Source organism: Ambystoma mexicanum, chromosome 9 (genome assembly GCF_040938575.1).
Source record: "Ambystoma mexicanum isolate Mex_15411 chromosome 9, UKY_AmexF1_1, whole genome shotgun sequence".
Lineage (NCBI taxonomy): Eukaryota > Metazoa > Chordata > Amphibia > Caudata > Ambystomatidae > Ambystoma > Ambystoma mexicanum.
Genome location: NC_090931.1, coordinates 1,541,720,400 through 1,541,936,788, shown reverse-complemented (window position 1 = coordinate 1,541,936,788; position 216,389 = coordinate 1,541,720,400). Strand labels below are relative to the sequence as shown.

At 48.2% G+C, this 216,389-nt stretch overlaps 1 protein-coding gene across 4 annotated transcripts; it reads right to left on the bottom strand.

The window, feature by feature from the left end:
- Window positions 1-462: 462 nt before the first annotated feature.
- On the bottom strand, window positions 463-154,058 carry LOC138489485 (zinc finger protein 154-like). Of its 4 annotated transcripts, XM_069617225.1 has the most exons (8): window positions 153,983-154,058; window positions 144,500-144,626; window positions 120,411-120,494; window positions 101,821-101,895; window positions 82,091-82,213; window positions 70,785-70,844; window positions 58,003-58,101; window positions 463-5,368 (listed from the first exon to the last, which is right to left on the bottom strand). In XM_069617225.1, exons 1-8 carry the CDS (start codon window positions 153,983-153,985, stop codon window positions 4,635-4,637), a joined length of 1,305 nt encoding a protein of 434 aa, XP_069473326.1. In that variant the 5' UTR covers window positions 153,986-154,058; the 3' UTR covers window positions 463-4,634. The 4 variants fall into 4 exon arrangements, with proteins under 4 accessions (XP_069473326.1, XP_069473328.1, XP_069473327.1 ...); XM_069617227.1 differs by lacking the exon at window positions 82,091-82,213; XM_069617226.1 differs by lacking the exon at window positions 101,821-101,895.
- Between the last annotated feature and the right edge of the window lie 62,331 nt (window positions 154,059-216,389).

The window sequence follows — 216,389 nt, the reverse complement described above, 5'->3', positions numbered from 1 at the left end:
GTACAACTATTTCCCATGATTATGTTTACTATTATCAGGGTCTATTACACCGGCCATGACAACAAGAACATATTTCCATGCCAACCCTGATTTAGAAGCAAGTCTTACATAAGTTCCATGGGGCAGTGACAGACTGAGTCTTGTGGGGAGTAACTGGCTGTCTCCTACTTCAATGGTGACCTCAGCACGGCTATTAGGTTCAAAACCAATGGACTCTTTAGTAGCCACGGTACAGTCTGATACTCTGGGAGTAGGTTTACAAAATTTCAGGGTCCCCCAACTTTTGTCAGTTCGGCACAATCCCACTTCTGACACCATATGTGGTATCAACTGTCCCAATTGTTTCTCCTAGTCCGGAATAAATAATGCACAGAAAAACAGCAGGACCACCTGCTGATGAATGAGACACTGTTTTGCTCCTAGGTACAACACCTATTGGTTGCCAAAAAAATAGTCATCCACTTTGCCAGTTTCAAGTAAATGCACTTTTATATAGTGTTCAGTGTAGAATTTTCAATTTTAAACTTCATTCCATTCCAAAATCTTTTTTTCATACACATTAGAACATAAAAAACATGCTTGTTTTTCCAATGGTTCCCCACATCACAGTCATTGCATGCTCATGTTTCGATCTGTTAAGATCCTCCTCAGGTGGAAAAAATAAATAAAAAACAAACCAATCAGCAAGAATCTCGCTACACAATCTCTGATGTCAATCATATTGTAATACACAGAGTTCAAAACATATATTGCCTGCTATTTCACTTCCTGCAATAAATACACTTTCCTGCATGCTAAGTACATCACTAACCCACCAACGTGCCCAACACATATCTGGTAATCCAAATGCTCACTTCAAAAATTAACTCAATAATGTGTGTCCACATGCATCACAATAAGCAAATTCAATGATAACAGCTCATGGTTCCATTTAATGATCTACAATCGGATGGACTCTGTACAAATTAATCTATACACAAATCAAATGATAATATGCTTGCTAAACATAAATTGCTTTGAATACCATATCAGTTAAAATTGGGTGGTGAATCCAGTCCTCTCCAAAATTATCTTTTTTATCAAAGAATGCATCAATTGATCCCGTAAATGTAATAAGCCTAATTGTTGCCCAGTTTTTAATCAAAATAGATAGATTTTTATGGTGTTATCAATCTAGTCATCCCTAATAGAGCGTCCAGTCTCCTGAATGGATTTTCGTACTACTTTGGCCAGGCTAAGTGGATGCATCAAAACACAGAATAAGGAAGAGAGGAATCTTTGCTGGGGCATACAAAATGTGTTTCTGTCATTTTTGTATCCACAGCTCTAAATTGCTTTTTGGTTGCTCTTATTTAACTGCCCATAGAAGCCATGGACTTTTGACAGAGTATTTAACCCATTCCATCGTATGCGTTATTAAGGGGTTGGTCTGTATAACCTCACCTGTCCACTGACTCGCCAACTCCTCTGCCCCACGATTGTGAGTGAGATTTTAGTTTCCCTGTGCGACAATGGCTATGTGCCATTGCTGATTGGTTGCAGTTATCTTTAACATTGTATAAGTGAATAGAAGAGTGGGATGTAGGGTATCTACTGAACTACTTCATTTCTAATATTGAGAACTGTATATTGTTTGACTATCCTATTTTTAATACTCGTATCATCTCTACAAGTGAATAAATACACACAAATGCTAAACAGGAGTGAGAACATTCTTAATGGGTTTCTATTTATTGGTATAAAATACACTATATTGAAAGTGCAAATATGTGTTGGTTTAGTGATAAAACGGTTTAGGGAAGATATTCTATAGTTGCTCATAGACACAAGAATAATAAGCATTGGCTCCTACATACCCTCGAGATAGACCCACAGCAATATTGCTGTCCAAAGGTAAGCCTGTCAGGTGCTGAAGGGTGTTGGTTTCTCTTGCACTAAGTGCAGACATCCAACTTTGTTCAAAGCCTTTCTTCAGGTATAGCACTATTCTCTGCTGCAAAGCCTGCAACAGCCCCAGGCGGGCATTTAGTTTGCCTATGTGGTGGTTAGGCTTTGGTATGCAGAGTCTGATGAAAACCATGACAGTATTTATGCTAAGTTTTGTAAAGCGCAACACACACCTGGAGGCCTCAGAGCACTACACTAATACCACAGAAGTAGAGGAGCAGAAGGTGAAAAGGTTCTACTTTTAGGGGAATGATGTAGGTGTTTGGCCCAACCCATGTCTCACAACCTGCCCATCAGTGAGCATCATCTCATACTAAGCCCTGAGAAGATCTGTGCATGTTAGCAGCTAATAAATCTCACTGGGTCAGACATCCTGACTGGTGAAGGCATCAAGGTTCTGCTATATTTGGAACCTCGTGGCTCGGCCCCAGAGAGAAAGACTAGGTGGAATGGATTCCCAAGTAGGGAGCAGAGCCACAGTGGGATAGCATTCTCTTCATGCAGACAGCGAATCATTGGGAATTTCTTTTTTTTTCTTCAACTGTGCTGCTGTGAACAGTAGATGATGACATAACAGTATTATATACAGTGACGTTTCTAGTTTCTAAACAAAAAACCTTGCAGATCTAGAAAATGTGACAGTTTATTTGCTGGACCAATATCAATATTATTCCTTCAATCATTTTTAACATTTCATAGCAAACGTTTTCATCACTGTTCCTTTGTGAGTTACACTTTAAAGCTTCCCCATTGTATCTTCTAGTGTTTCATGATCTCCCCTTTCTTTGTGGGCCCCACTGAACAATCCCCGAGAACCATATTTTCTACATACTGTGCCCATTTACCAACACATTTGGACCAAAATTTGGTGAGAAGCTCTGGTCAAGAAGAAGCAGAAGATGTGCAGCTGAGCTGTGTGTGGAGACGCAGTCCTGATAGGCAGCGCCGGTCTTCGCAGAGAAGGCTGGAAGAGTCAAGGTGGAGACCCAGCGGAACTTTGCCACAGAAGGGGAGTCAGCCCTCGCAAACACCTCTCAACCGCAGCACGAAGAGCCGGTGAGTCAGGCTTATAGTGAAGGCGACCAGAGGACATGCGGATGTGCTTATAAGCATATAAAAAGTACTTCTGAATATCGACATAAGAGAACTAAATGGATAAGGCGAATGTGGTGCAATTTCTCTGACATGCGATGTCAGTTGGGGGAAACCTGGGACCAGTATTGCCTAAGTCAAGAGACATTGCCACAAGAACATGAGGGGAAAATATGGTGTAAGAATTCTGACTTAAAGAGGTCAGGTGGGATATACTTGGAACAAGCATTGCCAAGAGTCAAGAGAGATTGTTATAAGGAAGAATTTGAACAAACCCCCAAATATTGGATGGCGGTTGGGGGAAATTGGTACAAGTAACGGTTAAGGAGAAAGTGAATGTGAAAAGAAGCTTGATAAGGATATCAGCTGAGGAAGTCAATGTGCAGAGAAGCCTGACAAGGATATCAGGTTGTGAAAACCAAACCTTTTGAGAAAGGATACCTGGCAGGACAGTACACCAGCAGATCTCAGTGGGCCAAAAAGGGGGATATTCCTGGCAGAGGACTAAACCAGGATATCAAGAGTTTACCGTTGATGGGTTTCCTGGGAGGAGACTGTCCTGGGAAACTCACTGTGAATTGCTATGTTGAGAAGAGATGTGTTCATCTTAACTTCTTGTTTCCTTTGAACATTTTGTCAACCAGAAACTTTGAAAAGACGAGCCTTTCGCCAGGTTTGAACCTCTATTCTGAAAAGACATTTGTTTTTGCCATCCTGAAAAAAATAGTAAAGACTTTCCTTTGCCTAATTTAAACCAAATCTCGGGAAAGAATACTTTGTTTTACCATTCTGAAAGATCAGGAGAGACTTCCTCTCTTTTCATATCAGTGCCATGGAAAGAACATTTGTTTAAGCACCTTGAGGGGAGCACTGGAAGAAAGAGACAATCGTAATGTATTTAAAGAGACTGGTTTTGGCACAGAATATTGTGAATATTTTGCCTGAAATAATCTAGGGGAGGAGAGTCAACTATGGGGGGAAAATAAGTATTTTGTTGAATTTACATGTTTGTGTTGTTGCACTTTTCGGGTGAGTTGAACTTGCACAATTTGTTTGTATGTATTAGTGGGAGGGTCAGACTGAGTTTGGACACAAGGCCATCTTGCTTTAGTTTTAGTTTCATAGGGACATTCTTGTTAGGATAGGGAAAGTTAGGCCTTTATCCAAACCTCTTTTCATTAATAAAATGACTGGTGTTGAGAATGATACCTCTTTGTGTCCGCCTCTCATTTCTGACCTCTCACAGAGGTCAATTAAGCTGCCACTCTGTTCATTCATAGGGATTCTCCAGAGAAATCATTCTCCGATACTTCCTCGGGGGTGAGGAGTCACTGAAGCTTTTATATCCCTCTGTGCATTCATGGGGAGGCTCCACAGCATGGATTCTCCGAGTGATGCCTCTTTGGAGGTGAGTGGTCACTTGAGCTGTCACTCTGTTCATTCATAGGGATTCTCCAGAGAAATCATTCTCCGATACTTCCTCGGGGGTGAGGGGTCACTGAAGCTTTTATATCCCTCTGTGCATTCATGGGGAGGCTCCACAGCATGGATTCTCCGAGTGATGCCTCTTTGGAGGTGAGTGGTCACTTCAGCTGTCACTCTGTGCATTCATATGATTTTTCCCTAGTATGAAGCATCCAATGCCTCTTCAGGGATGAGGAGTGACTGAAACTTTTCTTACACACTGTGCATTCATAAGGCTTCTCCTTTGTATGTACTTTCATATGGCTGTACAGATGCGCCCTCTGGGTAAAGCATTTGTCACACTCTGTGCACTGGAATGGTCGCTCTCCATTATGAATCTTCTGATGGTTGTGCAAATTTGAACTAAAAGTGAAGCTTTTATCACACTCTGTACACTGGTACGGTCGCTCTCCAGTGTGGATCAACTGATGCTGGTACAGATTTGAACACTGAGTGAAGCTTTTCCCACACTCTAGACACAGGTATGGTCGATCCCCAGTGTGGGATCTTTGATGTTGCCTCAAATTTGACTTTGAGTTAAAGTGCCTCTGACATTCAGTGCATTCATAGAGCATTTCTTTGGTATGGATCTTGTGATGCTGGATCAGAGGCGACTTCAAAGTGTAGCTTTGATCGCCCTCTGTACTTCTGTAGGGCCTCTCGCCTGTGTGGGATCTCTTGTGTATGATTAGAGCAGATCTGTCACTGAAGCTCTCCCCACAGACGCTGCAGCTAAGTGCTTTCTCCTTTGTGTGGGTCCTCATATGCATCACAAATTGGGATTCTTCGATGAAGCTCTGATCACAGTAGGTGCATCTTCTACGGTCCATTTGGAGGCTCTCCGTTATGGAAATGGCTCGATTTTCTGTAGAAAGAAGCAGATGTTTCAGACATTATTGCTTGGCCACGTACAGCCTACAGATCAACAGACCTAGCTCAGAGCTGCGCCGCTTTAACCACTAACAAACTCGGCTCATACATTTGCCTACAGTCCAGCAGATAACATTTTGCAGAAAAATATCATTTTGAAACATGAACAGGGTTTGAAGGACAATAACATAAAAATAAATACTAATATGGGATACATTACTCACCGTAATCGTATTTTTGATGCTTGTATCTGCTTAGATTCACATGCTGTGCATAGGCCGACATCTAGTGGAAGCTGCGGAGTATTACAGTTTGTTTTTCGAAACTCGAAAATGGGCATCGACACAGGGCGTGCCAGTAATACTATCCCTAGTGTGACGTCCACTGTACCCAAGATCCCTCACGCGTCTATGATCCTTAGATTGTATTTTTTCTGACATGAGGTAGCACGAGGAGTAGCGTGAGTACATATAATCCAAGCAGATATATAGAAAGGTAAGACTACAAGCAACCATGCGCCTTCTCTCAGAGTGGAGGAAGTTTGGGTCGCATGTCAATCTAAGCGGATACAAGCATCAGAAATACGATTACGGTGAGTAATGTATCCCTTCTGAGGCTTGTGGAATCTGCTTAGATCACATGCTGTGCATAGATTAGCGAGCAGTACCTGAAGAAGGAGGTGGGATGTGAGAAGGGTCATGAGCAAATAAATGTCTTAGAACCGCTTGTCCCACTTGTGTATCTGCCTTGGAATGGTTGTCAATGCAGTAATGCTGAGTAAAAGTGTGAATAGAGCTCCAAGTAGCTGCTTTGCAAATGGTGTCAAGGGGTACATTTGCAATGAAAGCCAGAGTGGCCCCAATGCCTCTTGTAGAGTGGGCTCTTGGCGTGAAAGGCAGAGTCTTTTCAGAGAGTGAGTAACACAGCTGGATGCAGTTAATAATCCACTTCGAGATGGCACCTTTAGAGACGCGATCCCCCTCTCTGCCTGTAGCTACGGAGACAAACAGCTGATCTGTTTTCCTTAGCGGTCTGGTTTTATTTACATAGTAGAGGACCGCCGTACGCACATCTAGGGTGTGTAGTTTCACCTCAGCCGAGCTTTGATGGTCCTGGAAGAAAGCAGGAAGCTCGATGGACTGGTTTATGTGGAATTTAGATATAAACTTAAGTGAGAACCTAGGGTGTGTGCGTAAAACCAGTTTGTTATGGACAGTAAATAAGGGATCCTGCACTGACAGAGCCTGAATTTCACTGACCCTTCTTATAGAAGTAATAGCTACTAAGAAGGCCGTTTTATAAGTCAGGTGTTTGAGACTGCTTTTATGCATGGGCTCGAAAGGGGGGCCCATGAGCTTAGATAGCACCACATTAAGGTCCCACCCTGGTGGTGGGTTTGAAATAGGAGGGTGAAGTCTCTTTACTCCTTCCATGAAGGCTTTAACTACTGGTACTTTCCACCACGAGACCTTGTTATGGGAAGTGGTGTATGCCGACAAGGCTGCCAGGTGTACTTTCAGTGAGTTAAAAACCAGTCCTGCATCCAGCAGGTGGAGCATGTATGTAACAATAGTGGAAGGAGTGCAATCAACTGGGTTGATTTGTTTACTTTGGCACCAGATAACGAATCTCTTCCACTTGTCAAAGTAGCAGTGCCTTGTGTTTGGTTTCCTAGATTCCTTTAGGATGTCCATACACCTCTGTGGTAAATTGAGATGTCCAAACTCTATGACCTCAGGAGCCATGCTGCCAGGTTCATTGAGTTGGGTTGCTGATGCACTGTTTGACCTTGGTGCAGGGACAGTAGGTTGTACCAGGCCGGAAGTTTGATGGGCTCGCACACCGCCATCCTGCGTAAGTGTGGGAACCACGGTTGTCTTGCCCACATGGGAGCAACTATGATGAGCGTCATCGACTCTCTGTTCATCTTGTTGACCACCTTCCTGATGAGAGGAGTTGGTGGAAAAGCGTACGCAAACATCCCTGACCAGTTCATCCACAGGGCGTTCCCCTGGGAGTCTGGTTGGGGGAACCTGGATGCAAATCCTGGGCATTGTCCGTTTTCGCTTGTGGCGAATAAGTCTATAGTGGGGAAACCCCAATGAGAGAAGATATCTTCTACAACCTCTCTGTGTAGAACCCATTCGTGTTCCTCTGGGAAGGAGTCTCTACTCAGAGCATCCGCTAGGGAATTGAGCTCCCCTGGAACATGTTGTGATGACAGGAAGATGTTCCGTCTGAGTGCCCATATCCAGATTTTCTGGGCAAGCTTGGACAGTTTTGGCGAACGAGTCCCTCCTTGCTTGTTCAGGTAGAACATGGCTGTCGTGCTGTCCGTCCGGATTTGCACTGACAGGTTTAGTAGGTAGGGCTCGAACGCTTGAAGCGCTCTGAATACTGCCAGAAGCTCTAGCAGGTTGATGTGGTTCTTGGCCACTGAGGGAGACCAGAGACCCTGAGCTGTGTGGTGGAGATGGTGAGCTCCCCACCCCGTCAGGCATTCATCGGTGGTGACTACTGCCTGTACTTCAGGATCGTAAAAGGGTTTCCCCTGTGCAAGATTCTCTCTTGTCCACCAGTGAAGGCTTTGTACCAGTGTTGGCGAAACGACCACTAGATCGTCCCACTGACCACTTGCCTGAGACCACTGTTTCGCCAACCATTCCTGCATGGGACGCATGTGCAGGGGGGACCAGGTAAATACATGACGCCATCATGCCCAGCAAACGCATTGCTTTGCGTACTGTTATTTGGCGACCGGACTGATATTGCAGAATTTGCAGTAGTATATTCCGAATTCTTTCCTCTGAAGGAAATGTCAACCCCTCTTGAGTATCTAGGATTGCTCCTAGGAACTGTTTGGAGGTGCCTGGCACCAGGCTTGACTTTTTCTCGTTGATTGAGAAGCCTAATTCGTGGAGGAGGTCGATAGTCCTTTGAATGTTTATCCTGCAAATTACTGGGGTTTCCCCCGTTATGAGCCAGTCGTCCAGTTAAGGGTATACCAGGATTGCCTCCCTGCGTAGGTGTGCAGCCGCCACCGCCAGTACCTTGGTGAATACCCTTGGTGCCGAAGCTATCCCGAAGGGCAGTACCTTGAACTGGTAGTGCCGACTGTCCACCTTGAAGCGCAAGTACCTTCTGTGCGCTGGAAACATGGAAATATGAAAATAGGCATCTTTCATATCCAAAGTTGCCATGTAATCCGCCTTTTTTAGGAGGGGATTACCTCTTGTAGAGTAGTCATTCGAAACTTTTGGGGCTTGACATACTTGTTGGCAGGCTGTAAGTCCAATACTGGGCGCATTGTCAAATCTTTTTTTGGCACAAGGAAGTAAGTTGAATAAATACCCTTGTTTACCTGGTGTCCCGGGACGAGTTCTATCGCGTCCTTTGCTAGCAGATTGGCAATCTCCTCGAGGAGAATGTTCTGATGTTCTAAAGAGTGTACTCTTTGTCGTGGAGGATGGTTCCGGGGACGCTGCAGTAGTTCTATACAGTACCCTGCGGATACTGTTGACAGCACCCATCTGTCTGATGTGATCCCTTCCCAAGCCTGGGTGAAGTTGGAAATGCGTCCCCCTACTGGGGTTGCGTGAGAAGGGACCCTGAACTGAGCGTCACTGCTTTGGTGGAGGCGTGCCGCCTCCTCTACTGGGGCTGCCTCTGCCTTTACCACGTCCTCTCCTATTACCCCTGCCGTAACCCTGGGTAGACTGTTGGCTGTTGTTGTTCCACTGTGTACCTTGCCCCTATGAATAGTTTGGTCCTCTCTGGGAATTTTGGCCGCGTGGGCGACGAAAATGTCCATTCCCCCTCTGGTTAGGGGGTTTATTGGTTAGTTGGCCAAGGGACTTGAGTGTCTCATATTCGTCCTTGGCATTCTTCAGCGCGTCCTCGACCGCCTTACCAAACAACAGATCGGCTTCCACCGGTTTGTCCAACAATGATGCATGGGTTTCTGCCTTAAAACCAGACTGTCGTAACCATGCATGTCTCTTGATAACAGTACCTTCTGCTATCAATCTGCCTGCGTTGTCCGCGGCGTCAAAAGTTGCTTTTAAAATGCAACCAGACACGGCCCTTCCCTCTGCCGAAATTCGTGCTAACTGGCCCTTTAAGGGTTCTGGTGCAGAGGCTATGAGTGCCGCGACTTCTTCCCACTGATGGCAGTTGTAGCTGGCCAACAGGGTGAGGGAGTTTGCAATCCTTGCCTGATAGGCGGACGTTGAGGCTACTTTCCTGCCGAAACCATATAGTTTCTTGCTCTCCTTGTCTGGAGGAGCTTCGGACGATGACAAGGGTGTTCCAGCCCTCTTACGAGTGTTAGTGACAACCAGGGAGTCTGGCTTCAGATGTCCTCTTACATAGAGAGGGTCAGACTGGGCTGCCCTGAAAAGTTTTTCAACTCTGGGATTGACTGCTCTGGTGAGGTTCGGGTTCACCAGGGACGGGTCTATTCTTCGCTGAATAGATTTAAGGATAGGGATGGTCTGAGCAACAGGCCTCCTTTCTCCCACTAACTCCTCGGCGAAGTCCCTCTCCTCCTGGACACCGTGGGTGTCAATATGGAAATGGTCTGCTGCTCGCTCGAGAACCTCGTTCAGGAGGGGTTGGTTATTGACAGGGGAGTCGGTAACCGGGGCTTCCTTCTCTACCGGGGAATCTACGCTGTAGGTTTCAGGGTCTTCCTCTTCCTCTTCTTGGTCCTCATCATCCCCATAGTAGCCCGTCCCAGTTTGCTCTTCTACCATGCCAAATTCTGGGTCCTCACCAAAGGAAGTCTCTCCTTGATACTGTGAGTATGGTTGTACATTGAAGGGGTCCGAAGACCTCATAGGTGTCTCAAACCAGGGCTTCTTACTCGGGGGGATAGGATCATTAGAGCCTGAGGGTGCAGACCCTTGTGGATTATATGAAAGAAAATGGTCTGGATTTTTAGCATAAAAGTCTACCAAAGAAGACATCCTTGACATGACCCTATCTATGTCATCACTCGACCATTCTCTGGAACTGGGAATGACTCTCTCAGAAAGTCTAGGAGACTTATCCTGAGTAGACTTGCTGGTCTTAGAAATAGCAGCAGACTTGGGCTTGTCTGTCTGTTTAAGAGGAGTGGAGTGTTTTACAGGTGTGGAAGAGTGCAGTGGCTGCTTCTTCTGCTGTTTTCCCCCCTCCCCGTGAGTGGAAGAGTGTTTTCCCTGTCCCTTTGGGCCTCCGGAGGCTTTCGACGCCTGGCGTCGAGGATCGGGGGTAGAGTCCCTGTCCTTCGAACATGGGGGTAGGGAATCGGGGGCTGCGGTGATCTTGTCTGCGGGCTCCGACTCCTGGAGAGCGGCCTGGGGGTGGAAGTCGTCTTCGTCCTCCGACGATCGAACTTCCGTTAGCTTAGGGAGCGAGGCACTCTAGGCAAGAGTGGATGATTGCCTGGAGTCATGCGGCGATCTCGATCGAGAACGCCCAGAGGACACCGATTCGGACCGTTCTCTATGTGCCTCTTTCCGAGAACTCGACGTCGTCGAGTCTCGGTTGGACTTTGTGTGTTTTGTGTGAGTGGTGTGTGAAGCGCTTGTGTCGCCGGGGGTCTTCCCCATAGCCGCCCGGTCGGACGACCTTCTGAGGTTGGGGACTTGCGCTCGGCTGTCTTTAGACGCCGTAATGCCCTCGCCGTCTGAAAGCACGGTGTCGCTGCCATTGCTGAAGGCGCCCTCCGCCTCCATGGCCGCCTGCCTGGCGTGGTTCTCCCAACGCTTCGTCGAACGGTCCTTAAGTGTCTTAGGTTTACACCTATTACACGCTCTGCAGTTCGCCTCGGGGTGGTCCCTCGGCAAGCAGAGATTGCACGTGGCGTGCCTGTCGACCCAAGGGTATTTACAATTGCACTAGGGGCAGAATTGAAAAGGGGTACCCTCCATACGCATCTTGAGGCAGCGGGCTGGTAAGTGTAGGAAATGTATAAGATGTACCTATATACAAAGAGTGTAGAGTATGTCCAACCCCCCACTCTCCCTACTTGCAGGGCCGAGGCCAGAGGCCTTCCGAGGCCCAAATCCGTTGTGCAGCAGCCGACGGTCGAATTCTTCTCCAAGCCGGCGTCGAGTGTCGAAGTTCGACGTTGGGGTGGGAAAGGATGTCAATTTATCGATATTTAGCAAAAGTATGGCTAAGGCCAGGGGACTCCGCAAAATGCTTCCGACCAGTATGGTGGAAAAAATACAATCTGAGGATCCTAGACGCGTGAGGGATCTTGGGTACAGTGGACGTCACACTAGGGATAGTATTACTGGCACGCCCTGTGTCGACGCCCATTTTCGAGTTTCGAAAAACAAACTGTAATACTCCGCAGCTTCCACTAGATGTCGGCCTATGCACAGCATGTGATCTAAGCAGATTCCACAAGCCTCAGAAATATTGTTATAAAGTGGTTACAGTTTATTTAAACATTTACACTAAAAACAATACAACGAACTATACAAGACAAACAAGGAAATACAAACACTTGATATACACAGAGCAAATATAGCACGAACAAGCATTACTCTCAACAGTCCAATTGTTTTAAAAGATTGTAAAGATTTCTACTAAAGTGCAATTCTATGTAAACATTTTATCTTAGAAGAGCATGGACCCTGATTAAGTAGTGAACCAGTGCAATGGTAAGCTAATTAAGGCTCCCACTCATTAGATGCTGCCAGAAACACTGGGTCCTCATATCACAAACTTCTCAAACAGTTGAAATCGAAGCAATGCAATGGCAGGGCACTCAATGGACGGATGCTCTAGCGTTTCACAAGAACCCACATTCGAACAAAGGCGATAAGTCATAGAATGCAGAGGGATACTAATTAAGCAATATGCCCCGAGACGGGGGGCATTACCGAGTTCGGTAATGCCCCGGGGCCTATAGTTATAGGCTGCGGTGAGGAACATATTGCTATTAGTACCCCGGCCCGCAAGACCGGGGTACTAAAAGCATCTTTTTCTGTCTGAAACTCTGCTGCGTTTCGGAACATAAAAAAAAATGATAATAAAATGACAAAGAAAATGGCCCCCAGGGAAGGGAAAACTAAGTCTGTTTTCCCCTTCCATAGCGGCCATCGGGAGCAGATGCGCTGGGAACAGAAGGATTCTCGTCTGGTTAACGACCTGGAGAGAGCCAATCAGAATGTGTTTTACATTCTGGTTGACTCTCACGGGGTACTAATATAACATAATCCTTTTGAGCCTTCGCACATTCTATCTGGGCAATTGCAAAATATAACAATGAGCACAATCGTAGTGATCTTTGTCCATACACTGCGCTGTGGGACGACCAGGGAAGATCTGGGTACGGATATTGCTTTCACCACATGATGCAGAGTTTAGTATAAACATTTAATTATGGGAAGTCCTTCTAAAAAAGTGAAAGATCCCTCCTCTGTGCCATCACTCATTTTTAGTTGAACAATATTGTGTTAAAACTAAAATAAACAGTGACATTCAATTTTTCAGTTAACCTCGTAACAGTTTTTGCTGCAGTACATTCCGAGCAAATGCAAACGCATGGTCACAGAAACAAAGGGTAACATGAACAGGCAGTAACACCAATAGACTTAAAAACAGAACAATTAGTACAATAGTTGGGGTTTTAATAAAGTATCCTGGCTTGAATCCAGGAAATTGAGCAACAACTAAGTTTATAATATTTATTTAAAAATGCATTCTAGAATGTATATTTTATGTTAATGTTTAGCAATGTAGCATTCATCATTTCTTGGTGGACGGGCTGGTTAGACTGCTAACGACCCTCCAGGCCGAGACTTGCAGGCTTGAGTGTAGTGATTAATGCTATTGCCATCCAACACTAGTCTTTGGTGCTAACAACGGTTATGTGGTTTTACAAAAGAAATAATCATAAAAGAAATTGAAGCCGGATCTCTGTGCAGAGCCTCTATTTCTTTTCTACAACCACTGTGGTCGTAGTCAGTGAGAACTGAGCAGAGGCCGCATCAGGAGAGGAACGAGGGGTGGCTGGTGAGTTGTTTTCTTGGCTGGTATAAACGGTTGCCACAAGAATGAGTTTGTGACCGAGTGTAGCGAGGGAGCACGAACTAACGAAAATGGGTTTGGGGTTCAGGAGGGATTCTTCCCCCTCCCCAAAGAACATTTTTTAAATAATAGGTTAAAATGTTGCATTGCACAGCACACTTTCTGTGAAAATTTGGGTAAAAGGTCAACAATTGGTTTTGTAGAGTGTAGGGTAAATCATGAAAAAAAGTACAATAGATGCAAGTCACCAAAGGTGCACAGGGCATTTCCCAATGCATTATCATGCCGGTGTCTTCAATATATGCCAATATAAAAAAACATTTCCATGCTGGCTCCACCAACGTATGCTAGTATTTCCATATAAGACCATACTCATGTTCGCTTGAAGATTTATTTTATTGTATCACTACCGGGGCTCTGCCATCCTAGCACCTTCGGTGCCCAACCCCAGGGGCCCTAGACTCTGCGGCTTGGGTGCTTGTAGGGATACCACACCAAGGGCTTGCTTTGTTGGCACCCCCCTCTTTGGGGAATCCAAAAGTTGGACAGTATACCAGCAAAATTGGGTGCATTTGGGACAGAATGACATCAGACTTGCATGAAACATCACACGTAATCGTCACTTATATACCCATTCATACACAACTTCATCAGTGAATGAACGTCAGTGAATGGACTTCAAATGCCTCAGGAATTGCAGTTTGGACAGTACACCATCAAAGTGGGCGAAATGTGCAACGGGAGGACACCATACCCATGTGTGTAGGCTGTACAATGCCCCATGTGAAAGTGTTACAAAAAACATTACACAAAAATGTCACTCATACACAACTTCAGAAGTGCACTCCAATGCCTTCAGAATTGCAGATTTGGACAGCATACCATTAGAGTGGGCTAAATGTGGAACAGAATGACACCAGTCCCATGTCTGTAGGACATATGTTGACCCCAATTTCAAGCGTTACAAAAACATGACAAAAATTATTACACAAAACCATCACTTATGATTTTAAATTATAGGGTAGATTACTGGCACTGGGCACAAAACTGGCTCTGCCAATATAAGCCAGTACTGCTATGTAAGTAAATACTCCCGTCGGTTTGGCCATTAAAAGTGACATGTCACAATAGGAAAACCTGTCCAAACTGGTTCCAATGTGAGCCAGTCTAGACCCATAAGAACACTTATGATGCTTGATTCATCATAGATTGCTCAGTTAATAAAAAGTCATGCTGCAGTAAAAAATATACAGGCTGCTACACCAAAACAGTGTAGCGAGGTAACACTAGTTATCCTGCTTGCTTTTTTAAAGATGCCGAGTAATAAATGTCATGCCACAGTATGCAATGGCTAGACTGGCTGTACCAAAATGTCAGTCAAACATGCAACATCAATAAAGGATGCGTCAAAAAGGCTCACGTGATCTCCATTCTTCCAGAGCCTTACACACAAACACATGCATCCTCTTTCACCCACCGGTCACTCACCCATACATCCCCTCCCACATTCATTCACATCTACACAAGCACACACCCACCCACGCAGAATATTCAAAAATATACCATCACATGCATACTCATTTACCCACCAGTCACTCTCTCATACACTTTTTCTTACCTCCACCCGTTGCATTCTCTACACTGACCCACACCCACTCATACTCATTCACCCGCCAGTCCCTCACTCACACCTTCTCTTACATCCACTCACTGAAATCTCTACACAGGCCCACACCCACCCAACACATTCTAAAATACACCATCACATTAATACTCATTCACCCGAAAGTCCCTCACTCACACCTTCTCTTACATCCACTCACTGAAATCTCTACACAGGCCCATACCCACCCAACACATTCTAAAACACACCATCACATTAATACTCATTCACCCGCCAGACCCTCACTCATACCTTCTCTTACATCCACTCACTGAAATCTCTACACAGTCACACACCCACCCAACACATTCAAAAACACACCACCACACTAATACTCATTCACTCGCCAGTCCCTCACTCACACCTTCTCTTACATCCACTCACTGAAATCTCTACACAGGCACACACCCACCCAACACATTCTAAAACACACCATCACATTAATACTCATTCACCCGCCAGTCCCTCACTCACACCTTCTCTTACATCCAATCACTGGATTCTCTACACAGGCACACACCCACCCAACACATTTAAAAATACACCATCACATTAATACTCATTCACCCGCCAGTTCCTCACTCACACCTTCTCTTACATCCACTCACTGGATTCTCTACATAGGCCCACACCCACCCAGCACATTAAAAAACACACAATCACATTAATACTCATTCACCCGCCAGTCCCTCACTCACACCTCCTCTTACATCCACTCACTGGATTCTCTACACTGGCACACACCCACTCAGAATATTCAAAAACACACCATCACATTAATACTCATTCACCCGCCAGTCCCTCACTCACACCTTCTCTTACATCCACTCACTGAAATCTCTACACAGGCACACACCCACCCAACACATTCTAAAACACAGCATCACATTTATACTAATTCACCTGCCAGTCCCTCACTCACACCTTCTCTTACATCAACTCACTGGATTCTCTACACTGGCCCACACCCACCCAACACATTCAAAAACACACCATCACATTAATACTCATTCACCCGCCAGTCCCTCACTCACACCTTCTCTTACATCCACTCACTGGATTCTCTACACTGGCACACGCCACCCAGAATATTCAAAAACACAGCATCACATTAATACTCATTCACCCGCCAGTCCCTCACTCACACCTTCTCTTACATCCACTCACTGAAATCTCTACACAGGCCCACACCCACCTAACACATTCTAAAACACACCATCACATTAATACTCATTCACCCGCCAGTCCCTCACTCACACCTTCTCTTACATCCACTCACTGGATTCTCTACACTGGCACACACCCACCCAACACATTCAAAAACACACCATCACATTAATACTCATTCACCCGCCAGTCCCTCACTCACACCTTCTCTTGCATCCACTCACTGAAATCTCTACACAGGCCCAAACCCACCCAACACATTCTAAAACACACCATCACATTAATGCTCATTCACCCGCCAGTCCCTCACTCACACCTTCTCTTACATCCACACACTGAAATCTCTACACAGGCACACACCCACCCAAAACATTCTAAAACACACCAACACATTAATACTCATTCACCCACCAGTCCCTCACTCACATCTTCTCTTACATCCACTCACTGAAATCTCTACACAGGCCCACACCCACCCAACACATTCTAAAACACACCATCACATTAATACTCATTGACCGGCCAGTCCCTCACTCACACTTTCTCTTACATCCACTCACTGGATTCTCTACACTGGCACACATCCACCCAGAATATTCAAAAACACACCATCACATTAATACTCATTCACCCGCCAGTCCCTCACTCACACCTTCTCTTACATCCACTCACTGGATACTCTACACTGGCTCACACCCACCCAACACATTCAAAAACACACCATCACATTAATACTCATTCACCCGCCAGTCCCTCACTCACACCTTCTCTTACATCCACTCACTGGATTCTCTACACTGGCCCACACCCACCCAACACATTCAAAAACACACCATCACATTAATACTCATTCATCCGCCAGTCCCTCACTCACACCTTCTCTTACATCCACTCACTGAAATCTCTACACAGGCCCATACCCACCCAACACATTCAAAAACACAACATCACATTAATACTCATTGACCGGCCAGTCCCTCACTCACACTTTCTCTTACATCCACTCACTGGATTCTCTACACTGGCACACATCCACCCAGAATATTCAAAAACACACCATCACATTAATACGCATTCACCCGCCAGTCCCTCACTCACACCTTCTCTTACATCCACTCACTGGATTCTCTACACAGGCACACACCCACCCACCCAACACATTCTAAAACACACCATCACATTAATACTCATTCACCCGCCAGTCCCTCACTCACACCTTCTCTTACATCCACTCACTGAAATCTCTACACAGGCACACACCCACCCAGAATATTCAAAAACACACCATCACATTAATACTCATTCACCCGCCAGTCCCTCACTCACAACTTCTCTTACATCCACTCACTGGATTCTCTACACTGGCACACACCCACCCAACACATTCAAAAACACACCATCACATTAATACTCATTCACCCGCCAGTCCCTCACTCACACCTTCTCTTACATCCACTCACTGAAATCTCTACACAGGCCCACACCCACCCAACACATTCTAAAACACACCATCACATTAATGCTCATTCACCCGCCAGTCCCTCACTCACACCTTCTCTTACATCCACTCACTGAAATCTCTACACAGGCACACATCCACCCAACACATTCTAAAACACACCATCACATTAATACTCATTCACCCGCCTGTCCCTCACTCACACCTTCTCTTACATCCACTCACTGGATTCTCTACACTGGCACACACCCACCCAACACATTCAAAAACACACCATCACATTAATACTCATTCACCCGCCAGTCCCTCACTCACACCTTCTCTTGCATCCACTCACTGAAATCTCTACACAGGCCCAAACCCACCCAACACATTCTAAAACACACCATCACATTAATGCTCATTCACCCGCCAGTCCCTCACTCACACCTTCTCTTACATCCACACACTGAAATCTCTACACAGGCACACACCCACCCAAAACATTCTAAAACACACCAACACATTAATACTCATTCACCCACCAGTCCCTCACTCACACCTTCTCTTACATCCACTCACTGAAATCTCTACACAGGCCCACACCCACCCAACACATTCTAAAACACACCATCACATTAATACTCATTGACCGGCCAGTCCCTCACTCACACTTTCTCTTACATCCACTCACTGGATTCTCTACACTGGCACACATCCACCCAGAATATTCAAAAACACACCATCACATTAATACTCATTCACCCGCCAGTCCCTCACTCACACCTTCTCTTGCATCCACTCACTGAAATCTCTACACAGGCCCAAACCCACCCAACACATTCTAAAACACACCATCACATTAATGCTCATTCACCCGCCAGTCCCTCACTCACACCTCCTCTTACATCCACACACTGAAATCTCTACACAGGCCCACACCCACCCAACACATTCTAAAACACACCATCACATTAATACTCATTGACCGGCCAGTCCCTCACTCACACTTTCTCTTACATCCACTCACTGGATTCTCTACACTGGCACACATCCACCCAGAATATTCAAAAACACACCATCACATTAATACTCATTCACCCGCCAGTCCCTCACTCACACCTTCTCTTACATCCACTCACTGGATTCTCTACACTGGCACACACCCACCCAGATTATTCAAAAACACACCATCACATTAAGACTCATTCCACTGCCAGTCCCTCACTCACACCTTCTCTTACATCCACTCACTGAAATCTCTACACAGGCCCACACCCACCCAACACATTCAAAAACACACCATCACATTAATACTCATTCACCCGCCAGTCCCTCACTCACACCTTCTCTTACATCCACTCACTGGATTCTCTACACTGGCACACACCCACCCAACACATTCAAAAACACACCATCACATTAATACTCATTCACCCGCCAGTCCCTCACTCACACCTTCTCTTGCATCCACTCACTGAAATCTCTACACAGGCCCAAACCCACCCAACACATTCTAAAACACACCATCACATTAATGCTCATTCACCCGCCAGTCCCTCACTCACACCTTCTCTTACATCCACACACTGAAATCTCTACACAGGCACACACCCACCCAAAACATTCTAAAACACACCAACACATTAATACTCATTCACCCACCAGTCCCTCACTCACATCTTCTCTTACATCCACTCACTGAAATCTCTACACAGGCCCACACCCACCCAACACATTCTAAAACACACCATCACATTAATACTCATTGACCGGCCAGTCCCTCACTCACACTTTCTCTTACATCCACTCACTGGATTCTCTACACTGGCACACATCCACCCAGAATATTCAAAAACACACCATCACATTAATACTCATTCACCCGCCAGTCCCTCACTCACACCTTCTCTTACATCCACTCACTGGATTCTCTACACTGGTACACACCCACCCAACACATTCAAAAACACACCATCACATTAATACTCATTCACCCGCCAGTCCCTCACTCACACCTTCTCTTGCATCCACTCACTGAAATCTCTACACAGGCCCAAACCCACCCAACACATTCTAAAACACACCATCACATTAATGCTCATTCGCCCGCCAGTCCCTCACTCACACCTTCTCTTACATCCACACACTGAAATCTCTACACAGGCCCACACCCACCCAACACATTCTAAAACACACCATCACATTAATACTCATTGACCGGCCAGTCCCTCACTCACACTTTCTCTTACATCCACTCACTGGATTCTCTACACTGGCACACATCCACCCAGAATATTCAAAAACACACCATCACATTAATACTCATTCACCCGCCAGTCCCTCACTCACACCTTCTCTTACATCCACTCACTGGATTCTCTACACTGGCACACACCCACCCAGATTATTCAAAAACACACCATCACATTAAGACTCATTCCACTGCCAGTCCCTCACTCACACCTTCTCTTACATCCACTCACTGAAATCTCTACACAGGCCCACACCCACCCAACACATTCAAAAACACACCATCACATTAATACTCATTCATCCGCCAGTCCCTCACTCACACCTTCTCTTACATCCACTCACTGAAATCTCTACACAGGCCCATACCCACCCAACACATTCAAAAACACAACATCACATTAATACTCATTGACCGGCCAGTCCCTCACTCACACTTTCTCTTACATCCACTCACTGGATTCTCTACACTGGCACACATCCACCCAGAATATTCAAAAACACACCATCACATTAATACTCATTCACCCGCCAGTCCCTCACTCACACCTTCTCTTACATCCACTCACTGGATTCTCTACACTGGCACACACCCACCCAGATTATTCAAAAACACAAAATCACATTGATACTCATTCACCCGCCAGTTCCTCTCTCACACCTTCTCTTACATCCACTCACTGGATTCTCTACACAGGCACACACCCACCCACCCAACACATTCTAAAACACACCATCACATTAATACTCATTCACCCGCCAGTCCCTCACTCACACCTTCTCTTACATCCACTAACTGAAATCTCTACACAGGCACACACCCACCCAACACATTCTAAAACACACCATCACATTAATACTCATTCACCCGCCAGTCCTTCACTCACACCTTCTCTTACATCCACTCACTGGATTCTCTACACTGGCACACACCCACCCAACACATTCAAAAACACACCATCACATTAATACTCATTCACCCGCCAGTCCCTCACTCACACCTTCTCTTACATCCACTCACTGAAATCTCTACACAGGCCCACACCCACCCAACACATTCTAAAACACACCATCACATTAATGCTCATTCACCCGCCAGTCCCTCACTCACACCTTCTCTTACATCCACTCACTGAAATCTCTACACAGGCACACATCCACCCAACACATTCTAAAACACACCATCACATTAATACTCATTCACCCGCCAGTCCCTCACTCACACCTTCTCTTACATCCACTCACTGGATTCTCGACACTGGCACACACCCACCCAACACATTCAAAAACACACCATCACATTAATACTCATTCACCCGCCAGTCCCTCACTCGCACCTTCTCTTACATCCACTCACTGGATTCTCTACACTGGCCCACAACCACCCAACACATTCAAAAACACACCATCACAGTAATACTCATTCACCCGCCAGTCCCTCACTCACACCTTCTCTTACATCCACTGTCACAGGTTTCGTGTTTTCTCACCTGTTTATGCTGCCTTGCGGGATCCTTCGCCAGGGTTTTCTTCCGTGCTGTTCGGGACTTGTATAAGCCCGCTCGGTCGTCGTCGGATTCCAGGATTCGTTCAGCTTCTTCGTCCGGGATCAAAGAAACTCCAGGAAGAAAGAACGCACACGGGGAAGGTGTGCGCGGAAGGCGGAAGGAACAGGTACAAGGGAAGGGAAGGAGAGGGTCCGGGAATTCGAGCAGCAACTCAGTTCCAGGAGCACAACCCGACGCACGTCTAACCTCAGCTAACGATAGCGTTGAGACGCGCGGAGCCGCAGGGGCGTGGTTAATTTATGGAACGTGCCGCATGGACGTAAAGGCCGATAGACCGCGTTCTGTGAATACGGCCATGTTGGGTGTACTACAGCGAGTAACCCCCGACGTGCCAGGGACCAGGAGGCCCGAAAGGGGCGTGATCGATGGATCATGACAGCATGCCCCCTTCTAAAACTTGTTCCATCGGGTTTGCCTGGATGTATTAGATGGAACTTTCTGAGCAATCTGGGGGAGTTTAGGTTTGAGACTGGTTCCCAGGTACGTTCACTGGGTGGATAGCCCTTCCATTCCACCAGGTATTGAAGTTGTCCTCGTCTATATCTGGAGTCACATATTCGAGACACTTCATATTCTAGCTGGTCATTGACAACCACAGGACTGGGTCTAAGATTAGTCTGGGTGGTGTGGATGTAAGGCTTCAATAGGGATTTGTGAAAAACTGGATGGATTTTCTTCCAGGAGTCTGGTAGTTTAAGTCGAAAGGCCACAGGGTTAATGACTTCTTTTATAGGAAAAGGCCCATAATATCAAGGAGCCAACTTATTCGGTCTGAGATGTCGGGGCAGTAGCTTCGAGGATAGCCATACTTTATCCCCAATGGTGTAAGAAGGCCCTGGCCTTCTCCTCGAATCTGCATAGTGCTTAGTTTGGATCTGTGCTCTTTCTAGATGTTCCTTGGTTTCTCTCTGCACATTGATGAGTGTTTCAATCCAGGAATCGACTGTTGGAACTGGTGTAGGGTGCGGAAGGACTGAAGGTAATCCATGGCTGCAAAAAAAAGGCCTGGTTTTAACAGCCGAATGGTCCGAATTGTTATAGGCGAATTCTGCCACTGGTATCAGAAGCGACCAATCGTCCTGGACCTTAGTAGAAAAACAACGAAGGTATTGTTCAAGGGTTTGATTCACTCGTTCTGTGACTCCATTGGTTTGGGGATGATATCCTTAGGAGAGGGCTCGTTGGATTCCTAGTATCCTGCAGAGGTGTTTCCAAAATTGAGAGATAACCTGTGGTCCTCTGTACGATATAATCTTGGAAGGAAGTCCATGCAGTCGGAAGATGTGTTCCAGGAAGATTCCAGCAAGTTCTGACAACGATGGTAACTTATACAGAGGTGTAAAATGGGCCATATGAGTGAACAAGTCAATGGTGACCATGATAGTGGTGTACCCTCTCGATGGCGGTAATTCTACAATAAAGTCTGTAGCGATGACTTCCCATGGTCTTGTTGGTGGTGTAGGGTGTAATAAGAGTCATGCTGGTTTCTGGTTGTCATGTTTGTTTTGATTACAGACAGAACAAGATTGCACGTACAGTTGAAAGTCAGCCTTCATTCTGGGCCACCAGAATTGTCTTTGTATTAGACGGAGGGTGTTGGAAATTCCGCGATGACCGGAGTGAAGGGTATCATGGCAGAGGTTTATTATCTTTTGCTGTAGTTTCTGTGTGGGAATGACCAGCTTGTTATTTTTAAACAGGTATCCATCCTGGGTTCTCAGATCCCATTGAGCCCTTTTCGAAAGATCCTTCCAGAGTTCCGAAGTCTGAGTTTGCATACTTATGTCTTCCAGGAGATTGTTTGCTTGAGCTACAAATATTGTATGGGGAAACATCTTGGATATGCCCGATCTCCCGAAGGTTCGTAGCCTGGACGTCGAGAGAGGGCGTCAGCTATTAGGTTTTGTGTCCCGGGAACATGGTGAATCTGGAACTGGTATTGGGCAAAGAAGAAGGCCCACCGAGCTTGACGGCTGTTCCTACATTCCAAGGCCTGCAGTACTTGTAGGTTTCGATGGTCCGTGCGGACCTGGACAGGATGTTTCGCTCCGAGGAGTAGATGACACCACTCGTTGAAGGCTTGACGGATGGCCAGTAGTTCCTTTTCCAAGACTGAGTAATGGGTTTCACTGGGAGTTAACATCCGAGAAAGGTAAGCGATGGGGTGTTCCATCCTGTCCCCGAAAAGCTGTTTGAGGACGGCTCCAATAGCATAACTGGAGGCATCTGTCTCCACAATGAATGGTTGGTTGACATCAGGTTGAGCCTGGATGGGAGCTTGTGTAAACTCCGTCTTCAACCATTGCAAGGCTTCCTCTTGAGCTGTGGTCCAAAGGAAGGGAACGTCCTTCTTTAACAGGGCAATGATTGGTTGGACTATCTCGGAAAAGGAAGGTATGAATTTCCTGTAGAAATTAGCTAAGCCCAGGAAAGACTGGATTTGTTTCATAGAGGTGGGACTTGGCCAGGATAATATAGCCTTAACCTTGGATTGATCCATTCCAATGCCTTCTGGACTAAGGACAAATCCTAGGTAGTGTATAGTAGAAGCATGGAAGATGCATTTCTCGGGCTTTGCCAGGAGCTTGTTTTCGCGTAGTCGTTGTAACACTGCCTTTACATGTTCTTCGTGCTTGGAAATGTCCTTCGAGAATATTAGGATATCGTCCAGATAGACAATCATGAAAAGAAATAGCATGTCTGAGAACACCCTATCCATGAAGCGTTGGAAGAACGCCGGGGCATTAGCAAGTCCAAAGGGCATGACCAAGTATTCATAATGACCAAAGGGTGTTCTAAAGGCCGTTTTCCACTCGTCTCCTGCCCTAATACGAATCAGATGGTAGGTACCCCTGAGATCCAACTTGGTGAAAACAACTGCGCCCCTTACTGCCTTCATAATGTCCAAGATCAGGGGTAACGGATAGCGATCCTTAAGGGTGCATTGATTTTAAACCTCGATAGTCCAGACACGGTCTGAGTTCCTTGGTGTTTTTCTTGGGAACAAAAAACAGTGAGGCCCCTGCTGGGGATTTAGAGGGTCGTATGGTGCCATTTTCAAGATTAGTATCCAGGTATTCTCGAAGGGCTTTCTTTTCAGGTTTGGATAAGATGAACATCCTCCCAAAGGGAATTACAGCTGAATGGTCCGTTTCTATAGCACAGTCTTCTGGTCCATGGGGAGGTAACGCCTGGATAATGGCAGAGGAGAAGACATCAGAATATTCCTGGTATATCTCCGGAACCCGGATAATGTTTGAGACAGAGATTGTACCTTGGTGATCCATAGGAGGTCCTTCTGATGGTGTTGGAGCCAGGTCTGACAATAAACAGTGGGACATACAAAATTCAGAGCCCAGGAACAAGGTACCCGCTGCCCAATTGATGTATGGATTGTGTTTTTGAAGCTAGGGCATTCCCAAAACTATTGGGTAGTGGGCCGACTTGATGATGTCAAATTTTATCCTTTCTCGATGGTGGTTTATGGCAAGTTCGACGTCCTTGGTCTGAAGGGTTATGGGTCCTGAAGAAAGGGGTCTTCCATCAATAGCTTCTACAGGTTGCATGCTAGTCCGGGATTCGTAAGGAATATGGTGTTTAAGAACCCATTCTTGGTCTATGAAAATCCCCATAGCTCCACAGTCCACCAGTGCCAATATGGGATGCATTTCCTTCTTGGATGGCGATAAGAAGGCCTGTAAGATCACCAAAGAATTTTGTCCAGGAGAGTTCAAGGATGGCATTGATGTGGAGCAGGCATCTCTCTCCCGAACCTGTGCTCCATTTAGGATCGGGAGCTGGCGTTTCCCGAGTGCCATGGGGGAGCTATTGGGCGCTCTCTCACTAAATGTTTGTCTGATGCACAATACATACACAATCCGGTATGGATCCTACGCATTCTTTCTTGGGAGGATATGGGTCCATGGAATGCCCCTAGCTGCATAGGTTCAGGCTCGTTACTTGAAGTGGAATTACCTTCGGGGTTTGAGGGTATCCCAATGGTGTTCTTCTGGAGTGGTGACTTGCTTTTCTTTTTCTCTGCCTTTCTCTCCTGAATGTGAAAGTCAATCTGCAGGGCAAGATCCATTAGGGCCTGCTAAGAACTTGGGCGCACCACTCTGGCTAGTTCATCCTTGATGTCTTCGTTTAGCCCTCTTCGAAATAGGGTAAAACAAGCTTCAGAGGACCAATCTGCTTCTTTAGCCAGCTGTTTGAAGCGTGTGACATACGTAAGCATATCCTGGGTTCCTTGTTGAAAGTCGAGTAGACGTTCCTGGGCACTGTAGACCTGCTCTGGGCGGTCAAACATGGTTTTAAGGGCCTGTATGAAGCCATCGTAATCATCCAGGAGAGAATCCCCAGAGTTAAGCAGTGGGGTGGCCCAGGTCAAGGCAATGCCGGAAAGATGCGAAATAATAAAGCCCACCTTAGCCCTGGTCGTAGAAAAATAATAAGGCTTGAAAGTAAAGTGGACCAAACATGAGTCAAGGAATCCACGAAGGCTATTTGCGGAACCATCATATTTATCAACAACGCCGCCCAGTATTACACTCTCTTTGGTAGCGGATTCACGGGACAACACCAATTGCTTTAAGGCGGCGTTCTCTGCCTTTAAGTTTTGCACTTCGTTCGTCAGCTCTTGCATGCCACGCATAAAGTCCTGGATGGCCGCTTCCATGTCTGTGTCGAATTCAGTCAGGTGGCGTCTCAATCTGTCAGAGGTTTCGTGTTTTCTCACCTGTTTATTCTGCCTTGCGGGATCCTTTGCCAGGGTTTTCTTCCGTGCTGTTCGGGTCTTGTATAAGCCCGCTCGGCTGTCGTCGGATTCCAGGATTCGTTCAGCTTCTTCGTCCGGGATCAAGGAAAATCCAGGAAGACCACGAAGGAAGAGCGCACACGGGGAAGGTGTGCGCGGAAGGAACAGGTACAAGGGAAGGGAAGGAGAGGGTCTGGGAATTCGAGCAGCAACTCAGTTCCAGGAGCACAACGCGACGCACGTCTAGCCTCAGCTAACGATAGCGTTGAGACGCGCGGAGCCGCAGGGGCGTGGTTAATTTATGGAACATGCCGCATGGACGTAAAGGTCGATAGACCGCGTTCTGTGAATACGGCCATGTTGGGTGTACTACAGCGAGTAACCCCCGACGTGCCAGGGACCAGGAGGACCAAAAGGGGCGTGATCGATGGATCATGACATCCACTCCCTGAAATCTCTACACAGGACCACACCCACCCAACACATTCTAAAAAACACCATCACATTAATACTCATTCACCCGCCAGTCCCTCACTCACACCTTCTCTTACATCCACTCACTGGATTCTCTACACTAGCCCACACCCACCCAACACATTCTAAAACACACCATCACATTAATCATTCACCCGCCAGTCTCTCACTCACACCTTCGTTTACATCCACTCACTGGATTCTCTACACTGGCACACACCCACCCAGAATATTCAAAAACACAAATCACATAAGTTCTCATTCACCTACCATTCACATACATCTGACACGCACTTCACACATGCAAAATACACACCATCATTGTTTTAAAAAGCCTTCTTACCACAAGCGTTGCTATGGGGGGACTTAGGGGGCAATAGCCCCAGGTCTTTTGGTTATAGCCCCGGATAGAATCTCAGGGTCTACAACCAAAATGCTAACTAGCCCAGAGTCTGGACAATCCATACATTAGTGTAGCCCCAGATCTTTTCCAGACCTAGCAACACCCCTGCTTCTTACCTTTTTCTTGCAGCTTCGGTCCGTCCTTCCAAGCCGCCCTCGGCTCCTCCATGCTGCTCACCAACAGGAACCAGGAAGCTGCAAGAGCTTCCTGGTTCCTATATGTGAGCTGCAAGAGCTTCCTGGTTCCTGTATGTGAGCTGCAAGTGCTTCCTGGTTCCTGTATGTGAGCTGCAAGAGCTTCCTGGTTCCTGTATGTGAGCTGCTAGGAAGTTGAGAGAGAAGGGGTTGGAGATGAACATGGCTTGTGCCACACGTCACAGTCCGCTCCAACGCCAACCCCTACTGAGCGCCTCCCATGCCCAGCTTTCACCCTGATTGTTGAGGACTGGGCCAGAGAGCCCCCAGACCTAGAGTGGTGGGAGCCCCCGCACAGTGGAGACTGCGAGGGCCCCTGCTATACCAGCAGCTACACCAGGAGTTTTTTTTTTTATCGTTTTTAAAATTGTTATAAATAATTGGGGTTGCAAGGGAGTCACCAGGGGTTACAAACAGCGACCCAGGGGTCCCAGCTGCGACCCCTGGTGATCCCCAAATAACGTCCGTGCCGACCTGCCGTTTGAAGGCTTAGTCTGCCCTTCTAGCCCAGGCACAAGCCCTTACAGTGAGCCCAGCCAAAGGGGAGGACTCAGAGGCCTATATAAGCCCAGTGCTTTGGGTGGTTGGTAAGTGATTTTGAAAAAGGAGGGCTGCTTGCATAGGTTTGGGGTGGTTCACAAATAAGGAGTTTGTAGAGAAGGAGGAGGGTTGAGGGGAGCAGGATCTTGGAGGAAAGGAGAATGGCATAGAAAAGAAGCCCGGAGGAAGGCGGTTCAAGACGAGAGGGGTAGAAAGAGGTGGTGGCAGAACATCAAGAAGAGGTAGGTGGAAAATGTGTGGAGGTGGAAGATCATGAAGAGGAAGTGGGTGGATTAACTGAACAGAAGATGACATAACATAAAAATTTGTGGAGTAGAGAAATTGAAGAGGAGGTGACAGAACATCAAAGAGGTGGTGGACGAGATTGAGGAGGAGGTGGCAACATAAATACGGAGCTAAGGAGGAGGTGGCAACATAAACGGAGCCGAGGAGAAAGTGGCAGCATAAACAGGAAGCTGAGGAGGAGGTGGCAACATAAACAGGGAGCTGAGGAGGCGGTGGCAACATAAACAGGGAGCTGAGGAGGAGGTGGTAACATAAACAAGGAGCTAAGGAGGAGGTGGTAACATAAACAGGGAGCTGAGGAGGCGGTGGCAACATAAACAAGGAGCTAAGGAGGAGGTGGTAACATAAACACAGAGTTGAGGAGGAAGTGGCAACATAAACAGGGAGCTGAGGAGGAGGTGGCAACATAAACACGGAGTTGAGGAGGAAGTGGCAACATAAACAGGGAGCTGAGGAGGAGGTGGCAACATAAACAAGGAGCTGAGGAGGAGGTGGCAACATAAACAGGGAGCTGAGGAGGAGGTGGTAACATAAACAAGGAGCTAAGGAGGAGGTGGTAACATAAACAGGGAGCTGAGGAGGCGGTGGCAACATAAACAAGGAGCTAAGGAGGAGGTGGTAACAAACACAGAGTTGAGGAGGAAGTGGCAACATAAACAGGGAGCTGAGGAGGAGGTGGCAACATAAACAAGGAGCTGAGGAGGAGGTGGCAACATAAACAGGGAGTTGAGGAGGAGGTGGCAACATAAACAGGGAGCTGAGGAGGCGGTGGCAACATACACAGGGAGCTGAGGATGTGGTAACAAACACGGAGTTGAGGAGGAAGTGGCAACATAAACAGGGAGCTGAGGAGGAGGTGGCAACATAAACAGGGAGTTCAGGAGGAAGTGGCAACATAAACAGGGAGCTGAGGAGGAGGTGGCAACATAAACAGGGAGCTGAGGAGGAGGTGGCAACATAAACAGGGAGCTGAGGAGGAGGTAGGCAACATAAACAGGGAGCTGAGGAGGAGGTAGCAACATAAACAGGGAGCTAAGGAGAAGGTTGGATCATTAAGTGTATTTAGATGAAAGCGATATTGGATCATCAGGAGGAGTTGGTTAAAGACCAGGCGGAAGCAGGTAGTGTGCGTGCCATGGTAAAAAAAGTGAGAATAGTCCAGGCTCATTCAATAGGATGTTCCTGCACTTTAGCATATGGCTTAGATGCAACGGGTATTCCGATCTCCTGGAAGTATAGCTGAGAAATGCTTGCCGGGTGAAGACGTTGAAGGACAGGAGCAACAAAGACACGGGTGTGGGAAACACCTTTATGTTTGCGACTGGGAGAACAGGGAAGAGAGGTATAGAAATCCTCTTTATGCTTCAGACTGGGAGAATATAGAAGAGGGGTGCAGGTATCCCCTGTATGTTCAAGACTGGGAAAATAGAGAAGAGGGGTGTGGGTATCCCGTTTATGCTAAAGACAGAGAATAGAAAAAAGGGGTGTCGGGATCCCCTTTATGCCAGAGACTGGGAGAACAGAGAAGAAGGGTGTGAGGTTCTCTTTTAGCTGAAGACTGGGAGAATAGAGAAAAGGGGTGTGGGGATCACCTTTATGTTCAAGACTGAGAGAATAGAGAAGAGGTGTGTGGGGATCCCCTTTAAGGTCAAGACTGGGAGAATCGAGAAGAGGGGTATGGGGATCCCCTTTATGCTCAAGAGTGGGAGAATAGAGAAGAGGGCTGTGGGGATTCCTTTATGCTCGAGACTGGGAGAATAGATCAGAGGGCTGTGGGGATCCCCTTTAGCTGAAGACTGGGAGCATAGAGAGGGGGGGAATGGGGATCCCCTTTAAGGTGAATACTGGGAGGATAGAGACAAGAGGTGTGGGGATCCTCTTTATGCTCAAGACTGAGAATAGAGAAGCGGGTGTGGGGATCCCCTTTATGCTGGAGACTGGGAGAATAGAGAAGAGGGGTGTGGGGATCCCCTTTATGCTGAAGACAGAGACTAGAGAAGAGGGCTGTGGGGATCCCCTTTATGCTCAGGACTGGGAGAATAGGGAAGAGGGGTGTGTGGATCCCCTTTATGCTCAAGACTGGGAGAATAGAGAAGAGGGGTATGGGGATCCCCTTTATGCTGGAGACTGGGAGAATAGAGAAGAGGGGTTTGGGGATCCCATTTATGCTCAAGACTGGGGGAAGTGAGAAGAGGGGCCCGGGGATCCCCGTTATGCTCAAGACTGGGAGAATAGAGAAGAGGGGTGTGTGGATCCCCTTTATGCTCAAGGCGGGGAGAATAAGGAATAGGGGTTTGGGGATCCCCTCTAAGGTCAAGACTGGGAGAATAGAAAGGAGGGGTGTGGGGATCCCCTTTAAGGTCAAGACTGGGAGAATAAAGAAGAGGGGTGTGGGGATCCCCTTTATGCTCAAGACTGGGAGAATAGAAAACGGGGTATGGGATCCCCTTTATGCTCAAGGCGGGGAGAATAAGGAATAGGGGTTTGGGGATCCCCTCTAAGGTCAAGACTGGGAGAATAGAGAAGAGGTGTGTGGGGATCCCCTTTAAGGTCAAGACTGGGAGAATAAAGAAGAGGGGTGTGGGGATCCCCTTTATGCTCAAGACTGGGAGAATAGAAAACGGGGTATGGGATCCCCTTTATGCTCAAGGCGGGGAGAATAAGGAATAGGGGTTTGGTGATCCCCTCTAAGGTCAAGACTGGGAGAATAGAAAGGAGGGGTGTGGGGATCCCCTTTAAGGTCAAGACTGGGAGAATAAAGAAGAGGGGTGTGGGGATCCCATTTATGCGCAACACTGGGACATAGGGAAGAGGGGTATGGGAGGATGGCTCAGCGGCAATGTGCTCGCCTTGGAAACAAGACGACATGAAGCAACACATATTCAATTCCCGGTCCGCGCTTAAAAACCTCTGGGTATTAAGGGCGTTATAAATACAAAACTAAGAGACATATTCCTGTAACAGTGCCTCGATGCCCCGGGCTGTGTGAGCGCTTTAAAAATGCAAATTAAATAAAAAATAAATAAATACAAAATCTCCTTTATGCTCAAGACTGGAGAATAGAGAAGAGGGGTGTGGGAATCCCCTTGATGCTCAAGGCTGGGGGAATAGAGAAGTGGGGTGTGGAGATCCCCTTTATGCTGAAGACTGGGGGAATAGAGAAGAGGGGTGTGGAGATCCCCTTTATGCTGAAGACTGGGGGAATAGAGAAGACGGGTGTGGGGAGCCCCATTATGCTGAAGGCTGGGGGAATAGAGAAGTGGGGTGTGGAGATCCCCTTTATGCTGAAGACTGGGGGAATAGAGAAGAGGGGTGTGGAGATCCCCTTTATGCTGAAGACTGGGGGAATAGAGAAGACGGGTGTGGGGAGCCCCATTATGCTGAAGGCTGGGGGAATAGAGAAGTGGGGTGTGGAGATCCCCTTTATGCTGAAGACTGGGGGAATAGAGAAGAGGGGTGTGGAGATCCCCTTTATGCTGAAGACTGGGGGAATAGAGAAGAGGGGTGTGGGGAGCCCCTTTAAGGTCAAGACTGGGAGAATAGAGAAGAGGGGTGTGGGGATCCCCTTTATGCTCGAGACTGGAAGAATAGAGAAGTGGGGTGTGGAGATCCCCTTTATGCTGAAGACTGGGGGAATAGAGAAGAGGGGTGTGGAGATCCCCTTTATGCTGAAGACTGGGGGAATAGAGAAGACGGGTGTGGGGAGCCCCATTATGCTGAAGGCTGGGGGAATAGAGAAGTGGGGTGTGGAGATCCCCTTTATGCTGAAGACTGGGGGAATAGAGAAGAGGGGTGTGGAGATCCCCTTTATGCTGAAGACTGGGGGAATAGAGAAGACGGGTGTGGGGAGCCCCATTATGCTGAAGGCTGGGGGAATAGAGAAGTGGGGTGTGGAGATCCCCTTTATGCTGAAGACTGGGGGAATAGAGAAGAGGGGTGTGGAGATCCCCTTTATGCTGAAGACTGGGGGAATAGAGAAGAGGGGTGTGGGGAGCCCCTTTAAGGTCAAGACTGGGAGAATAGAGAAGAGGGGTGTGGGGATCCCCTTTATGCTCGAGACTGGAAGAATAGAGAAGAGGGGTGTGGGGATCCCCTTTATGCTGAAGACTGGGAGACTATAGAGGAGGGGCCTGGGGATCCCCTTTATGCTCAAGGCTGGGAGAATAGAGAAGAGGGGCGTGGGGATCCACTTTAAGGTCAAGACTGGGAAATAGAGAATAGGGGTGTGGGGATCCCCTTTAAGGTCAAGACTGGGGAAATAGAGAACAGGGTGTGGGGATCCCCTTTAAGGTCAAGACTGGGCGAATAGAGAAGAGGGCTGTGGGGATCCCCTTTAAGGTCAAGACTGGGAGAATAAAGAAGAGGGGTGTGGGGATCCCCTTTATGCTCAAGACTGGGAGAATAGAGAATATGGGAGTGGGGATCCCCTTTATGCTCGAGACTGGGAGAAGAGAGAAGAGGGGTGTGGGGGTTCTCTTTACGCTCGAGACTGGGAGAATAGAGAAGAGGGGTGTGGGAGTTCTCTTTACGCTCAAGACTGGGAGAATAGAGAAGAGGGGTGTGGGGGTTCCCTTTACGCTCAAGACTGGGAGAATAGAGAAGAGGGGTGTGGGGGTTCCCTTTACGCTCAAGACTGGGAGAATAGAGAAGAGGGGTGTGGGGGTTCTCTTTACGCTCAAGACTGGGAGAATAGAGAAGAGGGGTGTGGGGGTTCTCTTTACGCTCAAGACTGGGAGAATAGAGAAGAGGGGTGTGGGGGTTCCCTTTAGGCTCAAGACTGGGAGAATAGAGAAGAGGGGTGTGGGGGTTCCCTTTACGCTCAAGACTGGGAGAATAGAGAAGAGGGGTGTGGGGGTTCCCTTTACGCTCAAGACTGGGAGAATAGAGAAGAGGGGTGTGGGGGTTCCCTTTACGCTCAAGACTGGGAGAATAGAGAAGAGGGGTGTGGGGGTTCCCTTTACGCTCAAGACTGGGAGAATAGAGAAGAGGGGTGTGGGGGTTCCCTTTACGCTCAAGACTGGGGGAAGTGAGAAGAGGGGTTTGGGGATCTCCTTTATGTTCAAGACTGGGAGAATAGAGAAGAGGGGTGTGGGGATCTCCTTTATGCTCAAGACTGGGAGAATATAGAAGAGGGGTTTGGGTATCTCCTTTATGCTCAAGACTGGGAGAATATAGAAGAGGGGTTTGGGGATCTCCTTTAAGCCAAAGACTGGGAGAGCAGAGAATAACATTTTGGGAATCCCCTTCAGTTTGAGACTGGGAGAAGAGAGAATAACAGCGTGGGAATCCCCTTCAGCTTGAGACTGGGAGAAGAGAATAATGGTGTGGGAATCCCCTTTAGCTTGAGACTCGGATGCTAGGCAGAAACCTGTGCAGTTCCCTCTGGGACCACTGCAAAAGATTTAAGACTATAGGTGTTTGGCAGTAAACCCACTTGGTAGCAGTCTGTATCACACAGATTCACATGGTAGCTGTGGCTGAGCAGTCAGACTTCCCTCAAGAAGAGTTAGGCAGTATACAGAGTATTCACAATAGGTCAAGAGAACACAATAGAACAAGTAAACACTGACCAGGGCTTGGTGTAAAAGAGATATAATTATTTATTTAAAACCACATCTAGAAAAACACACAGGCACTAATAGTAAGCAATTCAAAAACACGGTCACTAAAAGATATACACTCCTTTAAAAGAATCTTAGACAAGTCTTAAGTAAAGCCCCATGTATTTTCAGACAGCGGTGAGCGCTTAACATAGATGGCACTCTAATAGTTGGTTTTAAAAAGGGAGAGAAAAGCAGAGAACAAATTGAAACAGATCCCAACGCTTTTACGAGAACATAACAAGAGAGGAAGGCAAAGTAAAACCGTGAATTCAGAGTCAGTAGGCTGGATCCGCTTTAAGAGGATCGAAACGAAATGTGTCCAAGGTCACACGGTTGCAGTGCACAAAAGTCTTGAAAAGGTTCAAAAAGGAGTTGGACCAAAGAAAGGGACCAGTTAGAGGGTCAAGGCGGCCAGCCCAGTCCAGAATGTTAGGAGTTATTATTACCTTGTAGCAATCTTTAGAAAAGGAGGCCTGGTGGACACGGTACCTTAAAGTGGTGAGAAGACTCCAGCGGGGGCAGTTGTTCCTGGCAGCGGGTGCAAGTCGGTGCTTCGTCCGGGGAAGAGAAGATATCGTCGTGGAGGAAGACAGGAGTCCGTTGCACTGCCAGGGAAGAAACCAGCCGCGGTGTTTCTCAGGTACAAGGAGCGGTCCGTTGATTTGCGGTTCAGTGGAAAGGGGCTATCCGGCCGCCGGGGTGCTTGGCACGGGCAGTTCGACCACAAACCGGTCTGGGGTGCGAAGAAGGAAGGTAAAACTGGTTGTGCCCACCAGTCAGGGGAAGAAGCCTCTCCAGCCAGGAGATCTTCTCTGTCGCCGGGAAGTGGTGAGTCGGTTCCGCAGGGCTCCACCGGTGGTGTCGTCGTGGTAGGTCGGCTCAGCTTCTCCCTCGTCGGATTCTCAGGTCCTGTGGCGACTTCTGAAGTTCCAGTCCCCAAAGCCCTGCTTTTATGCAGCATACCCCCATTCACTCAGCCTAGCTGTCAATCAAACATGCTAAGTGGTGAGCCGGCCGGCTCACCACTTGGGCCAATCACACAAGAGTGCGACTTGAGTTACCAAGGTAACTCAGTCCAGGGTGCCTAAACCCCCTCCCACACCCCCTGTAGTACCCACACAGAGTGGCACCACTTTTGGAGGCTTCTGTGGAGAAGTCTGCCAAAAAGTGGAACAAAGGGCTCGACTTGGGTCGGAGTCACAGAAGAGAACACAAACGCCATTTTAGAATCGAGTCCTGGCAAAAAATACCAACCGGTGAATTAATATTAATTAAATAAACCGGCGGTATGTTCGAGGCTATGAGAATTAAATAATTAAAGTTGGTAGCCTCGAACAATGGGAAAATCCCATAGGAAAATATTTGCGGTCGAATATAAAAAGTAGTTTCAACTGCCACCAGCCAAAACTCGATCAGGGGGGACGGAGACGTGCCCCTTCGACTAACAGACCCCGGGGCAATCAAATTGCCCCGACCAGTACGTCCACAATATGATGGTTTGTACTGGTTTCTGTTAATAATTTGGGACTAGTAAAGCCAATGGTGACTTTACATGCCCTGGGAGACAGTAGTCAGTCCCAGGGTATGGAGTCTATGGTGGGGTGTCACTATGACACCCCTGTGTTACTGCACGGAGGGTGCGGTGTAACACACATAGTAAAAACACATGAGACCCTATGGAGTAAAGGACCCCATAGCCCATAAAACCCATTAACAGTCAAAGGAACACCATAAATCATGTCCAAGAGTGGGAAAAAAAGAGTCTCACTCTTGGCAGGAGAAAAAAAACAAACTCCAGAAATCCAGCAAAGCTGCTGGGGGACTCACTAGGTTAGGAAATTCAGACTAAAGAGAGAATTCTCCCTAACATCGGAGAGGAGACTAATGGTGTGGGAATCCCCTACAGCTTGAGACTGGGAGAAGAGAATAATGGTGTGGGAATCTTCTCTAGGGTCGAGACTGGAAGAATAGAGAAGGAATGCATGAGAATCTCCTTTAAGCCAAAGACTGGAGAATAAAGAAGATGGCTGTGGGAAACCATTAAGCCTGAGAAGGAGAAGGGGTGCTGGAACCCCTGTAAACTAGACATAAGCCGGCCAAGATGGCCTTGTCAGAGGGAACAAAACAGAAGAAGGAGATTCCCCAAACACTGTGGCACTTCAAAAGTTATAAGCATGTTCTGTAGTTTGCATCCATACGCCCTTTCCTATGCCCCACACTTTAATTGTTTTAGCCCATCCTTCACTAACTCTCCTTAAACAGATGTCAATTCAATTAAAATATCTATGCCACCTTCACAACTTTGCATTTCACACACGTGCAGGTATCCTGGACTGACTGAGGCTTCACCTTTATAATCGGATTACAAGAGGCAGCGTTTGAAATAAGGTGAGTCCCTTGGTCATAGGTGAGTGATGGAGTCTCTGGTTCTCGTGGAAACAGCATGTACAAGATGGTCTTATATTTAAGCTTCATCACTTAGGTGCAAGAGTTGTTTGGAGATGCCCTCTGTGACCCTGTGTCAGTAGGGCACCTCAGACATGCTATAAAAGCCATCTCTGTGCATAGTGGGCGCTTCTGCTACCATAATGGAATAGTTCAGAGCTTTTGGAGCCAAGGAGGTGATGTGGGGTGCTGCACCAAAGCCAGGCCTGTTGGGTTCTCACAGAGCATGCAAGCGCATTGACCCATTGAGCCCAGCATGTTGCCATGGCATCAGAGAACATGAGTTACCTGAGCAATGCTACAACCAGCCAAGTGTATCATAGGGGTGCGCTCCCTGATGCCGACTTAGCATTCTAACCCCAGCCCCTGCAACCTGCTGTGCAATAAAGGCATATGGAGTTGAGCGAACCTCCCCCACACCATTGTGAAGTTCCCTCCCAACAGAATCATATCCACCAGCACAACTAGAGCCTCACCCCCCCACCCTTGACTTACCCTATTTCTTAAGCACAGACTAATCCAGAAGTACAGTCCCCAGAATGTAACTAACTAACCATGACCGGAGAAGCACGTCCAAAAGGAAATGGTGCTTCGTCATTGGCAAAGGACACTGGGGGAGCAATGAGAGCACTCACATGTGCAGAGAAAAGATGTATATGTCTATGTAAGGGAATTACTGCTCACCTGCTATTCCTCGTAGGTCATCACCTCCTGGAAAGGACCCATGCACTAGCTGGACATTAACAAATCTAGAGCATCGCATTGTACCCAAAAATGTCACATTGCAATCGATGAGACCATTCACCACTGACTCCAATCCCTGAGAGCGTTGCAGAGAGCAGGGATGTGTTACATCCACAACTATGATGTGAACATGTATGCAACCTCTACACTCACATTGCACTCTCACATACAGGGGCCCGCAGGGCAAGATGGAGAAGGAAGCAGAAGACAACCACCACACCGGGAGCACGACAGTCTTGCACCACCACCACCCAGGAGGCACATCTAACTCACACATTCTAGTCCAACCTGACCCACTGGTGCCCATGATGACTGCACAAGGAGCATGCCACCCACCACTGTCACGCTAGGCACCCTCGGGCAGAATGACACTGCAGGTGGTCGTATCCCAACCTGACCCACTGGTGCCCATGATGACTGCACAAGGAGCATGCCACCCACCACTGTCACGCTAGGCACCCTCGGGCAGAATGACACTGCAGGTGGTAGTATCCCAACCTGACCCACTGGTGCCCATGATGACTGCACAAGGAGCATGCCACCCACCACTGTCACGCTAGGCACCCTCGGGCAGAATGACACTGCAGGTGGTCGTATCCCAACCTGACCCACTGGTGCCCATGATGACTGCACCACGAGCACTGCCACGCTAGGCACTCTGAGGCAGAATGACATTGCAGGTGGTAGTATCCCAACCTGACCCACTGGTGCCCATGATGACTACACAACGAGCATGCCACCCACCACTGTCACGCTAGGCACTCTCGGGCAGAATGACACTACAGGTGGTCGTATCCCAACCTGACCCACTGGTGCCCATGATGACTGCACCACGAGCACTGCCACGCTAGGCACTCTCAGGCAGAATGACATTGCAGGTGGTCGTATCCCAACCTGACCCACTGGTGCCCATGATGACTGCACCACGAGCACTGCCACGCTAGGCACTCTGAGGCAGAATGACATTGCAGGTGGTCGTATCCCAACCTGACCCACTGGTGCCCATGATGACTACACCACGAGCACTGCCACGCTAGGCACTCTGAGGCAGAATGACATTGCAGGTGGTAGTATCCCAACCTGACCCACTGGTGCCCATGATGACTGCACAAGGAGCATGCCACCCACCACTGTCACGCTAGGCACTCTCAGGCAGAATGACACTGCAGGTGGTCGTATCCCAACCTGACCCACTGGTGCCCATGATGACTGCACCACGAGCACTGCCACGCTAGGCACTCTGAGGCAGAATGACATTGCAGGTGGTAGTATCCCAACCTGACCCACTGGTGCCCATGATGACTGCACAAGGAGCATGCCACCCACCACTGTCACGCTAGGCACCCTCGGGCAGAATGACACTGCAGGTGGTCGTATCCCAACCTGACCCACTGGTGCCCATGATGACTGCACCACGAGCACTGCCACGCTAGGCACTCTGAGGCAGAATGACATTGCAGGTGGTCGTATCCCAACCTGACCCACTGGTGCCCATGATGACTACACCACGAGCACTGCCACGCTAGGCACTCTGAGGCAGAATGACATTGCAGGTGGTAGTATCCCAACCTGACCCACTGGTGCCCATGATGACTGCACAAGGAGCATGCCACCCACCACTGTCACGCTAGGCACTCTCAGGCAGAATGACACTGCAGGTGGTCGTATCCCAACCTGACCCACTGGTGCCCATGATGACTGCACCACGAGCACTGCCACGCTAGGCACTCTGAGGCAGAATGACATTGCAGGTGGTAGTATCCCAACCTGACCCACTGGTGCCCATGATGACTGCACAAGGAGCATGCCACCCACCACTGTCACGCTAGGCACCCTCGGGCAGAATGACACTGCAGGTGGTCGTATCCCAACCTGACCCACTGGTGCCCATGATGACTGCACCACGAGCACTGCCACGCTAGGCACTCTGAGGCAGAATGACATTGCAGGTGGTCGTATCCCAACCTGACCCACTGGTGCCCATGATGACTACACCACGAGCACTGCCACGCTAGGCACTCTGAGGCAGAATGACATTGCAGGTGGTAGTATCCCAACCTGACCCACTGGTGCCCATGATGACTGCACAAGGAGCATGCCACCCACCACTGTCACGCTAGGCACTCTCAGGCAGAATGACACTGCAGGTGGTCGTATCCCAACCTGACCCACTGGTGCCCATGATGACTGCACCACGAGCACTGCCACGCTAGGCACTCTGAGGCAGAATGACATTGCAGGTGGTAGTATCCCAACCTGACCCACTGGTGCCCATGATGACTACACCACGAGCACTGCCACGCTAGGCACTCTGAGGCAGAATGACATTGCAGGTGGTAGTATCCCAACCTGACCCACTGGTGCCCATGATGACTGCACAACGAGCATGCCACCCACCGCTGTCATGCTAGGCATTCTCAGGCAGAATGACACTGCAGGTGGTCATATCCCAACCTGACCCACTGGTGCCCATGATGACTGCACAACAAGCATGCCACCCACCACTGTCACGCTAGGCACTCTCGGGCAGAATGACACTGCAGGTGGTCGTATCCCAACCTGACCCACTGGTGCCCATGATGACTGCACCACGAGCACTGCCACGCTAGGCACTCTGAGGCAGAATGACATTGCAGGTGGTAGTATCCCAACCTGACCCACTGGTGCCCATGATGACTACACAACGAGCATGCCACCCACCGCTGTCATGCTAGGCATTCTCAGGCAGAATGACACTGCAGGTGGTCATATCCCAACCTGACCCACTGGTGCCCATGATGACTGCACAACTAGCATGCCACCCACCACTGCCACGCTAGGCACTCTCGGGCAGAATGACACTGCTGGTGGTCGTATCCCAACCTGACCCACTGGTGCCCATGATGACTGCACAACTAGCATGCCACCCACCACTGCCACGCTAGGCACTCTCGGGCAGAATGACACTGCAGGTGGTCGTATCCCAACCTGACCCACTGGTGCCCATGATGACTGCACCACGAGCACTGCCACGCTAGGCACTCTGAGGCAGAATGACATTGCAGGTGGTAGTATCCCAACCTGACCCACTGGTGCCCATGATGACTACACAACAAGCATGCCAACCACCACTGCCACGCTAGGCACTCTCGGGCAGAATGACACTGCAGGTGGTCGTATCCCAACCTGACCCACTGGTGCCCATGATGACTGCACCACGAGCACTGCCACGCTAGGCACTCTGAGGCAGAATGACATTGCAGGTGGTAGTATCCCAACCTGACCCACTGGTGCCCATGATGACTACACAACGAGCATGCCACCCACCGCTGTCATGCTAGGCATTCTCAGGCAGAATGACACTGCAGGTGGTCATATCCCAACATGACCCACTGGTGCCCATGATGACTGCACAACTAGCATGCCACCCACCACTGCCACGCTAGGCACTCTCAAGTAGAATGACATTGCAGGTGGTCGTATCCCAACCTGACCCACTGGTGCCCATGATGACCACACAACAAGCATGCCAACCACCACTGCCACACTAGGCACTCTCAAGTAGAATGACATTGCAGGTGGTCGTATCCCAACCTGACCCACTGGTGCCCATGATGACCACACAACAAGCATGCCAACCACCACTGCCACGCTAGGCACTCTCGGGCAGAATGACACTGCAGGTGGTCGTATCCCAACCTGACCCACTGGTGCCCATGATGACTGCACCACGAGCACTGCCACGCTAGGCACTCTGAGGCAGAATGACATTGCAGGTGGTAGTATCCCAACCTGACCCACTGGTGCCCATGATGACTACACAACGAGCATGCCACCCACCGGTGTCATGCTAGGCATTCTCAGGCAGAATGACACTGCAGGTGGTCATATCCCAACCTGACCCACTGGTGCCCATGATGACTGCACAACTAGCATGCCACCCACCACTGCCACGCTAGGCACTCTCGGGCAGAATGACACTGCAGGTGGTCGTATCCCAACCTGACCCACTGGTGCCCATGATGACTGCACAATTAGCATGCCACCCACCACTGCCACGCTAGGCACTCTCGGGCAGAATGACACTGCAGGTGGTCGTATCCCAACCTGACCCACTGGTGCCCATGATGACTGCACCACGAGCACTGCCACGCTAGGCACTCTGAGGCAGAATGACATTGCAGGTGGTAGTATCCCAACCTGACCCACTGGTGCCCATGATGACTACACAACGAGCATGCCACCCACTGCTGTCATGCTAGGCATTCTCAGGCAGAATGACACTGCAGGTGGTCATATCCCAACCTGACCCACTGGTGCCCATGATGACTGCACAACTAGCATGCCACCCACCACTGCCACGCTAGGCACTCTCAAGTAGAATGACATTGCAGGTGGTCGTATCCCAACCTGACCCACTGGTGCCCATGATGACCACACAACAAGCATGCCAACCACCACTGCCACACTAGGCACTCTCAGGCAGAATGACATTGCAGGTGGTCGTATCCCAACCTGACCCACTGGTGCCCATGATGACTGCACAAGGAGCATGCCACCCACCACTGTCACGCTAGGCACTCTCAGGCAGAATTACACTGCAGGTGGTCCTATCCCAACCTGACCCACTGGTGCCCATGATGACTGCACAACTAGCATGCCACCCACCACTGCCACGCTAGGCACTCTCAAGTAGAATGACATTGCAGGTGGTCGTATCCCAACCTGACCCACTGGTGCCCATGATGACCACACAACAAGCATGCCACCCACCACTGCCACACTAGGCACTCTCAGGCAGAATGACATTGCAGTTGGTCGTATCCCAACCTGACCCACTGGTGCCCATGATGACCGCACCACGAGCACTGCCATGCTAGGCACTCTGAGGCAGAATGACATTGCAGGTGGTCGACCTCCAGGTCGAGTTGAAGATGCCACCTGTTGATGGGACACATGTGGCACTGCCAACCTTAGACCTTTGCACATTCACAACACTTCCTGTCTGCTCGCTGTTAGGACGTTTTTACTAAAGTCCACCTGTGGGAGGACTATAGAAGATTCACTCTTAGGAGTACAGGGCTCCAACTCTTGGGTTTGGCCTGAACTAACCAAAAGGTTTGGTAGCAATGGACCAGCAGCCAGGCTTAGTCTAGGAGAGAGAAGGGCTGTAGGTAAGTACAAAGACGTCGGGGCACACCTATAGCTAAGAATACACTTATACACAGTAGTTTTATACAAATATTGTTATTTATTATAAACTCTAAGGCAGCTAACACACAGTATTAGAATTACAGGTACGTAAACCTATTCACTTTTATATACAGTAAGACTATTTTTAAGCATTACTTAGTTCAGTAGTAAACTCTTAGGTGATATACAGGTAAATAGTAGCATTAACGTTTAGCAAATCATTTCCTACAACCAACATTTAATAGATACTGGTAAGTACTTTTAGGCAACCTGCACTTTAGACAGTCAAGCCCTATCTGGACATGAGAGTCTCAGAGTCAGTGGGGATGCCGGGTGAACAGGGCCCCTGGGTGGAAGAACAAAGAAAGGCAGACACTGTCAAAGTTGACAAAATAGCAGGTTTCCTCTGTTTCAGGAAGGTAAAATATTTAGTTAAAAGGTTGTTCATGGAGAATTGTAGACCAAAGGGCCAGTGTCCTTAGGCCTGTGAGAACACAGTTGGGTTGTCCACTCCAATGTGTCTCAGAAAGCACAGGAGGAGTCCGATTCAACACAGCAAGTACCAAGGTGAGTACCTAGGAACGGGACAGTACCTTTTCATGACGAAATAACAAGGTCACTGGAGTTTCCCCAAGTGAGGCGACAGCAACTCCTGTTCAGATTCTTGGCCTGGAGGCTGAAGAAGAAACCTTTGGCGGGAGCAGACTGTCAGCTTCTTGCAGTAGGACGCCCAGCAGATGATCTACACGGTTTCAGTTCATCCACGGTCATCACACGACAAGCTTCTCTCTGTTTCTTGGTCACCGACTTGGCAGGAGAAGACGTCTCAGAGCGGGAAAGAGTCACAGGTTCAGCAGGATGCCCACGAAGTTCCAGCTGAAAGCCGCACTTCAGGAGACGATGCACAGCAGATGGGTCCTGGTCCCAGGGTATTGGGGAATTGCGGCCCAGGACGGTTGCAGCTCTTCGAGGCACGGCTCAAAGTGCAGGTTGTCTCGAGACTGGTTAGGCCCACCAGTCCAGGGGAGGAAGTAGTCCAGTCTGGATAATTTCTGTCGTTCAGGTTGGAGCAGCTGCAGTCACTCAGCAGACTCTGGAGGTGGCTGCCGACATACTTCTTCTCCCTCGGATTCTTCGTTCCATCGGTCGACTCTCTCGATCTGCTCTGGGAACCTCGCCTTTATACAGGAACCCAACCAATCGCCCATCATGCCACATTCCACATTCAAACTTTGGGGGGTGGCTGTCCCAAAAGGACAGCTAGTCTCCCAGTCAGAACTGGATTCAACCAGACATACTGGAGGACAAAGACGTGCAGAGTGTCGGTGTACTCCCAGCTTCCTGTCCCCCCAGACACGCGGGCTCCCTAGGGCGGGCTTCCCAATGGGAGCCCGCAAAGACAAAAGACGGAGCGGGACCTCCCCCACCCAGGACGGCAGAAGAAAGCTCAAGAAAGGACAAGTCACCAAGAGTTGGTGAAAAAAGAAGTCCGGCACCATTTTGGTAAAATGCTGAAGCATGTGTCCCTTAACGCAGCTGCGGCAGCAGCCTGCGTGTACACTTCACTATAAATCGGTAGAAATCATCCACTGCCACCAGCCACTGAGACAAACTTGTCACTAACTAGAAAGTTACAGGAGAAGTGGAAAAAGGGATACATTGGGTCCCCTCAGCACTCCACATAAGGTGGGTTGTGCCGATTCCGCAAAATAAAAGTTAGGTGGGATAGAATGTATCCCACTCCCCTTGAAAACAGTAGTTATCACAAGGAAAAAAAAAAGGGCGGCTGGGAGAGCTCCCAGCAAAACTGCACAGAAAGTGCTTTGTGCTGCAACAATAAATTGCAGATGCTTGAAACGTTGGAGTAAAGCATTACTCCAAAGAATGACAACCAAAGGGGGTGGAAATGGTCCCCAGAGGTAAAGTAAAATACTGAGCGAGTGTGGGTGGAAGAAGGTTCCCACTCACTCAGGAGAATTGTTCAAAAATCCAAGAGTTCAGTGAAGAAAACTGCCGGGGGGCTCACATGTGGGCAGAATAATGCACGAACATGACATTCTACCTAACACTTGCCAGTCCAATCTTGGCATGATGGACAGACAGTAACCATGGAGGATTCACAGATGCAAGTTGAGAAAGACCAGAGGGAGTAGGTGGCTACTGTGTCTCCATCGGGCAGGTCCAGATGCGCCAGGCATCGGAGCTCTCGCAGAAGGAACTGTGGTGTTACCAAGTTCCAGCTTTGAGGCTAGTGGAGGGGACAGGGTTGATCCTGTCACCGCTCTGTAATGCATGCTACAGAGGGGGTATACATAGGATCTCCTCGGTTCCCCAATCCATCTATAACCTCATATGTATCCCCGACTGGGCTGTACCTAACGCACTTGGCAGCATATAGATAGGATTGAACGTGGGCAACACCATAGAAAAGAAGACCAAAGTTATGCCGTTTGTGGAGCCCCCAACAAGGGCCTCTGCAGGTTATCAAAGAGTGAGGCCTGGTTTGCCTGGTTTATTAGGGGACACCGATCGTTTGCACAACTCATCCAGTATACACACCTCGAGCAGTCAGAATCATCACTGTAGAGAAGAAGGAGTACTGAGATGTTTCAATATGTCAGCTAGTGGAGCAGTGGGTAGACTGCTAACTGATGTACAGAACTGGCAGGTGACAAAACTCAAACACATACAGTTGAATCATATACAGTCACATCAGAACACACACATCTAATTGATAAACTCATACCTGGTCACCTGCATGGATAAAAGATGTCCCGGGCTGGCGCTTGGCGAGGGAGTTCAGGAGTGCAAGGAAGTCTTAGGAGCATGGGGGGGTGCAGCGAGGTGGAATGAGAGAGGAGGTGGAACCAGTGGAGGGTTGAGGAAGAGGAGCAGATCCACATAGAGGAATGCAGGTGGTATCAAGAGGGGAAGAGAGAAGAAAAGAGAAGGAACAAAGAAGGACAGCTGGGAGAAAGGGGAGCAGAGGTGAAAAGAAGAGTGCAGGAAGGAGACATACTAAGTTTGCCAGAAGGAGGAGCGAATGGCAGTGGAAGAGAGAAGAGTGATACTGAGAAAAAATAAAGGTGAGCTGGAGGAGAGAGACGTGGAGGTAGAGGATGGAGAAATAAGAGCCGAGGAGGTTAGGAGGAGAGTGGTCAGGCGGCGGAGAAAGGGAGACGATGAAAAGGAGACAGTGACAAGAGCAAAGAGGGCATAAGATAGAGGCAAGGTGGTGTAAAATAAAAAGCAGAATGGATGGGAGTAGAAAAAGTATAACCACAAAAGTGATGTGTGGAAGGTTTTGAATGAATCTGAACCACTGGCATTGCTCTGGGCAACCTTCCACGTCACTATTTTTTTAGTTTAGCCCATTTGCGTTTGAGCAAGGCGGTGCACAAGAAAGAGCAGTTCCTCCCGGGAGATGGCAAACCAAGCGACAGCGAGCAAAAAACCGAGGGGTTGAACCACAGGGGCAGGAAGCCACAGAGCACCCTGGCGAGAGATCATTATTTCCGAAAGGCCGTGAGGATTGCGCATAACAGCCCAGCTGGAAGGGAGAAAGTCTTTTGAGTGCAACAATTACCAGCCATTATGCCGGGTGAACGGCAGAGTTTGGGAGGCGCAGAAGCGGCAGTGGTAGCAACCTTGACTCCTACATCAAAGGCAGGAAAGACTGGAAGCATCTTAATACGACCGGTGAGTGCAAGGAAGCAAAGAAAGCCCGGTCTGTGTTTCATTGAAATGCTTGCAACAGTATCCGAGGGATGGTATCCGAGGCCAGCTGTCCCCTGCTCTCCTCCATTGGCTACCTTCGCATTTTCTCCTTCCTCCATGCCCCATCTCATGTTCCCTCCACACCTCTGCAGGGCATCTTTGACTCCACACGTTCCTTGACGTCTCTAAAAAGTCGAACTTCTTACTACACCTCCTTAGAGGTACTCTTCCTTTCCTCTCCTTCCCTCAGAAGCTCACTGTCTCCCAAGCTCTGATTCTCTCTAGGTTGGACTACTGTAACAGCCTCTTTCTAAATCTACCTGCCTCCACTCTCCGCCCTTTGCAGCTCATCCAGAACAGGACTGCAAGACTTGTCATTGGCCTCAATCCCTAGGATCGTATCCCTCCAGCCCTGAAATCCCTTCACTGGCTCCCAGTGGCTGCAAGGATAAAATTCAAGACCCTTTGTATTGTTCACAAGGCTTTCTCAAAAAAACGAGCTGGGGCTATATCTCTGTCTTCAGCTGGGGCCTCCCTCTGGAACAGCCTCCCTGCCACTTTGAAACTTTAGGAGAACCATCTCAGGTTCCGTTAGCACCTCAAGACCTTCCTCTTTGCTCCTCCTCTCCCCGGCTGATTCTGTTCTGTTTCGGCATTGTGCACCTGGCCACCCTCTAATTTCGAGCCCAGGTACTTGTCCACCCTGCCATGCACCCGCACTGCCTCCAGGCAACCCTTGCACTTGTGTCTGTATCTGTAACCCTACAGCACCCCCTCTCTCTGCACTTATCAGGCACCCCTCGTCTGTGCCTTAAAATCTAGCACTTGCCTCTTCTTGGCTGCACTACCACTTCTTGTTTTTTATTCCTTTGCTCAGCACTTTCCACTTCGCTCCTCCCCCCTTGATTTTGCCCCTTTCCTTTCCCCTGCACTTACACGTTCTCAATGTCACTGGGCCTAGTAAGATCGTTGTTTTTGTTCTCCCTTGTTCCCCTCCCTTGCCTTGTCACGCTCTGAAACACATGTGTATGAGCGCGATACAAATACAATATCAATAGCAATAGAAGAATTGAAGCAGGGACAAATGGAATCATTACTTATGTGCAAGTTCCAGACAGTGCAAGAAGGATTAATCCCAAAACATATATGTTTATCTGTAAAATGTATGTGTTTCAGGCTTATTAAACTGTTCATATTATAGAGAATAGGAATTACTATTACAAATGGGGCCGGCCCTAGTAAAAATATGAGTGGTCAGATATATTTGACAGAATGACATCTTGGCCTGGATATGTAGTTCCTAATTTGGTGTAAACTCAAGCATGAAGCGTACTAAACAATATACACAAATGCATATTATATTATTATTCATATTGACTGGTACAGAGTGACGTGAACATTGTCACTATTTAAAATAGAGTTTCAAAAATCCCTTTTCGAGGCATCAATAAGAGTAGTGACTGATTTATTTTCCTTAAAAAAGTGCTTGTTAACAATTAAAATCATGCATTTGGCAATTGAACAACTTAATATGTTACTGTTAATATTGTTCATCCAATACTTGGCAACTCTTGCCTACTGCATTTCCATCTTTTGCTCTAACTTCCAATGTTACGCTGATGACACCCAACTCATCTTCAGGCTTCCCTCTGCCACCTCCTCTCCCTCCCTCATCTCTGACTGTCTAATCGCCATTCAAAATTGGTGTGCCGCTAACGATCTCTGTTTAAATGCTAATAAAACTGAGATCCTCCTCATCGGCACACCCCCTCCATCTTTTCCCCTCACTCTCTGGCCTGCCTCCCTTGGCCCTCCTCCTGCCCCTACCTGCGAAACAAAGAACCTAGGGGTCACCTTGGACTCCACACTATCCTTCTCCTCACACATCTCCGAAGTCTCTAAAAAATCCAACTTCTTACTAAACCTCCTCAGAGGTACATTTCCCTTCCTCTCCTTCCCTCAGAAGCTCACTGTATCCCAAGCTCTGATTCTCTCTAAGCTGGACTACTGTAACAACCTCTTTCTAAATGTACCTGCCTCCACCCTCCGCCCTCTACAACTAATCCAGAACAGGACTGCAAGACTTGTCCTCAGCCTCAAGCCCTGGGTTCGTATCTCTCCAGCTCTGAAATCCCTCCATTGGCTCCCAGTGGATGCAAGGATTAAATGTAAAACCCTTTGCATTGTCCTTAAACTATCCCTCCGTAAATACCTCCCCTCTTGAGCCCTTCGCTCCTCTTCCTCTAACTCCCTCAGGGTCAGCCGTTTTTCAATGAAACGAGCTGGGTGCAGATCTCTGTCTTCGGCCGGGGCTTACCTTTGGAACTGCCTCCCTGCCACCCTGAAACTTGAGGAGAACCATCTACGGTTCCGGAAGCTCCTCAAGACCTTCCTCTTCGCCTCTGCCTTTGCCACTCTCCTCCCCTGTTGATCTGCCTTTCTCTCTCGGCACTGCCTCATCTTCCAACTGGGCCCTTTCGGGCTCAGTTATCTGCCCACCCAGACACCTCTTGCACTGGCTCCCGGCCATCCCTGAACTGGGGCCTGTTTCTGTACCCATACAGCTCCCCCCCACTCCTCCTCTGCACTTATCAGATTAACGCTATTTGACTTGCTCTGCACTTTACCCTTCACTGGCTGCACTACCAGTACTCTTGAGCACCCTTATTTATTCATTTATTTTATCCGCTATCTTATTATTTTTCTTGTTTCTCCTTTGCTCTGCACTTACCCCCCGCCCCTTTTTTCCTTGCACTTTCCCCCTTTCCCTTCCCCATGCACTTGCGCCTTCTCAATGTCACTGGGCCTAGTAAGATCATTTGTTTTTGTTTTCTATCCTGCTCCCACCTCCCTTTGCCTGATCGCGCTCTGAAACACCTGTGTCTGAGTGCGATATAAATAAAATATCATATCATATATCATATGTGGGCAAAAATTGAGAATTCAGCGGCTAGTAAAAGGAATTGTATAGCATAGTATCAGAAAAGGGGCATTTACATAATGTATAAGGAGGCATTCGCTCATAATCTGTTATGCTTTTCTAATTTGTCAACAACAATAACATATCATGATACTAAAGCACAAACGCATTGTTAACAATAATGCATTGCCAATGACGTGATACGTTTTAATAATGCATTGGCAATGACGGTACATGCAAAACGCGTGACGTGTGATGAATCCTGTGGAGTCATCACCAAACCCCAGCTTAAAGTCTCCTGCCATGTGGCCAGGGGAAGGAAGCAGATACCTGAGGGGTGGTATCAGGAGGGAAGGATCCCATGGGGGGAGACAGCTATTCTGGGGAAGTGGTGACTCCACTAGAAGAGACGCACCATTCATCTTCTGAAGATGAGGAGGAAATCATGCCCAGATATTTAATGGCATACTCAATACTCCTATCCTTCTAACATCAAGGTTCCAGAAACATATTATAAAGAGCCAGTTAAACAGAGTCAAGTTGGTACCTTAGAGGCTCAGGAAATAAAGAGAAAATAATTTGAATTTCGCGATTCTATCCTAAAGAGAACCTCTGCCTCTTATGTGAAATTGCAGTCTCTTTATCCCAAACCCTCTTTGTGTGGTAACTCTCAGTCTATAGAACAATCTGATGTAATTGAAAGTAAAAGAGAACAATTTAATATCATTCATTCTCTTAAAAACTCCAATTCCCAGATTGCCAAAGTACTGGGATGAAGAAGAGGAACTCTGAGGCCATGGGGACTCAGAAGTGTGAGTATCCAAAGGTGAAGTCTAGTCATTACCAATTAGAACACCTGAGTGGGATATTTTAAAGCCCAGGATGAGTGCCCGCTGGAGAGGAGTTTGTGTTGTGATGAAGTTGAAGCAGAGGAAGAAGCAGTTCGGATCCATGAGGGAGGCGTAGCAGAAGAAGCTCAAGCCATCCACAGTGCAGATGCAGCAAAGGAGAGAAGCCCGCCAGAAGAAGTCACCGCAACTGGTGAAAATCCAAAGAGCTGCAGAGTACGAACAGTGGAAGCCAGCGTACTAAAGAGAAGTCCAGCTGCAAGGACAACGTGTTACTGCAGAAACATGAAGCAGCCTGGGAAAGCTGTGGAAGATCAACGGAGCATCTATTTCTCCCAGACACCGCTGCACCGCTTATCTTAGGCTTGCTGAAGAAGGAGAAGGGACAGAGTACAGTCCGAAGCACCGCCACGAGTACTGGCAACTGCAGGGAGCTGCCATGAAGAACTGGTGAGTGCTCAGAGAGGGAGTACTGACACCGGTGCGCTCCATGAAACAGAGTTGTCATCATTCAATGTTTCTGAACACCGAACACTTAATGAATCCAAGTAGAACCAGCGCACGACCCTAGGGTTGGTATCCTTTCGGAGACTAAGCCAAGCGAGGGGTGAATGGTCAGTGACAAGTCTACATTTTCTCCATGTTAGACAGTATTTTAGGTATCCAATGGCCCATTTTATTGCCAGTGCCTCTAATTCGATGGTGCCATATTTTCTTTCTCGAGGAAATAACTTGTGGCTGATGTATAGGACGGGATCGTCCAAACCATCGTATTCCTGAGTGTTCTACTTGATTTCGCCGAAGTATTTTTCAACGTGGGACTTTTCATCGCCACGTTTTCATCGACCAAAACTCTTTTTTTTTGTTTTTTTTATTTCTGGGGGGGTTTCCGCCCCAGACCCCCCCTTAATTAAATAATCATACCCCAACCCCAACAAAACACCCACCAAAAAATATTTTTTTTAAAACGAGTTTTGGTCGATGAAAATGTTGGCGATGAAATGTCCCAGGTTGAAAAATACTTCGACGAAATGCGTTTATACCATTCCTGAGATACTGCACTTATCCCCACCTTAGAGGGGTCAGTCTGAAGGATGAACTCCTTATTAAAATTGGGGACTTTTAAGACTGGCTCACTACATTGATTTCAAGGTGTTGAAACTGGCTTGATCCTCTCTCTGTCAACGCAGTGGTTGGGGCTCTGCAATCAGGAACTTATCGGTTAGAAAGGAGGTGATGGCGGAGTAACTGGGGATGAACCTCCTGTAATATCCGGTAAGACCTAAGACGGCCCTTTGCTCTCCCTCGGTTTTTGAAGCTGGAGTTTCTTGAACAGCACGGACCTTTTCTAACGGTGGTTGGACTAACCCATTTCCCACAAAATATCCCGAGTATTTCACTGCCGACTGGGCTAAGTGGCATTTATCAGGGTAAGCAGTGAGGCCAGCGTGTCTCATGGCTCTAGAGATTCCATAACGATGGAACACGTGCTCGCTGTTCCCAGGAATGACTATAAATGACTGTCATCCAGATATGCGCTGCAAAAGCTGGAATATGGTCACAAGATCGGGCCCATTAGTCGTTGGAAAGTAGCTGGAGCACCATGGAGCCCAAATGGTAGGAAATACTCTGCTAGGGCTGGAGAATGCTGTCTTTGCTTTGTCCATGGGATTTAGGGGTACCTGCCAATAGCCCTTGAAAGATCAATCATGTAGCGGTAGACTGCTGACCCCAGCCAATCAATAAGGTTGTCAATCTGTGGCATCAGATAATTATTGAACTGGGATATGGCACTGAGTTTCACAAAATCTATACAAAGCCTCCATAATTGATCAAGTTTTGCCACAAGCACTATTGGGGTCAAATAATGTTGGCGGCAAACATTTTCTCTACCTCTTGGAGGACTATTTCCTTCCTTACCTCTGGTCTTTCTGATTTTCCTGTACTTTCGCTAGGTGGGAATGTATTATATCTCTCACCACAGTCATATGTTCTTTAATCCACTGTGTGGTTTGAGACAGAGGTACGATGGCTTCTTCCTGTTCTTCTGTTCTTCCCACGTCTCCCTCAACATGTCTAGGACGTCTCTCTCTTGGATCGCGTCCATGGAGGGGCTTGAATGGGTAGAACCCCAGGGAAGTTTGGGCAGCCTACCTGATGGCGAATAACAGCCAAGGAAGCATCATATCCAAATTAAGATCATCAGCTTCTACTAATTTATTCAAAACATTTATTACGGTCGTATTGAAGCATTCAACCAACCCCTTCATCTGGGGGTGATAGACAGAGGTCCTTAAGGTTTTAATCTGCTGAATCTGTTTTAGTTCTGCAATGATCTTACTCATAAATGTAGTTCCCTGGTCTCTCAGAATTTCTTTTGGCAAGCCCACTCGTGATAGAAAAGGGATAAAGTGTTTGAAGATCTGCTGAGATGTAGCGTTCCTCAACCAGAAGGCCTAAGGGTAACGTGTGGCATAGTTAAGAATGACTAAAATGTATCTATTCCCAAGTTATCATTGGCTACAATGGGCCTACGATATCCATCCCTATTCGGGAAAGGGGACCTCAATTATAGGCAATGGTTGTAATGGTGCTGGAGGAGGATTCTTTATTTAGCAGTCTTTTGACAGAGAGAACATGTAGCGACAAAATTCTTAGTGACTGCATACACGCCTGGCCAGTAAAACCTGCTCACAACCTTTCCCTCTGTTTTTGCCATCTCCAAATGTCCCGAAGTTATGTGAGCATATGTGATTTCGGGGACTACCCTTTGATGACTTCTCGGGACCACTATTTGGGTTCGAGGGGTTCCCTCTTTGGTGGTATCTCCCCCATATAACCCTTGTTTTAAAAAAAGAATGGACCGTCTTTACTTCTGCTTTCATCCTCTGGCGCTACTTTGAAGAAAGCTTCGGCCAGAAAAGGTTTGTTGCATTGGTGAACACTATATAGGGAATGACCTCAGGCTCACTTTATTCCGTGTAGGGCTTTGGCGATTCTAATATATGGAGCAGATCTTGTTCAGCCTCCCCAAAGCCTTAGGTTCCTTTCCGTCAAGTCTTGCTCTTTGATTTCTACAGGTTTGGGGAACAGGGCATTTTCTAAAATCCCCTGGTTGATTTTCACCCCTGTCTTTACATGGTATGAATATTTACTGTTGTTCTGAAGTATGACCATGACATCACCCTGGTAATCTGGGTCCACTATTACATCCATTGTGAATTGTGAACATTAGCCTGAGTCGCATCTAGTTAGGATCGTGAATATCAGCAAGTGCCATACCTAGATGGAATCTTAGACATTAGCGTGCGACGCATCTAGATAGAATCGTGAATATCAGCATGGGCTACACTTAGATGATATTGTGAATGTTAGCATGTCCCACACCTAGATTGAAATGTGAATGTCAGCATGGGCCACACCTATGCTAGAAATGTGACTGTTAGCATGTGCCACACCTAGATGGAATCTTAGACATCAGCGTGCGTCGCATCTAGATAGGATCGTGAATATCAGAATGGGCCACAGTTAGATGATATTGTGAATGATAGCATGGGCCACACTTGGTTGGAATTGAGAACATTGGTCAGAGTCGCATCTAGATGGGATTGTGGATGGTGGCAGGTGCCACCCCTGGATTGAGCTGTGGATGTCGGCATGTGCCACACCTATGATAGAAATGTGAATGTTAGCTGCATGGGAGCAAAGTAACTCGGAAACACTTCTTGAAATAGGGAGCTCTTGGGAAGAATTGGAGTGTAACCCAAACAAAACATCCAAAAAATTCAAGGGGCCTCATTAGGACCCAGGCGGTAAGGGGTTTACGGCGGCGTAAACAGCGCCGACCCTTACCGCCTGATTCCGAGGTCCCTTAGCGCCATGGAAGTTTTAACACCTGCTTTTAGCAGGTGTTAAAATCCATGGCGCTAAGGGACCTTGTTGTTAATTACGCCACCGTAATTTACGGTGGCGTAATTAAAGCCTTCCCCACTCCCATTATGCCCTATGGGGCAAAAATGGGAATGGGGAAGGGTAAATGGGTTAATGGGGACTTACCGCCCCACTCACCTCGGAATGGGGCGGTAAGTCCGCCAACCACCATGGCGTAAACATAGTTTACGCCATGGTGGTAAAGGTACGACCCAGGCGGTAACTTACCGCCTGGGTCGTAATGAGGCCCAAGGAAATGGACTGGATTAAAACATTGGAAGATGCCACGAAAAACAAATTAGCCCTGGATCTACCAGTAAATCATCACAAACAAAATGAACCCATGAGCTATTTGTTAAAAGGTCCCAGTAAACAAATTAGAAATACATACTTAAGGGCCAGGCTGAACCTTCTAAACACTAAAGAAATCCTATTCATCATGAATAATCTCTGCCGATTCTGCAACAAACCAAAAGCAGTTGAAACTGTGAGGCACCTTCTACTGTCCTGCCCAGAACTGTCTTCAAAAAGAAAGATCCATATGGGCCATCTCTTTAAAAACAGATGGTGCATGGAAGAAGATTATTGGTGGAACATCCTGATGTCAGGAGATAACACCAAAACAGTAATTGCGGTCGGAAAGTTTTTTCAGAATATAAACTTCACGAGAGAAAGACCAATCTGAAGTCTACTTGGAAAACAATCGAAGAACATTGACAACAACGATAAGGAAATGGTCAAATAAAAACAACAAAGGAACAGTTCGCAAAACTTTAGTAAAAACTGCGAAAAACAGTTTAATCAAATAAAAATAAAAAATGTTAGCATGTGCCACACTTAGATAGAAATGTGAATGTTAGCTATGCCAATTAACCAAGAGTTGGTTCCCGGAGGATGATCTTGAGGCCTTTTTTGAAAAGGAAGGCAGTAACCTTGGGCTACTTATTTTTATTTTTTTACATTTTTTTTAGCGCTCACACAGCCCGGGGGCATCGAGGTGCTGTTACAGGAATATGTCTTAGTTGTGTATTTATAACGCGCTTAATACCCAGAGGTTTCTAAGCACGGACCCGGGGATCGAACCTGTGCTGCTTCGTGTCGTCTTGTTTTCGAGGTGAGCACGTATCCTCCCGCTACTGTTTCCAGTGCCCAAGCATCTGAAGTAATGCCCTGCCATTCGTTCAGATGCTGAGAGATTCTGCCTCCCCCCGGGGTCTTGTGGGTCAAGGCCTCAAAGAGGCTTAGAGGCGGCTGCAGCAGTGGCTGAAGGTAAAGATGCCGAGCTTGGGCTGATTTAGCACCCCTTCCTCTTCCACCACAAGGGAATCTTCTTTGCCCCTTTTGTACGGCCTGTCCTCTTCCTCTACCAATTGAGGAATGGAAGCTAAAAGAACGACCCCTCCAGGAAGATGAGCCTGAATAGGGTTGTTGAGGTTGTCGAATGGAGGCGCTAAGGGACTAAGCCGCCGCTTTGGATTTTTGCAGCTTCTCTAGACTCTCATCCGCCTTGCTGCCGAACAACTTTGATCCGTCGAAGGGCATGTTGAGCAGTCAGGCCTGCACGTCCGGTGCAAACCCCGACTTTCTCAATGACGCAAGCCTGAGCAGTACGGTGCTTGCGGCCATGGATCTGCTGATGCTGTCAGCAGTATTCAATCCTGACTGGAGACACTCTCTCATTGCCTCCTTTCCATCCTTTACTATGGCCAGGAAGCCGTCTCTTTCCTCGCCTTCCGGAATGTGATCAGCCGCCATGGCAACACAGTCCCACAGGGTATAACAAAATCTAGCCAAGGTACCGGTGACATTAGTTGACTTCAAAGCCATGCTGCCTGATGTGAAGACCTTGAGAGCCCATGCATCAACCTTCTTGTCGTCTCTATCCGGGGGGATAGAGAGATAGGCAGATTGTTTGGTTAAAGTAGCAGCCTGAACTACTAAACTCTCAAGCGTAGGGTTGTTTGGTGAGTTAGTCTGGATCGCTGCTAGAGGGTCTATGCTTCCGAGAGAAGTTTCTGTTCACAGCAGGCCTAGATTCTGGAGCTTCCCAATTGGCCACAACCTTCCTCTGAAGGGCCTTATGGAAGGGCAAGAATGGGTCCTTCTGAGGTCCCTGGTCTAGGATGTCTGTCATGTCACCCTCCTCATATGCCAGGGAATCCCTACTCCAACCCATATATTCCGTGACCCTGTTCATGAGATTTCTGTAATTAGAATCGGCATGTTCTGAGGGGTCAGGCCTGCCAAACTCCAGCTCTGGCGAAGTGTCAAGTCCATTAGCAGACTAGAGGGAGTCACAGAGGTCTTTCATCCTTGACTCTGAGTCAAAAAGCTCTTCAGGTACATTTTGAGTGTCAAACTGCAACTCAAATGAAGAAGTTTCCTCATCAGAAGCAATTTCCTCCTCATGAATTGAGGACATGGACTTAAACACATTTTCTTTTGGTACAGGCATAAATGTTTTTTGCTGAATCTGTATGGGCTTCGATGAGATCGAAGATTCCGTCGGCGGTGTCAATGACGGCTTCGAAAAAGGGGTCGATTTACTACGAATCTCCCTCGATTTCGGCATCGAAACGCTCGGCGCCAATGCCGTCGACAAATTAGTTCATCGGGTCGAGTATCTCGACATACAGCCTGTTTTCTACACGGCCTTGATGAAGTATCCTTCGTCTTCCCTGAGTCGTCCGAAGGAGCAACCGGGGCATGGCTCTTGACTGATTCCTTTGAGGGGGTCTAGGCCGCATTCTCAAAAATCTGCATCATTTCCACTCTACAGGCATCCCATTTACGTGGGGAATCTGACTTTGTCTGGCACCTAATTACCTCAGTAGAGGAATCAGATGAAGAACAGAGAGACCGATGGCGTCTCTTCTTTGCCTTCTTCGAAGACGAAGACTGCCTCGATCGATTCCTCGACCGGGACCTCTTTGAGCTTTTACGCCCAGTGGAGTCTCTAGACTCTCCGGACTTCTTTTCCTTCTTCGATGTAGACTTCGAAGCCTCCCTCCCCATTGCCAGTTTTTTCTTAAATCCTGACTTTGGGGTCGAAGATCGACAGAAAAATGAAGCGCGCCGTTAGTACTCTAAGCAAAAGCTCTCGGAAAAACAGAACTGAAGCCAACGGGCGCAGCACGAGCTATTTATACTGCTGGTGACGTTGACGCTGGATGGCAGCCCTCAAGGGACATCAGCGCCACGATATGGTGCACAGAGCCCTCTGCCGGGAATTATTTTTTCGAAGCAGCAAATCTGTCGAGATACGAATGTCAAAGATGAGGAATACGTGGGAGAACACAATCCATTCGAAGTCTCTGTATTGTACATTCTTTTGTTTGTCTGATATTCCCAAGAAGGCCAATTTGGGGTATCCTTTAGGGAGTTCCTCACAGGAACAGGAGTTCTTGCCCACAGAGGGAGTGTCCCTCCCAGTGAGGTCCCACTTGCCTCGACTCCTAGGGAAGGTGTTGTGGAGGAGGCGCATCTCCCTAACCTCACGGGGGGGCAGAGGGGTTTCCCCTTGGGCAGAAGGGACGAATTCCCTTGATTCGTCACAGGGAGCATGTATCAACATGGAGAGGGAAATGACATATCAGGACGTGGTCAAGCCACTGAACGAGCAGACACAAGAAAAAGGTGCCTGGGAGACAGAGAAAGGGATGGTACCCCAAATATGTCACAGACTTGGTGGAGAAGTGTAGAGTTTGGGAGGTTGTACGAGCATGTGTCAAAGCGATGAAGAGGCAAAAGCAAGCATGTGACAGTAGAAGTGCAGAAGGGCATAGGGAAAGAGAGGAGGATTCCTGAGGAATGTGATCATTGCAGAGCCATGAAGGGTGTAGCCAAAGGGGGGACTAAGGTGTCAGTAAACCATTTCCCAGATCAGGACTAGAGGAATCCATTGCCAACCGTGCCAACCAGCAGGAAATCAGTGGGAGACCTTAGCGATTCAAATTGGTGACCATTGTAGCACAGGCCTTGATGTTGATAGCAAGCAGGCAAAGTCTGGAACCAGACCCTCCCACGAAGGAGAATACATGGGCTATCTCATATATGGACAAGAACTCGCTCACAGTGGCTTCGCCCAATCAGACATGTGGTATAGTTAGTGCTGCAGGAGTAGGGCTCCTTCTGGCTTCTCCACCTGATCGTAGATGTGGCAGTGGCAGCATTGCAGGTTTAGAACCCCCTGAGTCTCATGTGCTAGGAGCCCATTCTATTTCCCTTCCTCCTGAAATCTTCCTGGTTTATAATTGGGGTGACTCCCTATACCTTGGAGTTAAATGTCTCATCGGTGTGCAGGAACACTCATGAAGTGACCAGACTAACACTGTGACATTGTCAAGCAACATTACAGGTCCCAGCAGGCTTCATCAATGCAGAGTTCAAACATTACCTAAGAATACCATGCATGCAAGAGGCACACTTCGATGTTACGCAGGTAAGTCCTTTCTACCTACCTGGAAGACTCCTGGTCTTAGATTCATGGAGCTCTGTGGGTTGGGCATCAATCTCTTCTTTAATGCACATCATGTCCATGGCTGTGACATCGGCATGTCCTGCAAATAGATGGAGATATCAGTCTAATGAAGAAAGGTACACAATTACAATATACAGACACTGTGATCACCCTGAGGGACACTGCGCCCGCCACTGTTCTGTGTCATGCTCTATAAAATAGGGTGCTAACACACATGCTCCGTAGTTACTAAACTGTGAAATATAATGGGTCAGATTCTCTGCCAAACTAGTTTGACAAATGAACAGGTCACCTTATTCTCAAAGGGACCTGCCAATTTCAGTGGGGCTGCAAAGCATCACAAAGGATGCACTGTCCAGCCTCCTTGCATGCATAAATGTAGGGAGCACAATCCTACATTATTCATATTCCAAGCTGCCAGCAACCACATAGGTGCTTGAAGTGCATTTCGGTGACATGTTTTTAAAGATAAAACAATGAAGTCCCTTTTTGCATGATAGCAATACAAGTGGGACAGAAGTCGTCCATATTGCTACCTGTGAGAAACCTAAGGGTACCCTCACCCCTAAACCCCCTGGATTCTCTGCTCAGTTGGCCAGGGAAAGGACATTGCTCTTGGATCCCGACCCTGGGGGTGGAGAAGCGAGGGACGATCACCTGGGTGGCGAGCCCGTCCTTGTGGATTGGGAGCAGGTTACTGTGAGAAACCAGAAAGTGCCTCACCCACTAGTCCCTGGGGATCTGTCATCCAGGTGGCCAGACACAGCCGTCGCTTTTGGATCCAGTTCCTGTGGGTGGACCAGCGTGGGAGGATCACCTGGATGAGGGGTCTTCAGGGAATGGGAGTGGGACACAGGATGGTGAGACGCAGTATCCTCGTCCCTGTAACACCGTTACCCCATCCTACCAAGTAGGATAACTAAAAACTCTACCCACTCCCCTTTACAACACAAACACTTTCACACGGACAGCCCGCTATGGGAGAAAACAGACTAACACCTGAGCAGTATACCTGATGTGTCCCAATACAATGGTCAGGCGAGGTCAGGCAATTACTGGCCCTCACACACACACCTGACTCCCATTAAGCTTCCCCACATGGATAAAATGCGGAGCATGGGAGCACACTCGGAGCGTGGCAAAACACACATGGAAACAGCAGTTTCGAGACAGCAGCTTAACGAGAGACAAAAGATGGCAAAACAGGAGGTGATCACAGGGAGGGAAATTCCCTTGACCTTTCCAAAAAGGAACCGTTACTTTCAAGAAATCTCAAAATTGGAAAGCATAAGACCAGGAAACCAGGCTAAAGAATTCTGCATTGTGTGTAGGAGATATCCGGGGCCCTCCCACAACAGTAATCAAGGCGGGGAGACTCAGCAGCCGCCTGGTACCGTCCTTGGCACCAAGAACAAAGCAGAGTCAGTGAAATCAACAGAGCCAGTGAGTTTGGGATACCGATACAAGACTAGTCTGTGTTGAAGTCAAGGTTGCAAGCAGCAACATTGTATGGCGAGGGCTGGAACGGTCATTGTTTGAAATGCGTGTAATAAAAGACGCGAGGAAAGTTGAACTGCTGATGAGCGATTGAACATTGAAACCAAGAAGCAATACCTATGACAGAGTGGTCCAGCACTGTGTGTGCGTTCAATCGAAGGTCTCTGTAAAGTATCCAGCTGAGGCGCATCAAACGGTGAAAGTTAAAAGAGTTGTAAACAATTGTGAATCGAAGTGGTCAAGCAAAATCCTGCACAGAGTGGAAAGTCTTCAATGTTCATACAGTAAAGAATGTTTGTGTTAAAGTAGATAACTTGGTCCGAACCCGACGGAGGGAGACTAATTGAAGGTAGGTATGGACCCGGCAGATGGGGACCCAGGGTGAACAGTGAACCACCCGAGAAAATTGGATATGTGAAAATCCTGAGAACATTGTGTTGAAGTGGGTCTGAGCCCGGCGGCGGGGGACCCGAGGTGAATAGTGAATCACCTGAGAAATGGTGTACATGTGAAATCCTAAGAAGGAAGGAACTTTAATGTTTGTTTGTCGCCTTAGGCCCTCTAAAATAAGAGACTTTGGGCCTCATTACGAGTCCGGCGGTAACCGTGCCAGAAAAAACGGCAGGTTACCGCTGGACTCGTATTACCATTCCGCCTCTGTGATTTCCGGAATCACCGGGGCATTACGACCCCGGTGACCCGGGAATTCCGGAGGCGGAATTGTGTAAGTCCTCATTCCCATGGAGCCCCATAGGACCCCATGGGGATGGGGACAATGGAAACACCGGTTCCGTCTATGACGGAGCCGGTGTTTCCATGTCCGCCTGCAGGCGGGTGATGCTAAACCCGCCAGGTCAGACCTGGCGTGAGTGACACCTCCCGCCTGCAGGACTCTGAATCAGCCGGTCCAGAAAGAATGGTGGCAGCGGTTTTAGCACCACCGTTCTTTCCGGACCAGCAGGGTCGTAATGAGACCCTTTGAATGGCAAAGAGGTTTGGCACAGAAGGCCCCGATGCTGAGGTTTTGAACTACATCATCGTGCTAAAGACGCCAGAGATTGTGCTAAAGAGTGTGCTGCCTTGTCCCGTGCTGAAAAGGTGCGGAAGGGGAGCTAATGCCTCAGAGATCCTGACATATAATTTCTTGCACGCTTTTCTTTTGCATAACATGGTTTCCCACACTATTTGTATTTAGAGGTATGGTTTGGCAATAGGTTTATTAGTATAGGCCCTTTTATTTTGACAAGACTCTTCTATTTAGTATTAGATAGGCATTTTTCAAACCCAATTGAAGTTCAGTAAACACCCTTGAATTGTGGTCACTTGTGTCTGTCTTACTGTTTGATACCATTCCTTCCTTACAGTACACCCAGGCAAGACATGGTATCCCCCTTTTCCTACTGACAAACAACCCAATCTTTCCTCGACCTTTATGGGTTATTGTAAGTCTGTTCCCCCTACTTTCTCTTATGGGACACTTGACAGTACTGAGACGAGGAAGAGGCAGCTGAGAGTGATGAACACTATACCTTTTCCCCACTCTGGTACTGAGACGAAGAAGATGCCTGCAATGTTTTATGAAGGTCAGGCATGTCGCCTTAATCATGGTCCGGCAAGCCTAATTAATGAAGCACACCTGCAACCTGTTAGAGGGTTGCAGGTGTATAAAAGGTAGAGAAGAAAGCAACACAGTGAGAAAGAGCAGCTGAAGGAGCAGAAAGAGGAGCAGCAGGAAACTGTTCACAGAGAGATGAACCGTGGAAGGAGACTGTTGTGGAACTGCCCACCATATACAGGACGCTGAGATGCTGGGAACTGCAGGCACAGATGGTCCCAGGCAGCGTGGCATCGGAGCTGGGGCTCCGTGGAGCGGACTATGGGCTGAGAAGGGAGCCGGGTCAAGAGTCCACCCTATTTCCGTGCAGCAGCGGTGCTTGTTACCCTGTGTGAAGCAAGCGACACCGGAGTGTCTACAGGTCAGGATTTGGACCCCTGGAAGCAGGAGCCAAAGGCTGCGTATCCTGCGCTGCTGGAAGAGCTCTCAATGTGAACGGTGAGCTTCTAGCAGATGAGAAACCCAGTGCACGAAGGTTGGAACATTACCATTGTCAATCAAAAATTTGTATTGGACTGGTCGCGTGTCGCAGGGAGCACGGATTTGGAAGGTCTCCGAGTGGTGGGCATTTCAATTGGAGTCAAATTAATGAATGTTGAACTGTGTTAAAATTGGGCAGAACAGAAAATGCCTCTCAAACACGATTGACATTTATTGAATACCGAAGAAGTGAATAAATACTTTTGAACTTAAGTAAACTACTGAAAATTGAATTCCGAAGAGAATGAAACTTTGAAACTATGCAAATCTACTATGTTGCAAGGTTTGAAATTGAGATTCGATGAGCAGGAGCTAAAACCAGCTCCTGGGTGTCGGCATCATGCTGTGGGCAGGAGCTACCAAAGATGCTCTTTTCATTTTGTGTCCATTTTGTATGAATCATTGTGTTTAACTGTGCATTAGATGTGCCCTAATTTTTCTTTATTAACATTCTCAAATACTCAAAGGTAATGTCACATTGACATGTTTGGAAGGCACCAGTTGGCCTTAGGAGCCAAAGGTAACTCCTGGTAGCTGTTGGTTTGAAGCTAACCAGGCTCTACTAAACTAGAAGCAGGAGCTACATAGCTCCCAGCTCCCCTCAATTTCGAACCCTGATGTTGAAATCAAAAGTGAACAGAACTTTGAAACTAAGTGAATCTACACTACATGCTGAATTTCAAAGTGAACAAATCCAATTCATGGTGAATCTCGAAGTGAGCAGAATTTCTCAATTAAGCAGAACGTTTGTTGCATCCCGAAATGTAATGCAACAAGGGCGCATTGAACTGTGGAAAAACTTTAAATGGCATGAATATTCATTGAAAGACATCTTTGTGAGGAAAGCAAAGTCTTGGGGAGGGGATCCCTGAGACTTGAAGAACTACCTGCGTTACCATGAGGACGAAGCCTCAAGATTCATTACTATTTGAATTGTGGTACTTGGAAGAATTGTGGTACTTGGAAGAATTGTGGTACTTGGACGAATTGTGGTACTTGGAACTTGGGGAAGAGGAAACCCGAGGATTGTTTAGAACTGTATCACCTTGAACCCAAGAAAGGTAAAACTTAATCTTTTTGCCGAACTGCCTTACACTTGGGGAAGGGAGTTGAACGGAAGCTGTTATCTGGAAGAAGCACAGATCCTTATTTGTGGTCAATGTTTCTTTGGTTGCCGACATCCCTGCACATTGTATAGATTTAGTTGTGAGGGCAAGGATAGGTTTTGGACACAGACAGACCTTTGAGTTGAACTCTTTGACTCAGACGTTCCTTAGTTCATTTAGGGAGGGAAATCCCACCTTAGCACAGGGCAAGTTAGGCCTTTGTCTATCCTGACATTTAAGTTAATAAAGTGTTTTATTTTGAACATTGAATCTGTTGTCTGTGTCTTATATCCTGATGCCTTCACAGACCACACTTTAAAAAATGCATGACAGTCAGGATGACCGTGTCAAGCAAATCGCATGCCCCAGGTGCACTTGCGCATCACATTGTATGGGCTAATAAACATATTTTGTGAAGGGCCCAATGTTTTGGATAACTTTAATTCCATTTGCAGCATAATCTTTAAGAACGTGATACTAATCCAGCCATCCCAATGGATATGATGATATGATATGATAGGTTATTTATAACACGCTTAATACCCAGAGGTTTCTAAGCACGGACCCGAGGATCGAACCTGTGTTGCTTCGTGTCATCTTGCTTCCAAGGCAAGCATGTTGCCCCTGAGTGATCCTCCCGAGACATTAATGATATGAATCTACATATCCAGAAGCAGGGGCTTAGTGAGTAAACATGATCTAGACCAGCATCCTGCAGTTAGCTGCCGACTCCTGCGCTTTGTTAGGTGCTGGATACATAGATATCTGCCTCCTAAGACTTCAAGTGAGGCCCAGCACAGGTTAGGAACCCTGAATGAAAACACTGGAAAGGAAATAAAAATACATCAGAGTTGAGGGAAATGCTGAAGGCAGATTTATTAAAGATCTATAACGGATCTCTTTAGGTGCAGCGTCTCTCTACCCATTGGGGTCAGGATGTACTTTAGAAATACCAAAAAAACGAAAGTGTTTCCTGTGGAGAACCAGAAAGAGGAGTTGGACTAGAGATTAATATGTCAAGGGTGTTTATTTGAAATAAAGAGAGAATGCCTAACTGTCCCTGATGCTGTGAGGGATTTCCCCTGCCCAAAACTAAACTACGGGCTCTTGTCCAAATCAAAATAAGTCCTCAGTCTGAAACCTAACCTCAATCTGGCCCTGCCACTACTAGAAAAACTTAACATAAAAATTAGCCAGAGCAGTAACCTTTCCAGTCTGGCTTCTTCTGGCCAAAGCTACTTTGGTTGCTCTCAAGTACTGTTCATCAGTCTAACGTGGGTTTACCATAGTTTAGATCAAAGTAAGGTTTTCAGTCCTCTCTTCAGGTTCCTTAAAACAAGTTTTAAGTCTTTACACAAATTCATGGTTCCAGTTCCTTGAAAGGAGAAATGATTCTCTTAGTGCAATTCCACCAACGTGGACATTTCCTTTTTGAAATTGTTCTTGATTTAGGATTCAGAAACTGAACTCTCTAGGTTCCCTGGTTTCCAAGTGTTGAAAAATGTTACTTATTTTCCTGGGCTCTGCAACCTTTTAGCCCTCTGATTTGCTTGACTCGGCAGGGCCTCTCTTGGGTGTTTTCCCATGTCCAGCAATGAGGTTTTTCAGGCTTCCGTAATCCTTTTGGCTTCTCCAGCTTCTTGTCTTGCTCTCTTTAGTTAAGCTCCTTTTGCTTTCGGATTTGCTTAGCTTGCGGACGTAACCATCTGTCCCTCTCACTGGCTTTACCTTCTCGGGAGCGCTGCCTTCCCTTTGCCAGCCCGGCTCAACGCTCGCTACACTTCGCGCACGGAGACCAGGGATTTAGTTTCCTCGTTGCAACCTGGTCTTGGCGATGCTTAGCTGACACCAGGACCACCACGGCTGCTCTGTGGTTGTGCCACCAGGTGAGGCGGTCTCTCTCTCATCCCCGTCTTAGTTTCGGCATTGTCTCCCTTCACAACGCTGGCCATAGAGCATCTCTCTCTCACTCTGCTCTCCTTCCACGCTACTGCTGGCTCCACAGTGTAGCGCGGCTGTGCCCCTTCAGGACGTTCACATGTCAGAGGCTCACCACTGCATCTGTTTCTTCCCGCTCCATTTCAGCTTTCTCATCCCTTTAATCTCGCTGCCGTATTACCACGTATTACTGCCGTATTAGATCTCCATCAGCTTTTGACTTCCCGAGGACCACAGCATTGCCTTCAACCAAATATCTGAGAGTAATGTTAGTATGTTGGATATGCCAATGCACACAGAAATAATATCGGTCTTTTCTATTCCTATATAGGCAGGCATGGTGTTCTTTGAAGGGAGTTCCTGGTAGTAATGGGAGTCCTTGTACCCTAGTGGGGCGTCACTCCCAGTGAGATTACACTTTCCCAGACCCCTAGGGAGGGTCTTGCCTAGCGGGCTTACCTCCCTAGCCTCACAGGGGGTGCTCCCCCTGGGAAGGAAGGACGAATTGCCCAGATTTGTCACACTCCCTTCACCACCCCAGGAACAGAAGGATTTAAAGATAAAAAGATCCTGTTTGCAGAGCTGTTTGTGCAGGACAGAGCACCTCAAGAGGACCAATAAGCATAGGCCCTCACAAGTTACTTCATATACCATGTGTGGTAAAACAACTCTCCATTAAAAAAATACTGTTACATTTATTAAAAACCACATGTCAAATACATGTCTGAGACGCTGGTCACTGCATTGCCACACCTGAGCTCAAGGCCCTGTCAGGGCTCCATTCTGAGAAGCAGGTCAGAGCATTGCCACACCTGAGCCCAATGCCCTGTCAGGGCTCCATTCTGAGAAGCAGGTCAGAGCATTGCCACACCTGAGCCCAATGCCCTGTCAGGGCTCCATTCTGAGAAGCAGGTCAGCGCACTGCCACACCTGAGGCCAATTCCCCATCAGAGCTCCATTCTGAAAAGCAGTTCAGAGCAGTGACACACCTGAGCCCAATTCCCCATCAGAGCTCCATTCTGAAAAGCAGTTCAGAGCAGTGACACACCTGAGCCCAAGGCCCTGTCAGGGCTCCATTCTGAGAAGCAGGTCAGAGCATTGCCACACCTGAGCTCAAGGCCCTGTCAGGGCTCCATTCTGAGAAGCAGGTCAGAGCATTGCCACACCTGAGCCCAATGCCCTGTCAGGGCTCCATTCTGAGAAGCAGGTCAGCGCACTGCCACACCTGAGGCCAATTCCCCATCAGAGCTCCATTCTGAAAAGCAGTTCAGAGCAGTGACACACCTGAGCCCAATTCCCCATCAGAGCTCCATTCTGAAAAGCAGTTCAGAGCAGTGACACACCTGAGCCCAAGGCCGTCAGAGCTCCATTGTAATAAGCAGTTCAGAGCATTGCCACACCTGAGCCCAATGCCCCATCAGAGCTCCATTCTGAGAAGCAGGTTAAAAGTATTGCCCCATCCGAGCCCAGGGCCCTGTCAGAGGTCCATTCTGAGAATCAGTTCAGAGCATTGCAACACCTGAGCCCAATGCCTTTCAGAGCTCCGTTCTGAGAAGCAGGTGAGAGTATTTCCCTATCTCAGCCCAGGACCCTGTTAGAGCTTCCTTCTGAAAAGCAGTTCAGAGCATTGCCACACCTGAGCCCAATGCCCCATCAGAGCTCCATTCTGAGAAGCTGGTTAAGAGTATTGCCCCATCTGAGCCCAATGCCCCATCAGAGCTCCATTCTGAAAAGCAGTTCAGACCAGTGCCACACCTGAGCCCAAGGCCGTCAGAGCTCCATTCTGAGAAGCAGTTCAGAGCATTGCCACACCTAAGCCCAATGCCCCATTAGAGCTCCATTCTGAGAAGCAGGTTAGAGTATTGCCCCATCTGAGCCCAGGGCCCTGTCAGAGGTCCATTCTGAGAATCAGTTCAGAGCATTGCCACACCTGAGCCCAATGCCTTTCAGAGCTCCGTTCTGAGAAGCAGGTGAGAGTATTTCCCTATCTCAGCCCAGGACCCTGTTAGAGCTTCATTCTGAAAAGCAGTTCAGAGCATTAACACATCTGAGCCCAATGCCCTGTCAGACCTCCATTCTGAGAAGGAGCTCAGAGCATTGCCACACCTGAGCCCAAAGCCCTGTCAGACCTCCATTCTGAGAAGGAGCTCAGAGCATTGCCACACCTGAGCCCAATGCCCTGTCAGACCTCCATTCTGATAAGGAGCTCAGAGCAATGCCACACCTGAGCCCAATGCCCTGTCGGACCTCCATTCTGAGAAGGAGCTCAGAGCATTGCCACACCTGAGCCCAATGCCCTGTCAAAGCTCCATTCTGAGAAGCAGGTCAGAGCATTGCCCCAGCTGAGCCCAGGGCCATGTAAGAGCTCCATTCTGAGACACAGTTCAAAGCATTGCCACACCTGAGACCAGGGAAATATCAGAGCTCCATTCTGAGAAGCAGGTCAGAGCATTTCCAAACCTAAGCCCAGGACCCCGTCAGAGCTCCAATCTGAGAAGCAGTTCAGAGCATTGCCACGCCTGAGCCCAGAGCCCTGTCAGAGCTCCATTCTGAGAATCAGTTCAGAGCATTGCCACACCTGAGCCCAATGCCCTGTCAAAGCTCCATTCTGACAAGCAGTTCAGAGCATTGCCACAGCTGAGCACGGGGCCCTGTAAGAGCACCATTCTGAGACACAGTTCAAAGCATTGCCACATCTGAGACCAGGGAAATATCAGAGCTCCATTCTGAGAAGCAGGTCAGAGCATTTCCAAACCTGAGCCCAGGACCCCGTCAGAGCTCCAATGTGAGAAGGAGTTCAGAGCATTGCCACGCCTGAGCCCAATGCCCTGTCAGAGCTTCATTCTGAGAAGCAGATCAGAGTATTGCCTTATCTGAGCCCAATGGCCATTAATACCTTAATGGCACTATCATGGTCCATGGTCCTCAGGCCAATCTCCTTATCTTTGATAGGTGCTTCCTTTGCCTCATCAACTTCCTCTCATCTCCTGCTGTCCCCTTCACCCACCCCCCCCCCGACTACCCTGCCCTCTCTCTCCTCCTCTGCCCCTCCTAGGGCTCTTTCCCCTCCGCATGGCGTACCTCTGATCTGTACCCCTCCCCGGAAGGTCTTTAAAGCTGGCAACCTTCTTCATCTTGCCACTCTCAACTCTCACTCTGCTGTCAAACACTCTGACATCTGCCACCTCCTTGAAGAACTAGACCTTGATGTCCTTGGTCTTACTGAGATATGGTTCACTGCCAGCTCTGTCACAAGCTTTGACACTCTCCTCCCCGAAGGCTACAAGATCCTCTCCGCACCCAGATCCTCCTGGTAAGGGGTAGGGAGTAGCCCTGATCTTTCCCGAGTGGTTTCCTGTCTCTATCATTCCCACTCAGACCTTCTCCTCTTTTGAATGCCTTGTCTGTAGGCTCTCTCTCTCTCTCTCCTAGCCATTCTCTTACCGTGGCTACAATCTCCCAGGCTTCAGGTCAAATCACCTCAATTCTCTCTGCCCGTGTCTCTGTAGTATCAAACAACTCGGCCAAACCTTTTCAACTCTGCAAGGAGCTGGTCAAAAACTCAGGACATCCTGTCCACCATCTCCTCACCTACCCCCCCGTCTCCCCTTTTCGTCTGTGAATGCTGACCCTTCTTCAGCCACCCCCTCAACCTCTTTCTCATCCTTTCCTCTTTTCTCCCCCGATGAGGTCGCTTGACAAGTCTGATCGATGAAAGCCTTTTCAAAACAGGTTCATCTCTGTTCCTCTAAAACTATCAAGGACCACGCTGATACCCTCGCTCCGGCCCTTGCCGCTTTCTGTAACCACTCCTTTTCCTCGGGAACCCTCCCCTCCCTTCTGAAGCACTCCCTTGTGCATCCTCTTCTCAAGAAGCCCACAGCTGATCCTTCTTGTCTGGCTAACTATCGCCCAATTAGCATTACTCCTTTTCTGGGCAGGCCCCTGGAAAAGCTGGCCATCTCTCAGCCTAATCTTCATTTTAAGTCTGTTGGCTGTCTCCACAAGGCGTCAGAGCTGCCAGAAGGATGGAAACTGCTCTGCTAAACATCCATGAAGATCTGCTCTCCAACCTTGACTCTAACATTCCCTCTGTCCTTATCCTTCTCAATCTCTCTTCTGCCTTCGAAACAGTCAACCATACCATCCTGCTCAACAGTCTCCATGATAACCTGGGCATCACCGAGGAGGCTCTAGCATGGCTGACCTCTTTCCTCTCTGATCGACCCTCCCAGGTCCAACTCGGGTCCTTCCTATCATCTATCGCCCTCTTTACCTGTAGGGTTCCCCAAGGGTCTAACCTCTCAACCGCTTTTCAACCAATACCTGGCAACTCTTGCCCGCTGCATTGCCATTTTCTGCTCCAATTTCCAGTGCTATGCTGACTACACTCAACTCATTTTCAGGCTGCTCTCGGCCACCTCCTCTCCCTCTGTCATCTCTGATTGCCTAACTGCCATTCAAGATAGGTGTGCCGCCAACAATCTTTGTCTGAATGCCAGCAAGATGGAGATCCTCCTCGTTGGCACAACGTCACCCACCTTTCTCTGGCTGGCCTCCCTTGGCCCTCCTCCTACCACCACCTGTGAGGCTAAGAATATTAGGGTCATCTTTGATTCCACACTTCCCTTCTCCGCCCACATCTCTGATGTCTCTAAAAAGTCAAACTTCCTACTGCACTTCCTCAGAGGTACTCTTCCTTTCCTTTCCTTCCCCCAGAAGCTCACTGTCTCCAAAAGCTCGGATTCTCTCTAGGTTGGACTATTGTAACAGCCTCTTTCTAAATCTACCTGCCTCTACTCTCCATCCTCTGCAACTAATCCAGAACAGGACTGCAAGACTTGTCCTTGGCCTCAAGCACTGGGATCGTATCTCTCCAGCTCTGAAATCTCTCCATTGGCTCCCAGTGGTTGCACAGATTAAATTAAAACCCTCTGCATTGTCCACAAGGCTTTCTGGGGCCAGGGTCCAAAATACCTACAGCGATCCCGCTGTAAATACCTCCCTTCTTGAACTCTTTGCTCTTCTACCTCTAACTCCCTAAGGGTAAGTAGTTTTTCAAAGAAACAAGCTGGGGGTACATCTCTGTCTTCGGCTGGGGCCTCCCTCTGGAACAGCCTCCCTGACACTCTGAAACCTGAGGAGAACCATCTCGGGTTCCGGAAGCATCTCAAGACCTTCCTCTTTGCTTCTGCTCTCTCCCCCCTCCCCTGCTGATCTTTTCTCTCCAGGCACCGTGCACCTGCCTACCCTCTGTCTTCTATGCCCAGGTACCTACTCACCTTGCTACCATCCCACACTGCCTCTGGGCCACCCCCTAGACTGGGGTCTGTATCTGTACCCATACAGTCTCCTCCCCCACCCCCCCATTTTGCTCCTGCACTTTTCAAACATACCCTGGCTGCAGCCATAATCAGCACTTGCCCTCACTGGCTGCACTATCATGATTTGTTGTCTTTATTATTATTTACCTGCCTTTCTCCTTTGCTCCGCACTCTTCACTTCTTCCCCCTTCTATGCACTTTTCCCCTCCCCCTCTAACATGCACTTGCGTGTTCTCAATGTCACTGTGCCTGATAAGATTGTTGTTTTGTTCTCCCCCGTTTCCCCTCCCTTGCTTGATTGCGCTCTGAAACACTTGTGTACGAGTGCGATATGAATAAAATATCAACATCAAACAAATGGGTCAAATGAACATAGAACCAATTTTGCTACTTGTTTAGTTTGTACAGGTTTTGCCCCAATTTCCATTATCAAAAGCAAACGTATCTTTCAATTTTTGCTGTGCAATATAAAAAGAAATGCAGTAAACACATGTATTTTTATGTTACACAGCAACAACAAAAAACAGTCTGGTTCATTTTTGCCCTAGCGCAAACCTTTTTAGATATTGCCCCATTCCGTATATCACCTAATCGGCAAAGCTGCTGCCAAGTCCACTGCCTCCAGTTACAGCACCAGGGTAAATGTTAGATACTTTGGCCACAGCCGTTCTAATACAATGGGGAGTTGAGTTAGACAAGGGATTGAGACCTGTAAAGCCCCTATTCCAGACCAGATACAACTTTCCACGAAAGGGAAATTGCCCTTCGGGCAAACAAGTTCTCTGGTTCATTGTCAACTCACCCGCCCCTGGGTCGGCGCTGCTTCCTCCAACTTCCTCTTCATGATGAGCCGGGTCTTCAACTTTCCTCAAAGAAATGATGAGAAACAAGTTAACAAGTGTGCAGTGTTTCAGAAAGTACAAATTGTGGATTTTAAGAGATGCAAAAAAAAAAAAAATCAATCATCTTTGAAAAGTAATTAAATATTTGAACTTAAAAGGTTACAGGTTTAACCCATTTTAGGTCACAGTATTTGAAAGATTATAGTAAAATGTAAAAGCTTTTGTCATAAATAGCACAGAAATTAAGCCCTTTCAGCACTTCAGAATTGGTCTGTTGTAGTCTATGGTCGTGGTCACATCTGTACAGAGACCCTTGTGAAATCAAAAGACAATCTACAAAACCGCAATAGTTTTACTATCATCACACAGTAAATGTTAGGACGCAAAAACCAAAGGAGTCATTACTTGAAACACCCAGCGACAATCAAGCATTGTTGTAGATATGCCAATACATTTAAATGACAACTTGTCATGCTTCGCCTTTGGAAGTGCTGGTATCGTTGGCAGCTCCATTAGTGTGCCGTTACGTTTCCATGCGCTGTTCTAGCAGCAGTCTAATGGTTTTCCAAGATGGCCGCCACATCTACTTCTCATTTCTCGGCTTGCGGCTGTGTGCGTGGCAACCTTGCTATCCGGTGAGATGCTAGTGGTATTTTCGCATGCCCTGTCCCTCCCTCTTTGTCTGTGTCCTCTGTTTTAGTTTGTCTCCCCTCGGGCGTTCAGACTCCTGACACGCCGTATCTGCTCATCCCTCTTCTTTGTGTTCTCTGGTTTCCGCGGCAGCCCCGTGCCGTTCTCTCCCCTCAGTCACTCCAGCGGTGCCTTCTCTGGGTATTGCTCCTGCTTCCCGAGATTTCTCAGTGTTCTTTCTTCTCGCCATCTTCCCGGAATCCCAGTGGCTTTCTACCCCTTCTTTTCAGAATTACCAGCCACTCTCCCAGTCCTGTCTTGGCTACTGGACTCAGATTACAAAGACTTCTGCTACAGTCATTTTCTTGGGATTGTTTTCGTCACTTACACAGAGAAGTTCATTCCATTTGGATCAAATCCACCAGGAGACCGCTCTGTATGCCGAAGAATCACTGAGACAACTTTTTTGGCCATCTACAGTTATTCAGGGTCTTTTGTAGCCGCAAGGCTTTTTCCCTGACAGAGGCTTGCTCCTCTGAATTCCCCTGGTCTATTGTTCCCTTACACAGGAAAGGTGGCCCCCGGGGGAGCTCGCCCTTGCCTCTTCGAAAAAAAGAAGGAAAGGAAAGGAGAGGAATCCAAGAAGACACATAGGAAAAAGAAGATGGAGACCCAAGACAGTTCTACAGAAGACCCAGGTGAGGAGGAGCAGTGCGAGGATTCACTGGTGTGCGAGAGCTTGCAACGCCACGAAACCTCCATGGCTTCTTTGGAGCAGTATCAAGAACTGGTCACATCTTTACAGGGATTGACTGTATAGGTACAGTCGCTCCGAGCTGAAAATGTTGCCCTGCGACAGCAGATTGCGGTAAGCGAAGAAAGCAGAGGAGATCAACCTCCATTAACCTTCCCCTTTGGTAAATATGATGGGAACCCCAGGCATTTCAAAGAGTTTCTCAGTGCTTGCCTACTGTACTTCACCTTTCGTCCTAGAGTATACGAATTGGACAGTGACAGGTTGGGATTCCTTATCTCTAATCTGGTCGGGAACGCCTTGACCTGGGCTACTCCGTTGATTACCCACTCAGATCCAGCTATGAATGACTACACCTCGTTCACTCAATTGTTTAAGGCTAGATGTGTTAGACCGGATGTCCAATACTCTTTATCTGAAGCAATGTTAGACCTTAAACAGGGATCACAAGACATACAGTCCTACGTATCCACTTTTCAGACGTTATCAGTGAATGCAGGATGGCTGGACTCTGATGAACAAACACTGTTCAGGAGGGGCTCCACGAGGATATAAAGGATGAGCTGGCATGAGTGGCAAGACCAGCTACCTTTCAGGAACTAGTCACTCTGGCTTTACATATTGAGTTCCACCTATCTGAACGCAGGCAAGAAAGAAGAAGAACCAGAACCTATAAGCCACCTACAGGCAATTCCTCGACACCCACAGAAAGATCTCTGGGGAAGGAACTCATGCAGATAGGCACGGCTCAAGGACCCTTAACATCAGAAGAGCGAAAGAGACGCAGAGAACAAGGATTATGTATGTACTGTGGATCATCTAAACATCTCTTGAGGGACTGCCCTGAAGTCCCTCCTCGACGACAGGGGAATGCAACACCCCGACCCTAAACATGGATAGGCTCGTGGGTGATCACTCAGGTCCCTGCAATAACACCCAACCAGTGGACGAAAAGGAAGACAACTGACTGATGGTATTCCAAGTGCAGCTACACGGCGAACCATTACCTACAATAGAATTTCTGGGCATGCTCGACTGCGGGGCCGCCGGAAACTTTATAGACATCTCTTGGGCCAAGGACAAAGACATTCCCCTACAAGAGAAACAGAGGCCCATCCAAGTTGAAGGGGTGGATGGCTCCCCCTTAACCTCAGGACTCATCGTACTGGAATCAAACCCAGAGACTATAGTGTTTGACTTTATTCGTGCAGCCCACTTCCCCATCATACTGGGCATTCTCTGGCTGCACAGCCATAATCCCGGAAAAGACTGGTCTGCTAACACGATATGGTTTAATTCCTCATAATGTACTGAACATTGCTTTACCCAGCAAGTCCAAGGACCACAGGAAGGAAGGAGGATCTCCTTATCCACGTCGGTGGTGCAGTCCATACCTTCGCACTACCAGGAGTACTCAGAGGTCTTCGAAGATAAGGTCCCCCGTTCTCTGTGGCCACACCGACCCGAGGACTGTGCTATCGATTTGGTATCCGATGCTTCTGTGCCTTTTGGCAGAATGTATCCTCTTTCCTTGCCTGAAAGGAGGGCTCTTAAGGAGCATCTCAAAGCCAATCTACAGAACGGCCTCATCAGAGAATCACGGTCCTCCGCAGGGGCTTCTCTATTTTTTATTCCAAAGAAAGACACACATGAGCTTCGTCCTTGTATAGATTATTGCAGATTTAACCACCTCACTGTCCAAGACAGATATCCTATGCCTTTGATCAAGGATGTATTAGAGCAGTACAAGGGTCCACTGTTTTCACCAAGCTGGATCTCCGGGGGGCCTATCATCTGCCAAGGATAAGGAAGGGCAATGAATGGAAGACAGCCTTTCAAACCTCTCTAGGGCACTTTGAATATCAAGTGATGCCGTTTGGTCTCATAAACACTCCTGCTGTGTTCCAGTGGTTAATGGACAAGGTTTTCGCTGACCTCCGGTATGCATCAGTGGTAGTCTATCTAGATGACATTTTGGTATTCTCGACTAGATTGTTGTTAAATCATTTATATGGCGCTCCAAACCCTCAGGTATCTGGGCGCAGAACACTGCCTGAACATCAGAAACACGTCAGCGAAGTTTTGCTCCGTCTACACAAAAATTAGTTTGTTCACCAAGCCAGAGAAATGCTCCTTGGAGGTGTCCTCGGTATCTTACCTGGGGTTTATTCTCTCCAAAGACGGAATCCAAATGCACCCAGGGAATCCAAATGCACCAAAGGCATTTTAAAATGACACCTCTTCCGAGGAGCACTTAAAAATAGAAAGTGCTGCCACGTAAACTTTTATAGTTCCAACTTGGAGCCCCAAATTGGCTAAGTGTAAGAGAAAAGAAAGTACTGTTGGAGTATTACAAAGAAATGGATCCACATTCTTATCCCTGCACCAGTTACTGAACTTGTTCCAACGACACCAGTACACGGATTTTGTGGCTGGCCTTCTGGCCGAAAGCAAAATCTCTATTACGTCATCCGGGAGGTCCCAATCCTTATATCTTAGCCTCTCAGAAACCATGCGTGAAGGCTGAGTGTCCTGACCTTTGGATGGAGAACTCGACCTTCCTCTTGTGAGAGAAGATCCTCTCTTTGTGGAAGACGTATTGGAGGGCAGATGGACATGTCCAGAAGGTCCGGGTACCGTGTCCTCCTGGCCCAATCCAGGGCAATTAGGACCATGGTTTTCCTGAACTTTCTCAACCTCCTGATTACATGAGGAATCACAGGGACTGGAGGAAACGCGTCAAGGAGTGGAAATACTCAGTCCACTACGAACACGTCCCCTAGAGCTCCTCTCTGGGGAAATTCCCTTGAGCAATACAGTTTGCACTTCCGGTTTGTCCGGGTCGCGAACAGATCTACTTGAGGGGTTCCCCAAAGGGCGAAGATCTCTTGAAGGACTTCCTGAGCTAGCTCCCATTCGTGGGAGACTGTGCTCTGCCTGCTCAGAGCGTCTGCTGCCGTGTTTAGCTCTCTGGCCAGGTGAACTGCCGATTGTTAGGACACTTACCTGGGCTACCCCCACAGGACGCTCCTGGTCCTGGCGTCTGTACCCAAGGATTCGGCTTGCAAGGGTAGGCTTGCTTCCGAATCGTACGCGGAAGCGTACGCCTGCGCGGGCCTCACGGGCTGCCATGTGCAACGAGAGGGGCATGCGCTTCATGCCTCGTTCTTGTCCCAGTTCGGCCACTGCGCATGCGTGGGTGGGTTTGCACTGCAGGACTCGGCTTCATGCCGAGTGCCATAAGTAGCGTCCGAGTCTGGATACAAGCCGCGTCTTAACACGGTTTGTTCCTGACTCTCCGCTGCGCTTGGATCTTTGATCTACTTCCTGCAAATCGTTCTTGGACTTGCTTTCCCAGCTCCCTGGCCCCTTCCTCTGCCTTCCTGGGTCCTTGCTGGGTTCCTAGGGTCTGGGTTCCCTGCTCCGTTTCCTTGTCTTCTCCCTTGGGTTCCCTTGCTCTCGCTCTTCCCTTGCTTACCTTGGTGTGTTTCCCTCCGGGGTCCTGAGTTGTGTCCTGTTCTTGTACTTGTACTCCTTGCCTGCCTTACCGGGGTGCCAGCTCTTCGGGACTTCTTCCTGTTTACACCCTGAACGCCTTCCTGGAGCTACATTTTGTTATCCTGCCACCTGCTTACTTGGAGTACAGAGTATTCGATTCAACCTTCTTCAGTCTACCATCTGGACTAGTCTGCACTTCTCTACCTGAAGTATCAGTACCATCTACCTTCCCTGTCAGTGCTTGCACTGTCCTGACATCACGTTAATCCGCAGGGAAGTGTCTTTCGTGGCTTCAGGAGTTGGTCGCCGTTCATCCCTGTACCTTTAGAGTTGAATTGGGTTTGACTCCTTGTGTCATCTTTACTTCACCCTGCCCACGGATCAACCAGTCTGGCTTCTTCAGTGCGGACATCTCCTGGAAAAACAGGTACGCAGCGTCCACGTGACGCACACCTTAACACCGATAGAGAGATTCCTTCTTGCATTGCCCAGAACCAGAGCTGCATTGCCTCTCTGCACAGTGGAAGTGATCCTACGCCGCCTTTTTTGTTGAGGTAGTACATGGCCGCTGTGTTGTCCGTCATTATCAGGACATTCGTTCCTTGTACAGAGGGCAGGAAAGCCTTCAGCGCTTATCTGATTGCTCTCAGCTCCAAAAGGTTAATGTGTAGTTTGGACTCCAATGGAGACCAACGACCGCAGATTGTCAGATCGTTGGTGTGGCCTCCCCACCCCGGGAGTGAGGTGTCTGTCACTACCGTTATCTCCGGCCATGGTTGCCAAAAAGGTTCCCCCTTGAGGATATTCTCCTTGCGAGCCAACCATAGAAGATCTTGAGCCACTTTGGTTGGGACTTGTAGAAGATCTGATATCTCCCCCGAAAACTGGGACCACTGAGTCCTGAGGGCCGACCGAAGAGCTCTCATTCTCAATCTGGCCTCTGGCACCAGAAAAATGCAGGATCCCATGAGGCCTAGCAACCTTAGGAAGTCGAATGCCGGTTTATGTAGGACATTTTGAAATTTCGTTACCATCTGCAGAATGTGGTGAGCTCTCTCCTCGGGAGGCGAGGCTTTCCTTGAGGAAGTAAATAGGGTCGCGCCAATGAAATGGAGTTTTTGGCTTGGAATCATTTGTGACTTCTTGTAATTGAGGGGGAAGCCCAGACTGTGTAAGAAATGGCAGGTCAAGGCTAGAGGATCCTGGGCTCGTTCGGATGAACTCGACCTTATTAGCCAATCGTCCAGATAAGGTTAGACGTGAATCCCCCTTCTTCTGATACTCGCTGCCACCTCCGCCATCAGTTTGGTGAAAACCGACGGGCTGAGGTTAGCCCAAATGGTAGAACTCGAAACTGATAATGAGAACCACCAATTGCGAACCTCAGGTACATCCTGTGCTTGAGATGAATTGGCACATGAAAGTAAGCATCCTGAAGGTCCAATGAAACCAGCCAGTCCTGAAGTTGGAGAGCCTGAAGGATCTGAGAAAGGGTTACCATCTTGAACCTGTCCTTCCTGAGGAACTTGTTCCAGCTTCTCAAGTCCAAGATGGGTCTCAATCCTCCGTCCTTCTTGGGGATGAGAAAATAAGGGGAATACAAACCCTTGTTCCTCTCCGCTACAGGTACATGTTCTATTGCACCTTTCTCTAGCAGGGTTAAAATCTCCTGCACAAGGAGCGGGTCTGGAATTTTTACAGAGTTCACTCCCGTGAATGATATTGAGGCCTTCGATGAAAAGGAAGACAGTAACCATGGGTCACTATCTCTAGAGCCCAAGCATCTGAAGTAATGTCCCACCATTCGTCCAGATACTGAGTGATTCTGCCTCCCACTGGGGTTTTGTGGGTTAAGACCTCAAAGTGGCTTTGCAGCGGCTGCAGCAGTGGCTGAAGGGGTAGTAGCCGCTGCTGTGGCTGATCTAGCATCTCTCCCTTTTTGCCCACGAAAAGGTTTTCTCTGTTTGCCTCTGTGACTGGCCTGCCCTCTCCCTTTTCCAAAAGAGGAATTAAAGCGAAAAGGGCGACTCTTCCAGGAAGATAAGCCTGCGTAAGAGTGTTGATGAGGTTGTTTTATAGAGGCACTGAGTGATTTTTCTGCCGCTTTCGAGGTCTGCAGCTTCTCCAGGCTCTCATCTGCCTTGCTGCCAAACAACCTCAAGCCGTCAAAGGGCATATTAAGTAATCTGGACTGTACATCAGATGCAAATCCAGATCTCCTTAGCCATGCGAATCTGCGCAAGACCGTGCTAGAAGCCATGGACCTGCTTATACTATCCGCTGTGTCCAATCCTGACTGAAGGCGTTCCTCCATAGCCTCTTTACCATCCTTCACTATAGCCAGGAATCCATCCTGTTCCTCACCTTCCGGGATGCGTTCAGCCGCTGAAGACATGCAGTCCCACAGGGTAAAAGTAAATCTTGCTAATGTGCAAGTGACATTAGTTGATTTCAGGGCAATGCTGCCCGAAGTAAAGGCTTTCCGGGCCCAAGCATTAACTTTTTTATAGTCCCTATCTGGTGGTATTGATGGATAAGCTGATTGCCTAGTGGAAGTTGCAGCTTGAACTCAAGGCTTTCGGGATAGGGATGCTTGGATAAATACTCTGGCTCTAGATAAGGCTGGTCTATATTTTGGTTCCAGTTTTTATTCACTGCTGCAATTGAATCGGGATTATTCCAATTTACCATTACCCTTTTTTGTAAAGCATTATGGAATGGTAAAACAGGATCTTTTAAGGGACCCACACTCAGGATATCAGTCATGTCATCCTGGTCAAAATCCGGGGAAGCTGCTTTCCATCCCATAAAATCAATGACTCTTCTCATGAGATTTCTATAACTGGGATCAGCATGATCTGTAGGGTCTGGACTCTCAAAATCCACTTCAGGAGAAGTGTCCAAGCCACTGGCATTTTGTAGGCAATCATACAAGTCTGTTATTCTTGATTGTGGGTCCACCAGTTCTTCAGGGACCTCTCTGGCCCCAAATCTAACTCCAGCTGGAGTGACGTCCTCTTCAGAGGAAAGTTCCTCATATATAGAAGACATGGATGTAAAGAATCCTGGTCTAGATTGAGGGTGAAAAGCCTTTTCAGGCAAAGAAGGTGGAACCTGTCTAGGCATAGAAAATGGCATTGACTTGGGCCTTGGTATTAGAGAAGGCCTCGATAAAGGTGTCGAAGGCGTCGATAGGTTAGACGCTGGCTTTGACGGTGTCGAAGGAGGCTTCGATGCTATCGAAGCTACAGGTGTCGACGCCATCTTTGTAATTGGTTTCTACTCTATGGTCGTCGACAATGTCGAGTCGAGTTTTGCCTTCGACATCGATTCCTTTTGCCCCGATTTGTGCACCGGAGGCTTAGATTTAGAGTGAGGTGACGGGGAACTTTCCCTTGAAGATACTCTCATCTCTTTTTCAACCCTTGCGTGTTTGGATCTTGATTTTCCTCTGTCACATTTAGAGTGAGTAGAGGCATGATCACCACACGGCAGCTTCGAGGGGGTCTGGGCCGCTATCTCGAATATTTTCAACATCGAAGCCCTGAAGGCCTCCTATTTTCTTGGGGAATCGTGTTTTGAAGGGTAAATTACTCTCCTCTCTGAAGAGGACGAGGAGAAAGAAGACCTATGACGTTTCTTTCTTGACTTTTTCGTCGAAGACGAGAAAGACTTCCTCAAGCGACTTTCCGATCTTGACCTCCTTGACTCGTGACGAGATTTTCTAAAGGATTCGTCCGAATCCTTTTGTCTTTTTCGAAGACTTATACTTGTCCTCCCCCACCGCTAGCTTACCTCTGCGTTCCCTAAGACCCTTATTTGACATGGCCTGACAGGACCCGCACTCATCCACCCAATGGTCTGGGCTGAGGCACCAGAGGCAATTCCGATGGGGGTTGGTAATAGACATCATCCTGCCACGCTTCAGAAATGTTTTGAACCCTGTCTTGGGTGTGGAGGGAGTTGAAGACGAAGACACAGTCGAAGATATTTTAGATGTGCCGTTCGAGACACAAAGCAGTTGCGTCGGAAAAACGGAACTGAGGTAACAGGCGCGGCTCGAGCCCTTTATACAGCGGATGACGACGCCCGACGGCAGCCCTCGAGGGACATCGACTCTGCGGTCTCGAACACAGCACCCCCTTGTGAAATGTTTTTCCAAAGCAGCTGAAGCTGGGATACTATTATCATAAAATGAGGAATATGTGGGAGGACACAATCCATTCGAAATATGATTGTGTGAAATCTAAGGTGGAAGGGAGATTTCAGAAAGACCTGATAAAGAGTATCGGGTACTGATCCTTTTTGGAAGGCTATACCTGGCAGGAGATTACACCATGGGTCTATATTAGTCAAAAGTAGCTATTCCTGGCAGGAGAGTACACCATGGGTCTATATTAGTCAAAAGGGAGATATTCCTGGCAGGGGAGTACACCATGGGTCTATATTAGTCAAAAGGGAGATATTCCTGGCAGGGGAGTACACCATGGGTCTATATTAGTCAAAAAGGAGATACTCCTGACAGAAGAGTACACCATGGGTCTATATTATTCACAAAGGAGATATTCCTGTCAAGAGAGTAAACAAGGATATCAAGGATGTTGCAGTTAAAAAAGATTAGAAATTCCTGGCACAAGAGTAGACCAGGAAAGGAACAATTGTGCAAAGGAGACACATGATCATTATAAAAAAAGACATCTGGTTTCGACACCCTGAGGAAAGTGTTCCATGAGAGAGACATTTGGTTTTGCCACTCTACAAAAGACATCGGCCCTCATTACAGGGTTGCTGGTAAAACACACTGATAGGCGACGGGTTACTGGCGATCCTGTAACACCGTTTCCGCCGCTTGACTTTCCGGTGCCACTGGGATATTATGGCAGGTGGCAGAAACAGTAAATACCCAGTCCCGTTGAGTGCCATAGGACTCCACATGAATGGGGTCACTGAAGCACCGTCATCGCTGCCAACAGTGCCGGTGCATCAGTTAAACACTGCTGGTAGGGGCCTGAACCCCTGGCAGTTCAGGCCTGCTGGGAGTTCTGTGCCCCTACTGGCAAACTCCAGACTGCCAAACATGTAATGAGGCCCATTGTGGAGAAACTCAGTGTTTTGATATTCTGACAACAGTATTCTGTGGATGAGGCATTTTTCTTTATCAAGGAAGACGTTTTGTGTGGAAAAGACATTTTCCATTCATTTGACAAAAACATTATTAAAAACAACTTATTTCAACAGGCTTCCTGAACTGGTTTAGGGAAAAGGATCCAACTCCTGAATACAAGGATTGCCTTTATTGGAATTACCTATTTTTTATCTTTCCCGTTATAATTAGTTGGGGTGGAATCAGAAGGTGACTAAGTAGTAGTGTGGTTGGAGTGGTAAGTTAGGTGGAGAAGTAGTGAGATGAGTAGTAGAAGGAGTGGAAGAAGTAGCAGCAGAGGTAGTAGTGTAGTAGTAGTAGGGTGGAGAAGGAGGGTAGGAAGATGAAGAGGTAAGAGTAAGTAGCCGGTCAGATAGCAAAGCGAGTACATCGCTCGCTTTGACATCTGTGCAGAGCCTGCTGACGGAGGTTCGAATGCCGGCAAGGCCTTTCATCCTTCCGAGGTCGATAAATGAGTACCACACACCTAAGCAGCGCTCAGATGCCTGAGGGTTTGTAGCGCTATATAAATGCAATAAATAAATACATATGTTAACATGAAAGGGTGGAGGCAGCTGAGAGGAGGAGGCACATGAAGAGCAGGTAGAGTAGAAGGGAGAGGTGAAAGTGGATGCGCGTGAGACCAGATGAATCTCACCGATTAGCTGCAACATCCTCATTTTCCCCATTCGAACACTAAGCTGTGGTGAGAGAAGGGATAAGCTGCACAAAGAATACAATAAAAGCGGTTGTACTGTCCATGGGAGCCCGAGTGCTTTCTGTGCCATTTGTGACAAGTTTAAAAGATTGTGATCTTCAACACACTGCAGGAACGGTTGGGTGGCGATGCATTTTATTTGCTTTACTAAAAATAGAAGTTGGGAGAAGGGTCCGACGTTGTTTAGCTCATCAGGAGCCAGCAAAGATTGTTTCATAGAAGTGGGCAAACCACTTAAAATTTCAATGAATCTGGAAAAATCACTGATGAATGGAGGAACTAAACAGATTAATTTATTCTGCAATTTCCTTAAACCCAAGAAGGAATAGAGTTGAGTGGAGAATCAGTGACTCTGCATCAAACGTCGCTAATTGCGTGAAGGTGTCAAGGCTCAGGACAGGTACACGTTATGTTGGAGCCATGATGAAAACATGGAGTAGACTTATTCTGATCACAGAATTCTGGTCTAAAATTTGGGACAAAAAGGATAACAGTTTGAACTTGAGAAGCAAAGATACTGTACCTCCTCCAGAGCCGAGCCAGTCTTTCTTCCCCTCTCTCCCTTCTCTGTCGGGAGGGTGGATTAGGTATAGGTTTCCCTCACTTTTCAAAATGAATGACTCATCAGGATCAGTAATCGTGTTGCCTGTCACACAAAAAAAAATCTATGATTTCCACATTTTGGACATTAATAGAATTCTGATTTCAGACTTGGATAGCATTTCTGCACTCTGTGCCTTCTTCTGGGTGTTGCAAGAACTGTTGTTCAGACTTAATGTGTGTAAGAGATCTTGACTGACAAAAAACAGACTGGTTTCACAGAACACAGGGGGGACAGGTGAGCTTCTTTCTCTTTTCTCTGTGAATTGGTTTTTCAACCTGTGAGACCAGACCCAAAAATAAGTCCTATCACAGACCCTGCAGACTATCCCCCGACCTAGCGCTCTCTCTCCCAGGTCATCTGCTGTTTCCCTCCCTCAGTGCCTCTGCTTCCTCTCCGCCATCAATCGCTTCCATAGCTCCTCCCGTCATTCTGTCTCATCTCAACCACTTCCCCTTTCTCTTATCTGTCAGTTTTCTGAACTTCACTCTATTTAACTCAGCCTTTACTGTCTTTCTTTTGCTCTCAATGCTCTGAACACAGGATAGAGAAAATCTACATCAAAGTAACGCCTTCTTTACACACATCATACAAGAGAGCTGCCCGCCCCTCCGTGTTCCCCATCCTTCCCAATTCACGTACTGCACCACTATCTCCCCTGCCGCCTTCTTGATCACATAAACTCACACACCACTTAAGACAAACTGACCCTCAGCCAACCTCTGTCACAGGTTGGACACAACATAATGCTTGAGATGCCAGCCTCAGCTCTACAGCCTCATCCTCCCCACAGGGAAAGGTTGGAAGAATTTCTGGAGGGCTACTGGCTGTGAAAACTACAAAAGGGAAGGTTCTAAGTGGCAGTTCATGGTGTAGGAGGAATAATCTGTTGCCAGAGTCTACTCTAAAGGCTTTAAAAGTTCCTTGTCCAGGTCAGCAGCAGTGTCAGGGTGGAGGAGGAATAGTCTGGTGCCAGGGTCTAGTTTAAAGGTTTTAGCTTCCTACTGTGGGGTCAGTAGGAGTGTCAGGGTGGAGGAGGAATAGTCTGGTGCCAGGGTCTAGTTTAAAGGTTTTAGGTTCCTAGTGTGGGGTCAGTAGCGGTGTCAGGGTGGAGGAGGAATAGTCTGGTGCCAGGGTCTAGTTTAAAGGTTTTAGGTTCCTACTGTGGGGTCAGTAGGAGTGTCAGGGTGGAGGAGGAATAGTCTGGTGCCAGGGTCTAGTTTAAAGGTTTTAGGTTCCTACTGTGGGGTCAGTAGGAGTGTCAGGGTGGAGGAGGAATAGTCTGGTACCAGGGTCTACACTAGAGGTTAAGGTTCCTTGTCTAGGGTCAGTAGCAGTGTCAGGGTGGAGGAGGAATAGTCTGGTGCCAGGGTCTAGTTTAAAGGTTTTAGGATCCTAGTGTGGGGCCAGTAGCGGTGTCAGGGTGGAGGAGGAATAGTCTGGTGCCAGGGTCTAGTTTAAAGGTTTTAGGTTCCTAGTGTGGGGTCAGTAGCGGTGTCAGGGTGGAGGAGGAATAGTCTGGTGCCAGGGTCTAGTTTAAAGGTTTTAGGTTCCTACTGTGGGGTCAGTAGGGGTGTCAGGGTGGAGGAGGAATAGTCGGGTACCAGGGCCTACACTAGAGGTTAAGGTTCCTTGTCTAGGGTCAGTAGCAGTGTCAGGGTGGAGGAGGAATAGTCTGGTGCCAGGGTCTACACTAGAGGTGTTTAAGGTTCCTTGTCTAGGGTCAAAAGCAGTGTCAGGGTGGAGGAGGAATAGTCTGGTGCCAGGGTCTACATAGAGGTGTTTAAGGTTCCTTGTCTAGGGTCAGTAGCAGTGTCATGATGGAGGAGGAATAGCCTGGTACCAGGGTCTACTTTAAAGGCTTTAAAGGTTCCTTGTCCAGGGTTAGTAGCAGTGTTACATTGCAGGAGGAATAGTCTGGTGCCAGGGTCTACTCTAGAGGTTTCTACGGTGCCTTGTCTAGGATCAGTAGCAGTGTCATAGTGGAGGAGGAATAGTCTGGAGCCAGGGTCTACAAAAGAGGGTTTTAAGGTTCCTTGTCTAGAGTCAGTAGCAGTGTCAGGGTGGAGGAGGAATAGTCTGGTGCCAGGGTCTAGTTTAAAGGTTTTAGGTTCCTAGTGTGGGGTCAGTAGCAGTGTCAGGGTGGAGGAGGAATAGTCTGGTGCTAGGGTCTACTCTAAAGGTTTTAGGTTCCTAGTGTGGGGTCAGTAGCAGTGTCAGGGGGGAGGAGGAATAGTCTGGTGCCAGGGTGTACTCGGAAGGTTTTAGGTTCCTAGTCCAGAGTCTGCTTGGATCACCTCATTCCTTCAGGAAAGGGTTATGAAAGTCTTCTCGGACTCAGCCTGTGCCCTCCCAAGCCTCATCAAATGTGGAGTCCCACAGGGATCCTGCATTTCTCCCACCCTCTATAACCTGTTTACAAGGCCCCTGTTCCAAATCTTGGACGCCTTGGGCATCACATATACCAACTATGCTGATGACACACAGGTCCTCATCCCACTCACAGGTGATTATGGAGCCGATTCGGCCACCCTCAAGGCCATCTGTTCCACTATCCAAACCTGGATGGCCGAGTATTGGTTATGTCTCAATGGGGAGAAAACCAAGCTCCTGATAATAGGATCACCGGCCACACTAAAAAAAAATGGACAAACAATACAGTTCCTTCACTATTGACCACTTGCTTATCCCAGTATCACAAGCTGTAAAGACACTGGGCGTCTACCTGGACTCAGACCTCTCGATGAATAGGAAGGTCAATGCCATTGCCTCGACCTCCGCCTATCACTCCAAACTAATTAACGCAGCCAGACCTTATCTCTCAAAGACCAACTGTCTCACCATTGCAAGAGCCATAATCGGATCCAGATTAGACTACTGTAATGCCCTCTTCCTAGGGACCTCCAACAAAAACCTCTACAAACTGCAGATAGTCCAGAATTACGCCCTTAGGGCAGCTACTGGCATCTCTAATAGGTAACACATTTCGGAGACCAGAAAGCAAGCTCACTGGCTACCCATTAAAGGGAGGATAGTCTTTAAAGCCCTTGCTCTAACACACAAGTGCATCAACAACCGTGCACCCCTATACTTAGCAAAAAGAGTTGTTAAGCAGGTACCCACCAGACCTACCAGAATAGCCTACACGAACATGATTTCTGTGCCTAAATCAAAGAGAATGCGAGCAGGATGCTCCAGCTTTCCGGTACTGGCAGCCTCACACTGGAATGCCCTCTCTCCCCCAGCCAGAAAACTTGAATCGCAACTTGCTTTCAGGAAAGCTATCAAAACAATGCTGTTCACCTAAGGGCCTTGATTTGCGGATCTCAATATTGCTGATTTGTCATTCCAGCCTACCGGTGTTCTGTACACCTAAAATGTATCTTGCTCACTGTAACCGAGAGCCAAATCATGTCTACTGTATGATGATCTCCATTCGCAATAACGCCTTCACATGTCTCCTGCTCACTGTAACCATGAGCCAAGCATACTCACGTAACTAAGACAAATATGTGCAAATAAGACAACTGCTGCAACAGCGCCTTGATGCCTGTGGGCTATACGTGCGCTTTACAAATACAAATAAATAAATAAATAAATAAATAAAGAGTCCAATTTCTTTTTCTAACCAACAGGTTTGCAGGGTTGTTGCACCTGTTACGCGTCCTCCAATTTGCTCAACTCTTGAGCTACTTTCCATGCTTTCGTAACTGGTTTCAAAAGACACTTCCTCCTCCGGGATTCTGGAGTTGTAGCTTCTACACACTCCTTCTGGGGCAAAACCTCATGCTTCTACCCCGTGCCCTGGGGCATCTTCAAGGGACATGGATGGCACTTTATCTCCCACTGCCTGGGCGCTGTTCCTACCGAAGTAATTGTTACTCGCATGCCAAGGGTCACCCACTAACGACTCTTCTCCAGGTTCTAAACATCTCCAATACGTACCAGGCTCCAGCCTCTGTAAGGTAGCAATGATTAACTTACCCTCCAACTTATTCTCCAACTTGGGACTTACATCAGGGTCTGGACAGTAGCCTGCTGCAGGCTACTTGGAGCTCTCACACTCCTGGCAGTTTACGTTCTCTCAAGGTCTGTGCTGATTGGCTTATCCATGTGCTAGTCTCTCCTCATGCTAGTGTCTAACTCCCACGGCACTGTCCTCCTTTTATACTGTAGCATGGGATTCTAGTACTTCAATAAGGGCAGGAATTGGCTGGGTCATTTCTCCTTAGCTCTTGGTCAGGCTATTGGACAGCATTCCATTGGCCCTCTTCCCTTTCGTGTGTTGTTGCTCTTTCTCTAATGGAAATCATAGTCCGTCTGTTTCGTTATGGACAACAATCTATAGTAGTTTAGGTGATTACGGGCCTCATTACACGGTAGGTGCTAAGGGATTACCAGCACCGGTAAGGTCACCGGTGCCGGTAATCACTTAGCGCCCTACTACGAGGTCCCTGAGCGGGTCCCGTCCTTAACGCCTGGATTTACCAGGCGTTAACGACGGGACCCGTTGAGGGACTTCAGAGCTAATAACATTACCTCAAACTGCAGTATCGTTATTAGCTCTTTCCCCATTCCCATTGGCATGGGGACTTACCGGGTCCTCCAGGGTCGGAATGACCCGGTAAGTCCCCATACCGCCTACCCGGACCCGGAATGCAGTAAGGGGGTAGCCATGCTGCTATTAGCTGCATGGTTACCTCCTACCATGTAATGAGGCCCTATGTCTCTGGGCTTGTAAAGCTCGACGAAAACAATTTCCACCATTTTTAAACCAGGCAGAACTGAGATGGTGGCCGAATGGTCTTGTATTCTGGCTTCCTGTATCGCTGGTGACGCTATTTCCTTACTGACATTTTCACCGAGCTGCGGACATAAAGTGTTTGCCCACCCCCCCCAAGTTTGTGAGAGTGCTGATTTCACTCTAGAGTTGGGGTGCACAGTATGGGGGTTTCCTACTCTGCTACTATGGTTATTAGTCAAAGTACTTTCTTTGGTTAAACAACCATAAACGGTCGGTTCATCACACTTAGTAAAAGTTAAAATCAAGCACATTCAACGTATGCATGGTTCAATATTCACACAAAAAACAGACGTCCCCCTCCTCCTGCTTCTCTAATTCATAGTCTATAAATGCCCTACCAAGCAGCCAATTGGCGTACTCAGTTACAATTTCCAACTCTTTTGTTCCAAACATATTGAGGCCGTTTTTTTACTCATGATTACATATATTCATCTTTTTATTTCAAAATATTAAAAATCTTTTTTATTAAGAACCTTTTATGTAAAAAAAAACGTTTTTTAATAAAAACCATATATCACATCATATTTTAAAGTGCAATGCGTGCAATAAAGGAGTTAAAGTGCCACATAACGTTGTGCAAATATACAAAAATAGAATTAAAAGCAATGTTCAACCATTCCACGAACATTGAACTCAGGGAATACAGAGGTCCATAACAAGCATAATTATTTTCTATATTCTCAAAACAGTTTAGTGAAGTCCCGAGGACAAATCAGTCAATTTTATTTCTATTTTTACCACTATCCTATCTGCTTGTTATGACATCCATTGAATCCCTGTGGGATTCTAGTTGAATGCTATCCTTCGTTTTTCTATTGCAGGATGTGGTAATAATGTCATGTCAACACTCATTGTTTCGGCCTTTTCTTCTGGGATTCGCCTATCTGTTGCGATCCCCAGGAAAAAATATATAATAGGCCTTCGTCAGGACAATAAAATATGATTCAAATGAGATCCAGAGTCTTCTCTAATCCAAAGGAGTCTTATTCTTATTCTGTAGTTAGAAAGAGGAGTCAGCTTTCATTTATACTCGCCAGTTTCTAATTCCATAGCTGCATCTTCTATTCGATTCGTCATCAAGGTCTGCCAGGTAGACTATTTCCCTTCTCGGTCTCTGTGTATCTGTAAATGTTTACACCACTGAGTCGGCTGATTCTTCTCTACTCTCGGTGTGTCGCTGCTAACACTATGTCACACTGCTTCCTACTAAGTCAAGGACACGCCCCTCCGCGTCTACCTCTATCCGCGCTCCCCGGCACACACGCTCAGATTCATGTACTTCGTTTCCCACTTACGTTTCACACAACAGGGCACGGCATGGCATGTTTGGCGGAGCTGGCGTTTATCGCCCTTCACGGCTGTGGCAAACCAAGTGGAGACTCCTTCACTCCAGGAACTCACATCCTTCGCGGAGACCGGCGCTGCCCGGCGCGTCTCTTAGTTGCCTAGCAACGCTACACCGCGTTCGGTTCACTTCTCACGTGATACTGTCACGTGCGTCCCTTCCAGGGATAAAAGGAGTTCGAAAACCGAAGGCTGTCCTTCACATCTGTTTCAACTAGGATCACGTGATGCTCTCTCTTCGTTCAAGGACCTGTTCTATTCTGACCTACGCTTACTCCACAGATCGTCTTTGCTTAACCCTTCACTGACTCTGGAACTTTGGATTGCCTATTGCTGACTTACGCTTGCTCCACGGATCGTTTTTGCTTAACCCTTCACTGACTCTGGAACTTGGATTGCCTATTGCCGACTTACGCTTGTTACACGGATAGTCCTTGCTTAACCCTTCATTGGCTCTGGAACATTGAATCATCTGTTTTCTGACCTCGGACTGCCTGGAGTTCTCTACGGATCCCGTGTTTCATTAGGACCTCGGTCCTACAATAGGTGGTTACCTGCTCTACCTTACAGCCTTGTCCAGCCACAGTCTGGAGGTTCACGCCTCTTTCAGCCTTGGGAAAGACACAAGTCCTCACAGGTATTCCAGTGTTTTGGTATTTGCATTTGGGAAGATTGTGTCCTGCTTTCCTACTTACATAACCATTGTACCTTGCCTTACAGCGCTCAAGGGGTTCTTCCGGCTGTCCCGCGTCCTGGCTTGGGGACTTCCACCTGTGGCCTTAATAATCACGCTGACAGTATTTCTGGTGTTGTCAGGGTGTTTCTTGGGGACAGAGTGGTTGTTCATACTCTACACGACCAACGAACTTCGTAACAGACTGTGAAGCCTTTTTGGTCGTCCAGAGTATGAATCCCTCCGCCGGGATCCAGTGACCGCTTTGTTGCAGGCAGTGGCGGCCCTCAGGACCGACATGGCTACCGCTACGACAGCCATACATCACCGTCTGGACGCCCTACAAAGCACACGTTTCCCATTACCCACGGATGCCGATTTCGGGGACACAGTTCCCCCAGCCCAACCAGCACCTGTCACGGCCCCTGCACCCACTCCTGTATTGCTTCCTACACCTGTCCCTCTTGCTGCGTCAGAACGCTACCAGGGGGACCCTCGGAAGTATCGTACTTTCGTTAATCAATGCAAATTACATTTCTTGTGCAGGCCCTTAGCGTTTCCCGATTCTGTTACAAAGGCCGCGTTTCTTCTGTCCCATTTGTCTGGGGTGGCGGCCACCTGGGCGAACCCAATGCTGGAGAACGATCATCCCGCTCTATATGATTTTGATCTTCTTGTATCAGAAATGGCCAAAGTCTTCGATACACGCTATAAGGCCCAATCAAGGGATCTCGAACTCCTGGATCTAACACAAGGTAAACAATCATTGATAGAATACATTACTAGGTATAACCAACTCGCTGCTGAAACATCCTGGCCAGAGGAGAAAAAGGCAATCGTATTCTATCGTGGCCTATGCAACGCCATGAAGGATGCCCTCTCAGTGGTTCCTGCCCTTCCCTCTGTATTTTCGGATCTGGTGGATCTTGCTTTACAAGTTGACGCAAGGAGATCCGAGAGAAGGGCTGAAACAACGTTCACTAGTCAATCTGGACATTCCGTTTCTACCACCCCTGCTGAACCCATGCAAGTAGGCGGTATCCGTAGTCCGATAACACCATCCGAACGAGAACGTCGGAGAAACGATAATTTTATTGCGGGTTAAACGGACACTTTGTAAGGGAATGCCCCCGACGCCCCAAGAACAAAACCTCGGGTTTTCAGAAGGCTCGCCCATGATACAGGGGGCACCGGCGAGCCTGTCTATGACCCCCTCTGAACCCACCTTCGGGCCTGTCAGACCAGTGGTAGTTCATGCCCTACTGAAGCCCACTAGGGAGATCGCACACATAGTTCATATTGTAGTTGATTCTGGGGCCACTGGTTGTTTCATCGATATTCCCTTGGCCCATCGTCTCAATCTGCCCCTGGTCAGGAAAGAACACCCGGAACCTGTACACGCCGTGGACGGCACTTCCCTGTCTTCCGGCCCAATCAGGTTCCAGACTGCTCCGATGGAAGTGGTGATACAAAACATCCATAGGGAAACCATGTCGTTTGATCTTATCAATACACCACAGTTCGGCATCATATTGGGAATGCCCTGGTTACGGCAACATAACCCGTTGATCAATTGGGGAAACGGACAAGTCACGTTCGAATCCGAGGTGTGTCAACAGTTTTGTCTCATCGAAGCTGACCCGCTGTCCACTCCTGCCACGATCCTTGGTGCCATGGCTGCCACCCATATCGATGACATTGTTCCAGACCCTGTGCTTTCGCACGCCGTGGGGGCCGTTACAGCTAACATACCCGTTGCCTACCACGATTTCCATATGGTTTTTGATAAAGCCACTGCTGAGGGTCTACCCCCACATAGACCATACGATTGTCCGATTGACCTGGTTCCGGAGGCTCCCATTCCCAGGGGTAGGGTCTATTCGTTGTCACAGTCAGAGGAGCAAGCCCTTAAGGAATACATACATCGGGCTTTGAAGTTGTGTCACATACGGCCTTCTTGTTCTCCAGCTGCCAGTCCGATCTTCTTTGTGCCAAAGAAGGAGGGCGATCTTCGTCCATGTGTGGACTATAGACGGTTAAATTCCATCACCGTAAAAAACAGGTACCCGCTTCCGCTCATATCCACGCTGCTGGACAGGTTGACTAAGGCTTCTGTCTTCACCAAGCTGGACCTAAGAGGAGCGTACAACCTGATTCGTATGCGGCTTGGGGATGAGTGGAAGACGGCGTTCTGCTCCCGACAGGGTTTATTCGAATATACAGTAATGCCCTTTGGGCTTTGTAATGCTCCCGCGACGTTCCTACGATTCATCAACGACGTATTCTCGGACATCCTGGATACGTTCGTGGTGGTATATCTGGATGATATTTTGATCTACTCATCCTCCCTGGAGGAACACGTCGGTCATGTTAGAGAGGTACTCTCTCGCCTCAAGGCAAACGCCTTGTTCGCCAAACCTGACAAATGTTTATTCAATTCAAAGGTAGTGGAGTTTCTGGGTTTTCACATCTCCCCTGGGGGCTTGTCCATGAACCGTCTAAGGTTCGTGCTGTCACTGAATGGCCAACTCCCGTTAACATCAAACGACTCCAGTCCTTTCTCGGCTTCGCTAATTTTTACCGGCGATTCATCGCCGGCTTCTCTTCTATCGTTTCTCCTCTGTCCGCTTTGACCAGCCCTGTTGTCCCGTTCTCTTGGACCCCTACACATCAGAAGGCTTTCGAGGCACTCAAGGCCAGGTTCGTTTCTGCCCCTGTTTTGCAACACCCCGATCCCAACCTCCCTACATTCTGGAGGCAGATGCCTCCTCGTTTGCTCTAGGTGCGGTACTGTCTCAGCCTTGCCCAACCACGGGTTGTTTGCATCCGGTAGCCTACCACTCACGAAAATTCTTGGCAGCCAAATCACACTTACTGTAACCGAGAAAGAGTTATTGGCCATCAAGGACGCTCTACAAGCGTGGCGACATCATCTCATGGGGGCAAAGTATCAGACGGTGGTATATACAGACCACAAAAACTTACAAGACTTGGCCTCCCTGAAATGTGCAAACAGTAGGCAGGTGCGTTGGCATTTGTTCTTTGCCGCCTTTGATTTTGTAGTCAAACACAGACCAGGTCGCATCCATGGCAAGGCTGATGCTTTATCCCGTTCTCCTGGCGGGGAGTCATTGTCTCTGTTCCCCGACACACTACTAGGAAAAGGCCATATTATCTGTATGTGTACGCCATCTCCCATCATGCTTAGCGACATTAGACAATGGGTTTCCCAAAATCCTCATGCACTCACCGAATGGGACGTTGCCCTTCACGAGGGGTTACCATTCATCCAAGGCAAATTGTTCCTCCCTACATGCGATGTACGCAACCAGGCACTAGCCTGGTCACATGATGCTGCTATAAACGGCCATCCAGGGCAACAACGCACTTTAGACTTGTTACAACGTTGGTGCTGGTGGCCCTCCATGAGGAAAGACATTGAACATTATGTTAACACGTGCTCCATATGTGCTCAATGCAAACCACGCAGGGGACGGCCTTTAGGGCTACTCCTACCGTTACCGGTACCTCCCAGGCCTTGGCACACCATCTCTATGGATCTCATCACCGACCTGCCCCGCAGACAAGGCTACGATACCATATGGGTTATCGTCGATTCGTACACCAAAATGGCCCGCTTTATCCCCTGCACAGGCATACCGTCTGCCCCAACCCTGGCTCGCTTGTTCTTTAGAACTATCTTCTGTCTCTTTGGTTTACTGCAGGTCATCATCTCAGACCGTGGATCGCGGTTCACGTCCTGTTTCTGGCGCGCTCTCACCAAACTCCTGGGTATAGATGCTCGCTTCTCTTCGGCTTATCACCCTGAAAGCGACAGGCAGACCGAGAGGGTGAATCAGGCTCTAGAGCAGTACTTGCGGTGCCTGTCCCTTCAGTACTAAGACGCCTGGTCCAAACTGTTATACCTCGCTGAATTTGCGTATAACAACTCCCGTCATTCGACCACTGGTTTCTCCCCCTTTTATGCTCAGTATGGACAACATCCGCGCACCCTGCCGCTCCCTGATTTCCCCTCTGCCACTCCTGCTGCTAATGCCTGTGTGCGCGATCTGGCCGGTGTGCATGCCCAGACACTGGTCCATCTCCGTGAAGCCCAAGCGGTGATGAAGACTAAGGCTGACCGCAAGCGGGCGAAGGCTCCGGAGTATCAGGTGGGTGACCGGGTGTGGCTGTCGACCAGACATTTGCGGATCCCTGGTTGTCGCAAACTGTTGCCCCGTTTTGTGGGCCCTTACCGGATTACCAAGGTCTTGAATCCCGTGGCTCTCAAACTCTCTGTTCCCCTTTCCTGGCGGATCCACCCGGTGTTCCATACCTCTCTCCTCAAACCGTACCTTGCTCCCACTCGTGTCCTTGTCCCGCCTGCCCCTGTCTCTGTGTCTTCCCAGGACGTTTTTGAGGTTAGTGCTATCCTTGGTTCCCGTTACCATCGGGGTTGCCTTCAATATCTGGTGGACTGGCTGGGCTATGGTCCCGAGGAGCGTTCCTGGGTTCCCTCCCGGGATGTCCGGGCTCTGCTTCTGGTGTCGCGGTTTCATAGGGACAACCCTGCTAGCCCACGTGGTCATGGGCCTTTGAGGGGGGATTCTGTCACACCGCTTCCTACTAAGTCAAGGACACGCCCCTCCGCGTCTACCTCTATCCGCGCTCCCCGGCACACACGCTCAGATTCATGTACTTCGTTTCCCACTCACGTTTCACACAACAGGGCACGGCATGGCATGTTTGGCGGAGCTGGCGTTTATCGCCCTTCACGGCTGTGGCAACCCAAGTGGAGACTCCTTCACTCCAGGAACTCACATCCTTCGCGGAGACCGGCGCTGCCCGGCGCGTCACGGATCACGTGACTCTTAGTTGCCTAGCAACGCTACAACGCGTTCGGTTCACTTCTCACGTGATACTGTCACGTGCGTCCCTTCCAGGGATAAAAGGAGTTCGAAAACCAAAGGCGTTGCTTCACAGCTGTTTCAACTAGGATCACGTGGCGCTCTCTCTTCGTTCAAGGACCTGTTCTATTCTGACCTACGCTTGCTCCACGGATCGTCTTTGCTTAACCCTTCACTGACTCTGGAACTTTGGATTGCCTATTGCCGACTTACGCTTGCTCCACGGATCGTTTTTGCTTAACCCTTCACTGACTCTGGAACTTGGATTGCCTATTGCCGACTTACGCTTGTTACACGGATTGTCCTTGCTTAACCCTTCATTAGCTCTGGAACATTGAATCATCTGTTTTCTGACCTCGGACTGCCTGGAGTTCTCTACGGATCACGTGTTTCATTAGGACCTCGGTCCTACAATAGGTGGTTACCTGCTCTACCTTACAGCCTTGTCCAGCCACAGTCTGGAGGTTCACGCCTCTTTCAGCCTTGGGAAAGACACAAGTCCTCACAGGTATTCCAGTGTTTTGGTATTTGCATTTGGGAAGATTGTGTCCTGCTTTCCTACTTACATAACCATTGTACCTTGCCTTACAGCGCTCAAGGGGTTCTTCCGGCTGTCCCGCGTCCTGGCTTGGGGACTTCCACCTGTGGCCTTAATAATCACGCTGACAGTATTTCTGGTGTTGTCAGGGTGTTTCTTGGGGACAGAGGGGTTGTTCGTACTCTACACGACCAACGAACTTCGTAACACACTAACCACGATCGCACGTTTCTGAGAGAAAGGCAGGGTCGCGGTTAGTGTTAGCAGTTAGTGTTAGCAGCGACGCGGTTAGTCTGAGCGGTGTTCGCAGCGTCATAATGAGTAAAAAACTGTCTCAATATGTTTGTATCAAGAGTTGGAAATTGTAACTGAGTAAGCCAATGGCGGCTTTGTGCGGCATTTATAGGCTGCGAATTAGAGAAGCAGGAGGAGGGGGGACGTCTCTGTTTTTTTGTGACTATTGAATCATGTTGCAGTATGACTGCAATACACTCACAAAATCACATTTAACTAGATGAGATGATCTCACCATCTCTCCAACCAAAGCCATGCCAAAAATCAGAAGCTCAGAACGATGTTCAGCAGAGATCACCAGCTGAACCTACACAAGATATGCAGAAATTCAGGACTGCCTGCAGGCTGCTCAGACAAGAGCCAGCAATGCCTCCAAACAGGATCAGATGCACACCGCAGAGATCACCAGCTGAACCCACCCAAGATATGCAACTAATCAAGGCTGCCTGCAGGCTGCTCAGACAAGAGCCAGCAATGCATCCAAACCGGATCAGATGCACACCGCAGAGATCACCAGCTGAACCTACTCATGACATGCAACTAATTGGGACTGCCTGCAGGCTGCTCAGACAAGAGCCAGCAATGCATCCAAGCAGGATCAGATGCACACCGCAGAGATCACCAGCTGAACCTACCCAAGATATGCAACTAATCAGGACGGTCTGCAGGCTGCTCAGACAAGAGCCAGCAAGCAATGCATCCAAACCGGATCAGATGCACACCCCAGAGATCACCAGCTGAACCTACACAAGATATGCAACTTATCAGGATGGTCTGCAGGCTGCTCAGACAAGAGCCTGCAATGCCTCCAAACAGGATCAGATGCACACCGCAGATATCATCAGCTGAACCCACCCAAGATATGCAACTAATCAGGGCGGTCTGCAGACTGCTCATACAAGAGCTTGCAATGCCTCCAAACAGGATCAGATGCCCACCGCAGAGATCACCAGCTGAATCCACCCAAGATATGCAACTAATCAGGGCGGCCTGCAGGCTGCTCAGACAAGAGCCAGCAATGCCTCCAAACAGGATCAGATGCACACCACAGAGATCACCAGCTGAACCCACCCAAGATATGCAACTAATCAGGGCAGTCTGCAGGCTGCTCAGACAAGAGCCAGCAATGCATCCAAACCGGATCAGATGCACACCGCAGAGATCACCAGCTGAACCTACTCATGACATGCAACTAATCAGGACTGCCTGCATGCTGCTCAGACAAGAGCCAGCAATGCATCCAAACAGGATCAGATGCACACCGCAGAGATCACCAGCTGAATCCACCCAAGATATGCAACTAATCAGGGCGGCCTGCAGGCTGCTCAGACAAGAGCCAGCAATGCCTCCAAACAGGATCAGATGCACACCACAGAGATCACCAGCTGAACCCACCCAAGATATGCAACTAATCAGGGCAGTCTGCAGGCTGCTCAGACAAGAGCCAGCAATGCATCCAAACCGGATCAGATGCACACCGCAGAGATCACCAGCTGAACCTACTCATGACATGCAACTAATCAGGACTGCCTGCATGCTGCTCAGACAAGAGCCAGCAATGCATTCAAACAGGATCAGATGCACACCGCAGAGATCACCAGCTGAACCTACCCAAGATATGCAACTAATCAGGGCAGCCTGCAGGCTGCTCAGACAAGAGCCAGCAATGCGTCCAAACAGGATCAGATGCACACCACAGAGATCACCAGCTGAACCCACCCAAGATATGCAACTAATCAGGACAGCCTGCAGGCTGCTCAGACAAGAGCCAACAATGCCTCCAAACAGGATCAGATGCACACCGCAGAGATCACCAGCTGAACCCACCCAAGATATGCAACTAATCAGGATGGTCTGCAGGCTGCTCCGACAAGAGCCAACAATGCCTCCAAACAGGATCAGATGCACACCGCAGAGATCACCAGCTGAACCCACCCAAGATATGCAACTAATCAGGGTGGTCTGCAGGCTGCTCAGACAAGAGCCTGCAATGCCTCCAAACAGGATCAGATGCACACCGCAGAGATCACCAGCTGAACCTACCCAAGACATCAAACTATTCAGGATTGTCTGCCCGTTTCTCACACAAGAGCTAGCAATGCATCCAAGCAGGATCAGCTGCACATTGCAGAGATCACCAGTTGAACCCACCCAAGATATGCAACTAATGAAGACGGTCTGCAGGCTGCTCAGACAGGAGCCAGCAATGCCTCCAAACAGGATCAGATGCACATTGCAGAGATCACCAGCTGAACCCACCCAAGATATGCAACTAATTAGGGCGGTCTGCAGGCTGCTCAGACAAGAGCCTGCAATGCCTCCAAACAGGATCACATGCACACCACAGAGATCACCAGCTGAACCTACACAAGATATGCAACTTATCAGGACGGTCTGCAGGCTGCTCAGACAAGAGCCAGCAATGCATCCAAACCGGATCAGATGCACACCGCAGAGATCACCAGCTGAACCCACCCACGATATGCAACTAATCAGGGCAGTCTGCAGGCTGCTCAGACAAGAGCCTGCAATGCCTCCAAACAGTATCAGATGCACACTGCAGATATCATCAGCTGAACCCACCCAAGATATGCAACTAATCAGGGCGGTCTGCAGGCTGCTCAGACAAGAGCCCGCAATGCCTCCAAACAGGATCAGATGCACACCGCAGATATCACCAGCTGAACCCACCCAAGATATGCAACTAATCAGGGCGGTCTGCAGGCTGCTCAGACAAGAGCCAGCAATGCCTCCAAACAGGATCAGATGCAAACCGCAGAGATCGCCAGCTGAACCCACCCAAGATATGCAACTAATCAGGACGGTCTGCAGGCTGCTCAGACAAGAGCCTGCCATGCCTCCAAACAGGATCGGATGCACACCACAGAGATCACCAGCTGAACCTACACAAGATATGCAACTTATCAGGATGGTCTGCAGGCTGCTCAGACAAGAGCCTGCAATGCCTCCAAACAGGATCAGATGCACACCGCAGATATCATCAGCTGAACCCACCCAAGATATGCAACTAATCAGGGCAGCCTGCAGGCTGCTCAGACAAGAGCCAGCAAGCAATGCATCCAAGCAGGATCAGCTGCACATTGCAGAGATCACCAGTTGAACCCACCCAAGATATGCAACTAATGAGGACGGTCTGCAGGCTGCTCAGACAAGAGCCAGCAATGCCTCCAAACAGGATCAGATGCACACCGCAGAGATCACCAGCTGAACCCACCCAAGATATGCAACTAATCAAGGCTGCCTGCAGGCTGCTCAGACAAGAGCCAGCAATGCCTCCAAACAGGATCAGATGCACACCGCAGAGATCACCAGCTGAACCTACTCATGACATGCAACTAATCAGGACTGCCTGCAGGCTGCTCAGACAAGAGCCAGCAATGCCTCCAAACAGGATCAGATGCACACCGCAGAGATCACCAGCTGAACCTACCCAAAACATCAAACTATTCAGGATTGTCTGCCCGTTGCTCACACAAGAGCTAGCAATGCATCCAAGCAGGATCAGCTGCACATTGCAGAGATCACCAGTTGAACCCACTCAAGATATGCAACTAATGAGGACGGTCTGCAGGCTGCTCAGACAAGAGCCTGCAATGCCTCCAAACAGGATCAGATGCACATTGCAGAGATCACCAGCTGAACCCACCCAAGATATGCAACTAATCAAGGCTGCCTGCAGGCTGCTCAGACAAGAGCCAGCAATGCATCCAAACCGGATCAGATGCACACCGCAGAGATCACCAGCTGAATCCACCCAAGATATGCAACTATTCAGGACACCCTGCAGGCTGCTCAGACATGAGCCAGCAATGCCTCCAAACAGGATCAGATGCACACCGCAGAGATCACCAGCTGAACCTACCCAAGACATCGAACTATTCAGGACTGTCTGCCCGTTGCTCACACAAGAGCTAGCAATGCATCCAAGCAGGATCAGCTGCACACCGCAGAGATCACCAGTTGAACCCACTCAAGATATGCAACTAATGAGGACGGTCTGCCGGCTGCTCAGACAAGAGCCAGCAATGCCTCCAAACAGGATCAGATGCACACCGCAGAGATCACCAGCGAAACCCACCCAAGATATGCAACTAATGAGGACGGTCTGCAGGCTGCTCAGACAAGAGCCAGCAATGCCTCCAAACAGGATCAGATGCACACCGCAGAGATCACCAGCTAAACCCACCCAAGATATGCAACTAATGAGGACGGTCTGCCGGCTGCTCAGACAAGAGCCTGCAATGCATCCAAACAGGATCAGATGCACACCGCAGAGATCACAAGCTGAACCCACCCAAGATATGCAACTAATCAGGGTGGTCTGCAGGCTGCTCAGACAAGAGCCTGCAATGCCTCCAAACAGGATCAGATGCACACCGCAGAGATCACCAGCTGAACCTACCCAAGACATCAAACTATTCAGGATTGTCTGCCCGTTGCTCACACAAGAGCTAGCAATGCCTCCAAACAGGATCAGATGCACACCGCAGAGATCACCAGCTAAACCCACCCAAGATATGCAACTAATGAGGACTGTCTGCCGGCTGCTCAGACAAGAGCCTGCAATGCATCCAAACAGGATCAGATGCACACCGCAGAGATCACCAGCTAAACCCACCCAAGATATGCAACTAATGAGGACTGTCTGCCGGCTGCTCAGACAAGAGCCTGCAATGCATCCAAACAGGATCAGATGCACACCGCAGAGATCACAAGCTGAACCCGCCCAAGATATGCAACTGTTAGGCAGAAACCTGTGCAGTTCCCTTAGGGACCACTGCAAAAGGCTTAAAACTACAGGTGTTGGCAGTAAACCCAATTGGTAGCAGTCTGTACCACCCAGATTGACCTGGTAGCTGTGGCTGAGCAGCCAGACTTCTCTCAAGAAGAGTTAGACAGTATAGGTACCAAAATACAGTAGCACAAGCAAACAGTGACCAGCGCTTTGGTATCAAGTATATAATTATTTATTTAAAGACACAATTAGAAACACTCTAGGACTATTATTGTAAGCAAGTTCAAAACCACAGTCACTATTAATATATATATATACCCCTTATTCCTTATTAGACAAGGCTTAGTTAACACCACTTATTTCCAGACAGAGGTGAGCGCTTAACTAAAGATGGCACTCCAATAAGTTAAGAAAAAGGGAGGGGAAAGGCATAAATTAGGAACAGCACACAACACAATACTTTAGAAGCACTCAGCAAGGCAGAAAAGTCAAAGTCTACTTGTGAGCAAAAGGTTCAGAGGCCAGGCTCCCTCTTGGAGAGAGTAAAACACCAATGCGCCCAAGATCACACAGTTTAAAAGGCTTGGAAAGTCTTGCAGAGTGTTTAAAAAGGAATCAGTTCAGCTCAGAAAAGTTCAGTTAGCCAGCCTAGGGCCAATCCAAGTGGTAAGATGAAGATTTACAAGACACCCCACACAGACCGTTGCGAGGGAGGCCAGGCGGACACAGTACCTTGAAAGCGGAGAGAATCCTTCAGCGGGGGCAGTTGTTCCTGGCAGTGGATGCAAGTCGCGGCGGCGTCCAGAGGAAGAGAAGATCTCGACGTGGAGGAAAACTGAAGGTCGGTGCATTGTCAGAGAAGAAACCAGCCGCGGAGTTCTCCGGTTAAAAGGTACTTCCCTTTTATTCGCGGTAGTGGTAAAACGTGGTATCCCGGTTGCCGGGGTGCTTGGCACAGGCAAGGCAGCCACGAGATGATCCGGGAAGGCAAAAAGGCAGGCAAACTGGTTATCCCCACCAGTGAAAGGAAGAAGACTCTTCGGGATCGAGATCTCCTCTGTCGTTGGAAGAAGTGGTGAGTCGGTTCAGCAGGGCTCCACCGGTGGTGTCGTCGTTGCAGGTCGGCTCAGCTTCTCCCTCTTCGGATTCTTTGGTCCTGTGGCGACGTCTGAAGTCCCAGTCCCCAAAGCCCTGCTTTTATGCAGAAAACCCCCATTCATCAGTCCTAGCTGTCACTCAAACATGCTAAGTGGTGGGCCGGGCGGCTCACTACTGGCCAATCACACAAGAGTGTGACTTGAGTTGCCGAGGCAACTCAGTCCATGGTGCCTTAAACCCCCTCCCACACATCCTGTATACCCAGACAGAGTGGCACCACTTTTGGAGGCTTCTGTGTAGAAGCCTGCCAAAAAGTGGAACAAAGGGCTCGACTTGGGTTAGAGTTACAGAGGCAAACACAAACGCCATTTTAAAACCGAATCCTGGCGAAAAGACCCAACCAGGGAATAAATATTAAATAAATAAACCGGCGGTATCTTTAACATTGCACCAAAAAGTGGTGCGTTTAAAATGAATGGGAAAATCCCATAGGAAATATTCCGATGGAATATTTTGCGTGGTAACCACTGCCACCAGCCCGAAACTCGACAAGGGGGGACTGCACAGTGCCCCCTCGAAAAACAGACCCAGGGGCAATCTAATTACCCCTACCAGTACTTCTACAATATGATGGCTTGTACTGGTTCTGTTCCCAATTTAAGACTAGTAAAGTCAATGGTGACTTTACATGCCCTGGGAGACAGTAGTCAGTCCCAGGGTATGGAGTCTATGTTTGGGGGTCACTATGACACCCCCGTGTTACTGCACTGAGGGTGCTGTGAAACACACTTACCAAAAACCACATGAAACCCTATGGAGTAAAAGACCCCATAGCCCATAAAACACATCACAAAATCAAAGGATATCTCAAATCATGTCTAAGAGTGGGAGAAAAAGAGTCTCACTCTTAGCAGGAGAAAAAAATAAACCCCGAAAATCCAGCAAAGCTGCTGGGGGACTCACTAGGTTTGGGAAATTAGCCTTAACTGAGAATTCTCCCTAACAACAACTAATCAGGGCGGCCTGCAGGCTGCTCAGACAAGAGCCAGAAATGCCTCCAAACAGGATCAGCTGCACATTGCAGAGATCACCAGTTGAACCCACCCAAGATATGCAACTAATGAGGACGGTCTGCCGGCTGCTCAGAAAAGAGCCAGCAATGCATCCACACTGAATCAGATTCACATCGCAAAGAAGCGGTCTTTCCCCACTCAATCCAAGCCTCAGAAATGTCTCACCTGGGTCAGGGTCCAGGCTACTTCCTCCGATTTTACCACCAAGATCATGAACAAACCTTGAAGCAGGGTCTTCATCTTTCCTCAAACAAATGTCCATTTAAAAAAAAGAAAAATAGGTACAAAGAAGTGAATGACATATACGTGTTACAGGAAGTAAACACGGCGAGTTTTAAGCAATGGAAAAATGCAATTGTATTTGTGTTTATCAAATGTATAAAGCGCCTTTCGCTAAAGGCGCAGAACGATAAAAGAATCAAAAATAAACTGTACAATCAAGTTGGTACAAATGAGCAGAAGTTAGATCAGAAGAGAAAAACAAAGAACGTTAAGAGGCTAAAGACGAAAGAATATAGAGTTTGAAGTTAGTCTGGAAAATACAAAGGGATGAGGAGGAACGAAGTGAAAGAGGGAGAGCGTTCCAATGTTTGGGAGCCAAAAGAGAAAAAGAACGGAAACGAGACGAGGCACAAGGGGTTTTAGGAACAGTCAATAGATTCTGAGATTGCAAGAGGCGTAAGGGGGCAAGAGTAGAGAGGAAAGGTAAGGAGGGACCGGGCCATTTGAGATTGAAAGTAGGGAAGATGTAATAGAGGCCCAAGGGGGTAAAGAAAAAAGAAGGCAAACAGTGGAGTTATAAATAGAACGAAGAGGAAAGAGATGACAGGCAGGGAGACTGAGCTATAAAGATGAACAGTAGTCTATACAGGAAAAGACAAGAGAAAAAAGAAGTTGTTTAGTGGCGAGAAAAAGAAAGATAAGCACGAGCACAACGAATGTTAAACAGAGCAAAACGGCATGAGCAGGCAATAGAAGAAATATGAAGAAAAAAAGAGCGGCAAGGATCGAAGATGACGTCCAAATTGCGCACTGAAAGTGAAAAGGAAAGAGTGGATGGAGGAAAGGAAAGCGAGGGGGGGTGGAGTGGGAGAAATAGTAGAAGAAGGGGCAAACAGAACCTCGGTTTTTGAAGGATTGAGATGTAGAAAATGAGAAGACATCCAATTCTGGACAGCTAAAAGACAGTTTGAAACAGTGGAATGCAAAACAGAATCAAAGGAGGGAAAGAAAGCTCCGTCAGCAGCATAAAGGTGAAAGGAGAGATAAGAGCAGAAAGAGGTGCCGTGTAGAGGAAAAAAAGGAGAGGGTCAAGTACTGAGCCTTGGGGGAACACCCTAAAGAAGAGGGAGCGAAGAAGAGGGTTCAGCCCAAGCAACAGAGTAAGTCTATTGCAAAGGATAAGAGCGAAACCATTTGAGGGCAGACCCCGAAATACCAAAAGCGGAAAGAGAAGAGATAAGAAGGGAGTGGTCTACAGTATCAAATGCCGCAGACAGATCAAGAAGAATAAGAATCTAAGAAAGCTGAGAGTGACAAGATGTGAGTAAGGAATTAGAGACATGAAGAAGTGCAGTTTCAGTGGAGTGAGACGGACGAAAGCCAGACTGCAAGGGGGGAAGAAGAGAATGTAGAGTCAGGAAATGAGTTACCTGGTTATAGGTGGTTTTTTCTGCATAGGGAGAATGAGCGCATGCTTGAAAGCCGCAGTAAAACAAGAATGTTCAAGGGAGGAGTTAATAAGGGAAGTAAGATAAGGCAGAAGATGGGGATACACTTTGGGGATGAGAAAAGAAGGGAGAGGGTCAGAGGAGAGGCAGTAGGATAAGCACGAGTTAAGAGAGCAGAAGTGTCAAGGTCCGTGAGGGGGACAACGATGAGAAAGAGTAAGATAATAGAAAAAGTGAAGGAGAAGAGGGAGAGGGACTGAAAGCAAGACGAAGATTAGCTACTTTAGATGTAAAGTAGTTTGCAAAGTCAGAAGAAGAAAGGGACTCGAAAGCAGAATGATCAGGGGCTTTTGGAGAAAGGATATTGTGTAGAAGCTGATAAAGACGAAGAGGGTGGTGAAATAGAGAAAGTGTAAGTTCAGAAAAGTAGGATTTCTTAGCAGTGAGTAAGGAATGCAGCATTGAGTGCGTAGCAAGGTGGGGAAGGTAGTGAGAATACGGAGCAGGGAAATCAGACTTGCAGTGAGCCAAGGCTGTAAAGTTTTGTGAGATGAGGAGAAAGAATGTACAGTTAAGTAGAATCAAGAACAGATTGTACAGATGAGTGTAGAGTAGTAGCCGCTATGCCAGGAGAAAGAGAGGAGTAGAGCAAAATTGGAGGAAGGGAAGAGCTTAATGACGAGTGAAAAGAAGAAGAGTCAAAGGAAGAAAGATTAAAGCATGTAAAAACAGTCAGAGGGGGGACAGAGGGGACAGAAAGGGAAAAAGAGAGAAGTAAATGATCCAAGGCGTAAAAAGGAGAAGAGACAGAAGAGAGGATAAAAGTCAAGGCACGAGCCAGACTGGTGAGAAGAAGGAGAAGGAATGACATGCAGGTGATAAGAATCAGCAAGAGAAAGCAGGAGGAGGAACTAGTGGCAGGAAAATCCCCAAGAAGGAAAAAAGGGGAAGAAGACGGAAGGAGATGAGATAAAAGAAGATCAAGATGATCAGGAAAATCGATGGTTGGGCCAGGGGGACGGCGAACAACAAGAAAAGAGCCCAGGGGGACAGTCAACAACAGGAAAAGAGGCCTGGGCGATGATAAACAAGAAAACAGGCCAGGGGGACGGTGAACAACAAGAAAAGAGCCCATGGGGACAGTCAAAAACAAGAAAAGAGGCCAGGGCGATGATAAACAAGAAAACAGGACAGGGGGACGGTGAACAACAAGAAAAGAACCCAGGGGGACAGTCAACAACAAGAAAAGAGGCCAGGGCGATGATAAACAAGAAAACAGGCCAGGGGGACCGTGAACAACAAGAAAAGAGCCCAGGGGGACAGTCAACAACAAGAAAAGAGGCCAGGGCAATGATAAACAAGAAAACAGGCCAGGGGGACGGCGAACAACAAGAAAAGAGCCCAGGGGGACAGTCAACAACAGGAAAAGAGGCCTGGGCGATGATAAACAAGAAAACAGGCCAGGGGGACGGTGAACAACAAGAAAAGAGCCCAGGGGGACAGTCAACAACAGGAAAAGAGGCCTGGGCGATGATAAACAAGAAAACAGGCCAGGGGGACGGTGAACAACAAGAAAAGAGCCCATGGGGACAGTCAAAAACAAGAAAAGAGGCCAGGGCGATGATAAACAAGAAAACAGGCCAGGGGGACGGTGAACAACAAGAAAAGAGCCCAGGGGGACAGTCAACAACAAGAAAAGAGGCCAGGGCGATGATAAACAAGAAAACAGGCCAGGGGGACCGTGAACAACAAGAAAAGAGCCCAGGGGGACAGTCAACAACAAGAAAAGAGGCCTGGGCGATGATAAACAAGAAAACAGGCCAGGGGGACGGTGAACAACAAGCAAAGAGCCCAGGGGGACAGTCAACAACAAGAAAAGAGGCCTGGGCGATGATAAACAAGAAAACAGGCCAGGGGGACGGTGAACAACAAGAAAAGAGCCCAGGGGGACAGTCAACAACAAGAAAAGAGGCCAGGGCGATGATAAACAAGAAAACAGGCCAGGGGGACGTTGAACAACAAGAAAAGAGCCCAGGGGGACAGTCAACAACAAGAAAAGAGGCCAGGGCGATGACAAACAAGAAAACAGGCCAGGGGGACGGTGAACAACAAGAAAAGAGCCCAGGGGGACAGTCAACAACAAGAAAAGAGGCTAGGGCGATGATAAACAAGAAAAAAGGCCAGGGGGACGGTGAACAACAAGAAAAGAGCCCAGGGGGACAGTCAACAACAAGAAAAGAGGCCTGGGCGATGATAAACAAGAAAACAGGCCAGGGGGACGGTGAACAACAAGAAAAGAGCCCAGGGGGACAGTCAACAACAAGAAAAGAGGCCAGGGCGATGATAAACAAGAAAACAGGCCAGGGGGACGGCGAACAACAAGAAAAGAGCCCAGGGGGACAGTCAACAACAATAAAAGAGGCCAGGGCAATGATAAACAAGAAAACAGGCCAGGGGGATGGTGAACAACAAGAAAAGATCCCAGGGGGACAGTCAACAACAAGAAAAGAGGCCTGGGCGATGATAAACAAGAAAACAGGCCAGGGGGACGGTGAACAACAAGAAAAGAGCCCAGGGGACAGTCAACAACAAGAAAAGAGGCCAGGGCGATGATAAACAAGAAAACAGGCCAAGGGGACGGTCAACAACAAGAAAAGAGGCAGGGGGATGGTAAACAACATGAAAAGAAACAGGGAAAGGATTAGAAAAGGAAGAAAAATGGTATTCAAAGGAGGGAAAACTTTGGAGATAGTCCAATACTGAACAAACATCTTACTTTCCAGGTTATTGGGCAGTCATTAAAACATTTAATCTCAGCGAGTTTATAAACACAGTGAGCCCACTAATAAGATGTTAACAATACTGAGCGGAAATTAATAAACACGGCAAGCCCACTAATAAGATGTTAATGATAATGAGTGGAAATTAATAAACACAGCAAGACTTCTAATAAGATGTTCATGATTAAGAAAAAGTTGCATAAGAAAATAGCGGAGTATCGTGCATGCACTCGTTCATCCTGGTGTCCCACAGCTAAAACACAGAATATCTTTTTAAAAATACCCCTCCCTTTCATTTACAAACTTAAAAACTGGTCATTGTATTTATCAAGAACTGTCTCAATTACATTTTCCTACATTTCAACTGTTTTTCAGCCCCGCCCACCCCCACGCCTTCCCAAGCAGTCACTCAAGCTTTACAAATCAAATGACATCACTTCCTCCTTAAAGGGGTCAGAGCACTTCTTTAGTATTGAACTATTCCCCCCCCCCCACCCCTTTCCATTTTCCTGATCCTGCTCATTATCCTTCACTGGACCCACTTTGTAATAAAGCAAACCCTGTTACACAAAAGAACAAGTGCTTGCATCCAAAGTCTTGGGGTGACCATTATCCGTGTTATTAGTGCTTCAAATGTATTATTACACTGAGCTTCAAGCATCAATCACTCTGGGAGAAGACCCTCAAATGAGCCGGCCCTACCATTGATGTGAGTTCTTGGGTAACTAAGAAAAACTGTAACGAGGACTAGGAGGACCGGGCTTTTGCACGGCTCAGTGACAGGTTTGGTGCAGTTTAAAAGCATGTCCAAGATTCAGATTCTGTGGGAGAATCTGTGCTTGATCCGTCGCGCTTTTGCTACTTTCCTCCTTCTTTTGCACCTACCTATGCTTCTGCCATTGCTTTCTGCCCCCTTATTGCACAGTGTTTCCTGCAGTAAGTACCTCATCCCTTTACCCGTAGTCCTTCCCGCCAGTTCCCTTCTCTTTCTTTTCCTTCTCTCCAGGCCTCTCTTTCTTCCACCCATTTCACCTTTCTAATACTGTAATATTTTACCATCTCACTCTTATTATCACCAAACCATCACCAAGATTCCCTCACACATTCTCCCTCTCAGATCTGGGAGAGTGGAGGTGATGGAGCAGGAGGGGGATGGCCTGCGTTAGCAGATTCCCTCACACATTCTCCCTCTCAGATCTGGGAGGATGGAGGTGATGGAGCAGGAGGGGAGGGCCTGAGTTAGCAGATTCCCTCACACATTCTCCCTCTCAGATCTGGTAGGATGGAGGTGATGGAGTAGGAGGGGAGGGCCTGCGTTAGCAGATTCCCACACAAATTCCCCCGCTCAGATCTGGGAGGATGGAGGTGATGGAGTAGGAGGAGTAGGGCCTGCGTTAGCAGATTCCCTCACACATTCTCCCTCTCAGATCTGGGAGGATGGAGGTGATGGAGCAGGAGGGGGAGGGCCTGCGTCAGCAATTTCCCTCACACATTCTCCCGCTCAGATCTGGGAGGATGGAGGTGATGGAGTAGGAGGAGGAAGGCCTGCGATAGGAGATTCGCTCACACATTCTCCCTCTCAGATCTGGGAGGATGGAGGTGATGGAGCAGGAGCGGAGGGCCTTTGTTATCAGATTCCCTCACACATTCCCCCGCTCAGATGAGGATGGAGGTGATGGAGTAGGAGGGCAGGGGCTGCGTTAGCAGATTCCCTCACACATACTCCCTCTCAGATCTCGGAGGATGGAGGTGATGGAGCAGGAGCGGAGGGCCTACATTAGCAGTTTCCCTCACACATTCTCCCTCTCAGATCTGGGAGGATGGAGGTGATGGAGTAGAGGGGGAGGGCCTGCATCAGCAGATTCCCTCACACATTCTCCCTCTGAGATCTGGGAGGATGGAGGTGATGGAGCAGGAGGGGAGGGCCTGCATTAGCAGATTCCCTCACACATTCTCCCTCTCAGATCTGGGAGGATGGAGGTGATGGAGTAGGAGGAGTAGGGCCTGCATTAGCAGATTCCCTCACACATTCTCCCTCTCAGATCTGGGAGGATGGAGGTGATGGAGCAGGAGGGGGAGGGCCTGCGTTAGCAGATTCCATCACTCATTCCCCCGCTCAGATCTGGGAGGATGGAGGTGATGGAGTAGGAGGTCCTGCGTTAGCAGATTCCCTCACACATTCCCTCGCTCAGATCTGGGAGGATGGAGGTGATGGAGCAGGAGGGGAGGGCCTGCATTAGCAGATTCCCTCACACATTCCCCCGCTCAGATCTGGGAGGATGGAGGTGATGGAGCAGGAGGGGAGGACCTGCGTCAGCAGATTCCCTCACACATTCCCCCGCTCAGATCTGGGAGGATGGAGGTGATGGAGCAGGAGGGGGAGGGCCTGCGTCAGCAGATTCCCTCACACATTCTCCCTCTCAGATCTGGGAGGATGGAGGTGATGGAGCAGGAGGGGGAGGGCCTGCGTCAGCAGATTCCCTCACACATTCTCCCTCTCAGATCTGGGAGGATGGAGGTGATGGAGCAGGAGGGGAGGGCCTGAGTTAGTAGATTCCCTCATACATTCTCCCTCTCAGATCTGGGAGGATGGAGGTGATGGAGCAGGAGGGGGGGGGCGCGTTAACAGATTCCCTCACACATTCTCCCTCTCAGATCTGGGAGGATGGAGTTGATGGAGCAGGAGGGGAGGGCCTGAGTTAGCAGATTCCCTCATACATTCTCCCTCTCAGATCTGGGAGGATGGAGGTGATGGAGTAGGAGGGGAGGGCCTGCGTTAGCAGATTCCCTCACACATTCCCCCGCTCAGATCTGGGAGGATGGAGGTGATGGAGTAGGAGGAGGAAGGCCTGCGTTAGGAGATTCGCTCACACATTCTCCCTCTCAGATCTGGGAGGATGGAGGTGATGGAGCAGGAGCAGAGGGCCTGCGTTAGCAGATTCCCTCACACATTCCCCCGCTCAGATGAGGATGGAGGTGATGGATTAGGAGGGCAGGGGATGCGTTAGCAGATTCCCTCACACATTCTCCCTCTCAGATCTCGGAGGATGGAGGTGATGGAGCAGGAGCGGAGGGCCTACATTAGCAGTTTCCCTCACACATTCTCCCTCTCAGATCTCAGAGGATGGAGGTGATGGAGCAGGAGCGGAGGGCCTACATTAGCAGTTTCCCTCACACATTCTCCCTCTCAGATCTGGGAGGATGGAGGTGATGGAGCAGGAGGGGAGGGCCTGCATCAGCAGATTCCCTCACACATTCCCCCGCTCAGATCTGGGAGGATGGAAGTGATGGAGCAGGAGGGGAGGACCTGCGTCAGCAGATTCCCTCACACATTCTCCCTCTCAGATCTGGGAGGATGGAGGTGATGGAGCAGGAGGGGGAGGGCCTGTCAGCAGATTCCCTCACACATTCTCCCTCTCAAATCTGGGAGGATGGAGGTGATGGAGCAGGAGGGGAGGGCCTGCGTTAGCAGATTCCCTCACACATTCCCCCTCTCAGATCTGGGAGGATGGAGGTGATGGAGCAGGAGGGGGAGGGCCTGCGTCAGCAGATTCCCTCACACATTCTCCCTCTCAGATCTGGGAGGATGGAGGTGATGGAGCAGGAGGGGGAGGGCCTGCGTCAGCAGATTCCCTCACACATTCTCCCTCTCAGATCTGGGAGGGGGAGGGTCTGTGTTAGCAGATTCCCTCACACATTCTCCCTCTCAGATCTGGGAGGATGGAGGTGATGGAGCAGGAGGGGGAGGGCCTGCGTTAGCAGATTCCCTCACACATTTTCCCTCTCAGATCTGGGAGGATGGAGGTGATGGAGCAGGAGGGGAGGGTCTGGAGGGGAGCAGGAGGGGAGGGTCTGTGTTAGCAGATTCCCTCACACATTCTCCCTCTCAGATCTGGGAGGATGGAGGTGATGGAGTAGGGGGAGTAGGGCCTGCGCTAGCAGATTCCCTCACACATTCCCCGGCTCAGATCTGGGAGGATGGAGGTGATGGAGCAGGAGGGGAGGGTCTGGAGGGGAGCAGGAGGGGAGGGTCTGTGTTAGCAGATTCCCTCACACATTCTCCCTCTCAGATCTGGGAGGATGGAGGTGATGGAGCAGGAGCGGAGGGCCTGCGTTAGCAGATTCCCTCACACATTCCCCCACTCAGATCTGGGAGGATGGAGGTGATGGAGCAGGAGGGGGAGGGCCTGCGTCAGCAGATTCCCTCACACATTCTCCCTCTCAGATCTGGGAGGGGGAGGGTCTGTGTTAGCAGATTCCCTCACACATTCTCCCTCTCAGATCTGGGAGGATGGAGGTGATGGAGCAGGAGGGGGAGGGCCTGCGTTAGCAGATTCCCTCACACATTTTCCCTCTCAGATCTGGGAGGATGGAGGTGATGGAGCAGGAGGGGAGGGTCTGGAGGGGAGCAGGAGGGGAGGGTCTGTGTTAGCAGATTCCCTCACACATTCTCCCTCTCAGATCTGGGAGGATGGAGGTGATGGAGTAGGGGGAGTAGGGCCTGCGCTAGCAGATTCCCTCACACATTCCCCGGCTCAGATCTGGGAGGATGGAGGTGATGGAGCAGGAGGGGAGGGTCTGGAGGGGAGCAGGAGGGGAAGGTCTGTGTTAGCAGATTCCCTCACACATTCTCCCTCTCAGATCTGGGAGGATGGAGGTGATGGAGCAGGAGCGGAGGGCCTGCGTTAGCAGATTCCCTCACACATTCCCCCACTCAGATCTGGGAGGATGGAGGTGATGGAGCAGGAGGGGGAGGGCCTGCGTCAGCAGATTCCCTCACACATTCTCCCTCTCAGATCTGGGAGGGGGAGGGTCTGTGTTAGCAGATTCCCTCACACATTCTCCCTCTCAGATCTGGGAGGATGGAGGTGATGGAGCAGGAGGGGGAGGGCCTGCGTTAGCAGATTCCCTCACACATTTTCCCTCTCAGATCTGGGAGGATGGAGGTGATGGAGCAGGAGGGGAGGGTCTGAGTTAGCAGATTCCCTCACACATTCTCCCGCTCAGATCTGGGAGGATGGAGGTTATGAAGCAGGAGGGGAGGGCCTGCGTTAGCAGATTCCCACACACATTCTCCCTTTCAGATCTGGGAGGATGGAGGTGATGGAGCAGGAGGGGGGGGGCGCGTTAGCAGATTCCCTCACACATTCTCCCTCTCAGATCTGGGAGGATGGAGGTGATGGAGCAGGTGCGGAGCGCCTGTGTTAGCAGATTCCCTCACACATTCCCCCGCTCAGATGAGGATGGAGGTGATGGAGTAGGAGGGCAGGGGATGCGTTAGCAGATTCCCTCACACATTCTCCCTCTCAGATCTCGGAGGATGGAGGTGATGGAGCAGGAGCGGAGGGCCTGCATTAGCAGTTTCCCTCACATATTCTCCCTCTCAGATCTGGGAGGATGGAGGTGATGGAGCAGGAGGGGAGGACCTGCGTCAGCAGATTCCCTCACACATTCTCCCTCTCAGATCTGGGAGGATGGAGGTGATGGAGCAGGAGGGGGAGGGCCTGCGTCAGAAAATTCCCTCACACATTCTCCCTCTCAGATCTGGGAGGATGCAGGTGATGGAGCAGGAGGGGAGGGCCTGTGTTAGCAGATTCCCTCACACATTCCCCCGCTCAGATCTGGGAGGATGGAGGTGATGGAGCAGGAGGGGGAGGGCCTGAGTCAGCGGATTCCCTCACACATTCTCCCTCTCAGATCTGGGAGGATGGAGGTGATGGAGTAGGAGGGGAGGGCCTACGTTAGCAGATTACCTCACACATTCTCCCGCTCAGATCTGGGAGGATGGAGGTGATGGAGCAGGAGGGGGAGGGCCTGCGTTAGCAGATTCCCTCACACATTCCCCCCGCTCAGATCTGGGAAGATGGAGGTTATGGAGTAGGAGGGCCTGCGTCAGCAGATTCCCTCACACATTCTCCCTCTCAGATCTGGGAGGATGGAGGTGATGGAGTAGGAGGGCCTGTGTCAGCAGATTCCCTCACACATTCTCCCTCTCAGATCTGGGAGGATGGAGGAGATGGAGCAGGAGGGGAGGGCCTGCGTTAGCAGATTCCCTCACACATTCTCCCGCTCAGTTCTGGGAGGATGGAGGTGATGGAGCAGGAGGGGGAGGGCCTGCGTCAGCAGATTCCCTCACACATTCTCCCTCTCAGATCTGGGAGGATGGAGGTGATGGAGCAGGAGGGGGAGGGCCTGCGTCAGCAGATTCCCTCACACATTCTCCTTCTCAGATCTGGGAGGATGGAGGTGATGGAGTAGGACTAGTAGGGCCTGCATTAGCAGATTCCCTCACAAATACTCCCGCTCAGATCTGGGAGGATGGAGGTGATGGAGAAGGAGGGGAGGGCCTGCGTTAGCAGATTCCCTCACACATTCCCCCGCTCAGATCTGGGAGGATGGAGGTGATGGAGCAGGAGGGGGAGGGACTGCGTCAGTAGATTCCCTCACACATTCTCCCTCTCAGATCTGGGAGGATGAAGGTGATGGAGCAGGAGGGGAGGGCCTGCGCTAGCAGATTCCCTCACACATTCCCCCGCTCAGATCTGGGAGGATGGAAGCAGATTCCCTCACACATTCCCACGCTCAGATCTGGGAGGATGGAGGTGATGGAGCAGGAGGACGAGTGCCTGCGTTAGCAGATTCCCTCACACATTCTCCCTCTCAGATCCGGGAGGATGGAGATGATGGAGCAGGAGGGGGAGGGCCTGCGTTAGCAGATTCCCTCACACATTCTCCCACTCAGATCTAGGAGGACCTGCATTAGCAGATTCCCTCACACATTCCCCCGCTCAGATCTGGGAGGATGGAGGTGATGGAGTAGGAGGGCCTGTGTCAGCAGATTCCCTCACACATTACCCCACTCAGATGAGGATGGAGGTGATGGAGTAGGAGGGCAGGGGATGCGTTCGCAGATTCCCTCACACATTCTCCCTCTCAGATCTCGGAGGATGGAGGTGATGGAGCAGGAGCGCAGGGCCTGCATTAGCAGTTTCCCTCACACATTCTCCCTCTCAGATCTGGGAGGATGGAGGTGATGGAGCAGGAGGGGAGGACCTGCGTCAGCAGATTCCCTCACACATTCTCCCTCTCAGATCTGGGAGGATGGAGGTGATGGAGCAGGAGGGGGAGGGCCTGCGTCAGCAAATTCCCTCACACATTCTCCCTCTCAGATCTGTGAGGATGGAGGTGATGGAGCAGGAGGGGGGGGCCTGTGTTAGCAGATTCCCTCACACATTTTCCCTCTCAGATCTGGGAGGTTGGAGGTGGTGGAGCAGGAGGGGAGGGCCTGAGTTAGCAGATTCCCTCACACATTCTCCCGCTCAGATCTGGGAGGATGGAGGTTATGAAGCAGGAGGGGAGGGCCTGCGTTAGCAGATTCCCACACCATTCTCCCTTTCAGATCTGGGAGGATGGAGGTGATGGAGCAGGAGGGGGGGGCGCGTTAACAGATTCCCTCACACATTCTCCCTCTCAGATCTGGGAGGATGGAGGTGATGAAGCAGGTGCGGAGCGCCTGCGTTAGCAGATTCCCTCACACATTCCGCCGCTCAGATGAGGATGGAGGCGATGGAGCAGGAGCGGAGGGCCTGCATTAGCAGTTTCCCTCACATATTCTCCCTCTCAGATCTGGGAGGATGGAGGTGATGGAGCAGGAGGGGAGGACCTGCGTCAGCAGATTCCCTCACACATTCTCCCTCTCAGATCTGGGAGGATGGAGGTGATGGAGCAGGAGGGGAGGGCCTGTGTTAGCAGATTCCCTCACACATTCCCCCGCTCAGATCTGGGAGGATGGAGGTGATGGAGCAGGAGGGGGAGGGCCTGAGTCAGCGGATTCCCTCACACATTCTCACTCTCAGATCTGGGAGGATGGAGGTGATGGAGTAGGAGGGGAGGGCCTACGTTAGCAGATTCCCTCACACATTCTCCCGCTCAGATCTGGGAGGATGGAGGTGATGGAGCAGGAGGGGGAGGGCCTGCGTTAGCAGATTCCCTCACACATTCCCCCCGCTCAGATCTGGGAAGATGGAGGTGATGGAGTAGGAGGGCCTGCGTCAGCAGATTCCCTCACACATTCTTCCTCTCAGATCTGGGAGGATGGAGGAGATGGAGCAGGAGGGGAGGGCCTGCGTTAGCAGATTCCCTCACACATTCTCCTGCTCAGATCTGGGAGGATGGAGGTGATGGAGCAGGAGGGGGAGGGCCTGCGTCAGCAGATTCCCTCACACATTCTCCCTCTCAGATCTGGGAGGATGGAGGTGATGGAGCAGGAGGGGGAGGGCCTGCGTCAGCAGATTTACTCACAAATTCTCCTTCTCAGATCTGGGAGGATGGAGGTGATGGAGTAGGACTAGTAGGGCCTGCATTAGCAGATTCCCTCACAAATACTCCCGCTCAGATCTGGGAGGATGGAGGTGATGGAGAAGGAGGGGAGGGCCTGCGTTAGCAGATTCCCTCACACATTCCCCCGCTCAGATCTGGGAGGATGGAGGTGATGGAGCAGGAGGGGGAGGGACTGCGTCAGCAGATTCCCTCACACATTCTCCCTCTCAGATCTGGGAGGATGGAGGTGATGGAGTAGGAGGAGTAGGGCCTGCGTTAGCAGATTCCCTCACACATTCTCCCGCTCAGATCTGGGAGGATGAAGGTGATGGAGCAGGAAGGGAGGGCCTGTGCTAGCGCTAGCAGATTCCCTCACACATTCCCCCGCTCAGATCTGGGAGAATGGAAGCAGATTCCCTCACACATTCCCACACTCAGATCTGGGAGGATGGAGGTGATGGAGCAGGAGGACGAGTGCCTGCGTTAGCAGATTCCCTCACACATTCTCCCACTCAGATCTAGGAGGATGGAGGTGATGGAGTAGGAGGACCTGCATTAGCAGATTCCCTCACACATTCCCCCGCTCAGATCTGGGAGGATGGAGGTGATGGAGTAGGAGGGCCTGTGTCAGCAGATTCCCACACACATTCTCCCGCTCAGATCTGGGAGGATGGAGGTGATGGATCAGGAGGGGAGGGCCTGAGTTAGCAGATTCCCTCACACATTCTCCCGCTCAGATCTGGGAGGATGGAGGTGATGGAGCAGGAGGGGGAGTGCCTGCGTCAGCAGATTCCCTCACACATTCTCCCTCTCAGATCTGGGAGGATGGAGCAGGAGGGGAGGGCCTGCGTTAGATTCCCTCACACATTCTCCCTCTCAGATCTGGGAGGATAGAGGTGATGGAGTAGGAGGAGTAGGGCCTGCGCTAGCAGATTCCCTCACACATTCTCCCTCTCAGATCTGGGAGGATGGAGGTGATGGAGCAGGAGGGGAGGGCCTGCGTTAGCAGATTCCCTCACACATTCCTCCACTCAGATCCGGGAGGATGGAGGTGATGGAGTAGGAGGAGTAGGGCCTGCGTTAGCAGATTCCCTCACACATTCTCCCTCTCAGATCTGGGAGGATGGAGGTGATGGAGCAGGAGGGGAGGGCCTGCGTTAGCAGATTCCCTCACACATTCCCCCCCTCAGATCTCAGAGGATGGAGGTCATGGAGTTGGAGGGGAGGGGCTGCATTAGCAGATTCCCTCACACATTCCCCCTCTCAGATCTGGGAGGATGGAGGTGATGGAGCAGGAGGGGAGGGCCTGAGTTAGCAGATTCCCTCAAACATTCTCCCGCTCAGATCTGGGAGGATGGAGGTGATGGAGCAGGAGGGGAGCGCCTGCGTTAGCAGATTCCCTCACACATTCTCCCTCTCAGATCTGGGAGAGTGGAGGTGATGGAGCAGGAGGGGAGGGCCTGCGTTAGCAGATTCCCTCACACATTCACCCGCTCAGATCTGGGAGGATGGAAGTAGATTCCCTCACACATTCCTCCGCTCAGATCTGGGAGGATGGAGGTGATGGAGTAGGAGGGCCTGTGTCAGCAGATTCCCACACACATTCTTCTGCTCAGATTTGGGAGGATGGAGGTGATGGAGTAGGAGGACCTGCATTAGCAGATTCCCTCACACATTCCCCCGCTCAGATCTGGGAGGATGGAGGTGATGGAGTAGGAGGGCCTGTGTCAGCAGATTCCCACACACATTCTCCCGCTCAGATTTGGGAGGATGGAGGTGATGGATCAGGAGGGGAGGGCCTGAATTAGCAGATTCCCTCACACATTCTCCCGCTCAGATCTGGGAGGATGGAGGTGATGGAGCAGGAGGGGGGAGGGCCTGCGTCAGCAGATTCTCTTACACATTCTCCCTCTCAGATCTGGGAGGATGGAGCAGGAGGGGAGGGCCTGCGTTAGATTCCCTCACACATTCTCCCTCTCAGATCTGGGAGGATGGAGGTGATGGAGTGAGAGAAGTAGGACCTGCGTTAGCAGATTCCCTCACACATTCCCCCGCTCAGATCTAGGAGGATGGAGGTGATGGAGTAGGAGAAGTAGGACCTGCGTTAGCAGATTCCCTCACACATTCTCCCTCTCAGATCTGGGAGGATGGAGGTGATGGAGCAGGAGGGGAGGGCCTGAGTTAGCAGATTCCCTCACACATTCTCCCGCTCAGATCTGGGAGGATGGAGGTGATGGAGCAGGAGGGGACGGCCTGCGTTAGCAGATTCCCTCACACATTCCCCCCCTCAGATCTGGGAGGATGGAGGTGATGGAGTAGGAGGGGAGGGGCTGCATTAGCAGATTCCCTCACACATTCTCCCTCTCAGATCTGGGAGAGTGGAGGTGATGGAGCAGGAGGGGGAGGGCCTGCGTTAGTAGATCCCCTCACACATTCTCTCTCTCAGATCTCGGAGGATGGAGGTGATGGAGCAGGAGGGGAGGGCCTGCGACAGCAGATTCCCTCACACATTCTCCCTCTCAGATCTGGGAGGATGGAGCAGGAGGGGAGGGCCTGCGTTAGATTCCCTCACACATTCTCCCTCTCAGATCTGGGAGGATAGAGGTGATGGAGTAGGAGGAGTAGGGCCTGCGCTAGCAGATTCCCTCACACATTCTCCCTCTCAGATCTGGGAGGATGGAGGTGATGGAGCAGCCGGGGAGGGCCTGCGTTAGCAGATTCCCTCACACATTCCTCCACTCAGATCCGGGAGGATGGAGGTGATGGAGTAGGAGGAGTAGGGCCTGCGTTAGCAGATTCCCTCACACATTCTCCCTCTCAGATCTGGGAGGATGGAGGTGATGGAGCAGGAGGGGAGGGCCTGCGTTAGCAGATTCCCTCACACATTCCCCCCCTCAGATCTCAGAGGATGGAGGTGATGGAGTTGGAGGGGAGGGGCTGCATTAGCAGATTCCCTCACACATTCCCCCTCTCAGATCTGGGAGGATGGAGGTGATGGAGCAGGAGGGGAGGGCCTGAGTTAGCAGATTCCCTCACACATTCTCCCGCTCAGATCTGGGAGGATGGAGGTGATGGAGCAGGAGGGGAGCGCCTGCGTTAGCAGATTCCCTCACACATTCTCCCTCTCAGATCTGGGAGAGCGGAGGTGATGGAGCAGGAGGGGAGGGCCTGCGTTAGCAGATTCCCTCACACATTCACCCGCTCAGATCTGGGAGGATGGAAGTAGATTCCCTCACACATTCCTCCGCTCAGATCTGGGAGGATGGAGGTGATGGAGTACGAGGGCCTGCGTTCGCAGATTCCCTCACAGATTCCCCTGCTCAGATCTGGGAGGATGGAGGTGATGGAGCAGGAGGACAAGTGCCTGCGTTAGCAGATTCCCTCACACATTCTCCCTCTCAGATCCGGGAGGATGGAGGTGATGGAGCAGGAGGGGGATGGCCTGCGTTAGCAGATTCCCTCACACATTCTCCCGCTCAGATCTGGGAGGATGGAGCAGGAGGGGAGGGCCTGCGTTAGCAGATTCCCTCACACATTCCCCCCCTCAGATCTCAGAGGATGGAGGTGATGGAGTTGGAGGGGAGGGGCTGCATTAGCAGATTCCCTCACACATTCCCCCTCTCAGATCTGGGAGGATGGAGGTGATGGAGCAGGAGGGGAGGGCCTGAGTTAGCAGATTCCCTCACACATTCTCCCGCTCAGATCTGGGAGGATGGAGGTGATGGAGCAGGAGGGGAGCGCCTGCGTTAGCAGATTCCCTCACACATTCTCCCTCTCAGATCTGGGAGAGCGGAGGTGATGGAGCAGGAGGGGAGGGCCTGCGTTAGCAGATTCCCTCACACATTCACCCGCTCAGATCTGGGAGGATGGAAGTAGATTCCCTCACACATTCCTCCGCTCAGATCTGGGAGGATGGAGGTGATGGAGTACGAGGGCCTGCGTTCGCAGATTCCCTCACAGATTCCCCTGCTCAGATCTGGGAGGATGGAGGTGATGGAGTAGGAGGGCCTGTGTCAGCAGATTCCCACACACATTCTCCCGCTCAGATTTGGGAGGATGGAGGTGATGGATCAGGAGGGGAGGGCCTGAATTAGCAGATTCCCTCACACATTCTCCCCTCAGATCTGGGAGGATGGAGGTGATGGAGCAGGAGGGGGAGGGCCTGCGTCAGCAGATTCTCTCACACATTCTCCCTCTCAGATCTGGGAGGATGGAGCAGGAGGGGAGGGCCTGCGTTAGATTCCCTCACACATTCTCCCTCTCAGATCTGGGAGAGCGGAGGTGATGGAGCAGGAGGGGAGGGCCTGCGTTAGCAGATTCCCTCACACATTCACCCGCTCAGATCTGGGAGGATGGAAGTAGATTCCCTCACACATTCCTCCGCTCAGATCTGGGAGGATGGAGGTGATGGAGTACGAGGACCTGCATTAGCAGATTCCCTCACACATTCCCCCGCTCAGATCTGGGAGGATGGAGGTGATGGAGTAGGAGGGCCTGTGTCAGCAGATTCCCACACACATTCTCCCGCTCAGATTTGGGAGGATGGAGGTGATGGATCAGGAGGGGAGGGCCTGAATTAGCAGATTCCCTCACACATTCTCCCCTCAGATCTGGGAGGATGGAGGTGATGGAGCAGGAGGGGGAGGGCCTGCGTCAGCAGATTCTCTCACACATTCTCCCTCTCAGATCTGGGAGGATGGAGCAGGAGGGGAGGGCCTGCGTTAGATTCCCTCACACATTCTCCCTCTCAGATCTGGGAGGATGGAGGTGATGGAGTAGGAGAAGTAGGACCTGCGTTAGCAGATTCCCTCACACATTCCCCCGCTCAGATCTGGGAGGATGGAGGTGATGGAGTAGGAGAAGTAGGACCTGCGTTAGCAGATTCCCTCACACATTCTCCCTCTCAGATCTGGGAGGATGGAGGTGATGGAGCAGGAGGGGAGGGCCTGAGTTATCAGATTCCCTCACACATTCTCCCGCTCAGATCTGGGAGGATGGAGGTGATGGAGCAGGAGGGGAGGGCCTGCATTAGCAGATTCCCTCACACATTCCCCCCCTCAGATCTGGGAGGATGGAGGTGATGGAGTAGGAGGGGAGGGGCTGCAATAGCAGATTCCCTCACACATTCCCCCTCTCAGATCTGGGAGGATGGTGGTGATGGAGCAGGAGGGGAGGGCTTGAGTTAGCAGATTCCCTCACACATTCTCCCGCTCATATCTGGGAGGATGGAGGTGATGGAGCAGGAGGGGAGGGCCTGCGTTAGCAGATTCCCTCACACATTCTCCCTCTCAGATCTGGGAGAGTGGAGGTGATGGAGCAGAAGGGGGAGGGCCTGCGTTAGCAGATCCCCTCACACATTCTCTCTCTCAGATCTCGGAGGATGGAGGTGATGGAGCAGGAGGGGAGGGCCTGCGTCAGCAGATTCCCTCATACATTCTCCCTCTCAGATCTGGGAGAGTGGAGGTGATGGAGCAGGAGGGGGAGGGCCTGCGTTAGTAGATCCCCTCACACATTCTCTCTCTCAGATCTCGGAGGATGGAGGTGATGGAGCAGGAGGGGAGGGCCTGCGTTAGCAGATTCCCTCACACATTCCCCCGCTCAGATCTGGGAGGCCCTCACACATTCTCCCTCTCAGATCTGGGAGGATGGAGGTGATGGAGCAGGAGGGGATGGCCTGAGTTAGCAGATTCCCTCACACATTCTCCCTCTCAGATCTGGGAGGATGGAGGTGATGGAGTAGGACGGGGAGGGTCAGCGTCAGCAGATTCCCTCACACATTCTCCCTCTCAGATCTGGGAGGATGGAGGTGATGGAGCAGGAGGGGAGGGCCTGCATTAGCAGATCCCCTCACATATTCTCCCTCTCATTTCTGGGAAGATGGAGGTGATGGAGCAGGAGGGGGAGGGCCTCCGTCAGCAGGTCTTGGGTGTAGGAAGATATGTACGCGAGCACGACGGTTCTGTCACAGTTAAAGCACAATGCATACCATGAATTCTCGCCACCTCCTCCCTGTCCCCGACTTGCGTTTCTTTGGTTCTTAATGAAAAGACGGTGGTGGCAATAAGTGGACCTGTTCATGAAACAAAAACATAAGATTATTAATTTGCTATTTGCACAAAGAAAATAATATATTATTTACCATGTGTCAAATGGGGATGGCAGAACTTAACAGCCCCACAGCACAAATATCTCATAAAGAGGCCCCGGTCTGAGAACATGCAAGCCAACTATTTTCCCAGAAACAGTAGAGTCCCAGCAAAGGTGGTGCTATTGCTCTGAAATGGGTCAACAATTAGGAACAAAGTGTATTTAAGGGAAGCAAGAGTAAGACTCTGGCAGATACATGCATGGGCCGTGCAAAGCTTCATGGCAGAACAACAGCAGGCAGAATGCTCACAGAGACAAAAAAAGCAGAACAACTCTGGACCATGGGCAAGAGAGGGCTTGTGCTACAATAAAACAGCAAAGTGTTCAAGTGACGAGATATCCAACGCTTATTATTTCATCCAGTCAAATAGAATCTAGAGGGGTACATTGGAACATACTCATAATATTTCAGCATTTTCCGTGTTTATTCTATGCCCTTCCCAGCCCCCAGGGATAATGCATTTAAGATAGGACTGCCTGGTGTTGGCCTCACACCATTTGTACAATGTTCTCCAAAATCTATTTAGTGAGACACCAGGCTACTTAAACAATCACACAACAATGTATATTTTAACCTAGCTATCACATCATTACTACTCTACATTCTGTTTAATTAGCAGATCATTACTAGTCTACATTCTGTTTAGTACAGTACAGTAAAAAATAACTCAACAAGCACTAGAAGGAATCTGTCCAGTGATACAAGATTTCTTAGCTAAAGGCATTATCAAACAGATTGCAGGCAGCCCCTGTAACAGCCCAATACTTCCTATTCAGAAGTAGGTTAGTGAGAATGATACACCTGAATGGAGACTAATTATTGATTTGCGCAGTATTAACAAGATAGTGCTGCCCCAATTTCCGGTTGTGCCAGACATGGTTTCTCTTTTTACCATGCTCCCACCTACTGCCCAGTATTTTACAGTAATAGACCTTAAGAACGCATTGTTTAGCGTTCCAATCCATGAGGATAGCCAGTATTTGTTTGTTTTTAATATTGGAGGAAGGTCTTATACATTCTGTAGAGCTCCACAAGGTTACACAGAGAGCCCAAGTATTTACAGTCAAGCTTCAAAAGCACAGCTAGATTGCTTTCCACTTCCTAGTGGTACAGCCCTTTTACAATATGTAGATTATTTGCTTATAGCTGCTGACACCAAAGAGCAATGCATAAACTGCACAGTCCAGCTATTGAATTTCATAGCACTATTGGGTCACAAAGTTTCTCACAGTTTTGCCAAAAGCAAGTTACATATTTAGGTACTCTATCAAAGGGAGAAAGGAGATTACATCCACAAAGAATACAAGCTGTATTCAATACAGTAGCTCCAACCACACAGCAGGTTTTTGGGTACGACGTCATTTTGCCACAAATGGATTCCCATTTTTTCTCTCTTAGCAAAACCCTTGCTCAATCTCACTACAAAAGAGATACCAACTCTAATGCTGTGGTTAACAGAACACCAAGCAAGTTTTGATCTACTAAAACAGGCTTTGTGCAACTCACCTGCTTTAGAGACCCCCAATTATGCTAAGTCTTTTCCCTTGTTTTTGCATGAAAGATCTGGATGTGCGTTATCTGTATTAACTCAACTCCATGGCGATAAAAACAGGCCTTGCGCCTCTTTTTCCTCTAGCTTAGATACAGTGGCTCGAGGTTTACCAAGATGCCTGAAGGCAATAGCAGCAGCTGCCCTTTCTGTCAAACTATCTGAAGGTATAGTGCAAGGACACCCACTGTTAGTGATGGTGCCTCATGCTACTGATAAAACACAAACTCAGCATATGACAAATGCTAGATTGACCAGATATTAATTGAGTTTACTTGCTCCACACAATGATAAAAAGATGTAATTCTCTGAACCCTGCCACAATGCTACCCCTCCCTTCTGATGACCTCACTGTATTGCATGACTGTATCCTAACAACAGACGAGGAGTCCAAGGGAAGGGTAGATTTAACTGATATACCTTTAAGTGAACCTGATGGAACTCTATACGTGGATGGCTCGTGTTTTAAATTGCCATGGGTAGCTCCAGAGCTGCCTATGCTATCACTACATTGAAAAGTGGCAAAATTCCACATCAGTCTGCCCAATCAGCAGAAATCATTGCATTAACTCGAGCATGTGAGCTCAGTCTTGATTTAAGAGTGAATGTATATACTTATAGCCAGTACACCTTTGGAGTGGTGCATCATTTTGGAAAATTATGGGCCGAGAGAGCTTTTTTTACTTCTCACGGTACTAAAATCCAGCATGAAATGCTGATCACAAGGTTGTTGAATTCGCTAGTAGCGCCTAGACAGCTAGCTATTATTAAAAGTAGCGTTCACCAAAAAGTGACAAATGAAGTAGGAATAGGTCATGCTTTTGCTGATAGGACAGCTAAATTGACTGCCCAAGCACCTGCCACTTTAACCTATGTATCAGTGAGTATACCACTGAATACTAAATTTGAAAATTCTTTCGAATGTGTCAGACAAATACAAGCAGATGCATCCAAAGAGGAATTTGAGAAATGGAACGGCAAAGCCACCTTTGATGATGGTTGTTATGTATACACATCTGATAAGTGAGTATGGATGTTGCCTAACAAGTATGTGCCTATGAAGGTTACGATGGCACATGGACACTCCCATATAGGTGCCGATGCAATTGTGGCCTTATTGGTAGAAGTATGGTATAATACAAACACTCGAAAGACAGCTGTAGCTACATGTAAAAATTGCATTGCCTGCTTAACACACAATTTAGGGAAGGGTACACCTACCCCAAGAGGTCATTTCAGACCCCAGAGCTGCCTTTTGAATGCCTTCAAATGGATTTCATGGAAATGCTGCAATGTCAGAGATTCAAATATGTTTAAGTTGTAGTATGTATGTTTAGCAAATGGACAGAAGCATTCCCTATGGTGGATAATACTGCTTTGAGTACTGCCAAGGCTTTGGTGAAGGAGTACATTCCAAGATACAGACTGCCTCATTCAATCTGGAGTGACAATGGTGTTCACTTTGTTAATAAGACAATGGACCTAGTGTGTCATGCGTTGGGAATACGTCAGAAATTCCATACAATACATCACGCAGAGGGGGTGGAGCTTGTTTAGAGATTCAATTTGACCCTTAAGAGCAAATTGGCAAACATTTGTGCTAGTAGCACCCTCAAGTGGGTAGATGCTTTGCCCCTGGTCCTAATGTCCATCCGTACTGTCCCACACTCAGGAGTAGGTTTATCACCTTACGAAGTAGTAATGGGATGACCTGCAAATATATGGGGAATCCCAAGTCCAAGAAAACTGTCTAATGTCCCGTATCCTTTGCTGAGTGATTACTGTTTGGAACTTACTAAGAGGTTGTCTATTATTCATAAACATGTGAAAGACTCCTTGCCAAAACCTCTTGAAGGACCAGGCCACTCTATCCAGCCCGGTGACTGGATCTTTACCAAGAATTTCCAGCGATCATCCACCCTACAGCCACGGTGGAAGGGCCCGGTCCAATTTCTACTGGCCTCCCAGACTGCTGTAAGGTGTGAAGACCATCGCAACTGGATACATGTGCGCCATGTGAAACGGGCTCCTCCATTTTTGGCTGGGAATATGTCTACTGAGTTACCATGGGAAGCATCTGTGCCGAAAGGGACTGTTCATTCCCAAAGTCTATCTCTGTACAATGTTTCCCCAGGTATCGTGCCTCCCAAAAACATCACAGGAGTGACAGAGGGACCACGATATAACCTCAGGCCACGAAAGCTGAAGTGACTGTGCTGATTTGACATTTGCTTCTTTTCCTGATGAACTTTGCTTCCTTCTCTACAAATGGATTCTTCACGGATTGTCCAGGGAGGTGAATACCGGCATCTTTAACTGTCTTTGGAGTGAGGCATATGAACACTCCTGAAACTCTTATATTTCCCTTGTTTTGCCTCTACTGTTAGAACATTTCCTGTAAGGAATTCTCACATAATGCCAAAAAGTATCTATTACTCACTTACTCCTGAAGCCAGACCTTGGTATCACTCCAAACCCAAATTCCTGTTGTTTCTCCTGCTCCTGGGTGCCTTCCAATTTGGTTTATTTTATTTCCTAGACAGATTGCTCAAACCTCCATATTCTGCTGATCCTATACCTGTCCCATCACCTGAAGAATTGTCTCATAAGGAACAAATAAGAGAGAGTGTTTTTAGTTCCCTGCTTCATCACACTCATGATAGTGTGCAGGATTCTGATTGTTGGATCTGCTTACAGCTACCTGCCTATGTGGGGGAAGGAATGCCCCTGCAACAGATACCATTACCTTTCCTTCCCTCCTGTTATGTGCTTTATTTAGTATTTGTGCGTATTGAGATGGAGCATGCCCTCAGAAGGATGTGTTTAGGGTATAGCACCAAGCGTGGTACTGCTTTGAATCACAAAAGTGATTTTGATGAGGATATCCTTAAAAAGGGCCGATGTGATCTGTTGACTGTGCCCAATGCTACTTTTCCACTTTCTTCCTACTTTTCTCCTTTTTCTGAGACTGCAAACCTTCCCTTCCTGCTCTATATTCTCCTGATCAGTTCCGTGTGAACTCCCCTACCACAAACCCGATTGCATTCTTTAAAATAAGAAACATAGATATCCAAGTTAGTATCTGTATAGAAGCTTCTAGGACCTATGATGTGGGATATAGCGTAGATTGTAACATGACCTACCACATGCCTGACCTACATCCTTCTATGGATGCCCCTATGTATGTGGGGGATTCTATTTACTTTGACTGTGGTAGTCATGCGCACACATGGCTTCCCAAGGGTAGGTCAGGACGTTGCCATCTAGGATTTGTATTGCCAGCCATACCTGTTAAGCAAAACAATGATGTTCCACAACCTGTCATTAAGCCCCTATCGCGCTCCAGAAGGGATGTGGTGAACCAAGGAGATACTGCAGCAGACATAGCCGGTGATTTTATAAAAGCTTTTATTCCCTGGTTTGGCCCCGCTATTAACTCCTGTGATATTAGGAGGTTAGCTAGGGTCTTGGAGGCCACAATCTCTGAGACAGCAGATGCTTTAGAAAAGAACAGGATGGTGCTAGACATGATTTTGGCTGAGAGCGGTGGACCGTGCAAAATTATAGGATCTTCCTGCTGTTCGTACATACTCGATGCTTCTACCTCTGTGCGCGAGGCCATAAAAAGGCTCCATGAGATTGGTTCCCAGGTACACGTAGACACTGGTTCATGGGACATTTTGCATTATATTTGGGGTTTCTTTAGCCTGTGAGGCTGGAAAATAGGAATGTTTCTGCTTACGGTGTTTCTAATAATCCTATGATGTTGCCTCTTTGTTAATTGCTTACCCGCATGCTGCTAATACCTGGCCCAATCGTGTGCCCCACGACCATACCGTGGTGACAGAGGGAATCCCCTCATGATGCAGGATGTTGCCATACAAGAAATGATGCAAATAGAGATTACTGACATAGATATTGGTGGTCCTCCGCGTGTGGTTTCACCTTTGACCTTTATACACAGAAGCACATTTCCGCTGTATGTTTTTTAAATTCTCGGTCATGTGCTTATGGTGTGCTGACGCGAGTGCCCTATGAAATGCATATATTGCCTGACACGTAGGATCATTTTGCAGAGTTGACGGAGAGATGATTAATCAATCACGGGATGTCTAGGGTAATGCCTGAGATAATGTCTGATATTTGCCTATATAACCGTGAACATTTTGTATTGAATTTGTCAGTCAGTAGGCTGCGATGACTCTATCATTGAGGTTTGGCTGTCCCACTTAAGTGTATAAATGTAGCTTCACTGAAAAAACAAGCTTGTGTGAACTACTGTGTTGGAGTCTGTAATATCTAATATAAAAGTGTTTCTTTATTATTTCCAGACAGGGCGAATCCAATAATACGGCATTGTAAATTCCCTTGTTTACATAGGCTTGCTATAGTCCTGATGAAGCCGACTATCAGCTCCTCCCAGTCCCTGCCTTGGTGTTTTTGGCCGTGGGTGGAACTAGATATGACGATTTGTCGAAACTACTGCATAACTAGATATCTTGTATGCTAGATACTTGTAGTTGACAATGGATGCTATACAACTGGTACTTCTTATGTTTGAGAGCAACTGCTTGTTTTTTTTGTTAGGTGTACTTTGTACCTTTGCTTATGAAATCTATACAAATGCAATGTGTTCTGATGAAGAGAAATACTATGGCTAGCCTTAAGGCATTACGGATGAGACAAATTAGAATCCTTAACTAGTCAATTGTTTATGCATTTTAGCATTTCAACACCTAATTGTATATGGTGATGTTCAAGGTGATATGTGTTCATTAATAGATGTTATATTGCTGTTTTGGGTAGGATTTGATTTGGAGATTTTGTAGGAATTTAAAGATCCTAGTATACATTAAGTGGAATTATGTGTATGATATTAATAAAATAAGTTTAGATAATCTATACTGACCTGAGCATATCCGCTTTCACACATGTGAGTCTATTGAATTTAATTAAAATCATTATTTTCTTTCGTGTGACCACTTTGCTTATTTTTTGATCTTTAATGTTCCCCAGGTACACGATTAAGGGGATACCCATCAATTTCTTTCATTATTTACTCCGTCTTCATTGCAGCAGTAAAATGATTTCATTCTATTCATTTCTTTTGAGAACTTCATGTACAAAATCATCTTAAAAAATAGGTGTTTTTTATATTACTAAGGAATTATCTTTGTTATGTATTAATGGAACATTTTCTTTTCACTTTATTAATAAAGGCCATGATGAAATTGGATAATTAACACAGTTTGAATTGTTCCATAATATTAATAATGCTTTGTGAGGGGAGATCCCCACATGAGCGTCTGGGTATTTCGAAGAACCATTTACGTGGTAAAACGTCAGTCATTCCTTGTAGAAACATTCAACCGATTAGTCCAAAACATTTCTCCTTGGGCTAGTCTTGAGTCGCAATCTCATCTTCTTGAACGCAGCATTATTTGTTCCAACACACAAATTAAGCTGTCTGATATTGTGATTATCGGTTATGAAATCGAGTGTTGCAAGACTATTTCTATTTTTCAAATGGATGTCTGATTTGTGCATATTCAATGGATGTCTGATTTGTGCACATTCACTGGTTCTTTGAATTTTCACGTTGACTGCCTTATGTAAACTTGTCCCAAGGACATAAAAAAAAATTATAATAAAAAATACAAAAATAAATCGATGAAGAATACTGCATTGCATATACCGAATACTTTACATAACTTACTGCTCTCTGGAGGGCAGATGTAGTCACCTTTTAAGCTATTACTGCACATCGCACCTGCAAGACACAGTGACACAAGTTGTAACAAATGATACACCTAGTATATTCAATTGTATGACTTTAATTATTGAAAGTGTCACAATGGTTGGTGTTTGTTATAGTACTCCCCAACACTTCACAAAGACACTGTATGTTCTTTTTCCTGGGTTAGGCCGTGGGGAACCTTTTCATTGCTTGGCCTTCTTGGTTGAGTCCTCCACCTTCACATGTTCTGCCATCATCTAGGGCACCTTCCCGGTCTCCTAGATCAGACTCTCTATTTTGTTTGTTCTGTTATGTTATTGTAACCTATACAGCGCAACGTTCGCCCGGAGGCATCTTGGCGCTAGAGAGGGCAGAGACTGGAGAGTTAGTCAACGCGGACAGCCAGGGAACTAAACATGGTGGTTTTAAGTATTCTCCTAAACTGTAGGTGATTTGACACATTTTTGACTGTCCTAGGTAGGTCGTTCCACATTTGAGCAGCAATGACAGAAAAGGTGCAGCCTCAAATGCGAGATCTACGGAACCTCGGGATGACCAAAAAACTGGCTTCAGCAGAGTGACGGTAGCGGGCAGGAAAATGGCGAATTAATTTAGATTGAAGGTACTAGGCCCCCTGTCCATGTAATGCTCTGTGCACAATTCACAAGGCACAATGTTTTACCGGATTGCAGACTTACTTCGTGCAACACGAACCTTCTATCCTGCATTGCGAGCCATGGAGGGGCTCTTGCAGGAGCTTCAGCGTTGCTTGAAGGAGGCAGGGCTTGCACGTGATCAATCACGTGACCATCTACACCTTCAAAGCACTGAGCCATCTGCCCGAGCGGCGTGTGTTTTACCGGATTGCAGACTTACTTCGTGCAACACAAACCTTCTATCCTGCATTGCGAGCCGTGGAGGGGCTCTTACAGGAGCTTCAGCGTTGCTTGAAGGAGGCGGGGCTTGCGCTTGTCCGGTGATCAATCACGTGACCATCTATACCTTCAAAGCGCTGAGCCATCCACCCGAGCGGCGTTAAGCCCGACAGGGGTAAAGGGTGCTGGCTGCTGTGCGGCTGTTAGGTGCGGTGGCGCGCCATCAGAAAAAGGAAACCGTTAAGTGTCCCGCGCGGAAGCGGTGCCACCTTAAGACACTGGTACCGCTAATTACGGTAAGATTCACAAACTGTGCTAGAGATACATCGTGAAAGAAAGAGTTTTTGTATAAACCTAACAAAACATAACCCAGTGCCCCTCATTCCACCACCAACACCACCCCCCTACCTGACGTTGTATGGAGGAAGAAGACGGCCGCTGCTTACGCAGCTCCAAAAAAGGGGGTGGGGATTCCACTCACGGTGTGACGGCCACAACAAAAGGTTATGGCTTACAACCTCCCAGGATGCCTAATTCACGTCCAAAGCGAACAGACCTTAGTCACAATTTCGCAGGCTGCCGCGACCTAGGCAACGCACTAGAAAATAACAACATGACGGCATCCCAGGAAAGTCTGGCGTCGCTGCCAACAGTAGTCAACACAGAGGCACAGCCGCCGAATACTTCCCCGACAAGCACCGTCATCTCCGTCACGCTGCAGCCTCCCGGAGGGGAGACGGGGCGAAGCAGAGCCGGTGCTGTTGAGAAAGTCACAGCGTTGCGTGCCGGCAGCAAAGAAAGCTGCCCGGGAGCAAAACAAAAAGAGACAGCAGCCGATTTTTTCCGACTAGGAATAGTGTTAAGAACGAGTGTGAAAGAAGTGGCCTGGGAGTGTTGCTACGAGCAGGAGCCCACAACATCAACAGAAAGTCCCGGGGCATACGGACACAGGAAAGACCAGGCTGAAGCAAGGTCAACGAGTTCGACTGTGTTGACTGGCGACCACATCGTCAAAGCACAGGTGCACAATAACAGCAACAAAGAGGACACAAAAAGTAAAACAAGTCCTCCAGCACCATTCAACATACAAATCGTAGAGGAGCAAACGGACAGTACCCTGTCAACTGCACAAAACTCCAAGAAGAGAGCCAGGGAGACTAATGGAAACACCAAGTGGAAGTCGAGCACGCAAAGCAAAAAGTTTCAATATAAGAAAAAAAATAGCTTACTAACCAAAATCAATGCCCCAAACAAAAATGAGCAACAGTTAATTAAAGGCGGATCGAAGACCAGCACAGGCTCAGCAGCTGCTAGAAAAATTAACACTATGCGAATGCTGACAGACTTCTTTGAAATTCAGCTCTCAACAAAAGCTAAAAAATTCAGCGAACTATCAGATGCCGAAATGCTCTCGGCGGTAAATTACACCATGCATACATGCTAAACAACGGAAACTTAATCACAAAATAGAGATATGGCCAGATCCAGAAACAGACACTGAACCACAGAGCCAAGAAATAGTGTCAGATCCAGTACCAAATGAGCCAAACTCACCCAAGGTAAATGCTGCCAGTGATAACAGGTCAGACACAAATGAAAATCTGACAAAGGAAGTTCAAAGTGGTGAAACACAGGCACAGACAAAGGAACCAGAGGCCCGACATGAGCCACTCCCATATCAAAGGGAAGCATCTGCCAAACCGGCATTACAAAAACAGGACACAATATCTCAGTCCCCAAAGACAGAAGGAAGCAAGACTGCAGGACCTGAAAGTCCTGTGGAAACAGAAATATCAGCAAGCCCAAACTTAGCAAATACAGCAACACCAAGTAATCAGCAGGGCGTGATAGAACAGGAGGAACAATGCAAGCAGCATAAAAAGAAGTCACATCGAATATTCTCAGAGGATTATGTATCGCCATCGAAAACTCAGAAAGCTGCCAGCTATCCACACACTCCTAGAAGGAGGTATAGTGATTTTCCACATACATATGGTAGAAGTACGACTTCGCAAACACCCAGCACATCACGGGATCTTGCGTCGAAGAAAACTGACTTGCTAAGCATAGTGTCAGCCATAACCATCGCTCTCAATCCCTTCTGCAAATTGTACGAGGCAATAAATGACACAGCGAAAGACCAACAAGCCATTTTAGCCATGATTCTGACAAAAGTTCTGCACTTAGAAGGTTATATAACAGCAAACCAGAACAATCAAAACAATAACGAAGCGATGGACCAGTGTGCCAACAATTTGATGACCAAAATCGAAACTACATGTAATGGGTCAGGACAGTCTGAGGCGAGAGACAAGAAAAGTAACAGCAACGAAGTCGGAACACGGACAAAAACAATTATCGACTTAACAGCGGAACAGAAGTCGACAAAAAGTGTCGAAGTACAGACTCAATTAAGAGATACAATGGATACATATAGTACCACCGACAAGGCAACTACGGGCAAAGTAAAACAAGCTGCAAAGGTAGTCCTGGTATTAAACAAAGCAACTCCAAATAATAAGTGTGGCGACGAAGTCACAGAATCAACTTATGGCATTTTTGACCCAATCAAGCCTAAAGATAAAGGCGACACCAGCACCGCAAGAACCATAATAACTAATAATTCAGATTCATCAAAAACAGGAACAATAAACACATTACAGCAACAGTGGCGAGGATGAGCATACTGAAAGGAGCCACTTCACCACCAATAGACAACATACAGCAGAGATTTCCCCACAATACAGTGTTGGACAGACAAAATCAGAAAATAGAAAAAATAAATAAAGAAAAGCCAGTGCCAGTAAGCCAATCAGAGGCAGCAGATCCTGAAGACAACCTAATGAAGTTGAGTGTGTACCCAGATGATGATGTACATCTAGCGATGACGCCAGAACAATCTAAGCAAATGACAGAGAAGAGCCACAGATCAGTTGAACCATCCCCAATTGTGAAAACAAACAACAACAAAGCTCACAAAGACCGCGACTTTGAAACTCTTGAGGAGAAACGAAATTGTTTGATCTATCGTTGGCAAACAGCTGAGGTGAAGAAGCAATACGAGCAAAAACATAGCTCACAAAGAAACACAAATACAAAACCGGAAGATCAGACTAAATCTAAAAGCAGTCGTGTTGAAGCGAACAAACACGTAAATGAGACGCAAGGGAGAAGAGAAAGCACAGAAGGGAAATCGAGGGACAACCGATGAGAACAAGAAAACTCACAAGTACCCCATCACGAAACAAAAAGAAAACAGCAAGGGGAAACCTTCGAGGGGCAAGCACCAGCGAAAATAACACATCAGCATGGTACAGATTGCAACAACCAAAGATTGTCCCGCTACACGAGCCATACAAGGGTTAAAGCAGAGGGCAACGTGTCTGGTAAACCAAATAAAAAGAAAGATTTTAGGTGAACACTCAAAATGACACAAAAAAACAGCAACAAAGGAGACCTCATTTTAAACAGGAGAACTGTCTTGGCAATACTGCACCGAATTTCTAGCTTGAAAGGGCTACAATTGGACGACATAAAAATAGTCGAACCATGGCATAATCGACAGAGGGCAGTGGCACTGTTTCATCTTGATTCCACCACGGTTTACAAAATGATACAAAAGTATCAAGATGACATCTACAAACATGGATACCACATAGAAGAAGCAATGTCACGAAAACATCAAGAAAACATGGAAGGAATCACCACACACCAGGAAATACAAACAAGAGACAGAAAAGCAAAACCAGATAACAGGGCGTACTTCAAGCAACAGAAAGAGTAAAGTCCACAAAAAGAACACAAAAGAACAAAGGTGTGTAAACTAACACAGAGACATTACAGAGCGGAGGATGTAACACGTAACATCGAGCGCCCGACAATTAAAAATGGCTTGTACCAAGGCAAAACACGTGAGGAAAAGCAAACGATAAAAGAGCAACGGGCATACAACAACGAGAGCGTAACGACAAGAACAATTACACAATAAGTAGACAATAGCCCGACAGGACAAAACCAAAATGCTCCTGAAAGCAGCAAAACAGGGTTATGGGCTTGGCTCCCGAAAGCACTCGCACTGCACCGTAAGAAATAGCCATGCTTGCGATCAGAGACAGCGACAAGCGACCAGACCGAGGAGTGACCAAAAAAAGTAACGCTATGCTCTTGAAATACGCGAGGACATGCACACTTGACGGTTCCAGGGGGACCAAATCTTGAAGAATTTGATATCATATGTCTCCAGGAGACATGGCTGCAAAAAACGCCAACGATGGAAGGCTATCAGATCATTCTAGCACCAGCCGCAAGAGGCTGTAAAGGGCGACCAACCTCAGAGCTGATGACGGCGTGTCGAAATGGATGTGGAGTATCAATTGAAAAAACAATAACCGCAAATCAATCAATTCTGGCAGTAATACTCTCCTGGCAAGATGCAAGAAAACAAAAGCAGAGTTCACAAAAGCCATTTTAGTCAACACCTATTGGAATCCCGCAACAATAAGTGCAAAAAAATGCATTGCACTGTGCGAGGATGCAATTGACACAGCCACATCTGAACATCTAGCGACAACAATTCTCGTATGCAGAGATTTAAATGCAATTTGTAAAGCAACAAAAAATACAAGATCAACCGTAGCCCCTCATGCTATAGAACAACGAGGCAAAGAATGGCTCAAGTTCACCAGCTCGCGTGGGCTGCATAATCTGGACGATGCATTTCCGTACGCAAATAGATTACCAAAGTGGGAGCGTGCACTCTCTGCATCTACGATTGATTACATCTTTGTCTCACAGCCGTTACTGCATATTAAGAAGGACTTCAATGTCCGGCGCACGACAGCAAGTGATCACAATCTGCTAGAAACATCAGGCATTTAGTAAACAATACTAACACTCAAACAAGCCTCCAAGTCGAGCCTGATGCCCAAGGTATTCGAATTAAAATAAGCGCCAAGGACATCGTCAAAGAAACAACAAAATATAAAGCGGCTTTACACTCAGAATCAGAGAATGCAGTTGATTACCAACCCTTGCTGATCCCGCACAAGTGTCGTACAAAAAGAAGTGGGAATGCAACAAGATGGGACACAAAACATGTATATAATAAAGAATTAATTGAAAAAAGGCGTGAATACAGAAGAGCGTTACGAGGTGCACATAAGAACATGCCAGTAGAAGTGCCCAAAATCATCAAAGGCATTAAGACAAGGTACAAAGCATGGGTGAGGATGCTTAGACACAAGGCTGATGCAGAACAATTCACAAAACCACTCATTACGAATAATAGCAGAGACTTTTGGACCCTACTAAGAGATACAGGAAAAACGTTAGACAATCAAATTTTGAATAACATCAGTCAACACACGTGGGAAAAGCACTTTGAAACAGTCTTCAAAGCAGCGAAAATGGACAACAGTAGTGAGCACCAATTGGAAGCAGCAAAATGGGTCAACATAGAAAGTAAAGAGGACATTCTGGACGTAATTAAGAAATTAAAAAACTCAAGAGCTCCCGGCCCAGACGGTATCTCGAGCGCTGAATTGAAAACATATCCAACGGAATGGGCCAGTCTCATGAGTGCCATCTTTCGCCGCTGCACTGAATCTAGATCAATATCCAAGTCATGGACAAAAGCGATAATCATACCGATTTACAAAAAAGGCAATCTAACGGATCCAATGAACTTTCGTCCCATATCCCTACTAGACGTCATAGGCAAAGTTTACGCCTCACTATTAATGAAGAGATTTCAAGTGTGGGCTGCCTCGGCAGAATGTAACGACGACTTTCATCAAAAAAAAATGCAGGCACCACGTGCAACATCCTGGCTTGCAGCATATTAAAAAGTAAAGCCCTGCAAAATAGGTGCAGTTTATTCATGGTCTTCATTGACTTCACACAAGCTTTCGACCGAGTAGAGAGACCACTCTTATGGAAGAAGCTAAAGGAGTGGAACTGCCCCGATGACATCTTGGCTCTGATACAAGCTCTACACCGTAACACCACAATGAGAGTGCGACTTAGTTGTGAAGGAGAACTGTCAGCCGAAATCAACAGCACACGTGGAGTGAAAAAAGGGTGTCCGCTGGCTTCCGCTCTTTTTTTTAACCGATATCGGCGATATGCAAGAAATTGCGAAAACAGTAAGAGCTTTTCCGCCAAAACTTGGGACGACAGAAATTGGTCACCTTATGTATGCTGATGACCTCACTATATTCGATCAAACGCAAATAGGGCTACAACGCAAACTCAACGTGTTACAACAGTATGCTATGGTCAACCATCTAGAAATCAATATAAGCAAAACAAAAATCATGATTCTTCAAAATCATAATAAAAAATCTAGCAACTTCAACTGGCAGCTGGGTCAAACAAAAATTGAGATTGTGAATACGTTCAAATATCTTGGAGTACTCCTGGACAGTTCATGTCAAGAAGCCACAATGCAATCCGAACTGTACGCGAAGATGAACAAACTAGTGGCACAAGCAAAGGCCATCGATAGCAAATTCGGAAAATACTCACTCGTGCCAACACTAAACTTCTATAAAATGAAGGTTGTGCCGGCTGTTACATATGAGACTGAAGCAATGCCCGCAATCCCTAAGCGAATATGGGCAAAACTGGAGGCCTTGTTCTGGCGTAAAATACTGAATCTACCCAATTCCACATTAGGGGCAGCCATTCGCCGGGAACTAAGTCTCCAGCCATTAGAATGCACAGTAACCTGCAACACCATCATGCTTTTCAGAAAGACCAGAATGGACAGCAGTAACAAGATTTTCAATATGATAAAACGCGAAACGGACACCAAAAATCTTGCGGTGCTACACGAAATTGCATCAGACGAAGAAGAACTTATTGGTAACCCATGTAAAGTTTTACGAAAAATCAAAGATGCAGACTGGGCAAGGACAATAACATCTGCTAAATTACAGCTTACCTCTCATTTGCCACTCAACACGCGGAAAAGAAATGAGTTGCAAAGTTTTATAAAGCAATTTCCGAACAAACAGGCGCAAAACTTAATCCTACGAGCACGACTTAATCTATTAAAAACAAATGAGATATTACACATCAGAGGACAAGCCCAAACAAACGGCTGTAGATTCTGTGACAACACCACACATCCCTTAAAAGAGACAATAAGACATTTACTCATGGTATGTCCTGCTACTGCATCTAGCAGACAGCACTATTTGCGGCAATTAGATGGTTTTGACATCCTGCAGGAAGAAAACACATGGTGGCGCAGACTCATTGGAGGCAATAAAATTACCTGGCAAATTGCTACGGCTAAAATGTTAGAACACATTGAGCAAAACCTACTTAACGGCAATACCGGTGAACAAGCAACAAGTCACGTGCAAAAACCTGCAAATGAAACTGCAACACTTAGATAAGCACTGATCCATTGTCAGCAATCGCTAAGAAAGTATTGTATTGTAAAAATCTGTCTTGATTAAACAATAATAAAAAATTTAAAAAAATTTACAAAAATGCACAAGGCCTTAAACCTAATCCGCCGCATGACGGGGAGCCAATGCAGGGTGCGAAGCACAGGGGAGATGTGAGCCCCAAAGGGAGTCCCCGTAGCCACCCGGGCAGCAAGGTTCTGAAGACACTGCAGTCGCTGGGTTGTGCCTTTTGGCTGAGCCAGATATAAAACGTTAAAATAATCAAGTCTGATCAGCACCAAGGCAGCCACAGTCTCTACCCTTTCAGCCTCTGACACCTCTTGGGCACTTCCTCCTTCTCTATGTACGGGGCCTCCGCCCTCTCTCTTGGCAGGACCTCTGCCCTTCCCTGCTCTGCCTTCCCCTTAGAAGTAACTTTGTCTTCACCTTCCGTTTCTTTTCCTCATCAAAGGTCTCTGCCTTTGCTTCTTCTGTCCTATTCTTGACTAGGACCATGGCCAGGACTCTTCTCGCCTGCCTTTTGGTCCCCCCTTAATTTCCTTTTCTGTATATCTGGTCCAGTCTCCAGGTCTCACAATCAGCCTGACTTCTCCAGCAATATTCCCCTACTCTCTGGGTCTTGCAATCTGCCTTTCCACTCCAGGCTTTACACCCAACCCATCACTCCAACTCTCTGCTCCAGCAATCTTCTTCTTCCTCTTTAACACCGAAATGCGCCTCCTGTGTACCGCAAAACTCCCTTTCACTCTTGCCCCTGCAGCTAGCTCGTATATAGTGCTTGGAATGACTAGCTTCCCTCTGATAAGCCAGAGGAGTTACATGCTGTCTCTAGCCATGCTCAATGGCCACAATGCTTTGTAGTCCTGAGTTTTGTGGGGGAAGCTGCCATCTTGGATCCCACGTCAGACTGTGTTTGTTGCTGGCTGCGAAGGAGCTTTCTCAGGCTGAAGAGTTTCCCTTTTCTGAATTTTGTATTGGTGTCCTCCTGTGTGTTTGGGGCAGTGCTGGTATACTTCCCCTTACTTTTAATGCAGGGAGTGGCTGCAGGGGATACAGCTTCCTTTATGCTGGCAATCTTGAGGGTGACATCAGTAATCTATTTCCCAGTGTCCTTGATAGATATTGCTCTTGAATGCATTATCGTTTTTCAATATTGTCCAATATTTGTTGCTTGCGTATTTAAGTGGATGTAGCGAAGGTACATATGTTAAAGCGCAATTCAGCTTATTGGATTTCAATGTTGTAACTACCAGTGTTCATAAATGTGATCGCTGAGCATGAGTGGCTTCTTACAACTGCGCCCTCTTCCTTTCCTCTCAAATATCCCCTTAGGAAGAACTGATCGTACATGGCTGTTGCTGGATCTTCAAGATATTCATGGGCACTTCTATTAATTTAATACATAAGAACTGAGTGTGGTTGGATTATAAAAACGGAGCGTGGTTGAATTATAAAAACTGAGTGTGGTTGGATTATAAAATCTGAGTGTGGTTGGATTATAAGAACTGAATTTGGTTGGATTATAAGAACTGAGTGTGGCTGGATCATAAGAACTGAGTGTGGCTGAATTATAAGAACTGAGTGTGGTTGGATTAGAAGAACTGAGTGTGGCTGGATCATAAGAACTGAGTGTGGCTGGATTATAAAAACGGAGCGTGGTTGAATTATAAAAACTGAGTGTGGATGGATTATAAAATCTGAGTGTGGTTGGATTATAAAAACTGAGTTTGGTTGGATTATAAGAATTGAGTGTGGCTGGATCATAAAAACTGAGTGTGGCTGAATTATAAGAACTGAGTGTGGCTGGATTAGAAGAACTGAGTGTGGCTGGATCATAAAAACTGAGTGTGGCTGGATTATAAGAACTGAGTGTGGTTGGATTATAAAAACTGAGTTTGGTTGGATTATAAGAACTGAGTGTGGCTGGATCATAAGAACTGAGTGTGGCTGAATTATAAGAACTGAGTGTGGTTGGATTAGAAGAACTGAGTGTGGCTGGATCATAAGAACTGAGTGTGGTTGGATTATAAAAACGGAGCGTGGTTGAATTATAAAAACTGAGTGTGGTTGGATTATAAAATCTGAGTGTGGTTGGATTATAAGAACTGAGTTTGGTTGGATTATAAGAACTGAGTGTGGCTGGATCATAAGAACTGAGTGTGGCTGAATTATAAGAACTGAGTGTGGTTGGATTAGAAGAACTGAGTGTGGTTGGATTTAGCAATTATCAATGGAAACTTCTGCGCCTAGAAAGTGGATTTGAGACAGGCCAACTGGGAATATAAATTTGATTAACTATATTGATCCAATTACTGAAATCTATAAGGTCTTCACCACCTTCTTCCCAGGAGAAAAATAAATTATGTTGCATTCATATGTTACCACATTTCTTCCATTGTTCAGATGAGAAAACATATTTAAACCTTTCCATTAAAAGATGAACATATGTGGGTGGAAACATGCACCCATTGACGTTCCTAAAGCTTGGAACATATGTAATCTAGGTTAGAGGTATATTGAGCAACTAACGGATTTCTAGTAAGCATCCAGTTTGATATTCCTCCAAGCTCCCAGTTCGATATTCCCAGTAAGATTGGCATTTCCAGTAAGCGCACAGGTTGACAGTCCAGGTAAGCTCCAAGTGAACACAAGCCCAGTACACCCAGCCGAAAAAAAGACCAAATTAGCTACAAACATCATGCAAAAGCCAATTGTCTTGAAGAACCTCTGATTACACTTTGAAATGGAAAACACACAAGACAAATCGCTACGCCTCAAAGAAGAGAAAATCAGGATCTGTGGCCCATCACCATGCAGAGATGAAGCTGTTCAAATCCTCAACACAAAAGGAGTACCTACAATCACAAAATGTGAAAAGGCTTAGCTGTTGGCACCTAAGAATTAACCCTTGTATCACTGATATACACCCAAAAAGAGAAGTGCTGACATTAGATAGCTCATCTCTAAGGATGTGTCTGATTCCAAGAAGATATCACTGAGGGAATGGTGAAACCTCCGACAAAGATAAATCAAGCAATAGCTGTGGTGACAGAGAACAGGCAAAGATCCTGGGACACAGAAAGGCAGTAATGTGAATGCTAACAATATGAATATAAAATATAGTATGTGGCTATCCCGTGCAATATGATGACACTGCCATATAGTAAAGACAGTTATGGGAAATATAGCACAGCCCTGTGTCATAAAAAACGGTACTAGGAAATATGACAAAGCCTGATGCAATAGGAGCAGTACTGGGAAAGATACCACAGCTCCATGTAAGGATGGTACTGGCAACTATGACAACAATACATGCAATAGGGACAGTACTTGGCAATACACCACAGCACCATATAATGACAATATTGGGAAAAATGACAAAGCCTGATGCAATAGGGACAGTATTGGAAATATGCAACAGCTCTATGCAAGTACAGTACTGGGAAATATGCCACAGCTCTGTGTAAGGACGTTTACTGGGAAATATGCCACAGCACTGTGTAAGGACAGTACTGGGAAACATGACAAAGAATGGTGCAACAGGGACAGTACTCAGAAATATAACACAGCTCCATGTAAGGATGGTACTGGGAAATATGCCACAGCTCTATGCAAGTACAGTACTGGGAAATATGCCACAGCAATGTGTAAGGACAGTACTGGGAAATATGCCATAGCACTGTGTAAGGACAGTACTGGGAAACATGACAAAGAATGGTACAACAGGGACAGTACTCAGAAATATAACACAGCTCCATGTAAGGATGGTACTGGGAAATATGCCACAGCTCTATGCAAGTACAGTACTGGGAAATATGCCACAGCACTGTGTAAGGACAGTACTGGGAAATATGCCACAGCACAGTGTAAGGACAGTACTGGGGAATATGACACAGCACTGTGTAAGAACAGTACTGGGAAATATGCCACAGCTCAATTTAAGGACAGTACTGGGAAATAGGACAAAGCCTGATGCATTAGGGACAGTACTGGGAAATATTCCACAGCTCTGTGTAAGAACGTTTACTAGGAAATAGGACAAAGCCTGATGCATTAGGGACAGTACTGGGAAATAAGCCACAGCTCTGTGTAAGGACAGTACTGGGAAATATGACAAAGAATGGTGCAACAGGGACAGTACTCAGAAATATAACACAGCTCCATGTAAGGATGGTACTGGGAAATATGACACAACTCTATGCAAGTACAGTACTGGGAAATATGCCACAGCAATGTGTAAGGACAGTACTGGGAAATATGCCATAGCACTGTGTAAGGACAGTACTGGGAAACATGACAAAGAATGGTACAACAGGGACAGTACTCAGAAATATAACACAGCTCCATGTAAGGATGGTACTGGGAATATGCCACAGCTCTATGCAAGTACAGTACTGGGAAATATGCCACAGCACTGTGTAAGGACAGTACTGGGGAATATGACACAGCACTGTGTAAGGACAGTACTGGGAAATATGCCATAGCACTGTGTAAGGACAGTACTGGGAAACATGACAAAGAATGGTACAACAGGGACAGTACTCAGAAATATAACACAGCTCCATGTAAGGATGGTACTGGGAAATATGCCACAGCTCTATGCAAGTACAGTACTGGGAAATATGCCACAGCACTGTGTAAGGACAGTACTGGGAAATATACCACAGCTCCATTTAAGGACAGTACTGGGAAATAGGACAAAGCCTAATGCATTAGGGACAGTACTGGAAAATATTCCACAGCACTGTGTAAGAACGTTTACTATGAAATAGGACAAAGCCTGATGCATTAGGGACAGTACTGGGAAATAAGCCACAGCTCTGTGTAAGTACGTTACTGGGAAATATGCTGCAGCAATGTGTAAGGACAGTACTGGGAAACACAACAAAGACCGATGCAACAGTGACAGTACTCGGAAATATACCACAGCTCCATTAAAGGATGGTACTGGGAAATATGTCACATTACTTTGTAAGGACAGTTCTCAAAAATGTGCCACAGCTCTACGTAAGAACAGTACTGGGAAAAATGGCAAAGCCTGATGCAATAGGGACAGTACTGGATATATGCCACATCTCTTTGTAAGGACAGTACTGGGAAATAGGACAAAGCCTGATGTATTAGGGACAGTATTGGATATATGCCACAGCTCTTTGTAAGGACAGTGCTGGGAAATATGACAAAGCCTGATGCATTAGGGACAGTACTGGATATATGCCACAGCTCTTTGTAAGGACAGTACTGGGAAATATGCCACAGCTCTGTGTAAGGACGTTACTGGGAAATATGCCACACCACTGTGTACGGACAGTACTGAGAAATGTGTCCCAGATCAACATAGTGGAGTCAAAGACATGTGAGTGTCTTCAAATGGTTTACCGTAAAGGCACACATGTGATAGGTGTATTGCAACTTTGCTTCCTGTCTATTGAGGGTAGGCCCTCTCAGCCGATGAGCCATTATGCAAGAGACTCAATAGTTTGAACATCCATCTGACCCCCTTCCCAAAAAGATCAGTCCCCACCTGAGCTTCTAGGCCTACAAAGAACAACATGCAAACACCATGTATGTGTCACTTTAGGTTTCATCAGCTCCATGAGTCTCTATGGGCAACAGAACAATACAAAGCGAGGGTCCTACCTCCACTTAGCAGTATGCTTATTAATCTGCAGTGATCCACATAGCGTTATGCTTATTAATCTGCAGTGATCCACTTAGCATTATGCTTATTGATCTGCAGTGATCTACTTAGCATTATGCTTATTGATCTGCAGTGATCCACTTAGCATTATGCTTATTAATCTGCAGTGATCTACTTAGCATTATGTTTATTAATCTGGAGTTATCCACTTATCGTTTTACTTTTTAATCTGCAGTGACCCATTTAGCATTATGCTTATTAATCTGCAGTGAGCCATTTAGCATTATGCTTCTTCATCTGCAGTGATCCACTAAGCATTATGCTTCTTCATCTGCAGTGATCTACTTAGCATTATGCATATTAATCTGCAGTGATGTACTTAGCGTTATGCTTATTAATCTGCAGTGATCAATTTAGCATTATGTTTATTAATATGCAGTGATCTATTTAGGGTTATGCTTATTAATCTATTAATCTGCAGTGATCTACTTAGCATTACGCTTATTAATCTGCAGTGATCCATTTAGCATTATGCTTATTAATCTGCAGTGATCTACTTAGCGTTATGCTTGTTAATCTGCAGTGATCCATTTAGCATTATGTTTATTAATCTGCAGTGATCTACTTAGCATTACGCTTATTAATCTGCAGTGATCCATTTAGCATTATGCTTATTAATCGTCAATGATCTATTTAGCATTATGCTTATTAATCTGCAGTGATCCATTTAGCATTACGCTTATTAATCTGCAGTGATCTACTTAGCATTATGCTTATTAATCTGCAGTGGTCCACTTAGCATTATGCTTATTAATCTGCAGTGATCCACTTAGCATTATGCTTATTAATCTGCAGTGATCTACTTAGCATTATGCTTATTAATCTGCAGGGATCTATTTAGCATTATGCTTATTGATCTGCAGTGATCCACTTAGCATTATGCTTATTGATCTGCAGTGATCCACTTAGCATTATTCTTATTAATTTGCAGTGATCAATTTAGCATTATGCTTATTGGTCAGCAGTGATCTACTTAGCGTTATGCTTGTTAATCTGCAGTGATCAATTTAGCATTATGCTTATTGATCTGCAGTGATCCACTTAGCATTATGCTTATTAATCTGCAGTGATCTACTTAGCATTATGCTTATTGATCTGCAGTGATCCACTTAGCATTATGCTTATTGATCTGCAGTGATCCACTTAGCATTATTCTTATTAATTTGCAGTGATCAATTTAGCATTATGCTTATTAATCTGCAGTGATCTACTTAGCATTATGTTTATTAATCTGCAGTGATCTACTTAGCATTATGCTTATTAATCTGCAGTGATCTATTTAGCAGTATGCTTATTAATCTGTTGCATGAATCGAATATTATGTTTCACAGGAGTAGTAGCTAAGGTTATGTTACTACACCTTTTCCATGTATGATTTAATACAATGTGTATTCAATGATTCTTTGAATGCATAATTAAAAAGACACCGCCCAGAGGGATGTGTAATCTTCTTCACACTTTTACACTATTGCAGAGTGTAATAAATGAACAACAATCGCCCAATTGTGATCAGACACAGGACATGAAGTGACACACAGCTAGAACCGAACTATCCGTTTTAAAACAACGGAAGTACAGTGTTCTAAGAACAGTGATGCAATGTAACTGCGGGATTATCCAAGCTTGTTGAACTGATAGTGAACGGTGGATGGCACAGGGGCAACGCGCTGGTCTTGGAAGCAAGACCACGCAAGAGGTTTGAATCCCGGATCCATGCTTAGAAACCAAACTCAGGTACGGTATTAGGCATGTTATAAAGAAAACAATTAAATTAAATAAATAGTTAAGTTCTATCCGTGTGTCACTTCATGTCCTGTGGCTCATCACAATTGGGCGATTGATGTTCATTTATTATATAAACAGATCAGAATTAATAAGTATAATGAATTATAAGTGGATCACTGTTTTTCCACTGGTAGGACCCCTGCTTTGTATTGCTCTCTTACTGTCCCCAATCCTACCAGAATAGGACTGGTCTTCCTTTTGAGTACACATCTCTATGGGCAACAAGGAGGAGCGACACCTGGTCACAATCCGTTCAAGCGAGGGATACAGAACATACAATAGGAATATTTGCACCGTTGCTACCGCAACACTGACAGTACACCCCCTGAGCAAAATGGCAGCACTTCATTAAGCTGCGCTACGCCATTAGAACAGAGGAAGAAACGCACGCCATTCAATCAAGATTGGTCCCGCAAGATGCTTTGCCGCACTGTTAGGCCACATCCTCCGCACAAAGAACTACTAAGCCCTGCTCGCTTTGCCCAAAACATTCTAAGCGACATCTGACGCTGGGAGGGTTTGGGGGAATTGTTTTTTGTTTGCTCTTTGCTTCCTTCCATCTGCCTCTGGGGTGGTCACTGCAGGGCTTCAACTCTGGCACAATACCGACACTGTGGCCTCTGCTTACCCAGTACCATTTGCTTTCACCGGCTCTCTGAGCAGCTGTGATAAGTGCAGTCTTTCCCTTTCACTGCTCACACGCCTCATGCCTTCCTTACTGCTACTATGTGGAGCTTCCCAACTCACCAGCACATGAACCCTCAGGAGCATGAGGCAATCTTAGAATGAGGAGCGTATAAAACAAGGCAGCCATTTCATAGACCATAAATCCACTTTTTAAAGATCAGGGGTGTAACTTTACCCAGAGAGAGCAGAGCCTGGTGAACTTCCTTCATCACATTCCTGTAGAGTTCCTTCTGCCACTCCTTCAAAATCTTCCACTCCTCTTCTGAGAAATAGGCAGGGACATCATGGAAGGTGACCTGTGCCTGGAGCAAATATGTTAAATACATTATTTACTCATTTCATTCAGTGACAAGTGGGGGGTGGGGAGGTAGGGCACAGCCATTGGTTTTGTGTGACTAGCGATGGGGAGGTAGGACACAGATATTGGTTTTGTGTTACGAGGGATGGGGAGGTAGAACACAGGTATTGGTTTTGTGTTGCAAGGGGTGGGGAGGTAGGACACAGGTACTGGTTTTGTGTTGCGAGGGGTGGGGAGGTAGGACACAGGTATTGGTTTTGTGTTACGAGGGGTGGGGAGGTAGGACACAGGTATTGGGCTTGTCTTGCGAGGGGTGGGGAGGAGGGATGCCAGGTATTGGTTTTGTAGTGCGAGGAGTGGGGAGGCAGGACACAGGTATTGGTTTTGTGTTATGAGGGGTGGGGAGGCAGGCCACAGGTATTGGTTTTGTGTGCGAGGGGTGGGGAGGCAGGCCACAGGTATTTGTTTTGTGTGCGAGGGGTGGGAGGTAGGACACAGGTATTGGTTTTGTGTTGCGAGGGGTGGGGAGTTAGGACACAGGTATTGGTTTTGTGTTGCGAGGGGTGGGGGGGTAGGACACAGGTACTGGTTTTGTGTTGCGAGAGGTGGGGGGGTAGGACACAGGTATTGGTTTTGTGTTGCGAGGGGTGGGGAGGCAGGACACAGGTATTGGTTTTGTGTTGCGAGGGGTGGGGAGGTAGGACACAGGTATTGGTTTTGTGTTGCGAGGGCTTGGGAGGTAGGACACAGGTATTGGTTTTGTGTTGCAAGGAGGTAGGACAGATGTATAGGTTTTGTAGTGCGAGGAGTGGGGAGGCAGATCACAGGTATTGGTTTTGTGTTACGAGGGGTGGGGAGGCAGGCCACAGGTATTGGTTTTGTGAGCGAGGAGTAGGGAGGCAGATCAGGAGGGATGGATTTGTGCTGTGGGGGGTGGTGGGAAGGATACAGGTGTAGGATTTGTGTTATGGGGTGTGCGAAAACAGGATACATGTGCATCTTGTATTTTGTGGTATGGAGAGGCAGGTTACCAAATATGGTTTACAAGACTCAAGTTTATAATGCCAGTCACGATAAAGTCATCCAGTGTTGTTTTTTTCTTAGAATTATGTGACTATGTTCAGAAAGACAAAACTACAAGTCAAAGAACCCAAAGAAAAAAACGGCTGGATGACCTTTTCACGCATGGCAATGGGACACTTGAGTGCACTGTGGTTTTGTGTTGTTGAGGTGGGGGGGCAAGAAGCCAGCTATGAGTTTTTTGTTTTGGCAGAGGAGCAAAGACACCTGGTGTTGTTTTCTGGGACGTGCAGAGGCCTGTTTTTGTGTTGTGGGAATTTGGAGGCAGGAAGCCAGGTATTGGTTTTGAGGTATGGAGAAACAGACATGCAAAGTGTCACAATGCAGGCTTAACATGAACACATTGAATTCTCTGTACCCCTGCACAGGTTTATCTTTGTCACGCATCAGCACCACTGTGAGGATTCAACAGAGCGCTACATGCTTTCTTACAATTATGCTCTCTGCATGACTGATCTGCCCAAGTATGTTAGTTCAGCAGGCAGCAGCTTCTGGAGGGCCTTTGAGCTTCAAATGTCTGCTGGCAGGGGGCCCAAACCAAAGGTGGGATGACACATTTCATGGGTCTTTCGCTGATTCTGTTCGTCTTTAGCTCATCTAGTTAGGCCTCCTGGCTAGGCTTGAGTGAATATTCTCTGCCGTCCAGTCTCTAGTAATATATATACATACAGAAAGTGTACACACAGCTTTCAAGTTTTCTGCGACCACATGTGAGAAGGCCATCCAGTCCTGTTTTTTTTCGTTTGAAAACTGGGTCTTGTAATTTTTTACTTCTCATTTTAAATATAGGAAAACCTACAAGTCCTAGAAATCGAAGCAAAAGCCAAACGGATCGTCTTCTCACGCATGGCTACAAGAAACTTGGGAACGCTGACAGTACATCCCAAACTTAGGGACTTTCCAAAGCAATGTTATATGTGCCCTCAGGTGAGCCTCGTGGCATGGGCCCAGTTGGCAGCAATGGCTGCTGTCCAGAAGCAAACAACAATGAAACAACTTACCTCATCTGACCCGTGCCCAGGCATATCTCTCTATTGTTCTTATATAAATTTCACTCAAGCGGTCTTGACTTTGATCATTTCTCCCCGGGTCCTTGGACACATTTCCCTCTAGTGGTCTTGAATGAGAGGATTTCTACCAGGGTCCCTGGATAAATCTCACTCTAGTGGTCTTGAATGGGAGGTTTTCTCCCAGGGTGCCTGGATAGATTTCACTCTAGTCGTCTTGGATGGGTGGTTTTCTCCTGGGGTCCCTGGATAGATCTCACTCTAGTGGTCTTGAATGGGCGGATTTCTCCCATGGTCCCTGGATAGATTTCACTCTAGTAGTCTTGGATGGGAGGATTTCTCCCAGGGTCCCTGGATAGATTTCACTCTAGTAGTCTTGGATGGGAGGTTTTCTCCCAGGCTCCCTGGATAGATTTCACTCTAGTGGTCTTGAATGGGAGGTTTTCTCCTATTGTCCCTGGATAGATCTCACTCTAGTGGTCTTAAATGAGAGGATTTCTCCCAGGGTCCCTGGATAGATTTCACTCTAGTAGTCTTGGATGGGAGGTTTTCTACCAGGATCCTTGGATAAATTTCACTCTAGTGGTCTTGGATGGGTGGATTTCTCCCAGGGTTCTTGGATAGATTTCACTCTGGTTGTCTTGGATGGGTGGATTTCTCCCAGGGTTCTTGGATAGATCTCACTCTAGTGGTCTTGAAATGAAGGATTTCTCCTAGGGCCCTTACATCTCACTCTAGTTGTCTTGGGTGGGAGGATTTATCACAGTGTCCCTGGATAGATTACACTCTAGTTGTCTTGGATGGGAGGTTTTCTCCCAGGGTCCCTGGATAGATTTCACGCTAGTGGTCTTGGATGGGAGGTTTTCTCCCAGGGTCCCTGAATAGATCTCACTCTAGTTTTCTTGGATGGGAGGATCTCTCCCAGGGACCCTGGATAGATCTCACTCGTCTTCATTTCTTTCACGCTTCTTGCGATCCTGGCTAGATTTCACTCTTCTTGCGATCCTGGCTAGATGTCACGCTTCTTGCGATCCTGGCTAGATTTCACTCTTCTTGCGATCCTGGCTAGATGTCACGCTTCTTGCGAACCTGGCTAGATTTCACTCTTCTTGCGATCCTGGCTAGATGTCACGCTTCTTGCGATCCTGGCTAGATTTCACTCTTCTTGCGATCCTGGCTAGATGTCACGCTTCTTGCGAACCTGGCTAGATTTCACTCTTCTTGCGATCCTGGCTAGATGTCACGCTTCTTTTTGCGAACCTGGCTAGATTTCACTCTTCTTGCAATCCTGGCCAGATTTCACTCTTCATGCGAGCCTGGCTAGATTTCACGCTTCTTGCGATCCTGGCTAGATTTCACTCTTCGTGCGATCCTGGCTAGATTTCACGCTTCTTGGGATCCTGGCTAGATTTCACACTTCTTGCGATCCTGGCTAGATTTCACTCTTCTTGCGATCCTGGCTGGATTTCACTCTTCATGCGATCCTGGCTAGATTTCACTCGTCTTGCGATCCTGGATGGATTTCACTCTTCATGCGATCCTGGCTGCATTTCACAATTCTTGCGATCCTGGCTAGATTTCACTATTCTTGCGGACCTGGCTGGATTTCACTCTTCATGCGATCCTGGCTAGATTTCACTCGTCTTGCGATCCTGGATGGATTTCACTCTTCATGCGATCCTGGCTGGATTTCACTCTTCTTGCGATCCTGGCTAGATTTCACTCTTCTTGCGATCCTGGCTGGATTTCACTCTTCATGCGATCCTGGCTGGATTTCACTCTTCATGCGATCCTGGCTAGATTTCACTCGTCTTGCGATCCTGGATGGATTTCACTCTTCATGCGATCCTGGATGCATTTCACAATTCTTGCGATCCTGGCTGGATTTCACTCTTCTTGCGATCCTGGCTAGATTTCACACTTCTTGCGATCCTGGTTGGATTTCACTCTTCTTGCGATCCTGGCTAGTTTTCACTCTTCATTCAATCCTGGCTAGATTTCACTCTTCTTGCGATCCTGGCTGGATTTCACTCGTCTTGCGATCCTGGCTATATTTCACTCTTCTTGCGATCCTGGCTAGATTTCACTATTCTTGGGATCCTGGCTCGATTTCACTCTTCATGCGATCCTGGCTAGATTTCACTCGTATTGCGATCCTGGATGGATTTCACTCTTCATGCGATCCTGGCTAGATTTCACTCTTCTTGCAACCCTGGCTAGATTTCACTCTTCTTGCGATCCTGGCTAGAAAGATTTCACTCTTCTTGCGATCCTGGCTAGATTTCACTCTTCTTGCGATCCTGGCTAGACAGATTTCACTCTTCTTGCGATCCTGGCTAGACAGATTTCACTCTTCTTGCGATCCTGGCTAGATAGATTTCACTCTTCTTGCGATCCTGGCTAGATAGATTTCACTCTGTTAGGGAGAATTCTCTCTTTAGGCTGAATTTCCTAACCTAGTGAGTCCCCCAGCAGCTTTGCTGGATTTCTGGAGTTTTTTTTTTCTCTTGCCAAGAGTGAGACTCTTTTTCTCCCACTCTTGGACATGATTTATGGTGTTCCTTTGACTGTTTATGTGTTTTATGGGCTATGGGGTCCTTTACTCCATAGGGTCTCGTGTTTTTACTATGTGTGTTACACAGCACCCTCCGTGCAGTGACACAGGGGTGTCATAGTGACACCCCACCATAGACTCCATACCCTGGGACTGACTACTGTCTCCCAGGGCATGTAAAGTCACCATTGGCTTTACTAGTCCCAAATTATTAACAGAAACTGGTACAAACCATCATATTGTGGACGTACTGGTCGGGGCAATTTGATTTCCCCGGGGTCTGTTAGTCGAGGGGGCACGTCTCCGCCCCCCCTGATCGAGTTTTGGCTGGTGGCAGTGGATTCTACTTTTTATATTCGACCGTGAATATAGCCCTATGCGATTTTCCCATTGTTCGAGGCTACCAACTTTAATTATTTAATTCTCATAGCCTCGAACATACCGCCAGTTTATTTATTTAATATTAATTTGCCGGTTGGTATTTTCTGCCAGCACTCGATTCTAAAATGGCGTTTGTGTTCTCTTCTGTGACTCCAACCCAATTCGGGCCCTTTGTTCCACTTTTTGGCGGGCTTCTCCACAGAGGCCTCCAAAAGTGGTGCCACTCTGTCTGGGTAGCACAGGGGGTGTGGGAGGGGGTTTAAGTACCCTGGACTGACTTACCTTGGTAACTCAAGTCGCACTCTTGTGTGATTGGCCCAAGTGGTGAGCCGGCCTTAGCATGTTTGATTGACAGCTAGGCTGAGTGAATGAGGGTGTGCTGCATAAAAACAGGGCTTTGGGGACTGGAACTTCAGAAGTCGCCACAGGACCTGAGAATCCGACGAGGGAGAAGCTGAGCCGACCTACCACGATGATACCACCGGTGGAGCCCTGCGGAACCGACTCACCACTTCCCGACGACAGAGAAGATCTCCCGGCTGGAGAGGCTTCTTCCCCTGACTGGTGGGCACAACGAGTTTACCTTCTTCTCTTCGCATCCCAGGCTGTCTTGTGGTCGAATTGCCCGTGCCAAGCACCCCGGCAACCGGATAGCCACTTACCACTGGACCGCGAATAAAAGGACCGCTCCTTTTACCTGAGAACTTTGCGGCTGGTTTCTTCCCTGGCAGTGCAACGGACTCCTGTCTTCCTCCCCGACGAGATCCTCTCTTCCCCCGGATGAAGCACTGACTTGCATCCACTGCCAGGAACAACTGCCCCCGCTGGAGCATTCTCACCACTTTAAGGTACCGTGTCCGCCAGGCCTCCCTTTCTAAAGATTGCTACAAGGTAATAATAATCCCTTAACCTTCTGGACTGGGCTGGCCGCCTTGACCTTGTAACTGGTCCCTTTCTTTGGTCCAACTCTTTTTGAACCTTTTTCAAGACTTTTGTGCACTGCAACCGTGAGACCTTGGACACATTTCGTTCTGATCCTCTTAAAGTGGGTCCGGCCTACTGAACTCTAACTTCACGGTTTTACTTTGCCTTCCTCTCTTGTTGTGTTCTTGTAAAAGTGTTGGGATCTGTTTCAATTTATACTCTGCTTTTCTCTCCCTTTTAAAAACGAATTATAAGAGTGCCATCTACGTTAAACGCTCACCGCTGTCTGAAAATAAGTGGGGCTTTACTAAAGAATTGTCTAATATTCTTTTAAGGGAGTGTATATCTTTTAGTGACCGTGTTTTTGAATTGCTTACTATTAGTGCCTGTGTGTTTTTCTAGATGTGGTTTTAAATAAATAATTATATCTCTTTTACACCAAGCTCTGGTCAGTGTTTACTTGCTCTACTGTGTTCTTCTGACCTATTGTGAATACTCTGTATACTGCCTAACTCTTCTTGAGGGAATTCTGACTGCTCAGCCACAGCTACCAAGTGAATCTGTGTGGTACAGACTGCTACCAAGTGGGTTTACTGCCAAACACCTGTAGTCTTAAATCGTTTACAGTGGTCCCAGAGGGAACTGCACAGGTTTCTGCCTAACACACTCTTCTTGCGATCCTGGCTAGATTTCACTCTTCTTGCGATCCTGGCTAGATAGATTTCACTCTTCTTGCGATCCTGGCTAGATTTCACTCTTCTTGGTAGATTTCACTCTTCTTGCGATCCTGGCTAGATTTCACTCTTCTTGCTAGATTTCACTCTTCTTGCGATCCTGGCTAGATAGATTTCACTCTTCTTGCGATCCTGGCTAGATAGATTTCACTCTTCTTGCGATCCTGACTAGATTTCACTCTTCTTGCGATCCCGGCTAGATAGATTTCACTCTTCTTGCGATCCTGACTAGATTTCACTCTTCTTGCTAGATTTCACTCTTCTTGCGATCCCGGCTAGATAGATTTCACTCTTCTTGCGATCCTGGCTAGATTTCACTCTTCTTGCGATCCCGGCTAGATAGATTTCACTCTTCTTGCAATCCTGGCTAGATTTCACTCTTCTTGCTAGATTTCACTCTTCTTGCGATCCCGGCTAGATAGATTTCACTCTTCTTGCGATCCTGGCTAGATTTCACTCTTCTTGCTAGATTTCACTCTTCTTGCAATCCTGGCTAGAAAGATTTCACTCTTCTTTTGCGATCCTGGCTAGATTTCACTCTTCTTGCTAGATTTCACTCTTCTTGCGATCCTGGCTAAATTTCACTCTTCTTGCTAGATTTCACTCTTCTTGCGATCCTGGCTAGATTTCACTCTTCTTGCTAGATTTCACTCTTCTTGCGATCCCGGCTAGATAGATTTCACTCTTCTTGCAATCCTGGCTAGATTTCACTCTTCTTGCTAGATTTCACTCTTCTTGCGATCCTGGCTAAATTTCACTCTTCTTGCTAGATTTCACTCTTCTTGCGATCCTGGCTAGATTTCACTCTTCTTGCTAGATTTCACTCTTCTTGCGATCCTGGCTAGATTTCACTCTTCTTGCTAGATTTCACTCTTCTTGCGATCCCGGCTAGATAGATTTCACTCTTCTTGCGATCCTGGCTAGATTTCACTCTTCTTGCTAGATTTCACTCTTCTTGCGATCCCGGCTAGATTTCACTCTTCTTGCTAGATTTCACTCTTCTTGCGATCCCGGCTAGATTTCACTCTTCTTGCAATCCTGGCTAGTTAGATTTCACTCTTCTTGCGATCCTGGATGGATAGATTTCACTCTTCTTGCGATCCCGGCTAGATAGATTTCACTATTCTTGCTAGATTTCACTCTTCTTGCTAGATTTCACTCTTCTTGCGATCCCGGCTAGATAGATTTCACTATTCTTGCTAGATTTCACTCTTCTTGCGATCCCGGCTAGATTTCACTCTTCTTGCTAGATTTCACTCTTCTTGCGATCCCGGCTAGATTTCACTCTTCTTGCTAGATTTCACTCTTCTTGCGATCCCGGCTAGATAGATTTCACTCTTCTTGCAATCCTGGCTAGATTTCACTCTTCTTGCTAGATTTCACTCTTCTTGCGATCCTGGCTAAATTTCACTCTTCTTGCTAGATTTCACTCTTCTTGCGATCCTGGCTAGATTTCACTCTTCTTGCTAGATTTCACTCTTCTTGCGATCCTGGCTAGATTTCACTCTTCTTGCTAGATTTCACTCTTCTTGCGATCCCGGCTAGATAGATTTCACTCTTCTTGCGATCCTGGCTAGATTTCACTCTTCTTGCTAGATTTCACTCTTCTTGCGATCCCGGCTAGATTTCACTCTTCTTGCTAGATTTCACTCTTCTTGCGATCCCGGCTAGATTTCACTCTTCTTGCAATCCTGGCTAGTTAGATTTCACTCTTCTTGCGATCCTGGATAGATAGATTTCACTCTTCTTGCGATCCCGGCTAGATAGATTTCACTATTCTTGCTAGATTTCACTCTTCTTGCTAGATTTCACTCTTCTTGCGATCCCGGCTAGATAGATTTCACTATTCTTGCTAGATTTCACTCTTCTTGCTAGATTTCACTCTTCTTGCGATCCCGGCTAGATTTCACTCTTCTTGCTAGATTTCACTCTTCTTGCGATCCCGGCTAGATTTCACTCTTCTTGCTAGATTTCACTCTTCTTGCGATCCCGGCTAGATAGATTTCACTCTTCTTGCAATCCCGGCTAGATTTCACTCTTCTTGCAATCCTGGCTAGATAGATTTCACTCTTCTTGCGATCCTGGATAGATAGATTTCACTCTTCTTGCGATCCTGGCTAGATTTCACTCTTCTTGTGATCCCGGCTAGATTTCACTCTTCTTGCAATCCTGGCTAGATAGATTTCACTCTTCTTGCGATCCTGGATAGATAGATTTCACTCTTCTTGCGATCCTGGATAGATAGATTTCACTCTTCTTGCGATCCTGGCTAGATTTCACTCTTCTTGTGATCCCGGCTAGATTTCACTCTTCTTGCAATCCTGGCTAGATAGATTTCACTCTTCTTGCGATCCTGGATAGATAGATTTCACTCTTCTTGCGATCCTGGCTAGATTTCACTCTTCTTGCTAGATTTCACTCTTCTTGCGATCCTGGCTAGATTTCACTTTTCTTGCGATCCTGGCTAGACTACTCTTCTTTGATTCCTCGGAGGTTTCAAGGGAAACACCCACCAGGAGAGACCCAGGTCAGTAGCACTGCGAATGCGCCGAGTATTGCATCAGGAAGTAAACAACACAATTACCGGGACATGAGACATTCAGCAAAAGAGCACGGCAGTAGCTCAGGCCTGAGGGAGATGTTTAGAGGCAATTACGAGGAGAATGTACGGGACACATACCATTGTTCTGGAACTTTTCGATGTAACACCCGCTCAGCGTGTGCGCATGCTCAGTATATCCGGTCTCAGACTGAACATGTGTCAAATTGACAGTATCTGAACGGTGGGCATGCGCAGTGCCTGCGAAGTGACATCGCGCAGGCGCAAGAGGCCACAGGCACAGCCGACAGGAAGTGACGTAATACCCGGGAGAAATGACGACCGGTGGCCGAGGCGTTTTGTGGGCGGGGCCCAGACTTCCGCCGGCCCGGAGTAGAGAGCGGATGGCGCGGGAGCATAAAGCAGCACCGTTTATACGGAAGTGTAAGAAAGGAAGGGGCTGCGGGAGCACCGGACTGCGCGCGCGCGCATAGGTTTCTGAACGGGGAGCTTGGTATTCAACGCTCTACATGTATATTCGAGATCTCTCCGGTTCCAGCCCATCGAGTGCATTTTTTCCCCTTTGTATATCGGAACTTTTTTTTTTTCGACTCCCGTTTGAAATGCAGGGAAGCTCCAAGTCCCAGAGTTCCAAGCAGAATTCGTACTGGATTGCTTTCTGTAGGGTGACCAGATTTCAAAAAAACAGGATAGGCCTAAGAAATAGACATAGGACTAAAGTAAATTAAAATAAAACATGTGTCCTACTTCTATGTTGCTGGGGTGATTGGTGGCTTCTGGGGGAGGAGGGGCTAAGCAATCTTCTCTCACTGGAGGAGGGCGCCTGGGAGGGGAGGTAGGAAATCAGTACGTGAAAAGCATTTCACGCCCCCATTCGCACAGGAACAGTTGTGCTGGGACCCGAGTTCGGGATTTCAAAATCTGGCCCCCGCAAAAACTGGGACCGTAGCCACCCACCCATTATAAAATCAAACAACTCCCGGGACAGAGGGTGATTTCCCTAGACTGTCCTGGTCACCCCTACACATGGCCACAGGAAACATATGAGCTCTGGATCTTTGGGGCAAGGAGGCATGATATGATAGGTTATTTATAATGCGCTTAATACCCAGAGGTTTCTAAGTGCAGACCAGAGGATTGAACTTGTGTTGCTTCGTGTCGTCTTGCTTCCAAGGCGAGCACGTTGCCCCTAAGCTATCCTCCTGAGACATTGGTGAAAGTGGTGTGTTTCTCATGCTACCGTGGAAACCAGAAGGAAGGATATTTTTTGGTGGCTGTGCAACGTGTGGCAGGAATTTTAGAGCTGAATATCAGATTCAAAAGGCAACCCCTTCTTTGGTACGTAAGATTGGAGGAGCAGAAACCACTGCAGTGCCAAAAAGTGACACGTAATCCTGTGGTGTGCAATGTGCTGCGGATGGTGGGCCTAGGCTCAAAGTTAATCTCTATGGTGTCCTTTGTGCAAGGACTTTGAAATGGTGATGGCGGACCTAGTGTCATGAGAAGGTTGGGTGGGAAGAATAATAAGGGACAGAGCAATGGTTATGCCCAACTCCAGGTCTAGAGGGCTGGAATATTGACAGATTTTCAGGATATCCCTTGTGAATGTTCATGAGAAGAAATTTGCACAATTAGAATCATTGTATGGAAATTTCTCATGCATATTAAGGAGGGGTATCCTGAAATTCCCTCTGTTATACAGTACCATGTTCTTCACCTTGGGGAGCTAGTGACCATAGAGTCTAGCTGCCTGAACATGTACATCTTGGTTTGGAAAGATTCTGAATAGTGATGTTCCTCCATCGCTGCACTTTCGCAACTGTGAAAAGCATAGCTCTTTACCTTTCCAGTCCAAAGGGCGGATGCAAACAATTTATTTTTAGGCGCCTGTGAATCCATTGAAGTGAATGGACAGTGTCGTGAGAAGGTAGAATAATGAGGGGCAGGACAGTGGTTATGTCCAACTCCAAGTCTTGAGGGCTGGAATACTGACAGCTTTTCAGGATACCCCTCGTGAATGTTCATGAGAAGAAATGTGCACATTTAGAATCATTGTATGCACATTTATCTCATGACTATGAATGAGGGGTATCCTGAAATTCCCACATGTTTCCGGCCTTCGAGGCCTGGAATTGGACAACCCTCTGTTATATACAGTGTTTGAGACCTTGGGGAGCTAGTGACCATAGAGTCTAGCTGCTTGAGCATTTACATCTTGGTTTTGAAAGATTCTGAATAGTGATGATCCTCCATCGCTGCACTTTCTCAACTCTTTAGTTTATTCATTTGTATAGCGCACCAAACCCTCAGGTATCTAGGCGCATTCAGCAAGAAACATGGTTGCAGATACAATCAAAAGAGGGTAGACGCAATGATACCAATGGGTAAGTAAAAGATGCATACAATATTTACAGTCATGTTAAAGTGTGGAGTGTCAACATAATATACAAATGAGTTAAATACAGTGCAAGCGTATATGTCATGGAGGCAATTTGAAGCCTATAGGATTAGCTAAAACAGCATTATTTGTATTTATTTGGCTTATATAGCGCTTTAAACCAAAGCGCTGCACATTAACAACAACAGGATACATTTAATATAACGGTAACGAGAAGCAAATTACAATTTTGATTCAGTCAACAAAACAGCATGTAGAGCAATATGACAGAGGGAAGGGGGAGAGAAGTGGAGCTAAACTAGGAGGGAGGGGGGACGAGGGGAAGGGAGGAAGAGAGAGAGGGGAGAGGGAGGGGCATCATGGCGGGGAATGGAGAAGGAGGGATTTAAGGGACGTGCGGAAAGAGGAAAAGGTAGGAATAGAGCGGATTGAGAGAGGTAAGGAGTTCCAGTGGAGGGGGGCCAGGAGTTGGAAGGAGCGGAAACGGGAGGAGGCAGAAGGGGAGGGGGGAACAGTGAGGAGGAAGTGGTCAGCGGAACGGAGGGAGCGAGAGAGGGTGTAGAAAGAGAGAAGGGAAGAGAGATAGGGGGGAGCGAGATCGTGGAGAGATTTAAAGACTAGGCAGAGAAAATAAAATTTAAGTTGAGAGTGAAAGGGGAGCCAACCAATGGAGGATGAGGAAGCGGATATGGAGTCAAAGGGGGAGAGGAGACGGAGGGTATGGATGGCAGAGTGATAGATGGATTTAAGGGGGGCAAGATGAGAAGAAGGTAGACCATAAAGTAAGGAGGAGCAGTAGAAGAGACGAGAAAAGATAAGGGAGGAGATTAAAAGTTTAGTAGCATGGAAAGTAAGGGAGGGACGAACTTTGCAAATATTATAGAGGTGGTAGCGACAGGCACGAGAGGTGAGTGAGATGTGAGAGAAGAGTCGAAATGAAAACCTAAATTGCGAGCGTGAGGCGAGAAAGTGAGATTAGTGGGAGGAAAATGAAAGGAGGAGGGGAGTGGGGGAAGGGAGTTGGAAGGGAAGCGTTATGTTATGACAACTCTTGGGTGAGAAGCCCGTTTTTTTACTTTCTGAAGCAAGAGAAAGAGGGTTCTGTTCTTAGGTCCGTAGGTAGGGAGTTCCAAAGTTTCGAAGCTAGGAAAGGGAAGCTGCTACCTCCTGATTTCTGAAGGTTAAATCTGGGGACTCTAAGGCAATGTTGTTGGGTCGTTCTATTTGGACATTCTGAAAGGTTTCTAGAGAATTTGCAAGTCAGATATTTAGGTGCTGAATTGGCTAAGCACTTATGAGTTAGGCCCAATGTTTTGCATGGGCTACTGCTCTTGATTGAGAGCCAGTGATGATTACGCCTGGTGTCTGATGTGTGATGCAATCTAGGAATGTTGAGGGCCGATCTGAGGGCATTATTTTGCAATATTTGAAGTATATTTAGGTTTCTTTTGGTGGTTCCAAGATATAGTGCATGTGCAATAGTCCAGTTATGAGAGAATAAGAGCTCTGGCTAGAGTCAAGCAACGCACTGAGGACAGGAAGGGCCTGCAGGAGTTTGTTAATGTACAAGTGTATGCTGTAGAGGAGGCAGTCGCATTAACTTGTCTGTTCAAAGTCAAGGATGAGTCCAAGTATAAGCCCACAGTTTTGACTTCTTTGTAGACCGGTATAGTGATGCCATCAATGTTGAAGGCTTTGAACTTGTTGTCCAGTTTGTTTAGTTTTGTTTGGGATCTGATAAGTAGTTGTTCCGTCTTGGCATCATTGAGGCAGAGGCCATGTGTGGCCATCCATGCCAGGATATCAAGATAGATTTTATTCAGAAGTTTAGCGTCAAGGTCGTAGTTCCCGGTGATGGGCATGAGAATTTGGGTGTCATCTGCATAGTTTGTGTAGGTGACACCCAAATGGTGAAGGTCGTCAAACAACAGCTTAGTAAAGATGATATACAGCGTTGGTGAAAACTACTCCACAAGTCTCTTCAGCTGGGTCAGCTGTGGTGTTGGGTGAAAAGACCCTCCTTGTTCTATGGTTCAGGAATGATTGGATCCAAGCAGAGGCTTTGTCGGAGAAGTGAGCTGCGGACGATAAGTGGGTGCACAATACTTCGTGATTGACCAAGTCAAATGCTGCCGATAAGTCTAATAGTAACAGGAGGGATAGGTTTCCTTTATCTATTTGGTCGTCCACTTGTGTCTTCAGGTCTTTTAAGGCAGTTTCTGTACCGTGTCTGGGTCTAAACCCTGATTGCTATAGGCCTAGAAGATTGTAAGCTTCTAGATGAGCCTGAATCTGAAGATAAGCGGCCTGTTCTAGTATTTCCAGCAGAAACGGTACAGTAGTAATAGGACGGTAGTTTGTAGGGATGTTGTACCCATGCGTCTTTTAGATTATTTGGGACCATACAGGTTCTGAAATAGTTGTTTATAAAGGTGGTTATGAAAGGGGCCAGATCTCTCGCTGCCTTTTGAATGATGTTTGGTGGGCAGATGTCTCCCTTGCATCTAGAGGGTTTGAGACTGGTGATTTGATTTTCAACCTCCTTAACCAAGAGGGGAGTGAATTTGGATTTGCTGCAAGGATTTGCTGACAAGGACTGAATTTTATGTGCCAATGGTTCAGTAGTGGAGCTATAATGTTTCTTGTTTTCTATTTTGGCTTGGAACGTTGATACTTTATTGAGAAGTGCGTTTTGGATCTTGGTGCACCAGAATTTATCTTTCGTGCAGGTTTCGATGGGTGGTGCAGATGATTCAAGCTACTCAAGGATGGTGAATAGTTCCCTAGAGCCTGAATTGGCATTGGTGATTCTGTTGTTGTAGGTCTCCCTTTTGGATTGGAGGATAGCTGTTTTGTAGTCACCAGCGGCTTTTAAGAAGGTGTCTTTATTTAAGGTTGTAGGATGGTTTTTCCATGATGTTTCTGCATGTCTTTTGGAGTCACATAGTGATTTTAGATTAGCGGTGAACCAAGAGTGTGCCTGAGGCTTGGCTTTGCACATCTTCAGTGGTGCTATTGTATCAATGGCATGGCTGAGAGTTGAGTTATATAGATCAACTAGTGTTGATGGGTCGGTACTTGTGTTAGTGTAGTAGAGGCAGTAGATTCTCTACTGTGATATTCTTATTATTTCTGGAGAGGTTGGATGGTGCCAGGACTCTGGATATGTAGAGTGCATGTGGCAGAGAGAGGGCCCTTCATGGATAGGTCACCCGAGGGGAAATGTCCTTTAGGCAGGGCTCTATGGCCAAGATGATTTTTAGAGATAAAAGTGACTCCTCCACCTTTGGCAGATTCTCTGTCTAATCTATTGTCTGGAATGGCTAAGGAGAGAGATGGGCCTGCAACAGCATGGAGCCATGTCTCAGTGATGGTTAAGAAGTCTAGGTCATTAGAGATAAAAGGTTGACAATGTCTAAAGCATGTGCTATTAGGTACCTTGCATTGATAAGGGCTCCCTTGATAGGGCTGATATTCTTAGGCTTGTTAAGTGGTGCTGCAGTATTGGTTAGGAGGGTGGAGGCAGTAGTTGGCATGACAAGAGGAGGTTTAGCCATCTTTAACTTATTACGTACAGGTTTAGAGTATAGTTTCTCCTTAGGTAGGGAGGGATAGTAGGTGTGACTGTTGGATTCTAGATCCTAGTGTCAGGTTCCTTGTTGTAGAGCAAGGTTGGATGGGCACAGGTCGTGAGGCGTATCGCTGGATCCATTGGATGGGGCTGAGCGTATTAGTCAGGTTAGTTGAGGTGGTGACTAGGGTGTTGGGTATAGTATGATGAAATTGACATGGCGGCAGAATCTTCGACGGTGCTATAGTGTCCTGCTGGGGTAGTGAAGTGGACATCATAAGGGAGATGCTCCAATTGCTGGGTGAGGAGATACAGATCTGTGTAGGTTGAAGGGATATAGGCATCTCAATTCTAGTTATAGTACTTGGGTCAGGAAGGAGCATGATGAGTAATAAGGCTGTTCTGATTATGCTCCAAAAGTACGTAGGAAGTACGTAGAAATGGTCTTCTTTATAGGCATGGCTGGCAGGCAGTAGGTGGAAGGCTAACGTTATTCGAGATGGGTCAGAAGGTAGTGCCTCAATTAGACTAAGAGCATCAGGTAATACCAGGGCGCAGGGTAGGTAGGATACAAGAGTCAAAGGTGTGCGCTGATAATACCGGGTACGTTCAGTGACACGTGCAATCATGTAATAGGCTGGCAGCAATATTACACTAGGCACACATCAAAGGCACATGGGGCAAGGTGCAAGAGTCATGCAAATGCCGTGATTCGCTAGGGTCAATAAAGGCATAAGGTGCAGAATGCGGTAGGCAGGCGGCAATATTGCAGTAGGCACACAACAAAGGCACATGGGCAAGGTGCAATAATCGTGCAAATGCTGTGATTCGGTAGGGTCAGTAAGGCACAAGGTGCAGAATGCGGCAGGCATACAGCATTATTAGCCTAGACACACCTCAAAGGGCACATGGGCAAGATCCGAGAATGAAACAGATGCCGTCATTCGGGTAGGGCCAGTAAAAAGGCATATGGTGCAGTATGCAACAAGCAGGTGGCACAGTATTACATTAGGATCATCAAAAGGAACATGGGGTAATATGCATCAAGCAACAGGTGGTTGGGAATGATAGTTGGCATCTGAGGCAAAGTTTGATAGTTATACAGGTGCCATATTGGTGCTGGGGCAATTAAGTGATCAAGGTGCGTTGAACAGGTGGGTGCTGATATCAGATGGGTCTTCTAGCTGGTCGTGCAGATTATGGGAAGGTTCCAGGTCTCATTAGGGCGGTGGTCAGGACTGTGTGGGCGGTAGGCTCAATTATGATCGGGCTGGTGATATATTGAAAGATGAGAGTGGCACGAAATAGTAAATCGTGGCAGGTGAATGAATGGATGCGCACCAATGTTAAAAGTGGATTAGGTGCTAGAAGCTAAGCGGACGAGTTTCCAGCTATTGTGGGGCGATACCCATAGGTGCGGAAGGGGCGGTTAGGGATACAGTATATTATGGTGGGAGACAGATAGGTGCTGATGGTCGCCGACTTACTTGGGATGTAAAGGACGTGGCACACGATCAGCACAGACAGGGCCCTGAGTGTGGGCCTTTGGTGGGTGGCCCGCGTTTGCCTGCCGGCTCCATATTGGGCGAAATAAATGGTAACACATGGCCAATCACAACCCTTACCACAAACAAAGGGAAGTAGGCACTCTGGTGTGTAGAGGCAGTGCGGCTATTTTGGAATGGTCTTTTTCCATTGTAGGAGTGTGGTTGTGGTAGAACAAGCAGAATACGGAGGAACTGCTTGTTTCAGATAAATAGCAATTAAGCCACAGCAGGCAGCATAAAAGTAGAGATTGTTGAATGCGACTCTGGTATTTTGCCACTACAAACCTCTTAATCAAGTGGATGCTCTGTGAGTAGCCCCGGTGGGCTTACCTTTGGGCAGATGATGCTGGGGCCATCCGAGGGACACCCTCACCAGAAGCAGCGAAACTATGAAAAACATAGCTCTTTACCTTTCCAGTCCAAAGGGCAGGTGCAAACAATTTCTTTTTAGGCACCCAAGAGTCCATTGAAGTGAATTAACAGATAAGGATGTTGACGGGTTGGCGAACAATTTCCCTGGTGGGTAACACCCGCCAAAAGCATGTGAGTTGGTAGGCATGGAAAAGTATGGGCACGTGGACCTGCATACGCCGAATGTGTTGGTGTTTTGCAAAATTAATCTTGGCACTCAGCCACTTACTTTAGACATAACTCTGGACGTATATTACAAAGGCAACTATATTTTTAATGGCTGCAGCTTTAATAAAATGTTAACAACAAAGTAAACATAGGAAACATGTTTTTTTTAAATTCAGTGCAAGCAACAAGGCAACTGAACTTTCAGGGTCTCCATGTTGCCCTGGTTGTTTTGCTCCTTCCACGTTTCCATTATTGTCCTTATTGAGCTTGAACTTCCCAACCACTTTGCCGCAGTGACTGCACAAGTGTGTGGGTGATCTCTGGCTCCAGTGCTGGTATCGGGCGAGATATGTGATCTGGCAAAACATTTCTTCCTGTATCTTAGATCTGGCTCCCCAATCCAGGGAAATGTATGTGCACGCAACATTTAGCTTTAAAGGATATCATTTGTTCTAAACTATGCTGTGGCAGTAGGCATTTGAACCATGATCATTAGGTTTAGAGGCGAGATGCTTCCCGACAAGACCACTTCAGGGTCTGAGCAGGAGCCCTCTGAAATCCCTTGTCAATATTGCACTGTACAGGAAATATTGATGTACCTTTTTTGCATTTAAAAGGTATATACGTTTTATCCTTTGCTGACAACATTATAAGAAACTGTGCTATTTTCCAGGTGTTCATGATTAATCTTCTAAGTTGCCGAGAGGCAAATATTTGTGGGAGGTGACTAAAATACCCGCCATATGCCTACCTCTGTGCTGGGTGGCATTCCCCCCAAAAGAAAAGTCAATTTACACCAGTGCCTGTCTCGGGCTGCAAGAAGTGCCATTCCTTTTCATTCTGGAGGAGGTTTTATTGTCTACTGGATACTAGATATGTTCATATCAACAAGAGGACAGAACACTTACCACCCAAACACACCTGCCATTACAGGAGGTGTCCCTCCCAGACCCGCCATTACAGGAGGCGTCCCTCCCAGACCTGCCATTACAGGAGGCGTCCCTTCCCACACCTGCCATTACAGGAGGCGTCCCTCCCCACACCCGCCATTACAGGTTCACCATGTCAACAAAGCACAGGGTGTAAAAGAATGAACACTTCAGAAACAGTGAGTACCCACTGTAATAAAACATTGACCGTCAACATCCTAAACAGTCCACGTTGCATTTCGGGACTAACCTCGAATTCTAATATTTTAGACTTATACAACCACATCAGCACTAAAAGTCCATGTTGCTTTTCACAACCTAAGTGCTGAAAATTCCTCAAGAATGTTTTTACTGAGATTCAGTAATTTTACACTATTACTGTAACACACCATACCACAAGAACAAGGTTTACTGTGAAACATTTTGTGCTAACACGCTAAAAGTCCATGTTGCAACTGTGCAAATTAACATTTTAGGTGTTAAGAAATCTGGGGTCCAACGCTGGCTGCACCAAGGTGATGAGCATTCTAGCACTTAAGAGCGGGACAGCAGCAGCCGTGGGCCACAGCCCCTGCAGGAATACTGGTAGACAGGCAGTCAATTCTGTGCTGTATTAGTGCTTTCTGGCAATCTCAAATCTAGGTGTACTTTTTAAATCGCTGCATCCTCCATTTTGTGCTGTATTAGTGCTTTCTGGCAACTTCAAATCTATGTGTGCTTTTTAATGTGTGCACTGATTGTCTTACTTTGCACACCTCCTCTGTGAATGCTTGGCTGCTAGGCCACTTTGTGAATTCCTGTGCACTGTGCGCCTCCTCTGCTTATCTCTCTCTCCCCCTCTAGTCCCATGACACCCTCCATCTATTCTAACTGCTATGCTATCACTTATCCTACCTCTCATGAAGTCTGGAAGAAAAAAAGCTGAAAAAGGTTCTCCTGGACTCTAATCCAGGCTACCTATCGCTGATATTACATCAGTGCCACTTCCAGACAGACGTTTTCGGACATCCTGTTCACTGTCCCCTTTCCTGACCTTTGCACCCCCCATCTGGTCTCCACTCTCTCTTTTCTGCTCCTCACCCATTCATGGCAGCACTAGGTGGGAAGTACTCCTTGCATACATCTGATCCTCTAGATGTATCATTAATGTCTATCACAATGGCACTATCATGGCTCAAGGTTCTCAACCTACTCTTCTCCTTCTCGACCAGAGCCTTAGTTCTCTCATAAACCTCCTTCCTTCTCCTGCCACCCCTCCTTCCTTGCCCCTCACTTCTCCACCACTGATAGGAGTACCACACCCCTGCACACCGCCATCGGAAAAACTTCAAAGGTGGTAACCAGCTTCACTTAGCTACTCTGAATGCTCGCTCTGGTTTTACACTCCTCTGACATCTGTCTCCTTCTCGAAGACTTTGATCTGGACGTCCTCGCTCTTAACAAGACGTGGTTCAATGCCAGCTCTGTCACTGCTCTTGATACTCTCCTTCCTGAGGGCTACAAAATCCTCTCCAAACCCAGAACCCAACAGGCCCGGAGGTGGAGTAGCGCTGATCTTCCATGAGTGGGTCCGTGCTTCCTTCATTTCTACTCAATCCTACTCCTCTTTTGAACACCTAGTCTGTAGGCTTGGGGTCTCGCCTACTTCGCCACTATCTACAGACCACCTGGACCTATCTCCCTCTTCCTCTCTGAATGGTCCGACCTTGCCTCATCCCTTTCAACCTCTTCTTCCCAACTCCTCCTCCTTGGTGACTTCATCATCTACCTCGACTCTCTTGAAACATCCACCTCTCAGTTCCGGGTCCTTTGTGACTCCCTCTCTCTCACTATTCTTTCTTCCGGCCCGACTTACTCTGCTGGCCACACTCTTTGGTGACATCCCTATCTCTAATCCGGTCACCATCCCTCTCTCCTGATCCAACTACTCTTGTTTTCCTCCTACCTGTCCCCTATCCAAGCAACCCCCTGCACTGCCAGCCTCCTTTGCTTTCATTCGACAGATGAAGAAAGTGTCAGTTGCTGCTTTTGCCTCCACCTTCACCTTCTGATTCTCCCTCTGACTCTGCCCTTGCTAACCTGCACCTTGCCATCTCTAACACCCTTGACATCCTCGCCCCTGCCATGAAGATCCACCTAAAACCTATCAGCAAGAACAACAGCTGGTACGACTCCGATCTAGCATCTCTGAAACGCCAGTGCAGAGTTGCTGAACGGAAGTGGCAGAAGTTGGGTTTATCCTCTGACAAACTGGCCTGCCGCCTGCTGCTAAGGCAATATTGCTTCTCTATCCGCTCCAAGAAGAGGGCCCACATCCAAGCCTGCATCTCTGGAACCACTAACAACACGGCCAAACTTTTCAAAATCTGCAAGGAACTCACCAATCCATTTGCAGTCTCAACCTCTCTCCTTCCTTCCCAGGCTCTCAGCACTGCCTTGGCCCCCCACTTCACATCCAAAACTCAGGACATCCTGTCATCACTCTCCTCCACCCCATCTCTTCTCCCTCGCCTGCCTCCCTTGGCCCCCCTTCTCCTACCCCCTTCACTCTCCTCCCTCCTGCCCATAGCACCGGATGAGGTCTCTAAAGTGGTCCGCTCTATGAAAGCCTCCTCCAAACAGGTGCCCTGCTGCTCCTCCAGAACCACTAAGGACAACATCTCCTATCTCGTCCCGGCTCTTGCTGACTTCTGTAACCACTGCTTCGCCACTGGCTCTTTCCTTCTATCCCTGAAACACTCCCTTGTGCACCCGCTCTTAAAAAAAGCCATCTGCTGACACCTCCTGCCTCGCTAACTATTGCCCTATTTCCATCGCCCCCTTCCTGGGTAAACTCTTGGAGAAGTTGATCCTCCCGCAACTGACCCTCCACACTGATCTTGTTGGTTGCCTTCATAACCATCAATCTGGATTCCGGGCATTCAGAGGCATGGAAACTGCTTTCCTGAACACCCGTGAAACCATGCTTGCAAATCTCGACTCCAACTCTCCTGCTGTTCACATACTCCTCGATCTCTCCTCTGCCTTTGTCACAGTCAACCATTCCATCCTCATAAAACTACTCAGTGACACCCTCGGCATCACTGACCGGGCACTAGATTGGCCGGCCTCTTTCCTCACTAATCGCCTCTCCCAGCTGCAACTGGGCCCTTTCTCCTCCACCACCACCCTCTCTATCTGTGGCATCCCCAGGGCTATATCCTATCACCATGGTTCTTCAATATCTTTCTCGCCCCTCTTGCTCACCTGATCTCCTCCTCTCATTTCCAGTGTTATACCGATGACGCACAGCTTTCCTTCAAACTTCCTTCTACTTCCCCCTCCTCTCCCATCCCTGACTGTATGTCTGCCATTCAGTCATGGTGTGCAGTGGATGATGTCTGTCTCAATGCCAGCAAGACAGAGATCCTCCTCATCGGGACACCTGTGTCCTCTTTTCCTCCTACCCTCTGGCTACCCTCTTTGGGCCCTCTACCCCCACCATCTTGTGAGGCCAAAAACCTTGGGGTCATCTTCGACTCCGCTCTCTCCTTCACGCCTCGCATCATGGACCTTACCAAGCAGTCCCACTTCCAGCTCCACCCCCTCAGAGGCATTCTTCCCTTTCTCACCTTCCCCCCAGAAGCTCAATGTCTCCAGTGCTCTGGCCCTCTCCAGGCTGGACTAGTACAACAGCCTCTTTCTCAATCTCCCTCTTTTCTCCCTTCGCCCCCTCCAGATAATCCAGAATAGGGCTGCAAGTCTTATCCTTGGCCTTAAACCCAGGGACTGTATCTCTCCAGCCCTAAATCTCTCCACTGGCTCCCAGTGGGTGCAAGGATCAAATTCAAGACTCTGCATCATCCACAATGCCTTCTGGGGCCTGGGACCATGCTATCTCCAACATTCGCTCCCTAAATATTCCATGCTAGAACCATACGCTCCTCTGACTCCAACTCCCTGATTGTCAAACGCTTCTCCAAGCAGAGAGTGGGCAGCAGGTCCCTCTGCTTGGCTAGCTGGTGTCTCTCTTTGGAACAGCCTCCCTGCCCCTCATAGACTTGAGCCGGACCACCTTAGGTTCCGGAAACTGCTCAAAACTCTACATCTTTCCCTTCCCTGCTAATCACCCGACTGCCGCTGTGACTGGTGACCTTATCCTCATGAATCTCTCATCTCTGTCTGGTCACGTGACTCATCGCCAGCATTTAGAGGAGCACAACCCACCCTTGCGGCGTTAAGCGCGACGGGGTAAAGGGCGCTGGCTGTTGTGCGGCTGTTCGGCGCTGGCGGAGCCTAGGGGAGACTGCGGAGGAATCACCTCTTTGATCCCTACATGGTATCCTGCCAACACTTGTCGCAGCCCGTTTGATTGTGCTATTGAGTGAAGTTGAGTGTTGCCTGGGGTGCACGGGGTGCGTGCAAGGCACACTGCACATACTGCACTCTCACTCCGAAACTCCAAAACTACCGTCCTCTCAAAACCGAACATCGATTGTGCGTTTTCTGAAAGACGAATGAATGAGCCGGAGCCCTCGGGTCTCTTCCTGACCGAAGCGGCCGCAGTACTACCGGGAGACGATGGAGGAGTGCATCTGCTTACGAGACAGCAGCGCCGCTGCCTGTGGAAGCACGCCAATGGAACTGAGAGTGGTACCGCCGGTAAGCTGTAGCAGGTCCCGCAAAAGGACCTGCGCTTCTATTCCTTCAACTAGCTCTGAAACTTATTTTGATTGTCGGGCCAGTAGCTCTCCCTTACTTGCTATGGCTATAGCCCCCCCTACTCCCTTCACCCCCTCTACATCTCAGGCTCTCTCAACAATACACACAGTGAGTGGCATAACTGATATAAACCACGAGACAAATGACGAGGGGGTAAACAAGAGCCCTGTTATGCCCGAAGTATTCTCAGAGGTTGTTATTGACCTTGCCACTGACGATAATGTAGGAAACAAATTCTTAGTGACACACAAACTCATCAGACCATCACTGCCCTTAATAAAACTGGAGTTTGTGAGACTTTATCTATCACGGCTTCCCAGTCAATGGTTCACGCCTTAAGTGACTGTAAAGCCAGGTCTGGAGAGAGTGAAAGAGAGAGTGAAAGTGAAGAGAGCCCTAATCGATCGTTTGACGAGGATCTTGATGAGGACACTGAATTTGGTTGTAAAGACTCTATTACATCAACCCACCGTGTCCAAACGCAAAGCGAAAGGTGCATAAATGACAACTTACTTAATCCCAGAAGTGAACTGTTAGCAGCCGGCTCAACTGGCTTGCAAAACAATGTGATGTGGTCTACCAGCCTGTCTATCTGACCAACTAGTTTGTATCACTAGAAGCCCGAATCGACGCAGTTCGATCGCTGCTGTGGACAAAGTACTAAAAGATCTAATTCAAATAAATACTAGATTGGGAAGTAAGTATACTGTTCAAAACAGAGCGGAAGCAAACTCCACTGAATTACAAAAAGAACAAGAAGTTGAGCCCCAAATGGAGCTCCGAGTGGAAAACACGAAGAATACTTTGAACTTACGATCTGAGGGGGCGTGGCTAGGAAGCCATGTGAAAGGACGTGTCTGTATGGGGGCTCCCGAAGATCCGTACATTATCCGACTGAAAACCGTGCAAGGACCGATGTAATTTGGCTGAGACTGATATGGCTGCGTACATGAATCTCAGGTGAACGTGTGGACACATTTCGATACGGGCCTGCACTGTGAAAGCGCAACAAGAAGCTAAGAGAAGACTTGGAGGCGAGAGTGCGATGAACGAGAAAATGGCCGCCGCCGCTTAACGAAGGAACAAAGGAGTGATTGATCTGGGCGCCTGACGATCGCACTGGAGCGTGGTGGTAGTGAAGGAGCATGACTCGGGTGCATCGTGGCCATTAAGGACACCCGGTCCCGCGAGGCCGACGGCGTGGACCTGGGAAGGGAGCAGGGCCTGGCCGAAGGTACTTTGTAACCGGACGTGCGGATAGCAGGGGAGCGTGCGGTGTGACCTGAAACTGTGCCCCTGACTCTTCATGGCCTAAAGTGTGCTTCAAAGGGTGAGACGCGACCTGGCCTAGCTAGGTAGTAGACAAGATGGCCGGGGGAGCCGGAGTACAAAGGAACTTTGTGTCGGAGATGTGGCGATAGCGATGGGACACCCGAAGAGCGCACTGTGACGCCCTGCCCCAGATCTGAGCGGGGATAGAAGGACGGGAGACATGTCTAATAAGCTCCTGAGAGCGAAGAACAAACAGCCCACGCTCGACGAATACGCTAAGACGCCTCCCGGCCCAGACGGAGCCAGAAGCAAAGATAAAACTCAGGCCAAGGAAATGGCCGCCGGGGGTGCGAACCAGGAGGTCCTCGCTGCGATCGCAGACCTGAAAGCGACCTGGGAGACTAAGCTCCAGCTCGCTGTGGCTGAACTGAAGACCGCAATGGAACTCCAGGTTGGGGCGGTGCAGGAGGACGTGAACCTCCTAAGGCAGGACGTGCGTACTCTGGCAGAGTGCACAGAGACTTTGGAAAAAGAAATGGGCCCTACCGCGGCGGACTGCGCTGTGCATAAGCGTGAACTCCATGCCCTGGTGCAACGTGTGGGCAATTTGGAGAGTAGGGCGGAGGAGGCAGAAGGACGCGCCCGGAGGAACAACATCCGTATCGTGGGCCTGCCGGAGGGAACTGAGGGCCATAATCCAACGGAATTTATCGAGAACATGCTACTGCAGGAGATCACAGGAGGCACCCTGTCGCAGGGTTTTGCGGTGGAGAGAGCGCACAGGGCCTTAACTAGGAAGCCACCGCCGGGAAACCCGCCCAGGCCGGTGATTGCCAAGATCCTTAACTACCGGGACCGGGAAAGGATCCTTGAACACTTCCGCAAGGGAGGCACAATACAACGAGGAGCGGCGAACATAACTGCCTATCCCGATTATACCCTGCAGGTACAGCGCAGTCGTATGAACTTTGGATCGGTGAAGAGGAGATTGCGGGAAGCGGGGTTTAAATACATGTTGCTCTATCCGGCCAAACTGAAGGTTTTCTTTCAGAGCAAGCTGCTGTTCTTTGTCACTCCGGAGGATGCCATGGAGTGGCTGGATGCGCAAAACTGCCCTCAGGAGCCAGATGTTCAGACGGCTGGCGAAAAAAAGACGAGATAAGTAACGCTGTAGGCCCGGTCGGGTCACGAACATTGGGACTTGAATATAGTCATTGAACTCGCTGGAGAACATGTGCGCGTCAGTGGTTATGAAACATGGTCCGTGAGCACGGACATGGTTGCGAGGGAGAGGAGCCTCCAGAGGCCGCTCTTTACACCCCTTTTTTGTGTTTAGTTTAGTCACTGTTAGTGGGGTGACACCCTGTCGGGTTCTCTATTTGGGTTTCCCAGAGAGGACCGAACACAGGGATGCCTGAGATCCAGGGATGGAGCTGGGCAGTTGTTTGGGGTAGGGGTTTGGGGTGTTTTAGTTTTTGTATGAGCCTGGGAGTGAAATCGGGATTGGGTGTCCGCAAAGTGGGGAGGGATTGCCTCGGATGGGGGGAGGAAACTACTGATAGGCCATGGGAGACCTCAGGATATTAACGTGGAACGTTAGAGGGCTTAACAGTTATCTTAAGCGAAATAAAGTCATGTTGTATCTTAAGAGGCAGAAGATAGACGTAGCCCTGCTACAGGAGACACATCTAAAGCGAGAGAAACTGGAGCTGGTAGGGAGGAAGTGGAAGGGGACAGTGGTAGGATCAACGTACTCCGCCTATGCCAGAGGAGTGCTGGTGTGGGTGGCGCCACATGTCCCATTTAAGCTAATTGAGGAGGTTGTGGAGGCGGATGGGAGGTTGGTTATGGTGAGGGGGCTGGTAGAGAACAAAGTAGTGTGCATTGTAAACACATATGCGCCTAACCAGGACACGGCGACATATTTTAGGACGCTGTGCACTAAGCTCAGTGTCGGGATGGGGCGTACGGTGATATGGGGTGGCGACTTTAATTGCGTGTTGAATCCCAGGGAGGATAGGTCGGATGACAAGATGGCTAAGCCCAGTCCGGCGGCCAAGGTATTGCAGACGCTGCTGGCGGATTTTGGCCTGGTAGATGTGTGGAGAGCGAAACACCCGGGCAGGAGGCAATACTCGCATTATTCGGCCCCGCATCAACTGCACACGAGGCTTGATTACTTTTTCGCCACGCCGGACATAGTCGCGGAGTGCGACCATATAGACTACAGGGCGAGAGTCCTCTCTGACCACTCGCCCCTGGTCATGCGATGGCAGCTGTATTCCCCACGAGCGCGTATACCAACATGGCGCCTCAGGGCGGAGGCGCTCAAGGACCCTGCCTTCAGAGAGGATATGAGGGAGGAGATAACTGCTTATTTTGAGGTGAACACAGGGAGCGTTAAGTCGGCTGGCACCTTATGGGAGGCCTTTAAGGTCGTAATGCGGGGGATCGCCATTGCGAAGCCTAAGGGATTGATGGGGGGAGTCCTGGCGGATCTGCATAGAGCTGAGACTGAGCTGGAGGAGGAGCTGGAAGGTGGTGGGATAGATGCGGAGGCGGTCTCCAAATTGCAACAGAAGTGTGCGGAACATTGGGACAGGCCTCTGTAATCTGAACTATAGAAAGTATATTGAGAGACTGCATGCGGGGGGAGATAAAACGGGCCGACTCCTAGCTTGGCTGTACAAGAGCGAGACCCCACGATCCCCGATCAGATTGGTAATCAATGAAAAGGGTGAGGAGGTGGACACCCAAGAAGGCGTAAACAGGGCATTCGTGGAATACTATAAGGTCTTATACGAAGATTGTGAGGGGGGCAGCCAGGAGGAGATAGACGAAGTGCTGGAAGATGTAGGCTTGCCCAGGGTCAGTGACGAGGAGCGAGAGGAGCTGGATGCTCCGATCACCCTGGAAGAGTTGAAGGAGATTGTGAGGCAGTTGCCCACTAGCAAGGCCCCAGGGGCGGATGGGTTCCCCAGTGAATTTTATAAAGTATATGCGGAGGAAGTGCTCCCGCCCATGCTGGAAATGCTCAACGAAGCGTACGAGGTGGGACGGCTGCCGGAGTCACTCAGGGAGGCGATTATAATACCGCTCCCCAAGCCAAATAAACCGGGACACGATTGTGGCTCCTACAGGCCCCTGTCGATGCTGAACCAGGACAGCAAGATCCTGACAGCTGTCCTGGCTACTAGAATGCGTAGAGTGATCAGCAAGTTGATCCACCCTGACCAGACGGGCTATGTCCCAAACAGGAACATTACTCACAACCACAGACGCCTCCACAGGGTGGTCGAATGGGGATGTAGTGATGACGGCGAAATGGCGATAGTGGCATTGGACGCGGTTAAAACGTTCGGCTCTGTTCGGTGGCCTTGGCTGCTGGCGGCTCTGAGATGGTATGGGATGGGACCAGGTTACGTTAGGTGGGCCGAGATGCTATACAGTGCACCACTGGCCAGGGTCCGCACGGGTGCAGTGGTGTCAGAGAGATGGCAGTTGGGCAGAGGCACTAGGCAGGGGTGTCCCTGGTCCCCAATGTTGTACATCCTGGCCCTAGAACCCTTGGCAATTTACCTCCGGCAGCAATATGACCCGGTCGGCATCGATGTAGGAGGAGAGTGTCACCTTATATCCCTGTATGCAGATGATATGCTGCTATACCTAAGATATCCAGAAGAAAATTTGCAGTATGTCTTAGAGGTGATGGGGAGGTATGCCTGGTTGTCCGGTATAGCGGTAAACCCCCATAAATCCACTCTATTTCCGCTGGGAGGCTATGTGGGGACTCCGGTGGAGAGGTTGCCAGTGTTGCAGATCCCGTGGGCGACGAGCTCCTTCCGATACTTGGGAATTGACGTGTATCACACGACTGAGGAAGAGCACAAGCACAACACTGAACTTGCTGTGGGGAAGATCGAGAAATGCATGAGGTTCTGGGAAAGATTGCCATTAGCGATGATGGGCCGGGGAGCTATGCTTAAAATGGTGGTACTGCCCAGGCTTTTGCATTATTTTAACAACATCCCTTACATGATTCCTAAGAAGTTTTTTGTGAGGCTACATAGTGTTTGCAGGGAATTCCTGTGGCACGGCACGCGTAACAGAGTCGCACTGTGGAAGCTGCAGAACTTCTACGAGAAGGGCGGAGTTAAACTGCCGAACTTTGAGGCATATTATGTGGCAGCGCAGCTGCAATATGTGTCCAGGTGGCTCTCTGACGACGAGACCCCTGAACACAGGCTGTTTGGGAGGGATTGTTCCCCTTTTTATCTGCGAGAGGTGATCTGGGTGACTAATGCATGCATGAGGGAGCGGCCTAGAATGCTAGCTTTGGGACGGAACATGTGGAGATGGGCCTGCCGGATGATGGGTAACCCTTTGCCGTGTGTGCCGCAGTTACCATTGGTGCACTGGCGAAGGGAGACGGGCAGCTCAGAGCAATCATCCGGACATACTGGGAGTCAGTGGGGTTGGTCACCATGGGAGATATTTGGCAGGATGGGACCATCATGGAGTTCGAAGAACTAGAGGCAGGGTCGGGATTGCACAGGGGTCAATATGTGACATATCACAGGATAGTGCAGGAGATCCGGAGTAGGTGGCCTGAAACTACCTTGGCCGATGAACCGGACGCCACGGTGGAGATACTATACGACACATCGGAGGGCGGGCATGAGGTCTCTAGGTTGTATGAGATGTTGATGACAAAGGTTGGGAGTGATTTAGTGCACTTGAGACTGGAATGGGAAATGGATATGGGGGCCCCGATGGCAGATGGGTTGTGGGAGCGTGCCTTGGGGTATCATAAAAAAGTATCGAGGAATGCCAGGTTTAAGCAAATACAGCTTTATATAACGCACAGGGCATACATGACCCCCTTGAGAATATCCAAATTTCGGGACGTTGGACGCCAGGCGTGCCCCAAGTGTGACGAGGAGAATGCAGACATGATACACATGTTCTGGGCGTGCCCAGTAATTGCAGGCTACTGGGGTGAAGTGGCGCAGAAACTGGCAGGGAAGGGAATCACGCTCAAAGTGGATTCAGCCTGGGCCTGCTTACTGGGGGGATATCCCAGAGCGCGTAAACTCAGACATTTTGAGAAATTGAAAGATCTGGCTTATGTGCCTGCTAAACGTAGGATTGCAATGGGATGGAAGGAGTGTCATAAGCCACGAGTGGAGGTCTGGTGGAGGGATCTCCAAAAATGGGCGGAGGCCGAGACGGCGGTGTGGCGGGATACCAGTATTGCAGGGGAGGAGGAGGAAATGTGCTCCCTCGCGGCATGGAAATTGATGATAGCCGAACTGTTTGGAACAGGGTCGGCTCCAATTGAATCTGAGAGCGATGACACCCCTCCGTTCACAGCGGATACCGATGGCGGACACCATACAGGCTCATAGGGGGGAGGGATGGGGATTGCAGTGCTTTTGTTGTTAAATGTGTTTATTTATGTTCTGTTGTATTGTCGTTTGGTTTATATATAAAAATAAAAATATATTTAAAAAATAAAAACTTACGATCTGAAATCCAAGAATCCTATGAAAAACAGAACCCGTGGCTCAAACCCATGTCTAAAAGGAAAAGACTTGATTCCTTAGGTGATGACCATAGAGACCAGTTGTTTACATCGCAAAAAAGACATGCCGAGATGCAGCCGGTCTGGATTGTCTTAGATTTGAGTCATACTTTGTGCCGCTTTCTGCTGATCCCCTTATACAAGATCTCTCCACAAAGAAAAAGAAGCGTCGGAAAGAAATGTCAAAAATAACCAAACTAAGGTTGATACACAACAACAAATCAAACTTTCAAACACAAAATATGGCAGAACGCCTATCTAAAGAAATCTCCAGAGACCTGAATGCACTTATAATGTCCGCACATACCATATCCATGGTGCCATATATGAAACTATATGAACAACTGAATGAGACCTTAAGGGATCAAACAACACTTTTAGCTATGCTGAACACAAAAATGATCAATGTAGAGCAAGATCTGAAAACTACAAAACAAGCACGGCAAGATGATCACTTAAGAGCTGAAACAAATGTGAAAATCATACTGGAACACACCAAAAACAGTGCTCTCGACAAACAACTATTTGCAGAAGTAGCAAGAGAAGCGATCGCCCTGTTAAAACAACAGAAGTTGAATCCCACATTTACTGAGATGGAACCAAATGAGAACAGAGAGCTACTGGATGACAGTGTGAAAATAACATCGATTACTAATTCAACTGATCCAAATGTGGAATCCGCAGTCCTGAGGACAGGAAAAGCTGTAAAGACAAACCAACAAGAATTAAGCAATGGAGAAGATCATATGAACGACAGACCAACTAAATGCAAACAAAAACTGAAACGATTAAATGGTCCAACTAGTAACAACAAGGCCGACCAAACTAGTGAGAAACCTGGTGTAATAAATGGCGCTCTTGCAAGTACTGGAAAGAAAGAAAAGTTGAATTTACCTCGATCGCCAGTGATGTATCCAAAAAGTACGGCTGTTCCAACATCGCTGCCACCTGGAAATGGAGGTTCAGTGACTAACCAGAATAAAAGTGTGTAGAGTGAAGCTGACCTAGATGCTGATCAATTGGAAGCCAATCTGGCTACCAAGTTTAAAGATAATCATAACCTGGAAAACTGTAAAGAGAACGAGGTAGAGGATGTTATGTTGAAGAAAGCAAAAGCGACTTCAAAAGAAGTGTTCGCAATTTTTGACCAAAAGAGAACAGAGCCAGGAAAAAATCTTAAAATAGTGGGATCAAAAGATGGGAAACAAATGAAAAACATGAAGAAAAGGAAAATGCGAACTAGAGCAAGTGTGCGCTCGTTTCTAAGGAACATTAAAAGCTTTAGCTTCACAACTCCATCTAAGCATGCAGCAGGTCCTTTGGTAAAGGCCAATATTGCCACTCAAATAGCTTCTGCAAATGTCAACCAAATGGATAACCTTGAGGCATTATATGATGAGCCAATGGCCGTTGAGAGCTCTACTGAAGATCTATTAAACTTCTCGACGTATGATGAATGTGAAACAGACAAAGGCAGCTTGACTGAGATCCCTGATTTAGTACTGAATGAAGAACGTGCACCTACTGATGGCCTAATTAACATCAACCTCACTGCTCCATTAGATGAAGTCATAACATCTGCAAAAGAGACTATGCCAAATATGCCATCAATTCTTTCTGGAACTGGAACTAACTCCAACTTAAGCTGTATCCCGAGTGTGAAACTTGTAAATCCGCAAAGAGGTGTAACTATAGATCCATCGAAACATGATGGTGATTCGCCACTCTTAGCAGTAGACTCATCTAAAAAATTCATCACGCTTGAAGCTAAAAGAATATTACTATTGACCTCGATGAAACAAGATCAATCTGACATGAAGTCCACTTCTCGAAATACGAATTTGTGGAAATATGAGCAAGAATTTGGAGCACTTGAGGCAAAAATGGCTTTAATGGATGTTGGCTTAACCAAAGCTCTACCAAAGATTGAAGAAAGATGTGGAGCTCTGTGCATGAACAAATCTGAACTCCACTCTCAGAAGCGGTCTAAAGATCTTTTCTCGCAATCAAAGAGACCATGTGATCATCCACAGCCATTGTCAGAGACTAGGCATAATCACTCAAAAAGGAACTCTGATATCTGCAAAGACTCTGACCGTCAATGTCGTCAAGTTAGAAACAACAAAACAAAAGGGAAATATCTTTTGCGACTTGAGCGAATAGTAAGAGAAAGAGATGGACTCTTACTAAATAGGAAAAATGTGATGAGCCTATTACACCACATACCACAATAAAGAACTGTGGTTTCTGAAGACATCCAAGTGGTAGAATTTGAAAAGGAAAAAATTAACGACTGTGTGATACTACACATAGCCTCAAAAATTATTCGTGACTCATTATTAAACGTGGGTACGATCTTGAACTCATTGGGATTTGATATAAATAAAATTTGGAACCAAAAAGAGAAAGAGCAATCGAGAGACTTAGAATCTCCTCCAAAATATGAAACAAGATCTAACTATGGGCCTAGACACCAAGTCAAAAATAGTAGCATAGAGAGCAAATTTGTCTCCGTCACGAGAACAAACAGTGATGAAACACAAAATCAGATCGACTGCAATGTAGTAACAGATGTGAACATAAACACTGAAATACAGAAGAATACCAGTTTACAAAATGAGGATCTTGACTGGACCTGGGTCTCTAAAACGATCAACATCACTAAAAATCCCAAGGATCCTGGCAATACATGCGTAGCCTCATGGAACACGCGAGGGCATACGCATCTATTTGGAAACATACCCAAGGAACTGCGGGACGTAGATTTACTTTGCCTGCAAGAGACCTGGTTAATGGAACCACCAATTGCAGAAGGATTTGAAATCGCGATTAACCCAGCGATCAAAGGGAATAAAGGACGCCCCATGTCAGGGATGGCGATCCTTGCAAAAATCAAAAGTGGCATACGTATCTTATCATCAACTAATGTATCAACGTATGTACAAGTATGCAAAATCAAATTCCCGGTGGGACATGGCACAGAGGAGAATGTGCTAATATTGGTAAACATCTACTGGCAACATGCTGCCATACAATTGGAAAATTTCATTGAAACAATTTCGGAAATCATCTGCGAAATTAAAAGACATGAAAAAGATATACACATTTTAATATGTGGCGATCGCAACATAAATTGTTTCCAAGATAAAAGCCATAATGAGCACGATGAGAAAAAAAACAAAGATGGACATGCGGCAGCACTCTGGATGCTAGAAATGAACGCATGGAATCTACAGATGCTAAACGGACAGACAACAGGAGATATCCCCGCCCAACCAACATGGCGAAGAAATGAGTTAAGATCAACAATTGACTATATGTTCGTAAATGGAAAGCTAAGAAGTGAAGTAAAATGGCTAAAAATCATCGAAATGAAATCTAGCGATCACAGCCTAGTTAAGCTGTATGTGAAACCACAACAATGCGGGAGAACAAGCGATGCAGTTAAAACTGCTCTTGAAGTGGGACCAGGCCGCAATAGACTACGACTAAATGCGACCCAAATAATCTCACTGCGGACACCATTAGAAGCAAAACAAGATGTAGACAAAATTGAATACACTACTCTCTTGGAAATTTATCGAGAGAAGAAAATTCACAAAAATAGATCTGATTTTTCACAACGTCATATATGGGATGCTGAGCTTAATCTAAGGAAAAAAAATTGAACAAAGACCTAAGATTGAAAAAGAATAAAACTGATCCAACCAGCAAAAGCAAAATAAAACAACTGAAACAAATGTACAAGAATTGGCTAATCAGCCATAAACACATAATGTTGCAAAGAGACGCAGAAAGCATGATGACAACGCTTGCTAATCGAAATATAAGTGACTTTTGGGCATACTTGAATAACATCTCAAGTCCCCAAGGAGCAATCATAAAATCCATAATATCGGAAGAAATATGGATAAAACATTATACAGAAATGTTCTACAATGACACCGCCAAAGGAACTGTACCATCCACTGCAGAGTCTGAGTGGTCAATCGAAATAAGGAAAGAAGATATATACTGCAACATCAAAAATCTGAGTACATCAAGAGCCCCTGGGCCGGATGGTTTGACAAATCATCTCTTAAAACAACATCCGGAACTCTGGGCAGACTTATGCCACTCATTGTTTACATCGATCTTACAGAACCGAATGATTCCATCGTCCTGGCGAAGTGCTATTGTTGTACCCATCTTCAAAAAGGGAGATCGCACAAATCCAAAGAATTATCGGCCAATAGCCTTGCTAGATGTGGTGGGGAAAGTTTTTGCCACCCAGCTTCAAAACCAACTGTTAAAGTGGATCCAGGATTCCAAGAGATACGATCCACGCCAATCCGGATTTGTGAAGGGGGTTGGCTGTGGGCTGAATTTGACAATCCTAAATTTCATAAAGATGGAAGCTATTCGCCAAAATAGGAAAATCTACGTGGCTTTTGTCGATTTGTCCAGCGCTTTCGACACCATCGACTGAGAGATGCTCTGGAACAAGTTAATGAAATGGAAATGTCTGGATAATCTACTTCAACCTATAAAAGCGCTCCATACAGACACGGAAATTAAGGTCAGATTAGACGCCTGTGCGCAGCGCAGGCACAATTTGCCACGTATTGGTACCCTGGTCCTCCTTCTCGCCCGCATGTCAAGCTTGAAACCCTTGCTGCCTCTGGTGCTAATATTATGTCCCTACTCTTACATCGGAGATATGAGCCTGGCTCTCCCATTGACCCTGTCCAGGCCACCTTACTGGCCTGGAGGCGGATATTCGCTGCAGGCTCCGAAGCTCACCCTTACTACAAATGGCTCCCCGCATGGCAGGTCCCCGGATTGGAACCCACGAATGACACAGCCCTGGCACGGCACTGGCGGGACCTGGGTTATCTGGCCCTTACTGACTTCTACCCGGATGGGGTATTCATAACGCCACAGATGTGGAAGCCAGCCCACTCGGGCTCACCACTTGAGCTACTACAGTATTATCGACTCCGTGCAGCGTTCCGGGCGGCTTGGCCCGTGTTCCCCAGCGAACCCCCAGACCACCCTGCCATCTCCTATATTGCCAACTCCGGGGGGGCGCGTGGAGTGGTCTCATCATTGTACAAACTCCTACTCACCGCTTCAGCACCACCGCCCTCCAAGGCGAGAGAGGACTGGGCCTCTGAACTGGGGGTTGTCATTTCAGAACAATTGTGGGGTAAAATGTGCTCCCACACCAGTAGGGTCTCCCTTAATTTTCGACATCGCACTATACAGTACAAATTGCTGAATAGGCTATACTTTACCCCACGCAGACTTTCCAAATTCGCCCACTCCGACACGCGACTTTGCCCCCGTTGCGGGGCGGAGGATGCAGGTCATCTCCACATGTTCTGGGATTGCCCTAACCTGGCCCCATTCTGGGACGAGATTATTAAGACCATGTCCGGTCTCTGCGATGCAGTGCTCGAGCCTGATCCGTTGGGGGTGTTGTTTGGTGTATGGGTTGATAAGGGCGCCAGAGGGGAGGCCAAACTGCTAAACGTATGTTGCGCAATTGCTAAAAAATGTATCCTTCAAAACTGGAACTGTTCGGCCCCTCCTACCTTCCAGAACTGGCTAAATCTAGTGACCTGGTCCCGTAACTGTGAGGAGGACTACATCACTACCCTTCCAGGCCGGTCCCGGCCCAAAAACATTTGGACTGCCTTCAACAGCTACCTTAACGGCCTCGACGCTGCCCCTTTGGCCGACAGCTCGCCCTAGGCCCCACTTATGTATATTGTGCTCCCTAATACGTTACTCAGCCGATCTCTGTCTGACAATGTATATTGTTGTTTGTGAACATTCCTGTGCAATGTACCTTGTTATGCTTGAAGACTATACTCTCGACCTGTTGTGTGTGTATGTCAACTACCACTGCCAGCAAAAAATAAAAGTTTAAAAAGATTAGACGCCTGTGGAACCCTAAGTAAGTCAATAAGAACAAATCAAGGCGTGAAACAAGGCTGCCCATTGGCAGCCACGCTATTTGGCCTATTTCTGTCAGACATTGGAGAAGATCTTGAAGCTGTCATTTCTTTCCCACCAAAAATCAATGGGATGATTGTAACCTGGATGCTCTATGCGGATGACATTGCATTGTTGGATCTAACCCCCATTGGTCTAACACGAAAACTATCTGCTCTTGAAGGGTATGTAAGAAAAAACAAACTAAAAATCAACCCTGCAAAGTCGGAAATAATAATACTCCAAGATCTATCTCGAACCAACAAGAGAAACATGAAATGTACACCAAAATGGAGATTATCTAACGAAAATCTGAAATGCGTAAATAAGGCAAAGTACCTAGGTACTTGGATCAACAGTAACATAACGGATGCACCATGGGTCGAAAATGCTAAACAAAAATGTAAAGAACTTGCATGTCAAGGAGTAATCATAAACAAAAAATTTGGAAAATTCTCCCTGTTACCTGTGCTAGCCCATTATAATCAAAAAGTGATACCAACATTGATCTATGGTGCTGAAAGTGCTCCCTGTTACCTGTGCTAGCCCATTATAATCAAAAAGTGATACCAACATTGATCTATGGTGCTGAAAGTGCTCCCTGTTACCTGTGCTAGCCCATTATAATCAAAAAGTGATACCAACATTGATCTATGGTGCTGAAAGTGCCCTAGGAGTGTCAGCAACGTTGTGGCCAGAACTAGAAAATCAGTACTGGAGGTGAATACTACACCTACAAAAAGGAATCTCGAGTGCTTGCGTGCGATATGAACTCAATCTAATATCTATGCAAGCCCGAGTGTTATGGAATATGTTATCCATATACAGGAAAATCATCCTAACAAACTGCACTCCTCAGTTTAAGATCTTACAAGATGCACTGCAAGGTAATCAAGAAGCGCTTTTGTGTAAATGGGCTACTGGATGTGACAATCAATTAACACTTCTGGGTACAGACCAAGACACTTTGAAAAATAACCCAAACTATGTAAAAAAAAAGTTATGGGAGTTCGACTGGTGCACCACGATTGATGATCGGAATCTTCACAAGCTCATGGAAGACGCAGCAATTGAGGCTAAAGATCGAAAGAAACCGCTGCAATATCTGATGAAGTCAGCTAATGGAAAACATCGAACTATCTATATGAAATTCCGACTAAATCTCTTTAACACCAGGGTGAGTCAAGCAATCAGGGCGCGAAAAATGACAGCGATTTTGAGCTGTCGCTTCTGTAACAGACAGCAAGAGACTCTCAAACACTTAACTTATTGTGAAGGCTTGAAAGATATGAGATCTGTGCATTTGTGAAACCTGGTGCGACAATACTCTACTCTATGCGGCGACGAACTCTGGCGAAAATTCTACATACCACGTGAAAAAGACATATATGGGCTGACCAACTTTCTACAATCTCTGGAGGTTCTGCTAAAATCCCAATAAGAAAGGAATGGAAATCATTCAGAAACTAATAGCAATGTGTCGGAGATGAAGAAGTGTGAACCTGCGTCAAATGCAGTTTTTTTAAGCTGATGCGGTGGAAACAAAGCTAGTTGACTGAACTAGAGGGAATTAACGAGAATCATAAGACAGTTAAGACCCTAGCCGCAGTAAAAACTCTGTCATTATACACTGTAATACTGCTAAAACTTGCCTCTGCAAGGCCCTCCGACACATTATAGGTGGAGGGATAATGTAACCTTTTCAAAAAGTTTGTATAAACTAAATGAAATAAAAATAAAAGAATCTCACAGGATCCCAGGCCCTTCCTCCCACTCAATACCAGCACCCCTCCTTCCCCCACTGCACTGCCCTGCGGGCCCCTGCTTAGTGACTCCACATCCCACCCTTGAGAGTCGCCTGTATTAGCACTTAGCCTGAGGTTCCCCTCAGCACTTCTCTCCCGGGTCCTCCTCCAGCACTTGTCCACTCCTGTATTCCTCCTTCCATCCCTATCCCCTTCACTTCTGCTCAATGCACGTGCACGCCTGAATGCCACAAGGCCTAGTAGGACCACAACTGTATATTGACTGTTTTTGACATTGTTATTATTTCCCCTGTTCCCTTCCCATTTAGCCTTGTGGCGCTTTGTGGTATTCTGTTGTATAAAGCGACTTACAAATGTTCAATAAAATAAAAGGGCAAACCTTGAAAAACAAGCCGTCTTTATCCCTAAGTGGCAGCACAGTTAGTGGTGTGGTGATGATGGTGATGGCGGGTGTATGGCCGTAGTGTGTCTCCAGTCCATGTATATAGTGTAGAACAGAGGTAAACATTTCAAGTTGCAAGCTGCTAGCCAGGTATGAAAAAGGTTACGCACTCAGCTGCCCAAGTACACAGCACAGTGTTTCTTACTCGCCAAGAGTCAGTTATCACTAACCAATAGTGGTGAGCGCACATTTTTAGGCCTGGTGTAGAGGTGAACATTTGTTGTAAGATGAGAAGGTTCGTTGGAGTGGAAGGAGAAGTAATTGGAGAGGGTATTAAAGGCCTGTTGATTAGCTAGGCCAGTCTGAGTTTTTGGATGCTGGTGGGCATGAAGAGGTAGATGTGATACTGTTAGTATGAGTCTGACAGCGTATTTCTGTCATATATTGCCTGTATCTGCGATGGTGTGGTTTCCGTGAGGGCAGTGCAGACCCTCTTCCTGCGGCGGTGGACCAAAGATGTCAGCGCAACCTGCTCCTGTACGGCATAACACTCAGTGTCATGGCCATGAGGCCTGTGTGTCTACATGCCACATGCAACGTGTATGACACCACATTGTTGCTAACAGTTCCGTTGTAGCTGCAGCATCCTATAAAAGGGAGACACTGCTTGGGCATAGTGCGGTGTCCAGTCATTTGGTCGACTACAAACTGGTCAACGGCAATTTGGTCGACGTCATTTGGTCGAAAACCAAATGGTCGAATTTTTTTTTTTTACTTATATATGTGTTTTGTGGGTTTTCGTGTAGAAAAAAAGAAAGAAAAAGGGGTTGGGGGGGACCCCCCCCCCAAAAAAAGGGGGTAAAAATAAAAAAAATAAAAAATTCGACCATTTGGTTTTCGACCAAATTGATTCGACCAGTTGTCCAGTCGACCAATTGTTTTCGACCAAATGACTGGCAACCCATAGTGCGTCTTAACGCTCTCATTGGCAGCTAGTTCCCGGTCAGTGTTGCAGTGGCTTTATCTCCCTCTTTGGCCAGTTGTACCTCTCTCATTGTTCCTGCCTTGTGCTCTCCTTCTGGTTGCTTCCTTCTCTTGCTCCTGCTCAGCATCCTTGTACCCATCACTTGGCTCCATTTGGGTATTCTTCTCTACCACCATTTACACCTTCCAGACCAGTACCTGCACTGTTCTCACGCCACACACATTCTGGGAGATGAGCCTGTGGTGTGGGGAGCCGTTACCTGACCATTCCTGAGTTCCAACCCTTCAGTATGGGAAGGGTTTGGTTCCTCTTACCTTGTCATCAGACACAACCTGAAACTTCGGAAACAAGACCGCAAGAGCTTCACGTCCGCGAGTCAAGGTACTTGACACGTTCTAGCTGGTCTCTTTTCTATTTTGAAGGTGTTTTTGTGTGACAGTAGCCCCCAGTATGAGCTTGCATAAATCCAGACAAATCTGACAGCCATACCCCCCCACTCCCACAGAGCCCACTTTAGCTCATGTTATGGTGCCATTGACCAATGATGTTGAAGATCTATCTATTGTTACTTGGAATATCTGACAGGTGTTCCAGTCTCACTGCGCCAACAAAAAGGATGCAGAAACTGCTTAGATTGAAGAATTATTTAATAGGAACATATGCAGTCTGACACGTGTTTCGAGCAGTCCTTGCTCTTCCTCTGAGGCTGATACAAATTAAATGTAAAATAAGGTTCAACACAAACAAAGGTAAGTTATACCAAACAATGCAATATGTGGATATAGTTGAAGCAGATGGCATGGCAAGGGCAACCGTGTCCGGCGGGGGAACAGCGGAAGTGACAAAAAAGCACCACATGTAAATCACCCACGGCTCCCCCAGTGCATTCCCTGCACCTACCATCCAGCATTTTCCCTTGGATGATTCTGTACAGCATCACCACTGCTTACACAGCAGCAGACAAAACAGACTACACCACATTTATATATATATATATATATATATATTCAGTGAAAAAACTTTGTTAAAGGGACGTTATGGTAAAGTTGCGCTACTAAAAACCTATGAAATTCAGTGAAAAAACTTTGTCAAAAGAACGTTATGGTTCCAAGTAAAACCGAAAAACCCTTGAAATTCGCCAGTTATGGTAAGCTAAGCAACCATAACTCGCGCCACCACCGTGCACTGCTAAGACTAACACCCAGGACATCAAAGATGACATCACAAATGTCATTGATGACATCACTGATGACATCACATGTGTATGTACTTTTCATGAAATATGTGTACAAGGGATTCTTATTATAATGTTGCGAAACAAGTGTCAAGGATCATTGCAATAAATATCATACCCTAATTAGTGCATTGAACGATGCATTGATATAAATAGCATTCTATTATGGGGTTCTATCTAGTATACTAAGCTACTGATACAGAAACATAACATGGTGTGCAGTGTATAAGATGAAGATATAATATTCGTAATGTTAATATGTTGAATAATGAAAGGATAATTGTTTTCTTAATAGATTTTTGTGTACTGTGAAATATGTAATACATAGCTAATAAAACATTACTATAGACAAAACACGAAGACACAAGAACACATACCAATATGGGTATATACAGGGAAAGTGAAGTTAGCAAAAAAGCACAAGTAGTAGCAGAAACAATTCATAACTTAACTGATTATTTTCATGCAAATAAATGATTGCTCTGTTTCAAAGCTGCTATTCACCCTATGTATATGTATCACTTGATGTGATTGGACCCACAGGGAAAGTACAGCCATAAAAAAAAAACAACAGAACTATCAGAAAGTGCTCATAAGTCTATTGATTATCTTTATGCACAAAAAGGATGGCTGTCTTTCAAGCTTGTGTCTTCCCGTATGTATATGTTTCATATGATGTGACTGGACTCTAACAGAATTACTGTGAGAACCTACTTGAAGGATACGTCTACAAATAAAATAAAATGTTTAGTTTCTGACTGTTACTGAAGAAAACCATGTGGCCTAGATATGTTAGCAAAAGAAAAAAAAGTGAGCCAGACATGTGATGTCATCAGTGATGTCATCAATGACATTTGTGATGTCATCTTTGATGTCCTGGGTGTTAGTCTTAGCAGTGCACGGTGGTGGTGCGAGTTATGGTTGCTTAGCTTACCATAACTGGCGAATTTCAAGGGCTTTTCGGTTTTACTTGGAACCATAACGTTCCTTTGACAAAGTTTTTTCACTGAATTTCATAGGTTTTTAGTAGCGCAACTTTACCATAACGTCCCTTTAACAAAGTTTTTCACTGAATTTCATAGGTTTTTAGTAGCGCAACTTAACCATAACGTCCCTTTAACAAAGTTTTTTCATTGAATTTCATAGGTTTTTATTAGTGCAACTTAACCATAACGTCCCTGTAACATTTCTTTTTTTACTAAATTTTAAAGGTTTTTATTAGTACAACGTGACCATAACATCCTTTTCAATAGATTAAGACCACTAACATCTTATGTCCTCAAAGTGGGAATGCCGGGTGGTAAAAAAAACAAAAAGATTTTCCTTCCTACGCCGGGACGCCTGCGGCGTCTCTCCGTAGGAAGGAAAATCTTTTACCAAGATGGCCACCATAGAAAGGGAAGGCGGGGTGTATAAAGAACACAACGGCGCATGAGCGGGGTTGGGGGGGGCACAGGGGAGACACATGGGCATGAGCGGGGGGTGAGAGGGAACAGGGTACAAACGGGGCATGAGCAGGGGGTGGGGGGGAAAAGGAAGGAAACAGGGCATGAGCGGTGGTGGGGGGAACACGAGGGAGACACGGGGCATGAGCAGCGGGTGGGGAGGAACATGAGGGAGACACAGGGTATGAGCAGGGGGTGGGGAGGAACACGAGGGAGACACAGGGCATGAGCGGGGGGGGTACAGGTCACATACGGGACATGAGCGGGGGTGGGGAGGAAAGGAGAGAGACAAGGGGCATGAGCGGGGGTGGGGGTAACACGAGGGAGACACGGAGCGGGGGCGGGGGGTAACACGAGGGAAACACGGGGCATGAGCGGGGATCTGGGGGAAACACGAGGGAGACACGGGGCATGAGCGGGGGTGGGGGGCAACAGGAGACAGACACGGGGCATAAGCAGGGGGTGGGGTCAACAGGAGAGAGACACGGGGCATGAGCGGGGGGTGGGGAGAACAGGAGACAGACACAGGGCATGAGCGGGGGTTGGGGAGAACAGGAGGCAAACACGGGGAATGAGCGGGGGATGGGGGCACAGGAGACAGATACGGGGCATGAGCGGGGGTGGGGAGAACAGGAGACAGACACGGGGAATGAGCGGGGGTGGGGGGCAACAGGAGACAGACACGGGCATGAGCGGGGGGTGTGGGGGGCAACAGGAGAGAGACACGGGGCATGAGCGTGGAGTGGGGGAATGCAGGAGACAGACACGGGGCATGGGTGGGGCAACAGGAGACAGACACGGGGCATGAGCGGGGGGTGGGGGGAACAGGAGACAGACACGGGCATGAGCGGGGGTGGGAGGAACAGAAGACAGACACGAGGCATGAGCGGGGGAGTCAGAGCAACAGGAAAGAGACACGGGGCATGAGAGTGGGGTGGGGGGGTACAGGAGACAGACACGGGGCATGAGCGGTGGGTGGGGGGCAACAAGAGAGAGACACGGGACATGAGTGGGTGGGGGGAACAGGAGACAGACACGGGCATGAGTGGGGGGGCAACAGGAGACAGACACGGGGCATGAGCGGGGGGTGGGGGGAACAGGAGACAGACACGGGGCATGAGCGGGGGTGGGGGAACAACAGAGACAGACACGGGGGTGGGGGGCAACAGGAGACAGACACAGGGCATGAGCGGGGGGTGGGGGGCAACAGGAGACAGACACGGGGCATGAGCGGGGGGTGGGGGCAACAGGAGACAGACACGGGGCATGAGCGGGGGTGGGGGGGAACAGGAGACAGACACGGGGCATGAGCGGGGGTGGGGGGCAACAGGAGACAGAAACAGGGCATGAGCGGGGGTGGGAGGAACAGGAGACAGACACGGGGCATGAGCGGGGGGTGGGGAGAACAGGAGAGAGACACGGGGCATGAGCGAGGGGGTGGGGGGCAACAGGAGACAGACACGGGGCATGAGCAGGGGTGTGGGGGGCAACAGGAGAGAGACACGGCATGAGCGCGGAGTGGGGGGTACAGGAGACAGACACAGGGCATGGGTGGGAGCAAGAGGAGACAGATATGGGGCATGAGCGGGGGGTGGGGGGAACAGGAGACAGACACGGGGCATGAGCGGGGGGGTACAGAAGACAGACACGGGCATGAGCGGGGTAGTGGGGGGCAACAGGAGAGAGACATGGGGCATGAGCGGGGGGTGGAGGCGTACAGGAGACAGACACGGGGCATGAGCAGGGGGTGGGGGGCAACAGGAGAGAGACACGGCATGAGCGGGGGGGTGGGGGGGTACAGGAGACAGACACGAGCATGAGCGGGGGGTGGGGGGTACAGGAGACAGACACGAGCATGAGCGGGGGGTGGGGGGCTACAGGAGACAGACACGGGGCATGAGCAGGGGGTGGGGGCAACAGGAGAGAGACACGGGGCATGAGCGGGGGGTGGGGGGGAACAGGAGACAGACACAGGGCATGAGCGGGGGATGGGGGGAACAAAAGAGACAGACACGGGGCATGAGTGGGGGGTGGGGAGCAACAGGAGAGAGACACAGGGCAGGAGCGGGGGATGAGGGCAACAGGAGACAGACACGGGGCATGAGCAGGGGGTGGGGGGGGACAGGAGACACACGGAGCATGAGCGGGGGGTGGGGAGAACAGGAGACAGACACGGGGCATGAGAGGGGGGTGGGGGGCAACAGGAGACAGACACGGGGCATGAGCGGGGGTGGGGGGCAACAGGAGACAGACATGGGGCATGAGCGGGGGATGAGGGCAACAGGAGACAGACACGGGGCATGAGCAGGGGGTGGGGGGGGACAGGAGACACACGGAGCATGAGCGGGGGGTGGGGAGAACAGGAGACAGACACGGGGCATGAGAGGGGGGTGGGGGGCAACAGGAGACAGACACGGGGCATGAGCGGGGGTGGGGGGCAACAGGAGAGAGACACGGGACATGAGCGGGTGGGGGGAACCGGAGACAGACACAGGGCAGGAGCGGGGGGGGTACAGGAGACAGACACTGGGCATGAGCAGGGGGTGGGGGGCAACAAGAGAGAGACACGGGGCATGAGCGGGGGGTGGCGGGAACAGGAGACAGACACGGGGCATGAGCGGGGTTGGGGGAACAACAGAGACAGACACGGGGCATGAGCAGGGGGTGGGGGCAACAGGAGACAGACACAGGGCATGAGCGGGGGGTGGGGGGCAACAGGAGACAGACACGGGGCATGAGCGGGGGGTGGGGGCAACAGGAGACAGACACGGGGCATGAGCGGGGGGTGGGGGGGAACAACAGGAGACAGACACGGAGCATGAGCGGGGGGTGGGGAGAACAGGAGACAGACACGGGGCATGAGCGGGGGGTGGGGGGCAACAGGAGACAGACACAGGGCATGAGCGGGGGTGGGAGGAACAGGAGACAGACACGGGGCATGAGCGGGGGGTGGGGAGAACAGGAGACAGACACGGGGCATGAGCGAGGGGGTGGGGGACAACAGGAGACAGACACGGGGCATGAGCAGGGGTGTGGGGGGCAACAGGAGAGAGACACGGGCATGAGCGCGGAGTGGGGGGTTACAGGAGACAGACACGGGGCATGGGTGGGAGCAAGAGGAGACAGACATGGGGCATGAGCGGGATGTGGGGGGAACAGGAGACAGACACGGGGCATGAGCGGGGGGGTACAGAAGACAGACACGGGGCATGAGCGGGGTAGTGGGGGGCAACAAGAGAGAGACATGGGGCATGAGCGGGGGGTGGAGGGGTACAGGAGACAGACACGGGGCATGAGCAGGGGGTGGGGGGCAACAGGAGAGAGACACAGGGCATGAGCGGGGGGTGGGGTGGTACAGGTGACAGACACAGGGCATGAGCGGGGTGTGGGGGGCAACAGGAGAGAGACACGGGGCATGAGCGGGGGTGTGGGGGGGTACAGGAGACAGACACGAGCATGAGCGGGGGGTGGGGGGTACAGGAGACATACACGGGGCATGAGCAGGGGGTGGGGGGCAACAGGAGAGGGACACGGGGCATGAGCAGGGGGTGGGGGGAACAAGAGACAGACACGGCATGAGCGGGGGGTGGGGGGAACAAAAGAGACAGACACGGGGCATGAGCAGGGGGTGGGGGCAACAGGAGAGAGACACAGGGCAGGAGCGGGGGGTGGGGGCAACAGGAGACAGACACGGGGCATGAGCGGGGGATGAGGGCAACAGGAGACAGCCACGGGGCATGAGCAGGGGGTGGGGGGGAACAGGAGACACACGGAGCATGAGCGGGGGGTGGGGAGAACAGGAGACAGACACGGGGCATGAGAGGGGGGTGGGGGGCAACAGGAGACAGACACGGGGCATGAGCGGGGGTGGGGGGCAACAGGAGAGAGACACGGGACATGAGCGGGTGGGGGGAACCGGAGACAGACACGGGGCAGGAGCGGGGGGGCAACAGGAGACAGACACGGGGCATGAGCGGGCGGTGGGGGGTACAGGAGACAGACATGGGGCAGGAGCGGGGGGTGGGGGGCAACAGGAGAGAGACACGGGGCATGAGCGGGGGGTGGGGGGAACAGGAGACAGACACGGGGCATGAACGGGGGGTGGGGGGAACAACAGAGACAGACACGGGGCATGAGCAGGGGGTGGAGGGCAACAGGAGACAGACACGGGGCATGAGCGGGGGGTGGGGGGCAACAGGAGACAGACACGGGGCATGAGCGGGGGTGAGGGGCAACAGGAGACAGACACAGGGCATGAGCGGGGGGTGGGGGGCAACAGGAGAGACACGGGGCATGAGCGGGGGTGGGGGGCAACAGGAGAGACACGGGACATGAGCGGGGGTGGGGGGAACAGGAGACAGACACGGGGCATGAGCGAGGGGTGGGGGGAACAGGAGACAGACACGGGGCATGAGCGGGGGGTGGGGGGAACAACAGACACGGGCATGCATGAGCGGGGGTGGGGAGAACAGACACGGGGCATGAGCGGGGCGGTGGGGGGCAACAGGAGACAGACACGGGGCATGAGCTGGGGGTGGGAGGAACAGGAAAAAGACACGGGGCATGAGCAGGGGGTGGGGAGAACAGGAGACAAACACGGGGCATGAGAGGGGGTGTGGGGGGCAGCAAGAGAGAGACACGGGGCATGAGCGTGTGGGGGAACAGGAGATAGACACGGGGCACGAGCGGTGGGTGGGGGGAACAGGACACAGACATGGGGCATGAGCGGGGTGTGGAGAGAACAGGAGACAGACACGGGGCATGAGCGGGGGGAACAGAAGACAGACATGGGGCATGAGCGGGGGGTGGGGGAAGGGGAGAGACACACGGGGCATGAGCGGGGGTGGGGGGAGGGAGAGAGACACACGGGGCATGAGCGGGGGGTGGGGGGAGGGAGAGAGACACGGGGCATGAGCGGGGGGTGGGTGGGAGGGCGAGAGACACACGGGGCATGAGCGGGGGTGGGCGGGAGGGAGAGAGACACACGGGGCATGTGCGGGGGGTGGGCGGGAGGGAGAGAGACACACGGGGCATGAGCGGGGGGTGGGCGGGAGGGAGAGAGACACACGGGGCATGAGCGGGGGGTGGGCGGGAGGGAGAGAGACACATGGGGCATGAGCGGGGGTGGGGGGAGAGAGAAAGACACGGAGCAAGAGCGTGGGTGGGCGGCAGGGGGAAAGACACAGGACAAGAGCGGGGGTGGGAGGGAGGGGGAAAGACACGGGGCAAGAGCGGGGGTGGTCGGGAGGGGGAAAGAGACACGGGGCAAGAGCGGGGGTGGGCGGGAGGGGGAAAGAGACACGGGGCAAGAGCGGGGGTGGGAGGGAGGGGGAAAGAGACACGGGGCAAGAGCGGGGGTGGGTGGGAGGGGGAAAGAGACACGGGGCAAGAGCGGGGGTGGGCGGGAGGGGGAAAGAGACACGGGGCAAGAGCGGGGGTGGGCGGGAGGGGGAAAGAGACACGGGGCAAGAGCGGGGGTGGGAGGGAGGGGGAAAGAGACACGGGGCAAGAGCGGGGGTGGGAGGGAGGGGGAAAGAGACACGGGGCAAGAGCAGGGGTGGGAGGGAGGGGGAAAGAGACACGGGGCAAGAGCGGGGGTGGGTGGGAGGGGGAAAGAGACACGGGGCAAGATCGGGGGTGGGCGGGAGGGGGAAAGAGACACGGGGCAAGAGCGGGGGTGGGCGGGAGGGGGAAAGAGACACGGGGCAAGATCGGGGGTGGGCGGGAGGGGGAAAGACACGGGGCAAGAGCGGGGGTGGGGGGGAGGGAGACAGACACACGGGGCAAGAGCGGGGGTGGGGGGAGGGAGACAGACACACGGGGCAAGAGCGGGGGTGGGGGTAGGGAGACAGACACACGAGGCATGAGCGGGGGGTGGGGGGAAGGAGAGAGAGACACATGGGGCATGAGCAGGGGGTGGGCGGGAGGGGGAGAGACACACGGGGCATGAGCGGGGGTGGGGGGAGGGAGAGAGACACACAGGGCATGAGCGGGGGTGGAGGGAGGGAGAGAGACACACGGGACATGAGTGGGGGGTGGGCGGCGGGTGGGGAGAGACACACGGACATGAGCGGGGGTGGGCGGGAGGGGGAGAGACACAGGGGGCATGAGCGGGGGGTGGGCGGCGGGTGGGGAGAGACACACGGACATGAGCGGGGTGGTGAGAGACATACGGACATGAGCGGGAGGTGGGCGGCGTTTGGGGAGAGACACACGGACATGAGCGGGCGGCGGGTGGGGAAAAACACACAGACATGAGCAGCGGGTGGTAGAGACACAAGGGGGTGGGAGAGACACAAGGGGCAAGAGCGGGGGGTGGGCGGTTGGGAGAGACGAGCGGGGCATGAGCGGGAGGGAGAAAGACACACGGACATGAGCGGGGGTGGGCGGGAGGGAGAAAGACACACGGACATGAGCGGGTGGTGGACGGGAGGGAGAAAGACACACGGACATGAGCCAGCGGTGGGCGGGAGGGAGAAAGACACACAGACATGAGCGGGGGGTGGGAGGAACAGGAGACAGACACGGGCATGAGCGGGGGTGGGGGACTTACTGTGCAGGCGGGTTACAAAGCCTCTCATGCGAGGAACAAAGATGGCGGGCGTCTCTGAAGCCAGACGCACTGCACGCTTTCACGCATCCAATGAGAGAGCACGTCAGATGTCCGCAGACATCACGCAAGCTGCTTGCCCAATCACCGTCTGGAGCGAACAGGGAAGTGTGTCCGCGAAGCGAACACAGATATCACTAATTTGTTTCACTTACATTTTTGTCATTTTTTTAAAAACTAATGGATGGATTTACACCAAATAAAGCAAAGCACGCGTTCGGGACCAAGCCGCCGCTCCTGCCGCTAATTTGGTGTAAATCCGTCCAGCGGTTTGGGCTGTAGGCGTGAGCAAAGTTTTTTCCCATTATGTCTATGGGAAAAAAAAAGTTTTGGGACCCCCCCTATAACTTTGCCCCCACTGGACGAATCCTCACCAAACTTTGCAAAGAAATTCGAGTGACCCAAATACTTTCTTTGCAAACTTTGGTGAGGATCCGTCCAGGGAGAGCGAAGTTATAAGCCACCCAAAAAGTGCTCTTCCTATGGAAACAGCAACTTAACCATAACTACATGGCCACTACCGTGGCCATGTAATATATATATATATATATATATATATATATATATATATATATATATATATATATATATATATATATATATATATATATATATATATATATATATATACATTACTCGACGTAATCGTATTTCTGATGCTTGTATCTGCTTAGATTCACATGCTGTGCATAGGCCGACATCTAGTGGAAGCTGCGGAGTATTACAGTTTGTTTTTCGAAACTCGAAAATGGGCGTCGACACAGGGCGTGCCAGTAATACTATCCCTAGTGTGAAGTCCTCTGTACCCAAGATCCCTCACGCGTCTAGGATCCTCAGATTGTATTTTTTCTGACATGAGGTACCATGAGGAGTAGCGTGAGTACAGATAATCCAAGCAGATAGATAGAAAGGTAAGACTACAAGCAACCATGCGCCTTCTCTCAGAGGGGAGGAAGGGTGGGTCGCATGTGAATCTAAGCAGATACAAGCATCAGAAATACGATTACGGTGAGTAATGTATCCCTTCTGAGGCTTGTGGAATCTGCTTAGATCACATGCTGTGCATAAATTAGCGAGCAGTACCTGAAGAAGGAGGTGGGATGTGAGAAGGGTCATGAGCAAATAGATGTCTTAGAACCGCTTGTCCCACTTGTGTATCTGCCTTGAAATGGGAGTCAATGCAGTAGTGCTGAGTGAAAGTATGTATAGAGCTCCAAGTAGCTGCTTTGCAAATGGTGTCAAGGGGTACATTTGCAATGAAAGCCAGAGTGGCCCCAATGCCTCTAGTAGAGTGGGCTCTTGGCGTGAAAGGCAGAGTTCTTTCAGAGAGTGAGTAACACAGCATGATACAGTTAATAATCGACTTCGAGATGGCACCTTTAGAGACGCGATCCCCCTCTCTGCCTGTAGCTACGGAGACAAACAGTTGATCTGTTTTTGTTAGCGGTCTGGTTTTATTTACATAGTAGAGGACCGCCCTATGCACATCTAGGGTGTGTAGGTTCACCTCAGCCGAACTTTGAGGGTCCTGGAAGAAAGCCGGAAGCTTGATGGACTGGTTTACGTGGAATTTAGATATAAACTTAGGTGAGACCCTAGGATGTGTGCGTAAAACCAGTTTGTCTTTATGGACAGTAAAGAAGGGATCCTGCACTGACAGAGCCTGAATTTCACTGACCCTTCTTATAGAAGTAATAGCTCCTAAGAAGGCCGTTTTATAAGTTAGGTGTTTGAGACTGCTTTTATGCATGGGCTCGAAAGGGGGGCCCATGAGCTTGGATAGCACCACATTAAGGTCCCACCCTGGTGGTGGGTTTGAAATAGGAGGGTGAAGTCTCTTTACTCCTTCCATGAAGGCTTTAACTACTGGTACTTTCCACCACAACACCTTGCTATGGGAAGTGGTGTATGCCGACAGGGCTGCCAGGTGTACTTTCAGTGAGTTAAAAACCAATCCTGCATCTAGCAGGTGGAGCATGTATGTAACAATAGTGGAAGGAGTGCAATCAACAGGGTTGATTTGTCTACTCTGACACCAGATAACAAACCTCTTCCACCTGTCAAAGTAACAGTGCCTTGTGTTTGGTTTCCTAGATTCTTTTAGGATGTCCATACACCTCTGTGGTAAATTGAGATGTCCAAACTCTATGACCTCAGGAGCCATGCTGCCAGGTTCATTGAGTTGGGTTGCTGGTGCAGTGTTTAACCTTGGTGCTGGGACAGTAGGTTGTACCAGGCTGGAAGTTTGATGGGCTCGCACACCGCCATCCTGCGTAGGTGTGGGAACCATGGTTGTCTTGCCCACATGGGAGCAACTATGACGAGCGTCATCGACTCTCTGTTCATCTTGTTCACCACCTTCCTGATGAGAGGAGTTGGTGGAAAAGCGTACGCAAACATCCCTGACCAGTTCATCCACAGGGCGTTCCCCTGGGAGTCTGGTTGGGTGAACCTGGATGCAAATCCTGGGCATTGTCTGTTTTCGCTTGTGGCGAATAAGTCTATAGTGGGGAAACCCCACTGAGAGAAGATATCTTCTACGACCTCTCTGTGTAGAACCCATTCGTGTTCCTCTGAGAGGGAGTCTCTGCCCAGAGCATCCGCTAGGGAATTGAGCTCCCCTGGAACATGTTGTGATGACAGGAAGATGTTCCGTCTGAGTGCCCATATCTAGATTTTCTGGGCAAGCTTGGACAGATTTGGTGAACGAGTCCCTCCTTGCTTGTTCAGGTAGAACATGGCTGTTGTGCTGTCCGTCCGGATTTGCACTGACAGGTTTAGTAGGTGGGGCTCGAACGCTTGAAGCGCTCTGAATACTGCCAGAAGCTCTAGCAGGTTGATGTGGTTCTTGGCCACTGAGGGAGACCAGAGACCCTGAGCTGTGTGGTGGAGATGGTGAGCTCCCTACCCCGTCAGACATGCATCGGTAGTGACTACTGCCTGCACTTCGGGATCGTAAAAGGGTTTTTCCTGTGCAAGATTCTGTCTTGTCCATCAGTGAAGGCTTTGTACTAGTGTTGGCGAAACGACCACTAGATCGTCCCACTGACCACTTGCCTGAGACCACTGTTTCGCCAACCATTCCTGCATGGGATGCATGAGCAGGCGCGCGTGGGCGACCAGGTAAATACATGACGCCATCATGCCCAGTAAACGCATTGCTTTGCGAACCGTTATTTGGTGACCGGACTGATAATGCGGAATTTGCAGTAGTATATTCCGAATTCTTACCTCTGAAGGAAAGGTCAACCCCTCTTGAGTATCTAGGATAGCTCCTAGGAACTGTTTGGAGGTGCTTGGCACCAGGCTTGACTTTTTCTCGTTGATTGAGAAGCCTAACTCGTGGAGGAGGTCGATCGTCCTTTGAATGTTTGTCCTTCAAATTACTGGGGTTTCCCCCATTATGAGCCAGTCGTCCAGATAAGGGTACACCGGGATTGCCTCCCTGCGTAGGTGTGCAGCAGCCACCGCCAGTACCTTGGTGAATACCCTTGGTGCCGAAGCTATCCCGAAGGGCAGTACCTTGAATTGGTAGTGCCGACTGTCCACCTTGAAGCGCAAGTACCTTCTGTGCGCCGGGAAAATTGAAATATGAAAATAAGCATCTTTCATATCCAAGGTTGCCATGTAATCCCCCTTTTTTAGGAGGGGGATTACCTCTTGTAGCGTAGTCATACGAAACTTTTGGGGCTTGACATACTTGTTGGCAGGTCGTAAGTCCAATACTGGGCGCATTGTCAAATCTTTCTTTGGCACAAGGAAGTAAGTTGAATAAATACCCTTGTTTACCTGGTGTCCCGGGACGAGTTCTATCGCGTCCTTTTTTAGCAGAATGGCGATCTCCTCGAGGAGAATCTTCTGATGTTCTAAAGAGTGTACTCTTTGTCGTGGAGGATGGTTCTGGGGACGCTGCAGTAGTTCTATACAGTACCCTGTGGATACTGTTGACAGCACCCATCTGTCTGATGTGATCCCTTCCCAAACCTGGGTGAAGTTGGAAATGCGTCCCCCTGCTGGGGTTGCGTGAGAAGGGACCCTGAACTGAGCGTCACTGCTTTGGTGGAGGCGTGCCGCCTCCTTTGCTGGGGCTGCCTTTACCACAACCTCTCCTATTACCCCTGCCATAACCCTGGGTAGACTGTTGGCTGTTGTTCCACTTTGTACCCTGCCCCTGGGAATAGTTCAATCCTCTCTGGGAATTTTGGCCGTGTGGGCAACGAAAATTACTATTCACTCTCTGGCTAGGGAGTTTATTGGTTAACTGGCCAAGGGACTTGAGTGTCTCGTATTCGTCCTTGGCATTCTTCAGTGCGTCCTAGACCGCCTTACCAAACAACAGATCGGCTTCCACCGGTTTGTCCAACAATGATGACTGGGTTTCTGCCTTAAAACCAGACTGCCGTAACCATGCATGTCTCTTGATAACAGTGCCTTCTGCTATCAATCTGCCTGCGTTGTCCGCAGCGTCAAAAGTTGCTTTCAAAATGCAACCAGACACGGCTCTACCCTCTGCAGAAATTCATGCTAACTGGCCCTTTAAGGGTTCTGGTGCAGAGGCTATGAGTGCCGCGACTTCTTCCCACTGATGGCAGTTGTAGCTGGCCAACAGGGTGGTGGAGTTTGCAATCCTTGCTTGATAGGCGGACGTTGAGGCTACTTTCCTGCCGAAACCATATCGTTTTTTGCTCTCCTTGTCAGGAGGAGCTTCGGACGATGACAAGGGTGTTCCAGCCCTCTTACGAGTGTTAGTGACAACTAGGGAGTCTGGCTTCAGATATCCTCTTATATAGAGAGGGTCAGACTGGGCTGCCCTGAAACGTTTTTCAACCCTGGGATTGACTGCTCTGGTGAGGTTCGGGTTCACCAGGGACGGGTCTATTCTTCGCTGAATGGACTTAAGGATAGGGATGGTCTGGGCAACAGGCCTCCTTTCTCCCACTAACTCCTCTGCGAAGTCCCTCTCCTCCTGGACACCGTGGGTGTCAATATGGAAATGTTCTGCTGCACGTGCGAGAACCTCGTTTAGGAGGGGTTGGTTATCGACAGGGGAGTCGGTAACCGGGGCTTCGTTTTCTACCGGGGAATCTACTCTGTAGGTTTCAGGGTCCTCCTCTTCCTCTTCTTGGTCCTCATCTTCCCCATAGTAGCCCGTCCCGGTTTGCTCTTCTATCATGGCAAATTCTTGGTCCTCACCAAAGGAAGCCTCTCCTTGATACAGTGAGTATGGTCGTGAGTATGGTTGTACCTCGAAGGGGTCTGCAGACCTCATCGGTGTCTCAAACCGGGGCTTCTTACTCGGGGGGATAGGATCGTTGGAGCCTAAGGGTGTCGTCCCTTGAGGATCATACGAAAGGAAATGGTCTGGATTTTTATCGTAAAAGTCAGCCAAAGAAGACATCCTTGACATGACCCTATCTATGTCTTCACTCGACCATTTTTTGGAACTGGGAATGACTCTCTCAGCAAGTCTCTGGGATTTATCTTGAGTAGATTTGCTGGTTTTAGACATATCAGCAGACCTGATCTTGTCTGTCTGTTTAGGGGGAGTGATGTGTTTCACAGGTGTGGAAGAGTGCAAAGGCTGCTTCTTCTGCTGTTTTCCCCCCTCCCCGTGAGTGGAAAAATGTTTTCCCTGTCCTTTTGTGGCTCCGGAGGTTTTCGACGTCTGGCGTCGAGGATCGGGGGTAGAGTCCCTGTCCTTCGAGCGTCGGGCCTCGCTGATCTTGTCTGCGGGCTTCGACTCCTGGAGCGCGGCCTGGGGGTGGAAGTCGTCTTCGTCTTCCGACGATCGAACTTCTGTTAGCCTAGGGAGCGAGGCACTCTTGGCAAGAGTGGATGATTGCCTGGAGTCATGCGGCGATCTTGATCGAGAATGCCCAGAGGACACCGAATCGGACCGTTCTGTTTCTGCCTCTTTCAGAGTACTCGACGTCGTCGAGTCTCGGTTGGACTTCGTGTGTTTAGTGTTTGTGGTGTGTGAAGCGCTTGTGTTGCCGGGGGTCTTCCCCATAGCCGCCCTGCCGGACGACCTTCCGAGGTCGGGGACCTGCGCTCGGCTGTCATTCGACGCCGTAATGCCCTCGCCGTCCGAAAGTATGGCGTCGCTGCCGTCGCTGAAGGCGCCCTCCGCTGCCATGGCCGCCTGCCTGGCGTGGTGGGCCCAACGCTTCGTCGAACGGTCCTTAAGTGTCTTAGGTTTAAACCTACTACACGCTCTGCAGTTCGCTTCGGGGTGGTCCCTCGGCAAGCAGAGATTGCACGTGGCGTGCCTGTCGACCCAAGGGTATTTGCGATTGCACTTGGGGCAGAATTGAAAAGGGGTACCCTCCATACGCACCTTGAGGCAGCGGGCTGGTAAGTGTAGGAAATGTATAAGATGTACCTATATACAAAGAGTGTAGAGTATGTCCAACCCCCCACTCTCCCTACTTGCAGGGCCGAGGCCAGTGGCCTTCCAAGGCCCGGGCCGAGGCCAGAGGCCTTCCGAGGCCCAAATCCATCGTGCAGCAGCCGACGGTCGATTTCTTCTCCAGCCGGCGTCGAGTGTCGAAGTTCGACGTTGGGATGGGGAAGGATGTAAATAAATTAATATTTTTGAGCAAAAGTATGGCTAAGGCCCGGGGACTCCGCAAAATGCTTCCGACCAGTATGGCGGAAAAAAACAATCTAAGGATCCTAGACGCGTGAGGGATCTTGGGTACAGTGGACGTCACACTAGGGATAGTATTACTGGCACGCCATGTGTCGACGCCCATTTTCGAGTTTCAAAAAACAAACTGTAATACTCCGCAGCTTCCACTGGATGTCGGCCTATGCACAGCATGTGATCTAAGCAGATTCCACAAGCCTCAGAAATATATATATATAGGATTTTTAAATACCGTAAATATGGTGTATGCCAATTGCAGAAGGGGCCATGGTTGAAAAGGGTCATCCAATTTACCAGCACTTCCAGTCATAACACTATAAACTTTTTAGACCTTTCCATCTCAATTACAAGTATTACAAGTTATCTCCAACATCCCTAAGGGTGAAATTATTAGAGCCAGATGACATTTTTCATCATCTCAAGACTTCAATATTGAAAGCAAACGTATTCAAGCCAGCTTCACTGAAAGAGGATACAATGGCAAACATTGTGAAGCCACCAAAAAAAGGTCAGCAAACTCGGGAGAGATGAATTGCTGCAACCAAAGGTTGGAGCTACAAGACAAAATCCCAACAAGATACAGTTTATTACCAGATACAATAAGGATAGCCATTTACTTCACACTGTCACGAAAAGGCATTGGCACTTACTACACCTCGATGTTGATATTGCCAAATGGGTAGACCCATATCCGAATTTCACCTTCAGCAACGGGAACACACTCAAGAATATACTCAGTCCCTCCTTCATGCGTAACACGGAACGCCAACCAACATGGTTAAATCAAGAACTGTTCAAAGGGTTTCGCAAATGTAGCAACTGTTCAATGTGCCCTTATGCCTTTGAAACCAAAAGTGTCCCATTCAATCCAGGACAAGAATATAGGATTAACTCATTCATTAACTACTGCACTAAATTCACTGTGTACTGTATTATCTGTGTGTGTAACAAGAAACACATCGGCAGTACCATCAGACCCTCAAGATTCGAATCAGAGAACATCTGTCCACCCTAGCAAGTCAGGACGCCAAATATCCATTAGCCAGCCATTGGCAGAAATGTCAGCAATTGGATCTCAGAGTATTAGATTTGTAGGTCTGGCTAAAGCGATTTCCCCCCCCCCCCGCGGGGGAGGGAGGGCAACCTAACATTATCACTTTGCAGGCTTGAAGCCAGATGGTCAGTGCAGTCTTAATTCAGACCATGAACTAGCTGTCTTTCTATAGCTTATCACCTGTGACCCTATCTTTTACAACTAATGTTTACCACTTTCAATTAATTGCAATTAGACTACAGGTCAGTCTGTGCCTTTGACCATGTGTATTAACATGCACACACTTATTACTTAAGTAGTCACTTCAGTTCATTGCCAATGGTTATGGCCACCACTCCCTCCTCGTGCATCCCTCCTGGGACAGGATTCAACTTTACACACTCTATCTTGGTCTTCGAGCATTGCAGCCCAGGCACCTGTTCCTTCCAGCTCCTTCCCTGCTTGGAAAGGAGCATTTCCCCGTGCTCACCAGCATCCCTCACACAGCTGGATTGAAACTCCAGGGCCTCTCTCTCTCTTGTTCTCTCTCTACTTCTACTCTTATGACGCTGCTCTGGGGCTTCCTCTGCCTTTTGTGGAAGTCCTTCTTCTGTGTCTTAGTCATTTTCGTTATGACTCCATTGGTTTTATTTGTCTCAGTACCTAGGAGATACTTGTCTTCACATGAAACATCACAGCGGAAGATGTATAAGGATTCTTCCTGTTTACATTGTTTACATTGTTGGGTTGCTGAGTGAATTGGGAAGTTAGTCTCTCCCGGTGAGGTCCCGCTTACCTCGACCTCTAGGGAAGGTATCGTGTAGCGGGCTCCCCTCTCTAGCCTCACAAGGAAAGGCTCCCCCCGTGGTGAGAAGTGAAAGAATCCCTTGATTCGTCACAATACCCAACAGAATAAAGCAATTAACTCAAACCACCATAGACGCATATGATCCTTGCCAGACCAACCTAACCATCACAGAGAAAGGCACAAATGACACCCATGACTAACCCTATCAAAAACGTTCCAATATCCTGCTCACTCACACACAATCACAAAATTAAACACACACATACCCTACCACAGTAGAAACATAAAAAACACCACAGTCTGCAACACCCATATAAACCCAACACACTACTGAACACTAAAGTACTTACACACAATCCGTCCCACACACCTTGGGGCTTGCTGGCTGCACTACCACTGTTTATTGCCTCTATTATCTATTTATTTGTATTTATTATTATTTATCTTTTCTCCTCTGCTCCGCACTCTCCTCTCTCCCGGTCCATGCACTTTCTCCCCTTTCCCTTTTCCCATGCACTTGCGCGTTCTCACTGTCACTGGGCCTAGTAAGATGGATGATGTGTTCTCCCCTGTTCCCCTCCTGTCGCGCTCAGAAACACTTGTGTATGAGCGTGATACAAATAAAATATCACATCATAAATATCATATCACCTCAAACAACAAACACCACCTAACCTCTACCAACCACACACAAACCCAACAGTGAAGCTACCAATAGTACATAAATCTCTCTCGCGTTCTCCATCTCAGTAACCACCCCCCCTCCCTGAGTCCTTCCTCCTTTTCTGATCCACCTTGAGATCATTACATAATTTCTATAAATGTGTTTGTAGCCTTTATGTAGTGTCAGGACATTGTAGTGATTTCAGTGCCGCTGCTAAGGTTTCCTGGCTGGTATACAATGTGGAATTACGAAATGTGCTTTTGAGGCTTAACTGGTGCAATCTCCAATGTTACCTCAGTATTCCTCAAGCTTCACAATAGATTCCTGGCTTGCATACAGTATGGTAAATGCAAAACATGCTGTTACCACCCATTTAAGCTTAGATTCCCAAGGTTTCCTTTGTGAGTGTCCTGTGCCATCACCCATTAGGGGTCCTGAACCGTAGTGTCCAACAGCTGTTGGTGAGGTATGGTACTGCAGGGTGTTGGGGAGGAGCGAGCAGCTTTGGCTAGCCCTGCCTGCACCCCCCAAGCGCTTTAGAATTAGAAAAGACTTCTGTTAATTGTTTTTGGCCAAGACTTTTGTTACTGTTTCTAGGCCACAAAAGACCAGACGGGAGGGGCGCATTAATAGAACACAATTATTTAACCTCTTAAGTGCCATTGAGGTTCCCCCCCCAGTACCAATGGGTTTTTTTTAAAATCGCGGTATTCACCGCCCAAACCCGCCAGCATTTCCCCCCTCATTAACCTCTTAAGTGCCACCGACGAGCCGGCTCGTCGGTGGCATCCTGGAGCGGTTTTTACCGACGAGCCAGCTCGTCGCTGTGTATTAGCTGAATGAATTTGTAAATGTTAAAGCTTATGCAGTTCTTGACTGACTCAAAAATACTCCCTCCCCCCCACCCTTCCCAGAAAGAATTCGGCTTGTGCCCAAAAATAGACTACATGCACCACCGTGGCTCTCTGCTAGCACTGGCCAATACGTAATTTGGCACCTGTTTCCTGTACATCAGAAAACCCAGTTAGTCTGGGGTTCATGCACACAATGCAGAACTATGTTAAAGCAAGGTTTTAAGGGGGATTTCTGGATCAGTCAAAAGTATAAGAATAATGGGTGAATTGTGAAGATTATGGCGGGAATGTGTGTTTATACATAAACATAAATGTTAATGATATAGCAAAATTATGAAAAATGAATGTGAATCTATTTTTGCACAGACCTAACATTATTTTAAGTAGGCTGTCCTAAATGGAACCAGAAGGAAGACTGCAGCATCTCTTTTAAGGAGGAAGGACATTTTCGGATGAGCTATACCAGGATCCAGTAACCAAGCTGAACTGTATATAAGCACGCTGTTTGGCATCAGTCTCCAGGAATTGGGAGCCAGCGATGACGACGACAGAATGCTGGCCTGAAATGGCAGAGCCCTCTGCTATTTCCCCAATCCTCATGATCTGTAAAGATTAAAGTCTTGTCATCACCTGCAAGACAGCCTCATGGCTTTTGATTCCCTAGAGGGGTGCATTTACTCTGGTTTATGGTGATTGTGGGCTGTATTTTAGGGGTGCGCCCCTGTAAAATGGGGCTCGCTTTCAAGGGTTGTCTTTTGACGTTGCTGATGTGATTGCTGGACCTGGGCTAAAGTTGGCAATAGTGTCTCATAAACCTACATCATTGTTCAGGCCATTGTCTTTTAGGTTAAGCTTCTTCAGGTACTTGCGCTCCCACGTCCTTCTCTGTGTTGTATTCAAGAGATAACCTTTTAAAACCAGCAAAGATAGAGCCTCTGATGTGGGCCAATCCTGTGTGATGAGTTGAACCGCTGCTGTTTATGTTTTATGCTCAGGATGGTGGATCGATGTAAATTCATCCTTTCACACAGCTCTTTGCAGGTCTCACCCACATATTTTTCTTGCATGCATTTTTTGCATTGGGTGAGATATACAGCATTGGATGGTCTGCAGTTGTATGTCCCTTGTATCTGTGTTGTTCTGCAGGGTTTTTATGGCAGATCAGGTGCAGATGTTTTGGCAACATTCCCATCTTCTGACACAATCACAACCAGTCTGCAAAGAGAGGACCTGCAAACAACCATTCTCTTGTCATGCACCCACCCACTGGAACTCGATCCCAGTATTGGCTCGGAATGCCCCCACAATACTCCAATTTTGCAAATCTCTCAAAGGTTGCTTTTTCAACAACACATGACCGAGCACTAATACCAGTGGATGCACAAACAGCAAACACAGTACTGCACTAGTGCTAAACAATGCCAGCATTTCCTCTGTTGCATTAGAGCAAGGTCTGGGCTTAAAACAATAAAATACAGAAGAAAGAAAAAGATGGATGCAATGAATCGAGATATGGCTTTGGTTAATGTATTTACTCCAGAGATGGTAGGGTGGCCTGGATTTCATGGTTTGTGGATTTTTGGAAGCAAATAAAAAGTCCACAGAGTTGGATTGTTCGGTATCACATGTTGGAGGTCATGATTTAATGATTTGTTCTAGAGTTTGTTTGTACTCCCGGACGGTGTAGTCACTAAGTTCCTATCAATAATTTGTGTAAAGAAGTTGTCTGTGTGCTTTCATTTTGTGTTTCTGTGTATTCATGACCACAATGGCAGTCCCTTTGGCAGTTGGTTTTAATTACATTTTCTTGTTTGTTTTTATTGCTCTTCTCTCTTGGTGGTAAGGTTATGTTTAGTCACAATGTCCTGATACAACATAGAGGCTGTTGTGACAAAGGTACAGGGCCAATCTCATACCCTTCCCACTGCCTACCTGAGAGAAATACTTGCAGGACCAAAACAAACTGTAAACCAACCAGTTACGCATCCAAGGTACCAGGCAGTTCAAGTAGAAGAATTAATGCACAAGAGGGGGGGGGGGGTGGGCTTACATATTAACCATACAGAATTCCCCCTAAGCAACCTACCAGGGTGCCCCTCTGAATCAGATCCAGGATTTTAGATGATCCATTCCTGAACTATTTTTGAACACTTTGAGAGGGCAACTAATTAGTAACTACCGGGTCTCAACGAAACAGGATATTCGGGACTGCAGCTAACAAGGAAAATCTTGTTTAGAAATCCACAACCCAGAGCGGATTCTGGAATGTCTACCAGGGATTCAGAAATAGATACGCTATGGGGAAACCATGCACCATGCACCATTCAGAGAGACCCCATAAACAACAGGTGCAGACCCTTGAAGGGAACCGCCAAACTCATTCCACCCTTCCCCCTCCCAGCAGCAGTGCTTGCTAAAGGAGAAAGCCTTTATGTCTCCCCTGCACTTGCAGCATGTAAGGAGAGACATTATTCTTTCCCCCTTATCAAAGGAAAAATGATACTTCACAGGTGGGAAACTTTCTAAAGTTTTTTATATCCCTGGTGATATAATTTCAAACACCAGAAACCCACCAACCGATATTCCACGCAGGGGAACAGTCAGTAGGCAAGTGAGGAGCAGAGCTCCAGACCAACAAAAACTCCGGCACAGAGTGAAAGAAATCTAAACGTCTTACTTCCTTCCCCTGCCTTGGACTAGGGAACCAATTATTCAATCAATCCAAAAGCTTGCCTCCGCCAATAGGAGAATGGTGAGGGCTTTAACACTGAGGCTTCAAACCACAGACAGTGTCTCTGGGCTGGGCGCTGAGGAGAGGAGGTTGCAGAAGAAGCTGGAGGGCACTAGGGAAGGGGAGCCCTTTAAGCCCAGAAGAGTATTGTGCTCCAGTGAGGGGAAGAAGTGGGGAAAAGGAGAGGCCCTGGACTCCAGAAAAGGAGTGTGCTCCAGTGAGGGGAAGAAGTGAGGAAAAGGGGAGCCCCTGGACTCCAGAAGTGGAGTGCACTCCAGTGAGGTGAAGAAGTGAGGAAAAGGAGAGGCCCTGGATTCCAGAAGCGCAGTGTGCTCCAGTGAGGGGAAGAGTGAGGAAAAGGAGAGCCCTTGGGCTCCAGAAGAGGAGCGTGTTCCAGTGAGAGGGTGGGGTGAGCCCCTTGAACCCAGCAGAGGGGTGTGCACCAGTGGCGAAGAGGAGAGCCCATGAGCCCAGAAGTGGGGTGTGCTACAGTTAGGAAGAAGAGAGTGCATGAGCCCGGAAGAGGTGTGGATTCCAGTGAGGAAGAGGAGAGCCCCGCAAACCCAAGAAAAAAGATACACCAGAGGCCCTTGACCCATCAGAGGAGAGAGGAAAATGACTAAGAGAGAGAGCATGTATACCTGGAAAGTATGTAACAGAGGGGAGAGCCCCCTGGCCTTAGAAGAGGGGAGTAAGTAACAGAGAGAAGCCATGTGGTACCCCACAAAAAGGGATAAGCACAAAGCACTACAAATAATTGAGCAGGAGGCCCTCCTGTCTGGAACTTTCTGAATGCCTTTTTGTTTGCTGTCCTTCGTATATAATCCTAAGTTCAAGAGAGATATTCCCCAAGAACCTTTATGTCACCACCATCCAGGACCTATTGCCATGCAATAGTTATTTGTTTTAGTGTTGCTAAATAAAACCTTTTAACGATAGTCCAGTGTCAGTAGTTGTGTGTACCCTCAGTCATAGGACACTGAAAACACATTTTAGGTGAGGAACATGATCTTCCCTCATAGTACCACCCCAGGGTCAGGATCAGGTAGCGGCTGCCGTCCCCTGGCTACATGATCCTCCCTCATAGTACCACCCCAGGGTCAGGATCAGGTAGCGGCTGCCGTCCCCGGCTACATGATCCTCCCTCATAGTACCACCCCAGGGTCAGGATCAGGTAGCGGCTGTCATCCTCTGGCCACATGATCCTCCCTCATAGTACCACCCCCAGGGTCAGGATCAGGTAGCGGCTGCTGTCTCCTCCCTCATGATCCTCCCTCATAGTACCACACCATGGTCAGGATCGGGTAGCGGCTGCTGTCTCCTGGTCACATGATCCTCCCTCATAGTACCACCCCCAGGATCAGGTAGCAGCTGCTGTCCCCTGGCCACATGATACTCCCTCATAGTACCACCCCCAGGGTCAGGATCAGGTAGCGGCTGCTGTCTCCTCCCTCATGATCCTCCCTCATAGTACCACACCATGGTCAGGATCGGGTAGCGGCTGCTGTCCCCTGGTCACATGATCCTCCCTCATAGTACCACCCCCAGGATCAGGTAGCAGCTGCTGTCCCCTGGCCACATGATCCTCCCTCATAGTGCCACCCCAGGGTCAGGATCAGGTAGCGGCTGCCATCCCCTGGCCACATGATCCTCCCTCATAGTACCACCCCCAAGGTCAGGATCAGGTAGCGGCTGCTGTCCCCTGGCCACATGATCCTCCCTCATAGTACCACCCCAGGGTCAGGATCAGGTAGCGGCTGCTGTCCCCTGGCCACAAGATCCTCCCTCATAGTACCCCCCCCCCAAGGTCAGGATCAGGTAGCGGCTACCGTCCCCTGGCCATGTGGGAAGATATCCTTGATGGGGAATCAGTGATGGCTCCACAGGATTCATCACATACCCTCCCCCTAAAGATCGGACATCCTGCTCTAGGGTCATTGATTTGGTGAATACCAATAGCCTCCCCCATATACTGAAGAGGTTCCTTAGTTTGGGTTTCCCAAACCCAAATGGGGCCTGTTAATGTAAATTCCTCCAGTTCCCATTAATAATAGATTGGAGAGCATGGAAGGGATGTCTTGCTAGCGTGTCTCTCAATCCTTTCAAAATAGGGGAAGTCAGTACCAATAATAGTTTCTGCGGGTAGTCCTGGAATGACAGCAGCTTTTATCTTAGTGGCCTCCCCTTGAACTCTAACAATAACCAGGGTTCTATGATACATTTCTTCATCCCCAAGTACACAGGTAACCTTAATTGGGGTTCCTTTTTTCCAGTTTCAGGGGGATATTAAATCTGATCGTCAGGCTGTTTGTTTACCCCCAGAATCAATCAGGGCACTGACTGAGACTCTGTTAACTACTGCAGAGTCATGGGCCTTAAAAGTATTTCTAGCAAGAAACAAATTGTTAGTAACTTCTACTTCTACCTCATTTCACTCATCCTCCTCCCAGTCTTGTCATATCACATAGCCAGTCTCCATTGGCTCCTCATTTTTATTAGAAGGACAATGTCGGGCTAGATGTCCAGGTTGCCTATGTGAAAAACACACCAGTAATGTAGGTTCTTAGATTCGTCCCTCTTCAGCCCTCGGCTCTCCCTTTTCCTTAACCACAATTGGCCTTCTTTCTCCCATATATGATTATTTCACTGGGATGTTGTAAGAGCTGTCTTGGGTTTTACATTTATTTACTGAAGGGGGGAAAGCGAGGGGAACCTTTTGGGTTCTTCAATTTTGTGTAGACTGCATAGGTGACAATTGGGCTCTGCAAAATTATGGGCTGTTTTAGTACCTAAAGTCAGACTAGGTCTGTTTAGTTGTAGAATGGCTTTTTGGAAGTAGGGTGGTAACACATTTATGAATTGTTCTATGGCTAAGGTTTCCAGTACCACTGGTAAGGTTTTTTTCCTAACTATAGAGACAAGGTATTCTGTACTCTAGCTGCTAACTGGACTCACACGATAATATTAGTTAAAATCTCAATAAATAGAAGGTAATTCCATTTCACACACAATCTTCCAGCACGTGACATACAATTGGAGAACACTGACGATTCAGTAGGCGCCAACATAGATAGGACACCTGCAATACTCCCTAGAAGCACACATAGACACAAGCTGCCCTACAAGGTCAAGTACAAAGGGATTGCCCGGTCTCATGGCCTGAGATTGAGGGATGGAAACTTCTTTAATTGAACAAAGGACAGTCCATGGGCCTCTCTCCCGCTACTCTCTGTATGGCTCGTATTTTGACGACCTGTCAAGGGTCCAAGGTTGGTTGCTAGAAGCCACCCTATCGATATACTGAAATGATGTATTCTTACTGTTATCATAATAGGAGTGGGTCCAAGTGGAACCATCAGATATGTGTAACCCAATGAAATGTTTAACCCCTATATAATCTATAAGTAGCCAAACCCACTAACCAATCCCTGATCCCCATAGGTTTTTCAAACTGTGATGATGTTGTCATCATAGATGGCATGTTTGTAGTAATTAAACAATTGTTTCTCATTAACACACTGAGAGTCACATTTGAATGCGTGTCATGGCTTTATTTGGTTTGGACTGACTCCAGTTCCTTTGGGTCTGTTTGAGACTTTTGGGACTGCCTCAACATGTTGTAGCAGAGGAAGGTTAGCCAAGTGTGATTGGATTGTCGAGGACTCACCTCGATGTCACTGAGGGCTGCAGAGGTGCCCTATGGATAGTGGGAGCATGCGCAACAGAGAAGGGTCGACAGGAGCCCACTTTGGAGAAAAGTCCTGCCCGGTCACCGCAGTTGGAGGGTCACAGGCTGATGGGGAGACTCTGCGCCAAAGACCTTTAGCAGATTTGTGGATGCAAGTTTCACATAAGCATGCAAAATGGGGGGAAGGGATTTTTGTATATTGTGGGATTGTGAAGAAGAAAATTGGGCCTCATCACAAGGTTGGCGGTATATCAGCAGTAATTGTTCTGGGATACCACCAATGCAGATAGCGTTACCACTACTCGCGCCGGATCACGAGTAGCGGTATGCCAGCTTCCTGAATTTAAGGAGATCCGGCTCGAGTATGAATGGGGCAGGGAGGCCATTCCAGAGGGAGGCACCTGTGGAGAGGAAGAAATCTAACTGTGTAAAAACAACAGATGTCCACAATCTTGTGGAACACTCCCGTCCCCTGCACACCCTGTCATTATTGTAAAAAACAAACAAAACTGTTTCTAGTATGTTTTTGTGTACATTTAGTATAGGTTTAGAAAAAACAATCTCTGCCTCCAAAGTTCATTAAGATAATTCTTTATATGGTTATCAGAGGAGAGATCTACCCCCCACTCTCTGCTTGGAAAAACATCTGATCTGAAAAGAGTTAGAGCTCGAAGACCAAAGGCCTCTATCAGGGGGGTATTTGGGAGAGAGTGTTGGATGTAGCGGGTCCCAGACACCAGAAAGCCTTGTGGATGATGCAGAGGGTCTTGAACTTGATCCTCGCAGCAACCAGGAGCCAGTGGAAAAAATGTTAGGGCTGGATAGATGCAGTCTCTGGGCTTAAGGCCAAGGATAAGTCTTGCAGTCCTTTTCTGGATTAGTTGAAGGGGGCGAATGGAGGAGTTAGGTAGATTGAGGAAGAGGATGTTGCAGTAGTCCAGCCTGGAGAGGACCAGAGCTCTGGAAACATTGGGCCTCATTCCGAGGTTGGCGGTAACCCGGAACACTGAATTCGCCGCCTGACTTCCCGGTACCACCAGGACATTACAAGTCCCGGTGGAGCAGGAAGTCAGGCGGCATATTCAGGAACTCCCCATTCCTGAGGAGTCCCATAGGACTCCATGGGAGTGGGGAGACAGAAACACCGGCACCATTTTTAAAGGAGCCGGTGCTTCTGTGACGACTCTGCCTACGTGAGCCGATGCGCCCGGCAGGGTCAGACCTGACGGGCGCTATGGCCCCTGCAGGCAGACTTCTAGTGTGGCTGTCCAGAAACAAGGGTGCCAGTAAGTTTCCGGGCCACCAAACTCAGAATGAGGCCCATAGGTGAGGAAAGGTAGAATGTCTCTGAGGAGGTGCAGCTGAAAGTGGGCCTTCTTGGTGACCTCTGTGATGTGAGGAGAGAAGCAAAAAGAGGAGTCGAAGATGACACCAAGGTTTTTTGCCTCACAGGAGGGTCAGGGGAGGGGGATCATGGGGGAAGGAAGGAGGGAGCAGGGGTCCAAATGAGAAGGATCTCAGTCTTAATGGCATTAAGGCAGAGATTGTTAGCAGTGCACCATGCCTGAATATCAGGCATGCAGTCAGGAAAGAGAGAGGAAGAGTAGGAGGCAGAGGAGGGAAGCTTGAAGGAGAGCTGCATGTCATCGGCATTGGATTGGTCACTTGTTGCCTGCAGCTAGACCTATGCTAGGTCTCTTATAAGGACACGTATATGGACCTTTTGTCGATGTTGCATTAGTAGATTATTCTTTTGTTTCCGTTCGTAATCATGTCAAGTTACGTTTTGTATTATTTTGTGTTTTCACAACAATTGTGTCTCCATAACAATGCACACAAGTACTGCTTTTGAGGCACTCTGCAATACGTACAAAATGCACTGTAAAGATTATACTAAACTGGTGTGAATGGTAGACTCAGTACTATGATGTTTTTCTTTTGCAATCAAAAACAGCAAAAAAAGTCAATGGCACAACTAATTTAAAAAGGCTGCTCCTACAAGTATGTGTTTTTACTTCACTTTTCCTATAACTACATACACCTAGTATTTAACTGCAGATGAGTCTTACAGGCAGATTTACTCAAGACAATACCCCAGATTAATACTACATACATAACCGATGGTATGTTAAAGTTATAAGTGGCAGGAACCCTCGTTTGATAAATTTCAAATGTTTGCCTACAGTCCTCCCACATGGGGTCTTCCCTCCAGTTACTCATGCCATCTGCACAGCACTGGAAGTTAGGAGAGAAGGTGGAGATCAAATGGGCTAGAGCAGGCAGGTAGATGTTGAAAAGCCAAGGCGAGAAGATAGAGCCCTGAGGCACACCGCAGGTGGCGAGTGAGATGGTGGATAGAAAAGGGCCCAGTTAAACCTGGGAAGGTTGGTCCGAGAGGAAGGATCTCAACCAGTCCAGAGCCAGGTCCGTGTTGCCAAGAGTATCACAGAGCTGATTTATCAGGGTGGAATGATTGTCTGTATCAAAGGCAGAGGAAAGGTCAAGAAGGATGAGAACAGAAGGAGAGCTGGAATCAAGATTTGAGAGCAAGTCTTCATGGGTGTTCAGGAGAGCAGTTTCCGTGCCTCTGGCAGCTCTGAAGCCAGACTGGTGGTCATGGAGACAACTGTAAGGGAGTGATGGTATCACAAGTAGACACTGACAAAAGAGCTACACGTTTCAAAACCTTTATTGATGGTTTAAAAGGGGTTGGAAATCTCTTATCTTGCCCTATAACTAAGATGGAAGTATTCTCAACCATCAAACAAAAAGAAAATACAGTTTAGTCAGTCCTTAGTCAAAATAAAATGGCCTATTCTAATAAACCTAATGCCTGCCCTCTTTCTAATACAATAAATGTGTAAAGGGAATGTGTAATGCAAAAAGGAAAATCAGTGTTCAAAAGAAATGTCAGTATGGCTGAGTAAACTCCCTTCCCCATATTTTGTAGCACGGGAAAGGTGGCACAGTTGGACCTTGCGACACACTGGCTTCGGACACAAGGATGCAGTTTTTTACGTGGACTAGGGCCGACTTGGCCTTCCACGAAAAGTCACTAGTTTATCCGCTGGATCTCTTGGCTTTCTCTCACTTCATCCCAGGTCACCTTTTAGCTTGTAATACGAAGTTTATTTCCTTCTAATCACCACAATTCAATACAGGTTTCCCTCCGCAGGGCTCAAACCTTTCAATCACAATGTGTTGGTTGTTGCCTTCTCCACGCTTCAATCACACCTTCACAGGCTTCCCTCCGTCGGGCTTAAGCCTTCTTTCTCTTTCCTTCCGCTGTTCAAAACATTTCGCTGTTACTTCGGCATGACCACTTCGACCTTCTTTCCTCAAACATCACTTTTTCTCTCCTACACCAAGGCCTATTGGTAAATGTAGTTTCAAGCACAGTACTTATTTTAAAATTCAAAGATAGCTCCCACATCCAGGTTTCCCTCTGCTGGGATCCAACCTAACAACCATTCAAATCTTGCATCTCAGTTTCTTTCTCTTCCCACCACTTTTATGGCATCAGACATTTCACAGAGACTTTTGATTGGTTAATCTTCTTTTGCCGGACCACTCTGTTACTTTGTATCTTTAATGTATAGTTCTTTACAATGCCTTGCTTTCTCTCGCGTCTTATCGGCACACACACAACTTTCATTCGTCAGATACTGTTACCATTAAATTTAATTTAACACAGACTAGACTTTCATTGCTTTCATCAACTCACCGGCTGTGATAATTCATTTTTGTCTTTTGTGGCTTTGATCCTGAAGTCAAGGCTGATACCATAACTGCTGCTGCATCTACCCAACTTTGCCGTTCACCCAGGAGGGTGGCTGGTATTCTTGAAACACAAAAGAGGTGTGTCTCTTCTCTATGGCTGTGCTTCCTTGTGCAACCTTCAAGCCCCTTCAGAGGTAACGATCTCTCGCTGGGTTGTCCAAGGTTTCTCTGTACTTCGTTTCCGTCTCTCGGTCTGTCGCTCTGCTCCGCCTGGTTCGCCGTCGCCGTGGGGGAGATGCTCCTTCTCGTGCATCACCTTGCTCAGAGTTTAACCACAAGAAAAGGTCTCTGGACTTCACGTCCCATAATGCAATGATCTTATTTTGCTCCCACTTCACCTGCTCCCCTAAACGGCATTCCGGGGTTTTGGGGCACTGCACAAGTTTAAGGGGATGATTGTTGAGGTCAGGGTCTTGCCACCTGCCCCTCAAAGGCCTGTGCTTTCCTATTTCACCCAGGAGAAGAGCTCTGGTTTGGGCACGGCCACGTAACCCCATCTGCCCCGGGGGGTTATTGCCTGGAGTCAGAGCTCCCTCGCCATACTGCAGCCTCCCGTGTACTCACAGCCCCAGCAATTTGGCAGTCCTTCTTGCTCCAGGTCATCCAGGGTCTCTCCAGCTCAGGTTTCTTCCTCTTGGCCTCTGTGCTTCACCAGCATCCCCAGCTCCCTCCCAGTGTGCTCCACGTTTTATACTGACTGGGAGAATTAACAGAGTCAGGTGTGAGTGGTTGTCCAGCCCTGCCTGACTCTGCCTGACCTGGCTAATGGGACAAGATGGAGACCGACCATAGGAATACATGGTACATTGTTCCTATGGGTAATCTTCATAGCTGTAGTTTGCCTCTTTTTCGTCCCAGTTGGTTTTGGGGAGAAACAGTTGGGAGGAATTATAGGAGTTGTAGTGTTTCTGAGTGGTGGTAGGAAAATTATTTTAAAAAATGCTGTTAGGACAATGGGAACAATCTTGGTGCTGTAAAACATGGGATGATATATGTGTTCTCCTTTTCCTGGTTCTCCTACGCCTCCCATTTGTGTTGGTACCTGTTGGAATTGGGGAGGGGCAACGGTATAGGATTCAAAATGGTGTTTGGTAGAAGAGGGAATGTCAGGAAGGGAGGTGTTAAGGGAAGGGAGACACCATGTGTCACCTTGTGACTCCTCGCTCTCTGATCCACTCCCCGGGTCCAGACCCAACAGCAATAAGCCGGTCCATGCACACATCCAGATGCCACATGTGCAGCAAACTTCCTCGTATGTGAGGCATTTCCAAGGTGGGGAGTGTGCGATGTGCCACGTTCCGACAACGGACTACACTTTGTAAATGAGGTGTTTGAGCACATCAGTGGCCTCTTGAGGATAAGGCAGAAATTATCATCCGTCTGTCACCCACAGGCAAACAGGTTTTGTGAGCATCTCAACGACCTCTTAAAAGAATGAATTGCCAAACTAAAAGAGACCAAATAGTTGGTTATATTGCCTTTCTCTAGCACTATCTGCCTTAGGTAATCAGCAAGGCTCTCATCACCTGACTCCCTATGAGCTTGTGACAGGACGCAGAATGCATACTCCCATTGCTCCTCCCACATGGGCTCACACGGATGCTCAGAATGCTGCTACTGTATTAGGGAATGAAATGCACGATTATTTGACAGCTATGACAGAATCTCTTAAATGTATGTCTCAACAGGTGCAGACGTAGCAATGGATTTGAAAAACCCAGATGAAACCCATGAAAAAACTGACCCTGACAATTTGTTGAAACCTCTTTTACTCTACCCTGATGATAAGGTGTTGCGCCATCATTTTGGTTAGAAGTGGCACAAGTCACGTTTTCAAGAACCTTATATTGTAGAAGCTGTAACTCCATCTGCAGTCAAGGTTGAAGGAAGGAGTGCATGGATTCATATCAATGATATCAAACTGTATTTAGGTGAGACCCCCCTGCCTGCAAATACTGAACCCGAAGGTGAAGAAGTTCCACGACCCAGACATGAACGATGACCAGAGCCAGTCAGCAGCAGGAGCAACATCAAGAATAAGAGGCACATAGCAAAATTACCAGCACAAGAACATATGTCTTTTTACATTTTCAAGGAACGCTCGTACATTAATTTTTCTGGTTTGGAGCTTGGAACATTGGACCAACAGTTTTATGGTTTGAAATTGAAAGGCACATTTTATTTTACACGAGTAACTGAAGTTTTATCTTGGGGGGCACTTGTCACTTTAAAGAGAAGGAAGAAACATTTCCTTTGCTAGAACAAAGCGTTTACTGAATGAAATCAGATATGGTTTCTTAGCATGTACAGGGAATTATGCCCTTACCTATCTGCATAAGGTAGATAGGGTAGCCATGATGATCATAGCAACATCTTCTACATTCAGTGGTCTTTATTTTCTTATTGCATTAAGAGAATTGGTAATTTAAAACACAGTCAGGCCAGTAAATATGCGCATAAATACTGAAGCAATGACAAATGAAATTACACCAGAACAAATCCTGAAGTGAGTACACAAGTTAAATGATTGAAAGGAAGTCTGCTAGATGACTCATGACAATTGAGCAAGTATATTGATAATTCTTTCCATGCCTCCATCAACCTGTGGTACAAACACATGAGCCAAGTGGGGAAGAGAGAGACATCTGATGAGAGTTGTTTTGTGTGTTCCCTCATCCCCTATGCCATGAGTGCCTCTAGAATGCTCATAACAATAGAAGTACCAGCGAACACAGCACATTGCCTAACACACCTTGCACTATTTATGACCAGAGGACAGTTCCAGGATTAAATAACTTTCATACAGTGGGTAACAAAAGCAGATTTTTCATGGGAGGATAATTTTATAAAGCAAACGAACATGATGGTCAATGCTAAAACACAACACAAAGTGGTGAAATACATACCATTACAAATGAGTGGGAGGGGGATTCGAATAGAAGATCACAAAATGCTGCAGTGTAACGATGCACAAGGAAAAGAAATACCGGGGTGCTGGAAGAGGTCAGGTATAAATAAAAGGAAGTGTACGTGCTGATGAAGGATGGGTTGAAGGGTTGATAGGGTGCAAAGCATTAGCACTCCTAGGACATCCTAAAGAGGTGTCCAGCACGCAAACAACCAGTGTCTTAAGGAATGGCCTGAATAAGTGAAACAGCTCATCTGGATAGAAGATGAGGGGTGACCAGTGCCAATCAGACCACTGAAAAATGAGACCCTATGTTTCTGAAATGAGGGCACATTGAAGTTGGGAAACAATGCAGTGTGTGGGCACATTTATGACATACCAGATATCAAAGTAGGTATAGCATTGATAATGGATGCCTATTGGGCTTGTT

Coding starts and splice junctions, on each gene's coding strand:
- LOC138489485 (XM_069617225.1), bottom strand. Junction 120,495..144,499: donor CCAGGCTCTGCTCTCTCTGG/GTAAAGTTACAC, acceptor TTTCATGAACAG/GTCCACTTATTGCCACCACC. Junction 58,102..70,784: donor CAGCGCCGACCCAGGGGCGG/GTGAGTTGACAA, acceptor ATCTATTTGCAG/GACATGCCGATGTCACAGCC.